This window comes from Syzygium oleosum, unplaced genomic scaffold (assembly GCF_021117445.2).
Source record: "Syzygium oleosum isolate NSW1041296 unplaced genomic scaffold, Sole_v2.1 Sole_v2.07, whole genome shotgun sequence".
In the NCBI taxonomy this organism is placed as follows: Eukaryota; Viridiplantae; Streptophyta; class Magnoliopsida; order Myrtales; family Myrtaceae; genus Syzygium; species Syzygium oleosum.
The window spans coordinates 2,462,080-2,720,213 of NW_026607491.1; the positions used below are offsets into that span (position 1 = coordinate 2,462,080).

The 258,134-nt window shown below is 40.8% G+C and overlaps 22 protein-coding genes, 1 long non-coding RNA gene, 1 other non-coding gene and 4 pseudogenes across 29 annotated transcripts; 18 read left to right on the top strand and 10 right to left on the bottom strand.

The window, feature by feature from the left end:
• Positions 1-2,360: 2,360 nt before the first annotated feature.
• LOC115662783 (uncharacterized) lies at positions 2,361-16,572 on the top strand. The gene is made up of 9 exons (XM_056313080.1): positions 2,361-3,067; positions 3,601-3,698; positions 4,072-4,184; positions 7,078-7,541; positions 7,686-7,883; positions 8,231-8,293; positions 13,569-13,662; positions 15,274-15,932; positions 16,275-16,572. The coding sequence occupies exons 1-9, from the start codon at positions 2,381-2,383 to the stop codon at positions 16,344-16,346; spliced, it is 2,448 nt and encodes an 815-aa protein (XP_056169055.1). The 5' UTR covers positions 2,361-2,380; the 3' UTR covers positions 16,347-16,572.
• A 2,326-nt stretch (positions 16,573-18,898) lies between these two features.
• Positions 18,899-44,694, top strand: LOC115682184 (uncharacterized). 2 transcript variants are annotated; one of them, XM_056313005.1, is made up of 3 exons: positions 18,899-19,084; positions 43,148-43,810; positions 44,314-44,694. In XM_056313005.1, exons 2-3 carry the CDS (start codon positions 43,163-43,165, stop codon positions 44,389-44,391), a joined length of 726 nt encoding a protein of 241 aa, XP_056168980.1. In that variant the 5' UTR covers positions 18,899-19,084; positions 43,148-43,162; the 3' UTR covers positions 44,392-44,694. The 2 variants fall into 2 exon arrangements, with proteins under 2 accessions (XP_056168980.1, XP_056168981.1); XM_056313006.1 differs by lacking the exon at positions 18,899-19,084 and adding an exon at positions 41,979-42,103.
• LOC115682196 (uncharacterized) lies at positions 20,771-25,172 on the top strand. The gene is made up of 4 exons (XM_056313082.1): positions 20,771-21,407; positions 21,914-22,007; positions 24,067-24,713; positions 25,065-25,172. Exons 1-4 carry the CDS (start codon positions 20,775-20,777, stop codon positions 25,170-25,172), a joined length of 1,482 nt encoding a protein of 493 aa, XP_056169057.1. The 5' UTR covers positions 20,771-20,774.
• On the top strand, positions 35,128-37,932 carry LOC115682197 (uncharacterized). The gene is made up of 4 exons (XM_056313011.1): positions 35,128-35,269; positions 35,994-36,393; positions 37,008-37,272; positions 37,643-37,932. Exons 2-4 carry the CDS (start codon positions 36,005-36,007, stop codon positions 37,724-37,726), a joined length of 738 nt encoding a protein of 245 aa, XP_056168986.1. The 5' UTR covers positions 35,128-35,269; positions 35,994-36,004; the 3' UTR covers positions 37,727-37,932.
• A 1,891-nt stretch (positions 44,695-46,585) lies between the features above and the next one.
• LOC130138605 (uncharacterized) lies at positions 46,586-47,691 on the top strand. The gene is made up of 2 exons (XM_056313083.1): positions 46,586-47,232; positions 47,584-47,691. Exons 1-2 carry the CDS (start codon positions 46,597-46,599, stop codon positions 47,689-47,691), a joined length of 744 nt encoding a protein of 247 aa, XP_056169058.1. The 5' UTR covers positions 46,586-46,596.
• Positions 47,692-55,543: 7,852 nt separating this feature from the next.
• Positions 55,544-56,346, top strand: LOC130138691 (uncharacterized). The gene is made up of 3 exons (XR_008817023.1): positions 55,544-55,628; positions 55,828-55,916; positions 56,076-56,346. It is a non-coding gene; the product is annotated as an uncharacterized LOC130138691 (long non-coding RNA).
• Positions 56,347-59,789: 3,443 nt separating this feature from the next.
• LOC115682187 (uncharacterized) lies at positions 59,790-60,911 on the bottom strand (annotated as a pseudogene).
• Positions 60,912-64,430: 3,519 nt separating this feature from the next.
• LOC115682186 (uncharacterized) lies at positions 64,431-65,392 on the bottom strand. The gene is made up of 2 exons (XM_030606337.1): positions 64,742-65,392; positions 64,431-64,502 (listed from the first exon to the last, which is right to left on the bottom strand). Exons 1-2 carry the CDS (start codon positions 65,390-65,392, stop codon positions 64,431-64,433), a joined length of 723 nt encoding a protein of 240 aa, XP_030462197.1.
• A 9,756-nt stretch (positions 65,393-75,148) lies between these two features.
• LOC115682183 (protein-tyrosine-phosphatase MKP1) lies at positions 75,149-81,010 on the bottom strand. Its single transcript, XM_030606336.2, has 3 exons — positions 77,905-81,010; positions 76,316-76,497; positions 75,149-75,297 (listed from the first exon to the last, which is right to left on the bottom strand). Exons 1-2 carry the CDS (start codon positions 80,416-80,418, stop codon positions 76,399-76,401), a joined length of 2,613 nt encoding a protein of 870 aa, XP_030462196.1. The 5' UTR covers positions 80,419-81,010; the 3' UTR covers positions 75,149-75,297; positions 76,316-76,398.
• A 2,523-nt stretch (positions 81,011-83,533) lies between these two features.
• On the top strand, positions 83,534-88,472 carry LOC115682247 (metal tolerance protein 11). Of its 4 annotated transcripts, none has more exons than XM_030606410.2 (6): positions 83,537-83,766; positions 84,972-85,081; positions 85,204-85,449; positions 86,745-86,825; positions 86,973-87,206; positions 87,973-88,472. In XM_030606410.2, the coding sequence occupies exons 1-6, from the start codon at positions 83,589-83,591 to the stop codon at positions 88,318-88,320; spliced, it is 1,197 nt and encodes a 398-aa protein (XP_030462270.1). In that variant the 5' UTR covers positions 83,537-83,588; the 3' UTR covers positions 88,321-88,472. The 4 variants fall into 4 exon arrangements, with proteins under 4 accessions (XP_056169425.1, XP_030462270.1, XP_056169424.1 ...); XM_056313449.1 differs by lacking the exon at positions 83,537-83,766 and adding an exon at positions 84,023-84,144; XM_030606411.2 differs by lacking the exon at positions 83,537-83,766 and adding an exon at positions 84,188-84,296.
• Positions 88,473-88,716: 244 nt separating this feature from the next.
• On the top strand, positions 88,717-88,881 carry LOC115682260 (U12 minor spliceosomal RNA). Its single transcript, XR_004005870.1, has one exon. It is a non-coding gene; the product is annotated as a U12 minor spliceosomal RNA (small nuclear RNA).
• A 1,934-nt stretch (positions 88,882-90,815) lies between these two features.
• On the top strand, positions 90,816-96,205 carry LOC115682235 (uncharacterized). 2 transcript variants are annotated; one of them, XM_056313303.1, is made up of 5 exons: positions 90,816-91,341; positions 92,188-93,583; positions 94,980-95,142; positions 95,217-95,507; positions 95,598-96,205. In XM_056313303.1, exons 2-5 carry the CDS (start codon positions 92,270-92,272, stop codon positions 95,840-95,842), a joined length of 2,013 nt encoding a protein of 670 aa, XP_056169278.1. In that variant the 5' UTR covers positions 90,816-91,341; positions 92,188-92,269; the 3' UTR covers positions 95,843-96,205. The 2 variants fall into 2 exon arrangements, with proteins under 2 accessions (XP_056169278.1, XP_030462254.1); XM_030606394.2 differs by having other exon boundaries at positions 90,817-91,341; positions 95,217-96,205.
• Positions 96,206-99,141: 2,936 nt separating this feature from the next.
• Positions 99,142-103,774, top strand: LOC115682195 (patatin-like protein 2; annotated as a pseudogene).
• Positions 103,775-107,901: 4,127 nt separating this feature from the next.
• On the bottom strand, positions 107,902-109,158 carry LOC115682252 (dirigent protein 24-like). Its single transcript, XM_030606420.2, has one exon. The coding sequence runs from the start codon at positions 109,156-109,158 to the stop codon at positions 107,902-107,904; it is 1,257 nt and encodes a 418-aa protein (XP_030462280.1).
• Positions 109,159-111,459: 2,301 nt separating this feature from the next.
• LOC115682255 (spliceosome-associated protein 130 A) lies at positions 111,460-117,493 on the top strand. The gene is made up of 4 exons (XM_030606425.2): positions 111,460-114,651; positions 114,913-115,404; positions 116,533-116,694; positions 117,090-117,493. Exons 1-3 carry the CDS (start codon positions 111,634-111,636, stop codon positions 116,668-116,670), a joined length of 3,648 nt encoding a protein of 1,215 aa, XP_030462285.1. The 5' UTR covers positions 111,460-111,633; the 3' UTR covers positions 116,671-116,694; positions 117,090-117,493.
• A 231-nt stretch (positions 117,494-117,724) lies between these two features.
• On the bottom strand, positions 117,725-120,984 carry LOC115682256 (caffeoylshikimate esterase-like). Its single transcript, XM_030606427.2, has 8 exons — positions 120,719-120,984; positions 120,587-120,619; positions 120,342-120,465; positions 120,099-120,245; positions 119,840-119,970; positions 118,555-118,692; positions 118,300-118,398; positions 117,725-118,202 (listed from the first exon to the last, which is right to left on the bottom strand). Exons 1-8 carry the CDS (start codon positions 120,719-120,721, stop codon positions 117,924-117,926), a joined length of 954 nt encoding a protein of 317 aa, XP_030462287.1. The 5' UTR covers positions 120,722-120,984; the 3' UTR covers positions 117,725-117,923.
• An 11,602-nt stretch (positions 120,985-132,586) lies between these two features.
• On the top strand, positions 132,587-134,544 carry LOC115682257 (60S ribosomal protein L35). The gene is made up of 4 exons (XM_030606429.2): positions 132,587-132,697; positions 132,828-132,963; positions 133,449-133,605; positions 134,221-134,544. The coding sequence occupies exons 1-4, from the start codon at positions 132,694-132,696 to the stop codon at positions 134,293-134,295; spliced, it is 372 nt and encodes a 123-aa protein (XP_030462289.1). The 5' UTR covers positions 132,587-132,693; the 3' UTR covers positions 134,296-134,544.
• Positions 134,545-141,404: 6,860 nt separating this feature from the next.
• On the top strand, positions 141,405-143,710 carry LOC115682209 (exocyst complex component EXO70H1-like). The gene has a single exon (XM_030606363.2). The coding sequence runs from the start codon at positions 141,662-141,664 to the stop codon at positions 143,549-143,551; it is 1,890 nt and encodes a 629-aa protein (XP_030462223.2). The 5' UTR covers positions 141,405-141,661; the 3' UTR covers positions 143,552-143,710.
• A 1,488-nt stretch (positions 143,711-145,198) lies between these two features.
• Positions 145,199-148,445, bottom strand: LOC115682211 (putative pectate lyase 21). The gene is made up of 5 exons (XM_030606365.2): positions 148,239-148,445; positions 147,254-147,605; positions 146,935-147,145; positions 146,775-146,843; positions 145,199-145,628 (listed from the first exon to the last, which is right to left on the bottom strand). Exons 1-5 carry the CDS (start codon positions 148,363-148,365, stop codon positions 145,392-145,394), a joined length of 996 nt encoding a protein of 331 aa, XP_030462225.2. The 5' UTR covers positions 148,366-148,445; the 3' UTR covers positions 145,199-145,391.
• Positions 148,446-172,973: 24,528 nt separating this feature from the next.
• Positions 172,974-175,209, top strand: LOC115682210 (3-ketoacyl-CoA synthase 19). The gene is made up of 2 exons (XM_030606364.2): positions 172,974-173,588; positions 174,149-175,209. The coding sequence occupies exons 1-2, from the start codon at positions 173,090-173,092 to the stop codon at positions 175,054-175,056; spliced, it is 1,407 nt and encodes a 468-aa protein (XP_030462224.2). The 5' UTR covers positions 172,974-173,089; the 3' UTR covers positions 175,057-175,209.
• An 11,080-nt stretch (positions 175,210-186,289) lies between these two features.
• On the top strand, positions 186,290-193,682 carry LOC115682194 (3-ketoacyl-CoA synthase 19-like; annotated as a pseudogene).
• A 1,574-nt stretch (positions 193,683-195,256) lies between these two features.
• LOC115682163 (ankyrin repeat-containing protein ITN1-like) lies at positions 195,257-198,894 on the top strand. The gene is made up of 4 exons (XM_030606314.2): positions 195,257-195,415; positions 195,566-195,967; positions 196,768-197,177; positions 197,883-198,894. Exons 1-4 carry the CDS (start codon positions 195,394-195,396, stop codon positions 198,537-198,539), a joined length of 1,491 nt encoding a protein of 496 aa, XP_030462174.1. The 5' UTR covers positions 195,257-195,393; the 3' UTR covers positions 198,540-198,894.
• A 2,066-nt stretch (positions 198,895-200,960) lies between these two features.
• Positions 200,961-205,421, top strand: LOC115682221 (ankyrin repeat-containing protein ITN1-like). The gene is made up of 4 exons (XM_030606374.2): positions 200,961-201,194; positions 201,965-202,465; positions 202,989-203,398; positions 203,872-205,421. The coding sequence occupies exons 1-4, from the start codon at positions 201,173-201,175 to the stop codon at positions 204,700-204,702; spliced, it is 1,764 nt and encodes a 587-aa protein (XP_030462234.1). The 5' UTR covers positions 200,961-201,172; the 3' UTR covers positions 204,703-205,421.
• A 1,891-nt stretch (positions 205,422-207,312) lies between these two features.
• LOC115682165 (probable membrane-associated kinase regulator 4) lies at positions 207,313-208,410 on the bottom strand. Its single transcript, XM_030606316.2, has one exon. The coding sequence runs from the start codon at positions 208,408-208,410 to the stop codon at positions 207,313-207,315; it is 1,098 nt and encodes a 365-aa protein (XP_030462176.1).
• A 4,993-nt stretch (positions 208,411-213,403) lies between these two features.
• Positions 213,404-215,532, bottom strand: LOC115682159 (40S ribosomal protein S15a-2-like). The gene is made up of 3 exons (XM_030606304.2): positions 215,373-215,532; positions 213,980-214,140; positions 213,404-213,791 (listed from the first exon to the last, which is right to left on the bottom strand). The coding sequence occupies exons 1-3, from the start codon at positions 215,500-215,502 to the stop codon at positions 213,693-213,695; spliced, it is 390 nt and encodes a 129-aa protein (XP_030462164.2). The 5' UTR covers positions 215,503-215,532; the 3' UTR covers positions 213,404-213,692.
• Positions 215,533-227,521: 11,989 nt separating this feature from the next.
• Positions 227,522-234,667, bottom strand: LOC130138621 (uncharacterized; annotated as a pseudogene).
• A 15,510-nt stretch (positions 234,668-250,177) lies between these two features.
• On the top strand, positions 250,178-253,398 carry LOC115682212 (probable receptor-like protein kinase At2g39360). The gene has a single exon (XM_030606367.2). The coding sequence runs from the start codon at positions 250,634-250,636 to the stop codon at positions 253,109-253,111; it is 2,478 nt and encodes an 825-aa protein (XP_030462227.2). The 5' UTR covers positions 250,178-250,633; the 3' UTR covers positions 253,112-253,398.
• Positions 253,399-253,730: 332 nt separating this feature from the next.
• On the bottom strand, positions 253,731-254,504 carry LOC115682214 (histone H4). The gene has a single exon (XM_056313041.1). The coding sequence runs from the start codon at positions 254,397-254,399 to the stop codon at positions 254,088-254,090; it is 312 nt and encodes a 103-aa protein (XP_056169016.1). The 5' UTR covers positions 254,400-254,504; the 3' UTR covers positions 253,731-254,087.
• Between the last annotated feature and the right edge of the window lie 3,630 nt (positions 254,505-258,134).

A 258,134-nucleotide genomic window follows, 5' to 3' on the forward strand; every position in this document is an offset into this window, starting at 1 on the left:
AAAATCGAAAACGATCAAATGGTCCAAATTAATCCTAGAATATAATAAAGGATAAATGCCAAATTAATTAAATCAAACTATCTCGAGGGAGGTCTACTAGACCAAATCCGCATCCGGTCAAAAATCCAATTTTCACATATCCCGGGTAATCTCAAGGCTGGCTACAATAATATCGACACCGTCCAATTAAATTCGTCCCGGAACTCCGAGAAATTCGATACCAAAATTTGGGCTCTAAATAACGGCCAAATTCAATCGAGTGCGATTCTAGTGAAATCTCTATTTTAAAAATAAAATAACCGAGAGTGATCAGTTTCCGGGCGAGATTTTACTATAAGCACACTGACGAATTACACGTTTTATAAATCCCAAAAATGGGCCGAAATTCGGAATGTCACAGGTTTAGTGATATCCTACCATGACACGAACAAGGGTTTGGGCTTGGAAAAAGAACAAGATCCATTGTTGGATGAAATCACATCTTCATGACAAGGGGTTCGTCCGGAAAAGAAGAATTTGCTATTGGAGGAGACTTTTTCGATCACTCCAAGGATGCTAATTCATAGTTAAGAGATAGTGTGCGTCAGAATTTTTTCTAAACTAATCTTCGCGACTTGTTAGTTTCTTAACTTAAGATTGCTAATAAGATCCGCATTTTTACTTGGAATTCAAAATTATGTTTGAGGACCTAATTCTATATGCTATTTCAGTACCCTGACAATTCACTACCCATGGCTGCGAAATGTTCAGTGAAAGCTTCTGATTCTCGTCATCTGGCTTGTTGGCCACAAAGCTGTAGAATGCTTCGTTGCACTCCAAGAAGGTGCTCACAGACATATTCTTCAGTGGGGAGAAAGCATCTGGATGATGATCCTTTTCAAGTTAACTCGCTTATGATATTTCTCTATTATTAGCTTTATCTATTGTATTTGCTTTTGCGTGAGATTTCGGCGAGGCCACAGATTCCAATTATAAAGAGTATGATCGCAAAGTGTGCTCTCTCTTTTTTTCGGTGATTATCAGTCTGTCGTGCTTTGGTTTAAGAGAATGTCATCTTTAAATGTGTCTATCCTTGTCAAGCTGCAATGGTTGTGTTTATGATTGGATCCATAGGTTGCACAGAATTGAGAAATTAATGGTCGGTTAACTCCATTCTGAAAGAATCAAAACGTTCTGTAATGCAGCGGCAATATCACTTGGGTCTTTCTTGGACTCTGATGAATCCTCCAGCAGCTTTCTTCCTTATCAGCCAACTACGGAAAGTAAAAGTTGCCGAGATTGAGCAATGTGGGTTCACGTGCGAGCTTTACCTTCTATTATCATCTTATAGAAGTCCATGATCTTAATAAATTTATAATTCTTATGCAATATTTGGTAATAAATCTCTGAATGATGCACAAGAGATAATCTATTCATTTTTATATTGGTAATAAAATTCTAGCAAATCTTTAATTCTTATATATATAGTGGTTTATGCATATACTGGCGATGAACATTTAAAGATAATTTTTCGTGTATATACAAATTCTGACTAGATAAATGATCAAAGATCTATGGCATGTAAAATTCTATTTTTTTCTCAAATATCTTTTTTTGTGTTTAATTTTTATGACATGGTATTTCTTATCTGTAATATGAGAATTATTATACAATGAGCCTCACTGACAATGATAAGAATCATCACGGTCTTATTACTACAATTAATTATCAACAAAATAGCTAAATGAATGAATTCGCATCACTTATAGCTATTGAACTAAGAGCTACGATAAGTTCTAAAGTAACAATTTGCAATAATTACAAAAAATTTATAAAATAAAAATAATAGTTAAATATTCCCTGATATCGCATATCTCAAAATAAATGTTTGAGAATTTATGTGTATATATATAATTCCCAAAAGCGAATTTTTAATTCCTACAAAAAGTTTATAAAGGAAAAGATAATTGTTTATATTGCGCACAAAAAAAAGTTAAAAATTAATTTTTTATAGCTGTTGATTTTAGGACTCTGATAAGTAGTGAGGATTTTTAATCATTGCAATATAAGAGAAAAGATAGGTTTAGGAAGTTGTGTTACCTGATTGCACAATTTTTCAAAAGTAAATATTTAAATATAATTGCTAATGCAATCGATGGAAATATATGTGGTGACTTTTTCTTATTATGATTGACTTTGAATTTTAAAAAATCCAAATTTCCTATAATTAGTTTTGATCATGCATATTCAAAAAGAAACGTCGACTTGAACAATTCCTTCTCCGATCTCCGTCTGTGACCGAGACTAGTGAAGAAAGGCGCGCATTCCGTCATCGGTGCGCTCGATTTTCTGCAGAGAATCACTTCGTGTTGTTTGTCAAATTATGGATTAAAACTGGCTTATGGGTACGCTTGATTGTCTGCAGAGACCAAGGCCAAGCATGGCAGCAACCAAGATGAGTTTGAAGCTTCTTGTTGACCAGAGAAACCAGACCGTGCTCTTTGCCGAAGCCGGAAAGGACTTTGTGGATTTCCTCTTCCATTGTCTGGCTTTGCCAGTTGGAACTATCGTGAGTCTTCTCCCTAAAACAGGCGTGGCGGGTAGCCTGCGCAATCTTTATGCAAGTGTCGAGAATCTCAGCGACACATACATTGAACGTAGAGAGAAAGAGGCTCTGTTGAATCCCAAAGCACGGACCGGTCCAGATGTTCTGCGCTTATTGTTGCCTGACTCTCCGCCTTCAGCGCCAGTAAACTACTACACTTGCGCTCCTAATGGCGGTGGTTATTATGGCGCTCCATGCAGTAGCTATGTGACGAATTCCCCTTCTACGAAATGTCCTGGTTGCAGCCATACGATGAGCAAGAAACTTTCATGGGTCGCGGGACCAGCTGTTGGTGCCACATCCACAGCCAAGGTACCCGGTGGGGAGGGTGGTTATGTGAGAGGCATCGTCACGTACATGGTGATGGACGATCTGATTGTGAAGCCCATGTCCACCATCTCTTGCATTACTCTCCTCAACAGGTTCAATGTGCACGAAATCGGGGATCTCAAAGAGAAGGTGATCGACTTCGGTTTGGACGAGGTAAGGCCTGCAAAAGTCCAACCTTTTACAAATATTTCGACCACATTTGAAATTCGACAATGTAATCTGATGGTTTGATTTTCAACTGGTGGTTGTATGTCTGCTCGGTACCATGGCATAAGAGGATAACCGGTTCTAGAGCTACTACGTTGTTTGTATGATATTAGAAGGCTTGATCCATCCCATCACTATTTGGTTAACTCATCAACTAAGAGCACATCAATGCTCAGATATATGGAAGAAGAAACTGAAGATTCCAATCTAATTACAGGGATATATCCTATAAACACATCTGCAAGCCTCTGTATCAATTTGCTTTTAACACCCGTTGCCCGCATCAGTTCTTCAACTTATATTACTAGACCTTTTTAGAAGGCATACAGATTTATGACCAATATGCGAGCTATTGCAAAAGTGCTATTACTATTTGCTGGAATAGAGTTCGCATACTGAACTTGCAAAAAAAGTAACCACGGTCTCCTTTCTCCAGTACCATTTTCTGACTTGTCTTGTGCCGTGTGATCTTTACTCAGGCCATAAAGCTCTTGAACACTTCATTGCACTCTAAGACGGTTCTCACGGATATATTCAGCGGGGTTCTCACAGACAGATTCAGCGAGGAAAAACCTCGGTGAAACACTATTCTTCAACGTCGGAAACTAGTCTCTGCTATATATCAGCTTGCTGGACTAGATTATTCCTGCTACTTTTTATGATGATGATGAAGCTGTTCAATTCCCGTTAAAATTTACTCTGTTTTATATATTAGCTTACTCAGAATTAGGCTCTGAGTGATGATTATTCTGTGGAACTATGGTGTGTAAGATGTACTTTACCTCTAATGTGCATATGCTTGTCAAGTTGCAGGAATGTGTTTTATGTGAATAGATCACGTAATCGATAGATCTACTAAGAACTGCCATCCCAAAGAAAATGAAATCATATTGGAGATGAGTGCGACAATTACGAGTAAATAATCATAGGGTGTAGCCAAAATTCCTCAGTTACTACTTCATTGCTCTAGATAGGCTAGGGTCTGTAATACAATGGAGTGATTGTAGCAACATAATTTCGGCCTTTCTTGCCAAGGAAGACTTGGTTGGAACTGTCTTGGACTGTAATGGTGCCTTCAGCAGCAAATTTTCCCTGCCGAAGGAATCACCAAAGGGTTAATACTATGTTGATTGTCGTCGAGTGAACGTCCAGTAAATTATAAAAACAAAATGAAGGAATTATGACAATACATCGTCTGAATTTGTTAGAGGCTTTTTTCTGACTAATTAGACGAGTTGTGAGGACAAAACCAGAAGCCATACATGTGGTGAAAGACGAAAGAAGCACTAATTGAGGAACTAGCCAGGAAAACAAATGTAGTTTGATTCGACTTACCTCGTCCCCCTCAAAATCAACAAACTTGTCTGCAATAATTGCAGCCTTGTCCTTCAACATGGTAATGCACAAGTCAGTAGTCATCGGCTTCACCATCAGCTCATTCACGTAGGCACTCTCCCCGGCTGGCACTTCGACGAAATCCACTCTTTGGTCCATGATGGCGTGGCAATGAGGACATTCCATGGAAGGGTCGTCGACGACCTTCCTATCGTTATGAGTACAATCCTAAGTCTGGCACATTTAGCAATGGAATTGGTGTGACGAAGATGTGATGAATCCCTAGGCAATTAAAGAGTGAACGGGTTTGTGATGTTTGAACCCCGGTTGGGGAACTTGGGCTTCAAGAGGCTCTGCTTGCGATGGGGCATAATGTAGTACGCATTCTCCAAGTCTTTTGCCGCTCCCGCAAAAACCACTCTTTGCTTTCTCTTGTCAACCACGAGCTTCAACTTCAACTTTGGTGTTGACTCTATTATCTTCTTTTGTGAGCAGAATCTATTATGAATGTTCCCTAGGAAATTGATGGGATTAAGATTACAATAAACTGCGACGGATCGACCTTGACAGATCTTGACTTATGTGGAAATTGTTGAACTCGTTTTCCTATGGCTTTGGCGTATATCTTAGAGGTATATTTGCTTTAAACCTGGCAACAATAATAGCGGGGACAAATAATACCTCAGGCATGTCGTCATCACGAGTCAAAGCATCAAGAACTATAAATTACTATCGATATCTTCATTAGCAATCAAATTTTCTCAACAAATGGAACAATGTTTTCTTCTAATCTCATTCAGATGGATCAAGTTCGTATTGAAAACAACTTCTCTAATGAAAATAATGGCGGTGATGATGACGACCGGAAATCGTTTTTTTAACTTTAGCTTTGACTCATGTGATCCTAAGATTGACTTTGTAATGTTTTAGGTTCCTGCATATCTTCATCTATGAGATTTGGATCAACAGGATAATTTTTTTCCTCTACTAATTCATTATTTTTATCTTGATCTTTTCTTTACTTAATTTGTTTTTTGCATAATCGATATCGTTGTTCTTAATTTTAGTTCAGTGGAGAGTCCTTCTAGAGCAATTTGATTTGAGCAAAAGGAATACGAAGCCATTTCATTGCACAATGATTTCGTTATTAGTTGTAAAGCAACATTTCAAGTATTTTTTCATACTTATAAATTTAATAGATCTATTCCGACCAAAAACAATTAATAGAATTATATAATGACGTTAACGATTTCTTTTTAGTAAGTAATAATATTTTTTTTACTTGTAATTATTTATATTTCGGTAGCTAATTTATTTTTTCTTTCTTCATTTTCAAGAAAATTGATTCTGCGGGTCCTCTCATGATTTTTGTCTCTCAATTGAGGTTGCAATAAGGAAACATAGAAGTCATAAAATAAAATAAAATAAAATAAGAAGGAAACATTGAGTAAAAAGTTGCACCCTTTATTACATATAGTTCATTAAATAGGGAGAAGCAGTAAAAAAATTTATTACCGGATATAAATATATATATGCAAAATCTTTATTTTGCAAGATAGTAATTCAGCCCACCATTTTGTTATTCCCACGTACATATGACTCACTTATTTATGTTACTGTTATATATTTTGCCACCCTTAAGATTTTGTTCTTCTTCCGTCCCGATTGGCAAGGCGCATGTACTCGGATTCCATCTCAACTCTCTTGTTTGTCTTCCTTCTCCGATAGTAGAACTATTTCTTTTTTCTCGGAGAAAATTGCAGACTTGGAATGAGTCCTCACTAGTTACTTGTGTTGGAGACAAGAAGCCACGAGATCTCAACGCGCGTGAACATATGTTCGATTCATTCATGTATTCGACCGGTTTTCAACGTGACCAACCATGTCTAATCTCTCCAAGATTATAACAACTGATACGCAGCCTTTGACTCTTCATTTGTTTCTGCCCTTTTTCACTTCATTTCGTTTCTAAACAAATTTGGCCTTTAATATGTATAAATACCGTATTTTTATTTCACGAGTTTGAATCTTTCACGAAACTGGATCCAAGATGTAGATAAAGATCGTTAAACCGAATCTGTTGGGAAAGAAATCCAAATATTCTATTTTGATTGGAATTTCTCTTGAAGGGTAGATGGATATAAGATATGATGAGATTTGTTTTCCTTTCGAAGATAACTTGTCCAATGAATGGGCATAAAGATTTGAACGTGGGAGGAGAAAAAGGAAAAACGATCATCTAAGATTTGACCGGATGACCAAGAATCGGAATTCTTGCCAAAGTCCTGCAAGTGGTCTCTTTCTTTTTCTGGCACAAACACAGAAGCATAAAGAATAGGCACGCTCAGGGAGACCTTTCTTTGATCGCACGGAGCGAGTTCTGAACACGGTAGATTTTGCGCGGTGAGTTTTACGTCCAGTTGAATTTTCTTATTGTGTGTAATTTAGGTTACAAAGAATGTGTGGTCGATTGTTATTAGGTAAATTTCCGATTACTTAGTGAATCATTTGAGTGAAACCGACGGAACGCAAATCTCTGGTGTCATTTTGCGTTGATTTAATTACGAGATCCGACATATTTCCCTATTTTGCATAAGTCTCATCCTCCTCTCTGCTTACAGTGACCCAAAGAATGGCGACAGGCAAAGTGAGCTTGAAGCTTGTGATCCACAAGAGCAACCGAACGGTGCTCTTTGCTGAGGCAGGCAAAGATTTTGTCGACTTCCTCCTCCACATCCTCGTATTGCCGATCGGACAGGTGATACAGCTCCTCACGAAAACTGGGATGGTGGGCAGTTTAGGCAATCTCTACGACAGCGTCGAGAAGTTGAACGATGTGTACATCAAATCTTCCAAGAAAGACATTTTCTTGAAACCCAAAGCACCCGCCTTTCTCTCCGAAATCCCATTTCTATTGCCTGAGACTTCGTCCTTACATTCACCACCCAAAACCTACTACAGGTGCTCTTCCCGTTCGAACGTTAACTGTTGGAACTACGTGGCTGAGGACCGTTCTGCATTATGTCCTCAGTGCAAAAATTCCATGAACCAGACATTCACTCTTGTCAGATCAGCATCAGCATCAGCACCCAAAACCTACTACAGGTGCTCTTCCCGTTCGAACGATAACTGTTGGAAATATGTGGCCGAGAACCGTTCTGCAATATGTCCTCAGTGCAGAAGTCTCATGAGCCACATATTCACTACTGTCATATCACCGGCTGGTAAGCCGGCTGCTGCGGCGGCATCAGCAGCTGAATGGGACGGTAAGGGCGGGTTCGTGCTAGGGGAGGTGATGTACATGGTGATGGACGATCTGGCCGTAAAGCCGATGTCGACTGTTTCGAGCATTACTTTGCTCAAGAATTTCAACGTGGAGGAGATTGGGCTTATTGAGGAGAAGGTGGTCAGCTTGGGAATGGACGAGGTAAGCCCATGCCTTCCCTTGCGATTACGATATGTTTTGGACTTTCGAAATGCAGACTTGATAAATCAACAATCTATGTGGAAAATCCATTTTAAGAGACGTATAAATTGCAAATAAATATGATGGACATGATTTGCTCTGTACCATAAGTATTCTCAACTAATTATAGTAGGCATATATTGATTAAATTTAAATTTAAGCTTTGGTTCAATCATTTAGAGATGCTTAAAGGGTAAAATAAGATTACGCTCGCAATTATTATAAGGGCTTATAAAGTCCAATATAATTTGATCCAAAATGAAAGAAAGTTACTGTCCTTTTCAATTATTTGGTTTGTAACTTTGAAGGGTATAAAGCTGCTGATGACTTCATTGCACTCCAAGAAGGTTCTCACTGATGTCTTCCTCGGTGTGAAGCGAGAGAGATCGTGATCGAGTGGGTGCCATAGAATTTCAATTTCTCTTGATATATGTAATATGTATATGGAGTGATATTTTCTTATTTTGTGACTGGGGTTATGCAAGACTTTTAGTGTGGATTGAAATTTTTAAGTCTTTTTTTTCTTTTTGTGATATGATGGCATCGGTTTGGTAATAAAAAATGATGTGCACGTGATGAAGAAAGAATTCTCATAGCCGATAATGAATGCTCAAGCATATGTCGTAAATTGTGGAACAAATGTAGACAGGCCATACGTAAAATTAACTTGTGCTGGAGAACGTGGTGGTGATTAATTTTGAAGTACTTCAACAATGTCCCTCATAAGTTAGCACCTATGAGTCGTGGTCCGGTCCAACTGAGTGCCCAACTCTCGATACACGATAAGTTGTCCTTGTAGTTCTATTGCATAAGCTCGGACATGAAGGGAAAACGACAGTAGCTTGACTCATCGCCTATTCGAGATCGGCTCGAATTATTTTTGAGCTCGCGTTGAGTTTGAGTAACTCAAGTAGCCTGTCGAGTCGAGTTTGAGCCTAAAGATACTTGACTCAATCGGTTCACAATCCTAATTAATTATTTTATTTTTTGTATGGGAAAATTGTCATTTTAGTCATAAATTTATTGCACTTTTACCAATTCAGTCCTAAACATTTTCACTTCTTACAAATTCAGTCATAAACCTTTGCACTTCTTACCAATTCAGTCATAAACCTTTGTATTTCTTACCAATTGAGTCCACATAGCCGGTCAGCGCTAACGTGGCAATTTTTTAATTTTTTTTTGAATTTTTTTCTACCTTTTCTTTTCCCTTTGGCTGGTCCGGCGACGGCGACCGGCCAGAGGCGCGGGCCGGCCAGGTCGACCTCGCCGGCCTCTAGCGAAGCTCACTACCGCCGGCCACTGACGAGGGCGAGCCTTGCCCGCCGCTGCGAGGCTGGCAAGGTCGACCTCGCTGGCCTCTGGCGAAGCTCGCCCCCGGCGGCCACTGGTGAGGGCGAGCCTCGCCCATCACTACGAGGCCGACCTCGCCCAGATCCGGCGAGGTCAAGCCTCACACAGCCAAGGCGAGGTCGGCCTTGTTGTTGCGAAACCCAGCGACGACGAGGCCGACCTCACCATGGCTAGGCGAGGCCAACCTAGCTGCAGCAGGCGAGGCTCGCCATAGCTAGTGGTCGGCGGGGGCGAGCTTCGCCAGAGGCTGGCGAGGCCGCGCCTCTGGTCGGTTGCCGGACTAGCCATAGGGAAAAGAAAAGGCAGGAATAAAAAAGAAAAAAATAATAAAAAAATTCAAAAAAAATATTTAAAAATTGTCACGTCAGCGTTGCTCGGACGGCCGATGTTGACGTGGTCGTCGGCCGGCTGTCACGTCAGCGCCGACCGGCTAAATGGACTCAATTGGCAAGAAGTGCAAAGGTTTAGGACTAAATTGGCAAGAAGTGAAAAGGTTTAGGACTGAATTGGCAAAAGTGCAATAGGTTTAGGCCTAAAATGACAATTTTCCCTTTTATGTATAGTGTTTTTTTTTCATTTTAGTGACAGATAATGTTTAATGTACTTATAACTATATTCCATACTATGTAATTACACTTTCACCCTTTGATATAGTTTTAAACACAAGCAAAAGAGGCCAGTGCAAGTATTTTGAATTGAGTTGAGTTCGATTGAGCAAGAAAAAATCAAGTTTGTTTAGTTTTATATACATAAAAATGAGTTGAGTCAAGCTGAGTCGAGCTAGTGTATGTCGAGTTTGAGTTGAGTTTGAATAGGTGAAAAAAGTACTTGATCGAGCTTTGAGCCTCAAATCAGGTTGAGCTCGAATGTGGCAGCTCAACTCAACTCGTCTCTGACTTGATTGCACCCCTTCGTACATCTAATCTAATATAAGTATAGTGGTGCTCCATGCAACTCTCAATATGAGGTTGAATGCTGCTCTAATATGGAATGCCACATGGCCATTTATTTCAATTTACCCTTTGTATAATCTAAGTTTGCTGTTAGTTTCATCTTCTCTGATCTTCTACTAAATTAAAGTTTCTACATCTAATTTCCTAATAAGTGAAGTTTCCAACTTTACCCTTCATATATATAAATATTGTTTTATTACATCTAAATGAAATGTTTGTTAGTCGTCTCACATTTTGAAATCCATACACAGCATGACAAGTTTAAGCAAACGCAAAAAATGTGACATTCCGAAATTCCACCAATTGGAATTTATTGAATAATTGAGTTTTATGAGATGTGCACGCAGTAAGTTCTCGCCCGGAACTGATCATTCCTGGGAATGCTAACCATTAGGGAAAGGCTAATAGGGGAATTAAATTCGCGCGACTAAAGAAAATTCGACCGTGAATGGACTTCGACCATTAAATCGCGGAAGTGATATTTTGAGCCACTGTTGGCCGATCCAAGGATAGTTAGGGGTCAGTTCGTCACTGTCATAGTAGTGGATCGCGGGTGATTCCGTTGGACCACGAAACGACTTGACGAATGATTCTGAAATTATACCGAACGATCGTACTCCTCGGATCAAGTGATTGATCTTCACGATTTTAATGACAACCGAGGTCGTCACGCACCGAACGGACTTGCACGTGACTCGATTTAGTATCAGTCATGAGTCGATTTCGCGAATTTCCCCAGCAAGTCGCCCGTTAGCTCGAGAAACGCTAGAGTTACGTTTAATAGAATTTAATTATTGAATTTTTGCCCAAATTGGATACCGGAAAATTAGGAAGTCACGCCGGAACGTTAGGACGACGTTGCACGTGACACGTGCGAATTTTTGGTGCACTCAAATCCTTCAGAAAAATTCGATTTGGACAAGAAACGGAGGAAGTGACCAAAATACCCCTAGGATTTATTAAAGGGCAAGCTTTAAGGGTAAAGGGCATTTTGGTAATTTTGCCCTAAAATTTTGATTGGACAATTTTACCCTTGAATTTTTGGGAAATTACAAGTATGCCCTTGGATATTTTTGTGCAAGAATCGATCTCGACCGTCGGATCAAGATAAGATCGAATCGGGACCGTCGGATAAAAAATATGAGAAAGGGGCATTTTGGTAAATTACCAAAAAGTGGTCAAATTGGACATATTATCTTTGACCCATTCCTTCGCTCTCCTCCATTTCTCTTCCCCTTTATGCCGTAAGCATCCCCCCAACCGTAGACACACACACACACACACACACTCTCTCTCTCTCTCTCTCTCTCTCTCTCTCTCTCTCTCTCTCTCTCTCTCTCTCTCTCTCTCTCTCTCTCTCTCTCTCTCTCTCTCTCTCTCTCTCTCTCTCTCTCTCTCACGTGAGGCAAGACCCACGGCCAAGCAAGCCCCTCGCCGCCGCGCAAGCCGGACCGCCCTCTAGCCGCCGTACCAGCCCAAACCACCACCACCAGCCACCGTTTCTCTCTCTTTTCTCTCTTTCCCCCAAGTGGCCGTGAGCCCAAATCAAGAGCCGGACCGCCGCCGCAAGCCGATCGCCGTTGCCGAGCTTCGCCGCCGTCCCCGCCATGTCCGTTTAAGTGCCGCCGCTTTCCGTTCTAGCCGCGATAGTCTAGAACGCGGGTAAGTTGCGCTCTAAACCCAACTTAGGACTTCGGGTATCGACGGGCGATTTTTGGGAGAAATCTGTATAAAGTTAGGTGCGGAATGGCATGATTTAGAAGTGGAAATTTTGTGGTGGGCCTTAGAATTTATTTCGGGCAATATTTATTGGAAATTAGAAAATAACAGTGGCTGTGATTTACTGTTCATGGGGCCGTGATGGGCCGATCGGGACGCAAGTTGGATTTTTAGAACCAAGAAATTACGGTGAAAAAGTCCCGTGAAGGACCGAAATCGATTTGACGTCGTTTGGTGGAAGAAAAATAATGATTTTGGTATTAACGGACTAGTGCTCGGTAAATTTTGGGGTTTGTTTCATGGACGAATTTATTGAGTTCACCTTGGGTGAAATTATGGCTGGAATTATGATGGTTTGGGGGTTATTTAGAGAGTAAATAAGGGCTGCCTACGAGAAGTATACATGCTGAAATTTGTGATTCGGAATAATGTGTTTATGGCTTGATTTGTGGTGTATATGTGTCGGATTGTTGTGTGATGTCGTGGCTGAATTGTGAGGGTCCTTGTGACTGAAATTACTCGCGATTGTGATGGTTATATGTGTGTTTATAAGTTACGAATTACTGTTCACAAGCTTTGATTTACTGTTCACGGGACTGTGATGATTTGTTCGGGACACAAGTTGGATTTTTAGAACCGGCATTTAATGGCGAGAAAGTGTCGTGAAGGATCGGAATTGATCCGACGCCATCTGGTTAGAGAAAATTGGCAATTTACGTGTTTTAGGCGCGTTTGGAATTATTCTGGATGGAGTTGATTTAATTGGGTGCTTAGTTGTGTAATTATATAATAGAATTATGCATGTTTGGTGCACGCGTGGTCCAGATTGAATTAATTGTTGACAGTGGCCATGTGAATTGCTGAGTGAGAGTGTTTTATGTGTGAAGTGATGCGTGCATGGGCTACGTGTGATGGGCCAGTTGCGTGTAGTAAATGCATGTAGAGCGTGTGCATGAGTAAAAAGGAATCGCGGTGTGGCAAGTGATTGTGGGAAAGTATGTGAAAGGGGTGAAAGTGCGAGGTTGGGATCAGGCCGAGTACCATAAACTCGGACAGCGATCACGTAGGTCTGTTGCATTTGGCACAGGCTGAGGCTTGAAAAAGCAAGTAGGAGATTCGGTCCTAGGCATGATAAGCTCGGATGAGACCGGGATTGGACCGAGGCATCATAAGCTCTGGTTCCGATCATGTAGGCCTGTCGCATTTGATGCGGGCTGAGTATTGAGTCGCAGTGTACCTGAGGCGTGTACGTTTACGCGGGACACTAGCGAGTGATGGGGAAAGTGATAAGTGGTCGCAGTGTACCTGAGGCGTGTACGTTTACGCGGGACACTGGCGAGTGGTGTGGGAAGTGATAAGTGGTCGCAGTGTACCTGAGGCGTGTACGTGTACGCGGGTCACTGGCGAGGAATATGGATGAGACATGATGAGAACGGAATGAGTGCATGACATGAAAATTGTGCATGCTTGCGATTATGTTGATGTGCCTGCTATGTGATTGTGGTGTAAGTGTGTGATTGTGTTTTGTGAAATTTCCTGGAGGTACGTGATAGCCTAGGTGGAGTTTAGGGGTGTACTTACTGAGAAGTGTCTCGCGGTTGTTTCAACAAAACCATTTCAGAGCCCCCGCCTGAGCCATGATCATATTGAGGCCGACTCGGAGCCGTCGGGTGAACAGACAGCTAAGGAGGATTCATGTGGTGATGCCGAGGACAGTGAGTCAGAGTGGACGCTTCCGAGAGGGCGTAGGGACTAATTCTGGGAGCGAGGCAATAAATTGAGAGGGCCCCATTTTTGGATAATGCTGATCTAGGATGCTGATCCTTTTTGTATTTGTGGAAGTTAATAATTACTGGTTCGGTGTGCTTGTAATAATAATGGATATTGTAAATATTATGGTGTAAGTTTGGCAATGAGAACGAATATGTTCATTCTCCCTTATTGATTCCCCAGTTTTAATTGTCCGGGATTATTTGTTAGTATCCGCTGTGGTTGTAAATCTCTGATGGTTATTTGAGGTCGGTGACATTTCTGGGACGTCGCACTTATCGACCAGGTAAAGGGTGTCGCGTGCCCGTTGGGGTTCGGGCCGTGACAAAAAAAATGAGTTTAGGCGCAGTTCTCTGGTCTAGATATATCCAAATGAGTCGTGTTTACACAAATAACATCTTGGTACATACATATACATTTGTCTAAACGTGTCATAAATATGGCAAAAAGAATGAATATCGGTGCATAATTATCAACATGATACTATAGTATTTTCATTTTTCACATTGGATTTACCCAATGTTGGAGACAATGAATAACTTACCGCGGAAACAAGTCGGGCCGAAAGTAGTTTGAAGGAGACCCGTTGCGAAAACTTCCCCAGGAAGCACCTCCAGCGCTGTGCTACTTTAGAAAAAACTTGGCCTTGAAGAAACTGTCTCAATAACTTTCTCTCCGTCCCGTCTCTTCTGATTTATATGGAAAAAGTGTCGTCTTTCTCAAAACTCCGCTATAAAAAAGGGCAAAACCTCTCTGTCTGCGACCTAAATTTGTGAAGAAGCAGCTCCTACTCTTGCAGGGTTGAAGCGACGATCCAGAGGTGCGCCATTTCATCATCACTCTGTGTTTTGGGAGCTCGGTTTTACGAACTTCTCGTTGTCGGTATCAAGAGTGTTCGGCTTGAAGTCGCCGCATCCGCATCCGTTCGCGTGAACTGAATCTGATTAACGCTCTTTTGTTTTGCTGGAATGGTTGACGCTCTTGTGAGCTAGGTTGGCAGAAGAAATAGAAGTAGACATGCTCTCGTTTGTTTCTTTTATTTGTTACTTGCATCACTGTAGTCCCCATTCATAAAAGAGTGAGGACTACACCCATTTAGTTGCTGTACAAATATATTTGCGAGTACGCAATAATCTCTCTTGTTCATCTTCCTCCTCCTACAGTAGAGCCATTTCCTTCTTCTTTTTTTGTCGGTAGTAGAGGTATTTCCTTTAACACGGAGAAAAAAATAGAATCCAAATGCGTCCATATTAGGTACTTGAAGACAAGAAGGCACAAGATCTGAACGTGCATGAACATATATTGGATTCATTCATGAATTTGACCGGTTTTCATTTTGACAAACCATTTCTGATCTCTCAGAGATGATAAGAGCTGATAAGTGGGCCTTGACTCTTCATGTCTACCTGCCCTTTTCACTTCCCTACGTTTCTTAACAATTTGGCCCTTCATATGTATAAATACCGCCACTGCACACACATGATGATCGACCAAATCTCCACTGTATCTACTCACAAAGAGCATTGCATAAGTCTCAGCTTCCTCTCTGCATATAGTGACACAAAGAATGGCGTCAGGAAGAGTGAACTTGAAGCTTCTCGTGCACAAGAACTACCGGAAGGTGCTATTTGCAGAAGGTGGGAAGGACTTTATCGACTTCCTCTTCCACATCCTCGCGTTGCCGGTCGGAACGGTGATCAGGCTCCTTGAGAAAACCGGGATGGTGGGCAGTTTAGGCAATCTCTACAGCAGCGTCCAGAAGCTGGACGATGTGTACATCGAATCTTCCAAGAAAGACATTCTCTTGAAACCCAAAGCACCCGCCTGTGTCTCTGAAATCCCGCTTATATTGCCTGAGACTTCGTCAGATTCAACGCCGACAGCCTACTACAGGTGCCCTAGCCGTTCGCGGGGTAGCTGTTTGAGCTATGTGGCGGAGGACCCTTCCGCAAATTGTCCCCACTGCAATTGTTCCATGAACCAAGCAGTCACTCTCGTCAAATCACAGGCTGGTAACCCGACGGCTGCTGCGGAACCAGCAGCTGTATCGAACAGTAAGGGCGGTTTCGTGCAAGGGGTGGTTACTTACATGGTGATGGACGATCTGGAGGTGAAGCCAATGTCGACTATTTCGAGCATTACTTTGTTTAACGAGTTCAACGTGAAGGAGATTGGGCTACTTGAGGAGAAGGTGGTCAGCTTGGGAATAGACGAGGTAAGCCCATGCCATAGCTTGCGTTTAGGATGTGTTTAGATTTACATGAAAATCTATTTTATGAGACGTACAAATTACAAATGAATGTTGATCGACATGAGTTGTATTGAAATAAAAAATAAATAAAAATTCTGGCTCTGTACCATGAAAGTAATCTCAACTAACTCTTGGTACTAATTGATTAATTCAGATTTTAACTTTTGTACATTCATTGAGAGATGCTTGTAGGTTAAATCAAGATTGCGTTCGCGATTATTATAGGGCTCATAAATTACAATATAATTTATTCAAAATGAAAGAGATCAACTTTTTTTTTTAATTACTTGCTTTGTAACTTTGTAGGGTATAAGGCTGCTGAAGGCTTCATTTCACTCCAAGAAGGTTCTCACTGATGTCTTCCTCGGTGAGAAGTGAGAGAGAACGTGATACATATGTTCTGATTTTGTGACTGGGGTTATGCAAGACTTCTAGTGTGGATTGACCTTTTTATTTTTGGATATCAACATGTTTATCGTCACTATTTAAGTATTTATGATATGGTTGTATTGATTTGGTCCAAAATATGATGGGACCATCCTGAAGAATGATTATATGTCTAATAGCCGATAATGAATGCTCAAGCATATGTTGAAATTGTGGAACCAATGTAGACATACATGCCATATGTAAAATTAACTCGTGCTGCACAACGTGGGTTGATCAATTTTAAAGTACTTCAACAATGTCCCTGACAAGTTAGCACCTATGGGCCGTGGTCTGATCCAACCGAGTGCCCGACTCTCCATTCGTGATAGGTTTTCCCTGAAACTCTATTGCAAAAGCTCGGATTGACTAGTCCCATACACGAGATCAGCTTAATTTTTTTCAAACTCGAGTCGATTTCGAGTTACTCTAATAACTTGTTGAGTCAAGTCTGAGTCTGTAGATACTTGACTCAATTGGTTTGCAAGATTAATCGAGTTTTTTTATGTAGTTTTTTACTACTTTAGTAACGTATAATGTTTAATGTCCTTATAATTATTCTTCATACTATGTAATAACTCTTTCACCCTTTAATACATTTTTAAACACAAAAGAAAAAGTCGAGCTCTAATATGTTCAGTTTTGTGCCCAATAGAGTTTATGCAGTCGAGTTTATGCATGGGGAGGGGGGAGCTTTGAATCGGGTCGAACTCGAGCTTGGCAGTATGTCAGCTTAACTTAACTCAATTGCAGTGCTACTTACACATCTAATTTAATCGAATGCATTTTAAGTACAATGGTGCTTCATGCAACTCTGAATCAGAGGTTGACACGTCACTCTATTAATGAATATGGCATGTCCCTTTTATGGGGAAAATTTCCAAAAATTCCTAAATTTAACATTTCAATTTTGCCAATTCAATCTTAAACATTTTCACGTTTTGCCAATTGAGTCCACTTGATTAATTTTAGCCAGAAATAGCCGGCGTGGATGGTGGTCGTCCTACGTGGCATAACTGATATTGACGCGAATAATTTTATTGATATTTAATATTTTTTTATAATTTTTTAATTATTTTAATTTTTGTGTTTTCTTTCCTTTTCTTTTTCTTCTTCAAGTCTGATAAGGTTTGCCGGCACCCTCGCCGATTACAGGCGAGGGCTGGTTGACCCTTGCCAAACACAAGCATGGGCCAGCGACCCCCCTGGAGTTGAAGAAGAAAAAGAAAAACAAGAAAGAAAAGAAAAAAGAAGAAAAAAATAGTTCAAAAATTCAACAATATATTAAAAAATTATTAAAAATTGTCCACGTCAACGCTAACCATCCTACGTAACACTACCAATGTCCACGTCAGTGATTTCCAACAAAAATTAACCAGATGGACTCAATTAATAAAACGTGAAAATGTTTATGATGAATTGACAAAATTGAAAGGCTTATGACTGAATTGAAAAAAGTGCGATAGGTTTAAGACTTCTTGGACAATTTTCCCCCTTTTATGCTTGCATGTTACATTTCCAATTTTACCCTTTGTTTTTGCCAATTTTCCGTTATTTTCATCTTTCCCTAATCTTCTATTAAATTAAAGTTGCTACATCTAATTTCCTAACAAGTAAGAGAAAGTTTTCCAAAAATTTATAAACCTATTGCCCTTTTGCCAATTCGATCCTAAATCTTTCGATTTTACTAATTGAGTTCTAAATCTTTTCATGTTTTGTCAATTAAGTCTATTCGACCAAATTTAATCGAAAATCGCCAATGTGGACGCCAATAATGCCTCGTAGGGAGGCCAACGCTGATGTAAAAAAAATTGATAATGTTTTATTTTTTGCCTTTATTTTTTCTTTTTCTTTTTTACTTTTCCTTTTTTTTCTATCAAGTCCGGCCACCCTCGCCGATCACAAGCGAGGCTTGGCGGACCCTTGTCGAACATAGGCGAGGGATGGCGAATCCACCAGGTCACCGCTGGTCGCGGGTGAGGGTGCAGACCTCACACAAATTTGGGGAGGGCCGCGAAGCCCTCTCCGGTCACGGGCAAGCGCGAGGTCTAAAAGTGATCACTTTTAAAAAAATGTATGCTCTATTTGTTTTGTGGAATATGAATAATTTAAAAATATTTTTCTAGAAGTGATCATTATTTTTATTACCAACAACGATTTATGTCTAAATATTTTTATAGACAATAAACATTTTGTTCATTCATTTTTATAAACAATATAATTAATTATTTTTTTATAAAAAAATTTTAAATTATTTATTTTTCACGAAAAAAATAAAACCGTAATTTGTTCTTAATTTTGCTGCCATCAGGCTCCAATCGCAAGAATTCCGAAAGATTACGGCTTGGTTATGATGATCTGTGGGGAAAATTGTCAGGAGAAGACCCATTGCGAAATCTTACTCAAGAAGCTGTGCTACGGCGAAAGACTTCGCCACGAAGAACCTGTCTCCATATCTTTCTCTCTTTCTCTCTTTCTCGTCCCTGACTCAAAAGTAAAAGCGTTTATCTTTTTCAAAAGCCCCCGCCTTTTCCCGAACTCCACTATAACAGAGGCAAAGCTCTCTCTCTCTGACCACGACTTGCGAAGAAAGCAGCTCTTACACTTGCAGGGTCGGAGCCACGATCAAGAGGTGTGCAATTCCGTCATCAGTCCGTGCTTTACGAGCTCAGTTTCACGATTTTTCTCTGGTTAGTGCGATCTAATCGACGCTCTTGTGATTTAGTGTTAGCAGAACCAAACTGAAGTAGACATGCTCTCGTCTTTTTGTTACTCGCATCATCGTAGAGCGAGGTTACTGCATGTCGACATGCCCCGCTGATGATTTTCCCCAACAGGAGTTGTTTTTTTCTTAGTGTATCACGTAGATGTTCCTTCGTGAAACTCCTGCACATTTACTCATCCCAAAAAAGAGACAAACTTTTGGGTATTTCTCGATTTTCTCTTGGTTTGCATGGACACTTCCCCACGATTGTTCTCTCTAAGTCCAGCTTAAATTGAAAATTTTTGTCATGATCTGGTGCGATCAACTTGGATCAAAGCTCTAGAGTGGTGACTGTTGAATAGAACAAATGATGGGTCGGGTAACTCCCGTGCCCTCAGGCCTAGCCTGAGCCATAAGAGCCCGATCCGGCCGATTCTCAGATTTTTCTATAGAGACCGTATCATTGTTGTGCTAGAGCAAAAAATTGAGGCATGACCTTCCACCAAATGATCATCTTTGCTGTTGAGCATATGTCTAGTTTCATGAGCTCTCCCTCAACCATGGCAAAAACGGATGGACGGATGGCCCGATTGATATGTTTATAAGATTTGATACTTTTTAAAATCATGGTCGACCCCACGGAGGCTTAGTTCTCCTTCCCTACGATTTTCTTTCTTTTTGTTTCTCTTTTTATTAAGTTACACTTTGTAGTCTAAAATATCTTGTTTTCTCCTTTTATTTACATTCGATTTTGTAATGCAACTAGTAGTAGGCGATTAAATGATTGGATGGCACAAATGGCACGAGCTGAGATCAATTGCAACTATCAAAAGGACTCGAGTGAAAAGAAAAGGATAGAGAAAAATGCAAGTTAAACAGAGGAGTTGTCTTTTTCTTTATTCAATCGTGGGCGGGCATGAGAGTTTTTAGGCTCGATATCAGACTTAGCCTGGCCAGATAAAGCCCGATTCACTTCGTGCTGTAGTGAAATTATAGATTAAAGCTGGCTTATTGACACGCACCCGCCGTAACATGTTGAAGCAACTTCTCTGCGATTCCGACATTGCGAGTGTAAGAAGGCAAGTTGAAGCAGCTCCTCTGTTAGGGCTCGGTGGCTAGAGAGAGAAAGCGGGGGGAGGGGAGAGAGAGGGAGGGGGAGTAGGGTTTGGTGGTATTAAAGAGGGGAGGAGTAAATTGTGTTGCTTTTTGGGTGGGGGAGTCAACTGAACGTTTGAAGCCGCCTTTTCCATTGACTGTTTTTTTTAATGATAAATGTTAAATTTATTGGTGGAATGTGGATTATTTTTTTCTTTCGATTTATTGTTAAATGTTAAATTTAATGGTGGAATTTGGATTACTTGTTTTATTTTCTCCAAGTTTTATGGATTATTGACATGGAATTTAGTTGAATTTATCAAATTGAAACGATGAATGATATTAAGAAATGGTGGATTAATATTTTTAGTGTAAATTCATTTTAGGTTCTTTTTTTATTATTTATTTATTTGTGGATTTGAATCAAATTAATTTGTCATGTATATATAAAAATATACATTTAATATATAACATATCGTAGCGTGTCGGAATTCTCTGCTTTTTGAGAAATGACGTGTCGCGTGTCGGTGCTACATAGCTTATTGGTACGCTAGATTATCTGCAGAGACCAAAGGCCGAGCATGGCAGCAACCAAGATGAGTTTGAAGCTTCTTGTTGACCAGAGAGATCAGACCGTGCTCTTTGCCGAAGCCGGAAAGGACTTCGTGGATTTCCTTTTCAATTTTCTGGCTTTGCCAGTTGGAACTATCGTGAGTCTTCTCCCTAAACAAGGCGTGGCGGGTAGCTTGCGCAATCTTTATGCGAGTGTCGAGAATCTCAGCGACACATACATTGAACGTGGAGAGAAAGAGGCTCTGTTGAATCCCAAAGCACGGACCGGTCCAGATGTTCTGCGCTTATTGTTGCCTGACTCTCCGGCTTCAGCGCCAGTAGACTGCTACACTTGCCCTCGTAATGCCAGTGGTTGCAGTAGCTTGGTGACGGATTCCCCTTCTACGAGATGTCCTAATTGCAGCAATACGATGAGCAAGAAACTGTCATGGGTCGCGGGACCAGCTGTTGGTGCCACATCCACGGCCAAGGTACCCGGTGGGGAGGGTGGTTATGTGACAGGCGTCGTCACATACATGGTGATGGACGATCTGGTTGTGAAGCCCATGTCCACCATCTCTTCAATTACTCTCCTCAACAGGTTCAATGTGCACGAAATCGGGGATCTCAAAGAGAAGGTGATCGACTTCGGCTTGGACGAGGTAAGGCCTGCAAAAGTCACAACTTCATATAAATATTTCGACCACATTTGAAATTCGACAATGAAATCCGATGATTTGATTTTCAACTGGTGGTTGTACGTCTGTTCGGTACCATGGCATGAGAGAACAACCGGTTCTAGAGCTACTACGATGTTTGTATGAGATTAGAAGGCTTGATCCATCCCATCACTATTTGGTTAGCTCATCAACTAAGAGCACATCAATGCTGAGATAAATGGAAGAAGAAACTGAAGATTCCAATCTAATTACAGGGATATATCCTATAAACACATCTGCAAGCCTCCGTATCAATATGCTTTTTAACATCCGTTGTCCGCATCAATTCTTCAACTTAGATTACCAGACTTTTTTGGAAGGCATGCAGATTTATGACCAAGTTCTGATTATGTGAGCTATTGCAAAAGTGCTATTACTCTTTGCTATGAACCCGAAGTGCCATTACCCCTTTTTTATAACTCGTCTTGTGCCGTGTGATCTTTACTCAGGCCATAAAGCTGTTGACCGCTTCTTTGCATTCCAAAACGGTTCTCACAGACATATTCAGCGGGGTTCTCACAGCCAGACTCGGCAGGGGACTACGTCATTGAAACGCTATTCTTCAACTTCAGAAACACTCCATTCGTATGGCTTGCTGGGGTAGTTTATTCCTGCTACTTTGTAAGAAGCTGACGAAGCTATTCAATCTGTGATGTGAAATTAGTCTCTATTATGTATTAGCTTACTAAGAAATTACTTCCTGAGTGATGATCGATCTGTGGTACTATGGTGTCTAAGACAAAGGTTGCCTCTAATATACATATACTCGTCATGTCACACGAATGTGTTTTATGTGCATTTATCCTTTGGTTTAAGAAATTAATACATTTACTATGAACTGACATCCCAAAGAAATTGAGAACATCTGTGACATTAGTGCAACGATCACACGATTAGTAAGTAATTATAGGGTAGCACTACAATTCTTCAGTATCTACTGCATTGCTCTAGACAAGCCCTGGTCTGCAAAATGAGAGAGTGCAGCAGGCTTGACTTTCCGTCCAACGATCATCACTGTTTTCGAGCAGATAGCCAAACTCAATTGTCATTTCATGACCTCTCTCTCACTCTCGCATCACCTGCTCACATTTTTCATAGTGATGTCCGCAATCAATATGCCCCCTAGAGCCTCTTGAATCTCTCCATTGTGTGATTCCTTTAGAATCTGACTTCTTCACGATGACTTTTTAATAACTTTCTACGTCTTTTCAACTCTTTCAATTAGTTAGCCTTTGCCCTGGATAAATATATAATGTCGTTTTCTGCCCAGTTAACGGGGTTGTGGACCTACCAAGAATTGTATGAAGAAGAGAAGAGAGTAACCACTGGAGTTTGCTCCAATGACCACCTTTTCTACTTAGAAAAAGGAGGTGGGAAATTTAATTCTCCACCTTCTCATGAGAGATAAGGATGGGGCTATTTAGTTTTAGATGTGAGTTTTGACTCCTATATTCTGCAAAAAGGCAGAACAAAAGTTTGAGAATGAGTTGACAATTAAAGTAAGATAGACAAAAAAAACAAAAGACGAGAAGAGAAGAGATGGGAACGAGACGGAACCAAATATTCGACACTATTCTCAATCTGCCAAGGGATAGGTAACAAAATTGGTAATTTATTGCATATACTTCATTAATTAGTGGGAAGCATTTCAAAATTCTATGACCGGATATCAATATATCATGCAAGATAGTAATTCAGCCCACCAGTTTATCATTCCCAGTGGATATGACTTACTTATCTATGTTACTGTTATACATTTTGCCACCCTTAAAATTTAGTACTCTGATTCCATCTCAAATCTATATGTCTAATCTCTGCAAGATGATAACAACAGATAAGCAGCCTTTGACTCTTCATTTGTTTCCGCCCTTTCACTTCCCTACTTCTCTAAACAATTTGGCCCTTAATAATTGATACGTGTAAATGCTATTAAAATATGTATCGAGTTCCAGCTTCTTACGAAAGCCGATGTGACTACAGGATGTAGATGAGTTTTCTTAAACCTAATTTGTTAGGAAAAAAAAATCCAAAAAATTCTATTTGGATTATAATTTCTCTCGAACGGGAGATGGATATAAGATATGTTGAGATTTGTTTTCCTTTTGAAGATAACTTGACCAATGAATGGGCATAAAGGTTTGAACGTACGAGGAAAAAAAGGAAAACGATCATCCAGGATTTGACCGGATGACCAAGAATCGTTCTTCTTGCGAAAACCCTGGACGTCAACTTTGGTCTTTTAGAGTCCTGCAAGTGGTCTCTTTCTTTTCCTGGCACAAACACAGAAGCAAAAAGAAAAGGGGCGCTCAGGGAGCCCTTTCTTTGATCGCACGGAGGGAGTTCTGAACACGATCGATTTTGTGCAGTGAGTTTTACATTCAATTCAATTTTGTTATTGCGTGTAATTTAGGTTTGGACAAAGAGTGTGATCGATTGTTACTCTTGTAATTTTCTGAAAAACTGACGAAAGGCCGTAAATACTGACTGTAGCGCATAAATCTCTAGTGTTATTTGGCGTCGATTTCATTACGAGATCCGATACGACCATCGTAGCTACACCCATAGATCATTGCATGAGTCTCATCCTCCTCTCTGCTCACAGTGACCCAAAGAATGGCGACTGGCAAAGTTAGCTTGAAGCTTGTGATCAACAAGAGCAACCGAACGGTGCTCTTTGCTGAGGCAGGCAAAGATTTTGTTGACTTCCTCTTCCATATCCTCGCATTACCGGTCGGACAGGTGATCCAGCTCCTCACGAAAACTGGGACGGTGGGCAGTTTAGGCAATCTCTACGGCAGCGTCGAGAAGCTGCACGATGTGTACATCAAATCTTCCAAGAAAGACGTTCTCTTGAAACCCAAAGCACCCGCCTTTGTCTCTGGACTCCCATTTCTATTGCCTGATACTCTTCCGTCTTCAGATTCAAGGCTGGAAAACTACTACAGGTGCTCCAAATCTTACTGTGGGGGTGGCTATGTGGCCAAGGAACCTTCTCTAAAATGTCCCGGGTGCGGCCTTATGATGAATAAAGTATGCAAACTTGTCAAATCACCGGTTGCTGCTGCGGCATCAGCAGCGAAATGGAACGGTAAGGGCGGTTTGGTGCTAAGGGAGGTGACGTACATGGTGATGGACGATCTGACGGTGACGCCGACGTCGGCTATTTCGAGCATTACTATGCTCAAGAAGTTCAACGTGGAGGAGATTGGGCTTATTGAGGAGAAGGTGGTCAGCTTGGGAACGGACGAGGTAAGCCCATGCCATTCCTTGCGATTAGGATATGTTTAGATTTTCAAAATGCAAACTTTATAACTCAACAATTTATGCGGAAAATCCATTTTAAGAGACATATCAATTGCAAATACATATTGATCGACATGACTTACTGGCTCTGTACCATAAGTATTATCAACTAATTATAGTAGGTACATATTGATTAAAGTTAAATTTGAGCTTTTTCACAATCATTTAGAGACGCTTGTAGGGTAAAAATAAGATTATGTTCGCAATTGTTATAGGGCTTATAGAGTCCAATATAATTTGATCCAAAATGAAAAAAGGTAACTGTCCTTTTCAATTATTTGGTTTGTAACTTTGAAGGGTATAATGCTGCTGAGGACTTCATTTCACTCCGAGAAGGTTCTCACTGACGTCTTCCTCCGTGTGAAGCCCGATGTCTTCGTCGGTGTGAAGCGAGAGAGATCGTGATCAAGTGGGTGCCATAGAATTTCAATTTCTCTCGATATATATATATATATATATATATATATATATATATATATATATATATAATGTTTATGTAGGGATATTTTCTTATTTTGCGACGGTGGTTGTGCAAGACTTTTAGTGCGGATTGAACTTTTAAAGCCTTTTTTTGGGGAAATATTAAAATGTGCATCGTCTCTCTTTATGATATGATAGCATCGGTTTGGTCAAAAATATGACGAGGACATGCTGAAGAAGAATATGTCTCGTAGCCCACAACGAATGCTCATGCATATATCGTAATTGTGGAACTAATGGGGACATGCTGTACTTTAGATTAACTTGTGTTGGAGAACGTGGGGGTGATTAATTTTGAAGTACTTTAACCTATGACCCGTGGTCCTGTCCAACCGAGTGCCCAACTCTCGATCCATGATAAATTGTTCAGTTTTATATACTTAAAAACGAAACAAGCTCCCCGAGTCGAGCTGGGGTGTGTTAGTTTTGTATCGAATTGAGTTTGAATAGGTGAAAATTGTACTTGGTCGAGTTTTGAGCTTCAAGTTGGGTTGAGCTCGAACCTAGCACTATGTCAGCTCGACTTGACTTGTCTCCACTCAATTGCATCCCTTCATACATCAAACCTAATATAAGCATAGTGGTGCTCCATGCGACACTCAATATGAGGTCAAGTGCTGCTCTATTATCGAATGCCACGTTGCAATTTTATGTCTACGTGAGACATTTCCAATTATACCCTTTGTTTAATACTATTTTACCGTTTGTTTCATCTCCTCCAATCTTCTACTAAATTAGCGTTTCTACATTTAGTTTCCTAATAAGTGAAGTTTCCAAGTTTACCTATCATATACCGCTAAACTTTCTCTATAAATGTTGTTTTATTACTTCTAAAATCCTCATAAACATTATTTGATACACAAATCCAGTATAATTATCCATGCTGACAAGTCAAAGTTAGTCATCCCGACAGGTACACAAGTTCGACCATCATTTTTCGCTTATTTATTTTCACAGAATCTGTGGTGAGCTCTCTTCTTTAAGAAATAATACTTCACTTATATTCATAATATGAAAATTTACAAAGAAAAAATGAAAAGTTAGCTACCTATTGGTGTAGTTGAAAAATGAAAATTTAGAATATCATCAAAATATAGCAAAAGGACTAGTTGACTTTTTTCCATTTCTCAATCACGGGCCGGCTCGATATCAGACTTAGCGCCATCATTCAACTCTTATCATCGACCCTCCTTGGTGCTTGCTTCCACTGAATTCATTTGTCTTCAAATTCACAGAGAGAATAAAAAAGCTTATACATGGAGCAAGACTACATAGTCTTAAAAGCTTCGTTTATTTCGTAAAAAATGAATGATTTGAAAAATATTTTTTTAAAATGATCGTTTTATCGCTTAAAATAATTAATCAATGGAAAATATTTTTATTATCAACAACAATCTATATATAAATATTTTCGTGGATGTTAAAAATATTTTTTGTTCATTCATTTACATAAGCAATACAAACGACTATTTTTAGGAAACTATTTTTCAAATCATTTATTTTTCGCGAAACAAACACACCTTTAATGTTGGATATTATTCTCTATGATTGCGCCTCGTCACACCAACACGGGATAAAGAGGCGCGGAGTAATGATCATTGAAAAACAAAATGCACATCCATCTGTCATTCCAAGTACTCTTATTTCCACTCTAAAAATCGATATAGCCTGGAGATTAGAAATTGTTGAAGAAAGAACAAAATGTTTGTTTTGTCCTTTCTAGGCAATGGGAAAATAAAGATATGCTTAGGCTCCGTTCGTTTCGCAGAAAATATTTTTCAGGAAGCCATTTTCCTAGAAAATTGCACAATTTTTTGGTGTTCGGTTGAAATCTGAAAAAGTCACAAAAAATATTTTCCGTTATTCGATATGGAAAAGATTTTCCTCCTTACACTACTTTTAATAATTTTTCAAAAATATTTTTAATTTTCTTTTTTTTCTTTTTTTGTCCTTCTTCTTCTTCCTCGGCCTGTCGCCGGCCATAAGAGAGCTCGAGCCTCGCTGGCCTGTGGCGAGGCCTGACGAGGCCGAGCTCGCCCAAGGCCAGTCAAATGAGCTTGGGCCTCGCCAGATTCGGCGAGCTGGGCGAGGCTCCAGCTCGCTTGTGACTGGTCGCCGGCCGCCGCAATGGCCGGTGACCGGCTGGAGAAGAAGATAGAAAAGAGAAAGAAAAAGAAAAAAGAAAAGAAAAATTAAAATTAATTTTTTTTAAAAAAAGATAATTAAAAAAATAAAAATTTAATATTTTAAAAAAATAAAAAATAATAATTATAATGAATGATGAAAGAAGGAAGGGGGAAAATGTTTTCCTCTTTTCAAAAAGTGAAAAATATTTTTCTCACTTTCGAAGGTATTTTGTTCATTGAGGGAAAATATTTTCCATGGCTAATTTATTTTCCGTGAAACGAACACCAGAAAATCCGGAAAATATTTTCTTGGAAGTTATTTTCCGTGAAACGAACGGAGTCTTAATATATTCAAGATAATTACAACCTAATTTGAGTTTAGAGAGATCACAACATCCTCTCTCAACATTTTAGTTAAGAACGCTGTACTTAAGACTAAGACTAATCTCAACTCAATATCGACAGGTTTGTGAAGAATTTCGAAGTCACCTAGCGAAAAGAGACCGCATGTGACAGACGGGTTGCTAATGTGCAGGCAAAACAACATCAAATGTACCAAAAAATGGTTGCATCACGTGTATTTAAAAGCCATAATGACGTCAATAACTTCTCTCGAAATCCCCTCTTTAACGTACTCATAAATGCGTTGACGTCCGGAAATTCAACGCCAACCTTGTTTCAAGCTTTCCTTCGCCTGTATAATGATCATCTTCGAGAAACCAAACGTATCATCCTCCATAAGCACCCAAAAAAGAAAAAAAAAAAAAAAACCCCACTAAGTTTCATAGCGTATACGCTCTTTTTGGGCATAATGGAGACCACTTCGGTGAAATCTATGTTGAAGAACGTCGTGGTGGTCTTCTTGGCGTATGCGGCTCCCACGGTTGTAGCTTTCTGGGGGATGCCTCCTTGTTGCCTGCACGACGTATACTGCTGCAAACGATCTCTGAAGGCGGCCTTGCACAGATGAAGCGGCCACTTTCTTTTATAAGCTATCGATGAGGGTCCATTATAATGTGTTTTATTTTCGAAATAGGGGTGTAATTGTTAATTATACCTTATAATTGTTCATGATATTCAACATACATTCCGAATAACATACACGGTCTGTCAAGGTACGAAACACACTAAACTGGAACTTAGACAACTTTTTTATAGAGAACTTGAAGAACAATAATGCTGAGACCGGTTGCTTCAACCCGTTACATCATCAAGCAGGATATGGCTGCCACCGGTTGCTTCAACCACCACCGCCACCACACCCCGATCAACAACACGTACGCCACCAGCCGTGTCAAGAAGATGGCCTGCTGTGAGACCGAGCTCTCCTCCGTAAAGTCCCTCAATAGCGTCAGTGGTACCCGGCCAACCCCCCACCACGACATCTTCGTCCTCTGGCAGATGAACCCCGCCTTGTGGTCCGTTGAGCTCAGCCTCTTTGCTTGTGGACCTGCCTACTTCAATCCTCATTCTGACGATGACTTCTCTCACTCCGTTAACAATGGCAACAATAAGATGGTCGCAGGCAGTGATGGCAAGATCGTGGGGCACCACACTCCCCGGCTCGGCACTAATGCCACCAAGGGCTCCCACTGTTTTCTACATCGCCTCATTTAGTGAGGCTTGAGCCCTCGGCGGAGGCCGCGAGGTGATGTACATGGTGATGGACGATCTGGTCGTAAAGCCGATGTCGACTGTTTCGAGCATTACTTTGCTCAAGAATTTCAACGTGGAGGAGATTGGGCTTATTGAGGAGAAGGTGGTCAGCTTGGGAATGGAGGAGGTAAGCCCATGCCTTCCCTTGCGATTACCATATGCTTTAGACTTTCGAAATGCAGACTTGATAACTCAACAATTTATGTGGAAAATCCATTTTAAGAGACGTATAAATTGCAAATAAATATGATACCATAAGTATTCTCAACTAATTATAGTAGTTATATATTGATTAAATTTAAATTTAAGCTTTTGTTCAATCATTTAGAGACCCTTGTACGGTAAAATAAGATTATGTTCGCAATTATTATAGGGCTTATAAATTCCAATATAATTTGATCCAAAATGAAAGAAAGTTGCTGTCCTTTTCAATTATTTGGTTTGTCACTTTGAAGGGTATAAAGCTGCTGATGACTTCATTGCACTCCAAGAAGGTTCTCGCTGATGTCTTCCTCGGTGTGAAGCGAGAGAGATCGTGATCAAGCGGGTGCCATAGAATTTCAATTTCTCTGGATATATATAATATGTATATGGAGTGATATTTTCTTATTTTGTGACTGGGGTTATGCAAGACTTTTAGTGCGGATTGAAATTTTTAAGTCTTTTTTTTCTTTTTATGATATGATAGCATCGGTTTGGTTAAAAAAAATTTGATGTTCACGTGATGAAGAAAGAATTCTCATAGCCGATAATGAATGCTCAAGGGGAAAAGTGTCAAAAAAGTCTTAAACTTTTTGCATTGGTGCCAATTTAGTCCTAAATCTTTTGCATTTGTGTCAATTTAGTCCTAAACCTTTTTTTAGTGCCAATTCAGTCCCAAACCTTTTGAATTAGTGTCGATTTAATCCTAAATGTTTTATCTTTGTACCAATTCAGTCCTTCCGGTCAATTTTGGCCAGATTTTGCTGACGTAGACGCCGACCGGCTGGCGGCCAGTTACCGGCGCTAACGTGGACAACTTTAATAATATTTTAATATTTTTTGAATTTTTCTTTCTTTTTTTTCCCCTCCCCTCTCTCCTCCTCGAGCCGGTCGTCGGATCAGCAATCGGCCAGAGGCCAAAGGCTGGCGCCGGCAAGGCTCGCCCACGCCAGCCACTAGCGAGGCTCGCCCTCGTCGGCTACTGGCGAGGGCAGCCTCGCCCAGCCGCTGGCGAGGCTTGCCCTCACCAGCGACGGCGAAGGCGAGCCTCGCCCAGCCGCTGGCGAGGCTTGCCCTCACCAGCGACGGCGAAGGCGAGCCTCGCCCAGCCGCTGGCGAGGCTTGCCCTCACCAGCGACGGCGAAGGCGAGCCTCGCCCAGCCGCCGGTGAGGTCGTGCCTCGCCCAGCCACCGGCGAGGCTCGCCTTCGCTGTCGCCGCCCTCGCCAGTGACGGCGAAGGCGAGCCTCGCCTAGCCTCCGGCGAGGTCGACCTCGCTAGTGGTAGGCGAGGGCGAGCCTCGCCGGCGCCGGCCTCTAGTCTTTAGCCAGTCGCCGGTCTGGCGATCAACTGGAGGAAGGGGAGGGGAAAAAAAAGAAAAGAAATAACTAAAAATTCAAAAAATATTATTAAAGTTGTCCACGTCAGCGCCGGTGATCAGCCGTCAGCCGGTCAACGTCCACGTTAGCAAAATGCTGCCAAAATTAGCCGGAAGGACTGAATTGGCACAAAGACAAAAGGTTTAGGACTAAATTGGCACTAATTCAAGAAGTTTAGGACTGAATTGGCACTAATGCAAAAGGTTTAAGACTTTTTTGGCACTTTTCCCAATACTCAAGCATGTGTCGTAAATTGTGGAACAAATGTAGACACGCCATACATAAAATTGACTTGTGCTGGAGAACGTGGTGGTGATTAATTTTGAAGTACTTCAACAATGTCCCTCGTAAGTCAGCACCTATGAGTCGTGGTCCAGTCCAACTGAGTGCCCAACTCTCGATCCAAGATAAGTTGTCCTTGTAGTTCTATTGCATAAGCTCGGACACAAAGGGAAAAAGACAGTAGCTCGACTCATCTCCTATTCGAGATTGGCTCGAATTATTTTTGAGCTAGAGTTGAGTTTGAGTAACTCTGGTAGCCTGTCAAGTCGAGTTTGAGCCTAAAGATACTTGACTCAATCGGTTCACAAGCCTAATCGATTATTTTATTTTTTGTGTAGTGTTTTTTGCCATTTTAGTGACATATAATGTTTAATGTACTTATAACTATATTCCGTACTATGTAATTACACTTTCACCCTTTGATATATTTTTAAACACAAGCAAAAGAGGCCAGTGCAAGTATTTTGAATTGAGTTGAGTTCGATCGAGCAAGAAAAAATCAAGTTTGTTCAGTTTTATATACTTAAAAATGAGTTGAGTCAAGATAGTCGAGCTAGTGTATGTCGAGTTTGAGTTAAGTTTGAATAGGTGAAAAAAGTACTTGATCGAGCTTTGAGCCTCAAATCGGGTTGAGCTCGAATGTGGCAGCTCGACTCGACTCATCTCGACTTGATTGCACCCCTTCATACATCTAATTTAATATAAGTATAGTGGTGCTCCATGCAACTCTCAATATGAGGGTGAATGCTGCTCTACTATGGAATGCCACATGGCCATTCATTTCGATTTTTTTTTTTGGTAAGGACCATTCATTTCGATTTACCCTTTGTTTAATCCAAGTTTGCCGTTAGTTTCATTTTCTCTGATCTTCTACTAACTTAAAGTTTCTACATCTAATTTCCTAGTAAGTGAAGTTTCCAACTTTATCCTTCACATACCACTAAAATTTCTCCATAAATATTGGTTTATTACATCTAAAATCCTCATAAACATAATTTGATACACAAATCCGGTATAATTATCCATGCCAACAAGTAAAAGTTAGTCATTCCGACAGGTACATGATTTCGACTATGGCTTTTCTCATATTTATTTATACAAAATTTGTGGTGAGCTCTATTCTTTAAGAAATACTGCTTCACCTATATTTATAACATGAAGATGTAAAAAGGTTAAAAAAATGGAAATATAGGTTGCGCATGGCAACCATTCTATTCCCGGAAATAGATTTTGCTTAGAAATGATTCTTTTTTATTCTGTGCCCGGGAATAATTTCTAAGCATTTGAAGGCGTTTGGTGACTGCCCAAAATATATATTCTTAGAATAGAAAAAGAACAAAAATGCATTTGGTAACTACACAAAATTTCCTTTTATTAATAATATTTTAATAATATTTTGAATTTTTTTAATTTTTTTTCTTTTTTTTCCTTGGCCGTGGCCAGTTGCCGGCGACTGACCACAAGCCAGGGCCGGCGAGGGCGTCGCGGCCCTCGCTGCTGCCCTCGCCGCCAACCTCGCCTGTTGCGACGGCGAGGTCGGCCTCGCCAAATCTAGGTGAGGTCGAGCCTCGCCCAGCCAAGGCGAGGCCGACCTCGCCGTCGCCACCCAGGTCCCTCGCCATGGCTGGGCCAGGCCTCGCCGTCGCAGCCACGAGCCACGCTCGCCCAGGCAGCAAGGGGAACCCTCGCCGGCCCTAGCTTGTGGCCAGTGGCGGCCAGCCGGAGGTAGGCGGTGGTTTGTGGCAACAGGCGGGCGGCAGGCCGAGAAGAAGAATAATAACAAACCAAGAAAAAAGAAGAAAACTAAGAAGAATCAGAAATGAAAAAATTGTTTCAGAATCAAGAAGCTATATTTTTTTACTTTTTGATTCTGTTCCAAAACTAATTCTGGGAATAATTTTTTGCAAAATTGTGCCCGGGCACAAAAAATTTAACAAACGGATTTTTGTTCCCAAACTGATTCTGGAAACAAAAGAACATAAATTTTCATTATTTGGTAAGTTATCAAACGGGCCCTTAGCTACTAACTGGGGGAGTTGAAAAAAGCAAAATTAGAATATCATCAAAATATGGCAAAAAGAATAATTGACTTTTTCCATTTCTTAATCATGGGCCGGCATTAGAATTCTTAGGCTCCATAGCAGACTTAGCCTGGCCAGTTGCTTAAGTTCACTTATCGCCATCATCAAACCCTGATCATCGACCCTCCTCCTCCGTACTTTGCTTCCGCACATGTCATTTGTCTTCAACTTCATAGAGAGAATTAAAACTAGGGAGAAAAACTAGAAAGGTTATGGAACCAGAAACAAAAGGAAGTTCCAGGATTTATGATGTGGTAACATTTATACGTGGAAAAATTCCTAATAAGGATATGAAGTGCCATCATTTCTCAAATAAGGACCTGAAGTGTCATGTCAGTCTCAAACAAGGGCCTAAAGTGACCATGAGAGTTTCAAATAAGAGCTTGACCTCACTGGTCACTGGCCAGCAAAATATTTGGGTCGGTCAAGCGCATTTTCGTCCAAAGACAATTTTAATTCTTTTTCCTTTCTTTTCTTTTCTTTTTCTTTCTCTCAGGCAAGGGACGCCCTCGCCAACTGCCAACAAGGGACGGCCTCACCTAGTGAATCCCGGGAAGGGCTAGGTGAGGGTCGCCCTCGCCCGATCTGGCGAAGGCCACCCTCGCCGGCAACAGGCGAGGGACGGCCTCTCCAACCCTCGCCAGCAACAACGAGGATGGCCCTCAAGAGATCCTAGTTGGCCATCGGCCAAGAACAAAGAGAAACCAGAAAAAGAAAAAAAGGAAAAAAAAGTTGAAATATGAAAATGCTCATACCGTCTTGAAACTCAGGTCTTTATTTGAAACAAAATCCATCTTAAGCTCTTATTCGAGAAAATAATAGTACTTTGGTCTTTATTTGACACAACGTTCACTTCAGACCATTATTTGAGAAAATGATAGCACTTAAGGTTCTTATTTGGAATTTTTCCTTTGTACGTGGAGCAAGACCTCTGCTACATAGTCTTAATGTTGGATATTATTCTCATATGATTGTGACTTGTCGCATCAACATAGAATAAAGAGGTGCGGGGTAATGATCATTGAAAACTAACATGTGTGAAGATTTTAGTAGAATTGATTTATTATATTTTGCTCTTCCTATCTTTTTGCAGTTTTTAATTAATTTTTCTTCTCTTTTTTTTCTTACTTTCTTACTTTCTTTTTCTTCTTCCAAGCCCGACGAGGGTCGTTGGCCAACCCTCACTGGTACAAGTGACAATTGGCCACATGGCACTATCAGGGTCTCCATTAGTGATTTCTGGTTCAAATTGACTGGATTGACTCAATTGGCAAAATGTGAAGATGTTTCGGACTCAATTGGCAAAATTAAAAGGTTTCGGACCGAATTGGCAAAAGTATAATAGGTTTAGGACTTTGGACAATTTTCCCCATTGTTTGACCGTTCTTATATGCATGACTACTTTCGTATGATAAATGCCCCTCACTCGCCTTTCTTTATCTAAGATTTTTTTTTTCAAGGAATTTTCACTCTATGTTAGAGCACAAAAGGCCGAGTACCTCTAAAGCCCTATCTAAGTAAAGCGAAAGCCTTTAGCTGCTGCCTCACCCTGCTTTAAGATGCTACACATGCAGCTCTAAAACACATGTCACCAAACATGTAACCTACAATGCTTCCCAGCACAGCTTCAATGTCATAAAACTGTACAACCACAATTATACTAAACGAGTTAATGATGTCATTATTGGAGAAATAAAGAGAATAAGAGGCATGACTTAGAGCGTGTATGATAGCCATTCTATTTCTAGTCAAATCTATTTTTCTGTTCCTAAGAACATGTTTGGAATAGAAATCCGTTTGTTAACGCAATTTTCATTTTTCTGCTTTTCTGTTTCTTGAATAAAAAGAGAAATAAAAACTCTTATCATTGCTAATCCAGCAAGGGATTCCACTATGGTTAACACCATTTCAAGAGAAAGAGAATAATTATAGTCAATAGTTTGATTCAAAATATAAAAAAGAACCTTTTTTCTAAGAAATCTATTCCAATGCTATCCAGTCGTTCGGAAGTATGAACCACACCCTCAACAAACAAGTCGGGCCGAAAGTTGTTTGAAGGAGACCCATTGCGAAAACTTCCACAAGAAGCACCTCCGGCGCTGTGCTACTTTAAAAAAAAACTTGGCCACGAAGAAACTGTCTCAATAACTTTATCTCCGTCCCGTCTCTGACCCATATGAAAAAGTGTCGTCTTTCTCATGACTCCGCTATAAAAAAAAGGCAAAAGCCCTCTGTCTGTGACCAAAACTTGTGAAGAAGCAGCTCCTACACTTGCAGGGTTGAAGCGACGATCCAGAGGTGCGCCATTTCGTCATCACTCTGTGTTTTGTGAGCTCGGTTTTACGAACTTCTCGTTGTGGGCATTAAGAGCGTTTGGCTTGAAGTCGCCGCATCTGTTCGCGTGATCTGAATCTGATTAACGCCCTCTTGTTTCGCTAGAATGGTTGACGCTCTTGTGAGTTAGTGTTGGCAGAAGAAATATAAGTCGACATGCTCTCGTTTTTTCCTTTTCTTTGTTACTCGCATCACTGTAGTCCCCATTTATAAAAGAGTAAGGACTTCACCAATTTAATCGCTGCACAAATACATTTGCGAGTATGCAATAATCTCTCTTGTTCATCTTCCTCCTCCTACAGTAGAGCTATTTCCTTCTTCTTTTTTCGTCGGCAATAGAGGTATTTCCTTAAACTCGGAGGAAAAAAAAGAATCCAAATGAGTCCATATTAGTTACTCGAAGACAAGAAGGCACAAGATCTGAACGTGCATGAACATATATTTGATTCATTCTTGTATTTGACTGGATTTCATTTTCACCAAACCCGTCTGATCTCTCCAAGATGATAACAACTGATAAGCGGCCCTTGAGTCTTCTTTTGCTCGTGCCCTTTTCACTTCTATACTTAACAATTTGGCACTTCATATGTACAAATACCGCCACTGCACACATGATGATCGACCAAATCTCCACTGGATCTACTAGCAAGGAGCATTGCATAAGTCTCATCTTCCTCTCTGCATACAGTGACACAAAGAATGGCGTCAGGAAGAGTGAACTTGAAGCTTCTCGTGCACAAGAACAACCGGAAGGTGGTATTTGCCGAAGGTGGGAAGGACTTTGTCGACTTCCTCTTCCACATCCTCACGTTGCCGGTCGGAACGGTGATCGGGCTCCTTGAGAAAACCGGGATGGTGGGCAGTTTAGGCAATCTCTACAGCAGCGTCAAGAAGCTGGACGATGTGTATATCGAATCTTCCAAGAAAGACATTCTCTTGAAACCCAAAGCACCCGCCTCTCTCTCCGAAAACCAATTTATATTGCCTGAGAGTTCGTTCTTAGATTCAACACCCAAAACCTACTACAGGTGCTCTTCCCGTTCGTACACTAACTGTTCGAACTATGTGGCTGAGGACCGTTCTGCAATATGTCCTGTTGGGAAAATATCAACGTGAATCGGGAAGAACAATGAAGTCAGATTTTGAGGCGTGATATCACTTTCTTTAAGGAATTATTTGCCCCACGAAGTTGCTAATGGTCACTGGCAAATTTCCTTCGGGATATAACAAAGTCTCGATTGAGAATACCGAATAGCAATTTCGGTATATCTCCAGGGTCTCTCTAGGAAACAATTAGAAAAGATGGCTGCAGTTTTCTGAATGAAAAAGTATCTCTGAATTCCGAATGAAGAGACTTGATATTCAACTATGCAAAAAACCGACTCACTAATCACACCATTTCGAACAAAGGCGTCCCTTCATTGAAAAGATGTATGGTGAATTGGTACGAAATCAAAAGTCGCGTTAAAAAAGATATATGAAATTCGGAATTAAATTATTAAAAAATAACCGCCACTCTATTGTGAACAATCATATTGTTTCAATAGGACAAAACAGTTATTTTATAATAATAAATTCGAAATTTAATAAATAAATAAAAAATGATCGTTGATTAGTGCCAAATCTCGTCCACGTGCACACTCACATCCTTTCGATGTGGGACAAGGCACCTCATTGTTTGTTTTACAAACAAACTACCAACATGTCCTCAGTGTAGAAATTCCATGAACCAAACATTCACTTTTGTTGCATCACCACCAGCTGGTAAACCGTCAGCTGCTGCGTCATCAGCTGCTGAATCGGACGGTAAGGGCGGTTTCGTGCAAGGGGTGGTGACGTACATGGTGATGGACGATCTGGTGGTGATGCCAATGTTGGCGATTTCAAGCATTGCTTTGCTCAACAAGTTCAACATGAAGCAGATTGGGCATCTTGAGGAGAAGGTGGTCAGCTTGGGAATAGACGAGGTAAGCCCATGCCATAGCTTGCGATTAGGATGTGTTTCGATTTTAGAAATGCAAACTTTATAGCTCAACAATTTACGTGAAAATCTATTTTATGAGACGTACAAATTACAAATGAATGTTGATCGACATGAGTTGTACTGAAATAAAAAATAAAAAAAATTCTGGCTCTGTACCATGGAAGTAATCTCAACTAACTTTCGGTACTAATTGATCAACTCAAATTTTAGCTTTTGTACCTTCATTTCGAGATGCTTGTAGGTTAAATCAAGATTGCGTTCGCGATTATTATAGGGCTCATAAAGTGCAATATAATTTATCCAAAATGAAAGAAATCAACTTTTCTTTAATTACTTGCTTTGTAACTTTGTAGGGTATAAGGCTGCTGAAGGCTTCATTTCACTCCAAGAAGGTTCTTACTGATGTCTTCCTCGATGAGAAGCGAGAGAGAACGTGATATGTATGTTCTGATTTTGTGACTGGGGTTATGCAGGACTTCTAGTGTGGATTGACCTTTTTAAGTCTTTTTTGGAATTATCAACATGTTTATCATCACCATTTAAGTATTTATGATATGGTTGTATTGGTTTGGTCCAAAATATGATGGGACCATCCTGAAGAATGATTATATGTCTAATAGCCGATAATGAATGCTCAAGCATATGTTGAAATTGTGGAACCAATGTAGACATACATGCCATATGTAAAATGAACTTGTGCTGGACAACGTGGGTTGATCAATTTTGAAGTACTTCAACAATGTCCCTGATAAGTTAGCACCTATGAGCCGTGGTCTGGTCCAACTGAGTGCCCGACTCTCCATTCGTGGTAAGTTTTTCCTGAAATTCTATTGCAAAAACTCGGATCGACTAGTCCCCTACACGAGAACAACTTCAATTTTTTTTCGAGCTCAAGTCGATTTCGAGTAACGCTAATAACTTGTTGAGTCAAGTCTGAGTCTATAGATACTTGACTCAATCGGTTTGCAAGATTAATCGAGTTTTTTATGTAGTTTTTACTACTTTAGTAACATATAATGTTTCATGTCCTTATAGAGAAACATGTCAAAAAAGTCCTAAACCTTTTGCATTGGTGTCAATTTAGTCATAAACCTTTTGCATTGATGCCAATTCAGTCCTAAACCTTTTGCATTGGTGCTAATTCAGTGTTAAACCGTTTGCATTAATGCCAATTAATTCCTAAATCTTTTGCATTGGTGTTAATTCAGTCCTAAACCTTTTACATTGGTGCCAATTCAGTCCTTCCGACTAATAGCTATTCACGTGTTGAAGAACTAATTGGCACAAATGCAAAAGGTTTAGGACTAAATTGACACCAAAAAAAGATTTAGAACTAAATTGGCACCAATGTAAAAGGTGGTGCCAAATGTTTAGGCCTGAATTAGCACCAAAAAAAGATTTATGACTCAATTGGCACAAATGTAAAAGGTTTAGGACTTTTTTGATAGTTTTCCTTGTCCTTATAATTATTCTTCATACTATGTAATAACTCTTTCACCCTTTAATACATTTTTAAACACAAAAGAAAAAGTCGAGCTCTAATATGTTGAGTTTTGTGCCCAACAGAGTTTATGCAGTCGACTTTATGCATGGGGAGGGGGGAGCTTTGAATCGGGTCGAACTCGAGCTTGGCACTATGTCAGCTTAACTTGACTTGACTCAATTGCGGTGCTACTTACACATCTAATTTAATCGAATGCATTTTAAGTGCAATGATGCTTCATGCAACTCGGAATCAGAGGTTGACATGTCACTCTATTAATGAATATGGCATGTCCCTTTTATGGGAAAATTTTCCAAAAAGTCCTAAATTTAACATTTTAATTTTGCCAATTCAATCTTAAACATTTTTACTTTTTGCCAATTGAGTCCATTTAGCTAATTTTAGCAAGAAATTGCTGACGTGAATGCTGGCAATCCTACGTGACACGGCTGATACTGACGTGAATAATTTTTATTGATATTTTAATATTTTTTTCGAATTTTTAATTATTTTCATTTTTGTATTTTCTTTAATTTCCTTTCCTTTCCTTTTTCTTCTTCAAGTCCGATGAGGTTTGTCGGCACCCTCGCCGATTACAGGCGAGGGCTGGTTGACCCTTGCTAGACACAAGCGTGGGCCAGCGACCCCCACTGGAGTTGAAGAAGAAAAAGAAAAAAAAGAAAGAAAAGAAAAAAGAAGAAAAAATAGTTCAAAAATTTTAAAAAATTTTAAAATATTATTAAAAATTATCCACATTAGTACCAACTGTCCTACGTAGCACTACTATTGTCCACGTCAGTGATTTCCAATCAAAATTGGCCGGATGTATTCAATTAGCAAAATATGAAAAATGTTTAGGATGAATTGGCAAAATTGAAAGGTTTAGGACCAAATTGAAAAAAGTACAATAAGTTTATGACTTTTTGGATAATTTTTCCCCCTTTTATGCATGCATGTTACATTTCCAATTTTACCCTTTGTTTTTACCAATTTTTTCGTTAGTTTCATCTTTCCCTAATCTTCTATTAAATTAAAGTTACTACATCTAATTTCCTAACTAGTAAGAGAAAGTTTTCCAAAAAGTCATAAACCTATTGCACTTTTGCCAATTCGATCATAAATCTTTCAATTTTGCCAATTGAATATTAAACATTTCCACGTTTTATCAATTAAATCTATCCGGCCAAATTAAATCAAATATCACTAATGTGGATGCCAGTAATGGGCCTGTTTGGTTCGGCTTTTGGGAAATGCATTTGGCAAAATGCAAAGGCCTTTGAGCTAAAAGGGTTTTCCAAAATGCAAGTAATGTTTGGTAATGTGTATTTTAAAATCACATTTGAAAGCAATTTTGGCCTCAATACCGTTTGGTAAAAATTATTTGTAAAAGACTTTTGTTGATATTAAAAATAAAAAAAAAGGCTGGCCAACTGACCACCATCGCCAGCCACCACTGCCGGCCAGCCTTGCCTAACCTTAGGCGAGGCGGCCTGAGGTCGCGCAACCTCAGGCAGCATGGCCGGGGTCGCGCGACCTCGGCGACCATCGCCTAGGATCGCGCGACCACCAGGCGGCGATCGCCGGCCGCCGGACCAGCTGCTTGTGAAGAGGATGAACAGTGGCGATGAATAGTATCCGAGTTGCATTTCGAAAATGCAATTTTCCAATGCTCCTCATGGACTCCATTTAGGCAAAGGCCCTTGGAAAGTTGCATCTCCTCAAAGCTTGCCAAATAACTTTGCATTTGCCTCAAGGGACTTTAGACCCCCAAAGCAGCATTCAAATGCTGAACCAAATGGGACCATTATTAGCGAGGGCTAGTTGACCCTTGCTGGACACAAGCGTGGGCCAGCAACCCCCACTAGAGTTGAAGAAGAAAAAGAAAAAAAGAAAGAAAAGAAAAAAGAAGAAAAAATAGTTCAAAATTTTTAAAATTTATTAAAATATTATTAAAAATTATCTACATCAGCGCCAACTGTCCTACTTAGCACTACCAATGTCCACGTCAGTGATTTCCAATCAAAATTGGCCGGATGGACTCAATTAGCAAAAAATGAAAAATGTTTAGGATGAATTGGCAAAAATTGAAATGTTTAGGACCGAATTAAAAAAAGTACAATAGGTTTTTGACTTTTTGGATAATTTTCCCCCCTTTTATGCCTGCATGTTACATTTCCAATTTTACCGTTTGATTTTACCAATTTTTTCGTTAGTTTCATCTTTCCCTAATCTTCTATTAAATTAAAGTTACTACATCTAATTTCCTAACAAGTAAGAGAAAGTTTTCCAAAAAATCATAAACCTATTGCACTTTTGCCAATTCGATCCTAAATTTTTCAATTTTGCCAATTAAACACTAAGCCTTTTCATGTTTTGTCAATTAAATCTATCAGGCCAAATTTAATCAAATATCGCTAATGTGGATGCCAATAATGCCTCGTAGGGCGACCAATGCTGATGTAAAAAAATTGATAATGTTTTATTTTTTGCTTTATTTTTTCTTTTTCTTTTTAACTTTTCCTTTTTTTCTATCAAGTCCGGCAACCCTCGCCGGTCACAAGTGAGGGCTAGCTGACTCTTGTCGACCATAGGCAAGGGCCGGCAAAGTCACTAGGTCCCCGCTAATCGCAGGCGAGGGTGCGGCCCTCGCAAAAATCTAGGGAGGGAAGCGAAGCCCTCTCCGATCACGGGGGAGTGTGAGGTCTAAAAGTGATTATTGTTTTAAAAATGTATGCTCTGTTTGTTTCGTGAAATATGAATGATTTAAAAAATATTTTTCTAGAAGTGATCATTTTTTTTTATTACCGACAACGATTTATATCAAAATACTTTTGTAGATAATAAAAATATTTTTTGTTTATTCATTTTTATAAACGATAGAATTAATTATTTTTTTATAAAAAAAATTTTAAATTATTTATTTTTCGCGAAAAAAATGAAACCGTAAATTAATCTTAATTTTGCTGCCGTCAGCCTCCAATCGGTAGAATTCTGAAAGATTACGGCTTGGTTATGATTATCGATGGGGAAAATTCTCAGAGGAAGACCCCACTGCGAAAACTTCCTCGGGAAGCTGTGCTACTGTGAAAAACTTCGCCAAGAAGATCCTGTCTCCGTATCTTTCTCCGTCTCGTCTCTGATTCAAAAGTAAAAGCGTCGTCTTTTTCAAAAGCCCCCGCCTTTTCCCCCTATAAGAGAGGCAAAGCTCTCTGTGTGCGACCACGACTTAGAAAGCAGCTCTTACACTTGCAGTGTCGAAGCTACGATCAAGAGGTGTGCAATTCCGCCATCAGTCCGTGCTCTACGAGCTCAGTTTCATGATTTTTCTTTGGTTAGTGCGATCTAATCGACGCTCTTGTGATTTAGTGTTGGCAGAAAGAAACTGAAGTACACATGCTCTCGTCTTTTTTGTTACTCGCATCATCGTAGAGCGATGTTCCCGCATGTCGACATGCCCCGCTGATGATTTTCCCCAATAGGAGTCGTTTTTTTTTTAAGTGTATCACGCAGATGTTTCTTCGTGAAACTCCTGCACATTTACTTATCCAAAAAGAGAGCCATACTTTTGGGTATTTCTCGAATTTCTCTTTGGTTTCCATTGACACTTCCTCACGATTGCTCTCTTTAAGTCCAGCTTGATTTGAAAATTTAGTGATGATCTGGTGCGATCAACTTGGATCAAAGCTCTAGAGTGGTGACTGTTGAATCGAACTAATGATGGGTCGGGTAACTCCCGTGCCCGCACGCCTAGCCCAAGCCATAAGAGCCCGATCCGGCCGATTCTCAGATTTTTCTATAGAGACCGCATCATTGTTGTGCTCGAGCAAAAATTTAGGCATGACCTTCCACCAAATGATCACCTTTGCTGTTGAGCATATGTCTAGTTTGATGAGGTCTCCCTCAACCATGGCAAAAACGGATGGCCCGATTGATATGTTTATAAGATTTGATACTCTTTTAAATCATGGACGACTCCACAGTGGCTTAGTTCTCCTTCCCTACGATTTTCTTTCTTTTTGTTTCTCTTTTTATTAAGTTACACTTTGTAGTCTAAAATATCTTGTTTTCTCATTTTATTTACATTCGATTTTGTAATGCAACTAGTAGCAGGTGATTAAATGATTCGATGGCACAAATTGCACGAGCCGAGATCAATTGCACCGATCAAAAGGACTCGAGTGAAAAGAAAAGGATAGAGAAAAATGCAAGTTAAACAGAGGAGTTGTCTTTTTCTTTATTCAATCGTGGGCTGGCATGAGAGTTTTTAGGCTCGATATCGGACTTAGCCTGGCCAGATAAAGCCCGATTCACTTCGTGTTGTAGTGAAGTTATGGATTAAAACTGGCTTATTGGCACGCTTGATTATCTGCTGCAGAGACCAAGGCCGCGCATGGCAGCAACCAAGATGAGTTTGAAGCTTCTTGTTGACCAGAGAAACCAGGCCGTGCTCTTTGCCGAAGCCGGAAAGGACTTCGTGGATTTCCTTTTCAATTGTCTTGCTTTGCCAGTTGGAACTATCGTGAGTCTTCTCCCTAAAACAGGTGAGGCGGGTAGCTTGCACAATCTTTATGCGAGTGTCGAGAATCTCAGCGAGACATACATTGAACGTAGAGAGAAAGAGGCTCTGTTGAATTCCAAGGCGCGGACCGGTCCAGATGGTCTGCGCTTATTGTTGCCCGACGCTCCAGCTTCAGCGCCAGTAGACTACTACACTTGCGCTCGTAATGATGGTGGTTATTATGGAACTCCATTCTGTAGCTTGGTGACGGATTCCCCTTGTACGAGATGTCCTAATTGCAGCAATTCGATGAGCAAGAAACTGTCATGGGTCGCGGGACCAGCTGTTGGTGCCACATCCACGGCCAAGGTACCCGGTGGGGAGGGTGGCTATGTGACAGGCATCGTCACATACATGGTGATGGACGATCTGGTTGTGAAGCCCATGTCCACCATCTCTTGCATTACTCTCCTCAACAGGTTCAATGTGCACGAAATCGGGGATCTCAAAGAGAAGGTGATCGACTTCGGCTTGGACGAGGTAAGGCCTGCAAAAGTCACAACGTCATATAAATATTTCGACCATATTTGAAATTCGACAATGAAATCCGATGATTTGATTTTCAACTGGTGGTTGTATGTCTGTTTGGTACCATGGCATGAGAGAACAACCGGTTCTAGAGCCACTACGATGTTTGTATGAGGTTAGAAGGCTTGATCGATCCCATCACTATTTGGTTAACTCATCAACTAAGAGCACATCAATGCGCAGATAAATGGAAGAAACTGAATATTCCTTTCTAATTACAGGGATATATCCTATAAACACATCTGCAAGCCTCTCTATCAATATGCTTTTTAACAACCGTTGTCCGCATTAATTCTTCAACTTATATTACCAGACTTTTTTAGAAGGCATGCAGATTTATGACCAAGTTCTGATTATGTGAGCTATTGCAAAAGTGCTATTAATCTTTGCTATAAACCCGAAGTGCCATTACCCCTTTTTTATAACTCGGCTTGTGCCGTGTGTTCTTTACTCAGGCCATAAAGCTGTTGACCGCTTCTTTGCACTCCAAAACGGTTCTCACAGACATATTCAGCGGGGTTCTCACAGACTGACTCAGCAGGGAACTACGTCATTGAAACGCTACTCTTCAACTTCAGAAACACTCCGTTCATATGGCTTGCTGGGGTTCCTGCTACTTTGTAAGAAGCTGACGAAGCTATTCAATCCGTGATGTGAAATTAGTCTCTATTATATATTAGCTTACTAAGAAATTACTTCCTGAGTGATGATCGATCTGTGGTACTATGGTGTCTAAGACAAAGGTTGCCTCTAATGTACACATACTTGTCATGTCACGCGAATGTGTTTTATGTGCATTTATCCTTTGGTTCAAGAAATTAATGGATTTACTATGAGCCGACATCCCAAAGAAATTGAGAACATCTGCGACATAAGTGCCACAATCGCACGATTAGTAAGTAATTATAGGGTAGCACCAAAATTCTTCAGCATCTACTGCATTGCTCTAGACAAGCTATGGTCTGTAAAACGAGAGACTGCAGCAGGCTTGACTTTCCATCCAATGGTCACCTCTGTTTTCGAGCAGATTGCCAACTCAATTGTCATTTTCATGACCTCTCTCCCACTCTCGCATAACATGCTCCCATTTTTCATAGTGACGTCCGCAATCAATATGCCCCCGTATAGCCTCTTAAATCTCTTCATTCTGTGATACGTTCCGTAGTTGTCCCCAGCGAAGAAAAGGGACAACCCAAGAAGAGACAAAGATGTTATTTTGGCGAGGTGCCATACAGTCAGCAAGAAGAATGTCTGAACTTCGACCCTTCTTTCTTTTTCTTTATAGCGAAGGGGATATATTGCGAGACCAGCATGTCGTTCCTCGTTTAAAATCTGATGTCGTCACAATGACTTTCGAATAACTTTCTACATCCTTTTCAACTCTTTCAGATAGTTAGCCTTTACCATAGATAAATAGATAATGTGGTTTTCCGCATGGTTAACTGGGTTGTTGACCTACCAAGAACTGAATGAAGAAGAGGAGAAGAGAAGAGGAGACAGGAACAAGACGGAAGCAAATCCTGACAATATTCTCAGTTTGCCAGGGGTAGGTAACAAAATTGGTAATACATTGTATATACTTCATTAAATAGTGAGAAGCATTGAAAAAATTCTATGACCGGATATCAACATATTTTGCAAATATCATTTATTTTGCAAGATAGTAATTCAGGCCACCATTTTATTATCCCCAAGTGTATACGACTTACTTATCTATGATACTGTTATACTTTTGCCACCCTTAAGATTTTGTGCTTGCTCCATCCCGATTGGCCAGGTGCATGTACTCTGATTCTATCTCGAATTGTAGACTTGGAATGACTCCTCATAAGTTTCTTGTAGACAAGAAGCCACAAGAATCTCAACGTGCATTAACACATATTCGATTTATTCATGTACTTGACCGGTTTTCATTGTGACCAACCATGTCTAATCTCTGCAAGATGATAACAACAGATAAGCAGCCTTTGACTCTTCATATGTTTCCGCCCTTTTCACTTCCCTACTTCTCTAAACAATTCAGCCCTTAATAATTGACACATGTAAATGCTGTTAAAATATGTATCGAGTTCCAGCCTCTTATGAAAGCCGATATGACTACAGGATGTAGATGAGTTTTCTTAAACCTAATTTGTTAGGAAAAAAAAATCCAAAAAATTCTATTTGGATTAGAATTTCTCTTGAACGGGAGATGGATATAAGATATGTTGAGATTTGTTTTCCTTTTGAAGATAACTTGACCAATGAATGGGCATAAAGATTTGAACGTGCGAGTAAAAAAAAAGGAAAACGATCATCCAAGATTTGACCGGATGACCAAGAATCGTTCTTCTTGCCAAAACCCTGGACGTCAACTTTGGTCTTTTAGAGTCCTGCAAGTGGTCTCTTTCTTTTCCTGGCACAAACACAGAAGCAAAAAGAAAAGGGGCGCTCAGGGAGCCCTTTCTTTGATCGCACGGAGGGAGTTCTGAACACGATCGATTTTGTGCAGTGAGTTTTACATTCAATTCAATTTTCTTATTGCGTGTAATTTAGGTTTGGACAAAGAGTGTGATCGATTGTTACTCTTGTAATTTTCTGAAAGACTGACGGAAGGCCGCAAAAACTGACTGTAGCGCATAAATCTCTAGTGTTATTTGGCGTCGATTTCATTATGAGATCCGATACGACCATCGTAGCTACACCCATAGATCATTGCATGAGTCTCATCCTCCTCTCTGCTCACAGTGACCCAAAGAATGGCGACTGGCAAAGTGAGCTTGAAGCTTGTGATCAACAAGAGCAACCGAACGGTGCTCTTTGCTGAGGCAGGCAAAGATTTTGTTGACTTCCTCTTCCATATCCTCGCATTACCGGTCGGACAGGTGATCCAGCTCCTCACGAAAACTGGGACGGTGGGCAGTTTAGGCAATCTCTACGGCAGCGTCGAGAAGCTGCACGATGTGTACATCAAATCTTCCATGAAAGACGTTCTCTTGAAACCCAAAGCACCCGCCTTTGTCTCTGGACTCCCATTTCTATTGCCTGATACTCTTCCGTCTTCAGATTCAAGGCCGGAAAACTACTACAGGTGCTCCAAAACTTACTGTGGGGGTGGCTATGTGGCCGAGGAACCTTCTCTAAAATGTCCCGGGTGCGGCCTTATGATGAAAAAAGTATGCAAACTTGTCAAATCACCGGTTGCTGCTGCGGCATCAGCAGCGAAATGGAACGGTAAGGGCGGTTTGGTGCTAGGGGAGGTGACGTACATGGTGATGGACGATCTGACGGTGAAGCCGACGTCGGCTATTTCGAGCATTACTATGCTCAAGAAGTTCAACGTGGAGGAGATTGGGCTTATTGAGGAGAAGGTGGTCAGCTTGGGAACGGACGAGGTAAGCCCATGCCATTCCTTGCGATTAGGATATGTTTAGATTTTCAAAATGCAAACTTTATAACTCAACAATTTATGCGGAAAATCCATTTTAAGAGACATATCAATTGCAAATACATATTGATCGACATGACTTACTGGCTCTGTACCATAAGTATTATCAACTAATTATAGTAGGTACATATTGATTAAAGTTAAATTTGAGCTTTTTCACAATCATTTAGAGACGCTTGTAGGGTAAAAATAAGATTATGTTCGCAATTATTATAGGGCTTATAGAGTCCAATATAATTTGATCCAAAATGAAAAAAGGTAACTGTCCTTTTCAATTATTTGGTTTGTAACTTTGAAGGGTATAAAGCTGCTGAGGACTTCATTTCACTCCGAGAAGGTTCTCACTGACGTCTTCCTCCGTGTGAAGCCCGATGTCTTCGTCGGTGTGAAGCGAGAGAGATCGTGATCAAGTGGGTGCCATAGAATTTCAATTTCTCTCGATATATATATATATAATATGTTTATGTAGGGATATTTTCTTATTTTGCGACGGTGGTTGTGCAAGACTTTTAGTGCAGATTGAACTTTTAAAGCCTTTTTTTGGGGAAATATTAAAATGTGCATCGTCTCTCTTTATGATATGATAGCATCGGTTTGGTAAAAAATATGACGAGGACATGCTGAAGAAGAATATGTCTCGTAGCCCACAACGAATGCTCATGCATATATCGTAATTGTGGAACTAATGGGGACATGCTGTACTTTAGATTAACTTGTGTTGGAGACCGTGGGGGTGATTAATTTTGAAGTACTTTAACCTATGACCCGTGGTCCTGTCCAACCGAGTGCCCAACTCTCGATCCATGATAAATTGTTCAGTTTTATATACTTAAAAACGAAACAAGCTCCCCGAGTCGAGCTGGGGTGTGTTAGTTTTGTATCGAATTGAGTTTGAATAGGTGAAAATTGTACTTGGTCGAGTTTTGAGCTTCAAGTTGGGTTGAGCTCGAACCTAGCACTATGTCAGCTCGACTTGACTTGTCTCCACTCAATTGCATCCCTTCATACATCAAACCTAATATAAGCATAATGGTGCTCCATGCGACACTCAATATGAGGTCAAGTGCTGCTCTATTATCGAATGCCACGTTGCAATTTTATGTCTACGTGAGACATTTCCAATTATACCCTTTGTTTAATACCATTTTGCCGTTTGTTTCATCTCCTCCAATCTTCTACTAAATTAGAGTTTCTACATTTAATTTCCTAATAAGTGAAGTTTCCAACTTTACCTATCATATACCGCTAAACTTTCTCTATAAATGTTGTTTTATTACTTCTAAAATCCTCATAAACATAATTTGATACACAAATCCAGTATAATTATCCATGCTGACAAGTCAAAGTTAGTCATCCCGACAGGTACACGAGTTCGACCATCATTTTTCGCTTATTTATTTTCACAGAATCTGTGGTGAGCTCTCTTCTTTAAGAAATAATACTTCACTTATATTCATAATATGAAAATTTACAAAGAAAAAATGAAAAGTTAGCTACCTATTGGTGTAGTTGAAAAATGAAAATTTAGAATATCATCAAAATATAACAAAAGGACTAGTTGACTTTTTTCCATTTCTCAATCACGGGCCGGCTCGATATCAGACTAGCGCCATCATTCAACTCTTATCATCGACCCTCCTTGGTGCTTGCTTCCACTGAATTCATTTGTCTTCAAATTCACAGAGAGAATAAAAAAGCTTATACATGGAGCAAGACTACATAGTCTTAAAAGCTTCATTTATTTCGTGAAAAATGAATGATTTGAAAAATATTTTTTTAAAATGATCGTTTTATCGCTTAAAATAATTAATCAATGGAAAATATTTTTATTATCAACAACAATCTATATATAAATATTTTCGTGGATGTTAAAAATATTTTTTGTTCATTCATTTACATAAGCAATACAAACGACTATTTTTAGGAAACTATTTTCCAAATCATTTATTTTTCGCGAAACAAACACACCTTTAATGTTGGATATTATTCTCTATGATTGCGCCTCGTTACACCAACACGGGATAAAGAGGCGCGGAGTAATGATCATTGAAAAACAAAATGCACATCCATCTGTCATTCCAAGTACTCTTATTTCCACTCTAAAAATCGATATAGCCTGGAGATTAGAAATTGTTGAAGAAAGAACAAAATGTTTGTTTTGTCCTTTCTAGGCAATGGGAAAATAAAGATATGCTTAGGCTCCGTTCGTTTCGCAGAAAATATTTTTCAGGAAGCCATTTTCCTAGAAAATTGCACAATTTTTTGGTGTTCGGTTGAAATCTGAAAAAGTCACAGAAAATATTTTCCGTTATTCGATATGGAAAAGATTTTCCTCCTTACACTACTTTTAATAATTTTTCAAAAATATTTTTAATTTTCTTTTTTTTCTTTTTTTTTCCTTCTTCTTCTTCCTCAGCCTGTCGCCGGCCATAAGAGAGCTCGAGCCTCGCTGGCCTGTGGCGAGGCCTGACGAGGCCGAGCTCGCCCAAGGCCAGTCAAATGAGCTTGGGCCTCGCCAGATTCGGCGAGCTGGGCAAGGCTCCAGCTCGCTTGTGACTGGTCGCCGGCCGCCGCCGTGGCCGGTGACCGGCTGGAGAAGAAGATAGAAAAGAGAAAGAAAAGAAAAAAGAAAAAAAAATTAAAATTAATTTTTTTTAAAAAAAGATAATTAAAAAAATAAAAATTTAATATTTTAAAAAAAGAAAAAATAATAATTATAATGAATGATGAAAGAAGGAAGGGGGAAAATGTTTTCCTCTTTTCAAAAAGTGAAAAACATTTTTCTCACTTTCGAAGGTATTTTGTTCATTGAGGGAAAATATTTTCCATGGCTAATTTATTTTCCGTGAAACGAACACCAGAAAATCCGGAAAATATTTTCTTGGAAGTTATTTTCCGTGAAACGAACGGAGTCTTAATATATTCAAGATAATTACAACCTAATTTGAGTTTAGAGAGATCACAACATCCTCTCTCAACATTTTAGTTAAGAACGCTGTACTTAAGACTAAGACTAATCTCAACTCAATATCGACAGGTTTGTGAAGAATTTCGAAGTCACCTAGCGAAAAGAGACCGCATGTGACAGACGGGTTGCTAATGTGCAGGCAAAACAACATCAAATGTACCAAAAAATGGTTGCATCACGTGTATTTAAAAGCCATAATGACGTCAATAACTTCTCTCGAAATCCCCTCTTTAACGTACTCATAAATGCGTTGACGTCCGGAAATTCAACGCCAACCTTGTTTCAAGCTTTCCTTCGCCTGTATAATGATCATCTTCGAGAAACCAAACGTATCATCCTCCATAAGCACCCAAAAAAGAAAAAAAAAAAACCCCACTAAGTTTCATAGCGTATACGCTCTTTTTGGGCATAATGGAGACCACTTCGGTGAAATCTATGTTGAAGAACGTCGTGGTGGTCTTCTTGGCGTATGCGGCTCCCACGGTTGTAGCTTTCTGTGGGATGCCTCCTTGTTGCCTGCGCGACGTATACTGCTGCAAACGATCTCTGAAGGCGGCCTTGCACAGATGAAGCGGCCACTTTCTTTTATAAGCTATCGATGAGGGTTCATTATAATGTGTTTTATTTTCGCAATAGGGGTGTAATTGTTAATTAGACCTTATAATTGTTCATGATATTCAACATACATTACGAATAACATACACGGTCTGTCAAGGTACAAAACACACTAAACTAGAACTCAGACAACTTTTTTATAGAGAACTTGAAGAACAATAATACTGAGACCGGTTTGTCCAACCCATTACATCATCAAGCAGGATATGGCTGCCACCGGTTGCTTCAACCCCCACCGCCACCACACCCCGATCAACAACACGTACGCCACCAGCCGTGTCAAGAAGATGGCCTGCTGTGAGACTGAGCTCTCCTCCATAAAGTCCCTCAATTGCGTCGGTTCTACCCGACCAACCCCCCACCACGACATCTTCATCCTCTGGCAGATGAACCCCGCCTTGTGGTCCGTTGAGCTCAGCGTCGTTGCCTGTGGACCTGCCTACTTCAATCCTCATTCTGACGATGACTTCTCTCACTACATTAACAATGCCGACAATAAGGTGGTCGCCGGCAGTGATGGCAAGATCGTGGGGCACCACACTCCCTGGCTCGGCACTAATGCCTCCAAGGGTTCCCACTGTTTTTTACATCGCCTTATTGAGTTACATGTCTTGTATACACTTATACATTAGGTTCGTGTCCAATTCATGTCTCTCTTTCTTTCCCTCTATCTTACTTTGTAGCTCTCCCCTGGCTAGTTTATCCCCACTTTTAGTGCTTTGCTCGATGGATGACGAACTAGTTACTCTTCAGCTGGCACTCGGGCATCTTTCACGATCATTAACTTCAATCTTTTCACAGTTGAGTATAAATGAATTGCACCTGTATGCTTTCGTGGACATTTGGGATTCTGATTGAACATTTTCGGTAGACGCATGTTGCTTGTGATTGAAAAGATGATCATCTTATATCTCGGGGAGAATAAAAAAACATAACCTCAAAATTCTCGACTTTATTGCAAATACGGTCACGTCGAAACTAACATCGAGCGATACATGAGATTGGCTCATACCTAGGTAAGTTCTCTGATAAATCTACTGAACGACAACCAAAACCATTTACCTCCCCCATGCTCCTTATTACACAAAGACACTAATTCATCAATTAGCTCGCAATTTATCAACCCACATAATACTAATTGAAGTTAAACCAGTTGAGATAAACCCACATCTATGCCAATCCCATTAAGTGAAGCTAGTAGTATCCAGGTGCAACTGTAGGCTCGCCATATATGGGATAGTAAGGTTGATCATCCAAAGCCACACCGACGACGACTTTCGATCCTGGAAAAGCAATTCTTTTGATGAGCCCTTGTCGCATTTGATTGAGAATAAAAGGCCTACTAACCTCCCAATGGTAGTAGAAAATAGTAAAATGACAAGATTCGTTTAGTCCTCCTAAGAGAAAGATAGTAACTGAATTGAAATACTTACGGCTCAATTTCTCCGCTTCGCTTGCGCTGAGTCTCGCTGCGAACCCGCTGATTATTCCATAGGTGTAGATCAAAGAATCTGCCGGCTTGCTACTCAAACATTGATAAGTTATCCAAATTGCGAGTATGTATCGAAGTTAGAATTGGTTGGCCCAATAAATTATTTCGAAAGGGAAAAAGAAAACCAATATAGCTATGCAATCTTATTTAACCTTAAAGAGGACTCTAGATCATACCATATGCAACCCTAAATAATTCGACCAAATAAGAACACAATCGATGTGTTATAATCGAACTTATTTATATTTTCCGTATAAGTTCGGCAAGCCTTTGATCTCTAGATCATGACGGTCGCCTCATTTGAGTTTTTAGATCTCTAGATCTATTTTTATGGGTTCGATATATCATATGAACTTGATTATTTTTTTGAGTCCGTATACGAAATTGACTTAAAATAACATCTTTTTTGAACTAAAATTACATACCCTCCTTCGAGAGCCTCCCCAAGAAGTTTGAGAGCAAGAGCCTTTGAACTCTCAACGGAAGGATCCAAATAAACAAAGTGAACCTGTGAACTTTGAATAATATATTTCGTTAGTACGCAGAAATGCTTCATAACCATCATTGTCTAGAAAGAATTACTATAGTCCATATTTCTCCAAGGGGAATGCAAAGTTTTAGGGCATGCTTGTTTGCCAGTAAGCTTTCTCGCCAAAAGTTTAAAAATATTATATGAGTTTCGAAAATTTATGAAAAATTTGTATATAACTATGCGTGTCAGCATCTATATGATGAAAATTTTAAAAAAAAAAAAGTCAAAGTGCGTGAGCCCCAATATTTTGATCAAACAAAAGGCAAAACAGGAGACAATCCAAAAACGGCCTTCGTAAGTGTCATCAATCGTCGAATCCATCATGTAATCAAATGCATGGATTTCACGGGTTTCTACTGTTTATGAATGTGATCTAGCAAAGCGGGATGCATCTGAATTATCAGGCCTTCGCGAACAAAAATGTAAATTTTTACTCTGTTCACTGCTGGAGAAAAGTTATTCGCAAAAGATAAACGATATGATCATGTGTTGAATCTATATATCTATTTACACATATTTCAGTTTCGAATAACATAGAAAATTAAAGGGAAAGGGTGCCCTTGCCTTTCTTTCTCCAAGATCTTGCGCATGGCAACAGCAGTGGAACAGCAAGCTGAGCAATGACCAGAGCACAAGTACCCTCACGAAGATGGACAGCATTGAGGGAGTAGGTGTTGTCGTCGCCATCAAAGGTTTCTTTCTTTTTTTGAAAGGAAAGAGAGCCAAATGCGGATGATTTGTCTTTGACCTCGAAGTAGAGGATGTAATCCGAGAGACCAGCTGAAATTTCTTCTTGGACGATGTACTGATATAGGGCTTGGAAATTAAAGTGGCCCGCATTGATTGTAAAAGAATAAAACTCCAACTTCATCGATCCATAGATTAGTTGTTAAAACATGTATTACTTATGTCAAATTAAGAAGATTGCAGTTACAGGACTCAATACTATAGATAATTTTCGCACTAAATTACTAGCTGGCGTTATGCATGGGAATCTCCATCACTAAATGCTGCTTTTATTAGAAATATGTCCCGAAACTTAAAAAATACGCCTTGATTTCATTAGGAAGAAACTTGATAAAATTAACAGTGTAATCGAAACTTTTCACCTTGATTTTGTTGAGAAAAGAGAACCTTCCACAGTTAGTGGAGATATGAGATACACCACTCAAGGCACTTTTGATTAGCGGGAAAATTACCCGATCGGTTTTAAATCTATGGATGCCAATTCAATTCTAAACTTTCCATTTTTGCTAATTTAGTCCTAAACATTTGCACGGAATTCCAATGTAATCGATCATTCCAGTCAAATTTCACGAGAAATCACTATCGTGACGTTCTAGTCAATTCTGGCCGTTCTACGTGGCACACTCCCGCATCGGTGATTTTTGACGAAATTTGGCTTGAATAATTACATTGGAATTTGGGGCGAAAATGGCTTTATGACTAAATTAGTAAAAATGAAAATGTTAGAATTGAATTTATATCCATACAATAGGTGGGCTGAGCCGACAATTTCCCCATTGATTAGCATAGCGAGCTTCGATATTTATCCATGTTTCACATCTCAAGAATTGTAGAGTGCCCCATGGTTTAGGTACTTTAGTTTTGACTAGATGCTCTAGGGTGGGGTTGTTCGGATGCATGACTTGATACATTCCGTTGATCTTAGCGACGGTTGTATTGAGAAACGAAAACGACGCCACATGCATCCGACTATTGCACTGCACTTGGCCGGGCTTCTAGACATTCCAATGCTGGTTGGACATCACATAACGGGCTTAAACTCGAAATATACTTTTCTAATAAAGGCAGCATTTAAGGATGAAGAATCTCATGGATAACGCCAGCTAGTAATTTAGTGCGAAACTTCTCTATTGTATCGAGTCCTGCAACTGCAACCTTCTTAATTCGACATTAATAATACATGTTTTAACAACTAATCAATGAATAGATGAAGTTGGAGCTATTCTTCTACAATCAATGGCGGGCCACTTTAATTCGCAAGCCCTTACATAAGCTCAAGTCTATCATGCCTCGTCCAACAAGAAACTCTAGCAGGTCTCTCGGATTACATTCTCTAGTTCGAGGTCAAACACAAATCATCCGCATTTGGCTTTCTTTTCTTTTCAAAAAGAAAGAAAGAAACCTTCAATGGCAACAACAACTCCTACTCCCTCAATGCTGTCCATCTTCGTGAGGGTACTTGTGCTCTGGTCGTCGCTCAGCTTACTGTTCAATTGCTGTTGCGAAGCGCAAAATCTTGGAGATAGAAAGGCAAGAACACCCTTTTTTTTTCAGATTTACTGTTACTTTTTATCTTTTGTTTAATCAAGATATTGCGGCCATGCACTTTGAATCTTTTTTTTTGTCTTTCAAATCTGAGATACCCGAAACGTTCACCGTATATATTTTCACACGTATAACAATACATATTTCTTTTCATAATTTATGGGAATTTGTATTTTAAGATTTGGCGGGAAAGCCAAACAAACAGGTCCTAAAGTTTTGCATTCCCCATGGAAAAATATTGACTATGGTAATTATTTCTATGCTAATGTAATGTTTCATGCATGTTGACAAGAAGTATCGACTACAATGATTACTTAGTGCTCCTCCGTACTGACGAAATATTCCATGCCAAAGTTCACAGGTTCACATTGTTTTTCTGGATTCTTCCGTTAGGAGTTCAGAGGCTCTCGCTCTCAAACTTCTTGGCAAGGTTCTCGAAGGAGGGTACGTAATTTCTGGTTCAAAAAAAGATTTTATTTATGTCTAGTTCATATATTATATCGAACTCATTTTAATAGATCTAGAGATTTAGTTGGACCGTTTATCTAGGGTTGCATAAGTATACAGAAATTATTTATCCAGCCAAGCAATCCTAACTTTGATACATACTTGCAATTTCAATATCTTGCTAATGTTTGGGTAGCAAGCCGGCGGATTCTTTGATCTACACCTTTCATGTATTCAATGGCTTCATAGCGAGACTGACCGAAAGCGAAGCGGGAAAATTGGGCCGTAAGTATTTCGATTCGGTTACTATTACTCTCTTAGGGGGACTAAAAGGTCTATTATTTCGATTCGTTTTGCTATTTTCTACCATGGGAGATATAATGGTCTCTCTTATTTTCAATCAAATGTGACAAGGGTTCATTGAAAAAGAATTGAATTTTCCAGGATTGAAAGGAGTCATCAGTGTGGCTTTGGATGATGGATCTTACCATCTTCAACCCGTGGGCGCATTTGCACCTGAAGGAAGCTAGCCTCGCCCATGGCATTGGCATAGAGATGTGTAATAAGGAGCATGGAGGAGGTACAAGATTTGGGTTGTCTTTTAGTTGATTTATGAGAGCACTTACGTAGATATAGGCCAATCTCATGTATTGCTCACTGTTAGTTTCCACGTGACAGTATGCGCAATAATATTGAACGCCATTTCAATTGCAAACAGCATGGATCTACCGAATGTTCTATAAATAACGACCGGACTTGTTTTTCCTAAACGATGTGGCGGATAAAGCCAATCACGATACATTAACAACGTCGAAACAATCACTCACAGAATGTCTCCATCTTCTTAATCCGCATAATTAGCACACAAGACATCTATGAGAACCTTCTTGGAGTATAATGAAGCCTCCAACGATTTTTATATCCTAAAAAAAAACACCATTCAAAAAGGGAAGCAAAACGATTTGTTAGTTTTAGCCCCAAACAAAATATTTATCAAATTACACTTCTAACACAATAATGAAATTGCCAACTGAGTTTTCTTGGGGCATTTGCCGAGTGTTTAATTAAGAAAAATATAAGAGTTAGCACTAATTATGAAACGTGCAATTAGTGTTTTGAAAAAACCGAAACGTACCTTATAAAGTATGCTTTTAACGATCCCCTTACGATAATGACCTCCTTTCTTGTAGAACTGCAATGTCCTTCACCATGAATCTGTTAAGCACAGCAATACTTCGAATGGTCCACATCGGCACCAATCACACTATCCGTTAGCCCATGCGTAACTGCCTTGTTCACATTACGGCCCTCGCCGCTAGATTCCTCCGTGCTCTGGTTCAAGCAATGTCACCTTCTGGCCCATGAGGTCGTCGCTATCGGGGCATCTAGCAGAGGGGTCATCAGCCACGGGAGGGAAGCCGAATTTTTTTTATCTCATAAAAAATCACTAACTTTCACTTAAATCTGAAATATAGCTCGAACAATTTGAAAAATTCACATCACGGGGGCCAGATTTGAAACTCGAGTAAAAGTTGATGATTTTTTTGGACCTGACTAGAGCTCGAGCGTCGAGGACCGAGCACGACTTTTGTGGACCCAAGTTCGGGTGTCGAAGCATCAGGTACGAACATGAGGGGCTCGGATTCGGCCTTGATGGTCCTAGGCGTAGGGTGGTGAGCTCAGCCTCGCCGGCCCGCGCTTTTGGCCGGTCACTGGCCGTCGCCGTGGCGAGTGACCGGCAAAGGGAGAAAGAAGGAAAAAGAAAAGGAAAGAAAAGAAAAATAAAATATTCACATATTTAAGATGACCAATTCCAGAAAGTGTTTTCACCTTCTTAAATTAGGAAATTCATTTTCCTAATCTTATACATGAATGCTTTCCTTAACCGAAAATTGCTTTAAGTTGACTTATCATTTTCGGCGAACAAAACGGGTGAAAGTCCGGAAAATGGATTTCCGCAAAATACTTTCCCTCAAACAAATGCACTTTAAGACTTCGTTCGTTTCTCAGAAAACAACTTTGAGGAAAATATTTTCCGAATTTTTCGGCGTTCCTTTCACAGAAAATAAATTAGTCATGCAAAACATTTTCCACCAATGGAAAAACACATTCAAAACATTTTCCATATCTTCTTTGATCTCATTTTCTTATATAACAAAATTTCCTTTTTTTATTTTTTAATCAAGTTTTTAATTATTTTTTCTCTTTTCTTTTTCTTTTTTTTCCTTTTTTTTTTTTGCTTCTTCCTCAGCTGGTCACATACCACAGCGGCGACTGGCGATTGGCCATAGGCCGGCGAGGCTCCATCTCACTTGATCCGACAAGCTCAAGCTCGCCTGTGGCCGGTTGCTGGCCGTCGCCATGGCTGGTAACTAACCAAATAAGAAGAAAAAAATAATTAAAAAATAATAATTTTTTTGGTAATTGTCCCTAGAAAATCAAATTGAATATTGAATGGCGGAATATATTTTCCAATACATTTTTAGGTCTCAACCAAACACCGAAAAATGATTTTCCGAAAAACATTTTTCAGAAACGTCACATTTTTCGTGAAACGAACAGAGCCTAAATAGGAGATTCTGGAAAAATAACATCATGTGTCATTTTTTTGTAAGTTGTTAAAACATTACTTCTACTTCTTAGGTAATTAGATGTAGAAACATTAATTTAATAGAAGATTAGAGAAAATGAAACTAACGGCAAAATTGGAATAAGCACAGGCTATAATTGGAAATGTCACACTTGAAAAGACATGTGGCATTCATTGATCGAGTTACACGTTAACCTCGTATTGAGAGTTGTATATCTGTTAAGAGGTGCCTTTTGTCCCACATCAAAAAGATGTGATTGCACATGTGAACTAGATTCAGCATTAATCATAGTGTCATATTAAAATAGTGTGACTATTCACAAAGGAGTTATGATTATTTATATATTTATTATTTATTTAATTTGGAATTTTGTTTTCTTCTGCTATGGTTATTTCATAGATCGCATATGTTCAGACATAACTTATTAACCTTTGGAAGATTGTATATGTTCGAATATATCTTCTTATCTTTTGCTATTAATTACTGAACGTGTCTGTTCAATACTCATCTTCTTCTTCCATTTTCATTTCTTTCCAAAAGAGAAATACAGCCATTGTTTATGATTGTTTCCCTTTAAGAGTTCCTGGAGAAATACCAAAATTTCTATATGGTATTTTCGATTTAGACTTTATTGTAACTTGGAGGATTTTTGTCAATAATCATTAGTAACGTTTTGGGGTAAATAATTCCTTAAATAGAGTATTATCATGCCTCAAAGTCTTAACTCCATTGTTTTTTCCCGATTCACATTGATAATTTCCCCAACACATGTATCCCCGCTACATTAGATCAAAATGTATTTAGGGGTGCATTGAGTCGAATTAACCGATACATTACTAGGCTCGAGCTCAACTCAACTTGAAGCTCAAGACTCAAATTCAATTCAGTGCTTTTTTTTCCCTTCTCAAACTCAACTCAATACAAAACCCGGCATACTCGAACTCAATTAGGCTCGACTCGTTATTAAGTATATAAAACTCAAGATACTCGACTTTATATCTCGCGTTCGAACTCAACTTGTCTCAAGATATTTGCACTCGCCCTTTTTCTATGTCTGAATATGTATTAGAGGGTGAAAGTACATTTTACATTATCGGTCATTTAAGAGGAAAAAAAGTACTACATATAAAAAAGTATCCTCGATTAGGCTTGCGGCCCGCCCGAGTCAAGTATCTTTAGGCTAAAACTCGGCTAGGCAAGGCACTCGAGTTTCTCGAACTCAGAAAAAATTCGAGCCGGCCTCGTGTAGCCGACAAGTTAAGCTACTGTCTTTTTCCCCCCCTTTATCCGAGCTTTTGCAGTAGAGCTTCGAGGACAAGTCAGGAACATTATTGAAGTACACTTCAGATTTAGTCACCCCACGTTCTCCAGCACAAGTTAATTGTCGTATGCTCGAGCATTCATTATTGGGGACGAGACATATATTCTTTCTTCGGCATGTTCACATCATTTCTTCAACCAAACTAATTCTGAAGAAAATACTTAAAACTCAATCAGCACTAAAATTCTGAGGATATAGAACGAGAGAGAACAAAATTCTATGGCATGCACCTGATCACGATCTCTCTCACTTCTCACCGAGGAAGAGTTCAGTAAGAACCTTCTTGGAGTGCAATGAATACTTCAGCAGCTTTATACCCTTCAAATTACAAACCAAGTTATTGAAAAGAAAGGTTGATCTCCAAATGATTGTACAAAAGCTAAAACTTGGATTAATCAACGTATATATATATTGAGAATTTTATTGTGGTGCAGAGCCAGTACCTTTTTTTTCACACAAGTGATCCATATTCGTTTGTAATTTATACGTCTCTTAAAATAAATTTTCCACATAAATTGTTGAGTTATAAAGTTTGCACTTCTGAAATCTAAACATAACCTGATCCCGAGGAATGGCATGGGCTTACCTCGTTCATTCCCAACCTGACCACCCTCTCCTCAAGATGCCCAATCTCCTTCACGTTGAACTTGTTCAGCAAAGTAATGCTTGAAATAGTCGACATCGGCATCACCTCCAGATCGTCCATCACCATGTATGTCGCCACACCTTGGACAAAACCACCCTTATCATCCGATTCAGCTGTTGATGCCGCAACAGCCGACTGGTTACCAGCCGGTGATTTGACAAAGGTGACTGTTCGGTGCATGGAATTTCTGCACTGAGGACATTTTGCAGAACAGTCCTCAGCCACATAGTTGGAACAGTAATCCTAAGAACGGGTAGAACACCCATAGTAGGTTTTGGGTGTTGAATCAAAGAGCGAAGTCTCGGGCAATTTAAATTTGATTTCAGCGAGAGAGGCGGGTGCTTTGGGTTTCAAGAGAATGTTTTTCTTGGAAGATTTGATGTACACATCGTTCAGCTTCTCGATGCTGTTGTAGAGATTGCCTAAACTGCCCACCATCCCGGTTTTCTCAAGGAGCCTGATCACCGTTCCGACCGGCAATGTGAGGATGTGGAAGAGGAAGTCAACAAAGTCCTTCCCACCTTCGGCAAATAGCACCCTCCGGTTGCTCTTGTCCACGAGAAGCTTCAAGTTCACTGTTCCTGTCGCCATTCTTTGGGTCACTGTGCGCAGAGAGGAAGCTGAGACTTCTGCAATGCTCCTTGCGAGTAGATTCAGTGGAGATTTGGTCGATCATCATGTGTGCAGTGGCGGTATTTATACATATGAAGTGCCAAATCATTAAGTATGGAAGTGAAAAGGGCAGGAGCAAATGAAGAGTCAAGGGCCGCTTATCAGTTGTTATCATCTCGGAGAGATCAGACGTGGTTGATCGCAATGAAAACCGGTCAAATACATGAATGTATCCGATATATGTTCATGCACGTTCAGATCTTGCGGCTTACTGTCTTCTAGTAACTAATGAGGAGTCATTGCAAGTCTGTACGTAATTATCTCCTAGTTAAAAGAAATTGCTCTACTGTAGGAGGAGGAAGACGAACAAGAGAGATTATGGCATACCTGCAACTGAATTTGTACAGTAACTACATTGGTGTAATCAGTCTCTTTTAGGAAACTATCAGATTTGAGATGGAATTAGAGTACATGCACCTTGCCAATCAGGACAGAACAAGAACAAAATCATAAGGGTGGGCAAGAACAAAATCTTAAGGGTGGCCACATGTACAACAGCGAATAAGTCATATACGCATGGGAATAATAATTGTTGTGAAGATTTGGTGGTCCCCTGCCAAACTGTTCTAAAAGCCTAAACGGTTAGATGAAGACGTGATTTATTATTTAAATATTTTAACAATTATCTTGCAGAATAAATGATTTTGCAAAATATATTGATATCCGATTAATAGAATATTTTAAATGCTTCTCATTATTTAATGAAGTATATGCAATAAATTACAGAGTTGCTACCTCCCCCTTGGCAGATTGAGAATATTATCGAGGATTTGCTTCCGTGTCATCCCATCTCCTCTTTACTTCTTCATTGAGTTCTTGGTAGGCCAACAGCCCAATTAACCGGGCGGGAAACTGCATTATCTATCTTATTTATGGCAAACGCTAACTACTCGACAGAGTTGAAAAGGATGCAGAAATTTATTCGAAAGTCAATGTGGAGCAATCAGATTTTGGACGAGGAAGGACATGCCGGCCTCACAAGGAAGATATATATAGCTCCCCTTCACATTATGAAAAAAGAAAGAAGGGTCGAAGTTTAGACCGCTCGATTCTTCTTGATTACTCTGTAGCGCCTCGCCGAAATAACATTGTTGTCTCTTTTAAGGTTGTCCCTTTTTGGCTGAAATTTGGTCTTAGATTACTTTCAGTAAATGGAATCCGCAATAAGTCCCGTTTCAGGCAGACAAAGCTCAATTGGTAAAAGAAGTTTAAAGGAGATCGTGTTGCCGACACTACTTTTTAAACTTTCTTGGTGTGGTTTTCTTAATCATACTTGGGAAAGTAGGAATCAAAATTTGCAACTGTCTATTTCTCGTACCCAGAAATTGATTATGTCGTTCATTCTATTTCTCTAACATTAGAATTAAGTCGAGTTCTTTTAACATGTGTAAAAGGAAGATTGAGTTGACAAGAGAAAATTGTCAAAAAAGTCAAACCTATTGTACGGAGGCCAATTCAGTTATAAAATTTTCAATTGTGTTAATTTAGTCTCAAACCTTTTGAAATTTTGCCAATTTACTCATAAACCTATTATTTTAATAATTGGACGAAATGAGTACATTGACAAATTGTGAAAATGTTTATGACTAAATTGACAAATTATCAAAAGGTTTAGCACTAAATTGACCTAACTGAATTGTCTACCGTACAATAGGTTTAAAACTTTTCAAACGGTTTTCCCAAGGTGACAATTATACATTCATTTGAAGGTGTTGGATAATACAAGCATGACGGTTTTTATACTTTTTTAGAGCCTTGGACTACCCTATGCTTAGTTTGCATGAACTATACTTACTTGCTTGTCCCAAAAATTTAATAGCATAAAAGAGGGCAGAATTACGTTGTTTCTTACCAAAAAGCAATACAGACTTTAATTTTGACCGGTAAAAATATTTGTTAAGCATCAAGAAAACAGTAAACTGAAAAATGACCGATGACATCTTTTCAGGTTACTTGATAACTTACCAACAATTTCGTGAAATTACCCACTTTTTAATAGTTTGCAAATTACCAATCTTTTACTAAATTACCAATTGCTATTAGCATACTTATTAACGATATGGATTTACTAACTCTTACAAACCCAAAAGCCCGTGCTATGCACTGGTTCCTTTCCTTGACTTGCTTTTTTTATTTTTGGTCAAATCTTGACTTGCTTTTGATGGACAACTAATTTCATGTTTGAAGAATCGTGTTTCCTCCATGTTGGATTGGGTTCTATGTCATTTTCTATTGGTTTTGCTAATTTAACTATGAGACTTGTTACTTGCTTTTTTAAATTAAAATGTGGATATATAGTTAATTACATATGTTCAGGTGTTTACGTTTCTATATACACAAATGCACATTTTAATCTATACACATACACATTCCAGACAAATTTGGGTCAAATTAATTTATGTATGCATTGTTGCTACGAGGTACTGGCTGCAAAATCAACTTATAAGGTTCTAACATGATGAGAAGACGATTTCATATTTAACTTGATAAAAATTTGAAATTGTGCGATGTGATCCCAAGTGAAACTACGTATTGAGTTGCGCTTGCATATAATTAGGGATTTAATGAACTTTTCGAGCAAGGTAAAAAAAGAAAATAATTTTTTTTGATGTAGACTGAAATTATTTGCCTTTATTCTCTCTTGCAGATTCTTAAAAACATTTAAATGCTGCATATATGTACAGATACATATAGTATCCTATAACATTCTTTGAAGAGTAGCTCTCTTTTTAAATCTGTTTTTATTTTCATTTCCTTTTGAAAGTTTTAAATTAAAGCTTTGACCCTTTAGAAGGAGAAAACAAATTATTTTAAACAATAAAGTTCAACTCAACAATGAAAAGTGTGAGCACGTGACGGTACAGTGAAAGAGAGCTCATGAATTAATAATTGAGTTAGACATATGCTCGACAACAAAGGTGAACACTGGGTGAAAAGTGAATCCTAAATTTTTTTACCTAACTTGCCAATGATAGGATTATAGTTATTTGATGGATGAACAATCTCGAGCGATGATTAAGGAAAATTAACGGATAAACTATTTTGAATGCGGATCTTAAGATTATGGTTATTTGATGGACATATCAAAATAACCAATGAAAATATACTTAAAAATGGTCCTCTTTGTTTCTCGACAACGCACAAAGAATTCCGTCTAATTGAGAGATTAAAGAAAAGGGATGATAGAAAGATCCTTTTTCTTCCAAACTCAACAATGGCATCATCGTCTACGCATTCGAGTAGTCTCTATCTTCTCTTCTATTTATGATGCTTGAACGAAAATGTTAGGTTCCAAGGTCCGATATGTTGCGTTGAATGATGATATGTTGATGAGATTATTCCAACAAAATATCCTTTCTTCATCATGTTCACGTCATTTTTTCCGACCAAACCGATACAATCAGATCATAAATAGAGATAATAACAAGTCCATGTTTCCGAAGAAAGGACTTCAAAAAAGGTCAATCCGCAGTAAAAGTCTTGCATAGTCCCAGTCACAAAATCAGAGCATATCCCTCCATATGCTTTCTGAATGAAATAATATTGCATCTACTTGATCACGATCTCTCTCACTTCTCCCCGAGGAAGACATTGGTGAGAACCTTCTTGGAGTGCAATGAAGCCCTCGGCAGCTTTATACCCTTCAAAGTTACAAACAAAGTAATTGAAAAGAGCAGTTCATATCTAAATGATTGTAAAAAAGCTAAAACTTGGATTAATCAATATATACATATAATTAGTTGAGAATATTTTTGTGGTACAAATCCAGTACCTTTTTTTTCTCACACAACTCACGTCGAGCCATAATCATCAAAATAGATTTTCCTCATATAGTGTTGAGTTGGAACTTCTAAAATAGCAAGGAATGGCATGGGCTTACCTCGTCCATTCCCAGGCTGACCACCCTCTCCTCAAGATGCCCAATCTCCTTCACGTTGAGCTCGTTGAGCAAAGTAATGCTCGAAATAGTCGACATCGGCTTCACCTCCAGATCGTCCATCACCATGTACGTCACCACCCCTTGCACGAAACCGCCCTGACCGTTCGATACAGCTGCTGATACCGCAGCAGCCGTCGGGTTACCAGCCGGTGATTTGACGAGAGTGAATATGTGGTTCATGGAATTTCTGCAATGAGGACATATTGCAGAACAGTCCTCAGCCACATAGTTCCAACAGTTATCGTACTCACAGCTAGGGCACCTGTAGTAGGATTTTGGGGTTGAATCTGAAGACGAAGTCTTAGGCAATAGACATGGCAGTTGGGAGACAAAGGCGAGTGCTTTGGGTTTCAGGAGAACGTCCTTCATGGAAGATTTGACGTACACATCGTTCAACTTCTCGACGCTACCAAAGAGATTGCCCAAACTGCCCACCATCCCGGTTTTTACGAGGAGCCGGATCACCGTTCCGACCTGCAACGCAAGGATGTAGAAGAGGAAGTCGACAAAATCTTTGCCTGCTTCAGCAAAGAGCACCGTTTGGCTGCTCTTGTCGACCAGAAGCTTCAAGCTTACTTTGTCGGTCGCCATTTTCGTGTTGGGTGGATTGGGCTTAGGGGAGGAATGACTCAGGCTGTGCAAACGATCCAGACCCGTGTTGACACTATGGTGAGTTGAAATACAAGTAAATATAGCGCAGAAGAAGAAGCCTTGGGGATGCTGCTGAAATAGTGAAGTCTGGTTTATGGAAAACATCACAAGCAGTCTTCATCAAGGAGGAGCTCATTTCCCATGAAAAAATAACCACTTTACGCATCTTCCCGACGAGATTTGTATTGATATTCATTTCAACTTTGAGATAGAGTGAACGATTCCATCTCCATTAACTGCTAAATGCCGTTGTGCTTCACCTGTATTATTTCAACTAAGAAACTAAATGATCAAGCATTGACCAGTCCCTGTTTCGTACTTATCCGTCTTCCGCTAAAGTTATTATTTTTTTTCGAAATATAAGAATAGGCACCGTCCGTAAATACCATGAAGATTAGAGATGATAAAGAAAAATACTTACATGACTGTCTTGAATCTACTTGAGAATAAAAATCTGTTTTGGGCAAAAAAAATAAATAACAGATAATTAGAAATTGTTGTGGGGTTTATTCTTTCAAGAATTTGTGGCTCACAACATACGGTTATTGTCCCTCCAATAGTAGCCTAGCGAGGCAATGACTGTTATGCTAACAAAGCCCATCCCGATATTGTCCCTCTGAAAAGCTAAATGAATCAAATATGACCTTATATTGTACACTGCAAAGGACCTCCTATGATCAATAGGGGGATCTCTAGAAGTTAGATTAATTGCGAACACGAGTTTCTGATCGCTCAGTAACTAATAATCGGGCCACTGATACAATGGGCAAGAGAGATACTAAATTGACCACCCTCTAGACTGTGCCAGTGCAGTATTCATATTACTTGCATGCCATGAGTTATAACTAGGAGAATGAAGAGATGATGCTACTCGGGCTGCTTCCAGCAAAAGACATTGAGATGATATATTTGCAGAAGAGGGAGTGCATCTCTGCACAGAAACATCTGTATCTCTTCCTGAAATTAATGAATATACAAGATCCAGGTCAGTCTTTTCCAGCGAGAAGTTTCGATAGCCAACACTGTCACCATAATGTAAAACAAGGGGAATGCCTTGAAGAACAAAGCCCAACGCTCCTGCTAAAGTATCACGAGAAGAAAAGGAGAAGAGAGTCAGAATATTGCAACAATGCTCGGCAACTATGCAGGGAGGAGCTAGCCTGCACAAACAAACAAAAAATTTGAAACCGTTTGCTAATTTCTGCTTCAATTTGTGAATACTTCGCTTTAACTTTCAGATTTAAGCAAGCCAAAAAGTTCATTTTCCTATTGCCACGACATTTCTCATCAGCATAAAGCACATAATAGACAGAGACAAAATGGAAGGCTCTAACCAAGCTAGTGCACTTGGTTTGCTTTCAAAGCAACCTAATGTTGAAATAGAATAATAGAAGCCTGACATGATCAAGCCCTCATGTATCCACTCTAAAGATCTGAACTAAGCACGAAAAGAAAAAGGAACTTCAAGTAAGGCTAAAGACAAGGAAGTATGCTCGTTTATAATTGTTTATCCAGCCAAGCAATCCTAACTTTGATATATATTTGCAATTTTGATATTTTACTAATGTTTGAATAGCAAGCCAGCGGATTCTTTGATCTACACCTATGTTATAATCAACTGCTTCGCGGCGATACTCAGCGAAAGCAAAGCGGAAAAATTAGGCCATGAATATTTCGATTCGGGTTACTATTATTCTTGTGAGTTTTTCAAGATGAAAAAAACAGAGGATTGAAGTGCTGAAGAAGAAAAGAAGTATACGGATATGCAGCCAACAAGGAAAACTGCATCTATTTGATTTCTCAATCTTAAATTTAAAGTTGAAACAAACTGAAAGTGAGAGAATTGTGGATGAAAATCCCAACAACATATCTAACTACTTCCTAAAGACTAGGATAACATGATTTTATTAACCGAAACAAACTAAAGAAAAAGAAATGTATTCAAAGAACACGTGCAGTACTGAAGCAATTTTATAACACTCCTCCTTGCTTTAGGTGCTGCAAATCCCGAGCTTCTTCCTTAGATCTTCAAATTTGCTTATAGGCAATGGCTTCGTGAAAATATCTGCCAACTGATTTTCTGACTTGCAGTAAACAAGTGCAATTTCGCCTTCTTTCTGCACTTCCCTTAGAAAGAAAACCTTGATTTTGAAATGCTTAGTCTTCCCATGAAAAACTAGATTGTGAGAAATTGCAATTGCTGCCTGATTATCAACAAGAATTTCCGTGTTGTTCCCTCGCTTCAGGTTCAAATCACATAAAATTTTTCTTAGCCAAATTGCTCGATTAAGCTCGCCGGTGGTTGCTATGAACTCAGCTTCTACTATGGATTGTGCTACAACTTCCTGCTTCTTAGAGCACCATGAGAAAATTCCCGAGCCAAGACTAAAACAATAACCAGAGGTACTTTTCATATCATCCACCGAACCTCCCCAATCAGTGTCAGAAAATCCCAACAGCTTGAAATCTTGGCTTTTCTTAAACTTCACACCAAATTCAATTGTTCCTTTAATGTATCTCACTACTCTTTTTGCTGCTCTTAAGTGCATTTCAGTAGCACAATGCATAAAACGAGATAAGAGACTTACAAAAAATAAAATGTCTGGTCTTGATGCCGTGAGATACATTAGACAACCAATCAGACTTCGAAAGTAACCCTCTTCAACTCTGTCAATCCCGTCCTCTTTGCTCAAGCTCTCCTTTTGATTCATTGGAGTGGCCATTGCCTTGCAATCCTCCATACGAAACTTCTTGAGAATTTCCTTGACAAACTTCTTTTGACAGATGAAAACTTCATCTTCCAACTGCTTAATCTCCATTCCCAGAAAGTATGTCATTAGTCCAAGGTCTGTCATTTCAAAGATCTGCATCATTTCTATTTTAAACTCTTCAACAAGCTTGGCATTACCACCTGTGATTAAGAGATCATCAACATAAAGAGAGACTATAAGTAGATCATCTCCCTTATGTTTCACATAAAGAGTAGCCTCTGACATGCTTTTTTCGAATCCGAGGCTTGACAGATGCTCATCTATCTTGCTATACCATGCTCTAGGTGCTTGTTTCAAGCCGTAGAGAGCCTTCTTGAGCAAGTAGACCTTCTCCTCTTCACCTTGTTCCACGAATCCCTCGGGCTGTTCAACATAGATCTCCTCTTGCAAATTACCATTCAAGAATGCAGATTTTACATCTAGTTAAAACACCTTCCAACCCTTTTGAGCTGCAACTGCGAGCAAGAGTCTTATGGTGTCCAATCTAGCCACAGGTGCAAAGGTGTCTGAATAATCAACACCAAAAATCTGTGCATGACCCTTAACTACAAGTCTAGTCTCGTACTTGTTGATAGAACCATTTGCATTTAACTTGGTTCTGAATGCCCACTTTACTCCAATAACCTTTCTATCCTTCGGTTTGTCGACAAGCTCCCAAGTCTTTTTTTTTTTTTTTATCATCGACAACCCCTCTTCCATTGCCTTCTTCCAGTTCTGGTCTTTAATAGCTTCTTCATACCCTGGAGGTTCACAAATGGCCACATTGCATCTCTGACAGATATCAGAGAGCAGTCTTGTTCCATGGATTGGTGGATCATCTTCCAACTCTTCTTGCCACTGTTCTGTTGCTCGCTCTTCTATTGTTTGGAAGGGAAGACTTGATTTCTGCTTGCTCGTGGATGTCTCTTGTGTCTGTTTCCAGTTCCACTTCTCATCTTCATTAAAGAACACATCTCTACTGACAATTATCTTCCCTATTTGAGGTTGATACACCTTGTAGGCCTTGGAGGAAGAACTGTAACCCACGAAGATGCCCGATACTGACTTCTTGTCAAGTTTATCACACTTGACCTGTGGAACGTGAGAGAAACACATACAACCGAACACTCTAAGGAAATTGAGTGAAGGTTTATAGCCATACCATGCCTCGAATGGAGTTTTGTCCTCTAATGCCTTGGTAGGCAATCTATTCTGCAAGAAAACCGCAATGCTTGCTGCCTCAGCCCAGAAATTCTTTGGCAACTCCTTGTCATGAAGCATGCATCGAGTCATTTCCATTATGTATCTGTTTCTCCGCTCACTGACTCCATTCTGCTGTGGAGTGTAGGGAGCGGTGAGTTGGTGCACGATGCCAGATTTTTTGCAGAACTTGTTAAACTGCTCTGAAGTATACTCTCTTCCATTGTCAGACATAATGCATTGAATGTTGCTGCCACTCTGCTTCTCCACCATTTTCTTGAACTTCTAGAACGTGCCAGCCACTTTTGATTTATGCTTCATGAAAAATATCCAAAACATTCTACTGAAATCATCTAGGAAAATAACGTAGTACCGACTACCTGCAAGTGATTGAGTTCTTTAAGGACCAGCAACATCTGTGTGGATTAGTTGCAACTTGTGAGAGGCTCTCCAAGTTGACTTTGGAAATGGATTTCTATTTTATTTACCGAATTGACAGGCATGACAATTCGATAAATGGTCTGCAAAGACTGGTAAACCATTTGACAACTCCTTTTTTTTTCATCAGCAACATTCTTGAAAGGTGACAATGGCCTAGTCTTTTGTGCCAAGTCTCAGTCACATTCTCCTCCACGGAATAAGCAGCTTGCTCCTCCTTGGTTGGTTCAAATGAGAAGCTCTTGCATCTCATTTTTGCTTTGACGATTTCCTTTCCATTTGCATCTTGTATGAGGCAAAGTTTATCTTCAAAAAACACCTTGAATCTTTTTTCAATGAGCTGACCAACACTCAACAAATTTTTGTCAATATCAAGTACAAAGAGAACATCTGAAATTGACTTTGTACCTAAATTTGTTGAGATGACAATGGTTCCCTTTCCCTTCACCGGAATATGGTTACCATTTCCTATTCTGACCTTTGTGATTGTCGTGGGCTTCAACTCTTTGAAAAGACTTCGATCGTGAGTCATGTGGTTTGTACAACCACTATCTATCAGCCAACTCACATTTGATTCTCTGCTTGAGAAGCAAGTGGCTACAAACAATTGATCCTCCTCTTCTTGGTCTGCAACTTGAGCATCTACTTCCTGCACCTGATTTTTATTCCTGCATATCACTGCCTCGTGTCCGAGCTGATTGCATTTGGAACATTTGGCGTCAGGTCTCCTCCAACATTTGAATGGAGGGTGACCTTTCTTCCCACAGCGATGGCAAGGAGGGTATTTACCCTTGAAATTTCCATTTGTGCTTTTGTTGCTATTCGAAGTAGGTAAGACCGAATTTCCCTCTTGGCTTTTCTTCTTTTTCTTCTTGTTTTTGTTAGCTTCATGATGTTTTGCAGGATAGGCTCCTTCAATTTCACCTTCCTGCCTCATAGCTCTTCTTTGTTCCTGCACTTGTAAAGCATTTAACAGTTCTGCCAGAGTGATTTTTGACATATCCTTAGTGTTTTCGAAGGATGTAATCGTGGCCTCAAATTTTTCAAGCATCGTTACAAGGATTTTTTCAACAATCCTTGATTCTGGCAGAGAAGAGCCGAGTAGTCTGACTCGGCTTGCAATGTTAAGCAACCTGTCAGAATACTCTTTGATGGATTCAGTCTGCTTCATCTTCTGCAACTCAAAGCCACGTACCAGATTCAGCACTTGCATCCCTCGTATCCTTTCATCTCCTTCGTATTCGGTCTTGAGAATATCCCATATCTCATTTGCTGACTTCAGAGACATGATACGAGTGAAGATGGTGGCTGAGACTACAGCAAACAAGCAAGCCTTTGCCTTTGATTTCTTCGTCTTCTTCTCCTTCTGCGCTTTGATCTATGCCATGGTGGGATTGTTTGGAAGAGCAAGAATATCATAGTCTTCTTCCACTGCTTCCCAAAGATCCAAGGCATCCAAGTATGTCTCCATGCGTACTGCCCAAATCCGGTAGTTGTCTCCGTCGAACACCGGCGGAGCAATTGATGAGAAACTGGCTTCGGCTTCCATGACGCGTCAAACTCACACACAGATCCCTCAAGAAGAGTGCTTTGATACCAATTTGTGAGTTTTTCAAGATGAAAAAAATAGAGGATTGAAGTGCTGAAGAAGAAAAGAAGTATACGGATATGCAGCCAACAAGGAAAACTACATCTGTTTGATTTCTCAATCTTAGATTTAAAGTTGAAACAAACTGAAAGTGAGAGAATTGTGGATGAAAATCCCAACAACATATCTAACTACTTCCTAAAGACTAGGATAACATGATTTTATTAACTGAAACAAACTAAAGAAAAAGAAATGTATTCAAAGAACACGTGCAGTACTGAAGCAATTTTATAATAATTCTCTTAGGGGGACTCAAAGAATCTCGTTGTTTTACTATTTTCTACCATCATCGGGAGATTAAAATGTCTTTCGTTTTCAATCAAATGCAACAAGGGCTCTCATCACCAAAAAAAAAAAAGATTTTCCAGGATGGGAAGTCATCATCTTCGTGGCTTTGGCTGGTCATTCTTACCATCTTGACCCATGGGTAAATTTGCACCTGGAAAGAACTAGCCTCACCCAATGACATCGGAATACTTACGTAGATATAGGTCAATCTCGTGTATTGCTCGATGTTAGTTTCAACATGACAGAATATCTGCAATAATGTAGAAAATCTTGAGGCTGTGTTTCCTATGCTCCCCTAAAATATAAGACGAACGCCTTTCAATCATAAACAACATATATCTACCGAATCTTCATAAATATCGACCGGACATTGTTTTCTTGAACAATGTGACGAACAAAGTCGATTGAAATATATTGGCAAATGTCGAAACTTTTCATGTTTTTGGGATGTGTGATTGGCGTGAGCCATGACATCAAAGTCTACTCTACCCCCAATAACCACTCGTCATGCTTTAACATAGGGTACATCGGACCGAAGTAGAAATTGTACACATGGGATGGTCGACCATAACTTTTCACCAAGGAAGACATCTGCGAGAACCTTTTTGGAGTCCAATGGACCTCCTATGATCAACAGGGTGATCTCTAGAGCTTAGATTCACTCGTGTCTATTGACATGGAATTAAATTGACACGTCTCAAGTAAAAAAAATTAAAAATCAATTTTTCTCTTTCTTCCTCCTCCGTCCCATCCAACCGTTGAAACCATTGCTCTGCGCCTCCCCCCCGCCATCACCACTGGCGGATTCACTAGCACTATCTAGGCTAACCACTACTGCTAGTCAAAGTCGAGCCACGGCGGCCATGGAAGAGCCGCTGTCGCGTTACCATACCTGAAGCCAAGTTCGGCTCTGTTTGTGCTCTTATATCGCCGGATCTGGAGGCAAGTTTGACTTTGTTTGAGATGCGTCGGCGTGAACACGATGTCGCTGAACTCCATCTTGGCCGACAGAGCCACTCGTACACAAAACTGGCCATGGGCAAGCTTAAAAAATTAAAAAAAAAATACAAAGGAGTTGAGGGCAGATCTGTCTCGGCTCCGATGTGTTAGCCTGGACAAGACGTTGGCGACGTCGCTTGTCAAGATCTGGAGTCGTGCCTCCAGATCTAGCTTGCGAACTTCGAGATCTGCGATCATCAGTTCCATCACATCATCCGCAAGAAGAGGAAGAGAGAAATTCAAGTAGTTTGGGAGATTTTTAATTCAAGAAGAGATCGAGACTATTGTTTTTGTTCGCGAGGCTGTTGTCAGCGAGAACGACACTATTGCTCGGCGAGAACGACACTATTGCTGGTGATGTCGCTAGCAAGATCAGTGATTGTGGGCAACATCACCAATGGCAGAGGAGCATCATCGGTGGGGTCTTCATCCTTTCTCCCCTGTGGTTTGCAAGTGCCACGTCAACGGTTGAGGTGGTATGCGCTTATTTACTCTTAATCAATCACAACAGTCTTACTAGCAATAACAAGAGTCTCGATCTCTCTGTATGGTGCTTGTCCATCTCTCTCTCATCCAGATTTGACGGTCATTTCTGGCCATTTTCTCCCTTGCACGATGGACAGGTTAATCGCACGACGCGACTCTTGATTACAATTGTTGCTAAGCCATATATTTGCATTGGACGTTGATGCTGTGTGTTTCGAACGAGGCGGTGAGTGACAACGTCTTGGAGGACGATATGTGATAGTGAACAAGGGGACGGGAGTGACATACCATCCGGACGTGATGGGGAGGCTGGAGGAGAGTGGGGAAAGGTCTAGCCGGAGTTTTAGGTCAGAGTGTCGATTGAAAGCTATGGAGGACGGTAGTGAGAAGTAGGGATAAGCATGGGTCTATAGTAGAATCGGAAAGTGGACCGAACCAATCATAGCAACTGATCCAGTTCTAGGTTGCCGCAATTACCACTCCGGTTCCCAGTTCCAAAAAATGTGGAACCGGTACTATGCGATTCGGTTTGGTTCGTAATTCCTAGGCAAGAGCCGGATCAAGAACCTGGAACCTAGACTGATAAACCAAACTTGAGTTAACCCTAAATTCTCTTTTTACTCTTACTAACAATAACAAATAATGCCTCTACCCACCCATCGGTGGCCGCGTTTGTTTGCGCTCAGTTCCTTTCACGAGAGGTCCTGGGTTCAAACTCGCCCATCGGTGATTTAAGTGGGGGGTCGTGGCGGTGGGATGCTTCGCTAGCCCCCCTCGAGGACTAATCGGGCATCATCGCTGGTTTGAGCCCTAGCTCGCCGGCCGCGCGAACACCTCGGTTATCAAAAAAAAAAATAATGCCTCTCTTTATAAATATAGATTTTCTTAATGAGAAGATTATCATCAATAAATAGAGTTTACAAGTTGAAGTAAAATGAATATATGTTGTGAGATTTCCTAATAATTGTTTTAGTTTAATTAATAGTAATTGTAATTTAAAACTATTTTTATGTTTGCTGTTTCTTTTGATTTGAGGTAGTTAGAATTTGAAGCAATTTTTCATGGATGATTGAGGAGTGAATTTCTATAATTTAGGTTTTATGTTACATGTTTTGAACTTTATTATATTATATTATATTATTTACTTTATTTTACTTGTTCATTTTTTTATGAATTGTTACTATTGAGTAATTGGGATTTTTATTGTTGCATTTACTTTCATTATGGTTAACTAAAAATAAATCAAAAAAAGGAAGAAAAAATTGAAACAAAAAAAAGAAGAAATTGGCGTGTTCCCGAATAGACCCTATAACCGATTGACAAAGTAGATTCCATTTTCCAAAAACTTGGGAACCAGTTTCAACAAGGTAGGTTCTGAAACTTGGACCGACCCTTAATGAGAAGTAAAGGTTCGTTGGGAGGGACACGATCACGTATCCTGTGTTCCAGGCGGGGCAAGTGTTTGTCTAGTGAAGGAAATGGCCTTCCTACAAATAAAGGTGGTTGTCGAGGTGCTGCAGCGGTTGAAGGGGGTGCCGGCAGCGGAGGAAAGGGTGGGGGTGATGTTCATAACCCACCTAGCGGACGAAAGGGTGCATTGCATCACTATTTTAAAAAAATTTTAAGATGCTAAATTAGTATAGTTTAAAAAATGCGATTTATGTGGATGGATTTGGGATGAATCTGAATTGAATATGGACCATCTAAATTGTTTAGAAAATAAATAGGGTAATGTGAAAATGGGTGAATTTGAATTGAACCCATTTATAATCCATCCAAACTTAACCCCACCCAACCCACCCATTTTATAACTACGAGAATGCAGAGGTGATACTACTCGGGCTGCTTCCAGCTAAAGAAAATGAGATGATATAGAGACAGTGCATCTTTGCACAGAAACATCCGTATCTATTCCTGAAAGTAATGAATATACAAGATCCAGGTCAGTTCCTTCTCCAGCGAGAAGTTTTGATAGCCAACACTGTCACCGCAATGTACAGCAAGGAGAATGCCTTGAAGAACAAAGACCAACGCTCCTGCAAAAGTAACCACAGGAAGAAATAGAGTCAGAATGTTGTGACAATGCTCAGCAACTATGCAGGGTACCCTGCACAAACAAAATTTATTTTCCAAACCCGTTTGCTAATTATCTGCTTCAATTGTGAATACATCACTTTAACTTTCAGATTTAGCAAGCCAAAAAGTTCATTTTCCTATTGCCACGACATTTCTCATCAGCATAAGAACACATAATAGATGGAAGACTCTAACCAAGCTCGTGCAGTAGGTTTGCTTTTAAAGCAACCTAATGTTGAAATAGAATAATAGAATGCCTGACATGATCAAGCTCTCATGTATCCACTCTAATTTCAGGATCTGATCATAGCCTGAAAAAAATGGTACTTCAAGTCTAAAGAAAGTATGCTTGTTTAGAAAAGCTAGTGCCAACCCAACACACTAGCAAGTATCTCAAAATTCGTAAAGGAAGTGCTAGCTGCAAATTACGTAGAAGATTCATATTCACAAAGAAAACATGGAAAGATCGCCCTTTTTCTCTCACATGGAACTTATTTCTTGAAAAACAGTGACACAATATTATTGGAACTGAATCGTCAAAAGTTGAAGAGCCTTGTTCTAAACCAGGTACTGACTGGACTACCTTTTTTTCCATTTGTTCAGCTTTTTTCACAATGTCTTCTTGTTTTCTGGTTAGCTGTTTCTTTCAGATGTGGACGTCTTGTGTACTCACTAGGAATTTGGTTATATTTCCACAAAGTGCTTAGTTATCAAAACAAAAGGAAAAAAATATGATTGCTAAGCCTTTACAAATGCAACATACTACGTAAACTCGCACTCTTCTAACTCCACACAAATGCGATTCAACAGTTCCAGGACTTGTTCAGGAGTTTATCTTATTAAAAGTTGGAGGAAACCACGAGGTTATATGATAGAATGAGCAACAATCTCTTAGTCAAATCTTATAGTCTAAATCATGATTACTTCGGAATTTCATACAATGAGAAGGGAGAATTACTCAAAAATTTAAATCATCACCTCTAAGACTACTGTAAGAGCAGGCTGCTGTGCAGGTTGACATAGAAAATAAAGCCACTTGAAGGAAGACGCTGATTTGGTTGCTAAGCTACTTGATTACTTGGTCCCTTCTGAAGTTCACTGTTCCTGACCAATCTCATAATTGCAAGGAATTCCTCAGGTTCTTGATCTTCTATAAGAATCTGTTGATGAGCATTCGGCATAAGAAGACATTTAGGAACCAAAACAGTTTTAGCAAATGCTTTGACTGCTATAATCAAACACTCTACAAAGCTAAAAGGGGAAGAACTCATGAAAGGTGACATAACCTAGAACAACAGTGAGAATGCATATTGAACATATCCATCATTGTGCAAAGATAGGCTTAAACTCCACATGAGACAATCACATGAACATGGCTCATTATTGAAAAGGTAAACACGTGCCAATCCGGTAATGATGAGTATTTCTTAATAACCAGGATCGCGCAACATAGATTCACCAACTAAGTAATCCATTTTGTCTGTCCATCTTGCCCGGTTATCTGACATATTATCACAAAGACAAATATGAAGACCCCTATACAGCACACAAAGTTGATCTCACTTTCCAGACAATAGTATATATATATATATAAGGCATTAGAGGCCACAATGAAGAACTTCGAAAAAGTTAAGGCCAGCCTGCTTGCAGTTGCTTCAATAATACGAGTGGGAACCTGGGTAGACCCTAGAACCTGTGACAGGGTAGGTTCCAGGTTCCAGGTTCCAAGGTATGTAGGGTAGGTTATAGGTTCCAAAAAATGAGGAACCCGTTCCAATGGGTAGGTTCCAAGTAGGTTCCAGGTTCTAAGTGGAACCTGTATGTGGAATCGCACACCCCTATCTAAAACTGCTGGGAGTTGGGGGAAAGATTGAATCATTTGATCCTCCATCGGCCAAATCCATTGTATAACATTGTACATTCAATTAGATCGCCTATGTTTCAAGTAGATAATGAGCTAAAGTATCAAATCAGAGGCTATCTTCAATTAACTTCTATGTTAGATTGACATATCAGGTAGGATCAAGAACATTTTCTTAATAAAAACTACTGATAGAAATTGAAGACGGCAGGATAAATGCTAGCCCAAGAAGTAAATCATCAAAAACATGTTATATACAAGAAAATACGCCGCAAAACCAAGTAAGCACACCTTTGATCCGGCAGATCCACTGTATAACATTGCGAATTCGACTAAAGACCTATGTGCCAAGTTAATTATCAACTGAAGTGTCAAACATATGCTATCTTCAAGTAGCTTCTATGCTGATTGATCATGTCCGATTTGGTCATAAACATTTTCTTAGTAGAAATTACCGATAGAATTTTAAGATGACAGGATAAATGCCTTCCCAAGAACTAAATCATCAAAACCATGTCACACCCAAGAAAATACTCAAAGAAAAAAGGAAGTTTTAAAACAGTTGATTCTGTCATTCTGTTTCAGTCAACGGCACATTAATTTGAGGAATCTTTACAATAAAGCAACCAAATAAACCCCCAATCCACAAAAGGCTTTTCATAGACGACAGATGAAATGATTAAAAGCTTTGTCATAAAATGCATACCTCAATTTTGGTTTCCTTCGGAAGGCCTTTCTCTAAAAGAAAATCATGTGCAACTTGGTTCCAGTCAATCTTCTCTACATCACCTAGATCTCTGCTTCGTTTTACTGGAATTTTGCTTTCATTGCAATCAAAGGACCTTCCTAGCCAAAAGTACAGAATCCCCTCCTTTGACTGTTTAAAAAATGTAGCTGGACAATAAATAGCAAAAACAGCTCCTGAATTCAGATCACTCCTACCAAAAGCCGCAACTTCTTCTAAACTAGGCCAACAACATATGAGGGGTCGCACTTTTCCATTACATTCTAAGTCACTTTGATCAATTTCCCTTGAAATGGAAGGAACACCAACTTCTTCTAATTCTCCACTTCTTCCTAAACAACTCTGTGCTCGGATGCCAGCAACTTTGTTGGAAGACAATAGATCACTAGCAACAGGACAAGGCTTCTGAAACTTGTTTATCGGAGCCAGATATCTCTCCCTGGTTTTCATACTATCCCCTGTTTCTACAACATTTTCTCTGTCATGACCTGGTTCAAGTGATGAACAAGTATTGCCATTTGCCCAGACCCCATTTTCTTGTGGGGGAACAGCAATGGATGGAACCTGTGTTACTTTATCTTTCCCAACTGGTAGCTTTAGAGTCCTAGATGCGCTACCTCTGCGTTCAGCAAGCGAGGGTGAGACTTTCTTAACTGGTGAAGAGACCGACTGAGGGTGTGGCCTCGAAGGAAAATTGATGTCAATATAATCCTGATTCTGTGACATAGGCTGAGAAATTGTTATTGGACGATGGAGAGACAAATTAGAGAAGTTAGACAAAGTTGATGATACGGGAAGCGAACAGGAAGCCGTTGAGGGTGAATCTTGAGATGATTCGGAAAAGTACGTCGAGCTGGTGCTTGAATCAGAAGAGAGGGAATCTGGAGAAAGATAAGGAGGAGATGACGATGATGACGACGACGAAGTCGATGATGCGGGTGAACAGTTCACTGGAGAATGTACAACCATCATAGAGTCAGAGAAAACTCTGGACAGCGTAATCTTAGGAGCTGACACGAAATCCTTCATATTACTTGGGGCAAATTTGCGTCTCAACACACTCCAATTGCTTTCCCTAGCAGGAAGATGGGTTTCATGCTCATTTTCAGATGATGCAAAGGGAGGCACAACTCCCCCCTTTATTGCTTTCTTGAAAATTTCAAAATCTACATCATACAAATCTACCTTTCTCCGTCCTGAGGAAGTTTTCCTGGCAATGAATTCCTTATCAGACACTCCATTGCCAGATTTATCCATCAAGGGTAAGAGGTTAGAGAAAGCATCCCAGAAGTATGACGGCTCTTCTCCTTCCCGGATCATAACCACCGGACCATGAACTCTCTCATACCTCATAATCTGACAAACAGCCCCCCTCGCATCCCTTTCCATTATGCTTTCACATTCCCTTCCGATCCACACGTAAATTGACGAAGGTACCTGTACAATGAAAGCTCCTCTGGAATCTAGTGCCGCAGGAGAAGGATCGGTCAACATTTTAGGAACCAGATGCAAGGGATCATAGGACGAATGTGGCGCAATTCTGTACATCCTGAGCAAAGAGCTTGGACTCAAAGGAAAAGCATGGACTCTCTTTTGACACTGCAACAACTGACAAGCAAAACCCATGTTAGGATCAGCTATCCCTCTCGCAGCCTTCACAAACTGAAATGCATCATCAAAACTCTGCCCCTCTCTCCACATACGATATGCTATCACCAGAGATGTTGACCTGGAGACCCCTTGACAACAGTGCACAAAAACCCTCCCGTGTTCTTCCCTAACATCCTCAAAATAATCAAAGACGTCATAGAGGATGCTAGTAATATCTTCCGACGGACTATCCTGCAACCACAAAGTTCTATAAACAAAATTCGCTTTGAAATACTCGGGGCAAACGAAGCCCACGCAGTTCAGAACATGCGTGATCCCATTCCTCTTCAGTATATCCCTATCTTTAGCCACCGCATCCCCACCAAGATATATATGTTCAGCTACCTTAGAACACTCTTTATCAAAGAATGCTATCTTCTCCCTCTTCACTAACCCGCCGTTCTTATCGGGGTTCCGCTGAATCGCAGACATATCGAGCTTCAACCTCTCCCCGCATCTGTTCCCGCTGGGCGTGGGCGGCTGCGGCCACTCGCCCACATCGTCGGACCCCGCCTTCGGCCACTCGTCCAAGCTCCGCCGGGTGATCGACAGAGGCTGCAGCGGCGGCAAGCACGACCTCGCCTTGCTATTATGCTGGGACCGCGGGGTCAAGGGGGCAGGGAAACGGCGGCTCTGCGCGAAATTATCCGACCCATTCCCGTTCCCGTTCGAATCCGGGCAATTGTTGCCTTCCTCGCCGGGGCTCTGCTGCGCGGTCCGAGAGGACGACCAGGACGCGGAGCGCCAGAAGGTCTTGCGGGCGGCGGCGGCAGATACGTGGCACGGAGCTAGGGGATTGAAGGTGGGCTCCTCCTTACCCACCATGCTCGACTCAGATTCCTAACCTAGGGTTCGCGCAAAACCCCCAAACAAACAAAAAAAAAGAAAAAAGAAAACAAATCGAAACCCCGCTAATCCGTTCCTGCAGTCAAGCGAACATGGCGGCGTCGGCGGCGAATCCGACAGCTCGGAACCCCATATCAGATCGGCGGCGGCGGCAACGCCGAATCGTCGAACGCCCGCGAAAAAGCCCCAGAATCGAGCGGGGGAGCGGGGAAGACTCAATGCACGACCAGCGATGCGCGTAGCCCTAGCCCCCGATTTCGGCCGCAACGGAGGGGGGGGGGGGGGGGGGAGGGGAGGGGAGGCGAATCAGGAGGGCCCCGGGATTCGGGGAGGGGGGGAGGATGGACTGCGAATCCGGAGGGCGGGACTTCGCGGCGAGCCGCCGTGGGGAGCGGGAGGAGGACGGCGGCGGCTGAAGGGGTGGGGGTAGGGGAGGGGGAGATCGGGAGGAGTTAGGGTTTCGTCGATTTCTGAAGGGAGAGGGGGGGAGCGAGCGAGGCGCTGGGGCTACTGAGATGTGAAGAGTGTGTGTGTGAGAGAGAGAGGGAGGGACTGGGAAAGAGAGGGAAAAAAGAAGATGTGCAGAGAGAGAGAGAGAGAGAGAGGGGGGCAGAGGGCAGTTAACAGTATTTTTCCAACTTGATTTTTGGTTTCCTTTTTTTTTTAATGCTTTTTTTTTAAATTAAAAAATAATAATTTCTCTTTGTTTTGGTTTTTTTGGGGGGGGGGGGGGGTTGTGGGGGTTTCTGTGAATTTCCTTTTTTTTTTTTGCAATTTTTATGGCCTGATCCCCCCAAAAATAGAAAAATGCATATATCGAAGTTGGGTTGCTACCGTTAAAAGGACGGTAAACTTGGTACATCCGTGTCGCATTTACCCCTAGACTAATGTTCGTGTTGTGAAAAGCTCGTGATGTGTCTATCAAAATCTTAGAACAAAATTAGGATTCCGGCGGATTTTTCGGGACGTGAGAGAGCTCTTGGGGCAAAATTAGCAGATTTTCCAATCTCGATTCATTTTCTTCGGATTTGGCTTTTCCAAAACAACATCATTGAGGAAATCCATTTATATTGAATTTCCACATCTCATTCGCATCGCATGCCGGTTACCCAAGTTGTTTGCATGCCGATTACCCGAGTTGTTTGCCACCTATGTTGCTGCGCCAGCAATTTAACAAAGGATATTTGGATAGTGGCTAATAAAGGATACATTTGTCAAGGGTGTATCATTTTTATGACACGAAAATTAGTTTCCAGTAAATACGGCGTGAATATATGAGTTTGGAGTTTTTTACGACACGAAATGTAAGTTTCAAATGTAGCAAGGATTTAAATTTGTAAATAAGATTATGCGAAAACTTACCAATTTCATATCAATCAATTTGACCACGTTAATTAGAAAGTTTCCATACATTACCGCGCAACATAGAGAAATCGCTTATTTCACACATTTTGATCAATGTCAATCAACAATACTAACAGTCCAACAAGTAATTCAAAAATTCCGAATTTCAATTGGATCGATTGCAAAAATCAATGCGAAACTGTTGTTAAAATTCTACATTTTTCTCTCTAATTAGTCTTTTTCAAAAAAATTGACGCTTGTGGAAAAAAATGAAGGAAAAAAACGTTTACAATATGTAGGGAAAGAAAATGTTTTAAAGATGTGAATTTCGCTATAAAGGAAATTTCTATGACTGTAAATTAGGAAGAACTTAATTAAATTTCGAAAACGGAAACATTTGCATACAATTGTCAAAATTATTTAAATAACTATTTTTCTACCTTCTTATTTAATGAATTTATTGTGTAAAATTTGAGGTTGATATGGGCAACTGAGTTAACTTTATCCCTCTATTCTATAAAGTAAATCTGAAATATTTTTCAACTTTTACGCAAAATACCAACAATAAACCTGATCATGAACAACAAAATAACGGCCACTTGGGCCTGCCCAGGCCCAGAGCACATTTTTCGTGGGCCTAGGCAAGCATTTTCCCTTTTGGGCCTGCTTAAGCCCAGCAATTTTGTGGAGAAACTTTAATATATTTAAAAGAGAAAAGTGTATTAGAGGTACTACAATTTGTCACGAAAAATGCAATTAAATTTTAAAATTCATCACAAAAGTGTAATCAAGTTATAAAACTTTCAAAAAGTGCAATCAAGTTTTAAAACTTGTCAAATTGGTCCAATCAAGTCCTTCTGTTGATTGTACTTTCTGAAAGTTTTAGGAATTGACTAAACTTTCGCGACAAGTTTTGGGACTTGATTACATATTTTGAAAATTTAAAGACTCGATTACACTTTGGTGATAAGTATTAGGACTTGATTGCGCTTTTTGAAAGTTTTAAAACTCAATTGCATTTTCGTGATAACTTTTAAGACTTTCAGTGCACTTATCCCTGTTTTAAATCAGGAACGAATCAGAAATTACTATCGCGAACGAGGGGTCGGTGGGAGATTTTTGTCATAAAGCTCAAGAAAAAGGCTAGATCTTTATCTCTTAAGCAGTTATTTTCCTTTAACGTTGTAATTAATACTTATTTTCCAATGTCTATGTTTGACTGAAACCGTGATTTTAGTAGCCTATACAAATAGCGAAATTCTACGAAAGACTTACGAAATTTATCTCTCGTATCATCGCCACTCGATCTTCACTTCCATATACTTTTTATGTAGGTTCCATGCATTGGAAATCAATCTTTTTAATCTAGATCTCTCGCCCCCAATTACAAGAGCCCGCGATTGAGCGTCCCGGATCGTTCCGAACCTCGACTTCATGACCCGAGATCGAGCTCGCCTCCCTATTCTCAATCATCGGTCACCCCATTCGACGCGCGACGGCTGCAGTCGGCTCGTCGGAGTCGAGCGACGACCCGCCGACGTGGCACGCCCGACGTTCCCCCGGACCCGTGAAAATTTTTGGCGCGAACGCACGTGAATCGAGCTCGTGACCTCGCGGATTCGCGCCCCTTTAGTCCCCGGTCACGGCAAGTTGTCTCCCCCGGAAAGGGTCCCTCCAGGCTCCCGATATTCAAAATTGACGATACGTGCCGTCCTCCGTTCGCTCCCGCATCTTCGCCCCCCTCCTCTTTTCCCCCGGCGCGCGCGCGCGCCCGTGGAATCCCCGCCGGCGCTCCGCCGCCGGAGATGGTGGGGCCGCCGCCGCCCGATCACGACGCGGAGCGCCTGCTCCTGCCGCAGCCGGACGGCGCCGACCGGTCGTGGCGGCTCAACTTCGACGTTCTCCAGTTCTCGCCGGAGCGCACGGGGGGCGAGAGGAAACGGGCCGGCGGCCGCCTACACGGCTGTTGCCTCGGGGTTTTAGGTAGCGCCCGCATCATATTCCTTGTCGGAATCGTCCGCCGAAGCATATGGTGTGACCCGATACGATGCTGCGCGCGCCCTTTATGGATGCGTAATCGATGGTTGATAATTTTTTGGAATTTATGAACATTTGGCATCCGAATGTTTCTATCAAATCGTTGGACTTGCCCCGTTTTGGTTTTAGTTTCTGCGGTTGTAGATTTTTGAGTTGTATAGATTACGGGTCTCTATCACCAGATTGAGTTCGATTTAAGGTGGGCGTGCTGGGATGCATTTATATGTGGAGTGTTGCATATTTGCATGTGATTCAAGGTTCATTGGTGGCATGAATTTGGCCTTTTGTTGTAGGATATTGGGTGCTTTTTTGTTAATTGAGTTGGTGAGCATGGAGTTTTCGTCGGGTCAGCTTCATAGTTCTGTTTCATAAGGTTGAAGGGTTTTGTTTAAGGAGAAGGAATTGGTTTTGTGTCTTGAGTAAAAATCTGGGTTCTTCCTGCTACTGATGCTTGATTTGTTAGAGGCAGATGAAAGGTCAGTTCGTCAAGGAGTTCTCCTTTTGATCTTTTCTCTCTATTCTCTCTGGATTATAATCCTTGTCTAGAGGCATCTGTACATGCGTGAATGCGCTTGGTTTTTTCAAGCGACATTATCAAACCGTGTGCTGTAGCCCTTGGGCTTGTTTTCTTGCCCTTTATTTCATTCTGTCTCTAATGTTTTCTGCAGAGTCTAAACAAAATGACACTTACAAGGTTTTGACATTTTTCGCTTTTATTGGGAGATCGGAGAAGGAACAAAGGATTTAGAGGGCACTTATATATAGGCCACAGTTATAGACCAGAGATTTGCTTAATTAGCGGCTAGTTTTTGTTTATACACTACGAGGTTGCCTGTTAGAGCCATTCACTAATAGGGAAATGCTAGATGTGCAAAAAATACTTGTTTCCTAGAAGATGCAGCAAGCATCCTCTGTTGCTTTGTAGTTGGAGAAGTTTGGTTGTTAGCAAATTAATTTGGTCCAGATGCTGCAGTAAGTGTCCAATTTCATACATCTATCAAATATCTATGGTCGTGTAGGTATTTCATGGTCCAAATATGTGAAAATTTATAAAGATCTTTTAAGCTTCTATAGATAGCCATTATGTAGTCATGGGTGACAAAATGGTCCAACTTTAGTTCCTCCTTTAACATGACGATTGATGGCTTCAGGTCCTGAAGATAATGTGGCCGAGTACTATCAACAGCAGGTAGAAATGCTTGAGGGATTTAATGAAATGGATGCCCTAGCGGAGCGTGGTTTCGTTCCTGGAATGTCAAAGGTCGATGTTATATGATCATGCTGTAATTATCATTCAAAGAATATTAGTCTCTCTCTTATTCTTAGAATAAGTGCTTGCGAGTGTGATATCCTGTCCTAACATGATAAATATCTTGCTTGCAGGAAGAGCGTGAGAAGTTGGCTAAAAGCGAAACATTTGCCATCAGAATATCAAATGTTGCAAACATGTTTCTTTTTGCTGCTAAAGTTTATGCATCTATTCGAAGTGGTTCATTAGCCATAATTGCTTCCACACTGGACTCTCTTCTCGATCTTTTGTCCGGATTTATCTTGTGGTTCACTGCATTCTCCATGCAAACGCCTAACCCTTATCATTATCCCATAGGAAAGAAACGTATGCAACCATTGGTGAGTCCAGTAATATTCTCTAGTTCTTTCATACCAACATCTTTTGAATCTCTCAATATTGCTCTCGAGGCGATATTTGATTTAAGGTTGCAGCAACTCACCTATCCATGCAATACTAAGTTGTCTGGTAGTTGAATTGACGGCAGCGCCACTTCTTCTTCTCTATTTTCTTTGTTTTCCACATTGCTCATTCTAGGTCGTTCATTTTAGGCTTATTGACAACCCTGTGACCTATCACGAATGTTTCCATTTAGTTGAATGTATATACCGTGAGGTCTTTTCACGTACTCTATCTTCTGTGGATGAATTTCTTGCGCAAGTACCCATGAATGGATATAACTAATGACCAAAATAGATAACTTGCATGCTAGAGACTAAATATTGCAGTCAATTTCTGGCATGGGTTTGGTGATACCTAACATTGAAAGTTAATTTTCTACGTTAAGATTTTTCTTCCGTTTTGGATTGGTTATCCCCCTGCAAAATAAGCAAATTTACTGCGTGTAATTCATTAAAGCATGCCAAGTCTGCAGCTACAGGTGTTTGTTTTACATACTGAATGTTGAGAATTCATATTAGTATTCAAGTGAGCTGCTAGGAATGTGGTTCGGCATTTTCTCACTGTGCTCACTGTCTAAATTATCTGTTGTCCCTCTATTTCTAGTTTGCGTGGCTGCTTCCTCGAGATCTTTTCAGTTGATTCGTGTCAGCCATCAAACTTCATCTTGCCTTTATTGTTCCTCAATTCACCGCCCATACCTGTCTTTCCTTTTTTTCTCCTAGGTTACGTCCTTTTACGTGACATATAAGAGAAGAAATCATTTCAATCATAGTTAACTTGTCGACCTCTGTTTAGCAAGTTTATCAAGAATTTGCTCGACTGGTGTCCACACCCAACTCATTGTGGATATTGTAACACACAGAACTAAATGACCCTTGCCGAGTTGAGATATGGTTTTCTGCCTATTTAATTCTCCCCGTTAGAGATTTCTGCTGGTGAATTTTTTTTATTTGCTGTCATGCTTTCTGACTGTACCTCTATGGTGATGTGACTTGATATATCTACAGCCTCCCTGCTATTGGTTTCAACCAAGGAAAGTCGTGATTTTTTTTACCATCGAAGGGTTTACAGTGACGCCTGTTGTGCCTGAATATAGTGCTTATGAAGCATTTTGAAAAAAATTTCAGTTAAAAGTGGTGCTGTAAACCTTATTACTTATTTTAACTGGTTATTTGGGTTACCTATGTGGTTATCGCTTTTGTCACTTATTTTCTGGGCTTGAAATGATGTGCAGGGTATTCTTGTTTTTGCTTCTGTTATGGCAACATTGGGTTTGCAGATAATTCTGGAGTCAGCGCGCCAGCTTCTGTCTGATGTATGTGAATTTAATCTGAATAGTCAATGTGCATTACTTTCTCTGTGATATAGTCAGTTATCTTGCTTTAGATTTGATGCTTGGGTTGAACTCTATTTAATATTCACTCGCCACTGCAAAGGTTTCTAATTATTTGGTCATGCACAGGAAGCTGAATTCCATTTAACAAAAGAGCAAGAGAAATGGGTTGTGGGCATTATGCTGTCAGTTACCCTGGTTAAACTGTTACTGGTTGTCTATTGCCGATCTTTCACTAATGAGATTGTCAAAGCTTATGCCCAGGATCACTTTTTTGATGTCATCACTAATGTCATTGGCTTGATTGCTGCACTGCTTGCTAATTATTTTGATGACTGGATGGACCCTGTTGGGGCTATTATCGTAAGTCTTAACTCCCTCCCTTTGGTATTTTTTTTATTTCCTTTTCATCTGCGGAGAGTTTCACTTGTCTTGACATTGAAAGGGTTATTTTCTTATGATTCTGTGTATAAATCTGGTTAATTAGAACTTTGAATGGATAAAAGGTGCCGGGTCATTAATGAGGTAATGGGATCAAATGCATATTGAAAAGGTGATTTTTCTTATGGTTCTGCATGTAACTGTGGTGATTTACTCAACTTGATGCGTGTTACTGATTTTAGTTATCGGTAATGCTCTTGATGAGTAACTCCCGAGGAGTTGGCTACGTAGTTAAAGGTTTAGTGATGGATGCAGCGAATCCTGTATTCCAATCACAGATGCTCCCACTCAGAGTGCCCTTGGGGAAACGGGGGATGAGTGCATTTGTGGGACTTAAAGTTCGGACACCCATCTTATTTAAAAAAACAATCTAAATAATTAGAAATTTATAGAGGTTTAAGCTCCCAATATGAGTAAATGCTCGATAATGGTAGGGTGAGGTAGCCAGATTCTTGGCAAGGAACACAGCATAGTGTTTAGTATTTGAAGGAGCTTTTGTATTGATGAGTTACCTCTTTTGGTCTTTCACTCTTGAGGGAAACTAGTTGAAGGGTTTGTGATCTTTCATAACTTCTCTCTGGTTGCATGGTCTGACTGCATGGCTTGCTTCTTTATCCTGTGCTGTACCAGTTGACTACTTCCGTAACAAATTTCATGAGTTTCTCTTCCTCTCACATGTATCTTGTAGCTGGCCTTGTACACCATCCGGACGTGGTCCATGACGGTGTTGGAAAACGTGAACTCCCTCGTGGGGAGAGCTGCTGCTCCAGAGTTTCTGCAGAAGCTCACTTATCTCTGTTGGAACCATAACAAGGCGATCAAAAACATCGACACCGTCCGGGCTTACACTTTCGGATCGCACTACTTTGTCGAGGTCGACATCGTTCTGCCCGCCGACATGCCCTTGCAAGAGGCTCACGACATCGGGGAATCCTTGCAGGAAAAGCTGGAGCTCCTTCCCGAGATCGAGCGCGCATTTGTACATCTCGACTACGAGTACTCTCACAAGCCAGAGCATGCGCAAGCACACTCGTAGCAGCATCCCCTGTATCTATGGATAACTTTTAACTTTTTACATGACGAGTAACTGCCACGTCTTATGAAACACGATTTCGCTGTTGGAAGAAAAACAGTGGGCACTAATGCTATAAGATGTATTATTAATGCTGGGGCATATGTTTGCATTCGGGTCCTGATGGTGACAAATTAGGTCTAATTTTGCGCTCGATTCTATCGGTATCGTTTCCTGAGAAGAACGAAAGCCTTCTTGAAGCTAGGTTTTGGAGTCTCTTCCATTCTTGGCGTCCAGCTAGTTTGTATTTGTCATTGTGGGTGGACAGCAAGCAAAATTGGGTGTCCCACATCGACTGGTGGAAGCAAGTCATGAGGTGGTGAAATCATATAAATAGAGACGGGGAGGCTACGGGTAGACCTGCCTTAAACTAATGAGTAAGGAAAACAAAGCGAGCGGTGGGAGCCGGTCGCAGCGCTTTAACTGAAACTAGAGTTTCTTGGCGCAAGAATTTATGGAGGGGTCATAGGCTGGTCGGGCCGAGACGCTGCTTACTTTTGCAGAACTCGCTCGTGCGGGCCTCCCATGGGCCTATACCCACCCCCAATACATCAGTCCAAGTTGTTAATAAATTTCAATTAGGTATCAGAGTCCAGAAAAATCTGTGATGTGTTGTTGGTTTAATTCCTTATTTGCTTCTGTATTAATCACTATGAAGCATAGAGTATGTGTGAAATGACAATTTCGTACCATAAACAAGTGGAATCGAAAAAAATCATCAAATGGAAAAACTGATTAAATCAACTGAGAAAGGAAGTAAATTAATAAAGAAAAAAAAGGTAAATTACGAAACCCAGTAAAAGAAAAATAATTGCCCGACTGTCAAAATGACAATTACTTCACAACCCTCTTTTAAACATGAGTAAAGATGTGATTTTAGGAAGAAATGAAACGAAAGGAGGCTGTATGATGTTTTCATCATCTATATAATTAACATCTTTCGAAAATAATTAACACGGATGACATTTCGTGGCATAAATTAATCTCGTTTTCACGCAATAATTACTCTGGATCAAGTAGTTATGCGAGTACGTTTCGTATCGGAGCCTATATTTAAATCTAGTTAGGTGCAAAGCTTATCCTTAGGAACGAGTTAATACGGGATAAAAGGTTAGGAATCGGTCACCGAACCGGCCTTAATTGTTCCGAAAAACACTAGAACTCTTCTGACTAGGCTGGTTTTCGGGTAGAACCGCTTTAATTGCAGACCAAACGTTTAGATCATATAAACATATAAGCCAAGAATCTGCTTAAGCCGCTTTAGTTTGAGCCCTTTGAGTTTGGTATGACCTTTATAGCACAAGGAGCAGCCAAGTCCCATGCTCCGATGCCCCAAAACCACATACACCTGCCCAAGATTAACATTACGATAACACGAGTTGAATGGCTTATACCTAGTTCTGCGGATGCCAAGAATGACCTTTTCAGAACCGACGGGCCGGGCTCTATAAGCTCTCGGCGGGAAAAGTGCCATAAAAGTCTTAAACCTTTTGCATTAGTGCCAATTTAGTCCTAAACATTTTTTTGGTGCCAATTCAGTCCTAAACCTTTTGCATTGGTGCTAATTTAGTCATAAACCTTTTTTTTGTGCCAATTCAGTCCTAAACCTTTTAAATTGGTGCCAATTCAGTCATAAACCTTTTGTTTTTGTGCCAATTTAGTCATTCCGGCCAATTCCGGCGAAATGACTAAATTGGCACAAAAACAAAAGATTTAGGACTGAATTGGCACCAATTTAAAAGGTTTAGGACTGAATTGGCACCAATTTAAAAGTTTTAGGACTGAATTAGTACCAATGCAAAAGGTTTATGACTGAATTGGTACCAAAAAAAGGTTTAGGACTAAATTGGCACTAATGCAAAAGGTTTAAGACTTTTATGGCACTTTTTCCAACTCTCGGCCATCTCGTTCACTCGAGCGGGTTCTCGCCATTAAGCAAAATTTGCACCTCTGTCCCTTCTCAATTTCGCCTTTCTACCGAAAAAGAAGGTTTTCATCAGGTCTTCTTGGTCACCGATTTCAGTCCTCAAAAAAATGGAGCTTCTCTCGCCTGCTTCACCGTGCTACCGGCCAAACATCATATACAATGCTTCCGCCGTTCGATAAAAATGAAAACATAAATCGGAATTTTAAGTATCGAGTCCTGTTCGAGGGATGGTACTAAGAACACTCGGGTGATTTCTCACGACAACAATTTGAAAATCGACGGGGGAATAATAATGTCATTGATATGGAAGAAAGTATGGAATCCGTACTTAAATATGCTCCAATTTTTACCCGGTCAAAAAGAAGATGAATACGAAGCCCAAATCAAAGCCGCAATCTCCTTAGGGGGCGCGCACTCTACGCGCTAAAGACAGGCATCATCGACCCTTTTGGGCGCGTGCTTCCTACAATGAAATGACAAAAGGAAACCGAACCGAATCATTGCAATTCTTGGCGCTCCCTTTCACTGTCGTTTTTGCACAGACGTCGGATCGTGTCCGCCTCTCTCTCTCTCTCTCTCTCTGTGTCTGGGGCTCGTGTTTCCCGCAGCTCTACTTGGGGAAATTCGATGTCTTTCTTGTTTTTCGGTTCTTGGGTCGTCTTGGGTTCGATGATCCTCGATCGACGCGACGGACACTCGCTCCAAAATCGGGATTTTTTTGGGCTCTGGGTTAAAAAAAACTTGCGTTGCGCGTGCCCCGACGAGAGCTGACATCATCAGGCGCTTTTGACTCGCGGTGTTTCCTTTTATTCTCTGTGCCCTCGTTTCGTTGACCCAACTGCTTCCCCCGAAATCCACATGTCGGCGTGTCTTCTCTGGCAACCCATTTGCACCGCCGCTCGATGATCCTTCATCGTCGGGATTGCGCTTCTGATCTCGCTATCTTCATGTAAAATGTTGGGATCAGTCGTGGGTGTTGCTCTGGCCAAGAAAACAATCGCGGGTGTCGCTCCATGGATGCTGAGTCGATTGCTGTCCGAGGAGTTCGGAGATATAGGGTGAGCTGTTGATCTTTTCTTGTTTGTTTGTTTGTTTGTTTGTTCTTCTTGGTTGGTCTTGCGCAGATTCTGGTTTTTCTTTTGTATCTATTGAGCAAGGGGTCACGGGGTTAGAGTTCATTGTTGAGTTTTTGCGTGTGCTTTTGTCAAAGATGAATTCTATCGAGTAGAGATTTAACTGGGATTATGTGGTTTTAGTGGCATTTTAAGTAATATCGCATCCTTTTTAATGATTATGGAGTGGTTGTTGCCTGAGCTATTATTATTTGAGATGATGCCACTTTTTGGTGTAGTGTCCTCACAAATGGTGATGGGTGTTTATTGTTGGTTAGTTGCATAGCACAAAAGTTACTCTAATCATATGGTTTCCTGCATGTGTCGATCGATTTGATTGGGGAAATTAGGATTGTTCATGGGGGTCTCCGAAACTCTTTACTTCATTGGCATCCTTTGTATTGGTCTGGAATATGATTTACCTGCCTTGTACTTACTTATCCTGTTTCCATGCTCGAAAAGTTTGCTTCTTTATGTTTCCTGATTTGTTCCTTGTTTCTCCTTATATATTTTTTGGAACACTTTTTGGTATTCATAGGCATTTAGACTTTGCGCTAACACAAGTAGCAAGAGGGTTAGACACTTGTATGTGCTCCTGTTTTGTTACTTAATTGGGTTTCTATGACGGGAGTCATGACGTGTATAGTTTCTGTTGGTTCATTATTGTTCGGATTGGCTAGCTCAAGTGGTTTTACTCCTTATTCTTTGAAACCAGTTAGTTACCATGACAGCAGATGATGAGAAATATGAAAGAAGTTTTGATTTTCTTCTTCGTATGTTATTTCCTTGCAGACGAAACTTCTCATTCTCTAGATGGTTATATTGCTGAGTTTGGGAGTTTCTATTGGGAAGGGCTTAGGACTTGCTGGCAGAAATGGAATCCAGTTCTGGTCCTCCCAGTGTTATTGCAAAATTAATGGGTCTAGAGGATCTGCCAAGTCAGCGTTCTATCCAGAAACAATGCAGAGTGCTCTCTGAGGAATACTTCCAGAGAGTTGCTTCTATAGGAGTGCGAGAGAAGCGTTCAGATGAGAAGGTGTTTGCGAGGAAGAACTTTGTTAATGCAGACGCTTCAAGAAAATCATATGACATAACTGAAAATTTTCCAGACACTTTGAGATCTCATCTGGATTGGGGCAGCGAGGTATGCACTCCTGGAGAAGGTGCTTTAGAAGGACGTCACAGAGAGGAAGACAGCTTTGCAAAAGAATTCGCTTCGCTAAGATATAACAAAGGTAATCGTGCAGATTCAGATGAGGAGAAAGGGCCTTTATTATGTCAAAGATACGACTTTTGTTGTGAGGTAGAATCTTTCGGATGGAAGCCAAGGGTCTCAAAGGAAAAAGGTGACAGCATAGTAGTGGATCTCAGAAGGAGGAATGGCTATTCAGGCTTGGTTGGAGCAGGTATCAGAAATTCTGACACTTCTACAAGAGAGTCTCAGCTGTTAATGCCATATCTTCTTAGTACATCTGATAGGAAGAAGCGAAATCAATGTTTGATCACTTCTCCAGAGGAACCATATATGGCTAGAAAGGACGAGAGGAGAATCTTGAAAACATGGAAGAGTACTAAAGAAATTCAAGAGGTTGGTTGGGCAGGTGGAAGCAGGACCTTTGGGGAAATGGTTTCCACGTGTAAGTGCAATGTTATGACTAGAAATTTTAATGGTTCTGCTCCAGGCAATCACACAGGGAGGTTTGGTGCAGTTGAGAATTTGACCAGTTTCTCTGTAATTAGTACTATGGACTATTGGAAAACTGGGCGGCTTGGAGAATCACCGACTTCTAGATCCTTATTACCTTCTCTTATGTTTGCAAGTCCCAGAACTAGGAAGAAAAGTGGTTGCAGCTGGTTTAAAGGACTTGAATTTTCACATGATGTGGTTCGAAGCAGGTCTAGGGAGAAAGATTTCAATTGGAAAGACTCTTCTAAATTAAGAAACTCAGCATCCCGTTGCAACAACTCCAGAGTTTTCCTTGCACTCAATCGTGGAGGTTATGTGTCGGCTCGGGAAAAGAACAATGCATTCTCATTGGAGCCTGAAGTGATCCAGCAGGAACTGAAGAATGAGTCGGAAAAGTTGTTCTTTTCAGGAGACTCAAGACAGAATTTGGTGGCTCTGAAGTCACCCATGGCTGAAGATATTGATGTCTTCTCTAATCTTTCAGAAAATTCAATTCAACAGGTTTTGATAAACATATGTTTCTTTAATTTCTTACGGCTAGTCGTTGGCATAATTTAGGCTGTCCGTTTCTCTGATTTTTTAATGATGGACATGGAATTGCACTTTATTTGGTTCATCATCCTGTTTGAACTTCTCTTTACGTGAAGTTTGTTGCAGAAAGTCGCTTAATAAATGTAGGCCTCTGAATGTCAGTAAACTCGTGATATGATAGTATGTAGTGTATATCCTCATGATTGATGTTGACGGCTGACTTTCAAAAAGAAAAACAGACGGTGTTGACTTCCTTACTGTTAGACCAAGTTGGAAATTAAGAGTAGAGAGGCACATCATTTTGTAATTTAACGTGTCAATTATATCTTTGCCTGATAGAACCTTGACCCTGGTGTCTGAGTATTAAGAGCTTAGCCAACTGACACTTTCTCTATTAACATTAGAAATAAGTTATAAAAAAAAGAAATCTCCTACATCATGCACGCATCATTTTGAACACTAAATAACAAAGAGTATTCTCGTGAGTCTGGAAGTAGATGAAATGATTTATTGTTGATGCTCAATAGAATGAAAACCTTAGCCGGTCTTGAGAATAGAGTGATTTCGTTCAGGCCACTAGACAGTGCTAACATCAGAGGAATGAGCTGGTAAAGTAGCTTTAGCAGTAAAAATCTGGAAATCAGAGAATTGGAAATATTATGACGGTTTTCTTGGCAATTGCACAGCTGACCTTATTTCTTAGTTTCATTTTGTAGAATTTGTTCTCCACATAGATGCTTCAAAAGCCAAAAGTCAGTGTAGATATAATCATTGCTAAGAACACTGATTTTCTCAGCATGCTTTAATTTACTTCTTCTCCTTCAGCAACATAAATTCTGGATGCTTGAAACCTTTCAATTTCATATTTGCGGGTACTGCTTTGACCTTAATTTTCTTTAGCATTAAGAGAGTAGCTAGTTCCTCGTGTCAATTTCACTTTCCACTTTCAAGTCAGTCTCCTCTCAGGTTCAATGTGATGTCTGCTGAAAATTCTGCTTCATGATTTTTTGTCCTTCTTTTTCTGTGTTCATTGTGATATACCGACCAACTCTTCAAATGAATGGTGCAAGTTCTGTTTACACGAATGGAATGGTCTTTTTGTGAGCTCCTTTTGATGCTGAACTGTAGTCAACTGTTTTCAGCCAAGTTTGCCCAATTATCTTGCATTGGGTTGAACCTCTTCTTCACATTTTTCTTCTTCATCATCTCTTTAAAATGTTTTCTTGCATTTTTGTCCATGAGTTATTTAACCATTGCCTTTTGAAGATTTTACTGTCAAAAATTCATCGGCTTTGATTGCTTATCATTGGGTGGTATTGCCGGATGTTGTACTATGAGAGTTTGCTAATGTTAAGAAATCGAGCAGGACATATCAACTGAATATACAGAAGAGGAGGACTCCATGTCTGTTTGTTGCCCCAGCATTGAAGCAGTCTCTTTCAAGAGCTTGGAGGATGTTGATCAGCCTAGTCCAGATTCAGTTCTTGAACATGAAGAGGTTCCATTTAGCAGCAGCACCGATCTCTTTGGTCAGTAAACTTATCTGCATTTTCTTTGTTATATAAATTCTTTTCACATTTTAACTTCTAAAATTTTGTGATAGGTGTTGGGCTGCAATCTCGTCTTTTTAATTTGGAGCCTTCAGAAGCATGCTCAGATGGACCTGGGTCAAGCAATGGACATAACATGGAATGGCCTTCACACATATCTAAGGAAAGAGAAGATTTAACAAGGTCGTTTGCTGTTCAAGAAAGTAGAGATGTCTTATATCTCGTTGATATTTTGACCGAGGCAGGTTTTCACGGTACAAATCTTTCGAGTGGCCTCCATAAATGGCACTCTTTAGAATGCCCGATAAACCCCTCGGTTTTTCTGGCCTTAGAAAAGAGATATGGTGAGCAGAAGTCTTGGAAAAGGTCAGAAAGGAGGCTCTTATTTGACCAAATAAACATTTTCTTGATGAAATTTCTTCGTTCATTCTTAGGTATTCCAGCATGTGGAAGTCCTGTATCGACAAGGATTAGGAACAGTCTTACTAGGGACACCATTGAGGAAGTGCTCTGTGAATTTCTGGTCAGACAGGATATAGAAATGAGAAAGGAGTCGATTGAGAAGCTGCTGGAAAATGATTTAAAGTCTTTAGATTTAGGAGATTGTTCAGATTCTATTGTCATAGAGATAGAGAGGCTAGTAATTGATGAGCTTGTGGCGGAGGTTATCAGTATGTAAATGGTGCTTGTGAGGCTTTGTTTTGATTCTTGGCTTGTTTTTTTTTTATTATTATTTTATTTTTATAGAGGGGAATCGATACTTACAAAAAGCAAGTGTCGTAGTACAGAGATGGAGAGGCTAGTAATTGATGAGCTTGTGGTGGAGGTTATCAGCATGTAAATGGTGCTTGTGAGTCTTTGTTTTGATTCTTGGCTTGTATCTTTGAATAGTCCATAAATTAAAAAAATCAAGGGGCAGTAGCGGTTTTTATGTTGAAACAGTTTTGATCATTTGAGAGATCTTTGAGGAGAAGATTGTATAGATTCAATGTTTTCATTCATTTATCCATCAAATAAAACCTGAAGAGGTGAGTTCCTTTGATGCATTATTGCAAGCTTTTCATCTGTCAGAAGATCTTCAGTTACTGGCTGGTGGGGATCGTTAAGTTGCACTGTTCTGTTATGGGCAAGATTACACTGTTTCTGCTTTTGGTATTAGGTTTACTACCCAGGCTAGGATTTCTGGTTCTTGTTCATATGCATGTGTAAAATGACCGAGTGATCGGACAATACCTATTTGGAGTACAGTTTAACGTGCGCTCTCAAACTGCAATTAGTGACTTCCGTTTACCTACAAAAGTAGAGGACTGTAACAAATTGAAAACTTCAGATGTTCACATGCTCTTATAAAGTGAATGAACATTACCTACAAAAGTCAGTATGTTGTTAGGTATGTATTAACAGAGTTAAGACTTCTCAGAAGGCATATTTCCATTTCCAATCACTGTCTAACCACGGAAGCAAGGGATGACATCATACTAAACTAGTTCCATTAACAGAACTAAGACTTCTTAGAAGGCATAGTTCCGTTTCCAATCATAATTAGTTTTCCATGTGAATGATGTTCATTGCGTGTGAACCAAACCATGCAATCACCAATCTCCTAATTTAATCATGTTTACTCAACAGCATGATCCGACCACTTATATGTTATCCGATCAGGGAACGATGTTGGATTTTGTGTAATGGAACGACATTAGCATATATGCAACAGTTTCGCATCCATCCACCCTCCACACGTCTTCAAATTCGATCCCAATATCATAAAACCAAGGCAAAAGAACCCCCCATGAAAAAGAATAAGAACGAAAATAGAAAACCGGTTTCCTTCCCGCCAAATTTGAATCTTGGCAATCGAAGAAGAGAAGTCCACCCAGATCCCTTACCCCCTCTTGTTCTTGCTTCCCAGCGACAGAGAAGTAGAACAAGATGAGGAACAAGAAGCCCCAGGCCACCGTCACCCACAGGCAGCTCTCCCCTTGCTCAGATTCGTCACCCCCTGTTTGCTGCAGGATGTCGGTCCCCGTTGAGGATGCTCGGGGACCGACACCCTATAGCATCGTAAGCAATGACGAAACGAAACTCCAGAAAGTTATTGAAAAGCATTCAACTTCGATTTCTTGAAATGCGACTCACCAAATTCGGTTTGTCGTTTTTTTGGGGGTAGGGGAAACACAAGTTTAATTTGGTTGATACTCCATCACCACCAGTCAGACCTGCAATTCTCAAGTTGAACGTCGACCCCGTGGTTCATGCAACTTCCATTCCCACGAGACTGGGCATTGTCTTGTCTTTTGTTGGAAAACATAAAGGAATGTTATAAATTAAGGATTAGAAATGTATTGAGAATAAAGGAGGCGTTTCGTACTCAGGAAGAATTGCCCTTCGGTTAGACCTGAACGTGAGCAATTGGGTCGGTTCAACCGGGGACGAAACTCAAGGGTTAATATATCATTGCCGTTTCCTTTCCGGTATAGAAAAAGGAAAAAAAACAACGCCATCTCCCTTTTTATTCTAGTGAGGAATGAGCCTCAAGGCTCGAATCTTCTACCAAAATGGATAGGAAGCAAATGTTTCACACGAGATCTATCACTATCAAATTGTTTTTCCATGCGGCCCAAAAAAATTATACTAATTTAGATTTTACTATGGTTAGGGCTCATATTATAAAATTTTGATTGGCACGAATTATCTTGAAAATGTAGTGATTTACTTTTTTGTGCCAAAATCAATATTTTGGCTTTAATGCATATATGAGGCGTATATCCAAAATAATTATGGAAGAATTTTATCACCCTCAGAAGATAAAATCCATTTCTTTATAAGGTAGGGTAAATAACCTTCAGTTCCATAATCTTTACCATCTCTTTCATGTCCATCAGTTAAGGCTCCATATTGAAGGGTGGGTCTGACTATACTAATCTAACCGCAAATCAAATAAGCACTTGATCATTTAATCAATCTTGGGTCAAAAAAGGTAATCTTTTAATTTGCTATCTCGCCAAACATTTAAAATATTATTTGAATTTCTAAAATTATGAAAAATAGTATAGGTTATTCTACGTTTCAACATTTGTATACCATGCTTGGATCGAAATAAAAAGTCAAAGTGCACAAACCACAATATTTTTGTTATGCACATAGTAAAAAGTAAAAATCAACCTAGACAAATAATAGCGTGTTATGATAATCTTCCTAATTGCAGCTCTAAGTATAAGCCTAAGTCTCAAGATAACGGTACACTACTGGTTTTGAAGAGGCCCTTTAATTATCTTGTAAGTGTTAGGATGGACGTGTAAGTGGGTTGTATTAGAGAAATATCACATTAGAGAATCGGTGTGGTATAGAGCAATTAATATATTTTAGTTAGCCAAGATCTCATTGGCGATATGTTGATAGATTCGAACTTGAGTTCCCTTTTGGAAATCTCCCCATATGAAGGTATCGTGTTGGGTAGGTGTGCGTTGTAGCGTAGCAATGTGGGCCTGTAGGATTGTTAGGATGGACGCTCTCTCCCAACAGATTAGTCTTTCCTATCTTCTTCTTATAGGGATTAGTGTTTCATCTTTTTCATGCCTATAGTATGTAATGTGGTTTCCACAAAAATTCTTATAGGGATTAGTGTTTCATCTTTTTCATGCCTATAGTATGTAATGTGGTTTCCACGAAAGAGGATTAGTAGCCCAATTCAATCCCATATCAAAGAGAAAAAAACAACAGCAACTAAACATTAGGTAAAAGAATAAATTTTAATCAGAGGTAAATTTGAGACCAACATAGCATTAGACTCTGAAAACACTCCGAATTGATCAAATTGTCAAAGGGATTGAATTGAAATAGGATTAATCAGGTTATCTATAAATATACTGCTCAACACATACAATTAACACTTCATCCAAGATTTCAGCCTCTCTTCATAAAGCCTCTCAAAAGAGTTCAATTTCTTCTGCTTTGTTTCTCCATCTTTTGGTATCATCAATGCAGCCTCCTAGTAATGGGAAATTGATCACCATTGTAAGCATTGATGGTGGTGGGATTAGAGGAATTATTCCTGGTATAATTATGGATTTCCTAGAGTCCGAGCTTGAGGTAGCTACAGTTTGTTGTATTAGTTTTTGTCCTGTCAACCATTTAATCATATGCACTGTTTCTTTTTCTTTTTGGATGGTACCATGCATCTTTAGCAAAGGATTAGGTCATCCTAAAAATGTCCATCTTGAAATGCATTTGTCCTCCTAGTAGCCAACTATGCGCACTTAAATTGTACACATCATCGTTCAAATTTTATCCGAGTAGTATCCTCAAGCTAGCCGCGGATGCCACCTGACCCCTCACACCCAAGAAAAAGTTTGCCAAGTTGGTCATGTTAGGATCTGGTCATTTGCCCCCCAAAAGACTGAAACAAGCTTTTTTGTTATGGCACAATGCAGAAGCTGGACGGAGAGGATGCAAGAATAGCAGACTACTTCGACATCATCACTGGAACCAGCACGGGTACGGTGGCCTCATCGCCGCGATGCTGGCAACGCCATACAAGAAGAACCGCCCTCTATACGGTGGCAAGGACATCAAGGCCTTCTATTTGGATCGCAGCCCTAAGATCTTCCCTCAACCCATGTCTTAATATTCCCTAGCAAATATATATATAATCATATCACATGTCACGATCAGATTACTAATAAATTCAGAGACCAATCTGTCATTGTATTTTACCAACATACAACTATACGAGTCTCAGCTTCTTTCATGGATTAGATGTCCGAGCATAATTGCCAACGCTGTGAGGACGATCAAAGCCATTGCCGGACCAAAATATAGAGGGAAGTATCTGCACAGACTTATCAAGGAGATATTGGGAGATACCAGATTACACCAAACACTAACTAATGCGATTATTCCCACGTTTGACATCAAAGAATTGCAGCCTACTATCTTCTCCAGCTTCCAGGTTGGGTCAATATTAATAGAAAAACCTTATGGAATCCCAAAAAAGTAGCATTGAGTGAAAACAAGAAGAGTAGCTAGATGAGTTGCCCTATGACTTTTTTAATCGATTATCTGACCGTGTGGTGTGAGTTTTAGGTGAAGAAGAATCCTAGCTTGGATGCTTTAGTCTCGGACATATGCATCGGAACTTCGGCTGCACCAACTTACCTTCCAGCCCACTATTTTAGAACCAAGAACCCTGATGGATCAGTCAGGGAATTCAATCTAATCGACGGCGGTGTCGCCGCAAATAATCTGGTAGGCTCATTTGTATCAGAAAACTTTTGCGCTATTAGGCGCAGCATATTAGGCAATATGTGTACAATATATGTAGAAAGCTTTATCAATTTCGAGTTGGTTAAAGTCGAACCAGCGAGTATTCTTGAACCTACCATTTTGTTTTTGGTAAACCTAAAACTTCCTTAAAATTAGCTAAATATTACATATAAAAAACATGGGGCATAGCTAGACCTGTTAAACGGGTGGGTCGGGTCGGGTTTGGGTCGGGTCATAAATGGTCCGACCCAAATTGACCCATTAACCCGTTTATGACCCATTTATTCATAGTGTAAATATCTCGGCCCATACCCGACCCATACCCGACCCGACCCATATTGCTAAAACACTTTTATATTTAACATAATCTAGGAATACTTGTTTCTTATGATTTTTTTTAAAATTATACTGCTAAAATATTTTATGCAATACAAAGCTAGTGAAAAAATTTTATAATTTTTTTTAAAATTGAGGTTCTGTTTTTTTTACGAAAAATGCGACATTTCTAAAAAATATTTTCCATAAAGTCATTATCCAAGAAAATAAAAAAAATTAATATATTTTTTTATTTTTTAAATCGAATTTTTAATTATTTTTTATTTTTATTTTTATTTTTTTCTTTTTCCTTTATTTTTGGCCGATCGCCGGCCGCCGTGGCCGGCGACCGACCACAGGCGAGGACGAGCTCGCCGGAGGCCGGCGAAGCTCGTTCTCGCCGATCTGGCGAGGCCGAGGCCTCGCCGGCCTCAGGCGAGGCTCCAGTCTCGCCGATCTGGCGAGGTGGAGCCTCGCCCGAGGCCGGCGAGACTCGAGCTCGCCAGCCTCGGGCGAGGTCGAGCTCGCCCGAGGCTGGCGAGCTCGAGTCTTGCCGGCCTCGGGCGAGGCTCCACCTCGCTAGATCTGGCGAGGTCGAGCTCGCCTGAGGCCGGCGAGCTCGAGCCTCGCCAGGATCGGGCGAGCCTCGAGGTCGCCGGAATCGGGCGAGCTCGAGGCTCGCCAGATCGGCGAGGCTCGAGCCTCGCCCGAGGCCGGCGAGCTCGAGCTTCGCCGGCCTCCGGCGAGGTCGTCCCGCCCCGGTGGCCGGTCGCCGTGGCCGACCACCGGCCGGAATAAAAAAAAAAGAAAAAGAAAGAAGAGAAAAGAAAAAAGAAAAAATAAAAGAAAAAGAGAAAAAAAATAATTAAATTTCGATTTTTTTTAAACATTTTTGTAAAGAGGGAGAGAGTGTGTGGATGGGTCTAGTAGGTGGGTTGGACATGGGTTCCAAACTCAACCCATTTATCTTTAAGCTTTAAAATTTAAAACCCATTTATGGCTGACTCTTTAAAATTAAAGTGACCCATATATGACCCATTTATTTTAAAATGGGTCATATATGGGTTTAAGACCCATTTTGACACCTCTAGGCATAGCCTCCAATATTATCATTGTTCACGTACTACGTAAGTTAGTTCAACAATTCGAATTAAAGTCATATGACAAGGAGGCTCATCAAAAAGAAAAAAAATTATTCTCTTGTTGGAAATTTTGATCTATTTTCTCTAAACTAAATTTATAATCTACTAGTTGAATCTTGAATTCTTAAACGTGAGAAGTAAGTGTGAAGCAAGAGCCAAGTTGAAGAGTCCAAGTAAAACTTGAAGACTCTCACGTGAAGAAAAAGCAAATTGAAGTCAAAATAAAATATGTTAAAGATTGTCTAGAACTATTAGTGGCGGTGGCTGCAGATTCTTAAGTGGGACAACGAGAAGTCAATTATCTTACAAATGTCGGCAACTTATACCAGAAAACTTGCAAAATAGGTCAACCAATCTTGTAAAAAGGGTCAACCAATATGCTTGAAATTCATCCATTGGAGAGTGTGGGGAGTGAGACTCCACCAATGCTTCTCCATCAGCTGTATTTGTAAAACTATTTTGTTCCACTAATGAAACTATATTTTCCTATCCCATGACCTATATATTCTTGAAGTTATCCTACCTTGTTCCCTCGTCTATCCTCTATCAAATACATCCTACACACATACGCACTTGCACATCACTAATCAACAACATGCTTCCGTGCACATCTCGAATTTTCAACACCTCTAAATCCTTGCCCATGTTCACGAAAGCATCAGCACAGCAGTTAGCCTCCCTAAACAACGTGCTCATTGCTGGATCTGCCGCATCAATCTCCTGCATTCAGAAAGAAGTGGTCCTAGTAAGAGATTATTATCATCAACCTTACCAAGTGCCCGAATTATATTAAGGGCATCTCAATATGCGGGTTCTGAATTTTGAATAAAAACAGCCATCTACTGGAGCCCACTAGTTATCCCCATTCTCCTTGAGTAGTAAGTACTCCGGTGAAGGAGGAAAATAAATGAATCTGTGCATAACTAGCAGTATTAGTAACACTGCAGACATCACAATCCATTTTGATTTTCCTGGAATTAGAACAGCATGCCGTGATAATTTGTAGCGTTTGTCTTATTATTCATGCATCGCAGGCTCTAGTGGCTGTAAGTGAGGTGATCAATGAAATAAGAGATGCGAACCCAGATTTTGATCTTCCTGATATAAAGCCAACAGACCATACTAGGTTCCTGGTTCTGTCCCTGGGCACCGGTTCATCGAAATCAGAGAAAAAGTACAGCGCCAAGAAAGCATCGAAATGGGGTGTGCTCGGTTGGCTCACCAACGGTGGTTCGACTCCATTAGTTGACGTCTTCACACAAGCAAGTGCGGACATGGTGGATATTCATCTCTCCACTGTATTCCAGTCTCTTAAATGTGAAAATTACCTTCGCATTCAGGTGACACACTGTCTGATTTTCATTCAAGAGTGATATTGTACCAACACCGGAATTCTAAATCGAAATATTATACCGACAAAAAAAAACCTACCTTGAAAGAAAATTAACGGTCCTTTTTTTTTAATGAATATACAACATTCAATAAGTGTAATCTGAAAAAGACAAGGTAAAAAATGATGCAGGATGATACATTGATGGGAGAAGTGGCTACGGTTGATAAGGCCACAAGGAAGAACTTGGAGAATATTGTGAAGGTTGGAGAGGCATTGTTGAAGAAACCAGTGTCAAGGGTGAACTTGGACAATGGGGTCTTTGAGCCTTTAAATCAGGGTTCAAACGAAGAGGCTCTCAAAAGGTATTTGTTTAAATGGCTGCCTAATTTAATTTATTAACGAATTTTTAGTGACATAATTGATTTTTCCATCGATAATCAATTACATATTCGTTGATCTCTTCTTCTGTTTCTTGTTACCTTCTGAACATAGGCTAGCGGGACTGCTGTCCGAGGAGAAGCAGCTCCGCCGAGGAAAATTGTCTCATTTCACTAGATGAAATCAGCCGTTTATCAAGAATCAGTGGGACTCCCATGAAAAGAACCTCAGTTCAAGTTTTGGCGAGACGCGACAGGGGCATGCATCCATCCGGAACTCGACCTTTTTTTTTTTTATGGTTGTTGGCTTTAGTTTATTGTCTGTTGAGGTCATTTTCTTTCCAAGGTTGCTCGGTGAATAGGTTGAGTTTGGAGCAGCAAATCTTGTTTTATTCTACGAGAACCTTGAGTATTTGTAGATTTGGTTCATCCGAACAGCAAACTTCAGAGTTCGTCCCACTTAATTAGGAAGTGTGTTCGCCTTGTTTAAGGCCTCATTTTGATTGCCACAATTGTGTATTTTCTTGAGGCCAATCCTTCGAGCCCAGACCCCCGTGATCTGAATATAATCACACTCATTAGAGACTAATTGAATGTTCAGAGAGTTCAAAGCACCATATAGTTATAAAGGAAATGTAACTAAAATTATGGTGGCTCTTTTATTAAAAAATGGGGGAAAACGCGGAAGTTCTCTTACACAGTTTGAATTTGCCTAGGTGATGGTTTATCGATTCATATATAAGTACACAACTGAGATGCATTGTGAGATCATCTTGACTAATTAACTTTCTTGTACGATCTTAAGGACGTATTCTGTTATGTTAGACTGGTGCATTTAGAATTTTGTTCTTGGAGTACTTCCAAGAAGGCTTGAACGGAAGATCATGAGAAGATGAGCAAACTCCCTTGCCATCTAATCTAACACATTGTTAGTACACAAAGTCAAACTGCATCTTACAACAACTTGGTTTTTAGATAGTTTTGGAGTGGCAAAAAGAGCATATTCTGATTAAGCCCATCTCCCAGTTGGACTCACAATGCCCAGCTTTACTTATGGAATTTCTATCAGTTCTATTGTACGCGGTCATCGTTGGATACTCCCAACAATTAGGAGTCGTAGCCACTAGCAAGAGAAGACCAATACCTTATTTGAATGTGATTCAGACAAAACAAAAAGGAGGGAAATCACGAAAAGGCAATTGCTGACTCTTAATAAGTTCAATCACTGTTTTTTCAGAAAATCACTGCAAGTTTTTTCAGACTGTTTGCACCAAAATTTAGCCAAGTCATTGATATGAATAGGGGCGTGACCAGAGGGCAGGCCATTATTAAATATGCGATTCTAAACTAGAAAAAAATCTATCTTAACATGTAATGTAATTTTTTTGGTATTTTTCATCATATGAAAATTAACTTCTGACCAAAGTAAAAATCATATGAAAATTAACTAAATTAAAGACATGCAATATAAACTCACCTATCAAATATTCACCAAGCCCAAAAACAGGAAATCCAAATAATCAAGAATCCGATCTAACGTCTAGCAGCTCGGATTCTAGATTATTGGGATTTTCATAGCAGGAATTCTCCTTATTGGAATATGCCTAAAAATCTCAAAACAAATCAAATTAGAATTGAATAGATCTTAGGCTGCGTTTGGTCGTCTGGATTTCTACCTAGGATATGACTGGATAGGATATGATATGAAATCCAAGGGATTTGCTATATCCTATTTACTGTTTGGTGAATCGTGAAAATAAAGCCGGATATTTTCACATCTTACCATGTCCATTATTTGCTATGAACGTCATATCAGTGTAAATAAACCTAAAAATTACACAAACGAAGATGATAAAAATCTCTTACGACACTCTTACCTACTTCATTTTTATTCGCTTATTTTTTTTTATCATTTTTCCATCTTTTTTAATTTTTTAATTTCTTTTTTCCCCTTCCATCATTCTCTAATAAAATTTTATTAAATAGTAAACTATACTAATATTTCTAAAATATTTAATAAATATAAATACATTAATATTGATTTATTTATATCAAATTTATATCACAAGATATAATTTTTTTTGAATATATAAATAAAAATAAGAATAAATAAAAACGAAATTATTTTTATTTTTTTGTTATTTTGAATTTTTTATATTAAAATTCAAATATTATTTATATTCAAATATTATTTTAATTTTATTAATTTAACAAGTTTGTTATTCGAGAAAATTAACTTTTATATTATGGTTATTAGAAATTCTATCCACCTTTATCCCACCTCCCCCATGGGATAATTTTATCCGGGCTATGTCTCTCCTATATCCGACTTTATCCTATCTTGGGCAAACACCAAACACAGGATAGGATAAAATTTATCCTATCCTAAATTTTATCCCGACGACCAAACGTAGCCTAAGGGTTCGTTTTTTTGTGGAAAATATGCATTTTGAAAAATATTTTCCTAAAAGTGATTGGTTATATCGCTTGTATTAATTAGCCAATAAATAATATTTTTATTATTGACAATAATTTATGCCTAAACATTTTCGTGGACAATAAAAATATTTTTCATCCATTCATTGTTGTAAGCAAAAAAAAGTGATCGTTTTTAGGAAAATGTTTTCCAAATGTTCATTTTTCGTAAAACAAACGGACCCTAAATTAGGCAATTAAAATATTCACTTGAGCACAGTTTAAGAAATTACCACAAATTGAACCCATTATATTGATTCTACAAGCACGAGCAGATTATGAGATCAAACCCTTGAAGCTCACATGCCAAGTTCATGACTTTCTTTTCTACTGTAAATGGCCTTAATGAATCAAAGATAGATTAGATCAACTTCCACTTGTAAACACATCAAAACCAATCTCGATCTTTACCAATTGAAGAGAGAACACGATATAATCGAAATCAACGATGGTCTATCTCGGATGAGTTTTGGAACAGCGAGGTGGTAGTGCTCGGTTCCTTCGCCTAGCCTGCTAGTGCCGTTTGGAAGACGCCGGAAAAGCCGGGAAGCTCGCTGGGACTTACTGGTCGTCAGTCTGGGCAGGTGGGCAATGACAAAGAACGAAGTGGGTTGTGTTTTTTTTAAAGAAGAAAAGAAAAAAATAAAAATAATTTTATTAAAAAGGAGTGCGCGGAGGAGAACATGTTTGGTCCGGGTGAAAGAAAGAGGAGGGAAAGTCATTTTCCCCTCTTTTGAAGGTGTTTTTTCCGATGTTTTCCTTGACCCGTGTATTTTCTGTGAATCAAATGCCGGCAAATCCGGAAAACCTTTTTCTGGAAGTTATTTTCCGTGAAACAAACAGACATGATACGTTTTGTTTCCCTCCTGGTGCAGATAGCATATTCTATGAGCCCACCTTGGCTTCACTCTGGTTAGTATAGCTGCTTTCATATATTAAAAGGCACCGTTGTTTCACCTCTTTGAAGCTGTTGAGACATCTGAGGGGCTACATCTGAGTGACGAAACTGACTAGTTACTCATTTTCAGGTCTCCCAGCAGGCTGATAAATCAGACTCTGTGATGTGTGCGAGTCTATGCGGGTTACATACATATACATCTATCTTCTAAAATGAGTTATTTCCTGTTTGTCAGAGCCTCCTGACATAACAAATTGGTTCTCAAGCTATGTCTACGAATCTCCACAGCTAAGCACATTCCCAGGATCTCCTGTTGAGGAAAATGGTGATGGGAGAGATGATTTGATTCTTTAGAAGGTTATTTGGAGAAAAAGAAGACAATTGGCATAACTATTCAGGCAATAGAGTAGACGGGGACACGGTATCAACGAACAGTCGAACTCTGCCCTTTGTAGCAGCTCTCATGAAGTTCTCGAGCATGAATATCAGCACACTCAGGACGAGGTAAATCTTTGTTTTTTCCCTTGTTCCTTCAGTATATGGATGTTTAGGAAGTACAGCTTACTCTTGATGTTATACAGGTCTCACTATCTTATGAGACCTGTATAATATACTAGTTCGATGGCATTATACTAGCTTGACGCTGGGACTGATTGCCACAGGTAAAGTTCCATTTGCAACACTTAGAAGTCCTTTCTGTTTCAATCATGAACAGGAGTCTGAGCATCAGTTTTAACCACCAGATGAGCATGACTAACGATGAAACGGGCGGCAGTCATTTAGATTCAAAGATCGTATTCCCTTCCGAGCAAAGGAGGAGCAAATCATCTGAATTTCATTGGAATAGAAACATTAATTTAGATGCATGTAAAGTAATCAAGACAATTCAAACACACTAAGAACAAGCCACCAAACCAGCAAATGGCACAAGGCTTCCTACTCAGAGAAAAAAACGTTGAAATGCAAAATGGTGTCCACTCCATCTGTTGTGTGCTGATCTTCCTGAGGAAGTGTCTCAACAGTGGCATAACCTTTAGCGTGCTCGTATTTTCCCGTCCCGCCGACAATTGCGACCTGAGACTCCACTGAAGCTGTGCGGTGGACCCCAAAGAAACTGATGGTATCGTCTATTTCATGGTCGCTGCCAGGGAACAACACCGTCAATGCCATTGTGTGGCTAGTGCCGTCCAAGGAGCTAGCCAAATAGAACCCTTGTGCCTTGCCAAGTACGGAGGAGCCCAACTCGTGCCCTTCGGTCAACTCGTTGTCGATCACTGTGATTGTCCCAAACATGAGCTGCTGAAGCGTGGCCCCAGCAGGGAGCTGCCCGGCGGTGATGAATGGCTGGTTGTTGCCGCCTGAGACTTGGTTGTTGTTGCCACTGTTCTGAATAATGGTGTTCGCTTGCCCGCCATTGAGGCCAGTGAGGCTAGGGAGGTTATTGTTGTTGATCAGTCCGTTGAGGTTGCTGTTGACCAACGGGACCCCGCCGTTGATGGGGAAGATGTTGTTGTTGGGCTTAGAGAACGGGAGGCCATTGGCGCCCGAATTGGCTATAATTCCCGTCACCACTCTGGACGACGGGTGCGATCCGCCCAATATGTCATGCATAAAGAAGGATAACTGAGGGCCGGCACCGGGCTTTGCTGCCACAGCAGTAGTGGTAGCGACCGTGGTGGCCCCACCTGGTGCTGGAATTGTCACAGTCGGTGCCACGTTGGCGACGGGCGTTGCCACGATGCTAGGTGCTTCAGGTTCAGGCGCATTGGTGTCTTCCGGGGCTGCAGGGGCCACCTCAGCAACGGGTCCAGCAGTGTCGTCGTTGTCAGGGAGAGGAGAGTCCGTGCTCTCATCCACTGTGGCAGGGGCAGCGACGGGGACTCCACCGCCTGGTAACGTGTTGGCGGGGCCGGCCACATTGGGGACAAGTGCCCTGCCGGGATTGGTTGGTCCAAGAGGACCGGTGATGATCTGAGGTTGAGGGTCGACCTCATCAAGGTTCCTTGCCGAGCGGGCGCATCCAATGGCGATGATCAGGAACAGAAGGCAAGTGATGGCCTTGGAACTGAACAGAAGAGAAGTAGTCATCACTTTGATGTGTAGAGAGCCCAGAATCAGAGAACTGTACTTCAAAAGAAAGCAGGTGAAGACTGGAGATTCTTTGCTGTGGATGAATGTTACATTGTGAGCCATTGGGGATTATATAGAGAGAGAGACAGCTCTCAGAATGTCTCAAATCACAGAATATGGAGCTGATGGAAGTGGAGTCGTTCAGTAACCTCTCCAGCAGCAAGAGAGTGGATTGGTTAGGAACCTCACCAACTAACCCTGTATCTGAGAGGATTGAAGAGGAGACATCTCAAAGCAGAAGCTTTTTGCAGAGTTTGGTCTTATTTAGTTCTGACATTAGACTTAATGTAATCATATGATATAAAATTGTTCTGGCAAGGACCTTCCTTCTATCTTGGTTCTATTGCATGAAAATGGGCACTTCTTGCTTTCACCCACTCCAAACCGGTTCCATGCATTTTATGGCAAGAAAGCTTCAGTGAGTGGTGAGATTAATATAGAGATCAGAGGCTGAATTCATCCTTGATGTCTCAAGGTAATCCCAATCTTGAATTCATACAATAACTCATACTGAATTTCCTTACAATAAATTTCCTTGTTGGTAGAATCCCAATCTGGCTGGTAGTTTTCCAATCATGCCGGTAGAAAAATATGATCGGGAAGTCGCTTGCCGGTTAAACAGGTTGTAATGTGCCAATATTGTCCGAAATTTACCACCATTCTAATGCAATAGGAAATTGCTAACTCTTCTAAAACTTTATGAGTCTCGTAAGCATATTACCAATAATATCGGGAGTTTACCGATATTCCAATGGAATAGTAAATTACCAATTCCTTTAAAACTTTATCAGTGTCGTGCGTAAATTACCAACGCTATCAAGAATTACAAATATACCAATTATGTAGTAAATTATTGACTGATCGGAAATTTTACCATATTGATAAGTAAACTACGAAGATTATCAGGAACTTACTTAGTATACTTACATGATAATGAAATAGTAAATCACCAACTATTCTGAAAAGCTATGGGTGTGGTAAGTAAATTACCAATACTATCATCAATTTACGCAAATTCAAATAAACAGTACATTACCAACTCATCTGAAATTTTGTCAGTATCGTAGGTAATTGATCGATACTGCAATGAATTTACTATCATTACAATAAAGTAATAACTTATGAAGGGAATAACAATTTTTTTTTAACTACAAGGAAATTCCTAAAATAAATGCGATCTAAATTTATTATGATTGTAATAATCGAAAGAATTCTTATAAGCAATCTTTAAATGAAAATGGAGAAATTCTGTCTTTCAGGTTGTGAGTTAAAGTTATGATTATAAAATCTAAAAGCTGTTTACTTTTTTTTTTAAGGTAGTTTGAGGTACCTTATTTTCAATCTAGACTGGATAATAATGATGGCATCATTACAGATAATAACATTAGACCTGATCGTTGATCTAACAGTCTGCAAGCCCACTCAAAACACATTACTCAAAACACATTTGGTCGACCTTGGACAATGGCATTTAGTGAGAAAATTTGGTCCCTCTCGACCCGAAAATTTCCGTATCAAACATTTATGATAGGTGTGCATTGGTAAAAAATGTGGGCCCACCCTGAGTCCTAGCTTGGGTATAGTCTGCCCAACGATCACTTCTAAATGGAATCGATGTTCACGGGATTATCAATTTAAGCAGGGCACACCTGCACTCGTAGACCGGATAAAAATCAGGATAGGATATATTTTATTATATCCTGTGTTTGGTGATGGTCCAGGATAAGATAAGATCGGATATAAACCGGATATAGCCCGGATAAAAAAATCCGGGGGAGAAGGTGGGATAGACCCGGATAGGATTTCTAATGCCTATTTTTCCAGAAACCCTACACTCCACTCGCCGTCACCTTCATCCCCACGCCTTGTGCGCTTTCACCAAAAAAATTTCTCGGCTTTTTTTCCTTCACCGACTCCTCCGGACCCATGAATAGCAAAAAATAAAAATAAAAATTATCCTATCCGACTTTAAATCCGTAATCCACCAAACAGTGAACGGGATATGAAGAAATCCCAAGATTTCTTATCCTATCCTATCCAGCCCTATCCTATTTAGAAATCCGGACGACCAAACGCAGCCTATGTAATTTCAAACGAAAATGTGCCGGAAGTAAATAAACTTTCATTAAAAAATTATATTACACAAATTACATTTATCACAAAGATCATTTGTGTCATTATTCTTACGGCGAGAGACGGTGGATCTCACAAGAAAGAAAGGAAAGAAAGAGTGAAATTCCCTCCTAGCTTTTCTTTACTTCCCCACACGATCGAACGGTGGCGAAGAGGATCCCCGCGCGGTCAATCCATCTTGACCAAACCTCAGCCATCCGATCAAAGGACCGAGGCGGTGCGACTTCCTTCCCCAAAAAATCCTCGCCGAGCAAAACCCTAAAACTCTCTTCTTCCACCTTCACTCCTCCCACTGCAGAAACCTGAACATGTCGAGCACCTAAGCACCTCCCTCCCTCCCTCTCTCTCTCTCTCTCTCTCTCTCTCTCTCTCTACACCAGCTCTTCCTGAGGACGGGCCTTCACCATGTACCTCTACAGCCTCACCCTGCAGAAGGCCACCGGCGTCGTCTGCGCCATCAACGGCAGCTTCTCCGGCGGCAGCAAGTCCCACGAGATCGTCGTCGCCCGCGGCAAGATCCTCGACCTCCTCCGCGCCGACGAGGACGGCGGCAAGATCCAGACCGTCCTCTCCGTCGAGGTCTTCGGCGCCGTCCGCTCCCTCGCCCAGTTCCGCCTCACCGGCGCCCAGAAGGACTACATCGTCGTCGGGTCCGATTCGGGCCGCATCGTCATACTGGAGTTCAACAGGGAGAAGAACGTGTTCGACAAGGTCCACCAGGAGACCTTCGGTAAGTCCGGGTGCCGGCGGATCGTGCCCGGCCAGTACCTCGCCATCGACCCTAAGGGAAGGGCAGTCATGATTGGGGCCTGCGAGAAGCAGAAGCTTGTTTATGTCTTGAATAGAGATACGGCGGCTAGGTTGACGATATCGTCGCCTCTAGAGGCGCATAAGTCGCACACCATAACGTACTCGATTTGTGGGGTGGATTGCGGGTTCGATAACCCGATATTCGCCGCGATTGAGCTGGATTACTCGGAGGCCGACCAAGATTCGACCGGCCAGGCGGCGAGTGAGGCGCAAAAGCACTTGACTTTTTATGAGCTTGATTTGGGGCTTAACCATGTATCGAGAAAATGGTCGGAGGCCGTCGATAACGGCGCTAACATGCTCGTTACTGTGCCCGGAGGAGGCGATGGGCCTAGCGGAGTGTTGGTGTGTGCGGAGAATTTCGTAATTTATAAGAACCAGGGTCACCCGGATGTCCGCGCAGTTATTCCGAGACGAGCTGACTTGCCGGCAGAACGCGGTGTGCTGATTGTCTCGGCTGCTACGCACAAGCAGAAGTCCATGTTTTTCTTCCTTTTGCAGACGGAGTATGGGGATATATTTAAGGCCACGTTGGAGCATGACGGCGAACATGTTCAGGAGCTGAAGATCAAGTATTTCGATACAATTCCTGTTACTTCTTCCATGTGCGTTTTGAAATCAGGTTTTCTGTTTGCAGCATCCGAGTTTGGAAACCATGCTCTGTATCAGTTCCAGGCGATAGGTGAAGAAGCTGATGTGGAGGCTTCATCGGCTACGCTAATGGAAACTGAAGAAGGTTTCCAGCCCGTGTTTTTTCAGCCTAGAGGCCTTAAAAATATTGTAAGGGTCGACCAGGTCGAGAGCTTGATGCCCATAATGGACATGAAGGTAGAAAATCTATTTGAGGAAGAAACGCCTCAGATATACACATTATGTGGTCGGGGTCCTCGATCTTCTTTGAGGATACTAAGGCCGGGTTTGGCCATTAGTGAAATGGCCGTTTCACAGCTTCCTGGTGTACCGAGTGCTGTTTGGACCGTGAAGAAGAATGTAATTGATGGGTTTGATGCGTACATTGTTGTGTCATTTGCAAATGCAACTCTTGTGCTTTCGATTGGTGAGACAGTCGAAGAAGTAAGTGACAGTGGGTTTCTTGATACTACACCGTCCCTTGCGGTGTCCCTCATTGGCGATGATTCTTTAATGCAAGTTCACCCCAGCGGTATCAGACATATCAGGGAAGATGGTCGTATTAATGAATGGAGAACTCCTGGCAAGAGGACTATTGTGAAGGTTGGTTCTAACAGACTACAAGTGGTGATTGCTCTCAGTGGAGGCGAGCTTATATACTTCGAGGTGGATATGACTGGTCAGTTAATGGAGGTAGAGAAGCATGAAATGTCTGGAGATGTGGCTTGCTTGGACATCGCCCCTGTACCAGAAGGAAGGCAAAGATCTCGTTTTCTTGCAGTCGGTTCATATGACAACACTATCCGGATCTTGTCTTTGGATCCAGATGATTGCATGCAGATTTTGAGCGTACAGAGTGTTTCTGCAGCTCCAGAATCTCTTCTCTTTCTTGAAGTCCAGGCATCAATTGGTGGGGAGGACGGTGCTGATCATCCTGCCAGTCTTTTCCTCAATGCTGGTTTAAGTAATGGAGTTCTGTTTAGGACAGTTGTTGACATGGTGACTGGTCAGCTTTCCGACTCTCGCTCTAGATTTTTAGGACTGAGAGCCCCAAAGCTCTTTTCTATTGTCATCAGAGGCAGGCGCGCTATGCTTTGCTTGTCTAGTCGTCCATGGCTAGGCTATATTCATCAGGGACATTTTCTTTTGACACCTCTTTCTTATGAGGCTCTTGAATATGCTGCTTCATTTTCATCTGACCAATGTTCTGAAGGTGTGGTTGCTGTAGCTGGGGATGCATTGAGGGTTTTCACTATTGAGAGGTTGGGAGAAACATTTAATGAGACTGCAATTCCTTTGAGGTACACACCTAGAAAGTTTGTTTTTCATAAAAGGAAGTCCCTGATAATCATTGAAAGCGATCAGGGGGCATTCACTGCAGAAGAGCGTGAAGCCGGGAAAAAGGAATTCTTTGAGGCTGCTGGCATGGGTGAAAATGGAAATAATAACGTTGAACAGATGGAGAATGGTGGTGATGATGAGGACAAGAATGATCCTCTGTCTGATGAACAGTATGGTTATCCAAAGGCAGAGTCTGACAAGTGGGTTTCTTGCATCAGAGTACTTGACCCAAAGACATCAAACACAACCTGTCTTTTGGAACTTCAGGACAATGAAGCTGCATATAGTGTATGCACCGTGAACTTCCGTGAGAAAGAGCATGGAACATTGTTGGCTGTCGGTACAGCAAAAGGATTGCAGTTCTGGCCAAAAAGAAGTTTGGCTTCTGGATTCATTCATATTTATAGGTTTGTGGATGATGGGAGAGCCCTTGAACTTTTGCACAAGACGCAAGTTGAAGGAGTTCCTCTAGCTTTATGTCAGTTCCAGGGAAGGTTACTTGCCGGGATAGGCCCAGTCCTGAGGCTCTATGATTTGGGAAAGAGAAGATTGCTTAGAAAATGCGAGAATAAGCTGTTTCCCAACACAATTATGTCCATTCAAACCTACCGTGATCGAATTTACGTGGGAGATATACAAGAGGTATGTCTTACAGAAAATTATGCCGATCTTCCTTTAATTAAAAAGAAGTATGATCTCCATATAGTTTGCATATGTATGTAATATATTCTTCCAGACTGATTTTCCTGCGATTGAAATTTTATCTTGTCCATAAATTCTTCTCATAGCCGTTCTTATTGTTTGGAAATGTCCGTATGACATGTTTTGTGGTGTGGGTTGTCATCTTAGAGAATTTTCCCATCTCTCACATCTGAATATATGTTTGGCTCTTCATTTTCGCAGTCTTTCCATTATTGCAAGTACCGACGAGATGAGAACCAACTATATGTATTTGCCGATGATTCCGTACCAAGATGGGTTACGGCAGCACACCACATTGATTTTGACACTATGGCAGGAGCAGACAAATTTGGCAATGTTTATTTTGTCCGTTTACCCCAGGATGTCTCTGATGAGATTGAAGAAGATCCAACCGGTGGGAAGATAAAATGGGAACAGGGGAAGTTGAATGGAGCGCCAAATAAAGTAGAGGAGATAGTGCAGTTTCATGTTGGTGATGTGGTTACTTGCTTGCAGAAGGCATCTCTGATTCCTGGTGGTGGAGATTCTGTCATCTACGGGACAGTAATGGGGAGCTTAGGAGCGTTACTTCCATTTACATCCCGTGATGATGTTGATTTCTTCTCGCACTTGGAGATGCATTTGAGGCAGGAATTCCCCCCCTTGTGCGGCAGAGATCACATGGCTTACAGATCTGCTTATTTTCCCGTTAAGGTGAGTGCTGCTACCTATTCTTGCAATTAGTGGTCCTTATATAAATGTCCTTCTATATATTTTTAATTTAGTTTTGTTTGTATGCATTAATCTTTTATTGTAATAATGTAAAATTATAGGTAAATCATTATTATTATTACATGTAATACAATATGGAAAAGTAATACTTCATGATGATAGAAGTACTGGGATTAAATTATCACGTTTCTCGAAAAAGTTGGAATTTTCATTTTGGAATGGGCAAAATTAAAAATTTAGTGTGATATATCAACACATAGTCTAATAGGAATGCATAACATGAGAAGACATGAATTTTGAATACGCAACATGTGTTACATTTTTATCTTTGATCAGTAGATTTCAACAAACTCAGTCAATATTAAAGAAAAATATGATATTAAAAGAATCTTTTTGCTGAAAAAAGAATTACACAGAGAATTCAATTTTTCTGCAGCAATGTGCGGCCCAGTTCTAGTATACATTATATAAATTTTCTTCTTATTTTTTTACCGTTTGAAAGGTTTATCTGGAAAATGGCTGCGGTTGTGATTTTAAACTTTCTCAATCCTCTCTCTCTTCATGAGACTGAACTCCATTGTCTTGCCAATCATTGAACAACTTTTCCATCAATATGGCAAATTGATTTTATTGATTCATCTGGTGGTATTTGCTGAGTGGCCCAAGTATTCGCGTGTGAGGCGAAGTTGGGTGAGTTTACAAACTCGGGCCTAAAACGTCTGAGCATGCAAAAGAAGTTTTTATATTACGATTGAGAAAGAGAAGACCCTAATTACCAGACGACTCATCATGCCATTCCCATGTTCAAGTTTCGGACCCTTTTGAGGCAATTCCATGTCTTTGTTTTCTAAATTCGGCATGTCAGACATATATATCTTTATCCGATGCTTGTATCCAATCCAAAGTAACACTGTAGGTTTACTGCTAAATGTGTAGATGTCATATGAAGAAGCTTTGTCATGTTATTGTGATTATGATATCTACTTGTGCTGACTGATATTATTTTATTGGGATGGTTTCTAAATTGTATAGATATTGTGATCAGATTCTATGGTTGTGAGCTTTACTATTTGATGTGGACTGCTGCTAAAGATTGAGCTCCTTTTTCAGGACGTGATCGATGGTGATTTATGCGAGCAGTTTCCAACCCTGCCTATGGATATGCAAAGAAAAATAGCTGATGAATTGGATAGAACACCAGCAGAGATCCTAAAGAAATTGGAAGAAGTGAGAAACAAGATCATATGAAAAATGGGGATAGTCAGCTTGCAGGTGCATCCTCATCCTGCTATATCTATGTATTGTTCGCGTGTGGACATGTTTATTCAACTCGTAACTGTTTGTCTTCGTCCTCTTTTGCACAACTTGCTGCCACCAGCCTGTTTGTTTTGTCCTCTTCTTTGTACAACTGCCTTCTCCCGGACTGCATATTTAAGATATGAGAAGCAAAGATTTTGGTTTTCAGGATGTGTGAAAGCTTATGCTATTATGGCATGCTCCCTGCTGTTGGGATTTTAGAACTCTTTTTTGTTGATTACGTTACCCAGGCCCTGAGTTCCTGCCCTAACAGACTTTCTTTTGCTTGCGGCTCTTTTGGAAGTGTTTTCCTTGTGCTGGATTCCATTGACCAATGATGCTAATGAGTAGCATCAACGTTGTATGCTCAGGTCACCATTCTAGGTCCTTCCACATGGATTGGCTTGTGTGATGGTGATGTTACGCCTGGATGCGACAGGTATGGAATTGGCTTTTGGTGTCAAGGATGCTGCAGCAACGAGGGGGTATGAATGGTCAAATTGCTCGGAGAGTTTGAAGTTCCCTGTTCTTACATCTCTCGTTGCAGTTAAATGGGTAGTTAGGGATCTGAATTTGCTTCTGATGTAGTACTTCTCTCACTCTTTCCCTTCTCTGTGTGTAGCAATATTTTTAACCTCTGGCTTAGGTTCCCTTCTCGCAAAAAGATGCTTGTATCTTGAGTCGACATGAAGTTATAACTGGCAAGGCTCCTTTTGTTAAGCTTTTGTAAGAGATCCAGAAATGAAATCCGAATCCTGTAGACGAAACAGCTAAATCTAGATGTGCGATTCATCTTCACTTTTTCTTTCAAGCATTCGAACGAACTGTGTCCATCTTAACTCGAGCATCTTTGTTAACAAGTCGATGATGTGAAAGGATTGTTATTTTCCCGCGTTTTCCTTATGATTTCTTTGGTTGTGTTCTTTCACTGCTCGATTGGCTATCTCGCAGATGTTCTCAGAGAGTTATGATCCAGGACATTGTTCTTCCCTTTGAATACTAAATCTGTACAGCAAGCAAATTGCCCGGACTATTTACGTATAAAACATAAAGTAAATACAATTCGGAATAAAAACTACACACTGTGATCACTCAAATATCTCTATCGCTTGAACCCAACCATGTCGGACAAGGATGAGCAAAGAACTCTGTGTTTTCTCTCTTCATGTATAATCAATCAAGTAGTTTTCCTCTCTCTTCCCCCATTATTTGGCCTTCGCGGCGCCATCGTCCTCTGCACTTTTCTGCTCTCTCTCTATCCTCGAGCTTCCGATAGCAGTCCGCTCGTTGAGCCAGCCGATGATGTCGGCGAACACGATGTCGATGTTGCTGGACGGCTCTCCGTAGAGCAGGCCGTGCCACATCCCGGGGTACAACTTGAACGTCTTGTCCTCGCTCGAAGCGACCTCGTACAGGAGCTGGCTGACCGCCTTGTCCGTCACTCTGTCCTCTCCTCCGTGCAGGACTAGGAACGGCAACGAAACCTGCTCATAATCATCAGAAGAAACCAGTGAGCAAAAACGCTTCTCTCTCCTAAAAAAATCCAGGAAGTACACGATGAAGTTGCTGAGAAAGATGTACCTCGTCGAGCCGCTTCTCTAAGTCCATACTGACCGTCATTAGTTCATGCCCTGTTATCAAGCGTGGCCGTCCCTTGTAGCAATACGGGTTTGCTCTTATCTGAGAATAAATTTCCCTAAGGAATATTAATATCACTTCATAATATCCGGGACCATTTAATTCTTGGAATATAACAGGGGATTTTCTTCCTCTTTTTTTTAAAACCATTTTCTTTTTGGAAAAGGAAAGCAGAAATTTGGAGCGATGGATATGTACCTGTTCCCTGATCTCGGGCTGTTTGAATGCGAGGTCGATTATGTCCATGGTCGGGATTATTTTCCAGGTTGGGATGATTCTGCACAGTTTGGTTAGGACTGTGATCACCAGGGGATGAGGTCTCATGTCATCTGCAATCTGAAACGCCCCAAAAAGAAACAAATTTTTTTAGTAAAATTTTCTCGATATCTAGATAGCCCTCCTGCGTTCAATTTCGAATAAATAGATGAAAATAGTCGAGACATCCAATTGAGGCTCGGTTTGTTTCGATGAAAATGATTTAATGTAAAGTCTAATAATGCTCCTTCTAGATCCATAGCTTTCTTGGATGCCCTTCAAATCTTGCAAGATCTTTTTAATTTATGGGGGCTTAACTAATCAAGCAAGTCCCTCTCAGCCATTTACGTTATTTGATTATCTTATCCCAGGAGTTGACTTTTCCTGGGTGATGGTGAAAGAAAGCGTGAGGAATGACATGTTTTCTTTGAGATGGAAGCTTCAAGGCTCAGGAAGAGTCAAATGTTGGGACTCTTTCTCTGATCCATCAACATGTTAGTTAGCCCTGGCCTATGCCCTGAAAGAGACACCTCAACGACACAAAGCTGGAAAACCTAATCTGCTTTCGTTCTGGCTTAACGCTGTCCGTGAGCCTTTTAAGTACCTAATAAGCACAACTTTATCATCTTCTGATCTCATCTAAGTTCTAAATTGGGATTTTTTGCACGGTAGCCCTCGCCCTTGTCGGTTCAAATGGTCGAGTTTGTTAACAAAGTAAAGGACAGGCATGTCAAGAAGTCGCACATATATGTGTTTTTTTAACCCCTTGCAAGAGCACCGTCCTCGAACCGGTCAACCAACCCCACAAAGCCCAGACAAAAGAAATTCATCGTCTTTTGTCAGCACTTGTGTTTTTTCTTTTGTTACAACTGGAGTTCCTAAAGAATTTACAAGCTAATCGGTTTCGTTGTTCATCTCATACGTTACAAGTTCTACCGATGTTGATACCAAAAGCTGGGAGTCACTATGATTGGTATTTATCTGAATTGGAACAGCAAAAGATACAGAAGAAAAGTCAAAAGAAACGAGAAGAGAGACTGCAAATGCCTTGGATCCACCTTGGACCCGCCCGGTTTTTCTACCAAAAAGGACCGAGGACTCGACAAGAGACCAAGAAAAGGTTTGGACATGCGCAATATACCGGAGGACAAAAAACAAAAACAGATATAAAGAAAGAAGAAAGGAAAGTAAAACTTTGAAGAAAGAAGCAGAGAAATCAGAGGCACACCTTACACATGGGGGCGACCAAGATAGCACCGTCCCAGAAGTCCGGCTTCTTCCTGGGTAAGAGGAGGGCCATCGCTCCTCCCATCGACTCTCCCAGCAGATACCTCATCTTCCCCTTATTCTCTCTCCTCTCTGCAAATCATAACACGAGATCGAAAAAAGTCAACCCCGGAAAAGTCGAAGAATAAATGAATCATGAATGCAGAATTTCGAATTTACTTTCATGAGAGAGGAAGGAAGAGGGAAGAAAAGAAACTAACCGCAGATGTTGGTGAAGTGCTTGGAGCAGTCTTCGACCACGTCGTCGAAGCTGTTGACCAGCCCCGGCATCCCGCCCGACTTCCCGTGGCCTTCGTAGTCGATCCCGTACACCGCGAAGCCCGCCTTCGCCAGCCGGATCGCCGTGTCTGAATATCGACCAATTCATTTATTCGTCCGATTCATTCTACCAGTGCCAAATATGAACAGACAGATAGCGAAGATTAATAAGAAGATATGCTCACTGTTCATGGTGATGCTGCATTCCATGGCGTAACCGTGGCAGATGAAGATCAAAGCCTTCGCTTCCCCGCTCGGAACCCATCTGCAGGTGAAAAGCTTCAACCCTCTAGAATTCAGCACATACTCCTGTAGATAAAAAAAAAACATAAAGCACAACAGCCTCTCTAGCCAATCGTACGAGAACAAAACATAATCCACGCAAGAAATTCTGATGGAAAGAAAATTCAGGAGGTGGGGTTTGGCTGACCTCTTCATAGCTGATGTCTCCGGCTTGATTCGCCTGAATTCAGATGAAAACAAACGTCAGATAACAGAAGACCCCAAAGAGCACCGGGAGAAGGACGAGAACCGAAGGAGTTGATAAGGAAGGCGATCTCACCATGCAGCCGAGCAACCCCAGAAACTCCTGAGAAATCAACAACCTGAGGTGCGGAGAGGATCTTGGAAAGAAAGAGTTCAGGCGAAGAGCTAGAGAGGGAGGGAGAGGAGAGGAGAGGCCAGAAAGAGAATGACACGGATGTAACAGAAAGGGAGAGGAAATAGGAAGTCAGGATAGAAAACAATATCCTGATCCTGATCTGAACGAGAGAGAAAAGCTACGCAGGCCGCAGAAAGAGAAACTTCTTTTGCATGGGAGACTCTTCATCTTCACGCTTCTTCTTATATACGCATATTCACAGCACCAGGCAAGTAGGCACGCCCTACCTCAATATAATTAGTAAGGAGAAAATCTAATAAAAAAACAAAGACGCGCCCTTTGAATTGGTCATGAAAGGATATAAGTTACGTAGCTTTTCTTCGTGAATTAGCATAAATCGAATAAGCCTAAAGAAAAATTAAATAGATTTTTTTTTTAAGGGAATGGAGAGGAGGAAAAGATTATGAAAGAGGGGGTTCGATGCCTCAAGAATCCCAAGATTTTTGGTTCGCGATTTTCTTGATTTGCTAGGTGATACACGCGCTACGCGCATGTTCGGGGTTGTTGGGGGGAACGAATTTGTTTGATAATTGAGGCAAGTCAATTTTTTTTTAGGGAAAAAAAGGGAAACGAAATTATCTCCGGGGGGGGAGATATTTGTAAGTCCGACCATATCGAGACCTCTTTTTATGCACAAGATCACATAATAGATGTTCGAGTTTACAAAGCGAAGGGATAAGATTGTCTTTTGAACTCGTAAAATAATCCATGAGACTGTATAAGATTTCAATTTGGATCTCAATCTTTTTGCTAGGAAAACATATATAGAAGATTCTATTGGCTTTTTTTTTCCCATGAGGTCATTGCACCCTTTTTTCGGGTGCCCAACTTGCAGTAGCGGAGTTTCCACCCATTTGGGATTCATGAGAGGAAATTATTAGGCAATCGGGTCAACGGGTTGAAACTGTCCACATTGGCGGGCTCGGGTTCGGGTCACTCTCGGGGGGCCTTCGTGGGTCCCCACGTGGCCAACCGGTCATTTATTGAGTTCAAATTTGCCGGATCAAATCTCTCCCAAAATTAAAAAAGACCCACCAAGTCTTTGATTAAAAATAAAGAAAGATCATTAATTATGACGTGATTAATTAATCATGATCCCCAAAAAAAATCAGTCCACGCTCGATGGTGTCCCTTATTTCCCGTTTCACGTGAAAATTGTCCTATCAGACGTCAATTCAGTCCGACCAATTTCAATCATGTCAATGTGGTCTTAAATTTTTGATCGAAATTTAAATGTAGGTTCTTTTTGTTTTGAGAAAAAATAAATGATTTCAAGAATATTTTTTCTAAAAATGATTGTTCGTATCGTTTGAAATAATTAGTTAATGAAAAATATTTTCATTATTTACAACTATTTATGTCTAAACATTTTCGTAATCAATGAAATTTTTTTTCGTTTATTTATTTTTGTGAGCGATAAAATGTTTTCCAAATCACTCATTTTCCGAAAAACAAACAAAGCCATAATCCTTCCAACCAATTTCTCCGAAAAGCGCTGATGAGCCACGTCGGCTGGTCGGCGATGATTAGATTCCTACTTTAGCGATTTCGTGCGAGAATTGGCCGAAATGATTTTATTGAAGTTTCACACAAAGGTGTAGGACCAATGGTGCGCTTATTTTTGCGAAAAAAAAAAGATTTGGAAAACGTTTTTCGAAAAATGATCACTTCAATCGCTTACAAAAATTAATGAACAAGAAATATTTTCTATCGTCTACGAAATATTATTTATTAACAAGATTGAAAAATTTATAACCGATTGGCATCCGTCCAGAAATTTTAGGACCGATTAGATGATTTTCCCCATTTTCATTATTTGCAATTCCGTAATCATGAATTTTCGTCAACAAACTATTTCTTTAATCACTTTGTTATGCAACTTGATGAAAAGACTTGCCGTTAGGTGATGCATTATTTTGCTCATTATTACGTGTAATCATCAGTGCCTTGAAACTTGAAGCGCGAAGGTATTTTATTGAGATCCGAGTGACGTGCCACTTCGGGTGCAACCCCAGCCGATGGGAGCCGGCAATTGCGCGATTGATCGTGATCCTTCTTTTTCTTCTGTTTTCCATGTTTTTTACCTTCGTTTTTTTGTCATCAATCACGTGCTGGGGGAAACACGCGCGTGGGATCCACTGAACAGTGAACAGCAGCAGTACATGAACGCCCTGTTAAGCTCGGGTCAAACGCAACGCGCAAGGGGGGCGGTTGGGTGGACGGCAGCTTTGACACGGGACCGGGGGGGATAGTGATGTAAGAACCGAAAAGAAGATTGAAGTTTAGCAGCAGGATTGTGATTTCCAGACATGATCTTTGCTAGAGCCTACTTGAAAGAGTGAAGATATGTCGCGTTGTTCCTTATCGCACGTTCCGAGAGAGAGAGAGAGTTGAGTGAGAGTGAGAGTGAGATTGAGAGGCGCACCGACCGTGTGGATGTGATAGTGATGGAGACCCGGTGTGAGCTCTAGCAGCGATAGACACAAGAGAGAGAGAGAGAGAGAGAGGTGACACGATAAATTGATATGTGATGGATGTGGGGACGCAACGGTGCACAAGATCACCCGAGGTACATAAGTTGAGATGTGCGAAAGCTGGCCCATACACCACCTGGCCACTAAAACAGAATAATGTTTTACATAAGAAGCAGTGGTGCTCATATGGTGTTATCTATGTTGCCGTCGGTTTATTAACTTATGTAGTACAAATATTGATGCGGTTCAATTCAATTAAAACTTCAAAAGGACAAATAAAAAGTTAAAAGAAAGAAAGAAAGAAAATGTCAAGTCCGTGATCTTCACTTGTAGGAATTTGGGTTTAGCAATTAGGTGGTATTAAAACTAATTTCGGGCATTCCGAATAGTACATCAATCTAAACGATCTTATGAGCGCACTCCCTACTTTGTTCTAATGCATTTAGGATTTTATATTTGGAGTGCTCCAAAGAACACTTCAACCATGCAGGAATGTTAAAAGCATCAACATCTGTCGGTGCTTATCTGGTAATCCATGTCACTCGTCACATGGCCGGGCATTGTCTTTTTCCCCGTCTCGTCTTTCTCAATCCTCCGAGGGCAAAGACCCACGCATAAAACGCGATACACATGACAAAGCCCACATTGAACGAGAGACACTACAAGGGTTGTCACTTGTCACAGCTCCTGCGGACCATTACATTGGAGCTTAGCACAGTCCATTTGATGACATTGTTGGCCTGGACCGTCTTGTATTCTGTCCCTACTGATAAATGACAATTCGGCCAGCATTTCCGCATGAGGAGGCTCAAAAGTTGAGAGACCCTTTGTCTTTTGCTTCGTTTCACTGTGCTGGAGAGCATTCTGGACCAAGGACAAATGCAGAACGTATTATTATTGTTGTAGTCACGTTGACGAGATCTTTCTCCCGATCACTGGAGTACAGACACTCCATGAGTGTTCTCATTTGAGCCGAAGGGATTGCGTTGGTGATTCTGTTTGCAATAATGTTATCGATGCTCTTTCTAACGTAAAACATTCCTTCTCATTTGAATGATTCTCTGCTTGTTTTAGTTCCCAAGTGCCGGGCAGCCGAGACCATTCGACAAGATGGACCGATTAGCCTGTGTAAGACTCTGTATGAAGTGATCACGGGAGAATCCGGTTACTAGGCTCAGACCTTTTATCCCCCAGGAGAAGAGCTCAAGATAATGTCGTCATTGTTAAGGAATTCATTCACATGATGCAGAATAATAAAAGCTTTTAAAGGCTGTCTTGCAGTAAAGATCGATCTTGAAAAAGCTTATGATGGGCTTGAATGAGATTTCATCAAGAGAACCCCGGCTTCTTTTAAATTCCGTGACAAATGGGTTGACTTGATAATAAAGTCTATCACTGTTTAACTTTTTTTTCTGAATGGTGGTACGACCTAGGGGTGTGCAAGGAATCGGAAATTGCCTAGACCGTCCGGAACAGGACTAGCCCAAAACCGGCGGTTCCTTTGGGGACCTATCCGGTTTCTGGTTCCAATTTATTAGAACCGGTAAGTATTGGTCCGGTTCCCGGTTCCAAATGTGAAACCGCTCATCCGCCTATCCGGACCAGACTGGTGTGTATATATATATTTTAAAAAATATTTTGGGATTGGGGATGATATATTCAAGTGTGCACGACTGTTGTGTGAAGATGGTGGGTCTGTAAAGAAGAGAAGCGAGAGAGAGAGGGGAAAGGGCTTGGTTTTCTAAACAATTGAGGCCAACCCCATATTTTTTTCTAATCCAGTCCGCCTCTACGACTCTTATATGGCAATCCATGTTTGTATGCAAATTCCATCTTGTGATACATACGAACTCGAAGACTCTCTCTCTCTCTCTCTCTCTCTCTCTCTCTCTCTCTCTCTCTCTCTCTTCGTCTTCTGTGAGAGATTCTTGAAGCTGGTCGTTGTCTACAAAGCTTGCAGATGGGGTGGGGCCCAATCACCCAATACGTTCATTTGTTCATCAGTCGAACTTGAGGACCATAATATTAATTGATAAATGCAATTTTATAGGGATTATGGACCGGTTCCATGGATCCATCCGGTAACTGGACCGGACTGACAGTTGAGTTCTCGGGTGGGTCCATGGAACCAACGGGCGGTTCCTAGTTCCAATTTTTCGGAACCGGTCCTTAGTGAGCGGTTCTTGGTTCTAGGATGGGAACTGCCTATCCGAACCATGCTTACCCCTAGTATGACCAATCCTTTTGAACTTAGTCATGGTATTAAACAAGGTGATCGCTTGTCACCTTATCTGTTTATTCTATGTATGTTTTGAGTTAAATGAGTGAAAAAGCTTGCCTTAGTGAGGATTGGAAACCGGTTAATTTTTTTTTATTATCCCCGAAAATGATTAGATATAAACTGTTATGATAATGAAAATTTATTTCATTAGCTAATTATTTCAAGCAATAGAATCGATCATTTTTTGGAAAATATTTTCCAAATTATTCATTTTCTGAGAAACAAACGGAGCCTTAAATCTCTTTTGTGATGCCTTGGGTCGAAAGGAAAACTCCGAGAAATCTAAGTTATTCTTCTGTAATAGCTTGACTGCCGAAGATTGTAATAGGAACCTTGGGGATTAGTTCTACCAACAATTTCTGTAAATATCTAGGCTTCTGGTTGCATACTAGGAGGGTCAACTCGAGGGAGTTTGGATTTGTCATCGAGAAAGTAAGGTATAGGTATACCCCTTACAAGTTGGAAAATTAGGTATGCTTTCCTCTATTGGCAAAACAGTGCTAATCACATCTGTGAATGAATCTACGAAATTAGGTATGCTTTCCTCTATTTGTTTCAAGATTTGAGTAGGTAAGGGCAGCGGGACCAGTAAAGTGTAATGAACAAATAGGACCAAACAAGCTATCAAGCCAACTATCAAAGCCGCATTCTAGAGGCAGGATTCTTACTTAGCTCTAGGATTAGAGAGTACGTAACGTTCCTTTCTCTCGAGGAGTCTGGTCGTATGTTGAGTATCGACTATACTAAATGAGTTGGCGACCTCGGTTAGTATATGCAAATTGAGAGTTTGCCTGTTGGGGTCTGCGATGCACTGGACAAATGAATCGCGATTTCTTCTGAAAGGCTCCACTGCAGAAAAAAGAAAACTTTATCTTGTGGGGATGGCTGGAGTTATCGAAACAAAAAGAGGGATGGGTCTTCGTTTGGTTAAGGCTAGGACGAGAAACTTGGCTATGTTGGGAAAGTGTAGGTGGGGAATTCATATAGAGAGAAGGGCTAATGGGCGGAATTGATTGGATACGGGTATATAATCAGTAGGGGTGATGAGAAGTTTGAGACGAAATGGTAAGAATTCCAGTATCTGATAAGCTTTGGAAGAGGGTGATGGGATTTTCCAACTTTTCAGACGTGTGAAAAGTAGTCGACTAACTTTTGGATGGAGAACCGGACATGTTGGGCTTTCCGGTTAAGTTTTTAGATGAATGTATGATTTAATATTTAAATATTTTAATACAAGGCTAATAAACCATGGAAAGAGGAGAATCTTGTGACACAAGTGAATGATCGCTAGACGGGGTAGACATCAACCCAAACAACTATATGATTATGGAGGAGCCGAGGCATTTAGTGATGAGATTGATCAACAGTCTCAAGTTGTCAGTGAAGTTCCAAGAAGTAGGTTTTGGAAAATATCAACACGATGTTATACCCTAATTGTGAATTTAGTCCATTGATTCTGATTTTCTGCTTCTTGTACATTCTTTGCCCATTGATTTTGGATATGTAGGTTTGGAGATAAATGTGTCGAAAAGTCCCTTCTTGTTATATTCATTGTCCAAATATAACCGGGTTCTATTTCTTAGGATGACAGTTTGATTCCGCGCTGTATAAATCATTAAGAAGACTCCAGTTAATGACTATCTCTATCGATATATTAGAGGTTTGGTTACATAATACATCTTTCATTTAAATTCTTGAAAGACAGTGCCAATAGGCTTCTTTAGTCTATATAATTTCTCCGACTTCTCGTGGAAAACTAAGATTGGGATAATTGTCAACGGTCTTCAAGGGAATTGTGGATTGACACAGATTGCTCGGTTTGCACAGAACATCACTATGTACGGAGTGATATATATAAGTTCTATCATTCTCATTCTTGTAATAGCTTCTTAAAAAAATGAGACTTGCACTTAATGTGCGTGCGCAGCAACATGAAGCAATCAAACAAGTTTTTCTCAGTAAGTACTTATGCCAATTATCTAAGTACTTCAATGTTGATTAGATGCAACTCTATAAAACATTGGATCTTCGGATAAATATAGACATAGTTCAACCTGCGATGGCCCGCTTCTAGTATAATCCAAGCAATGACACTCCCATAGACTCTTTTTTGTTGCATGTATCGCTCTTGTTTGCAGCATAGGGTTGGATGCTTTAGCAACTTCACTTAATTGGGAGCGTAAGAGCATGATCAACATAAGGATTTTCAGTCCAATTCGGTCCTCCTACTCAGAAATTGATTCTTTGCTTTATTGCAAGGGATGGAAGGTTATGGTCGAAGAAATCTGCAGTAGCACAAAGGATATAGCTGGTATTAGCAGTACTATGGAAACGTTCTTGTACCTTGCTCGTTCTTATCAGGGTCCTCGTTCTCAATTTTCTAAACTTGTCAGCCCAAAATTATTATATGGATCCACGCGAAGTCAGACAAATGGACTGTGCCGATGGACCAATATCGTCAGTATAACACTAGAACATGCAATAAGAGAAACACTCCCACAGGGCCGATTCAATTGCTAACAAGAACTAAAGGCCAAACATGAGCCAGCACCAAGACCTTTCGAATCGTAATATTTCCTCAAGCATCAACTCGACGACTGTCCCAACAAGTGAGATTACGACATGGAAGTTTGAGAAGGAAAGAATGCTTCAAAACTTAAATGGAATCACGGGGCGCAAAAGACCACCCACTAGTCGATAAGATATTAAGTGCAAAATCCATTTGATTCTGAATTATCATTCCAATTAAAAGCTGACTTGGTCATTTTGGTTCAATCAAAAGACCAATTGCTCAGATTATGCTGTAGTGGAAATGAAATTCAAAGCCTGAAAAAGGAATTTACAAGAACGCTATCGACAAGCGGAAATATGTTAGTTTATTTCGTAGAAAGTTCGGTTGTTTCTTAAATTTGGGATGTATCATCAAGCAATCACTCTGTTCATTCTTTTTTCCAGCTAAGAGTCAACGGATATTGCAAGTACTGGCTTTACCTACTCTTCCAAAGTGACCAGCGAGTCCCAAGGGTTTTGTGCATGGGCAGGGATGGAAAAAACTTTTAATCAAATGACGAAGTCATGGAGCTGGATCTTGTCATTTTGAAGACCAAAGTTCGTGTAAAAATGTGTCACGAGTTTGAGTCTATGAATGAAACTCGGTGCTAGTGGAATTGTAAGGAAGTTTGGTCAATTAAAGGAAAGTCCAAAAAATTGGATATTTGCGGATGTGTGCCATGGAAATCCAGATTTCCTTTCCGGTGCTGGAGAAGGAAAAGGATTTCCTATTTTGTTTCGGCATATATTCAATTTGTGGGTTATTGGTCTTTTGTAGGGTAGATATGTGCGTGTGCGCATGGTGTGTGTACTTGTGGATTTTGTTTGTGGGAAAACACCACAAAAAACCCCAAATTATGTCACTTGTGACAAATTTATCCTGAACTTTTTTTTGTAACACGAAAAACTTCAAATTATGCCATTTGTGACACATTTACCTCATAATACTTTGCTCCAAGGGCATTTTCGTCTTTTTCCTTTTTATGTTTTTTTTTTCCTTTTTTTTCTTTCTTCTCTTTTCCCTCCGCCGGTCATGGCGGAAAGAAGTCAGCGAGGGCGGCCCTCGCCGGCATTGGGGTTGGGTGAGGGCTGCCCTCGCCGGATCTGGCGAGGGCGACCCTCGCTGGCGTTGGGTGAGAGTCGCCCTCGCCCGACTTAGGCAACCCTTGCTGGTGTCGGGCGAGAGTCGCCCTCGTCGACGTCGAGTGAGGGCAACTCTCGCCTGACGCCGACGAGGGCAGCCCTCACCCGCTCAGGTGAGGGCGACTCTCGCTCGACACCGGCGAGGGTTGCCCTCACTAGATCCGGCGAGGGCAGCCCTCGCCCAACCCAACGTCGGCGAGGACCACCCTCGCCGGCTTCCCTCCCCCAGCCATGACGGAGGGAAGAGAGAATAAAGGAAAAAAAAAACAGAAAAACGAAAAAGACAAAAATGCCCTTGAGCCAAAGTATTGCGGGGTAAACGTGTCATAAGTGACATAATTTGATATTTTTCGTGTCATAAAAAAAAGTTCAGGGTAAATTTATCACAAGTGGCATAATTTGGAGTTTTTGGTGGTATTTTCCCTTTATTTGTAACAAGGTTGATGCAAAGCCTTATGTGAAAAGTTGCGGCCGTGTGTGTGTGATATGATTCGGCATGCAATCCAAGGCATGACATACGTGCGAATCGTATCTAATAGAAGCTTTTGGCCGTGACAATCAATTGTGTTGCGTGCTCATGAATTACATCATAAGTGTTTGAAGTCATGAAAATCTTGCGTTCAGATTTGTGTAATTTTTTATGTGAGATTGAGAGATTGTTTTGCGAGAAATTGTGAGGGCTAAACATTATTTGAGTCTGAGTTATTAGGTGTAATTGGGGATTAGGAATAGGTCCCACCGACTGAGCCATGTAAATCTGTGCTCGATTTAGTTTGCTTGGTCTGTTTATTTTAGCATTTGATTGCTTGTTTTTTTGCAACAATTGGTATCAATACTAGATTTGGCTGAGTTGAAGCGAATCAATGATAATAAAAGAAGGAAAAGTGAACATTAATGATTTGATGGGAAGTATTTTTGTTTCTAGAAGATGAAAATTGAGGATTATCTGTACTAAAGAAATTTGCACTTGCACTTGTTGGGGAGAAGCCAAATTCGATAGAGGAAGCTGATTGAATTTGTTGGTTAGATTGGCGTTGGGTGTTATTTGATTGTTGTTATCTTGTAACATTGAGTTTAACATCGTAAAAGAGGAGATCACTATGGGGACTAATGAATGCCTTATCGAACATGTATGAGAAGCCATCTATGATTAACTAGGTCCACTTGATGCGACGATTGTTTAACTTAAAAATGGGCAAAGATGGATCGGTTGTTGAGCATAACAATGAATTCAATGTGGTCGCTAGTCAACTAGATTTAGTTAAGATTGATTTTGATGATGAAATATGTGCTTTGATTTTGTTATTCTCACAGTATGATAGTTGGAATACAATTGTTACTAGTGTCACTATTTCCTCTGAATCAAGAAGTTTGACATCTGATGAGGTTCGTGATTTGATTCAGAGTGAAGATACTCATGGAAAAAAAATGGTGAACCTGTGCTTGCTAATGAAGTGGTAAAGGTAAAGGAACAACTAATACTCGCGTTAATTGGAGTAGTGCGACTTAGAGTGACATAGTCAGTTGTAAGACTGGTGGTGATGTCTGTTGTAATTGTGGCAAGAAGGGGGCATCTTAAAAAGGATTGCCTAGAACTGAAGAATGAGAAGGGTAAGAGAAATATAGTTGAGTCTACAGATGATTTGTAGTTATAGCTGATAGTAATTCATTTAGTGTTGATTATGTTTTTTTTTATCACTAAAGATTTGTCATTTGATGGATGGGTTATGGATTCTGATTGTTCGTTTCATGCTGCACCAAACATGAACTTGTTTATTCCTTATCAGTGCAACGATAGTGATAAAAGTGTAGTTGGGGAACAATGCTGGGTGAAATATTGTAGGTATTGGTGAGGTTAGAATGATAATACATGATAGTATCATGAGGGCATTGAATGGTGTGAGGCATATTCCAGAATTAAAGAAGAACCTAATTTCCTTAAGTATCCTCGATTCAAACAGATGATTCCAACATCTCTGTGTCGAAATGAAAGGAATCTATTGTGTGGTTATGTTTTAAGGAACTAAATGTATATAGGTGATGTGGTTTAGGCAACAGCAGAAAGTGCAATTCAGTAAAACTATCGGAGAAACCACAGAGATTACATAGTTAATTCACTTGGGTATTTCGCGACAGTTAGAAAGCCGAATGCAACTGCTGCTTGATTCTTCATGTGTGAAAATCTGTGTTCATTACATTTGGATTCGTTGCATATTCTAGCTATGACTGTTTGATCTGGATTGTTTGTTCCTGAAGCTTGTCCTTGGCTTGTACAACTATCAGATGTTGCTCATATAGCTCATGATGGATACTACGTAAGTGCTTATGGTGGGTATTGGTCTTCCCACATTTAAATTTTTTTTTTTTTTTGTGAATGGCTAATAAATTTACTCATGACAAATTCCTTCTCAATTTCCCTCTCCATCAGCACAAGTTTTGAGAGTTCGCATCGACAGCACTTTTGCTCCATGACAGTATGATTCTTCTGAACTTGTGATCGCACGTTAGAGTTGTATATAGGTGTCTCTCGATCAATTGAAGACAAAAGTGGTTGTTAAACATTAATACGAAACATTTTTCTGCGGAAGACTGAATTTCGCAATGAGTCATCAAGACCTTAATTTCCGAGCCATGTGATACTTTTAAAGGTAAATCTGTTTCCTTAAATCTTGTATTAGCCAATTGGCAAAGAGTCGAAAGATCTAATGCCTTTCACATGCTTCTCGTTGGCTATTTTACATTGAGACCGAGATCATCTTACTCTCTCCATATTGCTATATATATGCACAACATATTGAGATAATGATTTTGGCATGTGCTGAGACATTTTGTTCTTTGTTTTATGTCAGAACGAATTGATTCGAAAATAATTCTCGATTATAATGACTAGAGTTGAATCTCCAAACCTCTTGGACATTCAGTCATTTAAAGATCGCTTATTTCAATTCGTCCCTCAAATTTTTCAAGACACGGACCAGGACCGACAGTTTCTTTGACACGAATTTGCTTTGGCTATGGAAATGGACATTAACAAACTCGAAAACATCACAAAACGCAAAATCAAAATCCATTCCTTAGCACGTTCAACAGAAGGAACAACAATCGGGATCTTCTTCCGTGACACGTTCGTTATTCATAACAAAAAGAACTTGACATGCGAACTCGAACTGGTAGCTGATTTTGGGCCCAACATTGGGCCGAAAGGCCCACAACTCAAGCCATTTCGGTTAACCATGGGCCTATTTGGGCCACGAACTGGGCCGGGTTCAACTCGGCCCATATGAAACGGCAAGAGGAAGCAAAACCCTATATAAATGCTTTAACCCCATTTCGTCCCTAGGGTTTCGCAGTCGCAGGAGGAGAGCAGAGCAGAGTAGTCGCCGAGCGCCGCAGCCGCCGCCGAGAGAGGACCTCCGATCACAGCAGCAATGGGTGAGAGCGACGGCGCTCGCTTCCGCCTCCCTCTTTCTGTCGATTCCGTTTTGGATGTCTTATTGCGTGCTGTCTTTGAAATTTTCGCGACTTGAACTTTTTGCCCTTCCGTCTTGAACCGTGTGAACAGCGAGGATCAAGGTGCACGAGCTGAGGCAGAAGACGAAGGCCGACCTGCTGGGCCAGCTGAAGGAACTCAAGGCCGAGCTCGCCCTCCTCCGCGTCGCCAAGGTCACCGGCGGCGCGCCGAACAAGCTCTCCAAGATGTACGTCGACGTTCTCACTTGATTTCTTGCGATTTGAAGGCCTAAGTCAAGAGCTTTATGTTTATGATAGATGGTAATGTCGCTTTTGGGATGATTATTAAGCTTGGGTTATGCTGGTTAAAGTTGGGTTTTCGGTTGTTCTTGATATTCGCGTTTGAGGAGGTCAGAGCACGCTGTCTTGTTGCTGTTTATTTGATGGGTGATGAGTACTTTATGGTAATGGGTGGTGATAGCAACTTTGAGTTCTGTGCTGGAAGCCGGTCGGGTTATAGTTTGTAAGGCATTGAAAATTCGAAGTAGTTTGATTTGTTGATGAATCTCAAGTAAAATGCAAAGAGTGGTCTATTTGCAAATTTACCTACTGAAACTTCGAAGTGCAATTATGGTAGCTTAATGGGTATAATATAACGGTGGGCATTGTTTCCAATTGGACATAGGGAACTAGTGCTTTGGTTTAATTGGTTTTTGAACATCGATTGTTGCAGAAAGGTGGTGAGGCTGTCGATTGCACAAGTCTTGACTGTGATTTCGCAGAGACAAAAGGCTGCTTTGAGGGAGGTTTACAAGAACAAGAAGTACTTGCCCCTTGATCTCCGTCCCAAGAAGACCAGAGCCATTCGGAGAAGGCTAACAAAATACCAGGTGGTGATTTGCTCCTTATTTCTAAGCCTTTATATCTAGTTGTTAAAATGCATCTTCCTTCTGGAATTGCTCATAAACTAAAAAGATATATCACATGGATATTTTAAAAATGGCCAGTGCTTGTTATTCTGGATGGTCCTTTGCTAGCTCAATGGTGTGAGCAAAAGCAGGACATTGCTTGGTGAGGATATTATTTTGGAATGAGTGAAAATTTCAGAGGGTTTAAGTTGTAATAATTAGTTTCTGTGAACCGTCTGTCTCAGCTGGGACCATATGCTGTTGCAAGATGCGTGATTTTTCTCTTTAACATGGACCATGTGATCTGCCTTTCGTATCCTTCTCTTTCGTTTATATTGTATTCTTTGCATGCTTCCCACGTCCCATTTATACTGAGAATTTAAACTGTCTTTACATCTAAATTCTTCTAAACTTTTATATGCACTTCATGAATCCTTAAAACTTTTGTAAAGATTTTTTTCTGATGAAGTTTTCTGTACTGGACTTTTTCTCCAAGTTGTCTTTGTGATTCATCATTTGCTTGAATTGGCACGACACATTTCAAATCAGTAACGCATTAATTCGCACACTGATTTTGTATATCTTGCTTCTGCTCAGGCATCTTTGAAGACAGAGCGCGAGAAGAAGAAAGAGATGTACTTTCCCCTGAGGAAGTATGCCATTAAGGCATAGTAGGGATACCGCTCACGTTGTATTGGAGCTTTGTCTTTTATGAATATCTTGGTTGATCAAATTTTCGGGTATCTTGATCCCGCATCACAGTTGGGTGACAAGAAATCTAGCTTTGGCGCTTTATTTTTTCCCCATTGAGGACAATTGTCAGGTTTTCTTGACTTCGTAAATTATAGCTAGGGTTGAATCTTCAACAACTGATGATCATGATTTGAGAACCACCATGCATGCGGGCGTGCGTTTTTTTTATCAAATTTATCTGATGGTTTATCTATCTTAAATCTAGTCTTACACAACAGACAGAACACTGTACATGATAGAAAATGTACATATCATCTTGGGTTATTTCCTAAACACGGATTAGGAGGGAACAATCCATAGGTACTGCAGCCATGATTCCTGAGACACTTAGCAGTGATAGCTGATGTGTCGCTTGTTGTTTCAGTGCGACACAGCTGTTATTTCACGGGCTGTGAATTCTGAGGCTTTGCTAGTAAGGTGTGCATTTGACGCTCTTCTTGCCAAATATGAGCATAGTTGTTATAGGCGATTTATTCCAATAGTTGAAATTTTTTTAGGAAAGTACAGTTTGTTATCATTAGTTGGAACTATAATTGTGAAGGAAGCTGGGAAGGGTCAGGAGCTTTTAGCCTCTAGCGTGATTTTGTTAGTAGCTGCGATTGGGGGAAGGAAGCAGCTCTTAGCCTCTGTCCGGCCAAGCTGTGGTCTAGATAGCATTCGTCCTAACACGGTATTCACCAAAGATAAATTGGCCCTTTCTGTTGGGATAGTGGATCCAATCTGTGAGATGAAGGAATCTTTAGCTCACACGGAGGTGATTTATGGTGTTCTTCGATTAGAGTAGAATAGAGAGGCTAGTGCCTTTTCAGGCTTCTTTCGCCGTGTACCCCGTACATACTCCGGTGGTCATCCAAAGGTTCTTGATAGGCATTATTGGAGGCTGAAGTCGATCTTAACACCCGTTCTCCCAATTCACTGACTTGAGGCCTCAGAGTGCATTAGGGGGGGGGGGGGGGGGGGGGGGGAATGTGGTGTGGGGGTTGGGGTTGGTGGTTGCTTTTCTCGGACTCTTCCTCTCCCATCTCTCGTGTAGGGATCACAGACAAAGCCGGAAGTTGAAGCTTCCATTGGCGAGCCAACCATATCCCACAAAACTAGCAAAATGAAATTTGTCTCGTGAATGAATGCTGTACTTCTAACATAAAGAGACAGAGAGAACGATATGTAGTTATGGTTTCACAATACAGTACAAAGCAAGTTAATCATCAACATATAAAACAATCTTTGGATTTAAGGGCCAAGTAGAACTTCAGCCCATAATCCCAAATTACCTATGTTGAACCTGTATTCCTGCCATGAAATGATCAATTAAACTGAGACCACCCTTATTCTAATCTCTGTCGAATACATATTTAAGTAGCTAGAGGAAGAGAGGAAGAGATGAGAGGACTTCTCACCATCTTCATTAATTTGAGGAATTATGATTAGAAGCTGAAGAATGACCATGGCAAGGACTGTTTGGACCGCTGCCAATATTAGCTTTCGATTCATGGCCTCTGTCATGAGTTCCTGATCTATACAAGTATTCAAAAGCATGTCGTATATCATGAACTCCAATGAAAGAAAATGCAGCTCTAACTAGAAAGTCAAATAATCTGGCGATAAGTATTCCACAAAACTTCAGGAAAATTACCAAAAAAGTCCTAAATCTTTTGCAATTGTGCCAATTCAGTCCATCCGGCCACTTTTGGCCGGTGCCGGCCAGCTGACGTGGCAATTTTTAATAATTTTTTTTTTATTATTTTTCGATTTTATTTTATTTTTTTCTCTTTATTTTTTTTTTCCCCTATCTTCTTCCCCGGTCGCCGGTCTGACGACTGGCGAGAGGCTGAGGCCGGCGAGGTGGACCTCGCCGGCCATGGGCGAGGTCAACCTTGCCAAGGCCAGGGTGAGGTCGAGCTCGCCCAGCGATGGCGAGGCCTCGCCATTGCTGGGCGAGCTCGACCTCGCCCGGCGACGGCGAGATCTCGCCAGGTCTAGCGAGACCTCACCGTTGCCATGGCCGGGCCAGGTCGAGTTCGCCAGGCCATGGCGTCGGCGAGATGGACCTCGCCGTCGCCAGGCGAGGTCGACCTTGCCAGGGCCGGGCGAGGTCGAGCTCACCCAGCGACGGCGAGGTCGAGCTCGCCGTCGCTGGGCGAGGCTGGCCCTCGCTAGTGCTGGCGAGGGCCAGCCTCGCCCACCTCGCCGGCCTCAGCCTCTCGCAGGCTGCCGGTCGCGGGACCGGCGACCGGGGAAGAAGATAGGGGAAAAAAAAAAGAAAGAGAAAAAAATAAAATTTTTTTATTAAAACTTGCCATGTCAGCCGGCCGGCGTCCACGTCAGCGCCGACCGGCCAAAAGTGGCCGGATGGACTGAATTGGCACAATTGCAAAAAGTTTAGGACTGAATTGGCAAAAAAAAAGGTTTAGGATTGAATTGGCACAATTGCAAAAGGTTTAGGACTTTTTTGGTAATTTTCCACAAAACTTCTATTAATTCAACTATAAACAAACCCCGGAAAAAAACATGTGAGATTGGTTAATAACTAAAACAACATTTCACCACCGGTCGAGAATGGATAATTTTGGAGACTTCCAGACAAATTCACGAAAAGATTAGCTCTATACCACAAGAAAGCATTTTATGAAACGGATATACCACGTGATAGTAATGACTTGGTGAACTGATCAGCCATCAATACCCACGTGCCATGAATCTTATCCTACTCGATGTCACATGTGCATACAACCACGTCTTGCTTCCGCGTGGTGGATCCGTCATATAAAATGCTCTTTCATATATTATTTGTGGTTGTGATTGGATAGTATCGTTTGGAGTCGAGTTCGTAAGCGAGTGGCGATTGCTTATGCATAAAGTATGGAAGCCAACTTTTGATTGAGACATGAATAGATGAATGGATAGATTCTATCCATGCAGAAGTCAAACGTCGTTCGAACCAACTTGGTCGTTCAAACATTCGGGCGCAAGGAGGTCAATGGATGAACAGCATTAGGGTTGCAAAAATCCCACTGACCTTCAATTGGAAGGCGACTTGGAAAATTTGTATGTCCTGTTGCTCCACGCAATTGGCAAGAAGTTTTAACCTCTCTCTCTCTCTTGGCAAGAAGTTTTAACCCCTCTCTCTCTCTCTCGCTCTCTCTCTCTCGTTTAAAATTCAAAACTAAATAGAACTTCTTCTCTCTCTCTCTCTCTCTCTCTCTCTCTCTCTCTCGTTTAAAATTCAAAACTAAATAGAATTTCTTGAAATTCGAATTATGTAAGCATTCAAATGGTATAATCATAGGAAAAGTTCTTAAATTATCCAAGAATTAAATTATTGAATTTTAGAGAAAAAAATTCGTATTTAAAAGATCTTAGACTTTATGTAGAGTTATCATGAAACATTTTTCACTCAGTAATAGTAATAGATCCTTCGCACACGCACATGCCAGACAAGAGACGGATTCGAGTCTCTTTTTAGTAGGAGAATGGAGATGTCAATCTCAAATGTGAGATATGTGTATCATGAAAGTAGGAAACTTGTTAGGTAACTACGTACAACTATCAAATTGCCATTATTTGCATTTGATTTTTCTTTATATTGAGAACTAGGACAATTTAGTGATTTGAAGGATGGACGCCAAATTTGAAGGTTGATTTGATAAGTAAAATACACAGACAAGTCTCTTTTTAGTAGGAGAATGGAGATGTCAGTCTCAAATTTTGAGATATGTGCATCATGAAAGTAGGAAATTTGTTAGGTAACTACGTAGAGATATCAAATTGCCATTATTTGCATTTGATTTTCTTTATATTGAGAACTAGGACATTTTAGTGATTTGAAGGATGGACACCAAATTTGAAGGTTGATTTGATAAGTAATATTGACATATAGATAAATAGAGAGGTGATTACCCATAATGAAAAGAATTTTGATCCTACTGTTTGATGTCATTGACAAAAGAAAATTTTTCTAAAGTAAAATTTTAACTATTGGTAGCTGTACACTGAGTGGGTAGTGGCATTTTTTTAACGGTAAGGTGGTGTCCGGGCCGGCCCATTTTCGTGTACCTCGACAAGTCCATAATGACAAGAATTTCGACCCTATTCTATCATTTTGATTGACAAAAATATAATATTAGAGAGCAAATTTTTAAATTTTGGTAGCTGTGCATCGAGTTGTAGAACTGAATGGGGTCTAATGGCATATCTCTCTCTCTCTCTCTCTCTCTCTCTCTCTCTCTCTCTCTCTCTCTCTCTCTCTCTCTCTCTCTCTTCACAGCGGTCGGTGATGTTTAGGTCATTTTTCGCACACCTTAATAAGTCACACTTACGTGGCTGATCCTTAAAGGGTACACTCAGGATTTCACTTCCAACAATACTTGAATCCAAACTATAAGGAGAGAAGCAAACTCTCTTACCATCTAAGCCAACACCTTGTTCGCTAGATGAGTGGGATTGTGATAGTATACTGGGAGAAAATGAAAGCGACCAAAACCGAGAAAATTAGAAGAAGTAATCAAAGAGAAGTATAAGTAGACTATTGACCGTTCCGCAACTGGACTGTTTAGTACTTCACGGAAATGATCGAGAAGGTAAGCTCAGGTTCATTGCACTTGAAACTCGGAAGTGCACAGAACGTCAATGACCTTCTGAGAAACTCCAAACCGTCATACACACGGCAAATCTCCCTCATTCACGGAATCCGAGTCTCACTCACAATTCGATGGAATTACTTAGACTATGAACACCGAGAAGTTACTATCGCAAGATCTGTATAGACCATGTAGACCAATATCATCAGCACCATCAATTATGTGGGTCTCATTGCAGAAGGCACATGATCACTGGTCTAGATGAATTTGGTCTACGTTGTCCTTAAGTCATACGATGTTTTTCTTTTTTTGTGAAAAAACTACCCTTAGCACTCGTCGAAAAAGCTTTTCCGGGGTGTCTTGTGCCATCTCGAGTGAAGTTTACCAGTTTGATAGGGGGTGGTTTAAGACCTCGAATCGCATTTTCTTCATTTATCTGGGGCTAGTTCTCTAGATAAAAGCCCGCTAGGGTTTTCTATGATTTCCATCCTGTTTCTTAGCTTTTGAACTTTGAATCTCTTCGGACTTGTGTGCAGATTTTGCAGAGCTACATGCATATCTGCACTAGTCTCCTTCTCTTTGTCCGATAATTAGAATCTACAAATCGAAAGTTAAGAAGCCAGGGTTCCTGCATTTGCAATTTTACGTACGTGTTGCTTATGGATTCGGACTCGCGCTCTACGATCCCGACCATTGTCAGTTCCATCTTGCCAGGGAAGAAGTAATTTAGGGCATATTTGATAACCATATGAACAGACACTGCACTGTTTCCTTAACTCTCACTAGTTGACCTCGACGATAACTACTTCAGCTTTTCGCCATTATTTTTCTTCAGGATTAGTTGAAAACAAAGTTGGCGGATAGACCGACCCTAGTTGATTCGATTATCCTCCCAGTTGTTATCTAGGCTTGGTCATATATATCACGAGCAAGCAATTTTCCTTTCGTTCAAAGATCAGAATTTCGATTCGTTGAATAGGGGGCATTTCTGTGCGAACATTCTTAGGTTCTGACTTTATCGCAATTTCCTCGAACCCATAAAATATACTAGGAAATCGCCATTATTTTTTCACTATGCTTCATCATGGTTGCGGTCTCCTCGTCAGAGTTCTTGCATAATCTCGAGCGAACGAGACAGATCATCAACGTGCAGTCGCTAATGATCCTGCTGGCATTCGCATCTTATGTTGGTTGTCTGCTCATTTCCCCAGTAAGAAGCGGTGTTTACGCATACAAGTGATGGTGAAGCAAACCAGATAATGTAAGTCATCCCTTGATTGAGATGTGTGGAAAACAATGGAGGCTTATAATATTTCCAGGCCGTTTACTATGGATGTGAAATGTGAGCAAATCCAGATTGATCTTTGACCATGTCGTTGCCTGCAAGGTATTTGCGCGAGGGCATGTTCTTAAATTTAATCAGTCTTCTCAACCACTCCTCATATCAAATAAATCAAAAGATTATTTATTTCTTTTGGTCTTAAAGGATCTATGAGCTTGTTTCTTCTACAAATTACTGCATGAAAATTGAAGTAAGCAATTGCGACAAGTTCATTAGGAAAACATTTTAGTTTTGTTATAGTGATTAATTGAAAAGCCACGATGTATGTATCCACTCTTGGTAGAACTTCGGCTAATACATGGAAAATCAATTTGTTTTCTTTTTCTTTTTTCCAAATGCTAAGCGCCACGGCGAATTTGTGACTCTCTAAGTGCAACTTGTGGCGACCACTCGCAAATTCTACAGAGCATTGCTAGAAATTTAAATAAGATTACAAAGACCAGCTTTAAAGAGCCTACGCTGTCATGTATCATTCATCGTCTCCGTATTAGTATAAAGGCAACACTACTCGTTAGCATGGCAAATATGCATGATCACATCAGTTTTTCATACTTCAGGTGTCCCGAACGGTTTGTGCTTCTAGAATTACCTTACTATGTATTGCAAAATTATACTAGGACAGTTCGGAGTCATCGTAACGTATTGGCTGTTGACGACTTCAACGTGAAATAATTAACTAGATTTTCGCAACTCTCGCTTCATCATGGAACTAAAGTAGGTGAGTAAAAGGTCTAGGTTCATGGAAAACAAATTCATAAACAAAGATAATAGATTAGTGCCCGGATTCTTTAGGAGACTTTGAAAAGAGACTTTTAAAAGAGATTAGTCAAGTCACCGGATTCTTTAGGAGACTTTAAAAAGAGAAGCTGACTGAGGTTAGCAGTTCCTGATTTTTTATATGAATATCGAGACAAGAAGAAAATTTTGATCTAGAAAGAGTCTACCAGACGAGTTCCTCTGACATTTTCTTGATTGTTTCCCAGCCGGCAATTGCCATGTTCTGCTCCACACACAAATCCAGTGCAAGAATGTTATACTAATTGCCAAATGATGTAATATTATAATTAGCAACTAGCAAGCACCAAACCAGAAAAGAGAGGCATGACTAACTGGCCTCTACTCAACCACACCACGTCATTTTCTCTCGAAATCTTCCACTGATTGGCCCAAACACAGTCGACTATCTTCCGTCAACAAATCCAAGTAAACCACCACATGAAGTGGATACTTTCATTCGTCTACTCTCCTTATAAATAACCCATACTCATAAGCAAATTATACATAAAACAAGCCCCTCTCTCTCTGTCTCTGTGTCTCTCTCTGAGCGTGTGTGAGCAACAAGAAAAGGAGAAAGCTGAAAGGCTAAATGCCAATCGTAGGAACTCCAAGAGCGAACCAAGCCATGCCAAGAGAAGGCATATCAAACCTCTTCTCGTCGTCCAAACCACTCTCTCCTTCTTACTCTTTTCCAAGCCCTCACATTCGATTCGCACCTAAACACACATTCTCAGAGTCAATGATGGAAGAGAACTTGGAAATTGCCGAGTCCATCATCACTAGATGGGACTTGAACAACTCCGACAACACGGTCCCCTCTCTCTTCCATGACAACAGAAGAGAATCCGTGGAGTTTCTCAAATCCGTCAAGGACCTGCGTCGAGCCATGGATTTCTTCATCTCTACAAACTCTAATTCTGATAAGCTTGTACTTGCCCAAAACCTTATGCAAATCGCCATGAAAAGGCTTGAAAAAGAATTCCACCATATACTGTCCACCAACCGGAACCAACTGGATCCAGAGTCGATTTCAGGTCGTTCCTCACGTGGATCAAGCACATTTGATCGCGAAATCGAGGAGGAATATCCTGGGGAGCTGACCACTGAAGAAGGGCCCATCTCGGAACTTGCCATGGCGAACCTTAAGTCCATAGCAGATTGCATGATCAGTTCTGGCTATGGTCAAGAGTGCGTCAAAATTTACAAACTCGTCAGAAAGTCCATTACCGATGAAAATCTATATCAACTTGGCATCGAAGGATTCAGATCCGCCCAGATTCAAAAACTAAGCTGGACTGCGCTTGATCACATGATCAACAACTGGCTAACTGCAGTGAAGGTTGCAGTGAAAACAATCTTCAGAGGGGAAAGAAACCTCTGTGATCACGTTTTCTCAGCATCCCACACAATCAGAGAATCTTGCTTCTCTGACATCACCAAGGAAGGAGCAATCAATTTATTCAGATTCCCTGAAATGGCATCCAGAAATAAACCATCGACAGGAAAGATCTACCGTTTCATGGAACTCTATGGAGCAACGTTTGAACTCTGGCCAGACATTGAATCAATATTCAGCTACGAGTCCACCTCAGCGGTCAATTTACAAGCACTCTCCTCACTAGTTAGACTTGGCCAGACGATCCACAACATTATTGCGGCATTTGAGTCCACCATTCAAACCGACTCTTCCAGGACGATGGTTCCTGGTGGTGGGGTCCACCCCCTGACCCAATCTGTCATGGCTTTCATTTCCTCCCTTGTCGATTACAGCAAAATCCTCTCCGAGATTCTTTCTGATCACCCGCTGCCAAATAACTTTCCCATGCCAGAGTCCTATTTTGAGAGTCCAGGCCAAGGAGATGGCCCGACCCCAGCTGTGCCACTCCACCTGGCACGGCTCATACTAGTTCTTCTATGCAAACTAGATACCAAAGCCGAGCTGTACAAGGATGTCTCTTTGTCCTACCTCTTCCTAGCAAACAACATTAACTTTGTTGTTGTAAAGGTTAAACTGACCAACCTTAACTATCTGCTCGGCCACGAGTGGTTCTCAAGGCATGCTAGGAAAGTCGAGCAATATGCATCAAGCTACGAAGCACTTGCTTGGAATAAGGTATTCTCATCACTGCCTGAAAGCAACTCTACAGGAACATCTGTAGAAGCAGTGAAGGGTATTTTCAGGAAATTCAATGCAGCCTTTGAAGAAGCATACCGGAAGCAGACTTCATGGGTCATACCAGACAGGAAATTGAGGGACAAAGTAAAGGTGTCAATTGCGAAGAAACTTACACCTGCATATAGAGAATTTTACGACACTTATTTAGGTATGCTGAGTGGGGAAAAAAACTTGGGAGTCCTGGTAAGGTTTGGTCCCGATGATCTGGAGAATTATTTGTCGGATCTGTTCCATGGTACCGTGGTATCAGGGAGTTCTTCCTCGTCTTCTTCTTCACATTCACAGGGTTGCTTGCCCAGATGAAACAATAAATTCCAAGTTCAAGTACAAATAACTATTCAACATCTGAAAAATTTTCTTTATGTTAATTGCAATTTTTTGCCAATCAGGCTTAGTTGAGTAAAGGCATGTTAATTTACTTCAATCGTTCCATATCCTGCTATTCCACTCTTCTGCATTGCTTTCAATCTGATTCCAATTCATAGACCACTGTCTTCCATCCAAAAGCAGTTAAAAACTAGTTTGAAAATTAATTTTCTGTATAAGTTTGTCATCAGAATATTTGGACATAGAAGAAAGAATCATTATAAGTATTAGGGCTAGTTTGTTTAGCATTAACAATAAGTAAAGAGTGTCCTTTTGCTTTCCATCGAAATTTAGTATATTGTTCAAATTTCAGAAAATAATGAAAAATCATATGCTAAAGTTTTAGGTATTTTGGGTCGAAAAAAGGTCAAAGTGCATGCACATCAAGATTTAGGTTAAGCAAAGAGCATGCGCTACAAGATTTAGATTAAGCAAAAAGCGAAACCTAAAAGCAGCCAATCCAAACACTGCCCTTAGTTAGGTCGAATGGATAATGTAACTTGAGTTAGGAAATTTGAGAGAATAATACCATGCTAAAGGCAGGTTGACAGATGAAGAATTCAATTGATAGACTCGGTCTATAACAGACAAACAGCCAGAAATATGAAAAATTTTATTATATCACAAGTACAATTCTTTTCATAAAATACACAATGCAAAAGCTGATTGACATTATATGATGACTTGGACCTCACAATCAATCCAATTTCGTTACATCCCTAGTTGTAGCTGAAAAGTATAGTAGACAAGGATTGCAAGAATTTCAAATTCCGAGTTGATACTACTTCTGGGAAATTCACACTCGGTATTTCCTCTTTACACCAGCCTGCTTGACCGCAAGCTAATTTACACAAATTTTTAACTCAGAATTTGCCTTTGTTTGAGATGACTTTTACTTTTATTTTTCTCAAATATTTAGGCTCCTGCAGTTTGAAGTTTATTTCTGCAAAACCTGAAATCTTTCAGAAACAAATACATATTGACAGGCTGGTTCACATATAATTTTCTCATAAGTAATTAAAATTTTAATAGTATTTTAAATAGTCAATATGTAACCTTTGCTTAAAAAATTTCAAAAGAAAAGCATTAGCTTCGAGGATTTCCTATTCAGTTGCAGAAAGCACTGGAAACATAATAACCAATCGGTCAGAAACAATTAAGGCTAATCGGCCTTCAATTCACGGACTTGCGTAACTATTACTCTTTTGTGCTCGGTCTACTGGTGAAGTCTTAACTGGGAATTTGAGCTGGCCTAGCTAATACTCTTTCTGAGCTGGGTCCACTGGACTCGGCCTAACTAATACTCAATGGCTTCTAATGTGCGTTTTTGCTTTAACCATGTAAAAGCAACATAGCATCTCTATATAATTGTCATTAGAGTAGAACATATTTTCCATAATATGGAAAAATAACTCTAAAACAAGAAGAATATATCAAGTCCTCAAACCTCGTGATAGACCCAATCAGAAAGGTAAAAACTTTTCAAGGAGGAATGAGGGAAGAAATATGCAAGTTCTCAAACTATTTTAAGGCTCCACCAGCATATTTCCATCTCTCCAGAAGAAAAAATGAACAACATACACATTTAATATATGGGCAATACTCATAGCAGAAATGATTGGAAAGGAAAAATAATTCAACGAGCTTGCTAAGTTAAAGCACTGAATCATCATAACTACAACCAGAAATCTGATCTCTCCTGTACTAGCAGATTGGGGTATGAAACAATGGGAAAATTGCCCATGATTGCAACTCAACTATAAAAAGGGCCAAAAAACTAGCCAACTACCATATGATCGACTGGCCTTGGAATGGATTGCCAACCTGTGCATATCTGGAGAACATATTTCAGAGAATCAGAAGGCATTTCTATGGTCCAGCTCGGGTAAAATTCACTTGGATGGAAAACACCACATTCTCCAAACCCAGCTTGCACCCATGCTTGTGCACCATGCAAGAATGAGTCTCCTTCAGATCTTATTAAGCCAGATACTGCCTGCTCCTTATCTGCTGCCTACAATTTCATCACAAAGGCAGTATTTAAAACAGATTGAAAAGTCATAATGCATATATATATCTACATTGTTATCACGCAATTCCCCTCATCTATTAGACTACACTAAAAGCTTATTTCTGCATCATAATCAAAATGACTTTCTTTTTCCTTTTGTCCCCCTTATTAACAACAAAAATAATTACGGTGGGGATGATAAATATGGGGGTTAAATACAATCTGGTCAAAAGAGTAGCAACAAGTGCTCTATGATCCTGAATCAGTGAAAAAGAGACCCATGACATTCCTGCTAATTATATTACTCTTGGTCTCAGCAACAAACCATATTGCATACAGTTATTTTCCTCAAATAAAGGCAACAATGAAGCCCGATGGAGTCTTGAGATCACTTACGTATCTAAATTAATTTTGGCTGCCTCAAGCATGTCATCTTCGACCAAAAAAAATAAAAATAAAAGCATGTCATCAAGCTATAAATAATGTACAGTTACATATATCAGTGTCAAGATATAAACTATAAACTGTGCCATTCGCTAACCATTATGCTTTTGGAGGAATCTGCAGTTTACTAAACTTAAGATGGTACCAAGATAGAGATCTCAACTTCAATTGCTCACCTTCCCCAGCACCCGTTTATGATTTTAACTATACTTCATAAGTTTCAATAATTCGTTCACCCAGATGTATTGGGTACACACGCTTCAGGCTATTGTCATCTAACAAGCATTTGCATGACAGAGTGTGCTAAAATGTAAAGGATTTCCATTCTCTAATAGCTTGAGTATTTAAAGTAATCAACTGTGCACCCAACTCATATGTTAGATTTACTTCTCAAGGTTAACAGATTCAGGAACTTTCCTGGAAAAGTTTATGTCAAATTCTTGTGCACATGATCCTATTTCTTGATCAGATATCTGGGTTCAGAGAATAGTTTTTCCGAGGAGTAGGTTCACCAATTTACATATACAACAGATCAAACCTATTAGCAATATAGAGAAGCCAGATAGAGAAGCTTAACCTCTATGCACTTTTTTCGTGCATAGTCATAACCAATAAATTCCATAGGAGCTGATAAAGTTCAAGGAGAACTGATCTCATAGAATAATCGATCATGTAGTAAGTACAACACAATAACAATTGCATTACCTTCTCAGTGTAATACTCAAAAGTTTTTTTCTTCTGTCCAGCTTCATATATGTTGCATTGCGAGAAAATCTAAAATAATAAATGAGACCAATAAGGGAGTGAAAAAGTGCATCTTGCACTGGACTGCAAAAACAATTATTCTGAGACCAGGAACACGTACCTGGGATTCTACACTCGCACAAACAGCGTATATGCCCCAGTTTCTGGTATAATTGTTGTACAGATGAACTTTTCCAAACCTTACCCGAGGATGCCTTTGCCGTGAGCCATCAAAGAAGCAATGGTGGATGGTTACACGGATGCATCTATCCATTGTATGAGATGGGTCAGCTCCAATAAGCATAGTCTTATCATGATCTGAAAAGTGACACCTGGCGCAGTACAAAAAGAACTAATTAGCATCTTTTGTTCAAGCACATAAACACATCATCCAAACATGTACACTTGTAAGGTAATGTGACACATGTCAAGTGGCCAACCTAGAAACTGTAATGTCGGTGCTTTGGCGAGTGATATCTATCAATCCATCGTCATAATCACGAAGGCTGCAGCGGTCTATCCATATATTCCTCGAATTTGGTTTAATTTGGATACCATCAACATCATGACCTCTACCGCCTTCAAACTCCAGGTTGCATATTATAATATTTTCGCAATCCTTCAGTCTCAAGCCCTTGCCAGTGAGCTTTATCCTTTGGCCTCGGCCATCAATTGTCTTGTGAGATGACACACTCAGATAAGATGAAAGACATATGGTACCCGAAACCTCAAACACTATCCACAACGGTTCTTTTCTCCGGCATCCTTCTCGTAGCGATCCGGGACCATCGTCTAAAGACAAAAGTGACCAAAAAGCACGTCATTTGAACCGGACGAAACTACACAACAGGATCACTACAGAGCATCTGCTGAAACAAAAAAAATTGTATTCCAAAGGTGGGTTCTCAAAAGAAAATAACTCAGATACGACATAGCGCCACACAACCTCCGCCTAGAAAAAATTCCATTTTGGGTTGGATATTATTTGACTTGAATAAGATATTTGTTGCCCATGTCATTTTCCTGATCAAAGAGATATCTATTCACACAGATATCCGGTCTCCGAATGATTCACGGAAAGTTTCGGATCATAGATGGCCGAGACATGTTCGTGCACACAAGAAAACATAAAACCATGTCCAGCTCTTCAAAATGTGCGACTTTTCACGAAACATCCGACGTGAATCGAACATTCTGAACAGAAATGCAACCATCCTACTCCATTACAATGGTGATCGAAGCCAGGGGAGAGCCAAAGAGCAGCATCTCAAACAGGCAAAAAAAGGCGTCAAAACCAGCGAAACAAGAAATGACCACGAATCGCACACCCCTCAACAATCGAGAGGAAAACCGAAAGAGAAGAGAGAGAAAGAGAAGAACGAGAAGAAGAAGATCGAGAGAGATCGAGAGGAAGATTGAGAACACCTGAGAGAGAAGTGACGTGATAGAGAGGTCCGTGGAGGCCGCCGACGGCCAACCGGCCGAACCCCTCGGCCCGGCCGGCGATCGCTCTCAAGCTGAAGTCGACGTCGGAGTAGGGCAAGGTCGCCATGACTGTCTTCCTCGGAAAGCTCTGGTTGGTTTTGATCAACGGCACGTTGCTGGGGGGAAGTTCTTTCTTTATGACTCTTCGCGACAGCATTTCTCCGTGGGATTTCCGATGTCCAAATACCAAATTAACGCAAATAATCCCTGAATTTTGATATAATATATAAAATAATCCTTAAAATTTTAATTTATTTAATATGATCTCTGAATTTTATCTTAAATATGCAATGTCATTCATGAGCATTTTAATTTATTTAATATGATCTTTGAACCTTTCGTACATGAGATGCTGTATTGAATCCAAGGAAATATTAATCCAAGGATAAAAAAATTAGAGACCACAATGGATAAATTACAAGTTCATGGACGACATTACATATTAACCTAAAGTTCATGAAGAACATTACATATTGAGATAAAGTTCGAGAACCATTTGTATACATGGATTTTATTAACAATTGCATTGTTATACATTTCATTTAGGAAATTTTGTCATCTTTCATTCATTATTTGTCTTGTGCTATAAGTAATCAGGATATAGAAAATAACACATTTTATTTATGCTTCGTTAGTTTCACGGAAAATAAATAATTCAAAAAATATTTTCTTAAAAAATAAAAATGAATGAATGAAAATATTTTCATTATCCAGGAAAATATTTCATCATAAATCATTATCGATAAGTAATCATTTTTCCAAATAATTGATTTTTTGCAAAACAAAAAGAGACTATGGGTATGGTTAAGTAGTGCTCGAAGGACACTCGTTAACAATATCCTTTTAATAATAGCAAAAAAAAAAAAACACTATCACTTTTTAAATTGACAAAAAAAAAGCATCAATTTTTTTCTTTAGCTCAAAAATACTTATCCATTAACTTTTCCGTCCAAATAAACTGATATGGCAGTTGAACACGACAAATGATAATGATATGGCAAATGACATGTCATTTAAGTGAAAATAAGGTAATGCCGTGTACCAAATGACGTCATTTTGTCGTTAATCCGAGTTGTTGTTTAATTTTCTTGCTTCAAAACAACATTGTTTGATGCACGTTAACATTCTAGTTTTCACTCATATAGCGTATCATTTGTACACATTATCATCATTTGCCATGTTAGCTGTCACATAAGCTTGCCCAGATAGAATAATTCACCACTGAGGAACAAAAATTGATGTATTTCCATGAGATGAGTATATTAAAAATCCTAAAATTTATCACGAAAATGTAATTGAGTCCTAAAACTTATGATAAAAGTGCAATTGAGTCCTAATATTTTCAAAAAGTACAAGTCCTAAAACTTGTCAAATTGATGCAATTAAATCCTAAAACTTTTTAGCATTTTTCGTCTATCAAGTTGGATGGAGTTAATGGAAAGACTTGATTGTACTAACTTGACAAATTTTAAGACTTGATTGTACTTTTTGAAAATTTTAGGATTCAATTGCATTTTCATTACAAGTTTTAGAACTTCCAGTATACTTATTCTTTTTTTCTTGGTTACTTTGATAAGCGGGATATTTTTGTCCCAAGATCTAAATTCATGTCCTTTGACAATTAGCCTTTTAACAATGGGAAAATGACACAAATAGTCCCTGAACTTTGACTCAATGTGCAATTTGGTCCCTGAACTTTTAATTTGTTCAATGTAATCCCTAAACTTTAACCCAATGTTCAATGTGGTCCCCGAACTTTCAAGACATGTTCAATATAGTCCCCGAACTTTATAAAATGTTCAATATAGTCCTTGAACTTGAATCAATGGAATGACTACATTGAACATTTTTATAAAGTTCGGGACTATATTGAACATGTACCAAAGTTCGGGACCATATTGATCAAATTGAAGTTCGGGGACCACATTGAACATTGGGTTAAAGTTCGGGGACTACATTGAACAAATTAAAAGTATAGGGACCAAATTGCACATTGAGTCAAAGTTCAGAGACTATTTGTGTCATTATCCCTTTAACAATTGAGTATTGAAATTATTTTGGGAGAACATCAATTGATCCTCGTACTTTTTAATAGTATTCAATTTGATGCTTGATTTTTTTAAGGGTTAATATCATGAAAAACCCCAAATTGATACATCTGTGATAAATTTACCCAAAACTAATTTTTTGACTACCAAAAACCCCAAACTGATACATCTGTAACAATTTTCCCCTCCGTTAATTTCCGTTGAATTTTACCGTCACGTTTATGAGTTGGATGGCACGCAGCAGTTGACAGTATACCAGTTCTGGGTTTTAACCTCCATTTCTCACAGGTGTACCATTTTATAATTTTTTGTGATATTAATTCAATTTAATGGATGGTAAATTTGTCACAAATGTACCAGTTTGGAGTTTTTGATGGTCAACAAATTAGTTTGAGATAAATTTGTCACAGGTGTACTAGTTTGGGGTTTTTCATGGTATTAACCTTTTTTCAAATTATAGTCAATGCTATCCTTGTCCCACTTTAAGGAGACTTAGTTCATCCTTAGTTCATCTTTCAAGCCAATTTGGTCCGATTGAGGTGGCAATTCAAGTTCACCATTCGACTTACATTTGTTGATGTGGTTATACACATCATTGCCACATCGACAAAATTCGAAATATATAAAACACAAGAAGAAACAAGAACGGATGAATGTCAAAAACAAAGGGAAGGGGGTGCCGCCCTCCCTTGCCCATGACCTCCGCAGGGGTCTTGGTGCCCTCGAATGGCCATTGCAGAGAGCCTGCATACCCTCGCCGAATCCGGTCGAGGCTCACTTGCTGGTAATGGTGTGCCCATGCCTGGATCCACGACTCTAACTCGTGATGTTTTCCTCTTGTCGTTTCCTTTTTTTTTTAGTTAAATTTTTTCTCCTATTTTGGTGTTTCTTTACTTTTCTACAAACTTTGCTGATTTAGTGATCGCATCTACAGTCACGTGAACAAACGTGTGTTCCATGTCTGAGTCAGATTATTATTTCAAATGCCAATGGGACTAAATTGACTTGGAAGACTAAATTAATCTCGTTAAAAGAGCACAAAGACGCATTGGCCAAAATTAAAGTCTAAGAAACGAATTGAACATTAGAGAAGTATAAGAACTAATATGACATTATCCCAATTGTTTTTACTTATTCAGATTTCCGAACCCATCAAATATTCAAAATGATATAGCCTGGTTTCCTTTTTGGGCCAGTCCCTACCTACCATCACTTCTTGTTCTTATTTTTTTTCTTTCTACAAGAAATATTCACTTTTTAATTTTTTAAATTGTTAATCGTTGACCCTAAACGAGTTTTGATGATTCAATAATCACCTTTAATTATGTTGAAATATATCGTTGCTCTTACTCATTTCAAGTGGTTTTTGAAACAAGTACAAAATTCACCATTTCTCTTGAAACTACTGGGGCTGGGTGATGGGATGTAGGGGTCGGGGCACCTAGATGCTTGTGTGGGAAGTCCAAAACCCATTCTAGCCGGTGTTCGGGTGACCGTAGGTATCCGTGTGGGCGCTCGGAAGGCATAATGGTCGAAAAATTAGCCGATGCTGTTTAATCGCTAATTAAGCTTGATTAGTATGAGTAAGCACTCTCTTGCTCGGGGAATTAAGACCCACAAACACATCCAGGCATCTATTTACTCCTGCTCCTTGATAACATTGCAATATACCTCAATGTATAATTTTGCTTGCAATGTCTTAGCGGGATCCTATGCCACATTGTATCCTTATTCCATGAGCTGTTTTATTTAATCTTTCAGTTGTACTTACCATAACTATATGAATATATTTAAGAAATATAGTTGTGAATAGTGTATAAATATGTACATTTAGAATACAAGAAATAAGGAATCGGTTCACACTGAGATCTTCCATTTTGTGTCCTTTCTCACGGTATTAGAGCAAATATCAATCATGGTGTAGTTTCTTCTTCATGGCCGATCAAGAAACTTCCAGTATCTCTCCCAAGATCAATGTAACTTATCCATATTTTCTTCACTCAAGTGACTGTCTGAATGCCCCTCTAGTCTCACCTCATTAGATGGAGACAATTATCCAACATGGCATCGTGCCATATATTGCCATGCTCATGACCCTTAAGGCGAAAAATAAATTGTGCTTTGTTGATGGGTCCTTGCTACGTCCTAGTTCAACCTCTTCGAATTATCCCTTACGGATACGTTGCAATAGCATGGTGAGGTCTTGGTTGATTTATTCTACAATACTAACAATCTCACATATAATTCTCTAGCATGACTTTGCAAATAATGTATGGATTGATCTTTGCGAGCACTTCTCTCCTCTTAACACTCCTCGGATTTTTGAGATCCGTAGGGCTTTATCTACACATCAACAAGGTACAAGTTCGATATGTGCTTATCACACTGTGATTAAATCCTATTGAGATGAACTAGTGTTCTACCGAGCCTTGTCGACTTGCAGTTGTTCCACAACGTCGACCCTGCTACAGTTTCTTAAAACATATTCATTATTAGAATTTTACCAAGGGCTTAATGAATCTCATGCCGCAGTTCGGAGTCAGATCCTCCTTATCATTCCACTCCCTCCCTTCAACAAAGCATATATTTTACTTTATAAGAGGAACGACAACGCACTGTTCAGGACATTTGCACTATTATTCCTGGTCCTGTTACCGTGGCGTCGCTTCGTCTTAATGATGCTCGCACTTTTTTGTCTACGGGTTCTTCCAAACTCATATTACATTGTACTCATTGTGGAAGGGATGGACATCTAGACAGCAAGTGTTTTAAGAAGCACGAATATTCGGAATGGTGGAATGAATGGTGGAATGATCGTAAGAAGCGTCCCACCAATGATTCTAGCCACCAACGATGTTCATGCCTAACTAGTCCTCCAATTGTTGTAGTAGTTGCCATTGTTGATTCCTCCTCTCCACCGACCCACACTGCTACACAAATAAAACAACTCCTTTTACTTCCAGCTTCTTTTCACCGTTTGGTGAATTTAGCAGGTGCTTCCATTTGTGTACATTCCACTTCATTTTGGATCATAGACTCTGGTGCAACGGATCCTCTATCTTGTAATTGCAACCTTGTTTTCTGAATTTTATGATAATACAACTTCCAACCCTGTGTTCTTTTTTGACGGAACTATGGTTCCTGTTCAACGAATTGGGTAGATTTCTCTACTACCAGATCTAACTCTTGATGATATTTTATTCATTCCCCAATTTTGATTTAATCTTCTTTCAATTGGTAAACTTATTACTCTTACTTCTCTCAATATTGCATTTACTTCGGATACTTGCCTTTTTCAAGTTAATTTCGATGAGGACTTTAGCAATGGGTAAGCCACATGTGGCTTACACTACCTTTCCATAGCCCAACCCACTTCTTTGACATCCATCACCACACAAGGCACACACTTTGACCTCTGGCAAGAGCGGTTGGGACGTTCGGGTTCATCTTCTTTTCATCATATACGAGCTTTAGACAATAACATTTCATTTTCCAATACTTTTCCTTGCATTGTGTGCCCACTTGCTGAACAATCTCGTTTGCCATTTCTTTCTAGTACATTTCTAATATTTCATGCTTTGATTTAATTCATTTGGATGTTTAGGGCCCATATCGGACCACCTCTTTAACTGGGGCGCATTTTTTTCGGACTGTACTTGGTGATTATTCCCGTAGCATGTGGCTTTATTTAATGTCATCTAAAGCTCCTGTAAATCGTTCTATCATTAATTTCTTCTCCATGGTAAAAACCCAATTCGGTAAACAAATTTATTGCATCCGCTCTGACAATGGAAAAGAATTCGTCAATCAACTTACCATTTCGTTCCTAAACTCTATGGGTATTGTTCATCAATCGAGTTGTGTGTCCACCCCTCAACAAAATGGGGAGGTGGAGCGCAAGCACTGACACCTTCTAAATATTGCTTATGCCTTAGGGTTCCAATCCAACCTTCCCATTGACTTTTTGTGTGAATGCTTCCTCATCACCGCCTACATCATAAATAGACTTCCCACTGCCATCTTGAAAGGGAAAACTTCATATGAGGTTTTACATGGTCGGTCCGAATCTCACTTATCTTTGAATCTTCAGTTGTTTGTGTTTTGGGCGCAACACCTCCATTCAAAATAAATTTGATGGTCGTTGTTGACACCTAAATTTTATTTAGTCATTTAGGGTTTAATTACATGAAAAATTAGGGATTAAATTTTAACTCATGAAAAAAAATTCATTAAATTGCATAGCATATAGACACTAGGTACATTTGCGTCAGTAGAATTTATTAGCATATTTTATTTTCTTATTTTTTTTATTTATCTTTCTAAAAAAAATTAAAATTAATTTAAGGACAGAAAAGGAGGTGAATCAGGGCCAACCCCCCTTTTATTTTCTTCCTCTCTTCACGCTTGGGCCCCGCCCATATAGCTCATTTTATTTTTCTCTTCTCTGGGCTTGGCCCTTTCTTTCTTTCGTCTCTCTTTATGTCCAGCCCACATCCAATCTTCAGCTTCCCTCTCCCTCGCACGTGCTCGTACGAGACAGAGACGACAAAGGGAAGGAGAGAGAAAAAGAAGCAGAGGGGGGGACGCTCAAAAGCAGAAGGGAACGCGCAGCAGCTGCGGGGGGAGGTCGCACGCGTCGAAGGGCAGATGTCAGACGGCAGCCCGTGGTCCCAAAGCGAGAGAGGCGCCGTTTCGGGATAAAAAGAAGAGGAGAGACCGAGAGATATGGGGGCTGAAAAAAAGGAGAAGAACAGAGAGAGTTTTGAGAGGAGGTTAAGGTGAAAAGGAGAGATCTTGAGGGTGAGAAAGGAAGAGAGAGCTTCACCCGCTCGCCGGAGGGCCGCCCGAGCCGCCGTCGGTCCCGCCGAGCTTCCAGTCGCCGCGCTTAATCCCGGTCGGTCACGAACCAGGTGGGTCTCCATAGCGTTCCCCTGTTTTGGCTGCTCCTCTCCCCTGCCTCTCGGATGCCGTGCACACCGAGCCTATTCGGTGGTCGCCTGGCACCACAAAATGAGCAAAGCGTCTTCTCTCATCACCAAGAAGTGTTCTTGAGTAATTTTTAGCAATAAAAAAACTTTGAATCCCACTGAAATCGGCTTAGAAACCCCTATTTTTAGGCGCCTCGCACCTGTTTGTTGAAATGCCCTAATGAAGCTCTTTGAGTTTAAAACTCCGAATCTGGTCTTGCTTTTTTTGGTTTATTCTATGCAAACCGAGACAAGTTTGTGGCTCAATATATTCGATTACGTCTCTGCACGTCATGTTTAAGCCGAAAAACAGCCTGAATCTCGGCCTAAGGTCTTCGCTTGAACCCGCATACCACCCGTTCGATAAAATGCCTAGATGGAGGTCCGAATCATTTTTGTTGTGAACTTGGTGCTCGGAACTCGATTTTTATGTTTAGTTAGTTCTTATATTTGTTGGATGGTGCCTGAAGTTGTGTTTTCTTTGTGATTTCTCTCGGTTTTGTGGTGTATCTCTCGTCGTTCGAGTCGGCCATGGACGAGTCGTTTGCCGGAGATCTATTCCCCACGCCGGCGTGGCTTGCGGTCTGATGTCGCTACCGTTGCCTCACTATCTCCGTTTTATATGCGTGTATGACTGTTTGCTTGCGTTTTAGCACGTATTGTTGCCGCAGGAAATCTGGTGATCGAAAAGTGAAAAGAAACGATCGTTGAAGTTAGCGTTTTGGTGGCTGGTGGTTCTGGATTAAGGATGGTGGTTCGGTGATGGTGGTGTCGAGATTCTGGCCGGAGCAGATTCGACGTCGGCGCTAGTCGAGGAGGCCAGTTTGGGTCGGTGTGGTGGTCGCCGATGAACAACTGAGAAGAAGACGTTCTCAGTGGGAGCTCTCGGTGCAGAAGCAGGGAAGGAGTTCTGGGAAGGCACGAAAGCATATAAGAAGAGTAATAAAAAAGAGAAACAAAAGAAAAATACAAAAAAAAAAAAGGGAAAATACAAAAAAATTAGAAAAGAAAGGTATAAAAAGAGGTTCCGGGCGGGTTTGAGAATCGGGTCAGATATCCGGGTCGGATCGGGTCAGGGGATCCGGTCCGAAATCTCTATTTTATTAATAAAAATATTCAAAAATTCAAAAAAATATATTAAAAAATAAAAATATTAAAAATTCCAAAAAAAATACGATAATGTTTAAAAAATTCAAAAAATATTTAAAAGTCTGAAAAAATTAAAAAAACATTAAAAAATTCAGGAAATTCCAAAAATAATTAATTAATTAAAAAAATAAAATAAAAATCAGAAAAATCCCAAAAAAATCCAGAAAATTAGGAAATATCCAGAAATCACTTTTTGGGTTTAATTTCTTAAAAAAAAACTCACAAAAAATGAAAAAAAAAGAGAAAAACCCTTTAAAAAAAATTCCCAAAAATCGGATAAGTCATTAGGGCTTTACCTTAGGGCTTTTGATTGCATTTTCCTTTTTAGAGACGATGTTAGGTCGCCGGTTTTTTATTTTCTTTATGATTATCTGATTGCGCACTTTTAATACATTGATTGTTATTTTCTATTTTTAGAACGGTTAGGTGGAATCTTAACTTTTTCGATAGGCTGCTCGGTACGTTAGTTTGTGAACATTCAAGTTTAGGTATCGAAAGGGCACTAATTAGATCGCTAATGTAATCAAGTCCCTAAACTTTAGAATCTCTTATTTTCGCGCATATCGAGATGGCACTCCCATGTCTTGATTAGGGTTTCTAGCCGACCTTTGATTATGGCTAGTGGCGACTCCAATCGAATGAGTAAATTAAAAAATTCTCGTCGCACGAGGTATGAGACTTGGTAGTGACTCAGTTCTTGGATTAATGAACTATTTGGTTGGCCTTTCAAATGAATCAATTAATGTTCATATTCGTCGACAAATACCTCTTGACCTAAACCGATCTTGGCCGGGGGTAGGTTGCGATACCTGTGCTACTCTGGGGCTTTTTTTGGGATATCCCAATGGTAAAAAGGGGTATTGTATTTTTGATCTTCTCACCAAAGAGCTATATGTGAGTCAAGACTTTGTGTTTCATGAAACAATTTTTTCTCACTCGATGCTCCCCAACTCTACCTTGTTAAGGTCGCCTATATTACCATTACCTATCACATAATGTGACGAGATAAGCCAACCCCCACCTACAAACCCCACACCACTACAAACACCTTTACCTCCACCATGTGAACGATCCACTAGACCCCAACAGATACATCGTTTACTTACTCAAACGCTAAGTTCTACCAAAGATAATGGTCCAGGTATCTCTTACCTTATGTCTAATTTTCTCAAATATACTCATTTTAAACAAACCCATTTGGCATTTCTTACTTCTTTATCTACTACCATTGAGCCATCCACTTTCACTAAGGCAATGCGGCACTAGGAATGGAGAGACGCCGTGCAGGCTGAGATCAAAGCTCTTTCTTAGAATCATACATAGTCCCTCGTACCACTTCCACCTGGCAAGAAGGCCATAGGCTCCAAGTGAGTCTATAAAATTAAACGAAAATCTAATGGCAATATCGAACGATAAAAGGCTCGCTTAGTCGCCTAAGGCCATACCTGAGTTGAAGGGAATGACTATCATGATACCTTTGCACTTGTTGCCAAATTGGTTACGGTTCGTGTACTCTTAGCCGTTGCCACAGCTAAGGAATGACCTCTTGAACAAATGGACGTTAACGCCTTCTTACATGGCGTCTTGGATGAGGAGGTTTATATGAAACCTCCCTTTGGTTTTCGGCGTAAGGGGGAGAATCTTGTGTGCTGATTTCACAAAACTCTATATGGCTTAAAACAAGCATCTCGTCACTGATATTGCAAGTTTTCTACTGCCTTATGTGACTTTGGTTTTGGTTTCACACATTCTTAGTCCGATCATTCCCTCTTTGTCTTGCTCAATGCAATTACTCTATTTTTGTGGTACTATACGTCGATGATGTAGTCATTACTGGTACTGATGCTTCTTTGATTGATTCAGTGAAGACTATGTTGCACAATCAATTTCACATTAAGGACCTCAAGCCCTCTAAAATATATTTTGGGTATTGAGGTGGCTCGATCCCGCTATGGTTTTTATTTATGCCAGCGAAAATATATCCTTGATATTCTTGTGGTTCTAGTGGAGTCTAGCATACTGATACTTCAATGGAACATAATATAAAATTGAGCATTGATAGAGGCACTCTATTGGAGGATTTGGCTATCTATTGATGCTTGATTGGCCGGTTCATTTATTTGACTAGTACTAGGTTAGACATTACTTATAGCGTCATCATCTGGAGTCAATCTATGCATGGACCATGCCAACTGCATTTACATGCAGCACATCGTCCTCTACGGTATCTGAATGCTACTATAGGCCAAGGGCTCTTTTACCTAGCTAAAAACGAACTCCAACTCACGTCTAGTTGCCTCATGACTTGCCTTTCAACAATTAGGTATTGCATTTTATTGGGTGCTAGCCCCATTTCTTGGAAAATCAAGAAATAAGGCACAGTCTCAAACTCTTCTGCTGAAGCAGAATATTGTGAAATGGTAGTAACTACATGCGAAATTTACTGGTTATCATACTTTTTACAAGACATTGGCATGCCTCTCCAAGCCTAGGTTTTCTTACACTATGATAACTAGGCTGCCCTCCACATTTCTGCAAACCCACTATTCCACGAGCAAACAAAACACATTAAAATTGATTGCCATCTCGTTCGTGAAAAATAACAAGCCGACCTCATTACTCCATTGAAGATTGGTACGGAGTCATAACTAGCTAAAGTGTTTACAAAACCGCTAAGCTAGGTTTAGTACATGCGGCTACTGTCTAAGTTGGGCGTCTGTAACCTATAGACAGCAACTTGAGGGGGAGTCTTCGCGTGATCATATGCCACCATGGCATCCTTATCCCATGAGTTGTTTTATTTTATCTTTTAGTTGTACTTACCATAGCTGTAGGAGTATTTAGGAAATATAGTTGTGAATGGTATATAAATATGTACATTTAGAATACAAGAAATAAGGAATCAATTCACATTGGATCTTCCATTCCATGTCCTTTCTCACAATGACATATTCAATCACACAATTCGGTGTAGCTCATTGCCAATTTATCACAATATTCTTTTTTGAAGGTAATGAGCCTATCCTCTCTTCTCTAGTCTTGGGCTCAATTAAAACCATGCTCAAGGAGGACTCGAAATTCTTTGAACAATGCAGAGTCAAATTTGTCGGGAAACTCTTTAGTGTTGAATCAGGGTATTCCAGAAGAATAGATTCTTCCAGCTCGATAACAATCAAGCGGGCAGGTGTCAAGCCCCATACATAGTCTTACGATTTTACGGATACCTATATTTTTGGTAGATAAAAAAAATTATTAATACTACGAAAAATCCCAAATTGCTCCACTTGTGACAAATTTACTCAAAACTAATTTTTTTACTACAAAAAGCCCCAAACTGGTACACCTGTGACAATTTTACCATATGCTAATTTCTATTAAATTTTACCATCAAATTTTGAGTTGTATGACACGTGACAGTCGATGGGTGTACCAGTTTGGGGTTTTACCCTCCGTTTGTCACGGGTGTATTAGTTTATGATTTTTTATGGTATTAATCTAATTTAATAGATGGCAAATTTGTTACAATTATACCAGTTTGGGGTTTTTAGTAGTCAAAAAATTAGTTTATGGTAAATTTATCACAAATGTATCGGTATAGAGTTTTTGGTAATTAAAAAATTAGTTTGAGATAAATGTGTCACATGTGTACCAGTTTAAGGTTTTTCGTGGTATTAATCTTTAAAAAAAAAATGATACAAAGCAAGGCGACAAGCAAGATATATACCATCTGGGGCAATCCCTAGAGGGGAAATCTACCCCGGTAAAATTACTTTGTGGGGAGGTTTGTTCGATATCCAAACATCGGCAATAGTCGAACAAGTGGGGAACAACCATTTAGGTCGAAAGTCATAGTCCCCGTACCTAAACTCAATAAAATTTCGATAACTATGCCCATGTGCGGAGCCCCTCATTAATGGGCATAGTTATCGAAAGTCATAGTGCACCGGTGGAGAGTCATTAATGACTCCTTCATTAATGACTCTCCACCGGTGCACTTCATGGCGACCAATACCAGAAGCCTGCAACGAACTGTCGACATCCACGCTCCTGCCCAGACACTCACCCTTCTGCCGGATGATGGGTAGGTCCTCCCAGCCGCGTGATTTCAACACTATTCCCTTTCAACTTTATTCACATTGAATCAAATTCACATTATACCTTGTGTTGGTAAACGTGCTTCCTCTCTGGCCTTGCCTTTGTTTCCTTTCCAATAAATATAAATGGGGTTTCGAACTCACCCAAATTAACGCAATCAATTAGGGCAATAGAAAATTTTCAATTCGGGAATTAACTTATTGTCAGATGTTCAGATTTTGTCAGCCGCATGCAAACGTTCGAGTTCGAGGTCAATTGCACAGGTCAAAAGTTTCCGCTAATAGATTTTTTAAGACAGGGTGTTTCGCTGCCTTTGGATAAGCGGGTCTCCGTACCCGTGCCATGAATTATTAAAAAAAGTGATTTCAAACGTACTTATATATTTTATGTCATACGATATTTGACCTTTCGACTTGATAGATCCATGATGGTGCACTCAATTGCCCTCATGTGCATTAAATGGGCTTTTACTTACCTGTTGACGTGCTAGTGTTGAAACTTATTCTAACTTATTCAAGCAATTATCTAATTCCTTGTGGCTGCATTTGCTAATGTGGATTAAGTTAGGATAGCATTGGGAATGCACTGAAGAAGTCCCGATTCCTACACTTAAGAAGATAGCCAAGAGTGAGTGCAATTCCGAGCCCATCAACATGATTAATTGGACTTACCTTCATTTAAAAATTTAAGCCAATGAGTTATGGATCAACAATGATACATTAACTACTTCATACTACACTAATTCCTCAATAAACTTTCTAAATGTGCATCTCAAGATAGTATAACAAATTATCTTATCAAGTATTTAGGAACATCTTACGGATCGGATAACCCCGAATATGTTTAGATTTGGAAGAGGGGATGGGATAGATCTAGATTGTATAAAAGAAAATTAAAAAATAACCTAACAGAGCAAGAAAAACAAGTTGCTCCTCTTTGTTTCGCCGAAAAGTGTCCCAATCGATGAAATATCTTTTACCGAAATTGGTTCTTTGATTTTTATAAAGAAGAGACGGGTTCTGTGGCGATTTCAAATAAGAGTCTCAATGAATCGAAAGGATCAAATATGCTTCGTCGGAATTTAATCAATGACGAAGTATAAAACACTTTACCGGAATTTAATTGACGAGAAAGTGCGATGATAAAGTTACCTCGTAATATAATTGATGATAAAGATATTAAAGTATGGGAATTGAAAGATAGTTAAATTGCGGAATGGATAAATTGCGAAAAGTAATCATAAAAATAAAGAAAGTTGAGTAATTTAATCAATTGAGAGCCACTTTATAGCCGACAATCGCCGATTACATAAGCAGTTATAACTTTGGAATTCAAATAAATAAAAAACCTCCTCATGGAGGTTACATGTGACGGTCACTAAATTTGAAAGAATAGATAACTCCTTAATGCTTTCGGTGCTTACTTGAAGTTACTTCACGAACACTTGTCCAAAAGTAGTTACACAAATCCTAAATTAACGGATATAGACATAACCATCCAAGGGTTATTTTTGTGTTGATTGCTCGCCTTCACTGTCGAGTTGTTGATTCCTTTCAAGTTATTGATGATTTTGTTTATAAATGATCAAACGCTGCTCTCATCAACATAGTCTATTACTTGTTGAAAATAACCAAAAGTTGATCATTATTTTATGTAAACAATTTTAGCCAAAGCTTACTGAAAATTAGCCATGCTTTTTTCCAATGGAGCTATGCGTGACTAGTGAGAGCCAGAAATTTCATGGGAAACTATTTGATGATCGGATAGCAAGAATACTCAAGATGGGTTGCCAAAGGTCAAAAGTGCGAAAAGCAATCATCGACAGAGTGATAGGAGGACATGTTGGTCCAACAGGTCACAGATAAGAATTCGTTGTCTGATCATGTACTTGAGGACTCGATAAGATCGATGATATCTGCAAAACGAGAAGAACAAGCTGATCTTGGGCAAAGAGCGATGGCATCTACGAATCTGGAGAGGGATTTCACTGGGTAAAAGTCCCAGTGGGTGGATCAACCAATTTAAACAAAAGCATCGTTGCCGTGGAGCTGATTTGACCCTCCTCATCAGCGACCCCGCCTCGCTCCTGGACGTGGCTGTGGTCCTAGCGTTACTCCACTCAGTAATAATCTTGCAAGACTTCCTGCCTACGCTACCTCGTTCACGGCGACGATAACCTGTGACGCGAGTATCTTGGGGGAGGAGGCCAACCTCTTCAGGAGCGTGGTGAAGATGGTGATGTAGAGGTTGCAGATCAATTTGGACCTCGGTCACTCTGAGGCAATGCTAGTGGTCGCCTGAAATTCCCTGCCCCCTCTTTTCTGTCGTGATCTAGTATCTACGAATCTGCATGTCCGTGCAGAGGCGATGCTGGTGGTCACCGTCTTTGATCAAGGCCATCGGTGCAACGGTTATGGCCACAATCCCTAGATCTAGGGTTTTTCCATTTTAGTTGTTTAGTTTAATGAATTTTCCAATTTTCAGTTTTTTTTTTAAATTTAATATAATTTTTTTATTTAATATTTTTATCCTCAAGTATTCCAAACATAAGGTTTAATATGTCCACATTTACTATTCGGGGAGGTTTAATATATCATTGGGAAAGCCTTTATTTTCTCAAAAGAAAGTCAAAAGTAGACTCTATTTCAAATAAGGAACTAAAGTAATTATGTCAGTCTCAAAAAAGGACTTGACCTCGCCGGTCGGTCAAATCTATTGGATGGTAAAGGGCATTTTTGTCCAAGACAATTTTTGTTTTCTTTCTTTTCATCCTTGTTCATCATCTTCTTCGTTAGAATGAGGAAGAAGATGAACAGGTAATAATACGAATGTCATCTTGTTTGGCTAAGATGAAATGCCTTTTCTTTTTGTCTATCGACCTTGACGAACATTTTAACAGCTTAGACGATGTTTTCATTTCAAAATCATCTACCTAGTTCACAAGGAACAACTCTCAGTGGCCACTCTCTCGCTGAATTGAACAAAAAATTTGCCTCGAATTATAGGGTTCTTCATGCTCTCTCCCTCTGAAAATCTTTATACGTGTTTGATCTATCTCTATCGGTTCCTCCGTGTTCTCTTGGGGTCGATGCGCTCTCTCTCTAATGGTCGATTTGTTGGTTGAGTTGTTGCTAAAGCTCTATTTGAAAATCATGTGCCTAACTTCACAAGGGAATGACTCTCTCTCAACCTCTCTTTCGTTGATTCGAACAAAAATTTGCCCCCAAATTCTTGGGTTGTCATGCTCTCTCCCTCTGAAACTCTCAATTCATGTTTTCCTCCACATTCTCCAGTGATCTATGCTCTCTTCATCGGTCTGGGCGAGGCCGCCTTGCCCACATCTGGGCAAGGCTGGCCATGATGGCCTCACCCAGATCTGAGCGAGGCTGGGCGAGGGCTGCGACCCTCACCAGCGATCGACAAGGGCTTCGCCACCCTCGCCCAATGGCTAGCAAGCTTTGGTGACCATCGTTGGCCAAAAAAAAAAGAGAAGACCCGACGGTGAAGAATGTAGAAGTGGGGAAGAAAATAAAAGCAAAAAAAATAAAATATAGAAACCATTGAGTTTCTGCATTCAATATATATATATATATAGTAAGGAGCATGAAAACGTACATTGAATTTGTCACTGAAAATTTCTTTTGGTTGCATTTTGTCCAGACCTTGTGAAGAATTCAACTTTGAGTAGTTGATCCATTCTTTTGTTCATGTAACATGAAGCTTAGTCCTTATCTGATCTTTAAGGCAAAGAAGATGACGAATAGGGAAGAAAAAAAAGAAAAAAAAATTTGTCTTTAGACGAAAATGCCTTTACTGGCCGAAAGATTTGGTCGGCCGACGAGGTCAGACCCTCATTCGAAATAAAGTTCACTTTGGACCTTCTTTTGGGAAAATAATGACACTTTAGGTCATTATTTGGAAATTTTCCTATATCTTTATTCTATTCTATCCTAATTTTTATCCTAACGACTAAGCATAGCCTAGGAGTTTCGGGACTTTAGGTGATGCTGGTGGTCGCTTGAAATTCCTCCGCCCCCTCTTTCTGTCGTGATCTCAAATCTACGAACTTGCATCTCCGTGCAGAGGGAATGCTAGTGGTTACTGTCTTTGATTGAGGCCCTCAGTGCGGCAGCAGTGGTCACAATCCCTAGATCTAGAGTTTTTCCATTTTAGTTTTTCAATTTAATTGAATTTTCTAATTATCAGTTGTCTAACTTCATTGAATTTTTTTTTTGATATTCAATCTTATCCTCAAGTGTTCCAAACACTTGATAAGATTAAATATGTCCACATTTACTATCCAAGAGAGTTTTTTTATATATCTTTGGGAAAATTCCAAATAAAGGGTTGAAATGCCCTAACTTTCTCAAAATATAGTCAAAAGTGGATTTTATTTCAAATAAGAGCCTAAAGTGGTCATGATAGTCTCAAAAAGGGGCCTGACCTTGCTGGTCGGCCAAATCTTCCAGCTAGTAAAAGGGAATTTTCGTCCAAGACAATTTTTATTTTATTTTGTTTTTTTTCCTTGTTCATCATCTTCTTCTTCCAGGAACACTTGTTTCGCTGAGATGAAATGCCTTTTCTTTTTGTCTATCGACCTCAACGACCAATTTTATAGCTTAAAAGTGTTTTCATTTTAAAATCATACATGGCTTCATAAGGGAATGGCTCTCAATGGCCTCTCTCTCACTTAATTGAACAAAAAAATTGCCCCAAATTTTAGGGTTCTTCATGCTCTCTCCCTTTGAAAATCTCTAGTCGTGTTTTCTCTCTCTCTATCAGTTCCTCTATCTTATCTTTTGGTCGATGCTCTCTCTCTCTCTGAAGGTTGATTTGTTGGCCAAGTCGTTGCTGAAGCTCTATTTGAAAATCATGTGCCTATCTTCATAGGAGAACGACTCTCTCTCGCCCTCTCTTTCGTTGATTTGAACAAAAAATTTGCCTTAAATTCTTGGGTTATCATGCTCTCTCCTTCTTTATTGGTTCCTCCACATTCTTTAGTGGTCGATGCTCTCTTTATTGGTTTGGGTGAGGCCAGTCTTGACATGATCTTGAGCGAGGTCACCTTGCCTAGACTAGGGCAAGGCCGCAGTCACGATGGCCTTCCCTAGATCTGGGCGAGGCTAGGGCGAGGGCTACGACCCTCGGCATTGGCCGGCAAGCTCCGGCGACCCTCGCCAACCAAAATAAAAAAATGAAAAGAAGGAAAAGAGAAGACCCGACGGTAAAGAAATGTAGAAGTGGGAATGTAAAATAAAAGAGAGAAAAATAAAAAATACACAAATAGAAACCATCGAGTTCCTGCATTCAAGAAATGTAGTCGGGAGCATGAAAACCATATTGAATTTGTCAATGAAAATTTCTTTTTGTTGCATTTTTCCCAGACCTTGTGCAGAATTCAACTTTGTGTAGTTTATAACATGATGCTTAGTCCTTATTTGATCTTTAAGGTGAAGCAGATGACGAACAAGGAAGAAAAGAAAGAAAAAGAAAAAAGAAAAATTGTCTCTGGATGAAAATGCCCTTTACCGGCCAGAAGACTTGATCGATCTGCATCTTTCTTTGAGACTAATATAGCCACTTCAGGCCCTTATCTGAAATAAAGTCTACTTTGGATCCTTTTTTGAGAAAATAATGGCACTTTTGGCCTTTATTTGGAATTTTATCCATATCTTTATTCTATATTATCTTAATTCTTATCCTAATGACTAAGCATAGCCTAGGATTTTTGGGACACCTAATAAGGGGAAAATTTGATTTGTAAAAGCACTCATAAGACATATAAGGAAAAAAAAAAACAACACACTGAAAATTAAACATTTCCTTATTTGATTACTTCGATAAGTTCCTCAATCTCACTATTTAATAAAAATTATGATGCAACAAATCCTCACATTAGTCTATGGTGCTTCGGACGTTCCGTTTCCACAAAATAAATTCCACAAAAATTGTCCACTTGGGTTCACAAGTGCAGAAAAATTAGCTCACTAAGGGCATGAATGATAACCATTTTGTTTCCCTATTTTTCTATTTTTTTTTGTTCCCGAGAACAGATTTGGAAGAAAAATCTGTTTGTTAAAATAATTCAATTTTTCTATTTCTGGGACAAATTTTTAGCCAAGAAATAGGTTTAGAACAGAAATGAGAAGTTAAAATTTTCTACTTTTTTTTTTATTTTTGGAACAAAAATAGAAATAACAACTTTTTTTTATTGCTTGCCCTCCGTCCCCCACCGTTCGCCGCCAGCTGTCCCACGCTGCCCACCACCAGCCGTCTCCCATTGCCTGCCGCGGCGTTCGTCCGCCGCCACCAGTCGTCCCCCATTGCCCCCTGTAGGCCTACATTTGTCGCCGGCCATCTTTGCTAGCCCACTTGCTTGCTCGCCGCTCGGCGCAGCCGCCTATAGCCGTCCCACTGGCTTGCTCATCCGCCCAGGTGGTCGGGAGCGCAAATTTAAGAATAAGGGCGCGTTTGGTAACGCTTCTGTTTCTCTATTTTTCTGTTCTTCTGTTCCCTGGAACAAAAAAAAGAACAGAAATCCGTTTGGTAACACATTTTATTTTTCTATTTCCTGGAATAGAAAAGTGGCCAAGAAATAGATTTGGAGCAGAAATAAGTAGAAAAAATCAACTTCTTTATTCCTAGAAATAGAAATAGAAATAGAAAGGTCTGGTCCTCAAGTCGCGACCTCAGCTCCTCCTCCATCCTCCGTCGTCTGCAAACTGTCTCAAAGCACCGGTCCGGTCCATTCTCGGCGGAAATAATAAAAAAATTATAAAAAATTAATTAAATTATAAAAAATTAAAAAAAATTAAAAAATTCCAAAAATTCATAAAAATCAGAAAAATTCTCAGAAAATCCATAAAAATCAGAAAAACTTAGAAAACCCATAAAAATTTGCAAAATTCCGAAATTGAAAAAATTAAAAAAAATTCATAAAAATCTTTCTGGAAATAAAAAGGGACAAATTTCGGGAAAGTAAAAAGTTTTAATAAACTTTTCCCCAAAAAAAAAAAAAAAAATTCACATAATGGCTTAGAATAAATTAAAAAATTCCGAAAATTCATAAAAATTAGAAAAATTTCAGAAAAATCCCATAAAAAATTAGAAAATTAAAAAATTCCCAAAATTCATATAAATCAGAAAAATTCTCAGAAAATCCATAAAAATCAGAAAAACTCAAAAAACCCTTAAATATTTGCAAAATTCCTAAATTGAAAAAATTAAAAAAATTTCATAAAAAATTTTCGGAAAAATAAAAAGAAACAGATTTAGGGAAAGTAAAAAATTTTAATAAATTCTACCCCAAAAAAATATAAAAAAATTCACATAATGGCTTAGAATACCTGTGGCCACCCACTTTGAATGAAATTTAAAATTTTGAGGTGCCCAAGCGGTATTTTTGAAGATTCCTTAATTTAGGGATTAAAAGGGGTTTTAAACCCCTAAAAAGGATTAGACAAACCAATAAATCATGCTTATTGATTTTTTTTACTTATAACTTGTACTTATAGTTAAATAAAAGATATAGATTTGAATGCAAAAAATTGGGAATAGAAATTTTGTACAGTTACCAAACGCATTTATGTTCTTTTTTTATTTCAGGAATAGAAATTTTGTGCAGTTACCAAACACATTTCTGTTCTAGAAATAGAAATTTTGTGCAGTTACCAAACGCATTATTTTGCTCAGAAACTTTTCCAGGAAATAGAAATAGAAAAAACTATTTCTGAAAAGAAATTGTTCCCAGAAATAGAAACATTATCATACGCACCCTAACCTTTCAAATGAATTTCTATTTCAGGAACATAAATTTTGTATAGTTATCAAACGCTTCTCTTTGCTCAAAAATTTATTTGGAGAATAGAAATAGATTTTTATTTCTAGCCAGAAATAAAGCCGGAAAAGATAAATTTTATTATTCACGCCCTAAGTCTAAGCCGATCCCACCACCGGCCCCTCCCGCACTTCCCTTGCGAAAATATCAAGATCATCTGTGAAATTAGCCTTCATTAGGCTGATAATGATGCTCATAAAGTAGCCGTTGGGCAGGTTGCAGCGTGGACCTTTTCTCTCTGGTAATCAATGGGGGAACAGAAGCATTGGGGCCAAACTAAATAAAAGTTGGCGGACTGAGGGAGGTGTCATCTTCTGTCCCTGTTCCTGCGTTAAATGCTACTGCAACTTTTGACCTCACAGTTTTGGGTGGTGGCTCTCTTCATTTTGTGCTCAGTGTTGGCTATGGAGTGGACCCATGCCTTCTGCATTTACAGGTTGCCCCCTTGTTGGCATCGCTCGCACGACACGAACTGCAGATCGCCAGGTCGTCGCGCATCGGGTATTGGCTATATGAGAAGTGGTCACGCTTTTTTAATGCTTTCAAGTCATTATTCCATAGGTACGCCATCGGTACGCCCTCGTCGTGTTTGAGATTACGGTTCGATGCCTCCAAGAGCATTGCTCCCGTATCTCGCTTTTTTAATGCTTTCAAGTCATTATTCCATAGGTACACCATCGGTACACCCTCGTCGTGTTCGAGATTATGGTTCGATGCTCGGCCCGTCACATGTATATAGCTAAAACCTCGCGATTCGGTTGTTGATCGGAAACGGTTCTAGGGGAGTATGTCATAGGATCTCGCCCATAAGGCAAGCTCGGATTTCGCATTGCAGTTCAAGATTAAAATGCACAATTTGAGGTTGCTATCATTTCCCCCATAAGATCTTTCAAATGTTTTATGGGACGGTTGCCAATTGTTTTATGAAAATTAATCTATCGGATGAAGGCATGATACTTCATCTCATGCGTAAATTAAACTTTCGCTTAAGACTAAAACATTAAAATACAGTAAACATGATACATGAAATGTCAAGATTTTCATATTACGCTCACTTAAGTGCTAAAACTTTTCGAGCGATGATTCAAGTGTCACATTAGTGAAAAAATGATCATTTAAGTGTTTCTGGTAATTCGTCCAATGTGACTTTTTTTAATGAAATTTTAATTCCAACGTGGCTTTTTTAAAAAAATTGAACTCCAACATGGACAAGTGGCACGATAACCTAGCAAATTATTTATTTAACTCACTAATTTGCCTTCTCTTCTCCTACTTTTTCTTCTTGGTCTTCATATTAATCTCCGAAAAAATGTTCTTTCCTCTGAAGCAAAGGTTAGGGTTCCTTGGAAATAAGGTAGGCAACGAACATCGCCTTCTCAGCTTCTTTCGTCTGTAGTCGTCTTCTTTTCTGCCCCAATTCCTCAATTTAGGGTTGGGGTATGAAGAAGAACATTGCCATTTAGCCCCAGTTCCTTAATCGGGGGGCAAATAAATGTGTTAAACATCGCCATTTAGCATCAATTATGCTGACTCACTTTGCCGGCGTTAAGAATTCCCATGTCGGATTTTTCAGCCACACAAATCGGCGATGGTAAAGTGGCACTTATATGATTGCTCGAAAAGTTTTGACACTGAAGCGGGCGTCGTATGAAAGTTTTAGCATTTCTATTGTCCCATGGGGTAAAGAGGTGCATATGCACTTGGGATTTCATACTCAGATATCGAGTCCTATCTTTTTCTCATAAAATTATATCTATATATAGAGGTCAAGAAAAGCCTATCGCTTGTCTATATATTGACGGTTGCACTTCTCGGATGACCCCGTCGCTTGAGAGTTGAGCCTCTTAGCCCTCTGGTTACCTCGTCTTTCTTTCTAGTTTTATGGGGGATCGACGACCGTGCCGGCTCTCGAGACCGCCGTCATGGTGGCTGTCATCGACGCGACACTCCGTGAAGGCGGCCATCCTTGCGATGGAGATCCAAATCCCTACCATTCTCCCTCTTTCTCTTGTCGCGGACAGATGTCACGACGGGTAGTGGTCGCCATTAAATGGGCAAGGCCACCGCTGCGAAAGTGAACCTGCAACCACCGCGTCCCTCTCAATGTTTTTTGTTTAGTGCTTTTAAGTAACTTGCTTGAGTTTCTCATCTGTATATGAAGATTCGCCCTAATATCTGGTGCGTTTTATAAATAAAAGATCGGATATAATAATTCAATCACATTTTTCATCATTATTTTATCCTATTCTAATCCTTGAGCATATGGACGTGCAGAGGCCACACACTGATCAGCATGGCAGATTGACAATAACCTAAGGAAAAGCAAAATCTTTGAATTCTTCACACCCTCGAATGGTTGTATCAAGCTCTCTCATCAATTTTCTTCAATTTTGTTTTCAATAATTCGAAATCACGAACGTAGAGAACCAACTACTTGAGATTCTATGGACCATCCCCATGAGACCAATGAATCAGTTAAGACCGGATCTTTAGTTTGCACAGGCGATCTTAACAATTTGCATGTAATCGATGGGATATGCATAAATGACCATTTAATTTTTCAGCTAGAAATCTGTTGCCGCCACCCGCTCTACCAATTTGGAGCTACCACCTAATGCTTTTTCCTCTGTTGTTCTAAGAGCTTCTTTTTTTCCATTTCTTGTCTTATCGTAAGTTTTGAAAACCCTAAATTCACCATTTCCTAGACGGTGACCAGTCATTAATCAGTCGCTTCTACAATTTTTGCTTCTGTCTCTTCCTTGGGCGTGCATGTGTTTATTGTTCGTTTGACTCTGCAACTCCAGCTTTCCATATTGGTACGAAATATTAATTGCTGATAGAGAGATTGGGTCTAATTTCCTAAAAAACCCCCATTGACTTTAGGTCAAGTCCTAAATCTATCTCGAATTTTTTTTTGTCTCAGAAAAAGTCTCAAACTTTAGGTCCAATTCCAAATCTGCCCCAAACTTTTTTTATCTCAGAAAAAATCCCAAACTTTAAGTCCAGTTTCAAATTTGCCCCGAATTTTGTTTTGTGTAAAAAAATCACCAAAATTCAATTTTATTTTCAAAAATATATCCCTGTGATCCAGTCCCAACTTAACGTAACATTTTCACGTCGATAACAAATCTACATCAACAAAATAATGGGGCTTTTTTTTAGACAAAAAAAAGTTCGGAGCAAATTTGGATTGAACCTAAAAGTTAGGTTTTTTTTTTTTAAAATTAAAAAAAGTTTTTTGGGATGGATTTGTTATCATCTCTAACTTTCATATCCTAGAATGGTTTTATTTGGGAGAATTTCAACAATTTTTATTTGGTTTGTTTTGTTATCGAAGTGGAAATGCGACGTAGGTCTGTATCTATTGCTCCGTTACTTTGTTGATGATGATTTGTTATCGACATGAAAGTGTCACGCCAAGTTGGGACTGGATCACGGATATATTTTTGAAAATAAATTGAAATTTGCTGATTTTTTTACATAAAATAAAATTCGGGGCAAATTTAGGACTGAACTTAAAGTTTGGGATTTTTTCTGAGACAAAAAAATTTCAGAGTAGATTTGGGATTAGATATAAAGTTTGAGGTTTTTTCCGAGATAAAAAAAAGTTCGGGGCAAATTTGAAACTTGACCTAAAGTTTGGGGCTGTTTGGGGAATTCACCCGAGAGATTAGATAAGAGATGTAGGAGATGGAAAAGGACGATGCCCTACTTCGTACGAGCTTTGTCTTCCTCATTTAATACGCATAAAGCGATGTGGTTTCGTTAAATAGAAAATTTCATGACATTCAACATTACTTTTTCCCAAAACAACACATAATTACCACGGACGATACTGAAATTGACAACGTAGGGCTTTCGACTAGTTCTATTTCCTCCCAAAATCTATTTTTTTCCCCAAATTCTGAGGACAAGAACTCGAAAGTTCGAGTCCCATAGGGTCGGCTCAGTCGGTCGGGGCATCGGCGGATTTCCAGTCCAGAATCAGGTGGTTACCTGTTCAGATTCACAAACTACGCGCAGATTCCTCTCGATCGGGGCCGCTTGTAGATGTCGAATGCCCTGACCTGACAGAGTCATGGAGTACGCTGATGCCCTATGGCTCTCGACATAGTCAGGCTTTTGCGCTCGTGTCCCTGAGCAATAAGAAAAAAGAACGAAACCGCTTGTTGAGGGCAACATTCTGACTTACTTTCGTTGTTCTTATCTACCTCCTCTCCTAGGAGAGATCATGAATAGTATGAGCGCAACGCATGTCGACTGAAAACCTTTGCCAAAAACAACAAAACCAGGTTAGAAACTAATACGACGGTACCGATGGAAAGCCCGGCAAGAAGTGGTTGAAATGCTCGTTGGTAGATGGAATTCATCATTATGAACCTCAGACTCGTCCAGAAAACATTAAATAAATCGATGCAGACACTAATGAAAGGCGACACACTCAGATGAGATCAAATGCAATTAAAACGGGGTTTTGGTAACCGTTGGTGTTGCGACATCGTAATCCGAAGTGGGTAACCGTTGTTCTTGGTAGATAGAATGAACACCACCTTGGATTCCCGTGATTATAAATGCAGTAACCCAATGCTAACTCCCACAAGACATAACCCTAGGACATAAGGGTTAGTGAAGTCTCTCTCTCTCTCTCTCTCTCTCTCTCTCTCTCTCTCTCTCAATCTCTCTCAGTTCACTCCAATGGAGATCACACTCCTTGCAACACTGTACGTCCTCGCGGCGACCTACGCCGTGCTCAGCCTCGTCCGGGGCTTCCTCCGCCGCCGCGGCCAGTGCTGCTACATGCTCGGCTACGAGTGCTACAAGGCCCCTGAGGACACGAAGCTCGACACCGACAACTGCGTCCGCGTCATCCTCCGCAACAAGAACCTCAACCTCGATGACTACCGGTTCCTACTCAAGACGATGGTCCGGTCCGGGATCGGCAATGACACCTACGGGCCGAGGCTCGTGCTCGAGGGTCACGAGGAGGCCCCGACCCTGCTCGGGGCCTACCAGGAGCTCGACGAGGTGTTCCAGCAGACGGTCAGCAAGGTGCTTGCCAGCACCGGGGTGGCGCCGTCCGAGATCGACATCCTCATCGTCAACGTGTCGCTGTTCTCGCCGGCACCATCGCTGACGTCGAGGATCGTGAACCACTTCAAGCTCAGGGACGACATCAAGACCTTCAATCTAGCAGGTACTGGGGACGGTTCGACTCCGAAAACACAACCGATATGAAATGCCTAATGACTCTAAACTCAAAATGAAAAGGACCCGATTCGATTTGGTTGAATCTGGTTTAACGGATTTTATGCCCGAACGAAGGCCTGTTTACATGTCCAATTCTCCTATTATTCTTCTTTGCAATTTTTATATGTCTGATGTAAACAGCTAAGGGTCCGTTTTTAGCTGCTGTTTTAAGCAAAAACACCATTCCATCTTTTGAACATGCTTCGTTGAGGTAAACAATATCCATAGATAATACAATTTTATCAAATCATGATATAACATCATTAGATTTGTCATAATTGATTAGAGTATTCTTGATTTATGATCAGAGCCCCAGTCGAAGCCGAAACATAATCGGACTTAATTTTGTTCAAGTAGATTTATCGGATTTGAGATTTTTGTCTTTTTATTTTAGTACCCATCTATTTATAAATCTACTAAACTCACCGTGTATGGCGAGCAAATTCTTCTTCATGATTCAGTGTTCTCTTGCCCTCTCCTTCCTAATGCCTAGACCGACTCTTGCAGGCATGGGCTGCAGCGCGAGCCTAGTCGCTATTCACCTGGTCCAAGAGCTCTTCAAAACGCGGGACAACGCGCTCGCCCTCGTCGTCAGCACCGAGAGCATGGGCTCCCACTGGTACTGCGGCAAGGAGAAGTCCATGATCATATCCAACTGCCTCTTCCGCATGGGCGGCTGCGCCATCCTCCTCACCAACGACCGGGCCCGGGCCAAGGACAGGGCCGTCATGAAGCTAGGGCGCTCCGTCCGCATCCACCACGGCTCGCATGACGAGTCCTACAGCTGCTGCATTCAGGCGGAGGACGAGCTGGGCCACCAGGGGTTCCGCCTCACGAAATACCTCGTCAAGGCCGCCGCGCAGGCCCTCGAGGCAAACCTCCGGATCCTGCTGCCCCAGGTCCTCCCTATCCGTGAGCTCGTCCACTACAAGCTCGCCAACGCCCTTGCGAACAACCCGTTCGCCAAGAGAAAGACTCGCAAGGCCCGTGGTGGCTTGAACCTCAAGTCCGGGATCGACCACTTCTGCGTCCACCCAGGAGGCAAGGCGGTGGTCGACACTGTTGGGAAGGGTTTGAATTTGAGCGACTATGACCTCGAGCCGTCGAGGATGGCGCTGCACCGGTTCGGGAACACATCAGCGGGTGGGAACTGGTACGTGCTGGGTTACATGGAGGCGAAGAAGCGGCTGAAGAGAGGGGACAAGGTGCTGATGATAAGCCTCGGGGCCGGGTTCAAGAGCAACACGTGCGTGTGGGAGGTGATGAGGGACCTGGACAGGCCGAACGTGTGGGAGGACAGCCTCAAGGACTACCCAAGGGCCAGCCTCGACAACCCGTTCATGGAGAAGTACGGGTGGCTCAACGACGAGTGCCTCAACTTCGTACGGCTCGACGAGGCCAACATGTGGGGTTGATCGGGCAGCGTGTGTTACCATCATATGAAAAATCAAGGAAACTGGACTATTGCTGGTTTTGGCTTCATTGAACAAGAATTGTTTATCAAACACCAAGTAGACAGCTCCATATGATTCTGTAATTGTAAGTTGGGACCGATAGACCCTTGATTCGTCTTGGTTGTCAAAGTAATTTTCTTTTTTCTTTTTTTTTCAAAGGTCGATGGAAATAAAATGAATTGTGTTGGGAAAATTACCCAAAATATCCTAAGCCTATTGTATTTGTGCCAATTCAATCATAAACCTTTCAATTTGGCAAATTTAGTCTTAAACCTTTTGACAATTTGCCAATTGAGTTCTTCCGGCCAATATTGGCCAGAAACCGTTGACATAGACGACAACCGTCTTACGTAGCATGACCGGCTTTAACGTCAATGGTTATTATAATTTTCAGAATTTTTTTAGAATTTATTATTATTATTTTCATTGTGCCGGTGAGGGTCACCGACAACCCTCGCTGGCTGCAAATTGCGGCCTCGCCGGCTAGGGCTGTGCAACTAGATCAGTTTTACTTGGGAACCGGATCGGACTGCCTTGAAAATTGGTCCAGTTCCAGGTTCCCATTGGAACGGTTCCGGTTCCCTATTCCAAATTTTTTTAACCAGTGGGAACTGATCCAGTTCCTGGTTTCACGTGGATAACCATCCAGGAATCGGACCGCATTTGAAATCTGTTTCATAAAATCTAAAATCCTTAATTTTTCTCTAGGCATCTTTTTCTCTATCTCTCTTTTTATTTGTTTTCTTCAGCTTCACTCAGACACTTAACAACTCTCTCTTTCTCTCTCTTGCTCACAAACTCACAACTCGCCCTCCTCCTTGCTCACCCGTGGCTCGCCCCCAATTTTGAGTTGACTAGCCTTTGATCTCTCTCTCTCTCTCTCTCTCTCTCTCTCTCTCTCTCATTTTTTACTTTGAACTATTTTGTTGTTCATTGTCGCGACCGACCTCTGTCTTTTGACATAAAAAAGGGGGGTCTCGTCTAGTACGAGCTAAGTTTAGATCTGGAACTTAACTCGGGCTCTTCCAAAATCATACCATATCGCGACTTAGAATTTAGGTTTTTTAACCTGCAAATGATTTTTATTTGGGAGTTGCCACTAATCAATTTGGGGTAGGTTGATTAGAAACCCAAGTAAGGTGACGGGAGAATCATCCTACTCCTACGAACTAGAGATTAAATGAGTTCAGGGACTTGGTTACACTAGTTGGATAATTAATGCCCTTTCGGTACCTTTTTGCCCTGTTCATTTCAAAAAATATTTGTCAGGCAACTTTAATTGATTTTAGAATCTTTCTTCTAACATGTGAGATGATCAAGCGAGTACACAATCATTAACGATTAGCAATCAAACTAAATATGCAGTGTAAGGTTCTAGCCCTAACTAAAGCAACAATTTTCAAAACAGAACAATTTATGCAATTATATAGTAATTAGACATAACATGCATAATAATAATATAACAGTAATAAAAATAACATGCAAAATATTACCGTATAGCCCTATAGGCTTATGCAATTTAAACATGATCATTAATCAAATAATTCACATAATTTATAGAAATATTAAAAAAAACTATTTTCTAAACTATTTCCTAATTTTAAAGAAAATAAAAAACAATTTTTTAATTTTTTATATATTTTTTTAGAAATAATAATAATAATAATAATAATAAACACGATTTTAAAAAATTAAATTTTTTTAAATTTTTAAATAAAAAATAATAATATATTAATATAATAATCAACCGGGTTGGGTTAAATCCAACCTGGGTTAATGGATCCAACCCAAAGCATTGACACGGGTCGGATTTTTGGATCCGAACAGATTAGGGGTCAACCCGAGTCATTGACCCGGGTACTGAATCAGGTCAGGTCGGTTCCCGCGTGCAAAAGCACGCGGGGACGCCGGCCAAGCGAGATTTGGCCTCTTGCTGGCTGATCCAAGCCGGCTCCGGCCTAGTTTTCACCCCTAAGGACCACCACGAAGCCCCACAGCTACCTAGTTCGCCGTCCGACCACCCGCTCGGCGGCCGGTGACCAAAACTAAATTAACCTCATTGAGGCATTTCAACAAACACCTAGTGTGAACGGCTAAAACGAAACAACTTTGACTTGTTTCGGGGCTCCAACGTCCTTCGGCGATTTGGGCTTACCTTTAGCGACGACGTATAGGTTGCGGGGAATGACAGCATGGGCCAGGATTCACACGAAATGGCCGGCGTGAATCTTGGCCATCTCGTACACAAAAATAGGGAAAAATAGGGACCGAAGTAAGCTTACCGGTCGAGGCCGTTTCTGGGGGTCGCCGGTCGGCTCACAGGCGACTGAAAGGCTGTCGAGACCTCCTCACGCTATGTACTCACTCACTCTCACTCTCTTTTCCCTTTGGATCTCTCTGTTCTCTCTAAATCTCTCGATCTCTTCTTTGCTCTGTTTGTTTTTGGTTCTCTTTGTTGCCCGCCCCTGTCCGAGCCTCCCTCTCTTCTTCTCTGGTCTTTTATGGCCAAAGACAACCTGTCTCTTCTCCATTAATTGCCATTAACTCACCTGCACCAGCCTACTCTACGTCCTTGACATTTGTGGCCATTTTAGGCCGGTGTAGGGTAGACGTTCTGCTCCTCTGTATCTCGCTTCCATGGCAGCGGGGGAGGGGAAGAGGAAAGAGGGAGAGGGGTTCGGCTGTGCCCGGGCATGGGGAAGAGACGGCCAGTCTGTGCGTGGGCGAAGGGAAAGGCTGGGCCGTCGGTCGCGCGAAGGAGGGAGATAAGGGGAGAAGGCCCCCGTGCGGGCGAGGGGAAGAGGAAGAGGGGGTCAGGTTGGGTCAGTCCCGGCATGGCCCGATATGAATTTTATTATTATTTTTAACTTTTTAATAATAATTTTTAATTAATTTTTTAAAAATTTATTAAGAAAATATGCTCTAATAGACCCTATTAATACAAATGTGCCTAATATCTATATGCAATGCAATTAGATAAAAAAATATCTTTGTTTTAAGAATTAAAAAATTAATTCCCAAATTTTTGCATAATTAACTTTGGGCAAATAAAAAAATAGGTGTCAACACTCATATAATTATGTCGTAAAAAATGAAACAAAAAAAAGGAACGAAAGAAAAACAGATTTTCGAGCAGACCTTAGAACCAGATCGGAAAAACTTAATTTGGTTCTAAGGTAAATAGGTTAGGTTTTAAGTTCCAAAAACTAGAAATCAGATCCAAGAGGGTGTGTTCCAAGTTTGGAACTTACCTACCTTGGAACTGATCACCTCTATCGCCAGCCACGGGTGAGAGCCTTCGCGACCCTGCCAACCACGGGCGAGATAGCCCTCGCTGACACAAAGAAAAGGAAAAAATAAAAATAAAAATTTTAAAAAATTACAAAAATTGTCCACCACAACGCCGGCCATGTCACGTTGTACGACCAGTATTTACGTTAGTGATTTTCGGTTAAAATTGGCCAGAAAAATTTAATTGGTAAATTTTCAAAAAGTTCATGACTAAATTGACTAAATCGAAAGGTTTATGACTGATTTGGTACAAATGCAATAGGTTTATGAATTTTTTTTCGCAATCTCCCTGCCATTTCACTATCGTTGGAGTAGAATGCCATGCGACTTCTTCTGTTGAATGATCAACATGGTGTATAGACTATAGTGTATGTAATGTTTGCTTCTTCTGCTCTGATTAGATCATTTGGATATGGCTTCACTTTCATCCCGTTAATCAGTAGTTAGGTTTCATAACTTTGGCAAAGGACGTGGAGGTCCCCCATAGCAGATAGGTTTTTTAAGAAGAAAACGGACAACTTAACGACTTTTTGCGGAGCATGGATATTCAATCTAACCAATTATAGGACGTGACCTGACAAGACCTAAAGTTCTGTAAGCCCCACAATGCTCTTGCAGGAGAACTACTACTCAACTCCAGTTCGGTTTACGATGGAATAATTTTCTTTTATGTTGCGCATGTCTTTAACTTGGTCAAAGTTGCAACAAGCTAACAACATTCATATTGCTGCCGAAAAAACTACGAAAAAAATCCTAAACTTATTACATTGGTACCAACTCAGTCCTAAACTTTTCAATTAGACCAATTTAGTCATAAACTTTTTTACATTGGTACTAATTCAATCCATTCGGTAAATTTAGGCCGGAAATTGCTAACATGGACGTTGATGGTCCTACGTGGCACAACTAGTGTTGAAGGACCGCCGTGTTAATGTTGACAAATTTTATAATTTTTTAATACTTTTTTTTCATTTTTTAATGTTATTTTCTTTTTTCTTTTCCCAAAACTGGTGGCCCGGTGAGGTTGCCGACCGACCATCGCCGGCCAATAGACGAGGGCGGCGACGCCTTCGCCTGGATCTGGGTGAGGGCCGCCACGCCCTCGTCGGCGCGAGGGCACGGCGGCCCTCACCTAGACCAGCCTGTGGTCAGCGATGGTCGGCTGGCGACCTCGCCGGCCAACCAATTCTTGGAAAAGAAAAATAAGAAAAAAAAGAGTAAAAAAATTTGAAAAAATTATTAAAAAAATATAAAATTTGTCCACGTTAGCACCGACAGTGTCGCATGGGACCGCCGGCGTCGACGTCATCGATTTCTGGCTTAAATTGGCCGGATGAATTGAATTAGTACAAATGTGAAAATGTTTATGACTAAATTGATCAAATTGAAAGGTTTAGGACTGAGTTAGTACTAATGCAATAGGTTTAGGATTTTTTTGGTACTTTTCCTCATTGCTGCCTTAATAGGGGCATATTTTGAAAAAATCATGTATATGACACCCTGCCAATTTAATAGAGTTAACTATACAGGCGAAGAGGATAATCGTGACTTTTATAAAGTGTTTGGCAATCACCTCATAGCCACAGATAATGGTGCCTCTTTAACTTCGATATGTTAGATTATGAAACATAGAAGCTTATGCCACATAGAATGGAGGATCCTTTGCCAGGAACTGTGTCACGATGGTCCGCTCCAATCATGAGGTCGCCACATTTGTCCGTTTTACTTAATGTTTCACCTCACTTGGAAAAAAAACTGTCCACCCCTCTCTTTCTCCTCCAGCCATGCCCATTCCCCGCTTGATGCATTGGCCTTTAAGCGCACGTTGGCGTCGGAAGTCGGCATCGGAACTCGACACCACGTAGCTCTTGTTGAAAAGCAAGCAATCGAATAATAAAATAAATCAGATACAAGATTTATGAAGTTACATCTATGGAGAGAGTAGCACATAATTTCACTATAGATCAAGGGATACAATGAAGACCACAACTACACTTGACTTACTCGGACACTCTTAATGTTGTCCTACCCTCAATTACATCCAATAACTCACACATCGTTTAACCCTAGCAGTTTTTACGAAATAACCCCCTAATCTTACCAGCGAACTATACAAAATCTTACCACAAGATTTTCACTGTTTTAAACACTAGAGATGAAATTCACGAGTACAAACTCCTCTTGGATGTGTTGAGGCTAACTAAGCAACCTAGAGGGGGTGAATAAGTTGATTTGAAGATTTTGCGGAAATTAGCAACTAATCACTTAAAAATCAGGTGAAATAGATATTAAGAATATCTAGTGATGCTCATGTGCAGATATCAGATAGGAGCGGAAGTAAAAGAGTACACAACAATACATAGTGGTTCGGCTTAATCACAAAGTTTATGTCTACTCTCTAGACTAACAGCCACAAGTTGAGTTGTATTACATTAGTAATCACCAAGATAAGTTACAACCAGTAAGCACTGATCCTATTAGACGATAGATCACACTATCAGGATCAAATGCTGCTATCAAGTGTGTCCACTCATCTTTTCACAATTACAAGGCGGCAAGAACACTACTTTGGAAATCTCAAAGTATGGAACACAATTTTCTTAGAATACAACGAATAATGCTTTCAGCTTGTTCTATAAATATTTTGTCCAACTCTTTTTTACTACAACGAGCTTCTCTTATATAAACATTTTCACTCTTCCCATTGAAGATCGTCCAAAGGAGTAAATAGCCGTTAAGAGTCGTTGCTGGCTGTTGTTCTACGGCTCAGGCTATTCAAATAGTCTTTTCCTGCGAGCATTTTCGTGATAGTTTGGTTTATGACATCTATTCTGGTCTTTTCGCTTCGGTTGTGGTATAGCGATGCATGTGAGCTTCGAATGGACAATGGCCGAAAAGGGTGGATATGACTAGTGGTAGACCGGCTGCTACCTCCAACGATGGAGCTGGTTCTCTTCTATGGTCTTCTTAGGAAAAGGAGGATGCGGTAGGTGTTGAGTTATGAGGCTTAATGAGCTTTAGGTTGAATTGGGTTTATTGGGTAAGCTTAACTAGAATTAGTGAATAAGCGTTCGGTGCGGCCATAGAGGTTGTGGGCTTAGTGTTAGTATGCTGATGAATAGGCTAATTTCGTTCATATTGGACACTGGGCTTTGAGGTTAGTCTGTTCACAATGGAAACTGGGCATGGGCTTGTTGTGGCTTTAGTTGAAGTTAGGGGGTTTTGAAAGTTCTTTTTAATCAAAGTGGGCTTGGTGTAATGGCCCAATTTGTGTCCATGGCCCGGCCGAAGGCCTATGACAGCCCATTTTCTGACCAGGCCCTTGGGCCGCATTTTTCTGAAATTTTATTATTTATTTAAAAAATTATTATCGAAAAAACTGAAAAATAAGAAAATAGCTTGGGAATATCCTTTGATTAGGTTAATAGTTTATAGTATATTTAGCTTAATTTTGGTCGGTAAGCTTCCCTTTATTTAGGGGTTTTATAAGACACCTTTGATTTAGTTTAATCTTAAAAGATTCTTTTAGATAAGGAATTGAACTTCATTCGATTTTGGTTCGTGGCGATCATGAACCGGGGCTTTTATCATGGCCATGTACATTCTTTGCCCAACGAGTATCGGATTTTATTTCTTGTACCTTACTTTAGGCGCTTTCAATACTTGCGTGTTTACTTCCCTCAATTTCAATATATTAAGTGTTCTTTCCATTTTTAGCATGGTTAGGGAAAGCCTTAGGATCATAATAACATTTGCATGATCACTTAGCAATGTTAATACCTTTAGGATCATAATTGATAATCAAGATGGTTTGGCCATTTTGGTAAACAACCTTCCAAGTTAGTGGTATCGAAAATGCATTAATCGAAATATTAGCATAATCAAGTCCCTATGCTTAGAATTTCTAGTTATATAGAAAATGAGATGACATTCCCGCGTCTCATTTGGTTTCTAACAGACCCCAAATGAATAGTGGCTACTCTTAGAAATACTTAGGTTGTTAAGAACTTAAAAAACGAAAATCCAATGTCACATGAGGCATGGGCTTGGGAGAGCTTACGCTTTTAATTGATGAACTACTTGAGTTGTCCTTAGATGGATCCTTAGAACCGTCATTTCGATGAACCATTTGGATTGTCCTTCGAGTAATACCCTTAAACCTATTTTCCATGTAATCCTTTGGAGGGTCACGAAAATAATTTAGAGGCACGAGTTTAGAGACTCGACTACTTGAAATTTTATGAATTACCCGACAAGTCCTTTAAACAAATCAATATAAGATCTTTGACCTATACAATTGACTCTCATTCAAAGCAGTTTGCACATAATCGATGAGATTTGAATAGATAACTTCTAATTTTTAACCTATAAATCTCTTGTCGCCCCAAACTGTACCAACGTGAGGTTATTAGCTTACGTTTGTCCTATGTTGTTGTACGAGCTTTTTTATTTCTTTTTTTTTATCCTAAGTTTTGGAATTCTAAGGGCTTGTTTGGTAACGTTTTTGTTTCTCTGTCTTTCTGTTCTTTTGTTCCCTGAAACATAAAAAGAATATAAATGCGTTAGGTAACATCAGTTAAGAGCGCGAATAATAACCATTCTGTTTCAGAAATCAATTTCTGGCCAAAAATTGATTTTTCTATTTCTCTATTTCTATTTCATGGATGAGTTTTTTAGCCAAAATATGCGTTTGATAATGACACAAAATTTCTATTTCTGAAATAGAAATTCGTTTGATAACAACACAAAATTTCTTCCTTTCGAGCAGGAGGCGATGGACGGTGGACGGCGGGCGGTGGGGGGATACGGTCGGCGACGGGAGGTGGGCGGTGGTGGGAGGTGATCGGCATTGGGCGGTGGAGGAGGACGGTGGCGAAGGACGGCAATGGGAGGCGGCCGGCGGCAGTGGACGATGACAGGAGGCAGTTGGCGGGTGGGCAGCGGCGGGAGGTGGGTGATGTTGGGCGGCGACGGGAGGTGGGCGGTGGCGGGAGGTGGCGGCCGGCGTTGGACGGTGGAGGAAGGTAAACTGCGAGTGGTTGGAGGCGGCCAGCGGCGGAGGACAGCGGTGGACAGAGACGAACGACGGCAGGTAGGTGACGGAGGACGATGGGCAGCGGCGGCGGGTGGCGACCGGCGGCGACGGGGGGCGGTGGGTGGGCGGCCGGCTAGTAGTGCAGGCAAGTGATGAGAAGAGTTTTTATTTCTCATTTTTGTTCCAGAAATAGAAAAGTAAAAAAATTTTACTTCTGATTTCTGTTTCAAACCTATTTCTGGAGTAGAAATTTGTTCTAAAAATAGAAAAATGAAATTGCGTTACCAAACGAATTTTTGTTCCAAACCTGTTCCTGAAAGCAGAAAAATAAACAGAAAAACAGAATGGTCATCATGCGCGCCCTAAGTGGTCAGGGAATAGATTTGAAACAGAAATAATAAGTAAAAAAAATCTACTTTTTTGTTTTTGGAATAAAAAGAGAAACAATAGAGAAGCAATATCAGCTATCTTTTTCACAAGATATTATCATACTAAACTCTAAGCCCTAAACCCTAAACTCTAAAATCATAAACCCCAAAACCCAAACCCTAAAACCCATAACACTAAAAAAAAACCCGAAACCCTAAAACCCCAAAACCCAAACCCAAAACCCCAAACTCTAAATCCCCAACCAAAAACCCAAAACACTAAACCCTAAAACCCCAAACTCCAAACCCAAAACCGTAAAACCGTAATTCCAAACCCTAAGCCCTAAAACCCTAAACCGCAAAATCCCAAACCCTAAATCATAAATCCCAAACCTTAAGCTCTAAACCCTAAATCCCAATACCCAAAACCCAAATCCCTAAAACCCTAAATCACTAAACCCCAAACCCAAACCTTAAAACCCATAACCCAAAACCCGAAATACTAAACCCAAAACCTCAAACCCGAAACTCTAAAACCTAAACCCTAAAAACATAAACCCCAAAACCCCAAAATCAAAATCCTAAAACCCTAACCCCTAACCCCTAACCCCAAATCCTAAAATCCTAAATCCTAAATCCTAAACTGTAATTTCCTCGACCACCACCCGGTATTTGCTTTGTTTATAAGGAGTAAATTTTTTTTTTTTTATGATTGTATTAAGGTCATCCAATTCTATATTATAATATATTCTTATTCTATTTCTAGTCTAATTTTATCCAAACATGAATTGTTAAGTCTCCATTGACATTTTTATAATTAAATGAAAAAATTGGGAGTAGAAATTTTTAGGGTCGCATCAAACGTATTTATGTTCCTTTTCTATTTTGGGAATACAAATTTTGTATAATTACCAAACGCATTTTTCTGCTCAGAAATTCATCTAGGGAATAGAAAAAGAAAAAAGCTATTTCTGAACAGAAATTATTTCTGGGAATAGAAACGTTACCAAACAAGCCCTGGAAACGTTTCTATTTCTCTATTTTTCTGTTCTTTTGTTCCATGCAATAGAAAAAGAACAGAAATTCATTTGGTAAACGTCAGTTAATTTTTCTATTCCTTGGAATAAAAAAGTGGCCTGAGAAATGATTTGGAACATAAATAAGAAGTAAAAAAAAAATCTACTTTTCTGTTCCTAGAAAAAAAAAAGAAATAATAGAGAAATAAGATCAGCTCCTCTCTTTCATAAGATATTCTCATGCTAAACCGTAAATCCCAAACCCTAAAATCATAAACTAAAAAACCCTAAAATCGAAACCCAAAAACCCTAAATCTTAACCTTAAATCTCAATACCCAAACCCTAAAACCCTAAACATAAAACCCTAAACCGTAAAACACTAAATCACAAAACCCCGAACCCTAAACCCCAACACCCCAAACCTGAACTCCTAAAACCCTAAACCGTAAACCCCAAACCCCAAAACCAAATCCCTAAAACTCTAAACCCCAAAACCCAAACCCTAAAAACCCCAAACACTAAACCCTAAAACCATAAATCCCAAACCCTAAAATCCTAAATCCAAAAACCCAAAACCCGAAACCCTAAAATCCTAAACCCTAACGCCAAACCCTGAAACCCTAAACCACTAAACCCTAAACTGTAATTTCCTCAATCACCACCCGGTATTTGCTTTGTCTATAATGAGTAATTTTCTTTATGTTTGTATTAAGATCATTTAATTCTATATCATAATATATTACGATTCTATTTCTAGTCCAGTTTAATCCACACATGAATTATTAAGTCTCAACCGATATTTTTATAATTAAATGAAAACAATTAGGAGTAGAAATCTTTAGGGTCGTTCTTTTTCTGTTGAGGGAATATAATTTTTGTACAGTTACTAAACCCGTTCTTCTATTGAGAAACTCGTCCTGAGAACAGAATTATAAAAAACTATTTATGAACATAAATTATTTCTGAGAACAAAAACATTACCAAACAGACCCTAAATTCATCAATTCTTGTAGAAAGACGAATCAGTCATTGGAAAAAGAGAAGCGGATCGACCCCGATTTTCAATTTTGCATTGTTGGTACGACTTTGTATTCACCAGCTTTCCATCTTAGTACGAATGACTAATAGGAGATAGAGAGATCAGGTAAAGAGAAACAGGAGCTAGAAAAGGACGGTGCCCCGCTTTGAACGAGTTATTACGGGGAGAGCGATCGGAGCATTATTACAGTTCATTTTAGTTGTTTTCAGGTTTTGTTTCTTTGTTTTTCCTTCGGAGTTAGTGTTGAGTCATTATCGATTTACTTCGTTTGTATTCACGTGTCCACTTCTGGTTTATTTAGCTTTAACGTGTCCACGTTTATATTCAGATGAAAGCTAAATGAACGAAAGAAATTGGATACGTGAATATAAACGCAGTAACGCAGTAATGATTGAACACATGAGTGAAAGTGAATTGTCTCTCTCAGTCTCTCAGTTCACTCCAATGGAGATCACACTCCTTGCAACAATGTACGTCCTCGCGGTGTCCTACGCCACCCTCAGCCTCCTCCTCCGCCACTGCGGCAGGTGCTGCCACATGCTCGGCTACGAGTGCTACAAGACCCCCCGAGGACACAAAGATCAACACTGACGAGTGCGTCCGCATCGTCCTCCGCAACAGGAACCTCAACCTCGACGACTACCGGTTCCTGCTCTAAACGATGGACTGGTCCGGGAACGACGAGGAGACCTACGGGCTGAGGCTCATGCTCGAGGGTCACAAGGAGGCCCCCAGCCTGCCCGAGGCCTACTTGGAGGTCGACGAGGTGTTCCATCAGTCGGTCGGCAATGTGTTGGTCAGCAACAGGGTGGCGCTGTCGAATATCTAATTCGATCTTATCAACGATGCAAGAAAAGTAATGGAAATTCGCACAACACAAGAATTTACGTGGTTCAGCAGGGGAGATGTTCCGCCTACCTACGTCCACGGGGAGATGAGATCTGTTTCACTAATAATGTAGAAAAGTGTATAGCCGCTCTTTCTCACTCCCTCCTTCTCTCTCTAGAGACCTGTTTTGCCCTAAATATATAGCGAAACCCTACATGGCACAAATTACAAAATTGTCCACATAGCTTAAAACATTTAACTTTCCCATAGAGATCATTCTATGACTGAACATAAAACGCCTCTGGCGGCCCGGGGGCGCTGCCCCTGCGACCCCCGCCGGGGCGGCCCCCCCCGGACCCCGGACCCGAGCGGGACCCCCATATTGTCCAGTCGTCAGGGGGCCTTTTGGAACCGCCTCATAATCTCTTGGATAACAGAATACAAGACATCAACCTCAACAATCTCCACCTTGGCTTGGATTCTGTAAAGCCACCTGCGAAAGAATATGAAATATAGATGTCTTCATCCCCTTACCTCCATAAGAGGTACACTCCTGCACTCATTGAGTGCGTCCCTCACCTTCAACAGCGAGTTATATTAATTGAGCCCAAACAGGATCCAAACTTCTCAATAGTGACTGGCTTGGTAAAACAATCTGCAGGATTGCTATTCGTGTGAATCTTCCTTAAGTGAATGCTGCCATCTGACACAAGCTCCCTGATTTTGTGAAACCTCACATCTATATGCTTTGTTCTTGCATGAAACACTTGATTCTTGGCGAGATGTATGGCACTCTGACTGTCACAATGTAACACCGCACCTCTTTGCTCTAAACCCAACTCACGAACCAACCTAGTCAACCAGAGCCCTTCCTTAGCAGCTTCTATAACTGCCATGTACTCTGCCTCTGTAGTAGACAATGCAATTGTGGACTGAAGCATTGCCCTCCATGAGATAGGTCCACCAGCTAATGTAAAGACATATCCTGTAGTAGACCTCCTCCTGTCTAGGTCACCAGCAAAGTCTGAATCAACATATCCAGCTAGCTCCTTCGAACCTCCGTCGTGACTGAACATAATACCCAAGTCTGCAGTCCCGTTCAGATATCTAAAGATCCACTTGACTGCATTCCAATGCTCCTTCCCTGGATTACTCATGTATCTGCTAACAACACTGACTGCATGAGATAACTCTGGCCTGCTACACACCATAGCATACATGAGACTCCCAACTGCGCTAGCATAGGGAACTTGAGTCATCTCCTCAATCTCCTCATGCTTTGTGGGGCATTGTTGTTCAGATAACTTGAAGTGGCTAGCTAATGGTGTCCTCACTGATTTAGCCTTATTCATGTTGAAACGCTCAAGCACCTTTTCAACATACCTCTTTTGAGATACCCAGAGTTTACCTACACTTCTATCTCTATGAATTTCCATACCAAGGATCCTCTTAGCAGCACCAAGATCCTTCATCTCAAACTCATTATTCAACAAGGACTTTAAAGAGACAATATTATGCATATCCTTAGCAGCAATGAGCATGTCATCAACATAAAGCATCAAAAGAATAATCGAATTATCATCTGACACTTTAAAATAAACACAGCAATCATACTCACTTCTCGAATAGCCAATTTGCACCATAAAAGAGTCAAAACGCTTGTACCCTTTGTCTTGGAGATTGCTTAAGGCCATAAAGTGATTTCTTAAGCGGACAAACGTGATCTTCCTTTCTGGCACTTTGAACCCGTCGGTTGCTCCATGAAAATCTGTTCCTCCAAGTCTCCATGAAGAAACGCCGTCTTCACATCAAGTTGTTCCATCTCAAAATCAAACATGGCTACCAAGGCAAGTAGAACCCGAATGGAAGTGTGCTTTACTACTGGAGAGAATATTTCATTATAATCCACTCCTTCCTTCTGTGCATACCCTTTAGCTACAAGTCTAGCCTTGTACCTTACCTGCTCATTCTCAGACACTGCCTCTTTCTTGCGAAAGATCCATTTACTCCCAATGATCTTTCGCCCTTTAGGTTTCTCCACAATCTTTCAAGTCCTGTTTTTCTGTAAGGATTCCATTTCTTCCATCATAGCTGACATCCATTTATCACTATCAGCATCAGATATCGCATCCTGATAGGAAGATGGATCGCCTGTACCTACTGTGAGGGCATAAGCAACCATATCCTCAAACCCGTATCTCACAGGTGCTTTGTGAGTACGTTTTCCTCTATCTTCTGCGATGGTGTAGGTATCTTCTACTGCCTCCTGTGATTCTGGTGAGTTACTGGATGATTCCCTTCCTCCCGCTATTTCTGGTTCACCTGACTCCACCTGCACAGTAGATCCTTCTTCACTCCTGCCATCTGCATGTGAACTGTTATTTGCCTTCATCATGTCAGATTCATTAAAGACAACGTCCCTGCTAACCACGGTCTTCCGTGCATTAGGATCCCATAGCTTGAATCCTTTCACACCTTTCTCATAGCCAAGAAAGATACACTGCTTAGACTTTGAGTCTAACTTGGAACGATGTCCACTTTGTACATGAACATAGGCTGGACAACAAAATACTCTCAAACCAGAATAGTCAATCGGATTACCTGTCCATACCTCCTCAGGAACTCTGCATTCAATGGCTGTAGATGGAGACCTGTTAATGAGATAGCATGCCATATTAACTGCTTCTGCCCAGAAACTTTTACTCAGCCCTGCATTCAGCCTCATACTCCGAGCCCTTTCCAAAAGTGTCATGTTCATCCTCTCAGCTACACCGTTTTGCTGTGGTGTATCTAATGTTGTGAAGTGACGTGTGATCCCTTCAGCTTTACATAGTTCCAGGAATAGTGTGTACCTGTATTCCTCTCCATTGTCTGTTCTCAAGCACTTTAGCTTCTTTCCTGTCTGCCTTTCTACTTCAGCCTTCCACTCTTTGAATTTGGAGAAGACTTCATTTTTCTGCTTCATGAAGTAAACCCAGACTTTCCTCGAGTAATCATCAATGAAGGTCACAAAATATTCGGCACCACCTTTTGATTTGATCGGTGCAGGACCCCATACATCGCTGTGTACATAATCAAGTACATCCTTGCTCGTATGCTTTGCAGTTCTGAAACTAACCCTGCTCTGTTTCCCGAAAACGTAGTATTTGCAGAAGTTCAATTTGCATCTTTTGACACCTTTTAACAGCTTTCTTTTATGAAGCTCCATCATACCCCTTTCACCCATATGCCTTAACCGCATATGCCACAGATGAGTGTCATCTGTATCGGACTCTGCAGCTGTAGTCATAGATGCTCCACCTGTTACTGTACTCCCTATAAGCCTGTATAAACTTCCAGTCAACTCTCCTTTCATGACAACCATAGCTCCCTTGATGACTTTGAGAACTCCACCTGCTGCTGCGTACTTGCAGCCATTCACATCAAGCGCACCTAAAGATATCAAATTTTTCTTTAGATCTGGAACGTGTCTTACATCCACCAAAGTTCTGACTATACCATCAAACATTCTGATTTTAATGGTCCCTATTCCAATGGTTTTGCAAACCGCATCATTCCCCATTAGAATAGATCCGCCACTGTATGACCGGTATGAATCAAACCAATCCCTATTCGGACACATGTGATAAGAGCATCCAGAGTCTAAAATCCATGAATCAACGAACTGATTCTTACCTGATGATATAGAGAGAAGATCTCCATCATCACCGTCTGAGCTATCGGCCACACTTGCTTGATTAGAAGTTTTCTCGTGCTTCTTCAAGTCTTCCTTTCTCTTAAAACAATTTCTTTTCAGATGGCCTTCCTTCTTGCAATAATAACAAGAGAGTTTCGTTTTACCCCCTCTTGATTTCGATCGACCCTTATTCCGGATCCCCATTGGATTGTTCTTCCCCGTTCTCGCTCCTTGACTTTTCCGATGAGACCCTCACCTTGTTTGTAGACTGTTAACCCTCTTTCTCGTATCATTAGATAATAGGGCAGCGGTGACCTCATCCGTGTCTCAAGCGTCTCTTTTCCATACAAGAGTGTCGTCAGCAGATGATCATAAGATGCTGGTAGCGACGATAGCAGTAATAGGGCTTTGTCTTCATCTTCCATTGAAACCTTCAGACTTGCAAGTTTACTCAGAATCTGATTAAACGTGTTAATTTTTTTTTTTCGAATTTCTTTTTATTTTTCTTTTTTTCCCTATATTCTTCGTCGGATCGGCGACCGGTTGAGGCTGGCGAGTTCGACCTCGCCGGCCATGGGCCAGGCTAGCCCTCGCCGGCGCTGGCGAGGGCAAGGTCGAGCGGCCATGGCGAGGCCACTCAACCTCGACCAGATCTAGAGGAGGCCGAGCGGCCTCGCCATGGCCGCCGCTCGACCTCGCCGTCTTTGGGCGACGGCGAAAAACATCGAACCGAGTCATCTCTTTTTTCCGACTTCGACGATCTTTCCGGCGAGCTCTTCAGACTTAATCGATCTGGAAACCAATCCATGGTAGTTTTTGTCGAATGAAGCCAGAAATTTCGACGCGCAAAGGCAAACCTGGTACCACAAAATAAGAGCAGCAAACAGAATGCCGCTCCTGCAGGAGCAAAGAAAGAAGAAAAGAGACGACCTTGGTCCTTTCTTGTCGATGTAGAAACCCAAAACCCAAACACAACTCAAGAAACTTAAAAGAGACGATTTTGAAGAATCATCGCTCATCTTCGCTAGGTCAGAGGAGAACCTAGAATTTCGCAGTTGCAAAATCAAAAGCCAACTACAGCTCATACAAGAAAAGGGCTATGAAAGAACCCACTTTTTTGTCATAGTAAAACACAAGAACAACTCGTATAATCACATCTGGGAAAAAGGGGGGAAAAAAAGAAGAGATTAGGGGTGTTGGAAGATAGCGAGGCTCAGATTCGCCTAGATCAGGCAACTGATAGGAACTCCGCCATGACTGCGACCAGTTTTGGCCGCCCCGCCAAGATACGGCCGGTTCTCGGTGCCTACCCGTTTCATTTCCTCTCTCCTCTGTATTCTTGCGAATCATCACAGCCTCTTATCTCCTTTTTCTTTTTCACGCGTTCTCGTTCTTTTTCACAGCGGAATGTGCACTCATTGGCGGCGGCGGAGGAGGAGAAGGATATTGGGTTTGGAAGTTCTGGGAAGTTGTCCATGAAGAAGATGATGATGTTTTGCGAGGAAAATGAAAGCGAAGCATAAGCAAGAAGCAGAAGCATTTCCAATGATCTTTTCTACCTTTCTCGGCCTCGGCTTCTCCTCTTCTTCTCTTCCTTTTCCTTCTCTTGGAGCGAAGCATAGATATAGATACAAATACATAGATAAAGCGACGGATATCGTTTGTCGCTAATTAGTGACGTTCAAATACAAAATGTGGCAAATATCGTCGCTAATTAGCGACGAACCTATTATATTAAAAATTCAGCAAATAAAAAATTTAGTAATGAACCTTACCAAAAAAAAAAATTTAGCGATGAATATGGTTTGTCGTTAATTAGTGACGAATTTTGCGACGAAAGTGCCAACACAGTTATTTTTCGTCGCAAATTCCATCGCAAATTAGGGGCGAATTATTTTTCATCGCTAGGGATGAATTTTTTTTTTCCGTCTCAAATTAGCAACGAATATAGTTTTCGTGGTAAATTCCGTCGCAAATTAGCGACGAATTTACTTTTCGTCGCAAATTCCGTCGCTAATTAGCAACGAATTTTCTTTTCATCGCAAATTCTGTCGCTAATTAGCGACGAATCTGTTTTCCGTTGCAAATTAGCGATGAATTTTTTTTTTTGTCTCAAATTCCGTCCCAAATTAGCGACGAATATTTTTTCGTCGCAAATTAGCGACGAGTTTAGTTTTCGTCGCAAATTCCCTAAGAAATTAACGACGAAAAATTTTTCGTCGCTAATTTTTCGTAGCTAAATCCTTGTTTTTTCGTAGTGAACTGACTCGCGCAGGCATGGGCTGCAGTGCCAGCGTGGTCGCGAGCCATCTGGTCCAAGAGCTCTTCAAAACACAGGACAACGTGCTCGCCCTTGTCGTCAGCACCGAGTGCATCGGCTCCCACCGGTACTGCGCCAAGGAGAAGTCCATGATCATCTCCAACTGCCTCTTTCGCACGGGTGGCAGTGCCGTCCTCCTCACCAATGACCGGGCCCGGGCCAAGGACCGGGGCCATCATGAAGCTCGGCCACTCCGTCCGCGTCCGCCACGGCTCGTAGGACGAGTCCTATAGCTGCTGCATCCAGGAGGAGGATGGGCAGGGGCACCAGGGTTTCCGCATCACGAAATTGCTTGTCGAGGCTGCCTCGCAGGCCCTCGAGGCAAACCTCCGGATCCTGCTGCCCCGGGTCCTCCCTGTCGGCAAGCTCTTCCTATACAAGCTCGCCAACACCCTTGCGAACAACCCATTCGCCAAGAGAGAGAATCGGAAGGCCCACGGCGGCCCAGGCCTCAACTTGAACCTCAAGTCCGGGATCGACCACTTCTGCATCCACCCGGTGGGGAAGGCAGTGATAGACACAGTCGGGAAGGAGTTGAATTTGAGCGAGGATGACCTCGAGCTGTCGAGGATGGCGCTGCACCGGTTCGGGAACACGTCAGCGAGCGGGAACTGGTACGTGCTGGGTTACATGGAGGCGAAGAAGCAGCCGAAAGAGAGGGGACAAGGTGCTGATGATAAGCCCCGGGGCCGGGTTCGAGACCAACACGTGCGTGTGGGAGGTGATGAGGGACCTGGAAAGGCCGAACATGTGGGAGGACAGCCTCAAGGACTACCCAAGGTTCAGCCTCGACAACACATTCATGGACAAGTACGGGTGGCTCAACGACGAGTGCCTCAACTTCATCCGGCTCCAGGAGGCCGAGATGGTGCGTTGATCGGGCAGGGTGTGTGCGTTTGCCATCGCGTGAGAAAATCAAAGGTAATGGAACTATTGTTGGTTTTGGCTTTTGTTTTTGTTTTTCTTGCTTTCTATTGAACAAGAGTTGTTTATCAAACACCACCGACACCAAGGAGACAGTTTCGAATTATCCCCTAACTCTTAAGTTTGACATGGGGACCCTTGATTCGTGTTGTTTGTCGAAGTAACTTTCTTTTTTTAATTTCAATGGTGGATGGAAATTAAATGAATTGCCGTTTTATTATCGTTGGAGTGGAATGCGTATAACTTCTTCTGTTAAATGATCAATATGGTGCCTAAACTCTAGACTAGATAGGCGACATGTTGGGATCTACCCATTACCTAATCTTATATAGGATATTATGATAATAAATGCTTTGCATGAGTTACTTGATAACTCCGACATATCACGACTCTAAAATTGAATTTGTTAAATTAGGAAAAATTCTAGAAAATTAATTCGGAGTCGTGATACTTAAGTATGTGACTCCGTGGAGGGATATTAAATCTTTCAAAGGGTCAAAAAGGCCTATGCAGACTCCGAAATGATCAAAATGCTTCGACGAAAATTGTCATTTGCCAAGGCGATCCAAACTTCAAACAATTGGAGGGTGACCAAAATCGCTTGGTGGTTCCTCACATAAGCACGATAATCTAAATGTGAGGAAATATAAATGCAACGGAATTGAGATTATATTGAAAGGAAATACATGGAAATGAATGCACGACTGGAATTGATATTACATGGAAAAGTAGAGTACAGGAATTATAAAATAGATGGAAAAGTAACAATAAAAGATGAACTCTTGGAGAGTGTTTTCTGGGCGTCTGCCACCCTGAAGAAGCCTTCTCATTTTACATTGCTCGCGGTGCAAATTCTTCAGTTCATCGAATCTATTGCATGAAGAATGCCCAATATGCCAAATTGCTCCGAAAATTTGGTCAACTATCAACCCGTGTTCTCCGATTTCCACTTCTCTACCACCTTCATCTTCATCCCTTCCGATGCGTCGCCATAATTCCCATGACGAGATAACCCAATCTTCGACCTCTTAGACTTCAACAACTACTTGCACTCCATGTCTTTTGCATTGTCCTGGACTCTTTGTACAAGTAACTCTCACATTAACTGACATAATCGACCTCGTCTGCGACCGCCTTGTCAGTCCAGAATTAGTAATTCGAGCTTCTCTCCACTCTTCCCCTATCCTCCGGTCAAGTTGTTTAGATTGCCCTGTCCAAATTTGTAGGTAATAAACGATGGCGATCGATATCGACTGGTAGTTGATTCAGTAAACGGGGAGGGAAACATCAGGCCGGATGCAGTTGAAAGCAATGCAATGGAACAATAAAACAATTTCACATAATGCGTCATCAAGCAGCAACGTCTGAAATCCGAGCTTTAGCGTGTTTGGAGGGAAAGAAATAGTATAAAATCTGGCATTCCATCCCATGAAAGAGATAGGTCTTCTTGAGGAGTGCTTGTGGGACTTGTATCGTCTTTCTTGGAAAGATCGTCAATCACTCTAACGAAGCGACAAAAAGAAACCTTCGGCGAGTCAACATGTTCATACTATCGCATGGGCCATCATACGTTCATGGGGTCTGCGATTCCGCGTCTACTCTCCTTGCGTTTGACTTCCTCAGTTCCCCGTCCCTTCACTTTCACTCGAACAGCCACTACACATCAAGTCAAGATCAACTCCGTTCTTACCGCCGGTCTTTTACATTACCATACCAACATGACATTGAAACTCGAGCATTCCTTCTTCTTCTTCTTCTTCTTCAGTGGTCAACCTCTCCGGTCGCTCTGCAGCTGTTCAAATGGCTTCGGCAGCCACAGAAGGTTCCCTCACTCCCCCTCATATCTACCGATATCTTCTCAAATTGTGGGATGAGAATTTCGGTTTAGTTTTATCCGTCGAGGCTCTCTCCTGAGTCCTGTCAAATTCCTTATCCGTAGTTAGCGAGTGATTGGCGTGCTTTTCATGTCCAGGATTTCACCGGGACATAGAGAGTGGCGTGCTGCCACCGCCAAACTCGGGCACGACTGGGCAGTTTGATCAATCTTTGACGAAGAACAAGGCCATGCCGCGCAAGAGCACGGAGTTGCACTCAGCGGCTGAGCAGGATGACGCCGCTTCCGTGAAGCGGATCCTTCTCGAAATCGACAGCCGACGGCCGATCCATGGGGCGAGCACAGAAGTAAGCGTTGCTCCTCTGAAATCGGTGGATGAAATGAACGAATCAGGAGAGACTGCGTTGTTTGTGGCAGCAAAAAAAGGGAATGCGAGCATCGTGAAGGAACTGCTCAAGCATTCGACCAGAGAAGGGGTTATGAGGAAGAACATCGACGGTTTGACTGCCCTGCACATTGCTTCTGGTCATGGACATGCTGGTGATTAATTCCTGATGTCTACATTTCTTAATTTCTTCATTGTTGGCTCTGACGTATAGTTTATACGGTTGGTTGGATACTTAGTCATTGAACGTGAAGTCACCTCATTTAAACCGATTAGGAATTATGGGACAGAAATGTGTTCACTAAGCATGGAAGTGACCTTGGAATCCTCTGTCTGAGGCAAGCTTCGACCAGTCCGCAAATTGTAATAGACAGTTGCTCCCTCATGTCCCCTGATTTCTGAGGATATGTCTGGTCTTTCTGTCATTTTGTTTTTTATACTCTTGCTGAAAGACTGATCTTTGCACCATTATACTGCAAAAGGGTGGAGCTCAACTGAAACCATGGGGCCGATTTCATATCATACCATCGCATCTATGTCATTACATAATGAGTGGCTATAGCTCAAGTCTTTGGGCCAGTCATGGGCTGATGCCTTGCCCATATGAAAACATTTCAGGGAGGAGCTTACATTTTCATGTAGTGTAAATTAAATTTAGAAGTATTGCTTTGCATTTATCTTGCTCTATCCACTTTTTTGAAGTCCCAACAACATTGAATCAGAAAATGTTCTAGAAAGCAATTACCATTTTGCAGATCTTTTTGTAATGCAGATGTAAAAAATGGTACACACTTGGCACTAACCAGAGGTGCACCCTTGTAGAATCTGTACTCTCAGTGAAATGCATACATCCTAGCTACCTAGAATCGAATCAGCAAGGATGAGAAGTGGATTTCGTGAGGGTCATGGCATTCCAATAATCATGTTTGTGCTTATATGGACCTTTTTATTGCAGACATTGTTCAAATGCTTTTAGATTATGAACCCGAGTTGATCAAGACTGCCGGCCCCTCAAATAGCAGCCCTCTTATGGCTGCAGCTACAAGAGGGCACGCTGCTGTAGTTGATCAGCTTCTAGCAAGGGATTGTAGCTTGCTAACAGTTCTCAAATCAAATGGAAGAAATGCGTTGCATCTAGCTGCAAGGCTTGGGCTTGTAGAGGTTGTTCAATCCTTGCTCGGCAAAGACAAGCAATTGGGACGGAGGAGTGATTCAAAAGGCCAAAATGCATTGCATTTGGCCGTGAAAGGATATAGTCAAAAAGTTGTTAAGTTGCTTATTGAGGCAGATCCAGCAGTGGTTGTGCTTCCTGACTTGCTTGGTAATACAGCATTGCATGTTGCTACAAGAAAGGCCCGAGATAAGGTACTTCTTGAGGTTCATAATTAGAGTATGTGTGTAGTACTCAATCACTTTTTAAGTTACAGTAGTTGCCATTTTTCTATCAATACGAGATGTCCATGATATGTATTAAATAGCCCATTTGCAAGCTGCGATTTAGTTTGGTATCAAAGGGTATTCGAACATATTCGTCATGATAACATGCCATCATGCTTTCAAATTCATTAGTTTTTACTGAAATTCGTTGTTTGTGTCACATTGTTTACTTGCCGTGAATTAGAAACCCAGAACTGGGCAATTTAGGAACATAAGAACCGTAACTTGTAGACACAGGTGCTTGGTTTTGATTGAGGGACGAGTGTCATGCAAGCGTCCTGAAATCAGTGTCAAGGAACATCCCTTCAGCATCAGAGCTGTATGCATAAAGTGTGCAGATGGTTACAAATCAAGTACTTTCAAAGCCCTATCTGTAACGAAATGAAGTCCTGACTGCCTGCTATAATCATTCTTTCTTGATGCTGAGAATCAGGTGATATCTTTACAAATGAAGGCAACTTCTTATGCATTGTAAAAACCCAGTTTATTCTTTCCTATCAATATATCCATGCGTGCAGTCCACCAAGATAACCTGTTTATTTTCATTTCCCAACTATTTAATTATAACTTGTGATATCCATGGAAACTAGAATTCAGTGTCATCTAATCAGATTTCCCCCAAGAGCTTTGCAGATAGTGGAGGACTTATTACTGTACCCGGAAACCAACGTCAATGCAACAAATAAGGACCGCAAAACTGCTCTTGACATAGCTGAAGAGCTCCCTTATTCTCCAGAGTCCATTAACATCACAAGCTGCCTTTCTCGTAAGGGTGCTTCCCGAGCTAATGACCTCATAGCTGTCAAAGAACTCAATAAAGCTCTTCAGGGAGGGATCAACAGTGCACATTCTGTAAATATGGCTGCCATTCTCATAGCCCAAATTGCATTTGCAGCCATTTTCACTGTGCCCAGTGGTGGTGATAGTAGTGGGATTCCTCTAGCCATGAGCAGTACCTCCGTTAAAGTATTGATCATCTGTAACTCCATAGCATTTTTCGCGTCCATAGCGGTGGTGCTAATTCAGGTCACAGTGACCAGAGGAGAGACCGAACCAGAGGCACTTGCCATGGTGGCGGAGGTAACAGGGAAACTCATATGGCTAGCGACAATTAGCATTTCTGTGGTATTCATGACTGCAATATATATAGTGGTCGGCAGGCAGAACGAGTGGGCTTCAACCTTGATTACGGTTACAGGGGGAGTTATATTACTGGGATCTCTTGGCATCAAGACTTACTATGAGATGAAATTAAGGAGGATTAGGTCGATAAGGAAAAAGGAGACATAGGCCAAGAGGTGTTTGAGTAAGTGGTCTCTCTTTATGGTCCTGCGGTTGTCTCTCTGTGCACTTATTTATCTTAACCAAAAATTGCGATTCCTATTGGTTGAAGATTCTGTGCATCAATACTGGGCAATTTCTATGAAGGTGCGGATGAGTGTTAGATGCTGAGCCTATGCCGAGTGCATGCCACTGTGGTCGTCCTGAGGCTGGGGCTAACCCAAATCGGTTATGGGAGGTGGAGGCACAATCGCGGTTAGAAAGAAAGATAAGAAAAGTGCAATGTGGGTCTTATATGGTCTCTACTGTTTCGATGTGTAAGATTCATGTTTAATCTTATGTCGGATTCCAATTCCAGGGTGAATCATTTCTCTGTGTTTAGCATAACGTAGCGTCTCGTGATGGAATCAATTGGCTCAATTTACATTGAGTTCACTCAGTGGATATGGTATCGAGCTGGAGCTTTCTGATCCGGTTCGCCGGGGATGTTCTTAAGCATGATAATCATAGACTCGCACTCACAGCCACATAAAAAAGAAATGATAACATTAATCGAGCTCTCTTCTCAGTCGTTGCGACCCGTGACCCTGAGTCACCGACTCCGAGTATCAAGCAAGTTCAAGTTTTTCAATATCCTCGCTATGGTCCTCGAGCAATTCTTTCTCATCTTTTCTTTTACTTCTCTTTCTTCCTCAAACAAGTTAGACAAAAGCCTCCGTCACCAACCACTTCTATGCTTATGGGATACCTAACAAAGTGGTGCAAAAGTTGGTGTCTCAATCCATCTCATTTTAGTAAACTATGTCATCTGCAAGACTGCAACAGAGCATCCAGCTTCTCGCCCAATCTTTTACTTCCCGAAAGGCGCGCGAACAGCGCAAAAACTTCTTCAGTAACTCGATGCTGCAGTACGAAATCCTTCACATGGTATGGCGTCCCAGGTGGTTTGCTTGGACATGGTGACCAAGTATGTGATGCAGAACAAGAACAATGCGAGAGGAAAGCAAGTAGCACTGGCAGGTGGCTGACTTTCCTTCGACCCATGCCCGCCATAATTGACTAACAACTACAATGACGCTTTTTGTTAGAATTTTTGCCCACAAAGGCGCAGATTTTCTCGAGCAGTGAAATGTCAGCTGGAAACTCAAAACCTACTTACTAACCTCTTCTATCTGGATAGGCTACTTGAATCAATCATTTTTATATTTCAGGTCAAGGAGGCGGTTGACTCCGTGACCCATTGGGAACAATTGTCTAGCCATCGTTGGAATTTCTTGGGCTGCTAACCAAGGTGATTGGTTTCGAGGGGAGTCGATTCTTGATCGAGAATCTGGAAATTACCTAGTTAGGGCCGGTACCATATATTTTGAAATGTGAACCGAATCCCGACCCTTTGGATAAACTCAGGAATTGGGTTACAATCTCCTTTTCTTTTTCATACTTTAGATATATTGAATTCTATCGCATTATTGGCATATCAGCGTCCTTTGGTAAAATGGTTTAAGTAGTTTAGAGTCTTTTTGAGTCACTTAGGACCGAATATCTTTTTAAGTAACTTAAAACAAGCTTGGGTAAATCAATATACCAGTTCTAAGATGATTCAGCGGTTCAGATAATAAATCTGGGAACCGAGCAGGTCTCGCTAGTTCTTAGGTTTTTAACCAGCAGATTCAATCCGATTTAGGCTAATTCTCACCCCCGAATTGAATAAGGACCAATGTTGACCCCTAACTACTACTGCTTTGAAAACCTCTGGTTTTTACAGGATCATATTTAATTTTCCAAACCGTGCTGCAAAGGGAGGATATTCACTTTACCATGCAAACAAAAAAAGATAAACACTATGATAAAATTTCGAGCGACGAGTATTGATATGGTGCCACAACTGTCAATAGAATGCATGTCACCGTTCAAAACCCTCCGCCCAACTTGAACCACAGTTGTAACCATAACCTCAAGAATTTCTTCTCTTTTGAACCATGATTGTAACCATGGTTGGAACTCGCGCGCTCGCAAAAAAAATCACGCATCCTACAAACCTAAATCATAATAAAAGATTGAGCGGTCTCACGCGATTTTCTAAAAACTTCGAGACATTATTTAAATAAAAAGCACGAATTCGAAAGAGGAGAACGAGGGAACAGATACAAAAAAATGAGGAGATTTAATAAAATCAATGATTATTATATGGATATGTATATATATGCATAGAAGATATATTTTTGGACATAGATAGGATAATATCAGTGTACATGTAATGTAAGAACACGGGGGAATCTAGACGTATAGGAGTGGGGAGTGGGGAGCGGCCATTTTTGTCCGAAAGCAAAAGGTTCCCCTCCCCACGGCACGACCACCACCACCACCCCCACCACCACCAAAAAGCTGAAGCTGCCCAGCAACTTCCCCCTCCCTCCCCCGCTCCTTCGTCCCTCCGCCTGCCGCCCTTTTGTCCTCTTCTCCTTCCCCTTTTTCCTCTCGCGACTCGCCCGCACACCACCTTCTCCTTCTCTCTCTCTCTCTCTCTCTCTCTCTCTTTACTCTGTGTGCTGTGCTCGTGCTTAGGCGAGCGGATTGACCATCTGGGATCGCTCGGTCGGGTCTCTCCTCGCTTGGTCCCTGCCTTCCCCTGAGCTGCGATCATGGCTTCTCCGATCGAGGAAGGTAAAGTCCTCCACGCACTCTCCCACTCTCAGTCGGTCCTGTTGCTTTGCTCCGCTGCTGCTGCCCGCTCGCGGGTTCGAGATTCGCGTCCGTACGCTCGGCCCGCCGTTTGACTCGATTCTTCCGTTCTTGCTTCACCCCCTTTTCCATTTCCCGTCTGTTGTGTTTGTTGGATGAGTTTTTTTGGTTCAGTGGGTTTGTGGGTTTTTGTCGTTCTGAGGGTTGGCATCTTCCCAGTGGCTTTCGGGGCGGTTCTTTGCTGGGCCAGCTTTAGTATCTCTTCACTCTGGCTCCGATTCTCTTGCTTCGTAGTGTGTAGATTTGGACGTTGTTCGTAATTGAGGTTGAATTTCACATGAATTTGGGTCGATTATTTGGCATAAATTTCGATTAAGTTTATGTGCTTTTTTTTTTATAATCTTGTTGGTCGTGGTTCCTATTTCTGGAGAAGAAGTTCTGCTTAGTAAAGACACGGGAAATCTTTGGTGAAAGTAAGATTCTTCTTTATAGCTCCGATCCTGTTGTTACCCGATGCATAATGTTTCAACTAACGTATCTGATTTGAAGTTGAGGTTGAAGTCTATGTAATTTAGGTGAATTATATGGTAAAGTAAATGCAAGTTATTATTTTGATGGTGGGGAAGTCTCAAGTCTACCTTTTGGATACGGCTTCTCGAATCATTTTCTTTTAACAAACAGATGAAGATGGAATTCGGTGGGTATAATTGTTGGATTAATTTGTGCTGGCTTTACATTCATTGGCTGTACAGGAGCTGAGAGGGACTTAGAGAAGGGACTAGCGTCGGTGGAAACTAGCAAAATTGCCACTGCAGAACCCTCGCCGTCTCCATCACCATCGTCAGCATCAACTGGCCCTGCCCTTGTGTTATCCAACTCCGGAAAGCGAATCGATCAGGCTGGGAAGAAAAAGTATGTAAAACAGGTTACGGGCCGCCACAATGACACCGAGCTCCACTTGGCTGCCCAGCGGGGTGATCTGGCTGCCGTGAAACAGATTCTTGATGATATCAACTCGCAGATGGTCGGGACTTTGAGTGGCACAGATTTTGATGCAGAGGTTGCGGAGGTGAGGGCTGCAGTGGTCAATGAAATAAATGAATTGGGAGAGACAGCTTTGTATACTGCTGCGGAGAAAGGGCACCTTGATGTGGTCAAGGAGTTGTTGAAGTATTCGAATAAGGATTGTGTTATGAAGAAGAATAGGTCTGGGTTTGACGCGTTGCATACAGCTGCGAGTCAAGGGCACCATGGTAAGCCTTTCTACCCACTCATCTGTTTCTTTCTGAGATTGGAGCTTTTGTTTCAAAAGCTTAATTAAATATACATAGCTACAAATCGATGTTAAGATCTCAATGTTACCATTAGATTGTTTTTGATAGTCCATGAAAGAAAAGGTACCTTCGAAGTGATTTCAAGATACACATGTTGCAGAATGAATTATAGAACTTGTTCTTTGCTATAAAATACGTCCGTCGGTGCTACATAATACTCGTTCTTTAATTGCAAAGGCAGCACTATCTTGCGGTGTGGTGCAACTTAGCCAACTTTTGCTTACTCTTTACCTACCCGTGGTCGTTACATATGGACTAATAGGCCTCGGAGTCAAATGTTACTCTTCTTCTCATAGGCTATCATCCTTGATACTTAATGTTGATTTCCAATACTACTTCCTTTCAAGACTTGTTCAAGTGTCTTTCCAAGTTCCAATGCCACTTATCATTACATGATTGTCAACTATCTCCAGTAGTCTCATGCTAGTTTCTTTTTTTGCAGCCATTGTGCAAGTGCTTTTGGATCATGACCCTGGATTAAGCAAGACACTTGGCCCCTCTAATTCAACACCTTTGAGTTCTGCTGCTACAAGGGGACATACAGCAGTTGTGAACGAACTTCTTGCAAAAGATTGCAGCTTGATAGAGAATACTAGAACGAACGGGAAAAATGCGCTACATTTAGCTGCTCGGCAGGGTCATGTTGATATTGTGAAAGCTTTACTGGACAAAGATCCCCAGTTGGCACGGAGGACAGACAAGAAAGGGCAGACTGCACTGCACATGGCTGTGAAAGGTCAAAGCTCTGAGGTCGTGAGATTACTTCTCGAGGCAGATGCTGCTATAGTGATGCTTCCCGATAAATTTGGCAACACTGCGTTGCATGTGGCAACCAGGAAAAAGAGAGCAGAGGTACATGTTTTATAAAGGAAGTCTGAAGACACAGTTAGTAGTTAGTGTATATATGTTCTTTATTGGTGGATAACTTCCTTAACCCCGTGATACTACCATCTGGGCTTAAAAATTCTCTTGAATGAGTGGTATCGATTTCCTGAAATGCCTACTTCTTTATTGAATCGGACAAAGTTGGGTCAAAGGCATCATTTTATTTAGTAATAACCATACATTTGAGTGTCTCTGCCATGGTGTCTGCAGATGGTTTATCGATTGCAGAATTTGATACCAAATGCTGTCTTTTTCTTGGACCTTTGGCTATCCGCATGTTGCTAGGTGAAAGGTTGTCAAATGCTACTTCATTATGTGTTAGTGCTTAATGTACTGCTTCTATTGCCTGCCCTGCCCTGTTGCATGCTCTCTCTGTCTCTCTGTCTCTCTGTCTCTCCCCTTCATTTGTTCTAACAAGGATCTTCACCTTTCTTTTGCAGATTGTGAATGAGTTATTGATGCTTCCAGATACAAACGTCAATGCACTGACTAGAGACCACAAAACACCTCTAGATATAGCTGAAGGACTTCCCCTGTCTGAAGATTCCTCTGAGATTAGAGATTGCCTTAGACATCGTGGTGCGCTTAGAGCTAATGAGTTAAACCAACCAAGAGACGAATTGAGGAAAACTGTGACCGAAATCAAGAAAGATGTCCACACACAGCTCGAGCAAACCAAAAGAACCAATAAAAATGTTCATAACATATCTAAAGAGCTCAGGAAGCTCCATCGTGAGGGGATCAACAATGCCACCAACTCTGTGACTGTGGTGGCTGTGCTATTTGCAACAGTTGCCTTTGCAGCTATATTTACGGTTCCTGGTGGAGACGATGATAATGGGATGGCTGTGGTGGTGTCCACCATGTCTTTCAAAATATTCTTCATTTTCAATGCCATTGCCCTGTTTACCTCTTTGGCTGTTGTCGTGGTCCAAATAACTTTGGTCAGGGGTGAAACGAAAGCAGAGAGGCGAGTTGTAGAAGTTATTAACAAGTTGATGTGGTTGGCTTCTGTGTGCACTTCAGTAGGTTTTATGGCCGCATCGTACATAGTTGTTGGTAGGCGGCACGCTTGGGCTGCAGACCTTGTTACAGCTGTTGGGGGAGTGATTATGGCTGGGGTGCTCGGTACGATGACATACTATGTCGTGAAGTCAAAGAGGAGCAGATCGCTGAGGAAGAAGGGGAAGTCTGCCAGGAGAAGTGGGTCCAATTCGTTGCTTCCGTCCGACTACTCTAACTCAGAGGTTGATAGAATATATGCTCTTTAGACAGGACTGTGCACTGCTTGGTGGCTTTGTAGTGTTGGGAGCAACCAAAATGAACGTGAGAAAGTCATCGAAAGTGAGATCTGTGCAGCATGCTCCCTTAATGTATATGGCAGGGATGAGGACTTCAGAGATTGATCTCCATAACATCGGATCGTTCAGTCGTTGAATGTTGAAGTTGGGCATGCTTTCTTATCTAGTAAGTGGTAAAAAAAAGGTGAAAAAAAAGTGACGGGTCTGGCACCTATCAGAACCTGCCTCTCAGGCAAAGACACTGCAAGATCTAGTGCAGCAGAAGCACAAATTTTGCTGGGCTTTCCCTTATCAGCTAATGTCATTTGACTGCAGGACTAATTATTTCACCTCTCGAGTTTGTGGTCATTGTTTGGCCGGATATTGATCTTTATCAAGCATTTGAATCCATCAATATCTCTGCCTGTTTCCTTTTCTTCTCTTCTGAATTTTTTTTTTGGTCAGATTCTCTTCTTAAATTATGTGGTGGGTTCTGTTGTATTGTTTCAGCCCTACCACATGAGAAATGGGATCAACTTTGTTACTCGTGATCGTGGTTGTGAGACCAAAACTGCAATGCACACGAGATGGATATTTTCATATGTACGTAAGCTGTAAAGTATGCATGATACTTTGTAGCTGTTGCGACATGAATAGTCAACTAGTCTTACTTTGGTTGGAATAACATTGTTTTCTGACTTCATCGACAATCATAAGCCTTTACCTTCAACTTACCCGATGCATCCTCAGCTTTTCAATTAACCACAAATAGGCTAGGTGAGGCTGCCTGTATCCGAATCAAATGTCACACGACTTAAGGTTCTTGCCTCCTTGAAACCTGGAGAGTTTGTGCATTGTCATTGAGTTCATTAAGATTGCTCGGAGCCAACCTCGATAAAAGAATTATGGAAAATACAGAAGAAACCTCAACCTGTAGATGGAAGGGGCACGGGCATAATCGGTTACCCGACCCACCCAATGCCTAAAAGGACGTAAGCTAGTATTGGGTTTTTGGAAGTAGAGAATTGTTAAAAACGCTATATGATAAGGAGGGTTTGGAGTTTGCTAGTCACTATGTACCTGGACCTGACTCCCTTGCACAAAGCTTTGCGTCAAGTCTTTGTCGTCCATTAAAGAACTCAATCATGAAACCATCGAACAAATTATTCTTCCCGCTAGCTCTTTTTGCCTTGCGATTTTGTGAAGACCAATATAAATACGCGTGCATGTCAGTGTGAATGTGTGTGTGTGTAATCAGCAAAACAAAGTTTAACTGTTCTGAAAGTTTTGTCACGGTAAAATGAGCAGCCACCTGACTGATAGCACGACAATAATGAGGTTAACTTTGAACAGCATCTTCACTGGGTAATGAAGGATCAGGATTGTTCTTCCCAAAAAGGAAGTGGCTAGGTACATAAGGCCAAGCTTTTTAACTTTCTCTACTAGACGGAATTAATTTGAGTGGGGAAACACTTGCTTATGATATGCTTATCAGCATCGGTTAGTGCTCAACAGCATCATACTAGTCTTTTTGCTAATTTCTTTTGGGCTCTAATCCTGTCACGTATCCCACTGACATACATACTTAGTTTAAGGGTCTGGGTCATCCACAATCAACTTGAGCTGTGCCAGAAAACAGAAAGGAAAGTTTTTTGTCTGCACTTAAAGAAGTTATCATCCTCTTTTCTTCTTTCTTTCCTTGAAGAAGTGGGAAGGCTTTCGGTTGCGATTAACTTGGTTGTTGCTTAGTTTTTTGCCAAGTATTGCTTCCCCTCGGCTTTACATGTCCTATTGGTTGATGAAGAAATGATTTTGTCGTGAAAGCTAGTGTCTGTTTACATCAACGAATTCGGGACTCCATTAGTTGTTTCTGACATAGAGGTGGTTCTGCAATCATAATCCTGATCTGCTCTGTTACTTTGATCATGATATTCTAGAGTTCAAGTTGAATCCACTTGGGGCAAGATGGTCAACCTCAAGATTTATTCATATGATTTCAGGATAGAAAAAACTAATCTCAGCATCCTCTTTCTTTTCTCTTTCAATAGAAAGGAGGAGAGAGGGCCCTTGGAGTTCTATAACAAATTTCACTTTGAAGGAAAGGATTATTTTATTTCCGTGGCTTTTTCGATGTGGTCATCATGTCTCGAGAGCTTTTACCGATTTCCGGTTTGAATGTCTTTGCGATGGTCTGACTCCAAAATATCAGCATCTTTTTCTGCTTAACTAGAACAATGACTCTCCATCAGCCATTAGTGTCTAAACTCTAAAGTGTACAGTTTCAGGACATAGGCCGATACTTCCTCACAACTTGTATTCGCTATTGCAAAGTTATGCCTGTCCTTATGCTTTTGAAATCCGATCATTTGACTTTCATTAACTGCTGGGAAATTGTGCGGTGACTCCTGATCTCCATTACTGCCAGAAAGTAAAAGTTTAGGCATATTGAGAAACTTCCTTCCGATATTACAATGCAGGAAGCTATGCTTCGTAAAGTAAAAAGCATACTCGTCATTAAAATAATCGTAGAAGAAGAAGGAACAAATGAAATTACAATCAAAAGTTTGCTTTGTCCTTGTTCTCTCTCTCTCTCTCTCTCTCTCATCCCCTCAAATGGTAACTGGCCTTTTCATGATCCTCACTAACAGAAATTCTTGACGTTGATAGCGATAGAAACCCAACTTCTCCCGCATTCTTTCTGGAACGGAAGAACTGCTGAGACCGTTTGCAATGCGCTATTGCTCCCTGGATTGGGCTTTCCATCTCGGATTTCACGCTGCTGCTTCTCCTGAGGAACTGCGACTCATTAAACCCATTTGAACTTTTCGAGAACGAGGACGAAGATGATTTAGATGATGAGGAGGAGGATGTAATCTTGTTGGGTGAATGCCATTTAATAGACACGGAAAAAGACCTCCTATGACCCCCAACTCCATTGTCAGTTCTTTTCTCTTCGTTTAGGTGTGTCAGCAATGAAGTTGAACCTTGATTCTTGCACCTGTAGATTTGGCCAAATGGGATTCTCTTGGCCACTTTCTCGCAATTACTTGAGGAATCTCTGTCTTTTGGAGCTGATTCTTCACCTGAAGCTTTAGCGTTTCCTGCATGAGCGTCATCTGAGCAACCCGATTTGCCGAACAAGGACTTGATGTAAGCGCGAGAAGCCTTAAGCTTGGAACCAAGTGAGGATTGCTTGATCAACTTAATCTTTCTCGTCCAGGACTTCTTTGGATTTTCTCTAATGGAGTCGATCGTCTCGGTCAAGTACTCAGTGATATAGTCTTCCTGGGTCAGCTCTCTACTGGCCCTACACGACTCGGAAGGTGATATATTGCACGACTCAAACGGGGTACTCGTAGTAGTCGGGGTGGTAGGGTTAGTCACCAATGGAGTGCTGTAATGTTCCTCATATGTACTTCTTCCGTCATCGTAACACGGATTAGAGTGTTGGAGGAACTTCTCTACCATCTCTAGACATGGAGGGAGGTGAAGGGGGAGGAGTTTTCCTTTGTAGAACAGCTCGTCAGCTGGTGAAGTGGTTGTTTCTCTCTCTAGAGAGATCGAAGACATCTGGAACTCAAACTCTCGAGGATGTTGGGGAGAGGACATCGAGTGGGAGAGGAAACTGGAGTATGAGCTGACTTCCATGTCGATGTAGTCATCATCTGCATGATCAGGAGACAGAAGGTTCATGTCCATTGCAGATGGCTCAAATTGCACTCTAGGATATGTGGAACAGTACATAGATATAGTGGTTTGTCAGAGGGAAGAAATGTGCATCTAATAAGGGGAGAGAGAGAGAGAGAGAGAGAGAGAGAGAGAGAGAGATCAGGAACTTTGTTTTAGTGCTTCCACATAATATATGGAATTGTGGGAGTTGTCCTGATGGATTCTCTCTTGCGGTGTTTTCCACTCAATACGTATTTCAATTCGTCTTGACTATTGTTTTTATAGTTATTGCTGTTGCAGGACTCCTGTCTCTTTCTTTTCTTGCCTTTGGACACCAAAAGGAAATACTTGGAAAGCTTAAGCGATGTGAGCAAGCACCATCTCCCCCAGTACAGGCAAAATTCATCACAAGGCAGGGAAGTGAACATGATATCATCGATAGCTTTTGATGTTTGGGACCATATTCTAAATCATTGATCAGAAGCTATCTTAAACATAAAATAATAAGCCTTTTGAATTTAGGATTGGCACTCATAATCAGAAGCTGTACTGACTGATTTTGTTTAGTTATTAGCGGACTCCGCTCACAGAAAGAAGATATTAGAAAAAGGCTCTTGATAAAGTTAAATGTAAAAGCAGAACCACCTTGCTGACCCCACATTGTTGATGCTTTTATTTTTTAATTGTCACTGTTTATTGCAAAATAATGAGGCAAACAAAGATGTCGTGATAACAGACAAAATGCAAAGAGGCTAATTTCAAATTGGTATAGTGTATCTGTGTAGGACTCAAGAAATGTGCCCCACATCCATAGAAAATGTCACTCTTCACTTGTAAGGAAGACCCTTCTGTACATCATATCCATCTAAAAAAAAGATCATTGTTTCGAGAGCATGCTTAAATAAATAATAGAATAGTTTCTCAGATCTTATGCACTGTTTGAATTTAAGACAGGTACCTGTCTTGTTCCTGGTTTTCTGCTCTGCCCGAAGTATCATAACATTTGTTACCCTCTTTTCTATGAACTCTTTTAACCAATAGAGACAAATCAGTTGAGGTAGGTTGTCACTTTCCCTGTTTAAGTACTTTTGCTGGATTCCTGGGTTTGGATTTAACTCCCTAATGGGTTCTTTATTAGATTAATCATCCCTGTCTTTTGACAATTGTCTTTTTGTGTAGATTGATTACAGGTTTATGTTTTCTTGTCTTTTCTCTTTGTTATTATCGGATTAATCCTCCTTATGCAGGAGCTGCACACCATTCAGATGTGTGTGCGCGCGTGCGAGAGAGAGAGAGAGTTGACAATGGTGATCAGAGACATGTGATCGGACATTAAAGGGTGCAGTTAAGGAAATTACGGATGGACCACATGCATCGGTTGAAAGTCGAGATTGTATGTACCAAATAATATTGGATAGACTCATTAGTGGGTTAGAGAACGGCTTGCACTGTAATTGAAATGTCTATTAACATGGATGTGAGCTAAATTTATTCTTCTTTCTCCTCAAGGTTAGGATCTTTCAGAACTCAGGCAGCAATAAGAACAAAGGCCTAACATCACTACTCAAAGCAATCAGATCTTAAAGAACACTAGTTTTAACACCTATAATACAGCCCTGCAGATAGAAAAGCAATGACAAAACACAGGGACACTTCGGAGAGAATTCTCGGTGCTTGCTACGTCAACGCATTTCCACCGGGTAAAGGTAGCTAGAGGGGCGGGTTTGACAATCAAGGACGAGACCCAGACTCCTTGAACCCATAGGATAAGAACATTATCAAGGAAAAAAAGATGCATATTCATCAAGTTCAGAATCTTTCTGTGCAAGTAACAGCTCTGCTCTACAGTCGGCACAACCAAAGAGAATGTCAAGATACTATCCATTCATTACAACACCAACTTAACATCAGAAGGTTCAAAGAAATCAAAATCAGGAATCAGGGAAGCAAATAAAACATGCATGGTGACCTGTGCAGTTTGTATGTATACAAATATCGACTTGTATAGTTGACAGGGTAGTTGGAACGATTTCTCCTTCTAGGACCCTATCTTTTACTGGAACCAAGAGCTAAAGCTGACTATCTTCATCATCTTTTATGAATGACATCTGACTATCTAATAAAAAATAGAAAGTGAAGTCCTTTGTCCTCTGATTTAGACTCATAAATTGCTATTAGTCTTTAAGCAAGATCTATTGATTTGAGATGATGATAAAAGCCGCCAACAAGCTCTAGCAGCTGCATTGGCATTAGCACATATGATGGTTCGTCCTTTTTATTTTTCTTTAGTTGTGTGAACAGTGTACGCTCCTCTGGTTTAAGATCTTTTGCTTGACACAATCACCCCAAAACATCAAAGGAGGAAAATGAGAAGCATACATTAGGTCTGCTGGAAGGATTGGGTCTAGTCACCTACTCAAATTTTTCACAGATTTGTCAATATTTTCCATATATTGAGATAACTGTAATTGGCTTAGCAGCTGCCAACTTCTGAGGACAGACGCATGCAGTTTTATGGTGTTACTAGCGCCAAGGTATGAAGGCAAAAGATAAATACCATGACACTTAAAGAACAAGGCAGGGCACAACAATCCCAAAAAAAGAAAAAAAAAGATCTCTTTGGCGACTCAGAAGAATTCATAAAACTTGTTCAGCATGCTAGAACAGACAAAGGCGAAAATACAGTAAGTGAAGCAATAGAATGGAATGGGAACTCCAGTTCCCATATTTCATCATGACAGAGAAAAAAAAAAGAAAATAAAAATGATTAACTTCAAACATCAAATAAGTCAGTAAAATGAATTATAAGATGATAATCTCCAATATATAAATTTTTGTACTTTTGTTTAAGGAACGAAAATAGTGAGGCTTTTGGAGAATTAGGGAATTGGCATTTTATTTGGAATGACCCTTTCCTGCTCATAAGCCAAACAAGAGCAAGTTAATATGCTCATCAAATCTAGCAAAAGAGAGCAATTCAGAATGACCCATCACCCCCACAAAATCAGGGAGCTAGAGCATCTCTCATTGGAACAGAGACTAGCAAGTAGACAATTAGATTGAAGGTTCGACCCCAAAAAAAAAAAAAGATTGAAGGGGGCCCATTGCCCGGCAACCCACCAGCAATGATGGATGTAAAAGATTGTAATGGCTACAAAGGAGCCAGCAACCCTTTTGACGAGTCGTCTTCAAAAGAACCTTTCAGAGATACACATATTCTTGAGAACCCAAAGAGAAAAGAAAGAGAACACTGTACTATACAGTCTATTCAAGGCCATGCACAATGCTGTTTCTCCGATCCTATAACAGATTAAACAAATCACGAGTTCAATACAACTAAGGATCACAACCCCACAATTCTGTCAGTCTCTACAACTAGGATTATGTAGGAGAACCTGTGGAGCTACCCAGTGCAACTGACATAGTTGAGTAGGTTTTAGTGTGCATATTAGAGTTTACAAGGTAGGTTCCGCGTTTTGACCACAAAAAAAAAAAAGGTAGGTTCCACGTTTCAAAATTTCCAAACCAGTGAGTATGGGGTAGGTTATAGAATTTCAGTCACAACATCCCGCATTGACCCGATGCACGGTACCCTAGAAAGGTTCAAGGTAACCTTCCAGTGCAAATTTTTTTTACTCATTCACCGTTGCATGGTGTGACATTTGTGAGTGACATTTGGGTTACATGACTCCATATGTTATACCATGTCACCCATCTAACAGTGGATGTGTAAAAGAAATTTATACGGATAGCGGACGTAATAATTATTCAATAATTATACGTACTTAGTTATTTATGACTTTTTTTCATTTTGAAATTTTCACATTAATATATGTGAAAGCTCTAGTTGATCCCAATCCCCAATTCCACTAGAAGAAAGAAATCTCCGACTCTTTTCACCCCTCACTCTCTGTGACGAGCTTGGATATGTCTATAACGAAACATTTTAATTCATGCTCTCAATAAAGTGAGACAAGCTTTCATGTAAACTCATAGATTTAAACGATAGATAGAAATTGATTTATTTCTTTGGTTTTTACTCTCGATGTCATTGTTGTTTTAGGAATGTGTTACTAATGTACAATTACATGAATATCTATTATATCATGTAAGCCATATATTTTGTGTTAAATGTACAAGGACTACCACGACAATTTTGTTTCCAATAATAAAAATCTGAAAAGAAAATACAAGGTAGAAACATGTGGAATCGACATGTCTCAAGTTCCAAGGTGATTCCGAGAGCCTATAAGGTAGGTTCCAAGTTTCATACAACCCGGAACAGGTAACAATTGGGTAGGTGCCAGGATTAAGGCAAATCCTATCCACCATGAAAGCTGCACACCCTATCAAACAAGCTAAGTTTAAAGATTTTTCCAAGCTGGAGTAACAGGCAATTCCAGCAACTCTTCACTCAAGATACAGACGGTCATTGCTGGGTCATACAGAGATCTCACTCAAAGCTCAAATCTATCATTTGTACAAGTGCAGTAATCAAAGAGCAGCTACATTCTAATGCAGAGCTCATATTCTATGGAAAAGTGAAAAAAATCAGAATGATGCTGTCATTATTAAAATAGATAAACGAGACAGCTTCCCAATAGATTTTGGTATATATATTTTGAGCTTTGGATTAAGAGAATGTAGAGAAGAAATGACACTTAACGGATATGTGTCTGACTTATAAAGGCAGATTATAATTGAATCACGATGGAGATATCATCTCTAAATTCAACTAGAAAGTTAACCAGAACCTTAGAGTTTGCTAATGTTGGTTTGTTTCCAGAAGCATTAAAATTAACTACCCAGACAGATCAATATAATTCTATCTTTTAGACTGCACTTTCAAAGATGATTGTAATCCCTCTAATTTGCTATCAATAATGCATGCCTAAAAAATTTTCGTAAAAAATTTTCTCTGGTTTCATGATGTAAATACTTCACCTAAGGTGTCACATAAAGAAAGAACATAATTAATCATGAATGTCTTAGTGTTTCACCCATGCACGCTTCCAGAATCAACTGCATAAAAATCAATATTCTTCTGAATCGAGAACCAAGTCCTGCTTCCAGAAAATTTCAAAGCAGTAAAATAATAGTTAGAAAGGGTGAAAAGTTTTTAAGACAATGAGACCCTGGTCATCTGCCATTCATCGTACCCAAAACTGATACAACAAAACCAATTTGAAGCTTGAATCAAGTTCGTCAGTGCAGGGAGACAGATTATACATCATTGCCTTATTGCTCAACAGCATCATCTTCTCCTGTTAATCACTTCGGGATCCATCTTGTAATTTGAGAGCACATTATGGTTAATGAAAATAACCAATAACTTGGCCTCCCACGTTCCTTCTAATGGCTTCTTCATGGTCCAGAACGCCATTAGGTGTTGTAATAACAACATAACCCCACTGAGAGAGAGAGAGAGAGACCAAGAGACAGAGAGAGTAAACAATCAATTAACGAAGATTTCTTTCAGCTAAAAACAAGCGTGTCATCTGAAAACCCTAGCACATGAAATAGCTTCCAAGACATTACCATCAACAAACTCCGCATGCATCAAGAAGTAGACCAGACAAGAAGTCAAATTTTCAAGTACCTGACGTGTTGGAAGCATTTTCACTCTATACTGCTCAATATCTCTAGCCTTGATATCTTGACGGTAAGTGAGAGCTTTGCAATCTTTTATTCGGCCTTGCAGTTCAACGGTTATCCTCCCCACTCTGTGGGGATCATGAACTTGGAAACTCTTCACATATCCTGAAATAACAAAACCAAAACGGAAAACTCTTATATACCAATCAGCCCTTCAAAAAAATCTCACAACATAAAAGTTTTTTTTCAATAGATCTGGCCCCAAACAGATTCTCATAATCAGTAAGTCAGGTGAATTAAAGTGGTATGTGGGTCGGCAATAGAATTAGTTAACAAACACGATCACGCAATTAAGCTTCACTTCAATGAGAGACAGATGAAAATCTTCCCATCTTTCTTCACTCATTCATAAACTTATAAATTTCTCCAACTGATCCACCTTCGATCCTACCACCATTCAGCCCAAAGAAAAACATTAGAAGAACAACTGATTGATCTATGGTAGTAGTTCTTTTACGCAAGCATATAGACATAGCTGATATTACCGCCCAACCTCAAAGCACTTCACCAACTTACCTTTGTAGTAGTATATCCTCTCTCCATAAGTTCCAACCAAAAGAGCCCATTCTTCACATAATGGCAAGAATAATCTAAATCCCCAAAACTCATACTACAATCAACTAACATTATGTTAAACAAAAGAATGAACTTGAAGCTTTGTTTGGTAAGAAGCCTGTAAAGATGTTGGATAAAATTGAAGTAAGATCACTGACATTTTCGAATGCACCATGGTTCTCAACATGGCCAATTTCTTCCCAACTCTAGTTAGCCCCTTAAGTTGGTCAGTTCTACAAACATGTCTCGTCTACAACATAAAACTGCCATAAAGTCAAGTCAAACAAGTTCAAAATAGCAGCCGAGCCCATCATCTCTCAAAATCCGATTTTTTTGCAAAACCATTCTCGTGTCACTTCCTATGCATTGTCCAACCGCAAAGTCACAGACATGTGAAGGCCCAATCACTCTAAAATTAAAGTGCAGAACTGTTGTCCGGTCGTCACCAGCTGCGCCTCAAACTGCATATTCCATCAGCACAAGACAAACACTAAGCAATATGCATCCTCCTCATCAGCGCACACACACGAAGTGCTCTCACACATAGCAGAATCTTGACATGCTCCGCTCATTCTTGCTCGACGACGGCAAGGGCAACCACAACACTCCACCGAAATATCAAATTTCCAAGTGCACCGTCCACAATGAAGCGACCGAACAAAGGGAATCGCACAGTGGGGGCAAGGCAATTGAAGAGAAAATCTTCCATTTGACAAGAAACCCAGAAAGAAAAAAGCAACAAAGGAAAGGGAGGAGGGGGGCAAGGAAGCAAGAAACCTAACCTCGGTCCTTCATGATCTTGAGGAAGGAAGAGACCACGTTGGAGATGGGTCGCAGCTCCACCAGGGCCTTCCCTCTCTTCTCCGCATTCACCATCGTCCTCAATGCATCGTTCAGTATCCTTCGCCCCATCTCTCTCCCTCTGTCTCACGAGCGACGTTCAGCATAACCCTTCGCCTCAGAACTCTGCAGTCGCGGACTCGCGGCGGGCGGGCCAGCGAGCGGGCGGCGAGGGCTTTCTGTTCTCGCTCTCCACCTTGGCGTGGCACTTTGGATATTCTGACGAACCTTCAAGACCTCCATGGTAATTTCGTGAGTTAATTAATCCTTTGGACTGGCCCACGAGCCGAGCCGTGCCGAGCACTGGCCTGCTTGGGCCTTGCTCTCAGGCCCATTTTTTTATTGGACTCGGCCTTTTAGGCCCAATCTCAAATTAAATGGGCCTTGAGGCCCCCAAACGGTCACTGGTTGGTGGGGGTAGAAGAGAAACTGCAAATTTTTGTTCTTTTGCCATGAATTTGATTCGGCCCCCCACCTCTTTCTCTCATATTCACCATTCCTCACTCACTCACAAATCATCACCTCCCGTTGCCTGCTCTTGTCGTCTTAAACCGAACATCAATATCATCGTATGAAATTTAGAATTAGATGATTTTAAATCGCGCTCCCGGTTTGCACAAACGACAACCGAAAGTGCATCGTATCCCTGGCAAGCTCTATGTTATCATCGGAGTATCCATGCACGTTAGGGATGTCATTGACGGAAATTCACTAAAGTAGCGCCGGGTAGGGTAAGACATATGTTTAAACTTAGGCTTCGTTTGTGTTTGTGGGAATGAATGATTTGCAAAATATTAATTTTCCTAAAAACGATCGCTTACATCGCTTACAAAAAATAAATGAATGAAAAATATTTTCATCGTCCACGAACATGTTCAGATATAAATTGCTGTCGATAATAAAAATATTTTTCTTTTTTGCTAATTATTTTAAGTAACACAAGCAATCATTGAATGTTTTTCAAATCATTTATTTTCCGCGAAATAAACGGAGTCTTAGAAACTTAAGAACTTCCTTTTTTTCTTTGTTTTCTTTTCCGAATTTTTTTCTCTTTCTTTTATTTCTTCCCTTTTTTTTCCTTGAGATGTCACAACTTCAGTCTTGTTTTTTTTAGGAGAACAGAACTCCTAGGTTGCTTTACAGGAATTTCACATGAAAAAAAGTTGGTATTGATATAAATTTTAAATGGATGCCAAAGGAACCGACATTTTGATGGTGTATTTGTTTCACGGAAAACTCAAAATTTGGAAAACATTTTCCAAAAATTAATTGATTATATCGCTTAATTGGCTAATGTAAAATGTTTTCATTATTGACAGTAAAATTTATACCTAACTATTTTAGTAAATGATAAAAATATTTTTCATTCATTCTGTAAACGATCATCATTTTTGGAAAATATTTTTCAAATATCGAGCGTGCCCTCGGTGGATTGGTATCGAAATAATTGACCCCTTTCTCTTGTGCAAAGACAATGTTACCTCACAAGGTATTTAGTGAGTCTCTCTGGCATTTGTGCTTTCTGTTGAATCCCACGTTGTAGAGTTTGGGCAAACGTTGCTTTCATTGATGAAACAATTTACAATATATATACATAGGGTTTAGGGCTAAAAACAATACAATGACAATTATGCCCTTTAGTATAAACCTAATCTACCAATACTCCCCCTCAAGTTGGTGAATGTAAACATGTCAACAACTTGTTCTTAAAAGTACAAAATAAATCCCGTGTGACCGGTTTCGTGAACAAGTCCGCGAGTTGGGAGTGACCGGGAATATGAAGAGTGCGCAAAGTGCCATCTTGAATTTTTTCACGAACCAAGTGACAGTCAATCTCGATGTGTTTGGTGCGTTCGTGGAAGACGAGATTAGTGGCAATGTGGATGGCCGCTTTATTATCACAAAAAAGATCAGCAGTGGTAGTGTTGACGTGGAGATCCGAGAGAAGCGTGCGAAGCCATGTGATTTCGCAAGCGGCAGACGCCATAGCACGATATTCAACTTCTGCTGAGGAACGGGCAACAGTGGTTTGTTTCTTGGAACGCCATGAGATGGGACAAGAACCAAGAAACATGCACGTAGCGTAAAATGATCGTCGAGATGTAGAACAAGATGCCCAATCAGAATCTGTATAACCATTAAGTTGAAGAGTAGAATTGGATGGGAAAAACAAACCAGTGCCAGGATCATGCTTGAGATACAGCACAATGCGAAGTGCGGCATTCCAATGGTCTTCATTAGGAGAGTGCATAAATTGACTAAGATGTTGCACTGCAAAGAGTAAATCTGGACGAGTTACTGTAAGATATAATAATCTACCAATAAGTCGTCGATATGAACCTAGATCCTTGAGAGTTGGAGAGGAGTCCAAAAATTGTATATTGGGTTCCATCGGAGTATCAACAGGACGTCCTCCAAGAAGACCAACGTCAGACAAAATATCAAGAGTGTATTTCCTTTGTGACAAGAAAATCCCAGACTTGGAATGAGAAACTTCAATGCCCAAGAAGTATTTGAGAGTACCCAAGTCCTTAATGCGAAATTGTGTGTCAAGGAATCGCTTGAGAAGTTGAATCATAACTTCATCATAACCCGTGATAACCAAATCATCAACATAAACAAGGACAATGGTCAAGAGAGAGCCACGGACCAATGTAAAAAGTGAATAGTCCGCCTTGGACTGTTGAAAACCAACATCAAGCAGTGCAGAAGAGAATTTAGCAAACCATTGCCTCGATGCCTGTTTAAGGCCATAGAGTGATTTCTTAAGCCGACAGACTAAATTCTCCCCCTTAGTATGAAAACCCGGTAGAAACCTCATGTAGACCTCTTCGTCAAGATTATCATGCAGAAAAGCGTTATTTACATCTAATTGGTAGAGAGGCCAATGACGAATTGAAGTAAGAGCTAATAAAGTGCGAACGGTTACCATTTTAGCAACAGGCGCAAAGGTGTCATGATAATCAATCCCCTCTGTTTGAGTGTAACCCTTTGCAACAAGACGAGCTTTGTAGCGCTCAATGGTGCCGTCAGACTTATATTTGATTCGGTAAACCCATTTACATCCAATGGGTTGTTTGTCAGGAGGAAGAGGAACAATTTTCCAAGTGTCATTCTGTTCAAGGGCATGTATCTCAGAAGACATTGCCTCCCGCCACTTGGGAGATTGACACATGGCGTCATAAGTTTCAGGTTCTTGCTTTAAGGATATGGAGGCTAAAAAAACAAGGTGAGTAGGTGAAAAACGCGAGTACGATAAATAGTTGGATAAGGGGTAAAGATTACCTGATTCAGTTACCTTAGAGTCCGAAGAGGATTGATCGGAGGCCACAATAGCGCAGTGGTAGTCTCGAAGATATCCGGGTGGATGGCGTGGCCGAGATGGCCGAGGCATGGCTACGGGTGCAGTGGGTGATGGTGTGGCTATGGGTGCAGGGGGATGAGGAGGTGAGGTCGGTGCAAGTACCGGGGTGGAGGGAGGAGGGGAGGTTTCACCAAGATCGGGTATGGATAATGGAATTACTGGGGTATGTTCTGGTGTGGTATGGTCGATTGTTTGATGAAAAGGAAAAACTTGTTCATAGAAAACGACGTCGCGACTGGTAAAAGTTGTTTGGTCTTGGAGATCATAAAGACGATAACCTTTGTGGTTTTTAGGATAACCGATTAGAACACATCGGCGAGATCGGGGGCCAAATTTATCGGAGTGAAGATGGCCGGTAGAAGCGTAACATAATGAGCCAAAGACACGAAGATGAGAATAGGAAGGTGGTTTGCCATAGAGAAGGTCATACGGGGTTTTATTGTGTAGGAGAGGACTAGGTAGTCTATTAATGAGATGAGTAGCAGTTAAGACACAATCACCCCAAAAATGAAGAGGCATGCCAGAATGAAAACGCAAACGCATGAGCAACATTGAGCAGGTGACGATGCTTGCGCTCAACAACTCCATTTTGTTGAGGAGTGTAAGGGCAACTGCGCTGGTGGTGAACACCATGAGCGCGAAAAAACTCTTGCAATCGAGAGGAAAGGAATTCAGTCCCGTTATCAGATTGAACATTTTGGACTTTGGTTTGAAATTGAGTCTCAACAAAAGCAAAGAAGCGAATCAGAGAATCAATTGCATCAGACTTAAAAGTAAGCAAAAAAATCAAAGTATAGCGCGAATAGTCATCAACAATAGATAAACAATAACGACATGTCTGATGCGTAAAATGAGAATAAGGTCCCCAAATGTCAACATGAATAAGCTCAAAGGGACGTAAAGTAGCAATAGTGCTAGACGCAAAAGACAGACGCGTTTGTTTGGATAAATGACAAGCATCACATGGACTCAATCGTTTTGCTAGACTAAAACATAAAGTTTGTTGCAAAGTGGATAAAATTGACTCGGATGGATGTCCTAAGCAGGTGTGCCAAAGTTGAGGTGAAGAAGTTGCAGTACAGAAGACGGTAGGTTCGGTAGGAATCTCCAGATAATAGAGACTACCACGCTCATGGCCCCGACCAATGATCTTCTTTGTCAAGAGGTCCTGAAAAAGACAATGTTTAGGAAAAAAGGTGAATGAGCAATTTAAAGTTTGAGTGAGCTTGGAGATTGATAATAAGTTATATTTGAAAGAGGGGGCGCAAAGGACATTGTCAAGGGAGATAATTGGGGTAAGAGGGGCCGAACCGTGTGATGTCACAGGGACACCGACACCATTGGGAATCCCAATGGTGGGATGTGGAGAGGGATAATGAGTCGGGTTTGTAAGGTGACGGGGTTCAAATGTGATGTGGTTGGTGGCACCAGTGTCAATAACCCAAGTATCAGAATTAAATGAACTCGAAGATAAGCCAAGAACATTACCTGAGAGGTTGGCTTTTGGGATGTTTACCTCTTGTAGCAAACGCATCAGTTGCTTATATTGATCACTTATGAACGAAGGAGGTCCCGCATCGGAAGTATGGTTGGACTTGTTGTCCGTGGGCCGAGAAGAGGTAGATGGCTATCCACAGCGTTGCTTGTGGTTGGGAGGGAAGCCATGAAGTCGAAAACACACATCCCGTGTATGTCTCGGGATGCCATAGTAGGCGCATCTTTCCCGATCGCGGGACGTGTTCGTCCGTTTAGCCAGGTTGGCGGACGAAACGGGAGCGCCAAGAGAGCCGTGCTGTCCGTGGGATGAGGAATCCGCGTATGGCCGCGGAGTATGGTTGCCGTGAGTGCTAAGCAAAGTGTTGGTCTGATCGGACGGTGGGCGATCCAATTGGATATGGCGATGCGACTCATCCTGAAGAACTAGTGCATATGCGCGTGCAACACTAGGTAACGGATCCATTAGTAAAATCTGACTAATAACATTAGCATACCTCGGATTGAGACCCATGAGAAATTGAAACAATCGCCGATTCTCTTGTTGTTTGGTAATGATAGAATGAGCTGAACAAGAGCATTGCGGTAACGGATCCAAATTATTCAATTCATCCCAGTAACTTCGCAAGTTGTTGTAGTACTTGGTCACGGCATCGTCATGTTGTGCAACGGTGCATATCTTTTGCTAAAGATGAAAAACCCTAGGACCATTCGATGGCGAAAAACGTTCACGGAGATCGGCCCAGACATCCGCAACTGACTCTGTGTAGAGAACCGTTGGCACCAAATCTGGATGGATGGAATTAAGAATCCAGGATAGAATCATATTGTTAACACAAATCCATGACGCATGGGCAGGATCGGCTGCGGCTGGTTTTTTAATTTCTCCAGTAACAAATACCATCTTGTTCTTGGCGGAAAGGGCAATCTCCATGGCACGAGACCAATTGTTGTAATTATCACCCGTAAGGACCATGCCAACGAGATTAGATCCAGGGTTATCAGAAGGATGCATAAAATAAGGGCTGTTCAGCTGCTCATGTGCGGGAGAGATGGCTGAAGAGGTTTGAGAATTGTCTACCATGGTGACTTGTAGCGACCGATGAGGAGGAACGTCAGGACCAAGGCAGCAACGATGGCGAATAAGCGAGGATGCAGCAAATCGCAGACAGGTTCGCGGGAGGCAGAGATCAACACCGGCAAACAAGATCTCGAGAATTTCGGCGAGAAAGCAAAACCAGACCGCTGAACGGAAGCACCGACGACACTGAGAAATCAAACCACGCCGGCGAATCGTTCTAACCGAATAAGAGGAGGACTAGATATTGCTTAAGGGACGTGAGAGACGAGCTTCGAGGATCACCGCTCTGATACCATGTAGAGTTTGGGTAAACGTTGCTTTCATTGATGAAACAATTTACAATATATATACATAGGGTTTAGGGCTAAAAACAATACAATGACAATTATGCCCTTTAGTATAAACCTAATCTACCAATAGGTGTGGGGACAGGGCAAATGGCATCTCCATCTCCATTATGTTAGCAAGCGGTGAGGGACGAATACCCTTGCACCGGTCATTCCCTATCGCCTTCCTTGTTTTCGCGCGTTAGTTGTTCGCCGCATCAATCTAATTGGTAAGTCATTTGACTCTTTGTAACCTGTGCAAAACGTGCGAAGAATTAGTTCCAAGTGATGAGGACCTTTTGATGGGTGTGCAAATCTCAATCCAGATCATTACATTCTATTAGATTCGTCAAACGGGTGGGTCAGGTCGGGTTGAAAATGGTTATATCCAATAGACTCACTTAACTCGTTTTGATCAATTTTCATATAAATCTAATGATTCATATCCGACTTGATTCATACCCAACTCATTTCCGACCTGACCTATATTGTTAAAACACTTACGTATTTAACTCTAAAATGAGATTAAGTGAGATTGAGTGATAGAGAGAGAGAGAGAGAGAGAGAGAGAGAGAGTCACAGAGGTGAGTTGGGTCCAAATAAGTTGTAAACATATTTATGACCCATTTAACATCCATATTATGTTTAGATTAATTTTATGTCTATCTACATAATATAACTGACCCATATAAAAATATAATAATTAAGTCCATCATACATGAGTTAAGAAATGATTTTGTGATCCATTTTGACAGATCTATTTCCTGCACATTTGTGGAAAGATCTTCAAATCTGTGTTCTAATTACTAACTTCTATAAGGACTCACCCGGATAACGCCATGCACATTCCTTGTTGGCCTCGAATTACATACTTTCACATAATTCTAAGTTGGGTTCCTCATAGAAGAATGCACATGTTTAGAATAGGGCCCAATACCCAAAAAAACCCCAAACTTTAGGCTTTGTCCCAATTATACCTTAAATTTTTTTTTGTCTCGTAAAAAACCTCAAACTTTTACTTTTGTCCCAAATTTACCACCGTTTAACTTTCCGTCCAATATGGCCGTTAATGATCCTACATGAAATTTCCACGTCATCAATGAAATTTACCATGGAAAGCTGACATGGACATAGGGGTGTTTGGTTCAGCTTTGGGAAGGGGCTTTGAGCCTCGAAAGCCCCTTCCCAAAATGCTGAGATGTTTGGTTCAAGCATTTGGCCTAGCATTGGCCAAATGCTGAAAGCCCAAGCTGTCGGACCGGCCTTGGGCTTCAGCATTCCACGAATGCTCTGTTCACATTTTTTTTTTTTGGGTTGAATCTGTTTTTCACCAGGCAGCCGGCGAGGGTGGCCGGCGAGGGAGAGCGGCCGGCGAGGTTGCCGGGGTCGAGAAGCGACCCGCCCGGGCGACGCCGTCCCCCAGGGCGGCCGCTGGGTCGCGCGACCCAGGCGCCCGTCGCCCGGGTCGCGCGACCCTCGCTCGAGAAAATCGCCCTGGCCTCGGGCGACCGCCGGCGAGCCAGATCTGCCGCCGCCGGCGACCGTAGGCCCTCGCCGGAGGCCGGCTCCGGCGATGGTAGGTTTTGTTTTTTTTTAATAAATAAAATAATTCTCAAAGTCCATTTGCAAAAAAAAATTCACCAAACACTATATTTTGGCCAAAGTAGCTTTACAAAATATTTTTACCAAACACCATTTACATTTGCCCAATGGGCTTTCACTCAAAGGTATTTGCATTCCCCCAAGTAGCATTTTCAAAGTTGAACCAAACAGGCCCATATTCTTTACAAAACGACGTCTTCTTGGATGAGCTTTAGGTTTGGCTTTTCAATTACTATCTCTTCTTCATATGTCTCCTCTCTCTTTCATCTCGGTCGAATCTTCCATGGCTCTGATTGTTCTATCTCTCGTGCTCTGAGTCCCCCATCTCTCGCGCTCCCAGGCTCGAGACGCTCCAAGTCCTCCATCTCTTGCGCTTGGAGTCCTCCATCTCTCGCGCTCTTAGGCTCGAGATGCTCGAACATCTCTCGGTTGTGAACATGATATTTTGAAATTTGTTGATCAGAGACTTTATATATTGGATAAGATGATGGTTCTTGCATAATTGTTCTTGCTCTGTATTGCCTTTTGCCGAGATGCACTCAATGTGTTCGATGATCTGCCTTTGTGATTTTAGTGTCAATTTGCCTATGTTATTAATCAAATTTGGTGATACTTGCATGATCTGGATGACTTCATTATGATGCGTTGATCGTTTGAGATACTTCTTGATTTATTCTCTCTTGAGGTCGAGAACTAGGGTTGAGGTTTGTGAGAAAATTGTCTCTAATTCTGAATTTATTAGTAATATAAACACACATTGATGTTGTTGTGATAGTTTGGAATTAGACGACATTTTGATGCTTCATTTACGCCTTCTGTTCGAACTAACCTTCACGTGTTTGTTAAAATGCCCAAACGAATCAGTGTTCAAGTTTTAAAAGGGCTCTTACATTTTAGTGATTGATTGACTATTGCACGTTTAAACTGAGGGTATACGTCTTTGAAAAATGTCCATTTGACCATAGCTAAGACTTATCTATTCATGTTGCTCATTAGGTTGATTGTCCAGATGTTTCAAAGTATATCTCCATTGGCAAAGAGTGATTTGACAGAGAAAACAATGCTAGTCACCATGGAGAGCTTTGTGCGAAGTGGATCTCATGCAAATGATGTTAGATTGAGGTTAAGTGCTTGTAAATCTATTGAAATTAAAGTTCAGCTCTACCATAAGCATTTTTATGATGAGTGGGTATTAGATTAGTAGTTTGCTCCTATTTTTGAATGTAAATCAATGTAGAATGGAGGTTCTAACAGTGGTGGTAGAGCATTGAGTCAATTCATGAGCGACAATTGTAACGTTTCATGCAAGCAACAGCGACGAGCAACCTTCTATACCTTGCGAACCCCAAGAAATCCTATGAGGAGACTATTTCACCATTCAACATGGAGGGTAAGTAATTTATAACTGCTTTATGCAGTCATTCATATCAGAAGTAAAGCCATGTTTGTTAGTTATAATTTTAGCAATTTTGAACAATGTTGTATCTAAACTTGTAAAAAAGTATTACTTTGTTTTGATAGGTTGATGATTGTGGATTTTTTTAAATGGATTGATCCTTATCTGACAATGCGAGAGAAATAAGTCATTCGCCAACTGATGAATGATAATGAGACATTGAAGGAGAGGCTGCAAAATGTGGAGAATCAATTGAACAATGGCTTACAGAATGATATTATAAGAATGCAAGCGTAGGAGAAGACACGTGTTAGAGTTATACTTGGGCAAAAGCACACCACAAGTGCTATAACTTGTGTACGGCGATCACTTTGGTGCCATAACTTTTTTTCGGATCACTTTGGTGCCAAGTCAGAGGAAAAGAGATCACTTTAGTGCTAATTTGGCCGGAAATCCGACGTGGCATTTTTTATTCATTTTTTACGCCGACGTGGCTCATCGGAGGCTGAGTCAGCGTGTACAGTCAGCATTTTTTATTTTAAATAATTTTTTTAGCGTATACGGTCAGCATTTTTAATTTTAAATATTTTTTTTCCTTTTTTTTTCTTTCCTTTTTCTTTTCTTTTCTTTTTTTTCTTTTCTCCCCCGCCGACCTGTTGCCAGTGGCCGGCCGGCCACCGGCAAAGCCCAGGAAGGGCTGGGCGAGGGCGGCCGACCTCGCCGGCGACACAGCGAGCCGGCCTCGCCGGCCTGGGCGAGGTCGCCTCGCCGGATCGGGCGAGGGCGACCTCGCCGGCGTCGGGCGAGTGGTCGCCCACGCCCGACTCAGGCGAGGCCGACCACCCGCCCGAGCGGGCTTCCTCGCCCGACGCCGGCGAGGGTCGCCCTCGCCGGATGGGCGAGGGCGACCCTCGCCGGCGCCGGGCGAGGGTCGCCACGCCCGACTCAGGCGAGGCCGACCCGGGCGAGGGCGCCCTCGCCCGACGCGGCGAGGGTCGCCCGACGCCGGCGAGGGTCTCCGGACGCCGGCGAGGGTTGCCCCGCCAAATCCGGCGAGGGCGACCCTCGCCGGCGTCGGGCGACCCTCGCCGGCGTCGGCGAGGGAAGCCCTCGCCTCGGGTGGGTGAGTGGTCGCCCTCGCTCGAGTAGGGCGTGGGCGACCCTCGCCGGCGTCCGGCGAGGCAGCCTCGCCCTGGGCCGGCGAGGGCCGGCCTCTCTTGTCGCCGGCGAGGGTCGGCCGCCCCTTGCCGGCCATGAGCAAGGCCGCCCTCGCCCAGCCCTTCCCAGGCTTCGCCGGTGGCCGGCCGGCCACGGGCAGCCGGCCGGCGAGGGGAGAAAAGAAAAATGAAAGAAGAAAAAAAAGGAAAAAAAATATTTAAAATTAAAAATGTTAACTGTACACGCTAAAAAAATTATTTAAAATAAAAAATGCTGACTGTACACGCTGACTCAGCCTTCGGCGAGTCACGTCGGCGTAAAAAATGAATAAAAAATGCCACGTCGGATTTCCGGCCAAATTGGCACTAAAGTGATCTCTTTTGCTCCGTCTTGGCACCAAAGTGATCCGAAAAAAAGTTACAGCACCAAAGTGATCGCCGTACACAAGTTATGACACTTGTGGTGTACTTTTGCCGTTATACTTGTATTGGTGGAAGCTTTAATTGTATTAATGATTTGTAAGGTTGGTTGGATGGTGCAACATTGCTTGCTGTAGATGTTTATTTTCTGAGAATTTCTCTTTGCAACTATTAGTTCACTTGAACCGTTTGTCAGCCATTGTAGAGTTGGCGTTATGGAGGGGGAAAGATGGGCTATTTTTGTAAACTCGTTATCTATTTTAACAAAAATGACCATAGGTAGCTTTTTTCATTTCAGGTATTCAATTTTTGTCTTGGTAAGAAAGTATGTACTTATCAATCATCAATAATATATCTAAAACATTAGTAAGTTCTGATGATACAAAATTTGTTATGTAAAATAGAAAATATTTGATCCAAATCTTGAACCAGCTTGAAATGACCGAATATGAAACCCAAGCACATTACATATCACTTCGAATTATCGTGGTGATTTCAAAACCATGAAATAAATGTCTGTTTTGATTGACAACATCGGCATGTGCTTGACCTGATAAGAGGTCATTGAGCGATCATTTATTGGTGCCTCATCGAAGCCATGGTTAAGTGTAGATGTAGATCAAAATGACCCAATGTTTAGAAAGAGGAGGAATTAGCTGCCTCTTAAACTAAATTTTGCCTCATTGCTAACATTATAACGTGAAAATCCCAAAGAAGAAATGAAGTAAAGAGAAGAAAGACATACACTAGTTGGCGAGTTCACTACATCAGGCACGGCTTGCAAACATCGTTCTTCTCTATGCTACAAGCCTCATACAATAACAGGGTTAGCAACATGCTGGCTTGCTTGAAAGTGCTAGACCCCAAGGAATTTGCTCTACACCGCACTTCTAAAGGCTTACAACCTCTATCACTAAGCTTTGCATAAATCAAAGACAAGTCAAGATACCTAACTGGAAGTTTACTCTTCAAAAAACTACTTATAATGATCAATTCATTCATATGGAACTCAAAACAGCCAGCAAAAGGAGTTTCGTGTTATGCACGACTCAACATAGTACATTACCAAAACATCCCTAATACAAAACTACATTGTCAAATCCACATACAAACACCACAAAAACTGCCCTTTTCAATCTACAACTCAACAACCTCATGTATCAGTATCACTAATATTTTTCGGACCAACTTCACAATCCACCAATTCCAGATTCTTGAGTGTGCAGAGGTTCTGAGATGTCAATTGAAGATTGGCTCGGTGAAATTTGAACATTTCTTGCTATTGTTTGTCCGTTGGAGATTGATGGACCTCCAATGTGAATAACTCTATCAATACCAGGCATCTGAAGTGGATGAAAAATCAACACGTCAATTTGCATTTCTTTTCAACATACATATAAAAACATTAGACAAAGAGATTACCCTTAAATATGAATTCCCAGAGGCTTCAGACATGAAAAGTCCATAACCTTGTCTTGCCTGAAGATACAAAATGAACATAAAAATGTTAATCACAATATACACATTCTATGAAAATAATATAAGTCTAAAAACTAACTTGTGCCATCTCCTTCCTAATGATAGCAGAGTCTCTGTTAGATTGTACATTGGCCTGTGCACTGGTCTATGCATCAATAGCCTTCTTTGGTCTTCCTCTTTTGGCCTACATAAGAAAAAACAAAAGAAATACTAATGTTTTTTTTTTTGGTAAGGTAAGAAATACTAATGTTTTTTTTTTGGGTAAGGAAAGAAATACTAATGTTTTTTTTTTTGGTAAGGTAAGAGATATATTGACTTTTCAACACGCAAATTACAAGTGGAGTAGCCGTACACAAAAACCTCGAACCTGAGGCAACACAAAAGTGTCACGACGGGTGCAAAGGTGTAACAGCTAAACAAGGCATAAATACACCAAGCGCGAAGCACTAATTACACCAAAACAGCGGCCAAATAAGATTAGAAACCTATAAGGCTAACGCCATTAGAGTTACTGGAAAATAGAGGCCGGAATACCCCATTTGACTTGAAGTCTTCTGTTACGCGGTGTGTCAACGACAGGTTGAAGGGAAACAGCCACATCTCTTATAGTCTTGGCCAGATGGGCACGCATAGCAGGCAAGTAGGGGTTGCGATCCCTAAAAAGGATATTGTTACGTTCAGTCCAAATGCAATGGCACATCGCTCCAAAGGAGGCACGAGCAATACGTTGATGGAAGGTCTGTCCACCAATGACTCGGGTAGCCCATCTTACAATATTCATCCACGAGCCAGCAGTCAAAGATAAATTACAATTACCTGCCCAGTATCGAGCGAGAGAGCCCGTGAAAGCACACCCAAAGAATAGGTGGTCGATTGAGTCGGGCCTTGTACGACAAAAGGCACATGAGCCTTCAGCAATTCTATGATAAGACAGCAGCATCACCTGAGTTGGGAGTCTGTTGAGGCAATAAAGCCATAGCAAGAAGCTGTGTCTCGGAGCAATACCATTGTCCCAAACAAACGAGCTCCAAGGAACACTGAGCCCTTTATACCGTAAAAGGTCCCATGCCGAAGAGAAAGAGAAAAAACCGGAGGGGTGGCCTTGCCACGATAGCCGATCCCTTCGATCCGAGGCCATAACAGGCCAGCTTCCCGACCAGGAGTTGAATGTTTGTGTTACAAAGGACACTTGCCAGGTGGATGAATTAAAATCTCGCACCGTCGCTTGTCTGGGGATACCCGAAGAGTATATGTCCTTGTCTGTAAAGAAATAGCAGAGGGGGCCTCTAGGATGCCAGTAGTCATACCAAAAGGGAGTGGAAGCGCCATTCCCAACTTGCCATTTGAATTGAAGATGGAATGCCGAACGTAATCCGAGGATCTTTTTCCAGGTCCATGAACAGAAAGTTGGACTGGGAGAAACCCAGAAATTTTTCCGTTTGAGGAAGTTGGAATGTATCCATCTACACCAAAGGGATTCCTTGTCTGTGAATAGAATCCAAATATGCTTCAGCATCGCAGCTTTATTACAATCTGCCAGACGTCGAATGCCTAGGCCCCCTTCTGATTTCGGAAGACATACATCATTCCAGGAAACTTTGGCTCCACCAGCACCCAGATCCGGGCCTTTCCATCGGAATTGTCTTAGTATCTTCTCAATACTGGAAAGAACAGACATCGGAAGACTGAACACACTTGCCCAGAACACTTGGATAGCGTGCAAGACTGATTTGATGAGTTGCAAACGGCCCGCAAATGATAGGAAACGCTGGGACCAGGATGTCGCTCTAGCTGTGATGGCATTCACTAAGGAGCAACAGTCTGCCTTACTGAGTCTGGATGCTATAACAGGCACACCAAGGTAACGAAAGGGAAGGTTACCTTCGGTAAAGCCAAAGGATTGCCGGATGGATTCCCTTAAGACTCGCGACCCACCTGAGAAGAAGATCTCACTCTTGCTTTGATTTGGCTTTAAGCCTGACCAGGTAGAGAAAACTTGCAGGCCGTCCCTTAGTAGATTAGTGGAAGCCACATTTGCCTCAGAGAACAAGAGAACATCATCCGCAAAGAAGAGATGTGTCAGGTTAGTAGGCTTACACCTCCAGAAGAATTTGAAACCTGGAGTCCGGGATCGCTTGTTGAGGATGCCGATGAAAATTTCCATGACTAGAGTGAAGAGGTAGGGGGATATTGGATCACCTTGACGGATGCCTCTTCCACTAGTAAAAAATCCATGTATATCTCCATTGATGGCTACAGAGAATTTTGGAGTAGTGACACATGCCATTGTAAGATCAATGAACTTTTGAGGGAAGCCAAACGATTGCAAAACCACACGGAGGAATTCCCAGTCCAAAGTATCATAAGCCTTCTGGAAGTCGACTTTTATTGCACATTTCGGCGTATAAGGCTGATGATGAAAACCAGCAAATAGCTCCTGAGCAAGCAAAATGTTATCCCCAATTCTTCTCTTCTTGACAAAAGCAGCCTGTGGGGGGCTAATCAGAGATGGTAACACCGCTGCAATTCTATTCGCCAAAATCTTGGTGATGCATTTATAAATCGTATTGCAACAAGCAATAGGCCGATAGTCACTCATCGCCGAGGCATTTGGAATCTTAGGCACCAAAGTCAGAATGGTGTTGTTGATTTCTTTTAGAATGGATCCCGAATGGAAAAATTCCTTAACAGCCGAGGAGACCGAAGGACCCACTATGTCCCAAGAGGATTTGAAAAAATCAACGTTAAACCCATCAGGACCCGGGGCCTTTCCTTTGGCAAGCGAAAACATCGAGTCACGAATTTCCAAGTCAGTAACATCTCTGGCTAGGGAGTTGGACTGATTGGAATCGAGAGTTTTTTCCACTACTGCTTGTAGCTCAACTACAGTAGGCGGAGAATCAGAAGGGTTTGCAGCAAGGATATTCTCAAAATAGGAAATAATGTGCTGACGAACCGGTCCCGGGTCCGAGATAGTAGAGCCGCCAAAATCAGTTACCGAAAGAATTCGGTTTTGAAGGCAGCGCTTAGTAGCAAAGTGGTGGAAATACCTGGTATTGCGATCCCCTTCCTTTAACCACTTGATTCTGGATTTCTGGCGGAAGAAAGATTCCTCTTGGATTCTTAAAGTTGAGAAAGACAGAAGTTGTTCTTTTTCAATGATCTTCAAGTCCATGTTAGAAGGGTCAGCCGCAATAGCTTCTTGGGTGGACATAAGGGACGCCCTTGCAGAGGCAGTGCGGGAAGAAAGATCAAAGAAAGCACCCCTGTTCAATTGTTTAAGACTCCTTTTAAGGAGCTTGAGTTTCTGACAGAGGACAAACATATGGGAACCAGAAATCCGGGACTCCCAAATCCGAGTGACCATCTCTGTATAAGAGGGATGGGTCATCCAATAATTAAAGAATTTGAACGGCTTCCTTGAAGAGTTGGGAGGCACAATCCTAACGATCATAGGGGTATGATCGGAGACGCCAGGGGCTAGAAAAATAGCCTCAGAGAATGAGAATTCTGTAGCCCATTGCTCGTTGATTAGAACACGATCAATTTTCCTCTGTTTGCCTGAGGAGGTCGACCAAGTGAATCTAAATCCGGTGTATCTGAGATCATCCAGACCAGCTTGATCTAGACAAATTCTGAACTCATCAAAGGCGGGAATTCACGCATTAGAGCTACCAATCCTGTCCGAGTGGAAGCGGATTGCATTGAAATCACCGACAACAATCCAAGGATGAGAGGCAAACCGAGAGCTTGAGTGAATAAGATCCGTCCATAGGGAACGCCTTGAGACAAACGTGTGTTCACCATAGACAACCGACAAATAACAGTGTTTGTTCAAAGCCAAAATTCGGAGGAGCTCATGGATAACCTGGGATGAAATCGAAACAACTTCCAACTCCACATCATGAGGATTCCACCCCACCCAAATCCTTCCCCTAAAGGATGAGGTATAATTGGATGTCCATTTCCAACCCGGAAGCAGATCATTAGAAACATTATCAAAAAGAGACGGAACGACCTTCGTCTCGATAATTCCAATACAAGAAAGGAAATTGGATCTCACAAGAGATCTTATTTCAGCCTGTTTAACGGGATGCATGAGACCCCTAATGTTCCAAACGCCAAAAAACATAATACCTGAAGGGGAGGACTACCGCTTTTTCTTCCCCATCCGCTTTTTAGGCTTCGGGGTAGTAGATGGGGCAGTATTAGAACTGCTAACTGGACTGGGAGTAGCCTTCTTAGTGATAGGAGGAGGAGGATTAGAAGTCACCCGCTCCAAGACAACAGCTAGGATGGATTCAGACAACGATTTTGAAGTTGGAGGGACAACGGGAGGCAGATCACCTTCAGGGTCGCCGCCAGTATCACTGGCTACCTCAGAGGCAGAGTCTTCAGCGTCCGAAGATTCTCCAGAAGAAGCTAAAGATCTTGCTTTAAGGGAAGGCAAGATGGGCCGGACCTTTGTGCTTCCAACCTTGGGCATAGAGTTGGCAGAACTGTCACCGGGGGCTGGCACAGGATAAGAGGAACTTGCCTTTCCTACGCCTTTTCTCTTACTAATTGTTTCCCATTCCCCTTCCGAATTGAGAGGGGATTCCTGAACAGACGTCTCAGGTCCCTGGGCTGCTGGACCGACCACAGGAGCATCAGCAGTGGCTACTGAGGTAGGGGACACGTATGTCCAAAAGTTCCACATACCAAGCAAGATTTCGGTCTCCATTCATATTCCACAGCTATGGTCCATTTCTCCTCATTAAGGAAGAGTTCAACAGTGTCCGGCAGAGGATGATTTGCCTTGATCTCAATGCAAACCCGCGCATATGAGATCATTCTCAATTTTTCAGTATGAGTATCAACATACAATGGTTTACCTATGGCATTTGCAACCGCATTAATACCCGCAGCTGACCACAATGCATAGGGTAATTCTCTCAATTTTACCCAGATAGGCAAGGACTGGTGCTGGTTTTTCAGCAACTTAATGGTCGGGTGCCATTGTTGTATAATCATGGGGACCCTGGAAATGGTGATTGGGCCTCCACCAACAATTTTCCTCCTGACTTCTTCATCCGGGATGTGGAAAAAATAAAACCCATCCTCATTGGCCATGACTTCTACTACATGGGCTCCCCACACATTTTTGAAAGCATTCTCCGTCAGTTTGAAGGGTAGCTTTTTGCCTACATAATAACCAACAAGACATTCCTTCCATTTTGGATTGGAATTCGCAAGAATCTCGTCCGAGATATTAACTATCAGTTTGCCCCCAATCGAAGTAGGGGGAATATAAGACAACTTGTAACCCTGTTCAGCAGATCTAGCCACTGCTGCCCAAGAACATTGGGCTGTTGGTTGTTTGGAACCCACCTGGGGTGCCTTGGGAGATGAAGCACCTTTGCTCCGGCTCCGTCCGGATATTGACCGCTTTGCAACTTGAGGGGCCAACGAATTATCATCTCTGTACTTATCCTCAGCAACACCAGTATCATTTCGAGGTATCCTAGACATATTCCTCCCCCGACTTCTTCCTCGCCTAGGAGGCTTCTGGCCCTGATGAGTATAGGCATTAGAGGTACCCGGGGTATCTAATGCAGCCGGGGGAATTATTGTCCTGGCATCCATCGAGGCTGATTGGGGGTTAGCTTGGGATAACCCCATTGCAGAAGGAGCTAGATGCTTAGGAAGCACCACAGACTCCTTAGATGTCATCAGAGCCTTGGCCGACTTTTGCTCAGGAATCGCCTTACAAGAGTCAGGGTTTTCTGTCATCATTATACCAGAACTGCCATAGAGTGCAGAGAGGGACACAACGGGAATCCACCAACCGGAATACTAAGGGGGATACTATCACGACACTTATGCCCAGCCAAACTAGCGGGCCAATCCCCAGATTCAGTTCCAACCAGACTACCCAGAAATCGCAGAGATTCAAGGAGATGAACAGTAGCTCACCGAGTAAACACAGATCTGTTCAACCAGCCCAGAGAGAGAGCCAAGCGATTATACCTGAGAGTATGACTAGGAGGAGTATCAGGCGCCCCTATCCTCCAGTTTCCAGAAGGATCAGACCATCGGTACACCAGAATCCCAGAGAACCCACACCGGTGAACAAGAAATACTAATGTTATCAATCAATATAACCAAAAAAAAATCTCTTTAAAAAAAAATTACACAATTTTCGAATAAGACTTACTTTGGGTGGCCTTGATGCTGTAGGATTCTTGCATGTCTTCTTGTTATGCCCATATTGAAGGCAGTTTGTACATCGCATTTGGACTCCAACTTTCATCAATTTCTTACCATCGCTACTTTGCTCATCCTTATCTTTGATTCTGTTTTTCTTTTCTCTCCCCCTTTTTCTTTTGTAAGGTGGGGGTTTGATTGGCTCACCACTAACTTGGGGCCATATTCTTTTTCCATTCATGGCTGGGAAGGGATATTGGTAGCATCTTTTATAAGCTTCTTTTTTGAAACAATCATCAACATAATCATTGATATCTAACTTCATGAAAGTAATACGACATATGGCATGTTTACATGATATTCCGGAGATATCTCATTCCCTATGAGCACAAGTCTTCCCATTCAAGTCAACCACAAATTTATCATCATACACTTGAACCTGAAATTTATTGTCCATTGCCGCGCTAGCAATACAATGCCTAGACTCTAGTTTAGTTTTCTCCAACTTCATTCTAATCCTTGGGCAAATAGGATCTGTTCGATCAACCATTAACTGACTTCTCTCTGCCATCCTCTCCATCAACATCGTTCTTATTTCTTCAAGCATCTCAAGTATGGGTTTTTCTCTTGGTATGCAAATGTATCCATTGAAGGTCTCACTTAAGTTATTATCAACCGCATCACACTTAGTTCCTATCTTGATGAAAGCCATACAAAAGTGCTCAGGGCCTTGCCTCAGGAAGTCCTCGTAACCTTCAAGGCACTCCATCTTCAAATTTGCCATTGCTAGGTCAAAATCAACTTGAAATGTACATCTCACAACCCTCCAAAAGAGATGCTTAAGAGCATCCGCTTTGTGCAATTTTTTCCAATTAGCATATATGTGTCTTGCACAATTTCGATGCTCTGCTTGTGGAGCTAGCCATGAAACTGCATTCATTAGTCCCTGCAACCAAATTAGCCAATAAAAAGCAAACAAGTGACATCAATGATTGCACTAGTGTCGTGTAACAAGCAACAAAGACAAAAGGTTAGATATTACCTTTTACTGATCGCTGATGAAAGTCCAACCTTTGCCTCTGCCCGCCATCAAGCCATTGAATAATAGAGTGAGAAACCAAGTCCAAGATGCCTCGAATTCAACTTCGACAACTGCCCAAGCTATTGGAAACATTTGATTGTTTCCATCTCGTCCAACAGCACAGAACAACATACCCTTCAATCCAGTCTTAAGAAAGCACCCATCCAAGTCTATGACACGCTTACATCCAGCTAAAAACCCATGTTTCAACTCTACAAACCCCACATAAAACCTCTCAAATACTTTGGTTGTTGGATTAACTTCCATCTCAAATATTCCATCCTTGCTAACTCTCTTGAGCTCCGCCATATAAGATCTCAGCATATCATATTGCTCCTCTATTGGGCCCCTTATAAGACTAAGAGCTTTTGATATGGCTCTGTAGCATTTTTTTTCTATCCAATGTCAAAGCAAACATTTCTCTTGCATCAGCCCGCATTTCTGCAGCTGAGTAATTAAGCCTATCCCTAATCTTAGGCATGTATTCATGAGCAAGCCATGTAGTAGTGGCTTGCTTATTGGTTAGGTTTCGATTACAATTATGTGGGTCTCTAACACTCTTTATGATAAAAGTTTTCTCATTTTGAATCCAGCCACCGTACAATCTCCAGCCACAACCTTCTACACACTTCGCTATCATTCTTCTCTCTTCACTCTTTTGCCAAGAAATGTTAAATCCATTAATTACAGCATATTTCTTCACAGCATTCTTGAATTGTTCATGAGATTCAAATCTCATGCCTAGATTAAACATTTTCTCATCATGGTCACACATAGGATCGTACCTATTAATCGTTTGTCATCGTCAGGGCCGCTTAGAGGTTCAGTATCCGAAGCCGTGTCTTCATATGATATTCTTAATTCTTCATCACTCCATTCCGAAGAACTATCATCACCGTCTCTTTCATTCTGTTAAAAAACAGAGTCATAAATTGAAAACTAGAAACAACATCTGATTTTAGGGTTAAAATTTGAATAATTCACCAATGCTTTTGATTCAACCTAGTAATACTTCAATTTTCAATGAGCAAATTACGAGTAAAACAAAGGTCGACCTGCAAAAGTAAATAAATAAAAAAATTCATGAAAAATTAAAAATTAATAAAGAAAGAAAAGGTAATCGGACGTAATCAGACCTAACCTTCAAGCGCGAGATAAAGTCTATCCAAGCGCGAGATGTCCTAGCGTCTCAAGCCTAGGAGCACGAGAGATGGAGGACTTGCGCTGGACGACTCCAATCGCGAGAGACGGAGGACTTCGAGCGTGAGAGATGGAGGACTTGCGCTGGACGACTCCGAGCGCGAGAGATGGAGGACTCTGAGCATCTCGATCTTGGAAGCGCGAGAAATAGAGGACTCCGAGCGCGAGAGATGGAGGACTCCGAATCCGAGCATCTCGAGCATAGGAGTGCGAGAGATGGGGGACTCCGAGCGCTTACGCAAGAGATGGAGGAATGAGTGCCATGGATTCAAGCGTGATGAACCAGAGAGAGGAGGTGAGATGAACGAGAGAAAGGAGACGATATGAAGTCGGGAGAACAATTGAAAAGTCAAACCCTAATGCTTATCCAAGAAGCGTTTTGTAAAGAATATATCCAGTCAGCTTTCCATGGTGACGTGGAAAATCCATGTAGGATCATTAACGGCCATATTGGACGGAAAGTTAACGGTGGTAAATTTGGGACAAAAGCAAAAGTTTGGGGTTTTTTAGGAGATAAAAAAAGGTTTAGGATATAATTGGGACAAAGCCTAAAGTTTGGAGTTTTTTTTTTGTATTGGGCGTTTAGAATAGTGTGGAGATACTGGTAGCTAGAATCATTTATCAATTCCTCATATTCACCATTCCTCACTCACAAATCATCACCTCCTCCCGCTCTTGTCATCTTAACCGAACACCAATATCATTGTTGGAAATTTAGATTAGATGATTTTAAATTGAGCTCCCGGTCTCCATAGACGATGACCAAAAGTGAATCATATCCCTGGCAAGTTCTACGTGTTCGCCGTCATGTGGAGTATCCATTCACGTCAAGGATGTCATTGAGGGAAATTTGCCGAAGCACTGCCGGAGAAGGTAGGACATATATTTAAACTTATTTGGTAACGTCCTAGTAATTCTTTTGTTTAAATAGTTTGGGATGTTTTTTTGGTTTAAATTTGTAGTTTTGGAGAAAGAGGTTGTTCTATTTTTTTTTTTTTTATTTTTGAGTTTTTCCCCGGGTGGCCCCCGCCAACCACATAACCCCGGGGGGGGAGGGCCCCCCCCCCCCCCCCCCCCCCGGGGGGGGGGGCCGCCGGGCGAGGGCTCTAGGGGGCGAGGTCGGTGGAGGCGGCCGCCGCGGGGGGGCCGCGCTCGGTGGGCTCGTTTCGCGCTGGTTATTATTAAAATCATATGATTTGGAAAATATTAATTTTCTTAAAAATGATCGCTTATATCACTTACAAAAGTTAATAAATGAAAAATATTTTCATCGTCCACGAAGATGTTCAAATATAAATTACTATCGATAATGAAAATATTTTTCTTTTTTCTAATTATTTTAATAATACAAGCAATCATTTTTTTAAGAAATTTTTTTGTAAAGCATTCATTTTCCGCAAAATAAACATAGCCTTAGAAACTTAAGAGCTTCCTTTTTTTTTATCTTTTCCCAATTTTTCTTCTCTTTCTTTTATTTCATCCCTTTTTTTTCCTGAGATATTACAACTTCAATCTTGTTTTTTTAGGAGAACAAAACTCCTAGGTTGCTTTACAGGAATTTCACATGACAAAAAGTTGTTATTGATATAAATTTTAAATTGATGCCAAAGGAATCACCATTTTTTGGTGTATTTGTCTTACAGAAAACTCAAAATTTGGAAAACATTTTCCACAAAATTGATTGATTATATCGCTTAATTAGCCAACATAAAATGTTTTCATTGACAACAATTTATACCTAACTATTTTCATGAATGATGATAATATTTTTCACTTATTCATTTTTGTAAGCAATCACTATTTTGGAAAATGTTTCCAAATTCTTGAATTTTCCTTAAAATAAACGCACCCTCAGTGCATTTGTATCGAAATAATTGACCCCTTCCTTCCACGCAAAGTTAATGTTGCCTCAAAGGTATATATTGATTACTGAATCTCTCGGGTGTCGTACTTTTTGTTGAATCCCCATGTGTACATTATTTTGGCTCGTCCTACGGGAACGACAATTTTATCCACCCACTAGATAATCGTATTATGCCTAGATCCTAACGGTTTTTAGTAGACATGTTAAATGGGTGGGTTGGGTCGAGCTTGGATTGGGTCATAAATGGTCCGACTCAAATTGACCCATTAACCCGTTTATGACTCATTTATCCGTAATGTAAATTTCTTGACCCATACCCGACCCAACCATATTACGAAAATACTTCCACATTTTAACCCAATCTAGGAAAACTTGTTTCTTATGATATTTTTTAAAAAAATTATATTATTAAAACACTTATATTCAATAAAAATTTAGTGGATAATTTTTATAATTTTTTTAAATTGACGCTCTGTTTGTTTCACTGAAAATGTGACATTTCTAGTAAAAAGTCATTTTCCAAGAAAATAACAATATTTTCCGATGTTTGACTAAAATCTGAAAATGAATTAAAAAATATTTTCCATCATTTCGTATGGAAAATATTATTTGATTGTCCTTTGTGCTCTCATTTTAATGATTTTTATTTTTATTTTTCTTTTATTTTTTAAATTTTAAGAAAAAATAGAATTTTTAGTTATTTTCTATTTTTACTTTTCTTTTCTTTTTATTTTTTTTTAAAGAAAATCGAATTTTTTTCTTTTTTTTTTTCCTTCTTCTTCAGCTGGTCGCCGGCCACGGCGACAGCTGACGACTAGCGAAGCTCAAGCTTGCCGGCCTCAGGCAAGGCTAGGCCAAGCCGACGTGGCCTTGGGCTCACTAGGCCCACAAGCTCGAGGCTCGCCAGATCGGCGAGGGCGAGCTCGAGCTCACAGATTTGGCGAGGCCTCGCCAGCCTCAGGCGAGCTTGTCCCTCGCCTCTGGCCAGCCGAAGAAGAAGGGATAAGAAAAAAAAGATAAAGAAAAAGATATAATTTCAATTTTTTTTAAAAAATAATTTTATAAGGCTAAAGAGGGAATGGCTTGAAAATGGGTTGGAAATGGGTTCTAAATTTAACCCATTTAGACCCATTTGCTTTGGGCTTCACATTTTAAAACCCATTTAATATAGACCTTTCAAAATTGTAGTGACCCATATATGACCCAGACTCATTTTGACAGGTCTAGTTTTTAGTATGGGGATTGAGCGAACTTTGCTCCCCGCATGTGGCACGGGATGGATATGGATATGGTCGGCCCTATCCCGCCCACGCTCACGGTCATAACCTTAAAATTTGGAAATCCCAAAACTTAAGCTAATATCTATATATGAGATGTATAAATTTTGTAATACAAAGTATTGTATTTTCTTCACAGATACTAGCATGAATAATCTCATTAATTTACGCAAGCGAGGCAGATAAATTTGGATATCGGTTGGTGTTGGCAAGGGGTACATAAATATTATTAGAAATTGCCCAAAAAGTCCAAGTTGGTGCCGGTGGTGCCACGTAAGACGGTCAGCGTCCACGTCAGTAATTTCCGGCCAAAATTGGCCGAATGGACTCAACCGGCAAATAGTCAAAATATTTAGGACTCAATTCTCAAAATCATAATGTTTAGGATCGAATTGGTAAAAGCGCAATAAGTTTAGGATTTTTCGGATAATTTTCGATAAATATTTCCTGTGTGGGACATGGGGTGTGGGGGACAGGGCATCTCCATCATTAGCTGGCGGTGAGGGATTGTCTCGCTTTTGTTGTTCGCAGCATCGATGTAAGTTGGCGAGTCATTGGCTCTTTGTAACATAGACATAGCGTGTAGAGCTGTAAAGTGACGAGGATCTTTCCAAAGGTATGCAGATCTCTCGATTTCTAGGGACCCGCCCAGGTAACGCCATGCACATGCCTCGTTGGCCTCGAATTACAATACTTCCAACAAAATTCCATTGGTTGCTCAGAGGAGAACACACATGTTTTAGAATAGTGTTGAGGGACTGTTAGCTAGAATCAATTATAAATTGCTCAGAACATTAAAATCCTGCACGGATCCAACACTTCACTTCTCCTCGTGGCCACTATAAATTGAAGTCCATATCCTCAGCACCAGCAACTTTCCTGCCTGCATTTTTTTTTCTTTTTTGGTGTGTTCCTGCCTGCATTTAGAGACATAGTTTTTTTAGCAAAGAAGAGGAGAAAAATGGGTTCGGAAATGTCTCCATTGATGGTGCCGCTAGCGAGTGAGGTTCGGATCGAGAGCTTCATCTTCCTGCCGACGGCGAAACCTCCGGGCTCCGGCAACACCCTGTTCCTCGGCGGGGCGGCGGGGCAGGTCCTTATATATTTTTAGTACTAAAATTATGTTCAATGAGTTTCTATTTGCATCGATATTAAATAGAACGGTCAACATTTACGAGTCATGTTTTATCATTGGAAATCACAAAGTTTGCGTGTGGTTTTTTTATCAACAAAGTGAGAATTGCATAACTAAATAGTATATAGCAGGATGTACACAGTTTCGAGTAGATGTTTTACTAATCCATTATCAATCCTATTACATGGTCGAGGAACTATAATTCTCTTTAATATAATTATTTATCCTCTAGAGGTAAGTGATTAAGGGTAATTGTCGAAACTTTTCTATGTGTCAGCTGTCAATGAAATAAAAATAATAAGTTTGTGGCCTCATGTATATGCATGACAATTATTTGAAGTTCTCTTTATTTGAATTTTGGGTTAATACCTCCAAACTGACACACCTATAATAAATTTACCCTCCATTAGTGTTTATTAAATTTTATCATCAAATTGCTGAGTTGGATAGCTCGTGACAGTTAACAAGAATATCAGTCTAAGGTTTTACCTTCCGTTTGTCATTGGTGTACCGGTTTGTGACTTTTCATGATATTAATTCAATTTAAAGAAAACTAACAAAGGGTAAATTTGTAACAAATGTACCGGTTTGGGGTTTTTGATGGTCAAAAGATTAATTTTGAATAAATTTATCATAAGTATACCGGTTTAGAATTTTTGGTGATCAAAAAATTAATTTAGGATAAATTTATCACATGTGTATCAGTTTGAAGTTCTTCATGGTATTAACCCTTGAATTTTCTAAATCCTATAATTAGCATCCTAAGTTGTAGTAAAAAAATTTAGTCCTGTCTATGGATTTTCATTTTCATTCCAACTTTGCCCCTCCAACTATTTCAAATCCCCCAACAATTAGAAACACTTGCCCTTGACCATGATTCACCCACCCACCCACTCACTATTCGGGCTCAATTCCCTAAAAACCTAAACTTTAGCTTTTGTCCAATTATATCCCAAACTTTTTGTCTCAAAAACCCCAAACTTTACTTTTGTCCCAAATCTCCAGTTAACTTTTCGTCCAATTTTTAATATTATTTTTATTTTTTCGAATTTTTTATTTTTCTTTTCTTTTCTTTTTCCTTTCCTTTTCTTTTTTTTTTGTTTCCCCTTACGGCGGTCGCCGGTCCGGCGCCGGCCTAGGCGGGCCGGCGAGTCGGCCCCGCCGGCGGCTAGCGAGGCTCGCCCCGCCGGCATTGGGCGAGGCCGACCTCGCCATAGCCTGGGGCCGAGCCCGCCGGCCGGGCGGGCTCGGCCTCGCCGGCGTTGGGCGAGGCCGACCTCGGCGCCGGCGAGGCTCGGCCTCGCCAACCGCAGGCTCGGCCGAGGGCGAACCTCCGATTCTTTGCGCGAGGCCGACCTCGTCGATGCCGGCGTGGCCGAGTTCTCGCCAGATCTGGCGAGAACTCGGCCACGCCGGCCGCCCGGCAGGCTCGGCCTCGCCGCGTGGCGAGGCCGACCTCGGCAATAGCCGCGGGCCGAGCCTCGCCGTGGTGGTGAGGCTCGGCCGCTGCAGCGAGGGCCTCGCCCGCCAACGCGAGGTTCACCTCACCGACCTCGCCATTGCTTTGGGCGGCGAGCCTCGCCGGCGCCGGCGGCGGGCCGAGCTCGCCAGTCCGGCGGGGCCGACCTCGGCCGCCCCCGCTGGCCGATCGGCCGGTCCGCGCCGCGGGAGTGAAAAAAAAAAAGAAAAGGAAAGGAAAAGAAAAGAAAAGAAAAATAAAAAAAATCGAAAAAATAAAAAATAATATTAAAAAATTGACAAAAGTAACTAGTAAATTGAAGAAAGAAAAGTTGGCTTTTTATGAGACAAAAAAAGTTTGGGATATAATCGGAGACAAAAAGTTCTTGATTTTAGGAAATGGGCCCTCACTATTCAGGCCTTCTCCTCCTCCTCAGCACGGCTGGTGCTCATCTCGTTGTAGCCAACCGCCATCTCCAGCTAAGCCACGACCTGTTGAACACTTCCGCATCGAGCTTGACCCAGATCTGGTTGAGCTCCGCCGGCGTGGAGCTCAACTCAGACCCGTCGAGCTTAACCTAGATTCATTGAGCTCGATGCTGGTAGAGCTCAAGTCAATCTTGATGCTGGTAGAGCTCGAATCGCTGGCGGAGCTCGAATTGAGCTCGACACCAACGAAGCTTGGTCGAGGGTTGAGCCTGCCCGTGGCCGAGAAGAGAGAGAAGCACATTGGGGATTTTGTTTGGAGATGCAAGCTGACATGTGAATGAAAAGTCGGGATGATTTTTTGAAATTTTTTTCCTTTTTTTGGGTCAGAGAGAGTTAATTTTGGAAGTTCATGCCTATTCATGGGAATTAGATTCAACTGTGGAAATCAATTATGCGATATTTGCTCTTAAAGCCTTCTCCGAACTATTGCTGATTCTTTTTTTTTTCTTTTTATAATTACAGTTCAAACATTTCATATGGTCCACGTGAGATCTATAAGATGTAACTGTTTTGAAAACTTGGTGCATGCGGAGTTTGGACAAGACCATTTACCATGCATGGTTCCTTCCCGGAACTTTTTTTTGAAGAACATTTGTACTTATGATTTCTATAGATGCTAAAAATCTTCCTTATAGAGACAATACCTACTATAATAGTACCACGCATCCAATTTTAAAGTTTTTCCATCTTCATTACCTGAAAGCTTTTTCCCCAAGCTCCAATTTAAACCATGGACAATTGCTAGTATCTGCTGGAAAATAAGGAAAAAATAACCAAACCTCTGAAAACTTTAGCAGTCAATGGTTTCTACTCCGCTATGCATTCACAGCAGCTTTATTCCTATTGTTATGATACCTCACACTGCGTTTCTTTGATTGAAACTATGGAATGAAATAATGGATCCATGGACATGGCACTGGCAGGAGTGAGGGGCTTGGAAGTTGATGGGAAGTACGTGAAATACACCCATTGGTGATCCAACTGATGTTAATTTCTATTCTATCACTCTTACTCATCCTTTTAATTAAGATAAACTCGTGAAATCGTGTAATCAATGTTGGGTAAGACAAATACATAAGGCAGTGTCATTTATGAAATGACGAAACTCTTGGAGTTTGAACTTGTTCGATGCCCAGCTGGCTCCATGACAAAAAGTCTGCAAAAGTAGTATATAATCAGCATATCTGTGGGGGATAAAGGGAACTTCGAATACATTATGAGCATCATCCACGATCAGAGAGTAGGAAGCAGTAAACAATTGTTGACTTTTTCCATAATTCTTGGATCTGACTTGATTATTACACACACAAACACACTGTTTGTGACTTGTGAGTATTATCAATAGACATAACTACAGGTAAAGCCAATAGCTTTGAGGAGAATTAGCTTATTGCAGTGGCCAACTACCTTCCTACTAAGGTGTGTTTGGCCTAGATGTAAATGGAGTTTACTTATCTGCGTATAGTCTTGGGTTCAAATCTTATTGGGACCATCCCGAGAGTGAAATCCCGAATGCACTAGACCGATGCGGGGGAGTGTGCCTTTTGACCGATCTCATTATTAAACTGTAATTATCTTTGTCCGCATTGCATGAGTATAAATAATATCTTCATCTATGCACCATTCTGATTTTATCAAAAGCTCGCTTTTCTGGACTTCTGCTTTTGGGAAATAAAGATTGTTAAACGCAGTACTGATTGTAACCTAACAGAAGCAATCACACTCGCTAAATTCGACCAATGTATGTAATATGAAGTAAGGTTGTTAAACTGAAGAGTGCTACCATTTTGATTATTACTTTTTAAGGTTTATAGTTATGCTTATGCTTAGTCAAACTGAATATGAGCGTTGTCTTATTTTCGAAACAGGCCCATTCGTGACGCTCACGCAGGTGTCGTTCATCACCCAACTGACGGGACAACAATACACGAACAAAGTAACCGAGAATTGCATGGCGTTCTGGAACTGCAATGGAGGTTACAAGCAAGAAGAAGCCGAAGCCATAGATAAGCTTATCGAAACGCCAAAAAGCAAATAATGTTGACATGGCGCCCATATGGCTTAAGTAATATAAGCCGAGAGCAATGTTACTCTTGCAAAAGTGATGATGCAATCCTGCATCACATACTTTCCCATTGGATTTCCTTGGAAATCAAGAATCCGTTGATAGAAATGGCCAAAGAAAGGATATAGGAAGAAAAAGAAACCTCAAACTTAAATCACCATGATTGAAATAACAAGTATGAGATAATATTTACTAGATCTAGTTCTTATATCACTTTGTGACTTAGCTTTTCTTTTTTGTTTCGATATCAATCTTCATTTACGTTCTTAAGAATCATACTTTCCTTAATATTTTTTCCTTTCACATGAGTTTAAGACTCTGATGCCAAATTCTACTTCGTTATGAAAGTTAAACTTAATTTCTTAGGTTGCGTTTGGTAGCCTGGATTTGAGTTTGGATAGAATAACAAATTATCCTATCTGGTGTTTGGTAATGTCCTCCGGACCGGATAAACCCAGATAAATCTGGATTAAATGTTGGATAAGAAATCCAGCCTAGGGCGTGGGATAAACCCAGATTGGATATATAATTTAAAAAATAACCAAAAAATTCATATTTTATCTTTTAACAAAGTGATAAAGTGTCGCTTTGGATATTGCGACCATCACTAAAATTACTGATCGTTGTCACTTCCAATGGTCGTCACCTCTTACCACGCTGGTCATCATCGCCGGCTGACGATCATGTTCCGAAAAGTGAGGGTGAAAAGAGGCGATCGTCAAGCCAGTTTACATAGATCATCCTTTCCGCCCTAATCGCTTACGTCCTTCACACCAAGCCCAACCTTTTACACAACATTCATGAGCTGACCGTCTACCTGCTGGTTGACGAAGAATGGCCAACACTTCATTAGCTTCTTGGCGACCACGCTCTCGAGTATCAAGTTCCACCTACTGTGCATCAACAACACTGCAACGGCACAATGGTGTAGAACGTCCTCCTGCGGGCCCATCCCACAACGCACACCTTCTCCACTATTGCCTCTCTTAGCCACTTTCTTCTGCAATGGAGTCCAGTCATACGACCTAGGAAGTGCCTCTCGCTGTTCACGAGGGCATTGCAAAATTACGTGAAGTCATGTCAATAGAGAGACGTCATGCTCTCTCGACTTCCCATAGATTGTACAAGAGGAGCAAAGCCAGAGATGGGATTTTCAAAGATTTTCAAAGATTATGTTCAAATATTCCAAATCCTATCTTAGGTTACACCAAACATATGATAGGATATTTTTACAATCCGGGGATATGTGAAGGATTTTAAATCCCCCTTTATCCTATCATATCATAATCCGAATTCGGACGACCAAATGCAACCTTAGAGTTGGTGCAATTAGTTTGAGCATGATGGAAATATCCAGCTCTTATTCTAATTTTTCCAACTGCATCTAACTTTTCTAGGTCAGAGCCATATACTCAAGCCAAAGAGCTGGATTTAATCGGTTCATAGGGTTTGCAGGATGTTTCTTTGGCCCCCAAGCAACCGATTCTTCGCGACCTTGCCTCCGAATTATCAATAAAAAAAAGTGGAACTCTACACCTATTTAAGGTAACGTCAATTCAATGTTCCTTACTGCCATAATATTTTCGTCATTAGCGTCTTTAATTAAACAATCGTCTCAACCTTTCTGCCAAAATTTCTTATCAGTCAAATACTGTAAAGGGAGCTTCCATCATCGGAGACAACCCAGAAAAATGGTTTAAGCGTTTTAGTTTCTATAAAAAAAAAATGACTATATTGACATTTGACAAATTGCTAAGATTCAATGTGAAGTACCATTTAATTATGTTCGATGATAGTCAACGACAGTTTGGTTCGATCAAAGTCAACGAGAGTTTGGTGAACTTTCGTATTTAGAAAGAGAGACTAAGAGAAAAGAGTTAAGTCGGTGTTCACGTGATGAGAAAATTTTAAAAGTTGAAAGTCCTCAATGTATATTATACATGTACTGTATATTTACCTTTCTGAACGTATGAATCCTTACATAGTTTTATCCTTACTCTCTGTGTTTTTTTTTTTAGAATATCCACCTTAAAATAATATATAATTTCCTGAAGAGCTTCTTTTTTTTTTGCTTGAATATTGTCACCAAATTATGTTTTCCCTTGTAAAATATGAAGTCTAGTAATTATTGAAAGTTTAAACTAAGGCCCGCTGATTTTGCGCATTAGTTACTCATCGAACATGATATAAGATGTGTGGTCCAACTTGCACCATTATTGCTTGGAAACAATAATGCTGTTATGCTAGCAAGACCCTTCTGAAAAAAGTGGATTCGGTAAATTAGGTCGGGGCTTGGATATTCTAGGGTCTTGGGTTTTAAGTGGATTTGGTAAAATTAGGTTGTTTGAGATTCGCTAATGAAGGGTTATTTGGTTTTTGAAGATGCAAAATAATTCCATACCTGCAAGATGAATCCTAGAAATATATGCATATTGCATGGAGTACATCCAATAACGTGTAGGATGGTCAAAAGGAATTTCGGGACGGGGAGCATGAGGACAAGCCCGTACTCCATTTTGAAAGTATCATGTCACCCATCGTTCACCTAATCTCGTTCATGAAAGGAATAGTTATATAAATGATTCTAAAATTTTGCCCAATCTGTAATATGGTCCATAAAGTTTTAATTTGTTCAATGCGGTGCCATAAATTGTTAATTTGTTCAATGTGATCCTTAAAGTTTTGGTTAGTATTCAATCAAGTCCCTAAACTATATGAAAATATGCAATGGTATCCTTTCATTAATTCAAGTTAATGAAATTTGCCGATTTAGCTTCTAATCCGGTAAGTTCGGACAATTGACCAAAAAAATAACACTACATATGCTTTATCCACGCAAAATATTCAACTCAAATCGGGATATAATAATCCATGTTATCAAATAAGATGAATAATCATTTTTCCAAGTTGAACAAATTAAAAGGGTTATAACATTCTAGTTTGGGTTAAATATCTTACGTGGATAATCCACGTGTAACCTTTTCTTTTTGTTTATCGTTCAAACGTACCAGATTGGAAGCAAAATCAGCAAACTTTCCATTTAGTTGAATCGATAGAAGGACAATATTAAACATTTTCTTATAGTTTAGGGGATCAGATTAAATATATATCAAAAGTTTATGGACTACACTGAACAAATCGAAAGTTCGGGAACGACATTACACATTGGATCAAAAATTCAGAAACCGCATTGAACAAATCAATAATCCAAAGATCATATATTGTATATGGAGCGAAAGTTTAGGAATCATTCATGTCATTTTCTCGCCACGAAACTAGAAATGGTGGCGACTCGCTTTTCGAGGAAAAGCAAATAGTGAAATCAAACGATGCTCGTGCATCGTGCTTAGCGGGAAACGAGGTAATCCAGCAAGCTTAATGGTCTGTGTCCCCCCCACCAGGATGAAGCAGGTTCCACGGAGTCAGGAGACGCACGTCCAGGCCCGATAAACGCGCGGAGCTGTGGAAAGTGGAAACCGTGTAATGCGCACACCCACACGACCAAGTACGACAGTACGATGCCTCTCTCGTCTTCGATAGGCCCCACATCAATATCGTCTTTGAGATCTTGAAGGTATGTAAGGAAGCTTCGTTCCGACATCTCATCCTGCACCAGTTCTTTTTGCCAATTGGTACTTATTGCTTACAGAAGGTTCGAGCTTTTTCATGATGCCATCGCGGACGATTCGAATTAAGTAGTCTATTTATTTGAAAAAAAGAATATAAAAAGTATTATGATTTTCGTACGATACTCACTTGAATATTATACTTTCTTTTTTTTTCGATCGGTTGAGTGTCCTAATTTTTGTATGGAGCTCAAAGTTACGACACTCATTTGAGTGCCATAATTATTTTTTCTCGATCACTTGGTTGATATATATATCTTTTTGATCGATTACTTAAGTGTCATAACTTTTTAAGAACGTTCACGACAAGTGTCATACCACGTCGGATGCTTGGATGTACTTTTTTAAAAGTTATAAAACTCAAGGGATCAATTGAAAGTTACATAACTCAAGTGAATGTTTTTTTTAGAAGGCATGGCACTCAAGTGATCGAAAAAGAAAGTTATGATAATCAAGTGAACGCAAAATTACGGTACTTGTAGTGTCTTTATCCCCGATCTATTTCATTTTCATACATCCAAAATATTATTGACTCAATACTGAAAAGTACTAGAGTTAAGTTTACTCATTAGTATTTTAAAACCACTCAGACCTATTTAAAAAGTCACTATCAAAAAACGAGGGTACTTATTTTTTGCGTGCAACTAAGGTTATTGACATCGGTTCGATTATTCACATGGTCGGTGTATTGGTAGTTGTTAGAATTTTAAGCATCAGACACATTGAAAATTGTTACCTAGAATAGCGGTTGTCCAATTGCTTCACCTTGTTCATATTGAAGGAGTCCTTGGTTGAATTCCTATCCTCCGGCTTAAGATGCACAATGTAACCAATCATGAGTATTATTCAATACGTCTAGAAGCACGACCTCGAGATGGGTATCATTCATATGATAATCATTTGGAAAACTTGTCGTGTTAGGTGTCCAACGTGAATTCAAATCAGATCTTGTTGAATAAGTAATTGAAACGTTTGTTACCACAAACTACAATCATATAGGAGCAGGACCCCACTACTTATCATATTTGGTTTGGTATTGTGTAACCACTCTACACAACTTTACATGTTCTTTGGTTTGTATAAAGTCAAACACGGAACTAGAAGAGTCGTGTAAAAAGGTCATAATCTACTAAGGATAATGACACTGCAAGTGTCATAACTTTCGAATGGGGCTCATTTGAGTATCATAACTTTTCAATCGATTACATGAGTGTCATGACTTCTAAAGAACACTCATCGAATGACATAATTTTTCAATCGATCACTTGAGTGAAAATAACTTTTAATAGACGTTCACCAGAAGTGCCATCCCACTATGATTCCCTGCACTTGTGGTGAATATTTTATAAAAATTATGACACTTAAGTGATCGATTGAAATGTTATGGCACATAAGTAAACGCCGACACAATCGATTGTTATTCTTAACACCTTGAGATTTTTTTTTTTAAAGATAGATTTTAAAATTAAGGTCAAAGGAAGTGCCTAGAGTCCTAGATCACATAGGCCGCGAGATTGACCCATCGAAGTTTTACCTAAACCAAGAAAGATTGATTCAAGGACTATGCGATAACGTTAGGGTTTTAAAAATGGATAATGACACAAACAGTCCTTGAACTTTGATCCATTGAAGATTTTCATATAGTTCATGGACTAAATTGAACATATATCAAATGTCTAGGGACGAAATTGAACAAATTAAAAGTTCAGGGACCACATTGAACACTAGGTTAAAGTTCAGGGACTATATTGAACAAATTAAAGGTTTATGGACCAAATTACGTATTGGGCGAAAGTTCAAAGCCTGTTCGTGTCTTTTTCCCTTTTAAAAAAGAAAAGTCAGATACAGACACCAATGGAGTCTAACGTTCAACACCTTCCATTCGGCTCTCTATCCACGTGGAGAAGCTGAAGGTTTGCGAACCATCTCTCCATAGCTGTCCTTTTTAAATTCCATGATAACAAACGCGTTGAACTTTGTCACTTTCTGCTCTTTCATGATTGTTTTGTCGTTCCTTTTTCTTTTCCAGTGCCGAGAATTTGTCAAATAAGTCAACAAAGAATGAGCAAAAGAACAAAAGGGAACAACGCGGGCTGTTGTGAATTGTATTTTGTTATGGTGGTTGTGCTTTGCCCGCACTTACACTTGTTTTCTAGCTTTTTGCTATTCACTTTTGATCAATCAGCTGAATAGTGAAGAGCTCATTTCCCTTTTCTTTAATGGGAGTTCTGCTGCATCTCTCCTCACATTGATGTCAGTTCAGGTGATCTTTCAATCCTTCCTTGATTCCCCTTAGCAGTTCTTCATCGAGTTCGTCATGAATTCGCTCTTTAGTTCGTGCCCTTCAAATTCTTTGTAAGCTCTGCTGCCATTACCTGGTGATACTTGGACTTATCCAACTGCTTTCGACAATCAAGCTCTGTGAATTCATGTCCTGGGAATCGGTCTGCGATCATTTTGTATAGCTCCTTTTTGTTATCCACCTCTCCGAGCTGTTCCATAGATGGGGAATGTGAGTCTTGAGCTGATCCTCTCATATTCATACCTCTTCTGTTTGATTCGTATAGCTTCAGGATTCGTTCCTGTGGATAATTATCTGATAGATTGTGGATCCCCCCGGAATTCATCCATTGGTAATCGCACGTTTTTGGCCGATAACTTCTACTCCGATATACTTTCTACTACACAAAATATTCTTGCTGACACAAACTCGAGTTCTCTCTCGTCCTCTTATGATTCGACTCTGTATCTGACCGCTAGGATCTTCAACCAACCCTCCCGTTACACATTTTCAATGAAGGAAAACGGCAGGCACTTGATTCGCCTCTATTTCTTCCCTTTTGTCTATAGAGAGCACAATATGAGCACGGCAAAATTCTCCGTCTCCGCACAGAATTTCACCCTTCTCAAGGGTTTCCAGTTACAGAAGGGCTCGGTTGTAAAGGAATACTCATTCAACATCACCACTAATCAGCTCGTTCTTACTTTCACGCCCAATTCCGATTCATTTGCCTTTGTAAATGCTTTGGAAGTCATTTCTCTCCCGATTGAGCTGATCCCCGACAGTGCCAGGATAGTCGAAACGCCCGGAGTCTATCAGAATCTGCAGAATCGGGCGCTAGAGACTGTTTTGAGAGTGAACATGGGAAATCAAACTGTGCATCCGCAGAAGGATACGTTGTGGCGACTTTGGGTCTCAGATGACACGTTTTTGAAGCACAGCACAGTATCGATTGTGTCAAACGTTGCTGCTGTCACCTATAAGAATGGGAATGTTACTGAGAACATCGCTCCCGCATCGGTCTATGGGACGGCCACCCAGTTGGATTCGGTCCGTGACCCTCACCTTAACGCCAATTTAACTTGGCTCTTCAGTGTCGATGCTGGATTCGACTATCTAGTCCGATTCCACTTCTGCGACATTGTGAATTCTCCTCCAGGGCCATTCTTTTTCAATGTCTACATCAATTCCTGGTTTGCCTATAGAAGTTTCGATCTCAGCGGACTGACATCCAACATCATCGGCACCCCGTATTTTTTTGATGTAATTAAAAGTTCCACCGGTAGTAGTGCCCTGACTGTTAGTGTTGGCCCTTCTTCTGAGAGTAGTTACTACCCCATGGCCATCCTCAACGGGCTAGAGATCATGAAGATAAGTAATTCTCAGGGCAGTCTTGAAACTTCAGATTCTGAGATCGGTTCTTCAATGACAAAATTGAGAAGCAAAATCATTCTGATCACAGGTTTGTCCGGCGGGATTTGCATCGTTCTTGTCTTCGTTTTAGGGCTCTTCTTACTCTGCAGCAGAAGAAGAAGAAAGCTGGCAGCTGTGGGTCACTCAAAGGAGGAGGACAATTTTGTCATGAATCAGACACGGGATAAGCGCTCAAACAGCTTGGCAGTATTTTCCAGCTCAAATTTTGGCTATCGCTACCCATTCACAGCGATTGAAGAGGCTACGAATAATTTTAGCCAAGATTTGATAATAGGGACGGGAGGTTTCGGCAAGGTCTACAAGGGAATTTTCAGAGATGGGACTAAGGTGGCAGTGAAGAGGGGGCAATCTAATTCGCGACAGGGCCTGACGGAGTTCCGTACAGAAATCGAGATGTTGTCTCAGTTTCGTCACCGCCATCTGGTGTCGCTGATCGGGTATTGCGACGAACCGAATGAGATGATCATTATCTATGAATTCATGGAAAATGGGACCCTTAAGAGTCGTCTGTACTGCTCGGATCTTCCCGTGCTGAGTTGGAAGCGAAGGCTGGAGATTTGCATTGGGTCAGCTAAAGGACTTCACTACCTTCACACCGGCTCCACAAGGGCAATCATCCATCGCGATGTCAAGTCGGCAAATATCCTATTGGATGAGAATTTGATGGCCAAGGTTGCCGATTTCGGGCTCTCAAAGACCGGTCCTGAGATAGACCAGACGCACGTGAGCACAGCTGTGAAAGGGAGCTTTGGATATCTGGATCCTGAATACCTGACTAGGCAACAGCTCACGGAAAAATCAGATGTCTACTCATTCGGGGTCGTGATGCTTGAAATCCTTTGTGGTAGAGCAGTTATCGACCCGTCGCTTCCTAGAGGAAAGGTGAATTTAGTCGAATGGGCGATGAAATGGCGAGAAAGAGGCCGAATCCAAGAAACTATAGACCCTCATCTCGTGGATCAAGCAAGTGAAGAGTCCCTCTGCAAGTTCATGGAGATTGCTGAAAAATGCTTAGCCGAAAGCGGTCTCAATCGGCCTTCGATGGGAGATGTGCTGTGGAACCTGGAGTGTGCACTTCAACTCCAAGTAAAGGAAGAAAAACCCAACGACGAAGATGGGCTAGTCACGAGAGCGGATCGGATCGGCTATCAGGAGACTACTAACGGTGCATCAACCACTCAATTCAGCGTGGGAAGCCTAGGCAATCTCGCAGCAATCTCGATGAGCAAAGTTTTCGCCAACATGGTGAAAGAGGAAATGAGGTAAGACCCCTGGTTCAAACCTTCTTCCAGGGTCTGCTTCAAAAGGAGCCACTGATGTGTAGCAGCATTCCAGATTTTGGATTGCTAGCGTCAAAAATGACATTTCACTTCATGAATTATACATACACGAGCAGTCGTTTGTAATATATGTTGGACATCAGGTTCAGAATACCCTGTTCTTCTTGTATGAATAGAGAATAAAGAACACTAGTGATTGGGGTCCGCCAACCTGGAAGTTGGGAAATTAAATCATAAGGCAATAAAGTACATGAATGCAGTTTTGTTGAATTACGAAGGGAAGGCTTCAATTTATCCTGTGTCAATTTTTCTTCAACCTAGTGAATTTCACACTTTCAGCGAAGGGTCCAACAAGCTCCAGTCATCTCTGACTTGAGCTCGATCTTTGGCTCCTGCAACTTCAGGATGATGGGTGATCCGAAATCCAAAAGCAAGCCATTTTGCTGGTTACTACCATGGAGAAACAGGCGGTGCTCACTGCAAATTTGAACCATCCATCATCCATTTCAATTTCTTCAATTGATGACTACAGCTAACTAAAGATTGTCTTTGCTCAAATGCCCATTTAACTAGTGAGGGAAAAAGAATGTGCCCATTGAACGAAATACACTGAATCTTCTTCTGGATTAGCATCAAGCAAGGACAAAAATCACCAGAAATCACAATTGCCATGAAATGAAAGCTTATAAGCATCGTCAGGGCAAGTTTACAGTACACACATAGAAACTACGGATAAGCAGTATCTCCCAAGTCCCCACCCATTCCTATTCCAGTCAAGATCCTTCCTTTACAAGATTACCCTTGAAAAACCCACAATTCCAATCCCCCACCGAAACCCTAATTTCACCCCCCAATCTACAAGCCCAAAAAGAAAAACCCCCCCAAAAACCTTCCCTTCTTCCTTCTTCTTGACAGCAAGACTTGCTCTTTCCCCCACGACCGACCCCCCTCGAACCCCGGCCCTAGCCGCCGAACCCATACAGAGTCCGGCCCTGCCTCTTGAGCGCGTAGACGACGTCCATGGCCGTCACGGTCTTGCGGCGGGCGTGCTCGGTGTAGGTGACGGCGTCCCTGATCACGTTCTCGAGGAAGATCTTGAGGACCCCGCGGGTCTCCTCGTAGATCAGCCCGCTGATGCGCTTCACGCCGCCCCGCCGCGCCAGGCGGCGGATCGCCGGCTTCGTGATCCCCTGGATGTTGTCGCGGAGGACCTTGCGGTGCCGCTTCGCCCCGCCCTTGCCCAGCCCCTTCCCTCCCTTCCCGCGCCCCGACATCCTCGCTCCCTTCTCGCCGGGAAAATACGAACGGAAGGAACGGAATCGATCGAGCTCGGGATCAACTGCCCCGATCGGAAATGGCGAAACAGAGTGAGTCGGAGCAGCGAGGGGGGGAAGGCCTATTTGTATGGAGGGGACGATCCTGGGCGGCGTCCGCGAGGAGCGTTTGTGGTCCGTCGATTTCGTTTTGGACGGTCGAAATTGCGAGCGGGGGAGTGACTCCGGATCAGTGACGTGGCAAGTAAGCTCCCCCCGTCCGCAATCTAGTCTCGCTTGGTGTGTGAGGTATCTCACGCGCCGCATGGTCATTTTTTGATTTTTTTTGGGTCTTTGTTGGCTACAATAATGATCAATTGATCAAGTCATGTCTTCGCTGCCACGTGATTTAATGGACTAATGATATTCTTTTTATTGACACCATTAAGCTACCAAAGAAGCTGTAAATTCTCTAAAATCAAACAATAATCGATGATTTGCCTATTGAAATGCTCCAAGTGAGCTGGTTTCTCCGTCATGTATTGGCAACGTCAAATGATATTCTTTTATCAACACTATTATGCTAAAGAAGTTGCAAATTCTCTAAAATCAAACAATAATCGATGGTTTCTCCACCATGTATTGGCAACATATTCGGGCAAAATCCCCTACTAAAGAATTGAAATATAATTTTGTCACAGAGAAAAAGGTAAGCACCTGCGAAATCGCATGTCCTACTTGGATACGTGTAGTTGCCAAGAGGCAAGATAGGCGGTTCGGACAAGAATAGTGTGGGCAGTTCTAGTGTCGAAAATAAACCCACCTGTACCATTCAATCTTAGTCTAAAAACTGCAGGATTTATGCTTATGCACTTTCAAGATATACTTATGCCTCCAGACGTTGATCGAGTATTTTTTCACGTTTTGAATTAGTGTTGTTGTTCGAACAGATTCCCTAGGCCGCCTATTTAAGCGTCATCTCCAAATTGGAGCAATTTTGTAGATTCCATGAAGGGCACGTATGCAAGAATAACGCGTATTTTAGCTACTGAATATGTGAAGATGGCCTCAGCCTAATAATCGATGGGATGCCTAGTGGTTTTATATTTGTGCCAATTCAGTCTGCTAGCGTACTTTCAGACCGTGATCAAAAAATATATATTTTGGGCATTTTCCGATCCTCCCCCCCGGGGGCGCGCACCGGGGGGGGGGGGCCCACCCCCCAGGGCCAGCAGAAGGAGATGATTGACCTCGTAACAAGCCTTGGATTCGAGTTGCTGCACACAAGCTCGAGATATAATAAAGATTCTTTTGATATCTTTCTTCTAGGTTTAGGTTTTAAAGAAAGAGGGTAGTATAAAATCCATCTGTTGGGATGAGCTCGACATTGAAGTCAAAGGTTCCAAAGGGCTTGGTAGAAATCCCGGATTTTCCTCCAATTAATACACAAAGTAAAGACAAATAAGTCCGATTCAATGTGTCATAATTCAAAGAAACAACACTAGAACTGCATCGATTTTGTTGTTTTAAGTGCAGTTCTTCTGACATATTGTTGCTGTCATGGGCGTTGCTAAATTGTATATCTGCGACTTTAAAACTGCCAAGACGTGCCGCTGGGAGGTAGAAAACTACACTTGAGATGTCACATACAAAGTTAAGACTTTCATTATGTTTGGCAGCATGGGAGGATTGAAATGGGTTAATACCACGAAAAACTCAAAACTAATACACTTATGACAAATTTATCCAAAATTAATTTTTTTACCACAAAAAACCCCAAACTGATATGTCTGTGATAAATTTACCCTCCGTTAGTTTCCATTAAATTTTCTTGTCAAATTATTGAGTTGGATGACATGTGGCACTTAACGGGTGTACCTATTTGTGATTTTTCGTGATATTAATCCAATTTAACTGAAAACTAACAGATGATAAATTTGTTACGAATGTACCAGTTAAGAGTTATACCCTCCATTTGTCATAGATATACCAGTTTGTGATTTTTCATGATATTAATCCAATTTAATGGAAAACTAACGAATTATATATTTGTCATAGATATACCAGTTTATGATTTTTAGTGGTAAAAAAATTAGTTACGGTAAATTTGTCACATGTGTACTAGTTTAGGGTTTTTGGCGGTAAAAAAATTAGTTTGTATTAAATTTGTTACATGTGTACTAGTTTAGGGTTTTTCGTAGTATTAATCATTTTGAAATATTTTTAAGCAATAGTTTTGATAAAAGTTATGACAATCATGATTATTTTATAATGGATATATAACGGCTTTGTAACGATCTTATAACGGGTTTATAACGGTTTTGTAACGTTTGATTTATTTCTTCATAAACCCTCAATTATATTATAGCGGTCTTGTAACGGTCATCATTTTAATAATTACCAATTGATTTATAACGATTTCAAGCTCTCTCTTTCGTTTGAATATAAAATTAAACTTTAAATCACAATCAAGATACACCGATTTCAAGCTCTAACGTCGTTATGCCTACATAACATTGTTCTTGTTATTTTTCTTATTCTATGCGGAATAAAGAAGAATGTCTGTTTTATTTTGGGAGGATAGCTGCTAGAGTTTATTGCACCAAGTTTCGTACTTTAGGAGGCGGAATTATCCTTAAGGACAATATTTGCACGCTTAGATATTTTGATATTATTGTTTCATCTTTTTCAATAAAATTTCAACAATTCTTATTTTTCATATTATCTAATATTTTTTTGAACACATTCTGGATTCCTTCATCCAAAATATTCTTGGAATGCAGCGTTTTTTTGTAATTCCGGATGTAAAAAGTCAGACCACCTACGATTTCGCCATGAAACTAATTTGAACAGAGGAAAACTAAAACCAATAACAAGAAAGAGGTTTGAATTCGCTTGAACTTGAAGACCCACTTTTGTTGTTATGGAGACTAACACAAAGGAAAGTGGACGAAATTACATTTCTCGACCTCACAAAGGAATTTCTCTTCAAAGTTGGAAGGAAAAGAAGGGAAATTGTATTTACCTCTCCCGCTTCCAAAACCGCCCCTTTTAAAAGAAATGCAAAATAGAAAAGAGAACGGCATTTTAGTCTATCGATTGACATACTTTTCCTCCTCATTATCTATTTCACTTGTTTACTTTTTCATTTCCTTTCCATCTAGATGCTATTCCCCCAACTTAAATTGCCAAACAAAGTTGTGTTACCGAGAGAGCAAGGGGAGAGAGAGAGAGAGAGAGAGAGAGAGAGAGAGAGAGAGAGAGAGAGAGAGAGAGAGAGAGAGAGAGAGAGAGAGAATTGCCCCTGATGGTATCAATCTCTCTTGAAATTGTTGAACCAATTTCATTTTCTTCATAGTTTAAATTATAGGAAAATATAAGCTATATTTTTTTTTCCTTTAACCTAGTAATGTACACAAGTGTGTTTAATATTTAAGATCATGAAGATATTATTAAGTGCGATATTGAATGATCTTATGACAGCTTATCTTAGAGGATCCACATAATGGGTTTTTACTCTACACTTCCCGCTCCTTCATTCTTACCGCCATTGTAACGATTCAGTCCATTCCACATAGGTCATGCCTTGTAAAGGAGTGCTTTGAGTAATCACATGAGCTGGTGACTCTTTGGGATAAGTGTTAACTTATGAATTACTCAACATGACCTCTCACAACTGGTTTAGGATTTATAATGCTACAAACTCCCACTTAGAGATCTCACCTCGTCGTTAGTGTTAGCTTGTAACGCACTGAA

What these genes read in the sequence shown, in the direction of transcription:
- LOC115682159 (XM_030606304.2), bottom strand. Translation starts at nt 215,502, where the DNA reads ATGGGGCGAAGGATACTGAACGATGCATTGAGGACGATGGTGAATGCG. An exon ending in CAAGATCATGAAGGACCGAG is followed by an intron (nt 214,141 to 215,372) that starts GTTAGGTTTCTT and finishes TTGTTATTTCAG; the next exon opens with GATATGTGAAGAGTTTCCAA. An exon ending in AAATGCTTCCAACACGTCAG is followed by an intron (nt 213,792 to 213,979) that starts GTACTTGAAAAT and finishes TCTCTCTCTCAG; the next exon opens with TGGGGTTATGTTGTTATTAC.
- LOC115682221 (XM_030606374.2), top strand. Translation starts at nt 201,173, where the DNA reads ATGGCTTCTCCGATCGAGGAAG. An exon ending in TGCGAGTCAAGGGCACCATG is followed by an intron (nt 202,466 to 202,988) that starts GTAAGCCTTTCT and finishes CTTTTTTTGCAG; the next exon opens with CCATTGTGCAAGTGCTTTTG. An exon ending in CCAGGAAAAAGAGAGCAGAG is followed by an intron (nt 203,399 to 203,871) that starts GTACATGTTTTA and finishes TTTCTTTTGCAG; the next exon opens with ATTGTGAATGAGTTATTGAT.
- LOC115682210 (XM_030606364.2), top strand. Translation starts at nt 173,090, where the DNA reads ATGGAGATCACACTCCTTGCAACACTGTACGTCCTCGCGGCGACCTAC. An exon ending in CAAGACCTTCAATCTAGCAG is followed by an intron (nt 173,589 to 174,148) that starts GTACTGGGGACG and finishes CGACTCTTGCAG; the next exon opens with GCATGGGCTGCAGCGCGAGC.
- LOC115682183 (XM_030606336.2), bottom strand. Translation starts at nt 80,418, where the DNA reads ATGGTGGGTAAGGAGGAGCCCACCTTCAATCCCCTAGCTCCGTGCCAC. An exon ending in CGAAGGAAACCAAAATTGAG is followed by an intron (nt 76,498 to 77,904) that starts GTATGCATTTTA and finishes GCTCATCAACAG; the next exon opens with ATTCTTATAGAAGATCAAGA.
- LOC115682247 (XM_030606410.2), top strand. Translation starts at nt 83,589, where the DNA reads ATGGTGGGGCCGCCGCCGCCCGATCACGACGCGGAGCGCCTGCTCCTG. An exon ending in TCGTTCCTGGAATGTCAAAG is followed by an intron (nt 85,082 to 85,203) that starts GTCGATGTTATA and finishes TCTTGCTTGCAG; the next exon opens with GAAGAGCGTGAGAAGTTGGC. An exon ending in CGCGCCAGCTTCTGTCTGAT is followed by an intron (nt 86,826 to 86,972) that starts GTATGTGAATTT and finishes GGTCATGCACAG; the next exon opens with GAAGCTGAATTCCATTTAAC.
- LOC115662783 (XM_056313080.1), top strand. Translation starts at nt 2,381, where the DNA reads ATGGGTACGCTTGATTGTCTGCAGAGACCAAGGCCAAGCATGGCAGCA. An exon ending in TCGACTTCGGTTTGGACGAG is followed by an intron (nt 3,068 to 3,600) that starts GTAAGGCCTGCA and finishes ATCTTTACTCAG; the next exon opens with GCCATAAAGCTCTTGAACAC. An exon ending in TCAGCTTGGGAATAGACGAG is followed by an intron (nt 15,933 to 16,274) that starts GTAAGCCCATGC and finishes GTAACTTTGTAG; the next exon opens with GGTATAAGGCTGCTGAAGGC.
- LOC115682235 (XM_030606394.2), top strand. Translation starts at nt 92,270, where the DNA reads ATGGAATCCAGTTCTGGTCCTCCCAGTGTTATTGCAAAATTAATGGGT. An exon ending in CAGAAAATTCAATTCAACAG is followed by an intron (nt 93,584 to 94,979) that starts GTTTTGATAAAC and finishes GAAATCGAGCAG; the next exon opens with GACATATCAACTGAATATAC. An exon ending in CAGCAGCACCGATCTCTTTG is followed by an intron (nt 95,143 to 95,216) that starts GTCAGTAAACTT and finishes ATTTTGTGATAG; the next exon opens with GTGTTGGGCTGCAATCTCGT.
- LOC115682184 (XM_056313005.1), top strand. Translation starts at nt 43,163, where the DNA reads ATGGCAGCAACCAAGATGAGTTTGAAGCTTCTTGTTGACCAGAGAAAC. An exon ending in TCGACTTCGGCTTGGACGAG is followed by an intron (nt 43,811 to 44,313) that starts GTAAGGCCTGCA and finishes TTCTTTACTCAG; the next exon opens with GCCATAAAGCTGTTGACCGC.
- LOC115682211 (XM_030606365.2), bottom strand. Translation starts at nt 148,365, where the DNA reads ATGGCGACCTTGCCCTACTCCGACGTCGACTTCAGCTTGAGAGCGATC. An exon ending in ACCGACATTACAGTTTCTAG is followed by an intron (nt 147,146 to 147,253) that starts GTTGGCCACTTG and finishes GTACTGCGCCAG; the next exon opens with GTGTCACTTTTCAGATCATG. An exon ending in GTGCGAGTGTAGAATCCCAG is followed by an intron (nt 146,844 to 146,934) that starts GTACGTGTTCCT and finishes TTATTATTTTAG; the next exon opens with ATTTTCTCGCAATGCAACAT.
- LOC115682252 (XM_030606420.2), bottom strand. Translation starts at nt 109,158, where the DNA reads ATGGCTCACAATGTAACATTCATCCACAGCAAAGAATCTCCAGTCTTC.
- LOC115682196 (XM_056313082.1), top strand. Translation starts at nt 20,775, where the DNA reads ATGGCAGCAACCAAGATGAGTTTGAAGCTTCTTGTTGACCAGAGAGAT. An exon ending in TCGACTTCGGCTTGGACGAG is followed by an intron (nt 21,408 to 21,913) that starts GTAAGGCCTGCA and finishes ATCTTTACTCAG; the next exon opens with GCCATAAAGCTGTTGACCGC. An exon ending in CAGACTCGGCAGGGGACTAC is followed by an intron (nt 22,008 to 24,066) that starts GTCATTGAAACG and finishes CTCTGCTCACAG; the next exon opens with TGACCCAAAGAATGGCGACT.
- LOC115682163 (XM_030606314.2), top strand. Translation starts at nt 195,394, where the DNA reads ATGGCTTCGGCAGCCACAGAAG. An exon ending in GGCTTCGGCAGCCACAGAAG is followed by an intron (nt 195,416 to 195,565) that starts GTTCCCTCACTC and finishes TTTCATGTCCAG; the next exon opens with GATTTCACCGGGACATAGAG. An exon ending in CAAGAAAGGCCCGAGATAAG is followed by an intron (nt 197,178 to 197,882) that starts GTACTTCTTGAG and finishes AGAGCTTTGCAG; the next exon opens with ATAGTGGAGGACTTATTACT.
- LOC115682255 (XM_030606425.2), top strand. Translation starts at nt 111,634, where the DNA reads ATGTACCTCTACAGCCTCACCCTGCAGAAGGCCACCGGCGTCGTCTGC. An exon ending in ACGTGGGAGATATACAAGAG is followed by an intron (nt 114,652 to 114,912) that starts GTATGTCTTACA and finishes TCATTTTCGCAG; the next exon opens with TCTTTCCATTATTGCAAGTA. An exon ending in CTGCTTATTTTCCCGTTAAG is followed by an intron (nt 115,405 to 116,532) that starts GTGAGTGCTGCT and finishes CTCCTTTTTCAG; the next exon opens with GACGTGATCGATGGTGATTT.
- LOC115682256 (XM_030606427.2), bottom strand. An exon ending in AGCCCGAGATCAGGGAACAG is followed by an intron (nt 118,399 to 118,554) that starts GTACATATCCAT and finishes ATTTATTCTCAG; the next exon opens with ATAAGAGCAAACCCGTATTG. An exon ending in TAGAGAAGCGGCTCGACGAG is followed by an intron (nt 118,203 to 118,299) that starts GTACATCTTTCT and finishes GATTATGAGCAG; the next exon opens with GTTTCGTTGCCGTTCCTAGT.
- LOC115682197 (XM_056313011.1), top strand. Translation starts at nt 36,005, where the DNA reads ATGGCGTCAGGAAGAGTGAACTTGAAGCTTCTCGTGCACAAGAACAAC. An exon ending in GCTGAGGACCGTTCTGCAAT is followed by an intron (nt 36,394 to 37,007) that starts ATGTCCTGTTGG and finishes CAAACTACCAAC; the next exon opens with ATGTCCTCAGTGTAGAAATT. An exon ending in TCAGCTTGGGAATAGACGAG is followed by an intron (nt 37,273 to 37,642) that starts GTAAGCCCATGC and finishes GTAACTTTGTAG; the next exon opens with GGTATAAGGCTGCTGAAGGC.
- LOC115682186 (XM_030606337.1), bottom strand. Translation starts at nt 65,392, where the DNA reads ATGGCGACCGACAAAGTAAGCTTGAAGCTTCTGGTCGACAAGAGCAGC. An exon ending in TCAGCCTGGGAATGGACGAG is followed by an intron (nt 64,503 to 64,741) that starts GTAAGCCCATGC and finishes GTAACTTTGAAG; the next exon opens with GGTATAAAGCTGCCGAGGGC.
- LOC115682214 (XM_056313041.1), bottom strand. Translation starts at nt 254,399, where the DNA reads ATGTCGGGGCGCGGGAAGGGAGGGAAGGGGCTGGGCAAGGGCGGGGCG.
- LOC115682212 (XM_030606367.2), top strand. Translation starts at nt 250,634, where the DNA reads ATGGGGAATGTGAGTCTTGAGCTGATCCTCTCATATTCATACCTCTTC.
- LOC115682165 (XM_030606316.2), bottom strand. Translation starts at nt 208,410, where the DNA reads ATGGACATGAACCTTCTGTCTCCTGATCATGCAGATGATGACTACATC.
- LOC115682257 (XM_030606429.2), top strand. An exon ending in CCGAACAAGCTCTCCAAGAT is followed by an intron (nt 132,964 to 133,448) that starts GTACGTCGACGT and finishes CGATTGTTGCAG; the next exon opens with AAAGGTGGTGAGGCTGTCGA. An exon ending in GAAGGCTAACAAAATACCAG is followed by an intron (nt 133,606 to 134,220) that starts GTGGTGATTTGC and finishes GCTTCTGCTCAG; the next exon opens with GCATCTTTGAAGACAGAGCG.
- LOC115682209 (XM_030606363.2), top strand. Translation starts at nt 141,662, where the DNA reads ATGCCAATCGTAGGAACTCCAAGAGCGAACCAAGCCATGCCAAGAGAA.
- LOC130138605 (XM_056313083.1), top strand. Translation starts at nt 46,597, where the DNA reads ATGGCGACTGGCAAAGTGAGCTTGAAGCTTGTGATCAACAAGAGCAAC. An exon ending in TCAGCTTGGGAACGGACGAG is followed by an intron (nt 47,233 to 47,583) that starts GTAAGCCCATGC and finishes GTAACTTTGAAG; the next exon opens with GGTATAAAGCTGCTGAGGAC.